Source organism: Lacerta agilis, chromosome 16 (assembly GCF_009819535.1).
Source record: "Lacerta agilis isolate rLacAgi1 chromosome 16, rLacAgi1.pri, whole genome shotgun sequence".
NCBI lineage: Eukaryota > Metazoa > Chordata > Lepidosauria > Squamata > Lacertidae > Lacerta > Lacerta agilis.
Genome location: NC_046327.1, coordinates 13806808 through 14055216, shown reverse-complemented (window position 1 = coordinate 14055216; position 248409 = coordinate 13806808). Strand labels below are relative to the sequence as shown.

General features: G+C 44.1%; 6 protein-coding genes across 9 annotated transcripts; 3 read left to right on the top strand and 3 right to left on the bottom strand.

Moving 5' to 3' along the window:
- Nucleotides 1-5586: 5586 nt before the first annotated feature.
- On the top strand, nt 5587-14856 carry SLC46A2 (solute carrier family 46 member 2). Its single transcript, XM_033173753.1, has 4 exons — nt 5587-7025; nt 10109-10192; nt 11703-11859; nt 14358-14856. The coding sequence occupies exons 1-4, from the start codon at nt 5981-5983 to the stop codon at nt 14413-14415; spliced, it is 1344 nt and encodes a 447-aa protein (XP_033029644.1). The 5' UTR covers nt 5587-5980; the 3' UTR covers nt 14416-14856.
- A 7807-nt stretch (nt 14857-22663) lies between these two features.
- On the bottom strand, nt 22664-62354 carry SNX30 (sorting nexin family member 30). Its single transcript, XM_033174028.1, has 9 exons — nt 62116-62354; nt 42170-42358; nt 39005-39115; nt 37561-37719; nt 35490-35685; nt 34495-34694; nt 27431-27517; nt 24549-24701; nt 22664-23102 (listed from the first exon to the last, which is right to left on the bottom strand). Exons 1-9 carry the CDS (start codon nt 62293-62295, stop codon nt 23043-23045), a joined length of 1335 nt encoding a protein of 444 aa, XP_033029919.1. The 5' UTR covers nt 62296-62354; the 3' UTR covers nt 22664-23042.
- Nucleotides 62294-101752, top strand: LOC117061104. Its single transcript, XM_033173791.1, has 13 exons — nt 62294-62451; nt 77327-77784; nt 80584-80711; nt 83625-83759; nt 84446-84525; nt 86366-86471; nt 87461-87556; nt 88032-88136; nt 88466-88601; nt 89707-89798; nt 97217-97369; nt 98476-98572; nt 101616-101752. The coding sequence occupies exons 1-13, from the start codon at nt 62294-62296 to the stop codon at nt 101750-101752; spliced, it is 1881 nt and encodes a 626-aa protein (XP_033029682.1).
- Nucleotides 101753-104554: 2802 nt separating this feature from the next.
- Nucleotides 104555-115682, top strand: INIP (INTS3 and NABP interacting protein). 2 transcript variants are annotated; one of them, XM_033174029.1, is made up of 6 exons: nt 104555-104730; nt 107447-107529; nt 112079-112181; nt 114124-114183; nt 114609-114699; nt 115465-115682. In XM_033174029.1, exons 2-6 carry the CDS (start codon nt 107505-107507, stop codon nt 115558-115560), a joined length of 375 nt encoding a protein of 124 aa, XP_033029920.1. In that variant the 5' UTR covers nt 104555-104730; nt 107447-107504; the 3' UTR covers nt 115561-115682. The 2 variants fall into 2 exon arrangements, with proteins under 2 accessions (XP_033029920.1, XP_033029921.1); XM_033174030.1 differs by lacking the exon at nt 114124-114183 and having other exon boundaries at nt 115465-115681.
- Nucleotides 115683-117292: 1610 nt separating this feature from the next.
- Nucleotides 117293-184153, bottom strand: KIAA1958 (KIAA1958 ortholog). Of its 3 annotated transcripts, XM_033174027.1 has the most exons (5): nt 184078-184153; nt 168298-169465; nt 151780-151899; nt 133204-133376; nt 128516-129383 (listed from the first exon to the last, which is right to left on the bottom strand). In XM_033174027.1, the coding sequence occupies exons 2-5, from the start codon at nt 169436-169438 to the stop codon at nt 128577-128579; spliced, it is 2241 nt and encodes a 746-aa protein (XP_033029918.1). In that variant the 5' UTR covers nt 169439-169465; nt 184078-184153; the 3' UTR covers nt 128516-128576. The 3 variants fall into 3 exon arrangements, with proteins under 3 accessions (XP_033029917.1, XP_033029918.1, XP_033029916.1); XM_033174026.1 differs by lacking the exons at nt 128516-129383; nt 151780-151899 and adding an exon at nt 117293-117337; XM_033174025.1 differs by lacking the exon at nt 151780-151899.
- A 17830-nt stretch (nt 184154-201983) lies between these two features.
- HSDL2 (hydroxysteroid dehydrogenase like 2) lies at nt 201984-230528 on the bottom strand. Its single transcript, XM_033173267.1, has 11 exons — nt 230299-230528; nt 223538-223701; nt 221485-221583; nt 220467-220581; nt 214481-214584; nt 211236-211334; nt 208091-208285; nt 207694-207765; nt 205029-205250; nt 203936-204064; nt 201984-202160 (listed from the first exon to the last, which is right to left on the bottom strand). Exons 1-11 carry the CDS (start codon nt 230313-230315, stop codon nt 202048-202050), a joined length of 1329 nt encoding a protein of 442 aa, XP_033029158.1. The 5' UTR covers nt 230316-230528; the 3' UTR covers nt 201984-202047.
- Nucleotides 230529-248409: the final 17881 nt, after the last annotated feature.

The window sequence follows — 248409 nt, the reverse complement described above, 5'->3', positions numbered from 1 at the left end:
GGGTGGGTGTGTTGTGTGACAAACACACGAGAGAGTGCAATGAGACTGAGTTTGTCAGGGGGGGAGACTCAGTTAATTTCATTGTACACAGGTTGTACATTGATGTAGTAGTAGTAGTATTACTGTCTTTTCTTACAAAGCCAAAAAAAAAACCATAAAATGAGGCCTAAAGCAGCCTCCAAGAATATAGACATTGGCTGCCCATGGGCTACTTGTGAATCAGCGTGAAAAGGCAGTACCATGAAATCTTTGAGAGCAAACTCTCTCCACCTAGCCCTTGAAATAACCTGGAATTCTGGCAAGCACAGCCAGTTTTGTAAGTGTCATTAAGCCTTCAAATAACCACACAGACATGGGCCTATTTTTCCCCATTGCAGAAGGTGGATGAAGAGATAAGACTTTCATTCCATACCTGAGGTAGGCTAGCGGCAGCTTCGTGTTACGGGAAAGCAACAAAACCAATGTGCTTCCTCTCTGCACATTGTCCTGTCCGTGTCTGAGCAGTGGAGAGCCATGCACCTCTCATGTAGGGAGGTGTGTGCTTCTTAATTTTTGTGCCCATGCATTCACCCACAGAAGGGACACGGGTGGCGCTGTGGTCTAAACCACAGAGCCTAGGGCTTGCCGATCAGAAGGTCGGCGGTTCGAATCCCCGCAACGGGGTGAGCTCCTGTTGCTCAGTCCCTGCTCCTGCCAACCTAGCAGTTCGAAAGCATGTCAAAGTGCAAGTAGATAAATAGGTACCCCTCCAGTGGGAAGGTAAACGGTGTTTCTGTGCGCTGCTCTGGTTCGCCAGAAGTGGCTTAGTCATGCTAGCCACATGACCCAGAAGCTTACTCCGGCTTCCTCGCGACTGGACTTAATGGTCAGGGGTACCTTTACCTTTATTTACCCAGAGAGGAAGGCCTCATGCCAGCGGGTGGTGCTGTGGTCTATACCACTGAGCCTTTTGGGCTTGCCCATGGGTACACAAACTAAGGCTCCAATCACCACCTAAATCTGGCCCGCAGACGGTCCAAGAATCAGCATGTTTTTACATGATTAGAATGTGTCCTTTTATTTAAAATGCATCTCTGGGTTATTTGTGGGGCATAGGAATTTGTTCATTATTTTTCCCCAAAAATATAGTCTGGGTCCCCACAAGGTCTGAGGGACAGTGGACCAGCCCCCTGCTGAACAAGTTTCCTGACCCCTGGATTTGCCGATCAGAAGGTCAGCAGTTCAAATATGTGTGACAGGGTGAACTCCCGTTGTCTGGCCCAACTTCTGCCAACCTAGCCTTTCGAAAGCACACTAGTGCAAGTAGATAAAAAGGTACCACTACAGTGGGATGGTAAATGGTGTTTCAGTGCGCTCTGGTTTCTGTCATGGTGTTCTATTGTGCCAGAAGCGGTTCAGTCATGCTGGCCACATGACCTGGAAAGCTGTCTGGACAAATGCCATCTCCCTCGGCCTGAAAAGTGAGATGAGCGCCGCAACCCCATTGTCTCCTTTGACTGGACATACCCATCCAGAGGTCCTTTACCTTTACCATGCCAGCAAAAGTAAATCATGCTGCTGTCCCATGAAAAGCTCTGGGATTTAAGTTAGTTGCAACTAACCTATTCCCTTGGAGTTAGGCTGCAGTTACCTTGGACTTCTTTGGTACGCAAGTGCCTGTTTTTCACTTAAGATTTGGGAGCATGGAAACAGAAGGCCTAACTTCCCCTTCCTCTCTCACTTACTGTGAGGCCAAGCCCAAAAGCTTTCATTTCTTGTTTCTTAAGTGTCCATAGCATCCCTGAGAGGGCAGCTTCTTTTGATGACCCATATACTGATGCAACAATAGGTCAACGAAAATACAGATTTCCAACTGGAACTTTTAAGAGGGGAACTGCTCTTGTAGGAGACAAGTTTCAATCGGGGATTTCTGATGGATCCATGTGCTGCAATGCCACCTAGGGCACAATTTAAGCAATTCCTCAATTGTACAATTGGTCTCATAGCATCAAGCCCTGACTGAAGCAGCAGCTCCCCTCCCAAATTGTGGTGGGTAAAACCGCTAATGTGCTAGGTGACAATTCGTTTTCTCTTCTATCACCAATTCTCCTTTTTCTTTTTTTGCGTTTCATAGGTGGTTAGCAGACAGTTTTTGAAAAACTAAAGCAATTAAGTGGTCAAAGTGTCTTGTGAGCCCAGTGTCCTCAACCCACAGAGGAGCTGCTGGGCATTAATAATGCTAACCTGTCTGCTTTGACTGAGGTTGGGGCAGTTATACAGGGACACACCCCCTGCACCCCTGCTTGTCTCTGCATGAGCACTGTTCTAGATTTGCCTCCTTCCAACTAGGAGTGACACACGGGGGAAATGGGAGACTCCTCTGACGTTAGGCCATTCTTCCGCCACACCCTCTGCAAGTCAACCTCTTTAAGCACAAAGCATACCTGCAGTTCAGAGTAACCCTATCAGAAGTTTGGGAAATGGCAACATCCTGGCGCCTGTCCAGTTTCCCTCTCAGCCAGTAAAGGTGCTTGTTCTGTGCATCAGTTTGACAGCTTCTGCTTGCAGAAAAGAGCCTTTTTGCTGGCTTGAGTGATTACAGCTAGGAGTGTGGTCATAGAATCATAGAGTTGGAGGAGACCACAAGGGCCATCCAGTCCAACCCCCTGCCAAGCAGGAAACACCATCAAAGCATTCCTGACAGATGGCTGTCAAGCCTCTGCTTAAAGACCTCCAAAGAAGGAGACTCCACCACACTCCTTGGCAGCAAATTCCACTGTCGAACAGCTCTTACTGTCAGGAAGTTCTTCCTAATGTTTAGGTGGAATCTTCTTTCTTGTAGTTTGAATCCATTGCCCCGTGTCCGCTTCTCTGGAGCAGCAGAAAACAACCTTTCACCCTCCTCTATATGACATCCTTATATGGTCATGGGCCTCGGCCTCAGCTTGGCTGAACAAACCCAGCCTAGTGCAAATGGGATGATGCCCTGCCGCCACTATGGAGAATCACGAGTGTAGGGGAAGCCCCACTAGCCAGGTAAAAAACAGGCCTGTGACCCAAATCTAGAGTGATAACCCGGGGGAGTGTGTCTATTGCTCCTTAATTTAGCATCACCGGTCCTATTTTTTTCTGCTGTATGTGGCTTTATTGTGTGATGGTTCCCAAATTGGAGTCCAACAATGGGGATACACAAGCTCCCTATCCCCGAAGAAGGTGAGGAACTCAAGCAGCAACCCTAAGTGTGAGAAGGGCTCAGCAGTAGAGTATATATCAGGCACAGGCAAACCCGGCCCTCCAGATGTTTTGAGACTACAATTCCCATCATCCCTGACCACTGGTCCTGTTAGCTAGGGGTGATGGGAGTTGTAGTCCCAAAACATCTGGAGGGCCGAGTTTGCCTATGCCTGGTATATATCTTGCAGGTAAAAGGTCCTCCCAGATTCCTGAAATCTCCCAAGTTGCCCTGAGGGAAATCCCTGCTTGAGACTTGGAAGTGCTTCTGCCAGTCAGAGCAGGCAGGCTTGGGCTCAGGTGTGCAATTAGTGTGACCTTTTGAAAGCCACTTTCCTAAGTCCCTAGCAGCGGTGTTTACAGCTGCACAAGGAACATTCCTTCTATTCGCCTGCAATACCTTGACCACAGACTGTTGCTTACCAGCCTCTCCTTGCTATTCTTGGAATCGCCCCTCCCGCATGATAAAGCACCAGTCATCTCTGTTTGCTTTTAATCATCCTTCAGGTATGTTACAGCTCATTGCGATCCTTATCTCTGGACACAGTTTGGGAACTGCTGATCTTCCAAGTATATATGCCAGGGCCTCTCTCTCTCTAGTCCCACGCCTTTGCCCTATTTGCAAAACCGAATGAGGTTGATTAGTAAAGGTTCCAAATTGGTTGTGCAATTTGCTCACCCCAGCATTACTCAAGAGGGTCTTTCCCGTGTTTATGGAGCCAGGTTGCAGGGGGTGTTTCTAGGACAGACAAGATAAATGGGCTGAGAGCAGCAATTGATCATCAGACAGTGCAACGAAGACAGCTATTGATCCAGAAAAGAAGAGAGTGAAAATAAGGGGCAGTGTTTCCTCCTTTTTAATGAGACAGTTGATGTGCATGGAGGATGTTTGAGGGCTATTTTGCTACAAAGTAGGTATGGAAACACTTTGCTATGGAAAGCCCAAGGGATTGGGCTGTTTGGTCCCTGCCAAGTAGTTATGTAAGGATCTTAGAGGAGAGATGCTATTTTGGAAGGTGCACCCCTGTGTTCTGTCTAAATATTATTTTCCACTGCACAAGACTGTAGCAGAAACCAGATGCCCTGTAAGGCTGATAGACAGGTGTCACCAAGAAAAGTCCCAAATACCTGGTGCCATTTGCACTTTTTAAAAATGTCGTTTTTATTATAAATAAGACAACAAGCAATTTATTTATTTTTTAATGACCAAAGAGGTTAAGAGTCAGTCTGGGAAGGCTGAGAGAACATTTGGTTGTTTTTTTTCTAGAATGCAAGCCTGTCACTTCTATCACAAAACCGAACTCTCTCTTTTTAATACAATTTTATTTATTTTGCTAAAGGAACACACACACACACAACATATCCAATCGGAAATTCTGATAAATCAATAGACGTCAATCAATCAAACTGCAGATACAATCATCATCATCATTTTATTTCTAGTTACAGGTAGGTAGCCGTGTTGGTCTGCCGTAGTCGAAACAATATAAAATAAAAAATTCCTTCCAGTAGCACCTTGGAGACCAACTAAGTTTGTTCTTGGTATGAGCTTACACCAAAGCTCATACCAATAACAAACTTGGTTGGTCTCTAAGGTGCTACTGGAAGGAATTTTTTTAAATCATTTGTTTGTATGCCGCCTTTCCATAGTTAAAACAATGCTCAAGGAGGATTACAACATGACAAGGTTTACATAATTACCAACATAACAAAAGTCAATAAATAAAACAATAAATAAAACACATCAAAATGTGTTTATGATTTATAAATCATAAAATCTAAAACTAAAAATACAACATTAATATCAATAACAATTAAAAATGGCATACCGGGTAGATAAAAATAAATACAATTTTTAAAAAATCATCCATTTGAAAAACAACAACACAAGTGAAATATACATTTGGGTAGGTTTGCCTAAGCAAAAAAAAAAACTTCAGGAGACGTTGAAAACAACACAACAAAGGCACCTGCCTAATATTAATGGGTGTCTTCGTGCTAAAGACTTGACAAATGACAATATTCGCTCCACCTGCTTCTCTCTCTGCCTCTCCCGCTGTCTAATTGTCCCTTTCACTTGCCTCTCAACTATGCTGGTGCAAGCCTGCTTGGGGAACTATTGGAAAAAGGGTATCTGCTGCTGTCATTATCTATTTTTCCATCCATGTGTGTTTGTGTGTTTCCAAAGAGCCTTGTAATCCTACCCTGTCACCCAGTGCTATCAAACATACACAGTCCAGGAGCTACATTCTAGGGGAAGTGCCATAGTTGTAGCCAGGATTTTTGTTGGGGGGAGCAGGACTTGGGGGGGGCAGAACCAATGTGGTTGGTCAGTTAAGTATTTCTATTGTTTTACTTCATCTAGGGAGGTGGAAGCTGGCCCCTGCCTGCCCCCCTCTTGGCTACACCCATGGGAAGTGCCCTGGTTTTTTGGCTGAAAACAAACTGACCAAACTGCTTTCACTTCCTAAAATGAGAATGAGAAATTCCCCAGGCAGGGCCATGTGACCTCTTGAAGCCACACCAGGAAGAGTAAGAGAGTGTAGGCGGACTCCAAACAAAGAGAGAGAGAGAGAGGTGAATGCTTGTCTGTGTGGACTGAGATATTGTAAAAGCCGTCTCTGCCCTGACTCCTGAACAGCCCTCTGCCTCTGAAGGGAATATAAGGAGTCTTGCTTTTATAACCAAAATCAGAAACCCTGAACTGGCTCCCAGCCTTCTTTTTTCTGCCCTAACCATAGGGAACAACAAGCAGAAGCTTCCCGTGACCATGCTTAGTGGGATGGAGATGAGGACCTGGATTGAGCCTGTTGTTGCCGGGGCTCAGCTTGCCAGCTCTTTCTACGACACCGGGCTGCTTCTAGTGGTGAAGAACTACTACAACCAGACCAACTCCTCGGCGCACGCCAACGAGAATTCTCAGCAGAAGGCCATCTCCAACTTCTTCATCATCTACAAGCTTCTCGACGGCTTGACGCCGCTGCTGTCGGCTTACGGCCTGGCTAAGCTGGGTGACCTGAAAAGCAGGAAGATCTCCATCTGCGTGCCTCTCCTGGGCTATTTGCTCTCCCGGATCCTGCTGCTGCTCCTCATCCTGCAGATGTGGCCCATCGAGGTGATGTACGGGGCTGCTGTGTTGCACGGGCTGTCTGGAGGCTTCACCACATACTGGGCCAGTGTCATGGCTCTGGTGTCTAAGGGCTCCTCCGAGAGCAGGCGATCGCTTCGCCTTATCATCGTCGAGCTCATCTACGGCATAGCCGGCTTCGTGGGGAGCATCGCTTCTGGGCACCTCTTTGTCAGCTTCCACCTCAGCTACCGCCACGGTGCAGTCCTGGTTTCTTGCAGCGTTGCCTTATATGCTTTCTGTCTCCTCTACAGCCTCTTTGTCCTCAGGGTCCCCAAGACTGCAAGGTCTTGTCCTCTTGCTTCTGCAGAGCCAAACCATCCTGACATCAAGCTGGCTGAGGATGATGATGGAGAGCCTCACTTCCACGAGAGTCGCTCCTCTATGGTACCTTCCAAGCTCATCATTGCCATGCTCTTTGTGGCTGCCATAATGTATGACTCAACTGTGGTGGGAGCCATGGATGTGCTGCCATTTTTTCTCCTGAAGGACCCCCTGAGCTGGGGGGCTGTATATATTGGCTATGCCAACGCCGCCGGCTTTCTGATCTTTATCACCAGCTTCCTGGGAGTTTTTATGTTCTCCAGGGTTTTCAGAGACACCACCATGATTATGATGGGGATTGTGTCTTTCTCAGCTGGCATCCTCATCATGGCCTTTGTGCGATGGACGTACCTGTTTTACATTGGTGAGTAGAGCCATCTTAAATCAGTGGGTTTTAAAGTACCCCTGACCATTAGGTCCAGCCGTGGACGACTCTGGGGTTGCGGTGCTCATCTCGCTCTATAGGCCGAGAGAGCCGGCATTTGTCCACAGACAGCTTCCGGGTCATGTGGCCAGCATGACTAAGCCGCTTCTGGCGAACCAGGGCAGTGCACGGAAACGCCATTCACTTTCCCGCCGGAGTGGTACCTAGTTATCTACTTGCACATTGACGTGCTTTCGAACTGCTAGGCTGGCAGGAGCTGGGACCGAGGAATGGGAGCTCACGCCGTCACAGGGATTCGAACCGCTGACCTTCTGATTGGCATACCCTAGGCTCAGTAGTTTAGACCACAGCGCCACCCGCGGCCCTAACTCAGTGGGTTTATTGTGCTTCTATTCTGATGTCCCTTGTGAATTCTTAATATGGCTTACATGAGGTACCCAATATCCTCTTTAGGCATTGACCAGGCAAGTCAAATTCTGCATCAATAAAACCTCGAGTTATGAGACTTATAAATTTTAGAGATTCACACAAGAGTATATTGCACACTTCTTCTAGGTTTGACGAAGGAGCTGTGCAGGCCCTCAGAGCATCACCAGCAGCTCATTGGCAGTCTTGCCCACCCATCCCTCTTGCTTTTGAGGTTCCACCAGGCATTAGCCATGCCTTTAGTAATCATGAGGGCTAGTAACTCTAAAGCTAAGGTTGCCGTGATGCCAGATTCTGCATCCAGTTCTGTCCTGCATTGTGGGGAAGTGCAGCATTAACTTCCGTATGCAGCAGAATAAGGCGATAAAATATATATTCATATTATTTATTAAATTTGTATACCGCCCTATACTTGTAGATTTCAGGACAGTTCACAACATGGAAGTGTTTTCCAGTTCAGATTGCAGGTTGGGGAGCAAACTCCGGCTTTTTGCCGACATTGAGCAAAAAGTAATAATAATCATAATAATCATAATAGAATATAATAATGGGAAAGTGAAAAGAGAAAGAGTACATGTTGCATTCATGAAGTTGTGATGTAATGCGGGTGACAGGCTGCACTGATAATGAACATCGTCAGCCTTGGTGGCAAAAAAAATATCCTTGCTTGTTATGTCTCTCTGAAGATCTCATAGCAAAACGTATTGGGTGTAGCTAAGCCAAACCTGTTTCCAAAGGGTATCACATAGCAACCACAAGCTATGCACTCATTCTGGTATTCTGAACTACAATGGCAGAAAGCTATTAATACCTTCCTCAGAAACGTTGCTCAATGCTAAAAGGTGCTTCCATGTCTTCCCGTTCCAGTTCAACCTGTATTGTTCCATTTTTGCACACCTGCTGGGACTGTGTGTAGCTGCTTTTCCTGACCTGGTGCTTTCCAGCTGTTTTGAACTACAACTCCCATTACCCCTGACTACTACCAGTCATGCTGGCTCAAGTTGGTGGGGGCATTAATCCAAAACATCTGGAGGGTGCCAGCTGTTTGCCGGGACGACAATCAATAATAGGCTATTGTTCTGAATGCGGGAAGCAGAACAGAGTTAGAAGGCATTTCCTGGTAGAAAGTCAATGTTTACAAGATTCCCAGAGCGCTTACCTGACGGAAGAGATCTTACAGCACAATCTTCTGCATGTTGACTCCGGTGTTAGTCCCGCTGAGTGGGGCTTACTCTCAGAAAAGTGTGTGCAGGATTGCAGCCACAATTAAATGAATGAGCTGGTGGCAGATGCATAAAAGTTCACACAATGTTTTCATAGAATCGTAGAGCTGGAAGGGACCACAAGGGTCATCTAATCCAACCCCCTACAATGCAGGAATCTTTTGCCCAACATGGGCCTCAAACCCACGTCCCTGAGATCATGAGTCTCATGCTCTTCCAACTGAGCTATCCAGTGAGGAAAACCAATGATACCTCCTTTTTAGATTGTGCACATGTTCAGGGATGATGGGAGGATAGTCCGGATTAAGATCTGTAGGGCCACAGGTTCCCCAACCCTGCCTTAAGATGAGGCAGTCCTTTGTATGAGAGACCCAAAAATAGTGACTTAAGGTGATGCTTGCCATTTTCAGCTTTTATTTCAGAGATTCCTTCCTGCTCCAGAATTCTATGATTCTACGGGGTGGGGGAAGGGGTTATTGTTTTGTTTTGGCTTTGTTCCTGTTTTTATTATGTCTTTTGTGTTTTCATCTTGTATTTTTATGTTGTGAAACCACCCTGAGATCTTCAGATGAAGGACATCTAATACTATTACTACTACTACTAATAATAATAATAATAATAATATACAAGGCAACTTTTTATTTTGGGTATGATGATGAAACATTGCAGGCCTTCTTAAAATAATTTAAAGAATGCCATCTGACTAGAGCTGCTCCTGCAAGAGCTTATTCACACAGGCATGCCCGTAATCTGATGACATTATCAGTTAAATGATAATAATTTGGATATATGGACCAACCCCTTCCCCACCGGTGAATCACACCTTAGAATCATGGGATGGTGCAGTTGGAAGGGACCCTCAGGATCATCTAGTCCAACCCCTTGTGATGCAGGAATATGCAGCTGTAAACAATCACACACACTTAACTCCCAAATGGGCCCACCAACTCCAAGTGGAGCTTGCCAGGAGCGTTTTTTTTCTGGCAGCGGTCATGTCGCTGAAATATCTGAGAAGCAAAAAAACGAATGTGCCTGAATCAAATCCAAGCCCCACGTTGGGCAAAAGATGCCTGCATTGCAGGGGGTTGGACTAGATGACCCTCGTGGTCCCTTCCAACTTTACAATTCCAAGTTTCTAAGTCCAGCTTCTTATGCATCAGATGAGGAGGAGTGGCTTTGCAGGATAAGCCAGTACAATTCTCCCAGCATTTCACATGGGCCTTGGGGTAGGCTTGGCATGTTCTGCCTGAAGATCCCTTTGTTCATGGACATGCTGGAATCTGAACCGGGGTTATTAAGCTCTTAGCTTGTGCTTTTTAAGATTTAACTAATGCACTACTTCAACTGCTAGGCACTGGAAGTTTTGTCTGATGATTACATGAACCCTCTCCGTTCCATTCTCTTCTGCTCCAGCCCGGGGTGTGATGTTGTTTGCCCTCATTCCCTTGCCGACCATCAGATCTTTGCTTTCAAAACACATAGAAGGAACTTCCTATGGTAAGTTGCTGCTTTGAGCATCTTGGCATTGTTCATTTACTTACTTCGTTCAGAATAAGGCTATGAAGACAGACACATTTCTATCATTTTGTGTAGTGCAGGCACGTCCAACAGGTAGATCGTTATCTACCGGTAGATCACTGGACGTCTGTGGTAGATCTCTGGCTCCCCTCAAAGAAGCTCAACAACTTTGACTCCCCTAAAAAAAGCTCAACAACCCGAACCCCCCAAAATGGGGTAGATCACTGCCTGTTTTTAACTCTGTGAGTAGATCGCAGTCTCTTGGGATTTGGCCACCCCTGGTGAAGTGGATCTAAGAAGGATAGATTCCCTCCCCTCCATCTTTCAAATATCATCATCACCCGTGACATCGGTGATCGACAGATTAACTTAATGGTGCAGGCATCTAACTTGGAGTGGACTGAATTAATGAAGGGTCTCTCAGCAAGCTGCCTGATGGTACTAGTTGCTACTATAATGCCAGGCTTGGTTCCTTTTTTAAAAAAATTGTTTTTTTATTAAAGATTTTCTTGGGTTACAAAATCCATTGCCTGCTGACCAACACAGAAACTCTCCCCTCCCCTGATAAGTAGCACTACATACTAGCAAATGTATTGTTACAAAAGTTGGGTGCCGTCCCCACTCTCTCCCAAACAATAGCAAGATCCCAGGGGGTTCCAGGCACTAACCCTGGGTCTGTGTTCCTTTGGAGAATTAAGACATGGTGGAGACTGTCATAGCTTTTTTTTTTTAATGGCTTATTCACCTATTTACACCTTCAGTCTGCATGGACGGGTTCCATGTCTTACAGCATGGTCATTTCAAGAGGGGCTTGTCTCACGCAGTAGTGCAGCCAGCCTTCAGCCGGCCTGCCCAAGATGGATCCCAGTCTTCTCTCTCTCTTCTTCCCAAAACACTTTGTTCGAAAACTCTCTTTTCCTGTCACCTCAAACACACAGCCTTGGCAACACCCGTCTCTCCAGGCCAAAGGATTCCTCTCAGATGGCCCCTTTTATCATGAGAAGAGATTTGTTGTTTGCTAGGTCAGCAAAGCTGGTTTGCATCATCAAGCCTAGGGATTCCTTGTCTGGCACAGTTCTGCAGCTTGTACTTTCACCCATAACCCAATTAATCAAAATCCTACCATTTATCCATTTCTAGGATTTAAGCCCCCTCCCTCCAATATCTATAAAAGTACTGTGCCCAGGATTCTTTTACAGCCACTTTTTGGGCTGCAATACATTCTGAACTCCCATCTGCGGCCAGGCAGCAGAAATAAGCTGCTATTTTTTAATAGGCACACTTTTCAGAAGCCAAAAGAGGTGTGATTTTTTTTTAAAGCCCTTAATTACTCAGGGGCTCTTTAGCTCACTTTCAGCAGGATATATCTCCACTTTGGCCATCTTTAAAAAAATTAGAAAGCTCGGAAAGTGATAAATAAAAAGCAAAGCTGTTTAAAGTAGTCGCTGAGTGTTATTTTATTGCGTTCCACTTCCACTCTTGTTTCTAGGAAAGGTGTTTGTCTTGCTGCAGCTTTCACTGGTGATCACAGGTGTTGTGACATCAGCTGTCTATAACAAGATCTACCAAAACACCTTGGAGTGGTTCAGCGGGTTCTGCTTCCTGTTGTCATGTGGCATAGGATGCCTGAGCCTCATCCCTATCAGGTAAGCAAGGCAAAAGGTAAATTGTTATTCTGACAGCCTGCCTTTTCAAGAGGATCATTTTTGTATCTGTGTGTGGCTCATAAAAAACTTTTATTTGATCAGAGGTTTTATTGAACATTAAAGGTAAAGGGACCCCTGACCGTTAGGTCCAGTCGCAGACGACTCTGGGGTTGTGGCACTCATATCGCTTTACTGGCCGAGGGAGCCAGCATAAAGCTTCCAGGTCATGTGGCCAGCATGACTAAGCCGCTTCTGGCGAACCAGAGCAGCACACGGAAACGCCGTTTAGCTTCCCGCCAGAGCGGTACCTATTTATCTACTTGCACTCTGACGTGCTTTCAAACTGCTAGGTTGGCAGGAGCTGGGACCAAGCAACAGGAGCTCACCCCGTCATGGGGATTCAAACCGCCAACCTTCTGATCAGCAAGCCCTAGGCTCTGTGGTTTAACCCACAGCGCCACCCGCGTCCCTCTTATTGAACATTAGCTCTTGTTTATTATTCTAGGTCTACCCTGTGTTTCTGTGTATTATTGGTATCTTTCAATTGGCTTGTTGATTTCAAAACAATTAGTTTTGCCTGATTTAGAAGTGATTAGATCTCTTTTATAATATGTTATTCTTTTTTTTTACATATAGACAGTTACATTTGTTACTCATCAATTATATTCCAATTCAACAAAACTAGTGACTCGCCGCTCACCCAATATCAATATTCATAACCCAAATTGCATACAATTGTGTTTTAAGGTTCTGTCTTATCAAATTTCATCCTCTCTAACATGTTTCTTAATACTTCCTGCTATTTTCTTACATTTCAAACTTCATGTATGGGAAATTCGTTCTACGAATTTTTTCGTATTGCGGTTTTTTCGTCTAGCGAAGCGGCAATGACAGCCGCGCTTTTGCTAAACGGAAAAAAGACGAAAATTTTTCATCTTGCGAGGCAGCCCCATAGACTTTTTTGTCTAGCGGGGCAGCCTTCCGCAAGACGAATGCCTTCGTCTAGCGAGTTTTTCGTCTAGCGAGGCATTCGTCTTGCGGGGCACCACTGTAACTTTTTATAAAGACTAGAAAAGGTTTCCAGTCTTCTTAGAAATACTCTTTTGTCAGAAGTGATGAGATATTGAGAAGGGCACGCACAGTATAAGACTGTTGTGATTGGCTCCCAGTATGTTTCTGAGCACAATTCAAAGTGTTGGTGCTGACCTTTAAAGCCCTAGCCTTGGCCCCTTATACCTGAAGGAGTGTCTCTACCCCAATCATTCAGCCGGACACTGAATGAGGAAGCTTTTAATATTTGATGTTTTATTTTGTAGTAGTATCTGCTTTCCCAAACACCTTTGTGAGTTCTAGAAGGTGGCAATGGCTGGGTAAATTGTGAGCATTTGCCCTGTATAGCAGACGACTCTTGAAATTTGGCAGAGGCTCCATCTGCCTGTGTCCCACACTAGCTCCCTAATACAGTGGTACCTTGGTTCTCGAACGTAATCCATTCCGGGAGTCCGTTCGACTCCCGAAACCGTTCGAAAACCAAGGCGCAGCTTCTAATTGGCTACAGGAGCTTCCTGCACTCAAGCGGAAGCCACATCGGATGTTCGGCTTCCAAAAAGCGTTCGCAAACCAGTTTGCGGTGTTCGGGAGCTGATTTGTCCAGCAACTAAGCCATTCGAGAACCAACTAAGCCATTCGAGAACAGTTTCACAAGGAAGTCCACAAAAGTGAAAAGCTCTTTTCAAAGCATGGGTTGCATGGCTAACCTAGAAGTCATGCTGTAGCAATGGAGTTCTTACACTGGCCAAGGGTTGCACTAGAGGATCTATGGATCCCACACACATTTATTTATTGCCAGCCGGCCTATGCGTGACCTTTTGGAGGCAATTCTTGCTCATCCATACAGCTTGGCAACCGGCTGCATGCAAGGTGTTACTTCTCAATCCGCCAGCAGATGGAGACACCTGCTACCCTTTTCTCAGCCACCTTTGCCATCGTTAAACTCATCCTCCGCATCAGATTCTTGTGAGCTGGAGAACATCACCCACACATAAGGTTTGCAGAAGTACCAAAAAAAAAAAAAATGCTGAGGGTTGTTAGGTGGTCCAGTTCCCTTCACAAAGCTACAATCCCTGGTGAGAGGGATTGATTGTTGAACCACTCTGGGAACTGTAGCTCTGTGAGAATCGAGGTTGCCTAACGACTCTCAGCCCCCTTAAAAAACTACAGCATGCCTGTTTAAAGTATCATCCTAGTGGTTTAAATATAAAATGTGCGTGTGAGCTCGTTGCGGGTCCCACTTCTCCCTAAGACTTTTTGTTTTATAAGCCATCTGGTCACTGATTATGCTACTTTAGTTTGGGGCAATAATTTTTTTTTAAAAAAGACAGAACAGAAAAACAGCACATTTCAATCCTGTTCTTCGGATTAAGAACAGGCACACTTATCCCTTTGATTTTACACATTAATTCCTCCCTGTGTTTTGCTTCTTTCTCTCTCCGCTGCAGTATTATAGCATGGAAGCAAAAGGCACCATCTGGTTCACTTGAGATTTTAACGGACTGAGAGCAGGAGGAAGCGGCTGTACCTATTTCAGAAGCGGACATACAGATCAGGAGCATGACTTGAGGGGCCCAGCAGTTGGGCTGCTTGAAAGATGGCCTGCGTCTTGCAATTACCTACACGGAGAGAGATGTTCGGAATCTACTGACTGGTCTCCGTAGCGTTTCAAGGGGGTGGTACTGCAGGTTAAAATCAAGATGCAACAAGCGAGACAATTGGCACCTACAGAGGAGGAGGTGGCATTGTCTCTGTAGCATGGTTCTCCTTCCACCCAAAAAGGTTGCCATTGCTAATGCCAATTCTGTCCAGCTCTGAAAGCAAATGTTCCCCCCTCCCTAAGCAACAAGGGTCTTGCTTCCCTCTTTACAGAGCAGAACATGCCACACTAGAGGCCTTCAAACAGAAGTGGGACAGAAGCTGCTCCAGCTCTCGATTGCCCACATTGAGCAATTGGGTAATAATAATAATAATAATAATAATAATAATAATAATAATAATAATAATAATAATAATAATAATAATTTTTATTTGCATACTGCCTTTCTATCTTACAATACTCAATGCGGTTTGCAAGCAGAAGAAACAAAAAATGTACATCTTATAACAATCTAATGCAATACAAAAATGTGATAATACAACAAAACGTTAAAATAAGCAACCTACATCAAAAAGTAACATTTAACAATTATTAGAGTAATATAAAATAATATCAACATATAAAAGTTAAACAGAAAAGCACTCAACATTTACAATAAACAATTTCTAAACTATAATCAATAAAACAACGGCAAGCCACAGTACATAAAATAATACATTACAAATTGAGAAGCAAAGACTAGATGGTGGAGCAAGGCAGGTGGAAGGAGGCCTTGCCTGATGGAGTCTCTCCCCTCACAGTTCTTCCTTCAGGAACAGCTCCCTTATGATGAGTCCCAGGGCCAGGGGGTGGGGCAAGGCAGGTTAGACTATATGGCTTCCGACGACCCCCTTCCAGCTCTCTTCATCTGTCTCGCTGAACTCACAGTAGCATTTGAGGTCCAACTCTGATGGCCTTCTGGCGGTTCCCTCATTGCCAGAAGTGAAGTTACCAGGCAGAGGGGTTTCTCAGCAGTGGCGCCCTCCCTGTGGAACACCCTCTTGTCAGATGTCAAGGAGATACAAGTACTACACAACTTTTAGAAGATTCTGAAGGCGGCCCTGTATAGGGAAGTTTTTTTTTAAATGTTTGATGTTTTATTATGTTTTTATATTTTGCTAGAAGATGCCCAGAGTGGCTGGGGCAACCCAGTCAGATGGGTGGGGTATAAATAATAAAACTGTTGTTGTTGTTGTTAGCTTTTATAGTATGAGTTGGAATGTTTATGGGACCACAGACTGCTGCTTCTTCATGAGCATGTCTTTGCTTCAATGTGCGGCTTCACATTCTTGTTGTTGTTATTCAGTCGTGTCCGACTCTTCGTGACCCCATGGACCAGAGCACGCCAGGCACCCCTATCCTCCACTGCCTCCCGCAGTTTGGCCAAACTCATGCCAGTCGCTTCGAGAACACTGTCCAACCATCTCATCCTCTGTCGTCCCCTTCTCCTTGTGCTCTCAATCTTTATCCAACATCAGGGTCTTTTCCAGGGAGTCTTCTCTTCCCATGAGGTGGTCAAAGTATTGGAGCCTCAACTTCAGGATCTGCCCTTCCACATTCTTACAGATGTCCTTACAACAGGCGCCGAGGAGGGAGGAGAGCAGTTGCTCACACTTCCTTGCTAGGGGAATAGAAGCAATGTTCTATAATCCTCTTAACAGTGACCAGACCAGCCAGTCAGCAATTCCACTCAGGAGTGAGTATAATACAATTTGGCAATATATATATATTGCCTCTTTTCCCCCAACAGACTATTTATCACATTGTGCTGCAACTCAGCAGGGCTTTGCCCCATTATACCCTTGTCTAAAGTCACCTGGGTACCGTGATTCTGCCTCCGTTACACTACAGCTTGGATTATTGCCATTTATCTATTTGGGGGGGGCAGGGGTTGTAAACATGGTGCTGGAACTCACAACATGAAACGAGGACAAAGTGGTGACATCTACACAGTGCATTTAAAGCAGAAAGCTTACCTACCCCCCCCCACTGAATCCTGGGAGCTGTAGTTTGTGAAGGGTGCTGGGAATTCTAGAGGTAAACTATAGTTCCCACAACTTCTCCTTTGGCCACCTAATCTATGTCGGTGCTGTAAGCAAGGTCCTAGGTGCAGGGTTCTTAGTTCACCTGTTCCATTCAGAAATCAGTAGGATGTAAAATCATTCCACTTTGGCTGCAATGATGCCTGGTGTTAGAAAGGCAAAAGGGTTGGGAGGGGCGTGTCATCACAAGTATTCAAGCCTTCAATTCTCAGGCATCTTATAAGCAAACACAACACACACCAAAAGCATCATATTTAAAGCAATTTAATCCGTTTATTGATCCAGTCCTTTTTTTTTTTGGTCAAAGAAACCATCCTTATACACACAAAGAGTTTATCAAGCATTATAAATTATTGGTTTGGGGAGGGGGAACACTACAGAGTCAACACAGCACAGTACTTATTATTTTGTACATAGGCATATAAAAAAGATAAAAGTGAGCAGACCGCATGCTAGCACCTGGACAGACCTGGGGAACCCAATTCACAGGGAAGCTCCCTCAGAAAGCCCCACCATGCACAAACTCAGCTGACTTTAGCCTTGGTAGGGCATACAGAGAAGAACTTCCTGCTGGAATTATCCTGCCTGTCTCCCAAAACAAGAAGGGAAATGGGTTCATTCGTGTGCTTAGTTGATATGTAAACTGGAAGTGCTGGGAGAGGAGAGGAATAGAACCAAGAAGTCAGAACCTGCATCTTCCATTTTGGCGGTCAAATTTAGCTCTCAATACATCCACATGTAGTCTATGTTTGGGGTGGCTGGTGTGCTTGTGTTTTGCTGACGACTCATCGAAAGCTGCCACTTTGTGTTTGCAATCCTTTCCTTGGTTTGGCCGTGAATATTTACTTTCTTCCTTTTTACTACTGCTTTCACTTTAGCTTTTAAAAAGCACAGATGGGGATTTAAAGACGGCGAGAACATATTCCCTGCTATTCATCATCAGCTTAACTTCTGCCAACAGTTACTAAAACACAGACGAAAACAGACTCCAGCAACACACTCCACATGGGTCTCTAGCAGATGAACTGCAGAAAATACTTGAAAGCAGAGACAGTCCAATCTCCCATCCTCCCTTCCGCACATCAAACCATTTCCATAAACAGCAATCTTTAGAAGGGGGTGGGGAAACTGTGGCCCTCCAGATGCTGTGGACTACAACGCCCATCAGCCTCAGCTAGCATGGCCAACCAGGGGCGTAGCAAGGTAAATTGGTACCCGGGGGCAAAAAAAAAAAAGTCACACCCCCCCCCCCGAGGCATGGGAAGGTCAGGTGGTACCCGGTGTGGAAAATTTCTTGTCAACCCCCCCATTGATTCCCCCCCCCCGCAAAAATGGTTTTATGTTATTTCCTATTTTTCTTACAGAGGAATAATAACGAGTAATAATAATAATAATAAAATTTATTTATATCCCACCCTCCCCGGCCAAAGTCGGGCTCAGGGTGGCTAACATCAGATACATAACATTGGTATAAAATCAAACAATAATTAAATTACCTCCTAAAGTCTAATTAGATGACTTTCCACAGGGTTAGGGTTGGGAACAGTAAGTGTTCTCTGAACTGAAATTTCAGCCTTCATGACATAGGAAAACAGCCAAGTGAACAGCTATTTTGGTGGAGGAGGGTCAAGATATTAACCGATATTCATGAAATTTCATATATAGCTGTATAATCCCTAGTATAGTAAGATAAGACCTTTGGAGCAGGCATTTTTTTTAAAAAAAGTTTTTTTTTATGAATTGCCCTAGTAGGGCAGTAATTGTTCCTTGATAATTTAAAAAAAAAATTCAAAAAAAATTTGTTCCTTGATAATTTGTCACCCCCTCCATTATGGAACCCGGGGCAACCCCCCCTTTCTACGCCCCTGTGGCCAACAGTCAGGGGGTTTGAGAGTCCAGCAACACCTGGAGAACCTCAAGGCTCACCGTTCCAGAGTTTTGCTCTTTCTCCTTGAACTTGCATCTCTTTTCAGACACTGGCATGGCTCGGAACCCATTCAGAGAGATGCTGCTGGGTGCCATGATTGTGTGTGTCGCTATAGCAGGGGTGGGGAACTCGTGCCTCTAAGAAGTTGCTGGACTCCAAGGAATTCAACATCACACTAGGTTGAACATTCCAGGATGCCAGCTCCTCTCCCTGTCCATCATTGGGGCAGGATTCTCCCAACCCCCTCAAGTGCAGGGAGGAGGAGGAGGAGAGGTAAGCCATATTGCGCAAGCGGAAGCCCCTACCTGTCTTGCCAGAGTGGTACATGCCCTGGTGATCTCCCACTTGGACTACTGCAACACGCTCTACGAGGGGCTACCTTTGAGGGCGACTCAGAAATGCTCAGCTGCACCTAGAGAGTGTCTTGGAGAAAAGCTTGGAGATACATGTTAAAACGGGAAGCCAGTGAACCCAACTTTTAAATTTTGGACATTAAATGCATGTTTAAATAAGCAACTTTTGAGTATACCTAAAAGTCTAGCTATGATAGGAAGATGGTCATCTAAAACACCTCTCTGTTTTGCTCCAAATTGCACTGTGTGTGTGCAAATTAGTGTTTGGAAAGGGAGAGGCCACTATGTTAAGAATGCAACTATTTTTAACGCTGATCATAAAGTGTCTGCAAAGTGTTTTGACATTTATATGTTTACTGATTCCATGAGGGTGGAGAATCACTCTGATTTCACATGTACAAAAATATTTGGGCAAGAGCAAGAGTTTGCCTTTAAAAAAAAAAAAAGGAAAGGCGGTTATCTTTGTGAAAAGACCTTTATTTGTTCAGAGTAAGAAAAAGTTTGTAAAAAAAAAAAAAGGGAACTAAAATGATTTATAATATGTGTGGGGCACTGAATATGTAAATCTAAAACTGACACCCCAGTATAGCTTTATAGGATCAGAAGTGCTTACTATAATTACAAGAAGCTAAGGCTTTTTACACTACCTGTCTCAGCTTTGAAATAATCTAAGTCAAGACACCCTTTCAGAATGCATTGGAATCATAAGTGTGTTTGGCTTCAGATACACACAGATGGATCCACTGTCCAGATCGTCACATGCAACAATGGGCTACACACGGGCTACTGTGCCCACTAAACATGACCACCTTCCTTTCTTCTCAGGGGAGGGAGACCTGGACTCAGCAACACAGATCACCGCTCCAGGTGGCAGTGGCGTAAGGACAGTTGCCCTGGGTGCAAAATCCTTAGGGGCGCAAAATTTCAAAAGAAGAAAGTAGTAATAATAAATAAAGAATAGTGTGCCCTTGCCCTCACAGAGAAAATCTCTCAGTGTCCACATGGGCAGACTGAGGAACAGATTTGGGTGGTGGCTGGTTGCTAGAACGTCTTCTGCATGGGTTTTAGAAAGATATCCGCTCCCGACCAATCCTGTCCCACACTCCACCATGCTCAACACTCACGGGGCGTCGCAACAGCCACTCGGGTAGGTCGCTGAGGTATTGCCCCTCTATTGCAGCCTATCGGGCAGTGCCAAGGATACTTGCCTTGCCCCGGGCACTAGCAACCCATGTTACACCACTGCTGGGTGATGAGAGTCGGAGGTATGTTCACTCTTCACACACACACACAACTCTCAAGCACAGATCAGTAGGCAGGCCTCCGTGCTACATGTACTTAAAAATAAATATGGCCATGACCCTTTTCTAAACATGAAACCCAATCCATATGGACTGTAGCAAGAGCACTTTTCAATATACAATGCAAACTGTACCTTGCCTCTGTTGAAAGCTTTGCCCCTTCAGCCTGATAAACAACAGCTTCCACCAACTGCAAAGAGAAGAGCTCCTAGCATCTTGCCAATTGTGCCCTGTTGCCTGCAACAGGTTTTTTTAAAAAAATAAAATAAAATCATACAGGAGGATATTGAAACCAAGAGAGCAAGCATTAAGAAGTTTGATTTCAGAAGTGAATACAGGCAACATTACAATCTAAGTTTCGCTTTCTCATCAACAATACAATCTACTGAAGTGCACGCATGTCCTCTTAACATCCAATTTCTGCGTGGAGATAATCTTAAGACATTCAATTTGTTATGTGAGCCTTTATGATAGAATGGGAACTCAAAGCAAAACACCTTATCCATTCAATAAAAATTAGACTTGTTACATCTGTATTTCAGAAAACATTTTTTCACTTTCACCCACAGATTCCAGTTACTTATAATCTTGGAAACAGACAATCCAGTGCACAATCTCTCATTTATTTTAGAGCTTGTGGATTCTCCATGGTGTCAAAATTGGAAGGCAATGTTCTGGGAGATTAAAAGAGATTGAGAGCTGGTAGACTGCCTTGGAAGGTGGCAGGTCACTGGAAGTGTCTAAGCAAAAGCTGGACAGCCATGTGTCAGGGATATTGTATTGCAGATCCTGGATTGAGTAAGTGGGGTTGGGATGGATGGCCTCTAGCATCCCTCCCAGTGATCATGTTTCTATCATAAACCCATGTTTCTATCATAAACCCACAGCCCATATTTCTTATTCCTTCCAAGGTATTAAGTTACATGCTGGCAGTTTCCGTATGTTTCTATATTTTCTTGATCCCACAAGTTGACACAAAATCAAAGTATTGCTTGATACTTTTGAACACCACCAGTTCTGGAACCTTTGCTAATCCAAATGCATATCTACATATCTGCATATCTGCATACTGTATCTACAGAGAGGTAGCAATTCCTTCCCCCAAACTAGCTGCTGCTAATAAAAAGACTGTTTCTAAGTATTAATTGCTAACATTTATTTTCAAAACAGAGTCTCGGTTGCATCCACTGAGTGTTTATTGGAACAGATGGCAAGTGCAGGGGATTTAAAAATATATACAGCACAAATTTAAAAAAAATGCACAAAATTACTCATTGTCACTCCCCAGCACAAACTTGTAAAGCTGAGTAAAATCCACTTAGTACTTAAAAAAAGGCAGTCTCCACTCTGTCAAATAATTAGCACTTATTTAGTGCCTTTTAGAGTCAACAGATTCATATGCAATCTCAATATCTCTTCTATTCCCTTTGCAAGGTAATTTAGTATTATCCACTTATTAAAAAATGAGGGATACAGTGGTACCTCGGGTTACAAACTCCGCTAACCCGGAAGTAGTACCTCAGGTTAAGAACTTTACCTCAGGATGAGAACAGAAATCGTGCGGCGGCAGTGGGAGGCCCCATTAGCTAAAGTGGTACCTCAGGTTAAGAACGGTTTCAGGTTAAGAACGGACCTCCGGGAACGAATTAAGTTTGTAACCAGAGGTACCACTGTACTGAGAGGTAGTGGGCTAGCAAGTTCACGGCAGACATGAAATTTGAACCAAAGGTTTGTCAGTTCATAGCTCAAACTCCCAGCTACAATACCAGGTCTCCGCACATAATGGTACATACACAGCCATCCTAATGAAAGCCAGGGGGAAGAAACCGGTTGCTTGTTGTGAGAGGTCTCTCTTCAGCTGCGCTACCCTCAGACATGTTTAAGAAAAGTTTCACTGGCTGTTTTTGTTTTTGTTTTAAATGAAAGCCCAAGGTGAGGAGGATAAATTTGGTGAGACTTGGGGGGTCACTATGAAACAACACCCATCACATGGCAAACACTAGCAATTCAAAAAAATGCAGAAAAGGTTCGGTTTTTGTTTTTGTTTTAAGAAAAGATGAATAGTCTCAGGTACAGACTTTGGGAGGCACACAACACCCCACACAACTTCCCCCCTCCCCAACAAACAGCTCAAAGGCTCTGGAACCTAACTGACTACATTGCCATAGCCACAAGACCACCTCTGAAATATTCTGCAGGTTTCCTGAGCATTGTACCAAGACAGTACCAACTTTTGCCCTGTAGACCTGACCTTCCCATCCACAAAGCCCAAGTTAATTCAAAGAGACCTTTGGGAATCCAGCAAGCGTCTTCTGTCAGCCAAATTCCCTTTCCACATACGGAGGAGGGGGGAGAAAACAGATTCTGAAGAGTGAACAGCTGCAGTTTCGTGGTTAGCCCCTCCTTACTGAACTAACAAGAAAAAGGAAGGACAATGACGATGTGTTGGCACCTTGCATTTTAAAGAGTCCTTTATTATTATCATCATCTTAATTATTATCATCACCATTCTTATCATTATTATTGTAGTGTTCCGTGTATCAACTTCATTCAATATAAAGCGGTCCAAAACGAGAAAAGTCCCTGTAGTTTCTTTGCCGTCAGCCAAGGATCATGAATAGGAGCATTCAAGGCCAACTCGGATGGTTTAATAAAAAGGTGGCACAAAAAATGTACAGTTTCAAACTTTTTTCAAGTTGGATCAGTCCCGAGGTTCAGCACAGGTAGTTCGTTCCTCCAGGGGGTGGGGTGGTGAAACCCAAATCTGACACCAAGTCGTGCATAGTGTATCTCCAGTATGTTTAGTGGTACCGTCACTTGGTCAGAAGTCCGTGGTGCAGGGAGGAAGAGGGAAGGGAAAGATGCGGTTTCTTATTTGGTCTCAGGCTTATCTTGCAAAAGTGGTATAATAGACTCCCACGCCGTAAGGCACTGTTTGAAACAAAGACACAGAACGGCAAACCCATCAGTGCTTCCATTTAAAATCAGCCACTTGCAGAAGGCCCTAAAGAAAGGACATTGTGGTTGAGAGAGGGGCTCTTTTAGGTACCCAGGGGCCTGCGGTGAAATGTTTCATAGGGGGCCAGAGGCACCACCTTGCGAGAGTGATGGAGAGGGGCGTCCCGACATCGCACTCAGGAGCATCACACTTCTCTTCCTAAGCTGGGCAGAAGCTTCCTGGGCTTTGGGAAGGTGGCCCCTGGGGAATAGCCTAGTCCCATTGGTCCAAGGACAGCACACTACTGCCTGGGCCTCAAACCACTGAGAGCTGTGTATGCCTCTGCACCTTGAACTGGGCCTAGTAGCTCACTGGCAGGGAATGCTGCTCTAAGAAGAAGAAGAAGAAGAAGAAGAAGAAGAAGAAGAAGAAGAGTTTGGATTTGATATCCCTCTTTATCACTACCCGAAGGAGTCTCAAAGCGGCTAACATTCTCCTTTCCCTTCCTCCCCCACAACAAACACTCTGTGAGGTGAGTGGGGCTGAGAGACTTCAAAGAAGTGTGACTAGCCCAAGGTCACCCAGCAGCTGCATGTGGAGGAGCGGGGACGCGAACCCGGTTCACCAGATTACGAGTCTACCGCTCTTAACCACTACACCCCACAGTGAAACATGCACCATTGCACAGCGCCGCTTACCAACCTAACAGCTGCAATTTTATTTTATTTTTCCCCAAAACTGTTTTCACTGACAGATTTTCCTGGGTAACGAAGGTACATATACCGTCTCTGTTTACATTTCATAGAGTCCTATCTACAGGTGAGTTGTATTCGGTGTGAGACGCTGCTATCGTGGGCATTTTGAGGTGGTGGGGAGAGACAGGTGGGAGAAAGAAGGGGGAGCAATGGTTTTTCTCCTTTTTTTGCACATTATGCATTATGGCTTTTGTGTCAGCGTCACGTGGATAGGTTATTCATCTACGCGTTTATTAGGTTTCCTTGGTGGTGAGAGGGATTGGGGAGCCCAAGGGCATAGTAGGTTGCATTCGGTTGTTGGCAGCTCCATTTTAGGCAACCTTTAGGAAGGTGGTACATGCTAATCAGAAAGCGTGATGAGAATTCAAAGACAGATTCCAGCCAGGCAAAAACACTCAAGGAGGATGTGGAGCAAGGCTGGCGAGGGATGTGGCCTGAGGAAAGAGGCAAGAGTGGCCTGGAGAGCTACATTTTGCCCTTCCATTTAGTCCCCCGTACCGGTACGAGAACATTCCGCATAAACAGTGACAGTGTGAAAAAGCTAAAACGAAACTCGACGGTGGTAAGCAAGAAGCGCACTCCTCTAAAGTATTCAGCCCTGCTAAATTCTCGTTATCAGGAAGTTCCACCAAACCACACCACAGTCGTTTCACTACATAACAGCGGCAACCTTGAGAGAATTACCTTCTCGTAATATTGGATGTTTTTGTCTGCCATTCCCATCAACAGCTGCCGAAAGTCTTGGCGCTTGTTGTTCTGCCACCGGTCCATATCTGCCTTCAGGTCTGCGTTGAAGCATTCCACGCGGTCCTGGCACTTTTCGACCTCAGTGGGCACCTGGGGAGAGCGCGAGAAAAAGGAATCCCCTAGTGCTGTTGCAGACACAAGTCAAGGGGTCTTCTTGGACCAGGAGTCTATTTATTATTTATTACTATTACTAATTTTCTCAATAAACAATCATTACATTGAAAAAGAAAGAGAAAAACACAAAATAAAACTATTAAAACATCTATATTCACCCTTAATATTAATCCATATTTTGGGATTCACCGAATCCCTTGACTTCCCTCCACTCCCTCCCCTTGTTCCTTTGTGCTATTTTCATTTGTGCATGTCAACATTATTGTTACTATTAATATTTTATTATTTATTTATCCTCCTATAGTTGTTTTCCTTTTTCCTTTTCTCCCGCTTTCTCTTTCATTTACGTTTCTCCTTTCCTTATCTTTTCTTCCTTCTGACTTTGTTCTCTTTTAGACCAAGTAGCTCTTTTATATCAGTATATTATTAAAAAGTTACTCTGTAATGGGTACGTATTTTTGTATATCTTTTGAAAAAGTATCCCAAAAAAAGTTTTGTGTTGTTGTTTTTTAAAGAAAAAGAAGGCACCACATTTGCTTTCCCTGACTTAAGCCCTCAGGTGTTCAGCTTCGGGAAACAATCATTTGAGACAGGAGCGGGGGGGGGGGGTCCTGACATGCACCCTTGCACCAGCCACTCCCCAATGCGATCTGTGCATTGGGGAAACACCTGTACCAGGGCAGCTGGGTGAAAATGAATAGGCTGTCCCTGTGAGCTGCAATGCAAAGGAGCCTTTAGGGTTGTGGCTCATAGGGAGTGCCAATGTTGCATCTGGGAGATTGTCATGCTGCAGACCCGTCTCCTGATGCAGGAGTAGCTTGGGGGGAGTTGGTACAGGGGTGTGCAGAGGGCAGATGTGCCTTGGTATCCTGCATCATGTGATTATAGTCATGTGATGCTTAACACCCAAATAGGGTTTTAATACTGGCAGTTATGGAGTAGCGAATTTGTACAGGTGGACCAGCATCTTAGACAAGTGTGAAAGGCTAAAGTTTTTATTCCCAAGAATCTACACAGGCTCCCAGTATGTTTCTGAGCACAATTCAAAGTGTCGGTGCTGAACTTTAAAGCCCTTGAACGGCCTCGGCCCTGTATACCTGAAGGAGCGTCTCCACCCCCATAGTTCAGCCCGGACACTGAGGTCCTCCTCCGAGGGTCTTCTGCTGGTTCCCTCACAGCGAGAAACGAAGTTACAGGGAACCAGGCAGAGGGCCTTCTCGATAGTGGCGCCCTCCCTGTGGAACACCCTTTATATCAAGGAAATAAAGAACTACACCACCTTTAGAAGACATATGAACACAGCCCTGTATCAGGAAGGGTTTGATTGTTGAGATTTTCTTATGTGTCTGTGTGTTGGAAACTGCCCAGAGTGGCTGGGGCAACCCAACCAGATGGGCTGGGTGTAAATAAATTAATAATAATAATAATAATAATAATAATAATAATCCAAGGCCATATTTCCTTTCAGCTTTCAGCTAGGGAGACAACAAGAGATCTTTGTATAGCTAGCATGATGTTGTGGCTACACAATGCGATGAATTTGGACCAGAGTCACCTGGCTTCAGATTTCCCCCAACGCAGCTACAGAATTCACTGGCTAGCCTTGGACCAGCCTTTCAGTCTACTCTAACTTACTTCACACTTCAGGACTGTTCCAAGGTTAAAACATAGTTCCTAATACAGAATGTCCTGAATACCTTTGAGGAGCAGTGGAGCACAGATATGAGATAAATCCAGAGCTTAAACTGTTAATTGTTCTATTAGCTTAAACAAAAGACGAAGTAGAGAGGCTCTAAGTGGCAAAGCAAACCTATTAGTTGTCACTGCTTTCAAATAAAATTGCATTAATTAAAGGAGGCTGTGCCTAAGATGAAAAGAAAAAGATTAACTTCAAAGTGAATCAGTATAATCACTAATTTTTAAAGCTTTTAAATATTGGTGGCATGGTGGATAAGGCCTCTGCTGCTTATTCATCAGTTAAGGAATCAATGTGCATTCAAGCACCAACACTAAAGTAACAGCTTTTATTCTCCAGAAATATGGTGACAAACGTAGTTACCCCACTAATGGATAGATCAATTCAATCTATGTGAAAAGAACCTTAACAAAGGTTCTTTTATAACACCATAAATTGAGACCAGGAATGGAAAACCCATGGTCCTCCAGATGTTATTGATCTCCAACACCTGTCTAGCCCAGCCAGCATGGCCAATGGTAAAGGGTGATGGGTGCCCCAGTCCAAAATTCAGAAGGGCAAAGGTTCTTCATACTTGCCCAAAATCCAGCCAACACATGCTGTGAGATAAACCAAAGCTGGTTGACAGGAGAGGGAAAGTATAATTGCCATCTCTTCTTACACAAGCAATGAATATCAATAAGTATTGATCAAATCTGCGTATATATTTTATTACCCCTTGTAACAATTAAAAGCATCAGACCACCGACTGGCCAACTTGGGATAGTCAATTGTTTGTGGTATTGAGCAGTTTTGCTTCCTTTTGTCCTGAGGACCTCTCCTACCCAAACAAATGATCTTTCCCTCACCAAAGATCAAGTCCAAGAATCCAGTTTGCAGTCCAATAAATTGCCTTTTAGTCACCACTATTTACTGCCATTTTCAACGTTCCACGAAAGCTTTTTAATCTTGCTGAAGACAATGCAGTGGGAGACTTAGCTGTCCAAGAGCGGTTCCCAAGAGGACTAACCTTGGGGCGGTCTTCTCTTTTTAAGACCACAGCTTCCAGTTTGGCTTCATATTCTGCTTGAACTTGATCTCTTTTCTTCAACACATTCTAAAGGGGAGGAGGAAAGAGAGACAGGATGCTATCAGAGGAGATGCAAGGGTTATGTCCACACACACTTCATATGAACTTCAGCTTGTCACACCAAGCCAGCTGTAATCCACTTGAAACCATCACCACTTAGGTGTCAGCAGTGGAAGTCTATTGGCTAGGAAGAGTGATGCAAGTTGCATTGTCTTCTTGCATTAGACCAGCTATGGGAAACCTATGGCCCTCCAGCTGTTGCTGAATCACGACTCCCATTGGCCAAGCTGGTCAGGAGCTGATGGGAGTTGTAGTTCTGCAACATCTGGGGTCCGCAGACCACCAGTTGGGAACCACTGTTCTAGAAGGTCAGAAATGAAGGTCCATGTTCATTTCCTGGCTACTGGGGTGCAAGTTCAGCAGCCACCAATGGGGAGAGCATTCTCCTAGTGTTTCGACACTACCTGCTTGTACAGTGTCTTCCCAGAGTGGACTCTGCAATGTGCTCTATGTGGAGCTACCTTTGAAGGTGACCTGGAAACTACAACTAATTCAGAATGTGACAGCTAGACTGGTGACTGGGAGTGGCCGCCAAGACCATGTAACACCGGTCCTGAAAGACCTACATTGGTTCCCAACACATTTCTGAGCACAATTCAAAGTGTGGGTGCTGACTTTTAAAGCCCTAAATGGCCTCAGCCCAGTACACCTGAAGGAGCGTCTCCACCCCCATCGTTCAGCCCGGAAACTGAGGTCCAGTGCTGAGGGCCTTCTGGCAGTTCCCTCACTGTGAGAAGCGAAGTTACAGGGAACCAGGCAGAGGACCTCTCAGCAGTGGCATCCACCCTGTGGAACGCCCTCCCATCGGATGTCAAGGAAATAAACAACTATCTGACTTTTAGAAGACATCTGAAGACAGCCCTGTTTACGCAAGTTTGTAATGTTTTGATGTTTCATTGTATTTTTAATATTTTGTTGGAAGCTGCCCAGAGTGGCTAGGGAAACCCAGGCAGATGGGCAGGGTATAAATAATAAGTTGTTGTTGTTGTTGTTGTTGTTGTTGTTGTTGTTGTTGTTGTTATTTGAGGTGTCCAGATTGCAGACGTATACCGGAAGGATCACTACTAATGTATTTTAGTCAGTGAAACAATCCTTATTTCAGTGCATGCTCATCATCACCCTTCAGAAGGGATAGGTAGCCTTGGATAGTGTATGCAATACAGTGGCTTCGTTGTGAAAAAGTTCAAAGTCATCACTCAGCTATGAAGCTCATGCATTTTAAGCTCCTTTCAAGAACAGCAGGACAGAGATCAGAAATCATTTCATCCCGGCAAAACAAATTTGGCAGGACTACAGAATGCAGCTCAAAAACTTAAAGCTACAATCATTTTCCGCCTCAAGCAAATCGTTGCCCTCGTAGCAGTGTAAATCTGTTGTAAAAATTAACTACTGGCCGTGTCCCGCCCCCCCCCCCCACTTCCAAGCACTACAAACTGTATTAGTACCTCCAAAACATTTGATTACAGCAAGGCACTCTATTTAAATCTGCCTATCCCCCAAACTAAAGGACGCGGGTGGCGCTGTGGTCTAAACCACAGAGCCTAGGGCTTGCCGATCAGAAGGTCGGCGGTTCGTATCCTTGCGACGGGGTGAGCTCCCGTTGCTCGGTCCCAGCTCCTGCCAACCTAGCAGTTCGAAAGCACATCAAAGTACAAGTAGATAAATAGGTACTGCTCCGGCGGGAAGGTAAACGGCGTTTCCGTGCGCTGCTCTGGTTTCACCAGAAGCAGCTTAGTCATGCTGACCACATGACCCGGAAAAACTGCGGACAAACATTGGCTCCCTTGGCCAGTAAAGCAAGATGAGCACTGCGACCCCAGAGTCGTTCAGGACTGGACTTAACTGTCAGGGGTCCTTTGCCTTTTTTTTTTAATTCCCCAAACTAAATACTTTGCTTTGAGATATCAAGCACATCCCCTGAAATGCTATTAAAGCAATTCTGAATGGCTGGTGCTCACTCTCAGGTTTGCTACCTACCTCAAAACTTTGAAGATCTAGCAAGCAACATATGAATCAGATCACATATACAGGCAGCCCTGTCTCGCAACTATCACTGAAACGGTTCCAAGAGGCTTTGTGGTTACAAGGTTTGGTTTTATTGTCTTGTGGGCAGGGCAGGCTTCAGCAAATGTGCAGAACAACTTGTTATTTGCCCATCAAAACCGATTTCGCCCTGTTATGCTTTTCAGCAATAAATTTCATTGGAAACCATTTATATAAAGGCAGCGGAAGGAAAGCGTTTTAAAGAAGCACCTTTTAATTCATGTGAGCCAGCAAATTGCAGTGCAACAAATAAAGGGCAGCTATTTCACGGCCCTTTTTTGACATCCTATCTGACAATCATCTGACAATGAGGGACGTGGGTGGTGCTGTGGGTTAAACCACAGAGGCTAGGGCTTGCCGATCAGAAGGTCAGTGGTTGGAATCCCCGTGACGGGGTGAGCTCCCATTGCTCGGTCCCAGCTCCTGCCCACCTAGCAGTTTGAAAGCACGTCAAAGTGCAAGTAGATAAATAGGTACCGCTCCGGCGGGAAGGCAAACGGCGTTTCCGTGCGCTGCTCTGGTTCGCCAGAAGCGGCTTAGTCATGCTGGCCACATAACCCGGAAAAACTCTCTGCAGGCAAACGCTGGCTCCCTCAGCTTATAGAGCGAGATGAGCGCTGCAACCCCAGAGTCGTTCGCAACTGGACCTAACAGTCAGGGGTAACTTTACCTTTACCTTTATCCGACAATGACATCCCTAACCCAAACGGAATTTTTCAGTACTCCAGTGATGCCAAAGTCTTTGTTCAAAACATGGGACCGTTCTGATCAGATACATTAACTGCAGGGGACATTTTTAGCTGCTGTGTGTGCAAATCTGACACTGAAAAGGAAGGCAGTTAGGTAAATCTAGTGCTGAGGTTTCTTTAAACCTGGCCATAATAGTACCTACCAATTTTGTGATCCATTCAATAGCTGAAAGATATGCACTTATCTGCTGATGTGTTCCAATAACTTAGGATGTGTGATATCTGCAGCATAAATGCTTTCTGCAGTTTAAAAGGCACAGCTTTATTTGCTCTGGGAGAATCACAGTGATGTGCAACTTTTTCCTATAGTTATTAGAGAGGCAGAGAAGCCCTTCCAATTGAACAGGTATTCCTGCTTTGGTGCTGGTATGTAAAAATGCTAATAAACTAGCTGCCTTCGGCTAAAAGAAATCTGCCTGCAGAATATGTGGAGATTCGAACTTAGCGGTTTAATCATTAATATATTGCATTCGAAAGGCACATGGCTAGCAAACAAACAGGTCTGGGACAATACACATTTGTTTGCCAACAGAAAGAAAAGGTGAAGAACTATTACATCAGTTTCTGGAGACATAGGATTGATGTTGCCTTCTCTAGAGTCCTATACAGGTGATGTGCTGCCCTCATGTAATTACCCATCGGGGAGATGTGGGTCTGTCTCAGTAGCCCTGCCCCCCATATTTTATGTCCTCAGCACCCAGTCCCACTGCCATCCACACTTGGATGTGAAAAGGGCTGAAGCAGGAATCCTGTTCTATGAATGGACATTCCTCAGATTAGAACTTTGACCACACAGGAAGTCTACACTTCGTGATTCTCCTCCAAGGAGGGAAGGCTGGCGAGGGCAGGTGCAAGCAAGCAAACGAGTCCCTGCACTTTCCCTCAGACTATGGTAACGGCATGAGGGCAGAATGCCTGTATAGGGCTTAATTTACCATATTTTTCGCTCCATAGGGTGCACCGGACCATAGGGCGCACCTCGTTTTTAGAAGAGGAAACCCAGAATTTTTTTTCTGGTTTTCCTCCTCTAAAAGCCCTGTTTTTTTGAGGATCAGCTAAAAGTTTAGCAACTTTTTTTGCAAAGGGAAAAACCCTGGTTTTCTGAGGATCAGCTAAAAGTTTTACAGCTTTTTTGCTAAGGGAAAAACCCTGGTTTTTTGAGGATCAGCTAAAAGTTTTGCAGCTTTTTTGCAAAGGGGGAAAAGCAAAGAGGAAAAGCCCCGTTTTTATGGGGTTCAACTCACATTTCTGCAGCTTCTAAAGGAAATGGAGCCTTTCTACAATTTCCAGACAGATAATCTAATAAGCCAGTGACATGTTGCTGGGGAAACAAACAACCTCCCTCTGCAGCACATTCAACAAAGGAGGGCGGGGCTGAAAGGGAGCTGGGGACTCTTATCTCTCTCCCGATCTCTTGCTGATCAGCTGCTGAGTGGGGACCTTTCAACACCCCCTTTACTCTTTGTAAAATAAAAAGCATGATCCTCTTTTGGCCCCTGGGCAATTCAGCTCCAGGGACCACCATTCGCTCCCTAAGACGCACAGATATTTTCCCTTTCTTTTTAGGAGGAAAAAAGTGCGTCTTACGGAGCAAAAAATACGGTATTGTCTCCCACCCCATCTCGTACCACTGAATGCTAGCTCAATATTCCACCCCATTAATGGAAAAGGAGCATGCTCAAGGACATCACAACTTATATGCAGACCTCTATTTATTTTTAATCACACACACACACACAAATTCACAGGTTCTCTTCAAAAGTTATCCTCCAAGATAAGATTAAAGGGGACTGGCTGGTATATGCTCAAATTTTCTGTCGATTAATATGCTGCATTTCCCAGAGTTCTTTGGGGGAAGCCACGACTGTTTAAAAGTGTTTTGATACTGCTTTAAATGCATAGTGCAGATGAGGCCTTCCCCTGGTTGTAACCTGCGCTTAAGCAAACCTTTCTTTTTATATTTTAAAAACACGTTCACAGTACTTCCTAGTTTCTTCTCTCTCTTTTTAAGTGGCATAAAATACCGGGGGGGGGGGGGCAAAAAGTTCTCCGTTTAAAAACGGAGTTTGGTTTTGACCTGGGCAAGGACTTTAGCCATTTCTCACCATAAAGAAAACAGGAAATTTAAAAGCTATGCAAAAAAAAAGCATTGTTACATATTATTCATTATATGTTGTTCTACAAGCAGAGTATTGAAGCCGATGCAATGGTAGAGGATTTTTTTAAAGCTGCACAAAGTTGAATTTCTCAAAGGACAGGAGACGGCAGGTGACTGCCCTGCACCCACATGAAAACATGAAAACTCCTCTCCATACTTTCAGTTGCTCAGGCATATATATATACACACACACACACACACACACACACACACCAAAAAAAAGCCCAACCGTTAACTCCATTTACCTAATATCCAAACATTCCATGGGGAACTGTTTGTACTAACTGTGCCCAGAATGCTTTATATCATTTCAACAGTTCCTACTCCTGCTTTTCTTTTCTTTTCTTCTCTTGTAATAGCAAGCCAGCATGAAAATGATACATAGCAGGCCCCGTGGTCCTTCCCACAGCTTATATATCATAATCGGTGCATCAGAGAGACACATTTGGGCAACCCCTTTCATACAGCGGCCACATGCGACTTCTCAAAGCAGTGAAGGCTGCATCATGATGGTAAGAAGAGAAGAATTATTTATCAATTACAAGGCAAGGGGATAAGCAGGCTTGCAGAAGAAGATAATGTCCCATCTTCATGGCTAATCAGTCCCCATAACACCTGGAAACAGCGTGTTACACCCAGTGTTCGAAACTCCCATTGTTCTAGGCATGTTTTGCAACAGGGAAATTCATTAGTGCAAACAGTTTCCGAGCTCTGGGCACAGAAATGCGCTTAAGATTTCAGATTAAAGCTGCAGAGTAGAAGGAAAGGAGGACCTTTTTCTGCCTCCCTACTTCCAGCTACTCTCTGAAGACTGGAGAAGAGACCCTCTTGAGAATATTAGGGAGGTGGGGGCAGGGGAAGGACTAGACCATGTGAAAAATGAACATCATATTTTAGCTGCAGTTCATTCGTTTTCAGCTTTGTATTCTTGTTAATAAAAAAAGCACGCCCGGACATTCCATTGTTGCGCCCATAACCTAAGTTTAAGGTGGCATTTAGCTCCTAGCTTTCCTATCTCAGTTTCTAAAGCTGGTTACACCTGTTTAAAATCCTGCAGGCAGCCCTTGTTACAAGCCAGCACCGCCATGGACACACACACACACACACACACACACACACACACACACAGGTATACTCTGGAGGTAAGGATTTTCAAGTATTTGGTATGCTAGTGAACTCACCTGTCATCTATGGGGGCTACACATTGCCCCCCTGCTAACCATGCATAGCCAGAACTGAGAAGCAGCATCTGCAACCTGCATTCCATCCCACACCTTGAAAAAAGATTATTTCATCTTCTACACTCAATCACAGCTAAGGGTTCACTGGCACCAACGTTACTACTATGTAATGTGGTCGCACCCAGATTCATCATGGTTGGGGCTAGCAAAATGTGGCAGTAAGTCAGGATCTGAAGAACTGCAGGATGAAGTCAATTTCAGAGGCTATGTTGCAATGAACCCTGGTTAATAACACTGGTGGAATCCAACATTACACTATGGCAATCCTGCCTCCCCTTCCGCAACATGCTGTTCTGGATGGAGTTTCTATAAGTTGTCAAGTATACCTTCAATTTAACCCCAGTGGCAAAGCGGCAACCAGAGGAGTTCCTTCAAGATCTGTGTTACATGGTCCTAACTGGCTGAACCATTCAATAGCCAGAAAGACGAAGTCAAATGTCTGCCATATTAAAAGAGGGACGGTGAAATTTGTTCCAGGGGAATAGTTCTGACTTTGCTAACCAAGGTTAGCAGGAAGCCTGTGTTACATCTGCCTGAGCTCCATGATTTTGAATGCTTGGGGCACTTAATCTGTATATAAAATTTCTGGAACCATTTTGTGTCAAAGTGACAGCAGCAGGTAGAAGAGGCCACGCAGAGATCTTCCGAAGGGGATGCAGTAGTTTTATGCCCATGAAATGTCCACATGCTGGCATTTCCGGGAAAGCTGTTTTCCTAGATACAAACATCTGCCTGCCACAAATCCCATTTTACCTTCATGGACTCCGAGTACAGCATATATTCTCTTAGGACAGGAAGAAAGTCTTCGGTCATGTCTTCGCTCAGTTCCTCGAGTGCCGTACAGCAATTCCCAATGCAGGCAGACACTCCTTCAAGAGGCTCCGACAGCTCTTTCTCTAACCCACTCCAGGTTGAGTAAACAGGACCATACTCTCGGAGCTCCACAAGGTATTCTGCAAGAGAACGATGCTATGAAAATAAAAGGCAGGAACGTTCTGGTTTCTGGGTTTCGAGAAGGCACCAGAGGGTTTGTGTGTTTGTTTTTTAAAGTCACCAAGATCAGAAACTTCTTGTGATAAGGAAAATACCAATACTAAAATTATCAGAACCTACAAAGTAAGGTCTAGGACCTTTGGGTAATTGCTGTAAGCATCTTGTTACAACTTAAGATGCAGGAAGACAAAGAACAACAAAGAGGAGTTTTGCCATTCTGAATGCACACTCAATACTTTTTTATTCCCTTTTTTCAATTATATTTTGTTAAGGTTCAACATTTTAAACATATACAACCCAAACACAATTTCATCTCTTCTCAAATTTATCAACTTCCCCGTTTTCCATGAAGTTGTTGTTTCTCACCTTCTGCTGCAGTATCTATTAAGTCATAACCACAATAGTGTTTGTGGAAGAATGGACACCTTTTTCGGACTACTGAAATAAATATTATAGCATGATGAACTTGTGAGCAGGATTTGAGCTATGAGCAACAGAAGTAATTATATTTTTGATTCCGTATGAAATACATATTCTGAAAACGTATATACTGGGGATGGGAACCTATGGCTTCCCAGACATAGCCAGACTATAATCCCCATTATGCTTGACCACCAGCCACTTTGGCTCGGCTGATGGGAATTGGGAGTCCAAGCATTTTCCAGGGGGGCCAGAGGTTCCCCCACCACTGGCATCCAGCCTTGCTAGCAGAGCAAGAATTAAAGTTATAAAGAAAAGCTGCACATACTACTCACCTACTTCCTCCTTGATAATTCGCTGTGCTATCCTGTCAATGGTTCCAAGCTTCAGAGAAAAAGTATCTAGGTAGTCACCAATGGCCGCAAACTCCACCGGTCGACTTCTGAGTTTATAGCTTCCTGTGACATATTTTACAGATTCTCCCATCTTAGAAAGCAAGGCCATTCCCTGCTTTTTATAAGCATGAAGATCCTATGGGTGGCAAGAGCAGCCAATTAGCTTTTAGATTATGTTTATGTTCCAAATACAGTCGTACCTTGGAAGCTGAACGCCTTGGGATCAAATGTTTTGGCTCCCGAACGCCGCAAACCCGGAAGTGAGTGTTCCAGTTTGAGAACGTTCTTTGTAACCCGAATATCTGACACGACTTGTGCAGTTTCCGATTGGCTGCAGGAGCTTCCTGCAGCCAATCGGAAGCCGCGCCTTGGTTTCTGGATGTTGTAGAACTCAAACGGACTTCCGGAATGGATTCTGTTCGACTTCCGAGGTACCACTCTATATTTGTCCAACAACGAACTTAGTTTGTTTCAGTCTATTCTATTCTGAGGACTGCACAGAGTTACAGGCCCTTACAACCTGTGTTAATGCTCTAAAACTCCCATTAAGAGGAGTTGTGTTTTTGTTTTTGTTTTGTTTATTCTGAAGGAAAAACATTTGCAGAAGTTACACTCTTAAGGCTGTGCCGAACTTAGGCCTCGTCTGCATTAGTGGTGATGTATAACAACAACCAGAATGCAAGCAGCAGAAGTCACACTACTGCAGTAACACTACGCAAAGTAGATATTCATAACAGGTGAGGGAAGGCGGAAGAGAAACTTTGTGACTACCAACCACAACATGTGGGGGCAGCTGCCATATTAGATGACTTTCTTGTGGGCTTCTCAAATAAATCAGTTTAATCATTGAGGGAAACTGAACTCTAGAGTAGACAAGCCTTTGGTCTGTTCACAGTAGGAAATCTTACTTCTGTTTGGTTCTCCCACCCAGTCTTCTCTCTTTCTTGAAAGCAAACCTCTCAGTTTCCCCTGCATCCAATCTCTGTCCCAGCTATTCGTTTGTTTGTTTGTTTGCATTTATATACCACCCTATACCCAGAGGTCTCGGGGCAGTTCACAGAATAAAAACAAAATGTAAAACCACAAAATATATAATCAAAATAAAAACAACCACCGAATAAACCTCCCCCCCCCCAAAAAAAACCACCCCACATTTTAAAAGGGCATAGGATGTCAATCAAATCAACCAAAGGCCTGGTTGAAAAGGAATGTTTTTGCCTGGTGCCTAAAGGTATATAATAGGAACGTAAAAGGTGTACAATAGGGACGCGGGTGGTGCTGTGGTGTAAACCACTAAGCCTTGGGCTTGCTGGTCAGAAGGTTGGCAGTTCGAATCCCCGTGACAGGGTGAGCTCCCGTTGCTCTGTCGCAGCTCCAGCCAACCTATCAGTTTTAAAGCACGTCAAAGTGCAAGTAGATAAAAAGGTACTGCTCCAGCGGGAAGGTAAACGGTGTTTCCATGTGCTGCTCTGGTTTCACCACAAGCAGCTTAGTCATGCTGGCCACATGACCCAGAAAAACTGTCTGCAGACAAAAGCTGGCTCCCTTGGCCAGTAAAGCGAGATGAGCGCCGCAACCCCAGAGTCGTTCGCGACTGGACTGAACTGTCAGGGGTCCTTTACCTTTAAAGGTGTGTAATGAAGGCACTAGATTCTATTGTGCTCTTTCAAATGCTAAGCTTAAGGCATACTGAAAAAGATATACCGTATTTTTCTGTCTATAAGATGCCCCCTATTTTGGGGGACTCAGATTTAAGAAAATGGGGGGGGGAGAGATGTATCCTTGTATTTTGGGGGGGGACCTAATTTTATACATGGAAAAATACAGTCACTGTCAAATACAGGCACCCAAAGTTGCTGTTTAACAAAAGTGGTTATTGAATGAATTTGACAGTACTATTTAAAAGCATGTTTAACATTGTTAAGCAATCTTTCATCGTTTTCTAAACAAAGGCTTCCACCTCTAAACACATCCATTTAAACACAGTTCTGCATGGGTTCGCTTTACTTACTTTGGCAGTAAGAAACACATGAAAGTGTTCGTTAAAAGAAAGCACAGGATGATCAGCAATCCTTTTCAGAAATTTATCCAAGGCCCTCCTCCTAGTCTCAACAAATTCTTCTGAAAAGCGATCAACAACCCCTTTGACCACAAATTTCTCTGGAAGAGGCTGGAAGGGAACAGGAAAAAAATCTTAGGAGCTTAGGGGGACAAGAAAATCTCTATCCTCAAGCTTCGATGTTTTAGAAAACATGCACATTCAAGTTTTTATCCACTACAATAGTAAACAGAAGTTTTTTTAAAAAAAAAAAAAACACCAAAGCAAATATTTTGTAACAGTATGTTCATAGTTCATCAGTGTACCGAGAGAGTTGGAGAGCACAGCACAGGTGCTACGAGACATCACTGGGCCAGAAGAAACTGCTGACTTGCACCTTTTCACCTAAAAATAAGTTTAAACAGTAATTGTTTCTGAAGGGAAGTCGAAGTACTGTTCACCCATTCAGAGGAAGCTTTTTTGAAATGGATTTTTGAAGCTTTGCTGACTCCAAATGCATTCTGAGTAGCATCATGCTAATATGCAGAATAAACCCACTTAAGTCAATGGGGTTAAGTATTTTAGGTCCATTGAATTTGATGGGTCTACTGTGAGTACAATGAATGTTTGATATCAACCAGTGAACCCAAATTAGGCAAACATGGAGCACAAACACACACAACCCGAAAGTGTTGGGGCCAGGTAGCTTCTAGTGGCTTGTTACCGGAGCAAGTCCCTCCCAGACGTATTTTTGGGAGCATCACACCAGTAGACAATTCAGGAAGAACTGAGAAACATTTTTTGTGGTGGGGGCAGGTCTTTGAATCTTAGCTCACAGGAAGTGAGTGAGGGTTCTACACCAGAAAAGATATTGTTCATCTAACATGCTGTTTCTGTAAATTATTATCTGATATTGTGTACTGTTTTCTGTTTTTATTAAATGCTACACACAATACTTCTGAAAAGCAAAGAGATATTTAAAAAATTAAAAGATACCACCACATAAATGCCATAATGGATGTATAACCTACACACATTATGATATTCGTAAAAAAGAAAGAAAAAAAGCATTAGCTATTAGTAATTTTTTAATATAAAAAATCATTTTTTGCTCTCATTGAAGAAGTCAAGTTTAGCCACAGAGTTTCTAAGGATCAGAAAACAGTGCAATTCAGCAGCTGTAATGCAGACCTATAACGTCAGAATATATGAAGTATAAATTAGTTCAGGCAGGAATGTTTTGGAGTGTTCTGTTTTGCATTTCCCCCACAGAATAATTGAGGCAAGCGTTTTCTTTATCTCTCTTTCATTTTAAACACACCTCGAATCCATTACTGCTGAAAAAGCAGAAATGTGCACTTCTTATAAGTGCATTGTTATTTATTCCAACAAATAGTGGCCCAGACTTACTACCTACGGGAATGAGATGAGTGGGTTGAGATTCCTCCAGTTTATTCCTGAGCCAGTCAAAATCCTGGTATCTTCGGCGCATGGAATACTCTGGCAAGTCAAACTCTGCACGTGTGGTCTAAGAATAAAAATGAAACAAAAGGGGAAAGCGAGCAAGAGAAATCAGACAGGGTAAGTAAAATATATATATCTGCTTAAGACACTAGTCTTTGCATTCTCTGTATTATTATTTTTTCCTTTTACCAAACGTTGACTTCTTTACTTGCTTGAAGCCAAATGTATCAGCCATACTTCAAGCCGAGCCGTTCAAGCATTAGCAAAGAAACAAACAAATTTTATTTTCATATGCCTCTGGCAACTTAAGATGCGCAACCTGGGATTCAACTCAATATTGAATTTGGACAAGTGCCCTTTTTTTTGAAAGCTCTTTTTATTAAAGCTTGGGGGGGAGCAATATACAAAAGTTAACATCAAATATCAATCTTTTTTTAAAAAAAAAACTAAGGGACAGAAAATAAAGGGGAGGGGAAGGGAAGGGAAGGGCTTATTGGACAAGTGTGTGATGGATATGTCAAATTTTGGTTATTTGAATGGAAAATTCCTTGAGGAGTGGAAAAGGTAAAAGATAACCTTAACATAGTAACTGAGCCTATGATATTTCTATATCTTTGATGGATGCATTCCTTTTCTTTCTTCTGGAAAATTACCGGTAAGACTTAGGGTTGTATCCCAACGAAGCTGTATTGTTTTAGCACAAGAAGTTTCCCTGCGAAATGAGAATTCCTCTCCTTGCATCCCCTCTTATCATCTCTATGTCCGACACTAAATTTGTGCTTTGCTGGGAAAAATGAGAGCCAGCACAATGGAAAAAAGGAACAAAAAAAAAAAAAACACCACCGTCTCTTCATGTTAATCTTGTTTCTCCAACATCAGTCACATTTGGACTTAACTCATTAAAATTAAAAGACATGACTAACTAAGGTCCATTAATTTCAGGGGGACTCTTCTGAGTAAAACTTAGTTGGATACAACTGAAATCGAAGTATTTCACCCATAGTGGAGATTGCAGTTCTTCAGGATAGATGGCAGCAAACCTGCTTCCCCCATTGTTCTACCATCAAACTGGGCAGAATTGTTCAAAATGAATGGGAGAATTTTATGGGAAGATTTCTGAGGTGAATGCCAAGATTCTCTACTGTCTCCTGCTTATGCACACAACACCATCAAAAAACAAAAAAACAAGCATAAATTGCTTGTGAGTTTAGAGGCATTATCCAGTACAAGGCACTTGTACTCATTTCAATCAGAAGTATACAAGCAATAGAAATATTCATGAAGAGGGAGAATCGCATTCCACAAACTACAAATGAATGCAAGACTGTCGAACACCAGCAATGGCAGCACGACCTGGAAAATTCTTACATTCCTGTGGCAAGTGGGGGGAAGAGTGAAATAAGTTGTGTGCTCTCAACCATGGATGCCCATAGCCCATGCCTACAAGAGAAAACTCTCTAAGCTAGTGAGTCAAGAAAACTGTGGAACTTAGAAGCTGAAGAACTATCTTAAGCAAAAAACACAGCTCTCCAAATGTTATTAACCACACAATACAAAGCAAGTTCTCAGCGCTGTCAGAAAGCCAAGTGGGTTTTACAAAGCAGATGACTAAAGCTCTCCCCAGGGATTCCTTGAAACTAGGAAGAAATCTGGAGATCTAACAGAATTTTTTAACACTTGTCACTTTAAACATTGGATTTTCCGGAGACGTCGTGACAGCTAAAGGCATACAATACAGATATTAAGCCATAAAGTGGGCATGACAGCTTCCTTTGATGCAATGTGCTAACCCATCCTAACTTGAATGGGTGAGAAGAGAGGCCTGTCACAAAGTATTTGGAAGTAAATGTGGACTACACACAATATCACTGCACACACACGCGCACACACACACACACAAATGGTCCCAGGCTCCAATAAGGCGTATGAACAAGAAAGGAGATTCCAATTAAACATCAGAAAGAACTTTCTGACAGTAAGAGCTGTTTAACAGTGGAACGGTCTCCCTCAGGAAGTGGTGGGCTCTCCTTCCTTGGAGGTTTTTAAGCAGAGGTCGGGTGGCTATCTGCCATGGATGCTTTAGCTGAGATTTCTGCATTGAAGGGGGTTGGCAAAATGACCCCCCAACCCCCCACCCAGGATCCCTTCCAACTCTACAATTCTGTGATTCTATGAACCACAAATAAAGTGTGTGCTTACTGTGTAAAGCCAGTTGTGCAAAATAACCTTGATTGGGGTGGGTTTCATAAGGCGATCAATACAGAGGGGAAAAGAGAAATATCCTGTAGAAAACACTTGATTTAGCAGTACATCTCAACCATGCTGCTTAGCGGTTCATGTCAGACAACCCATTTATCCTTGGTGATGCTACAGAACAGTACAATGCTGCCTATTTGCAGTTTGCATTCTATAAGATAGAAATTTGCTTCAGCAATAGCAAGGTTACAAGCAGAAAAGCTACTTAACTCATAATGCTTAACGGCACTTCAAACATTGAAGATGGGCCACTTCAAAAACCTTCTCTAGGACAATGCCTGTATTGAAGGCTCTTTACATCTGTTTGTCATATAAATATGTATTAGAGCTGGGCGATATCTGGTTTTCAACATTGTGATATATCACCAGCTAAACACTGTGATATACTGATATATCACGATGTCTGAAATAACGATTGAGTTACATGGCATTGGTTGATCTTCCCCACATTGTGATTTTTGCATAGCACACACACACACACATCAGGATTTGCAATATATTGCCACATCAAAAATTATGAAACCAATATCATGATATGGACTTCAAACTGGTTTTGGGTTATATATATCACCCAGCGCTAACACACATTGTGATTCACAATATATTGCCACATCAAAAATCATGAAACTGATATCATGATATGCAATCCAAACTGGTTTTGGACAATATATTGCTATACTGCCCAGCCCTACTAGTGCCTGAACACTCTGCTACAGCAGAAGAGCGTCTCTACTCAGTGAGGTGTCATCCACGCACAAAAGATTCCAGATACTAGTCTAGAAAACTAGTCTAGACATGAAACGAAACAGAGGGGAGATAACTGAAAGCCACAACGCACAGGGAGAAAGCTACATCGTATTACCTTGGTTGTGACCCTGTACGTGATATAAGTCTCCATCGTACAGACATGTTTCTTGGGATCATCAACAGTGACAAAGAGGTCTCTCATCTCCCCATCCAAGTCATCATCCAGCTGCAGTCTGTTCAGAAGTGAGGAAGAAGAGGCTGGGCTTGAAGTGTCTACAGGAGTACCATTGGGCAGACTGAGGTCCTGGAAAAAAAGCAAAATGGCAGGTATGAAGGAGGAGGAGGAGCAGCAGCAGCAGGATAACTAGCAGCAAAAAGAATCCATTTCTGATTTTTAAAAACATCACCCACACAGGCACACTGGGTAAGAGGTTCAAAAAAAACAATTCATTTTGCTGAACCCCCCTCCCCCATGCTTGACTAGCAATACTTAGCATGCATATGCTTCATTGTTCAGCCCTATAGAGCATGAGGCTCCTAATCCAAGGGTTGTGGGTTCGAGCCTCACATGGGGCAAATAATTCCTGCACTGCAGGGGGTTGGGCTAGATGACCCTTGGGAGTCCCTTTCAACTCCACAATTCTATGATTCTATGAAATACGACTCTGTGAAATGAGTACAGCAAACGCACCACAAACCAACTTCCTGCATGTGGATAAAAAGCCCAGGGAGAAGGTTCTGCATCGCATCTAGTAAGGCCAGCTTGCTACCCAAAAAGGATCATTATTTTTTGCACTGAGGAATGCTGTCATGTGGGCCCCCCATCACAGTTAAGAAACGGGCTTCCAATCTCCTTCCACACACCACTGGAGAAAACCAGACCTAAGGCTGCCAGGGCAGGCAGATTGGAGGCTGGTTGCATTGGGCTGCTACAATTCAGTAGCTCCTTTTCACAGTTTGCTTAAGGATTTCCAGTGGAGGAAGAGAAACAGGTGCTGCTGCAAATCACTGAGGTTATTTCCTTGTAAGCAGGGCGTGCAGCCGTCCAAGCTCCTAGATGCCAATGAACGAGACTTTACAACACGCATTGCCAGAAAAAAGCATGGACTCTTCACTCCACTGCCCCCCGCCCAACCTCCCCCCCGCAATTACATCCATCCTGAAATTCTGAACCTTTGTACCATGGGTAGTCAAACTAAGGCCCGGGGCCTGGATCCAGCCTAATCGCCTTCTAAATCCAGCCCGCGGACAGTCCGGGAATCAGTGTGTTTTTACATGAGTAGAATGTGTCCGTTTATTTACAATGCACCTCTGGGTTATTTGTGGGGCATAGGAATTCGTCCATTCCCCCCCCCACCAAAAAAAATATACCACAAGGTCTGAGGGACAGTGGACCGGCACCCTGCTGAAAAAGTCTGCTGACCCCTGCGAGTCTGTACGTTCTATGTGGAAGCCTCCATCTTCACCAAAAAAAAGTTACATTGGTAACTGAAGCAGTATGTTTACAGCCAAAAAACCAAGAAAGAGTCTGAAGCCAGTTGTTATTTAAATTAAGCTACACAAGGTTCAAATGAGGACGAGAGAAAAAGCCTCACCAAGTTATGTATTCTTGGAACACACACAAAAAGATGGTCTTTGCTAAACAATAAACCACAAGATAAACTCTGAGGACAGCAGATGGTTATCACTCGTGTATTTATAGGCTGTGTCCTTGTCTTCATGCTATCCCTATTAAGGAGTGTGCAGTTTTTCTCTGCCACAAACTACCCTCATGTTAGGTTTTCTAGAAATATAATGCCCTGAACTGCAGGAAACATTTGATCAGAGGCTGCCAGGTCTTTCCAACTTTTCCAGTTGTGAACTTAAAAAGTCCTGCAAATTTTGAATTCTACTTTTAAAACCTGCTGAATCAGAATGCACAACTGACATTTAAAATGGCTATATTTCATCAAGTGAAGGTTAGTCATTGAATCATGGCATCTTGCATTGAATTGGACTGTTAAGTTTATTTCAGTACCAGTAACTTGGGGGGCTGCACCTTCCCCCCCCCAAAAAAAGTATGAGAAAGTGTAGTTGCCACTTTCAATTTCAAAATGAACAGGGTCACTATACAGTGTTACCTCGGGTTAAGAACTTAATTCGTTCTGGAGGTCTGTTCTTAACCTGAAACCGTTCTTAACCTGAGGTACCACTTTAGCTAATGGGGCCTCCCACTGCCGCCACCGCACAATTTCTGTTCTCATCCTGAAGCAAAGTTCTTAACCCGAGGTACTATTTCTGGGTTAGCAGAGTCTGTAACCTGAAGCGTCTGTAACCTGAAGCGTCTGTAACCCGAGGTACCACTGTATTCGGACAGCCAAGGCTGGCCGAAAAGAGCCACAGATATACATATAGGAGTAGCAACTGTAAAAGGCACCTTCCTATGTGCCACACATCAGCAAATGTCGCAGGTGTCATGAAGGGGGAGATAGGAACTAGACACTTCCATTCATTGCTATGGCTGGAAATGGCGGCAAACATTAAATAAAATCTGGCTTTTGAGCCAGAAGAACTAAAGACTCTCACACTGCTTGGGAACTGCAAAAGTCCCCATGCTGTTACATCTGAAACTCAGTGAGATTAAAGTAATCCACCAATTTTACAGAACTCCTGAGTCCTAAAGCATGGGCATCGGTCTGCTATTGGAGTCACAGTGCTCCCTATATTAATTCAGCAAATTCTGTAAGAGTGAAGCATTATCACCCCATTTTGGACAAGCATGCGTGATTCAGATTTGACCCAACACTTCTTAGCAGTCAACTGAAGGTGGTGGGCTTATTTTTTTTAATATTAATGAATTCTTGGACCTGCTTGTACAATTTGGGTGTTTTCTAAGTAATAAATGGTATAACTACATAGAACTGCATGGGGAGTACAAAAGGATTGTTATTCATGTCTCAAAACACATACCTACAATTTTTGTCCTGGCTCTTGAAAAGATAGAATTATCTGAAAAAACACAAGTTGTTTATAGAAAACGAGACAAGATAGAGATGCATCAAAGTATTTGTTATCAGAACATGGAGTGTTGTGGCAACAGGAATTGGAAGGAGTTCAGCTGGTCTTTTCCGAAACAAAATAGAAAATTCTTTCCAGTAGCACCTTAGAGACCAACTGAGTTTGTTCTTGGTATGAGCTTTCGTGTGCATGCACACTTCTTCAGATACACTGAAACAGAAGTCACCAGATCCTTAAATATAGTGAGTGAGTGGGGAGGGGTATTGCTCAGAAGGGTGGTGGGAATGGGTGATCAGTTGATAGGTGTGGAAAACCTGTTGACGACTCTTAACGGCTGCAATTAGTCTTGCAGGGAAAGGCAAGGGGTGAGATGGCTAAAGATAGATTTGTTATGTATAATGAGATAAGAATCCAATGTCTTTGTTCAGACCAGGTTTCTCCATGGTTTTAAGTTTGGTGATTAGTTGCAATTCAGCCACTTCTCTTTCTGTTTCAGTGTATCTGAAGAAGTGTTCATGCTCATACCAAGAACAAATTCAGTTGGTCTGTAAGGTGCTACTGGAAAGAATTTTCTATTTTGTTTCGACTATGGCAGACCAACACGGCTACCCACCTGTAACTGGTCTTTTCCAACTTTTATTTCCCTGTATTTCTCTTCTATAAATGCCAGGTCATCTGAGAATTTGTGATTGATGCAGATGTGCTGTTGTGTTGTATGCATGTGCTATTAATTCTTAAGAGTAAACAAGCTTCATTTTTAGTGCAGCTAGCCAAATAATGCCAAAAGGGTTTCTAGCCCATAAGGTATTCATTGTTGGGTTGCTTAAAAAAACAAACACCAAACTATTCCACCTTCCCACACAATCAAATCATGTATGGCCTGCCAGCAGCCTGGAAAAAAAACCTGCAAGCACTCTTCATTTATAAAATTCAGATAGTACATGGGTAAAAAGGTAAAGGTAAAGGACCCCTGACAGTTAAGTCCAGTCACGAACGACTCTGGGGTTGCGGCACTCATCTCGCTTTACAGGCTGAGGGAGCCGCCGTTTGTCCGCAGACAGTTTTTCCGGGTCCTGTTGCCAGCATGTCTGAGCTGCTTCTGGCGAAACCAGAGCAGTGCACGGAAACGCTGCTTACCTTCCCGCCAGAGCAGTACCTATTTATCTACTTGCACTTTTTGGAGTACTTTCGAACTGCTGGGTTGGCAGGAACTGGGACCGAGCAACGGGAGCTCACCCCGTCGTGGGGATTCAAACCGCCAACATCCTAATCAGCAAGCCCGAGAGGCTCAGTGGTTTACACCACAGCGCCACCTGCGTCCCTTAGTACATGGGTAGACGAGTCTAAAAAGCCCAGGACACAAAGTATTTTTCACAGCCCTCTAGCAACCTCATTTATCAGAAGTAATGTATTTCACATTAACTTTGGAAGTGTATACAGTGGTACCTCGACTTACGAATTTAATCCGTTCCGAATGCACATTCGTAGGTCGAAAAATTCGTAAGTTGAAAAAAGCGATTTCCCCATAGGAATGCATTGGAAACGAAAAATTCGGAAAAAATCGTAAGTCGAGTAAACCGCATCTAAAATTCGTAAGTCGAGTAAACCCCATCTAAAACTGCCAACGGATGTCCTTCGGATGTCGAAAAATTCGTAGGCGTGCGGGCACTTTTTTCGTTCGTAAGTCGAAAAATTCATATGTCAAGTAATTCGTAAGTCGAGGTACCACTGTACTCGATTCTGACTAAACTAAGCTTTTGAAGAGATTTTTCCTCTAGGAGGCTTTTGCTCTAGATCAGGCATGGCCAAACTTGCCCCTCCAGCTGTTTTGGGACTACAATTCCCATCATCCCTGACCACTGGTCCTGTTAGCTAGGGATGATGGGAGTTGTAGTTCCAAAATATCTGGAGAGCCAAGTTTGGCCATGCCTGCTCTAGATCATTGTTTCCCAACCCTGGCTCTTCAGCTGTTTTCGGATTACAATTCCCAGTCTCCCTAGCTAGGGATGATGGGAGTTGTAGTGAAAAAAACAGCTGAAGATCCAAGGTTGGAAAACACTGCTCTAGATTACCCTTCTGGCCCCTTCCAACTCTATGACTCTAGGAACTCTCTGCACTGCAACATTTTGTGCCAGCTTCTCCTTGCATTTCAGAATCGTTATCTGGGCCTTTGGAATGTTGAGTGCCCCTGCTAATCTAGAAAATCCTCCCAACACCAGCCAACACTTTCTTTTGAGAAGTGCACATATAAAACTTTTTCTGAGTTGATTAGAATATCTCAACTTAGTTACACAATTGTCTTTTTTTTTATTTGGCAGATGAAAAAGCATACAAATCTCCCTATTCAAGACATTTGAAGAAGAAATGCCAGCCCCAATGTGCACTCTGTGTCTCTTAGCAGCTACCCGGTAATCTTCCCTCCTTCCTTGCAACCGTTAGAGAAGAGTAGCAGTGGGAGATAACCTGAAGGATGAGAAATCCTCTATTTCAAACTCTCTAGCTCCCTATAACTCCCAGAAGGCAACATTGCAAGTTCAGAAGAAGCAGAAAGGATATTTGTCATATGCCAAGTGCAATGTATTTAACACAACTCCAAGCACAGAAATAACTGTTTCATAAGAGAGCATCTTCTATTAAGTTTTAAACAACACCCCAATTTCTCACTGTGGTCATATTAACACCATACATTTAAACAGTGCTATTTTTCTAGAAAAAGAGGTGCAGAACTAACCATGAACAATTCCCTTGTTCTCTTATAATGGCAACCTGGGTTGTGCCGGAACTCAGTTCCGGCTGACAAAAAGCCCTGCATTTAAAGCACTCCTATACCACTTTAACAGTCATGACTTCCCTCTCAAAAACCTGGGAACTGTGGTTTGTTAAGGGTGCTGTTAATTATTAGGACACCAGGATTCTTTAAAAAGTAGAACTCTGGTAAAGTCCTCCTCTTGGGCACACGAAGCCCGGGAGCAGCATGCAAGCCCAATACTATGTTCAGGCTCACTGAGAATTTTGTCTATGTACTACTAAATCATGGTTTAGCATTGCACGCAAATGGCACCTTAGTTTGTACCTGGCCAATAGGAGACAGAGTCACTAGTTTTACATCTACTATAGGCACAAGGTTGCCCTATGTCCAAAATTTCCTGGACATATCTGGAATACTGCAGTGTCTGGAAAAATCCGGACACATGCCAACCCTTGTTAGCAGTGCTGACTTTCCTTAGAAATAGCTCAAAAACGTCCCTCTCTTCTTCTTCTTCTTCTTCTTTTATGTTGTTGCACAAGATCTTTGCTAAAATAAGCTCAACAACTTATCAATGTTTGAAATATAAAAACTCCTACACAAACATGTTGTTGTTGTTTAGTCATTTAGTTGTGTCCGACTCTTCGTGACCCCATGGACCAGAGCATGCCAGGCACTCCTGTTCCAATGCCTCCCGCAGTTTGGTCAGACTCATGTGGGTAGCTTCGAGAACACTGTCCAACCATCTCATCCTCTGTCGTCCCCTTCTCCTTGTGCCCTCCATCTTTCCCAACATCAGGGTCTTTTCCAGGGAGTTTTCTCTTCTCATGAGGTGGCCAAAGTATTGGAGCCTCAGCTTCAGGATCTCTCCTTCCAGTGAGCACTCAGGGCTGATTTCCTTAAGATCTGAAGAATCTTAAGGTATCTGAAGAAGTGTGCATGCACACAAAAGCTCATACCAAGAACAAATTTAGTTGGTCACTAATGTGCTACTGGAAGGAATTCCCCCCTCCCTTAAGAATGGATAGGTTTAATCTTCTTGCAGGCCACGGGACTCTCAAGAGTCTCCTCCAGCACCATAATTCAAAAGCATCAATTCTTCAGCGATCAGCCTTCTTTATGGTCCAGCTACACAAACAAACAGTTCCAAAAGATCACAAATTGTTGCCTTGCCTCAGTGCTGCATGCATCAAAAATAATTTGGTAACTACAGAACTGATGTTCAGCTTCTTCCCTCGGCTCCTATATTAATTGCAAGTTTGAATAACCCTTTTTACATCACATACAGCTCATATGCTCCCTTATTCGAGTACTACCACTCCTGCCTTTCCTGGCTCACGCGTAGGATTTGTCAGCCGTTGACTGGCCACATTATGTAAGTTACCCTAGAGGTTAGCAGATTTGCTGAGAAGAAGAAGAAGAAAAAGCCCTTTTCTCCAAAACAAGCACAGGGGGAGAGAGGGATTGCAGTGTTACCCTGAAATCTTTTTATTAATAGAAGGAGGATTCTGCCGCAGTGCTAAAACGTTTGCATCCATCACATACAATCCTTCAATGACACAGACAGACTTCACACTCATTAAATACCAGGCAGAGGCTGCCATCATGCCACCTGGCATATTGCTTTGGATTTAAGTGGCAAAGAAGAACCTCAGTCACAAATGTGTGAAATTCTCTTCAATGCACCCATTTCTATTCTACCACTTAAACCTTGTGTTGATAGCTGCTACTTTTAAAAATGATGGCCTGGGTGACAGATATTATTTTATCAGTTGGATTCATCCTCAGGCAGGACTGCCACCCATCCATCTGCCTGCTGCTCCCCAGCATTGAGGAACCATTCTGCATGTAATAATAATAATTTATTATTTATACCCTGCCCATCTGGCTGGGTTTCCCCAGCCACTCTAGGCGGTCCCAACACAATTAATGATGATGGTGATGATTATGATGATGATGATGATGATGATAATAATAATAATAATAATAATAATAATAATAATAATAATAATAATAAAGCAATAAAACATCAGACATGAAAAGCTTCCCTAAACAGGGACACGGGTGGTGCTATGGGTTAAACCACAGAGCCTAGGGCTTGCTGATCAGAAGGTCAGCGGTTTGAATCCCCGCAACAGGGTGAGCTCCCGTTGCTCGGTCCCAGCTACTGCCCACCTAGCAGTTCAAAAGCACATCAAAGTGCAAGTAGATAAATAGGTACCGCTCCGACGGGAAGGTAAACAGTGTTTCCCTGCGCTGCTCTGGTTCGCCAGAAGCGGCTTTCTCATGCTGGCCACATGGTCCGGAAGCTGTACGCCGGCTCCCTCGGCCAGTAACGCGAGATGAGCGCCGCAACCCCAGAGTCGGACACAACTGGACCTAATAGTCAGGCGTCCCTTTACCTTTTTAAACAGGGCTGCCTTCAGGTGTCTTCTAAAAGTCAGATAGTAGACTATTTCCTTGACATCTGATGGGAGGGCATTCCACAGGGCAGGCACCACTACTGAAAAGGCCCTCTACCTGGTTCCCTGTAACTTCATGTCTTGCAATGAGGGAGCCGCCAGAAGGCCCTCGGCACTGGACGTCAGTGTCTGGGCTGAACGATGGGAGTGGAGATGCTCCTTCGGGTATACTGGGCCGAGGCTGTTTAGGGCTTTTAAGGTAAGCACCAGCACTTTGATTTGTACTCGGAAACATACTGGGAGCCAATGTGGCAAGCAGCCCTGCCCTTCCAGCAAAAGAAGTCTTGCTCATGGGAAAGAAGACCTTGTTTCCTCCTGAGAACAGCAAAGCAGGGGGAGGGCTGCTTTTCTCCCTTTCCTGCAACCCCACCCCCCCAAAAAAACTACACTTGGGGAAGAGAACTGCCCCCACTGAAAGCAGGGGGTTGTGCATGAAACACTAGCAGTACCTCCCTGCCACCTTCTTAAAAAAAGTGCAATACTTTGACTCAGTCAATAGAGCATGAGACTCTTAATCTCAGGATTGTGGGATCGAGCCCCATGTTGGGTGAAAGATTCCTGCATTGCAGGGGGTTGGACTAGATGACCCTCAAGGTCCCTTCCAGCTCTATGATTCTACCATGGAGGGGGGGGGAGTCCCAATGGACTGTTTCACCCAATGGGTGACATCAGCAGTTAGCCTCTGGGAATCTGAATATGTGCACCATCTTGGGAAATCCCTTTCAAGCATGAGATATCTCTACTAAGTGTGTTAGTTTATTTTGCCCCCAAGAACAGTAAGACTGCAATAGGCTTTAGTAAAGTTATTCTTATTATGCAGATTTTTCCCAGAAAGCTCCCAAACAGATGATAAAAGCAGCAGCCTTCCCCGTTTGTCCACAGCATTTGAGCTTAAGATGTGAACTACCTCTGAACAAATAGGCTCCATGTCATAAATTAGACTGCTTTAAAAAATAAAAAAGCTGTCGAATTTCACAGCCAGTATCATTGTATCTTGGGACAGTGAATTTTGCAAGTTGATTTTGTGTCTGTGAAGACATTTCTGTCCTGGCTTCCCTTATCAGTCATTTCCACCAGGTGATTCTGAATTCCGTTGTTATGGGTGGAAAACTGTTAACTCTAATAACACAATTAGAAATCAAGCCCCGATGCAATCAATGAAATGTCTAAGCGAATTATTTGAGGAACAGGATGTAAAAACCAGCATGGCCTTATTGAAACATTATGAATGAAGTGAAGCAGAAGAATGCGTCAAGTGGTTCCACGGCATAATTTAAGCTCCGGCAAGATTTTCCTAAGCCTATTACACAACAATTTGCACTTTAAAATGTCCAGTGAAAGCACCTCACATCTTTCTCTCCCATGATGGACTAATGGTCTCCCAACTCCATCCCAAATACAGATAGTGGGAGGGGAAGCAAAGCTGTATTAGCCATTTGGTTAAAGTGAGACAAGCTGTGACAGGCAACGGTCATTAAAAAAAAATTGGATGGCAGCGAATGAATTGCTTCAGAGGAGCAGATTTCACTTGCCAATCATAATATCCCTAGAAGTTTAAGTTTAATGGTTCTTAATTTATTCCAACATATCCGCAAGATTAAAGGTAAAGGTAAAGGTACCCCTGACCATTAGGTCCAGTCATGGATGACTCTGGGGTTGCGGCACTCATCTCGCTCTATAGGCCGAGGGAGCCAGCGTTTGTCCGCAGACAGCTTCCAGGTCATGCGGCCAGCATGACTAAGCCACTTCTGGCGAACCAGAGCAATGCACGGAAACACCGTTTACCTTCCCACCGGAGTGGTACCTATTTATCTACTTGCACTTTGACGTGCTTTCGAACTGCTAGGTGGGCAGGAGCTAGGACCGAACAACAGGAACTCACCCCGTTGCGGGGATTCGAACCACTGACCTTCCGATCGGCAAGCCCTAGGCTCTGTGGTTTACACCACAGTGCCACCCATGTCCCTCATTGTCAGATGATTGTCAGATAGGATGTCAAAAAACGGCTGTGAAAGATTAGGTTAGGCTAAAATATCATCACTCGTTCATAAAGCTTCATGAGGTTCATGTTCAGGCCAGACTCATAAATCACCTCTGCAGCCTGGTGGCTTGTGCAGAATGATGCCTCTACAGCTGAATCTCATGAAGCAACAAGAGTTTACGGATCGCAACTAGTTCAGATGATGTGAGTACTCTCTATGCTTGTCTCTCCACCATCCAAGCAGGGCTCCTGATGCCAATATGGGGAACAATCCACCTAAATCTATTACCATATGGAATGGGAGAAGTTTTGCAGCCTGAAATCAGGTGACATACAAATATCATCCACTGCACTGCAATAAACTGGAGCCTCGTGGAGATTCAAGCTTACACCTATTTGGGAAGCCAAAAATCCTTCATAATTCTTTAACACCAGGACTGAAGTGGACAAGACCAGTTAGGGTTTTCATCTAAACCAGTGTAATGACTATGATGCACACAAGCACCATTCTGAAGCATCTCAGAAGACAATTCTTCAAAGGAAGCCACAAGTTCTTCAATATTTTTTTTTTAAATGAAATTATGTAGTGTCACTGCACTTACATAAAAAAGATCCATTTTCTTGTAACGGGCCCACTTCGATGCTTTTATATTCCACAGGTCAGGGGAAAACCCTTAAGATATCCCTACGGCTTTTAAAATTATAGATCTTCCACTGGACTGCATCCAAGAACAATCTGCACTTAATCAACTTTATCCCCTTTAGCCAATATCAATATGGAGGAAGCTACTGTAACGTATTAAAGGGAGAGGGAAGTAATTCAACCTGATAAAAGCTAAGCAGCCAACCTTGACAACGCATGAATTATCACTTTGCCTAACGCACAAGCCAGTCGCTGCTTTGTATCTGCTCCCGTTCTCACATCGCAGACAACCGCGTGGAGCCTTGGAAATTGATTCAATAGCTATTGGATCATCAATTGTCAAAATGCCCACTGCACAGAAGAAACCTGAAGCAGTAGGTAGTATTTTAATTCCAAATGTAAAATTCTAGCCTGCAAGAATGCAACAGCCCTGCTGAATCAGACCAAAGACCCATCTAGTCCACCACTCTGTTTTCATAGTGGTCAACCACATCCCCTTTGGGAAAGGCATAAGCAGGACTTGAGCACAGCAGTACTTGCCCTCTCATTGGCCAACTGGCATTACAAGGGAAACTGACTGCCAGGGGCGAAGGAAGGCGTCATGACACCCGGGATGGGCGTCGCTCCGTAGGGTGCATGTGCAGCGTCGCTACGCACGGCACATGTGCTGTACGTAGCGACGCCGCACATGCGCTGTATAGTGGTTTGCTGCCACCGGAGCTCCAGTGTTATACGGACGGTGCCGGGATCCTCTGCTTGTGGCTCCAGCCGCGAATGGAGGATCCTCCATTCGCGGCTGTAGCTGCGACGGAGGGATCCCGGCACCGTCAAACCGCTATACAGTGCATGTGCGGCACCGCTACATACAGCGCATGTGTGTGACGCCGCACATGTGCTGTACTTAGCGGTTTGCTGGTGGCACACGGGGCACACCGCCCCCCCCCCATTGCGACGCCACTGCTTACTGCTACTAGATTATATATTGTTATCATTAGTAACAACTGATAGCCTGTATAAAAGTGGGTGGGAGAATTAGCCAGAGTGCTTATTCATCTAAACCTGCAGCAATTTTGTGCATTTGATCAGAAATGCAACCATCACAAAATTTAAGTGGATGTCAAGTCTGCAGGCATCTTAATACGTGTGTAAAAGAAGAGCATTAATGTTATATATACGGTTTATGACAGAGTTGTAAATAAGCCAAAACTGTATTCAACTGCCCCAGTGTTGGAAATTAGCCAGGCACCAGGTGCATTTTGCGACTGGGGATTCCCAGAATGTGAACCTTTCAAGAAGCCTTGTCGTTGTGCATGGCGACTGAGACTCAAGAATAAAATTGCTGCCGCTGATGCTGAGGGTGCAGGAGGAGAAATGCCTCTCCCTCTACCTGACTCCCAAGTAGGGTTGCTGCACCGCTTCCCGCGCCGCAGCGTAAGTCACCTCTGTAATAATGCCAAAATAGCGACTCGACTTTCTGTGCCCATAACCAAGGTTGCGGGAGCCATGTGGCAAATAGCTTTTCTATCCTAGTTTCTAACACTAAACTTCCCCGCATCCCCCAAATCACTAGCCTGCTTCATGGAGGGATGAAACACTTCCTTTCTACACTGGATGTTCCGGGCTGGGCGTTCCTGCCTGTTATAGCCCAGTGTCTATGCTGGGTGCAGAAGAGGAAGAGAGACTGCTCCACTCCTCCTCCATCATCCCCTTCACCTATTCCTAGCAGCCTCTGACTACCAGGCCAGCACATAAATACAAGGCCTCATGACATTACAAAAGTAGATCTAAACTCTTCAATAAACAACATACTGCTAACACGCAAGTCCAGGGAGATTGAACTCCCACAAACACCTTCACCAGAAAGGTTACATGCCAGTGTGGTGTAGTGGTTAAGAGCGGTAGACTCGTAATCCGGGGAACCGGGTTCGCGTCTCCGCTCCTCCACATGCAGCTGCTGGGTGACCTTGGGCTAGTCACACTTCTCTGAAGTCTCCCAGCCCCACTCACCTCACAGAGTGTTTGTTTTGGGGGAGGAAGGGAAAGGAGAATGTTAGTCGCTTTGAGACTCCTTTGGGTAGTGATAAAGCGGGATAGCAAATCCAAACTCCTCCTCCTCTTCTTTTCTTTTTTGCCAGGGAATGTACACTTAGAAAGCAAAGGATGAAATTAAAACCCTGAAGATGTTGCCATTCACCATCATGCCTTGCAGTTGCTGCAACTTCTTATGGGTACGTGGTTAGCTACAGCAAGTCTCTTTGTAAGCCAGATACTAGGGCTGTGGGTGGCAGCTCTCCACAAGACACAAGCCCATTTCGCAAGTTGCCTTTATGCGTATACTAACTGTATGGAGAGGAAGTGGGTGCTGTGGGTCCTGGCCGTGCCCAGACATTCTGCACTCTGCAAACCTCACTGCTGCATGTTTAGCACGATAGTGCAATCTTGCTTCCCTTTTGCATGATTAGGAGTAGACAAGCAAGAAGGGCCAGTACAACTCAGCATTTGCAGACTGCATTCGATCAAAGGTTTCAAACAGTGCATCATGGAATGGAGTTCCCATGCAGGTGGTCTATAAAAAAAAGCTGCAGATCAGTTAAAAAATAATTTATTTCAGTATTTTGCCCTGCACTTAATATTTTTTGGCAATGGAGATCAAGGCTATTTTGACAAGGTTCAATTTTATCCAACAGAGTGGGCTAGCAAAGGGCCGAGGGCCTGTGAGTTTTCACATTACGCTGGTGCTATCAACAATTTTTTCTCTACTATACACCAGTTCAAAGAGCCCTTCTCAGCACTCTTTCCTAGGGGGTCCAAGACTTTCCTAATGCCGTGCTGGTTTTGATGATGATGCCGCCACTGGAGAAAGCAGCTAATTAAGAGATGCGCCAAGGCTCCCAGCAAAATTCAAGTGGTGCACACATATAGACACTGAAGTCTGGAAACTGCTGCCTTAGATACTTCAGTGCATTTCACCGACATGGTCTCATGGCTCCTTGGAAGAATTCAGTAAGGTGCACCAGTATTTTTGCCCTTATTACAGGTGGAGGCCAACAGAACAGCTTGCAAGTTTTATGGAAATGCATTTGAACTGGGGACCTCCCAGTTCACGCATGAGTTGCTAAATGCCACTGTGCTACACCGACTGAAACAGAAACTACTTGTTTCAAATTCAGCCAGTGAAAGGATGGGAACATATGTGCACACACTGTACACTTGGCATGTGCAAGAGATGGCAGGTATCGCAGTGCTGTTGTGTATGTATACCCTGTACATGTCAAGTTGCTCCAGAACAAATTGCTCCTCCCTACCAGTTTCCACAGAAGTCAGGACAGAGACTTTTCCAGAAGTTAGCAAATGGTTGGCTGAGGATTCCTTCAAGCCAGGTATCTTTGTTTTGTACGTCATCATGACTATTAGGAGGTCTCTTTGGGGGAAAACTACACTTTTAACACACTTAAGAGATAACCCTAGCCTAATAATAGCCACTTCATTGTCCCATGAATATTATATGCAGTTTCCAAGACAGAAACAACAGGGGTGAAGGGTTGCTTAATCCTAACCGTCAGGACTCCCACCAGCCACTTCATGTCATGTGCCGTTTTACAACATTCTATGCAGCCTCATAACATAAAATTCCCAGGGTGGATTATAATAAATAAGTAAAAGACACAAAAACGTCAAACAGTTGATGAAAATGCATGTATGCAAACACCTTCACAGCAGAACTTGCTGCTCCTCAAAAGTTACAAGCAGATTTTAAAAAAGAAAAACAGGGTCAGAATACACACCTTATTTAAAATGGCTAGGTGAACAAAACAAACAAACAAACAAACCCTGACACCACCCGGGCAAAGCTTTCTGAAAAGCCTGTTGCATAACTGAGGTGCCACTACCCAAAAGGCCCTGTCCTTGGTGGTTACCCACCTCGCTTCATTAACTCGGAAGACTCCGAGTAGGGCCACTAAGGGGGATCTTAAGGTTCAGATAGGTACATAGGGAAGGCAGCAGACTTTCCGGTAACCTAGCCTCAAACATTTGGGGCTTTGACAGGTTAAAACCAGCCCTTTAAATGGGGCCTTGAAGACAGAACAGCTGATAAGGTGCAGATGTAATAAGGTCAATGCGCACAATTCCCAGTGGCTGGATTGTAGCCTGCTGTAGAAAAATAAGAGTTGTGTCCATTGCTCCACCCACTTCTTGCCTCTTGGGCATGAAAGAATTCATCTCCCTGGCTGGAAGAGGTTCCCCCATCCCTTCTGTACATGAAACGCTCTTCAGACTGAAGCATATTTATGGTAACAGATCCGAAACAAGGTCAACATCAAGCCTCCATCACCCGGATTCCCAGCAGTACGAAGCTGGTGCTTATTATCTAGGACCGATGCCTTCAAGGAACACTTACAGTCACATACCAACCAAGTGTAGAGAGACTGGATGGCAGCACACGAATGTTGCTTGGCTGCTACACAAGGATTCTCCTAATGCCAACCTCTAAACAATGAAGGTACCACGTTCCAAAATGCATTGCGAAGACAAAACAAAAAAAACCCTACCCAGCTCTGCTTCTCAGCAGGTACGGGCTATAACAACAGGTCTCAATGAAGCTTCCGCAGTCCACACATTTCAAGAAAGAGAGGCACAGCATTCAGGTCCAAATCCCAGGAAGAGGAAGAGGGCTTGAACAGACCTTTTTACATGTAGGCCTAACTGGATAGCTGCTGTCTCTCTATATTAAGCATGCTTGCAAAAACTGCTAAATTGTTGTCAAACACAGTCAAGGTGTCGGTGTCTCCTCAAGATAGGGGGAGAACAGGGTTTACTTCAAGTCACTGTTGGAGCCTTTATAAAGATCTATTTTGATATCAAGGTTCAGCTCTGGAATGAGTTAGTGGTTCAAATGATAACAAATGTTTAATCTACCAGTACACGTTGACTCTAAGACTATCTCTGCTGAAGAATTTTCGAAACATGGCCCTGTCCTGGTGTATATACTTCATCTGACGTATAAACTTTCTATAAATAAATCTATCTACAGAAGAGACTATTTGAAACATTTGTATCATTAGAACCACTATCCATTATTATTTTACTTCTGTGGCTTGAGTTCTTCCCCTTCTACCGGTACTATTTTCGTGTGAGCTTCAATCAAGAACTCCAACTTCTTTAGTTAACTGGAATGAGTAAGTGGCTTCTAAGGACATGCAAAGTATGTTTTCCTACACAACCTCTGCATGGGGGGGGGGCACGGAGCTTCTGGGCAGGTTTGACCCCAAACCCCTCGCTCAGTTCAATTGCCTGAAACTACACTCCTGTTGCCCCTTGTTTCAGCACAAGGTACAGCACCGGTGACCCAATACGTCTGGGGCTGGTGAAGTGTTAAAAACCTCAGATATATAATCTAGGCACCAAATGGCTCCATCAACCAAGGCTGCAGTCACCAAAACGGAATGTATTGTTGCCATTTTGGGGCAAGACAGCTCTAAAGTATTGTTTTTTAAAATGATCGACTGACCGTGATTGATTCTCAGTTAAACATCTGGCTAGTTCAGATGACAACCTTGAGCTAGGCTGAGAACTTTGAGAACTTAAAAGAAGAAAAGTCACTTGATCCAGGGACAGTCCACATAATATTGTGGCCTATTCCAACCTCTTTTTCTTGATCTTGACTGCTCCTGCTCAGGCTGCACAGAAATAGCATTTTGGTTCCAGAAATTCATTCTGAATTGTGCAGATAAAATATAACTGATAGAATTCTACAGGACGGAGTATTAATGTGTGTGAAAACTACCCAGATCCGATGACCCCAAGAATGCACCTCCAATGTGCCTGGCATCTGGCAAATTTTGAACACTGCTGGTGCAACCTTCCTGTGCCGGTGAAAACTGAAAACTCCAGATCAAAAAAAAAAGCCAATACCAGGGGTCAGCAACCTTTTTCAGCCGTGGGCTGGTTCACCGTCCGCCAGACCATGTGGTGGGCCAGACTATATTTTGAAAAAAAAAAATCAACAAATTCCTTTGCCCCACAAATAACCCAGAGATGCATTTTAAATGAAAGCACACATTCCACTCATGTAAAAACACCAGGCAGGCCCCAAAAATAACCCAGAGATGCATTTTAAATAAAAGGGCATATTCTACTCATGTAAAAACACGCTGATTCCTGGACCGTCTGCGGGCCGGATTGAGAAGGCGATTGGGCCGGATCCGGCCCCTGGGCCTTAGTTTGCCCACCCATGGCCAAATCTCTCCTTGCACATCAGCAATTTATCTGATGTAGTGCTTCCAAAGTTATCCGAGTGGCACAGATGGGACAATTCATGCAGCAGCAGCAGCTCCCACACCGCTAAGAAAAAGCAGGCTGTGGAACTTAAATCGACTCTTCATGACCAAAAAGGAACAAGCAGGGATCCTGCCCGGAGCTGTCACACAAGAGTCCTTTGGAAGGCGAGGGTAATCCACTGGCTTGCTGTCAACAAAGCAATGCAGCCCAGGGTAACTCAATCCTTCCATCATCATGCAGCCCAGGTATAAGGAATGGAGGCCTATTGTTTGTTCACACACCTGGTACAAGATTGACACCTCATGGGAAGCCAATTACATGATGTTGTACCATGCGGAACTGCTGCTTGTGTAAAACTCTCAAGGTGGTTAATTACTACACTGCCCCCGTGTGCAGCAGTTAAAACCACAACAGATCTGCAGGGTTTTGAGTTGGTGCGTGGAACACACACAAGTTAAGGTGGCTCTCCTCCAGCGTATTTTGCAGAGCCCCTTCCGACGCGTCCTGAGAAAGGACTCAAAACCAATACTGTACGTTTGTTGCAAGGTTTCTCAAGGCAAGCCACAGGCTTTCCCCTGCAGCCTGCAAACGCATGATCTCTCTTGACAGCAACACTTGGGGGGCGGGAAGCTATGAAGCTGGGCTGCTTCCACTTATCCCTTCTCGGGTCACAACGCAGCAACCAGCTGTGGTACTCAGGAAGCACTCAACCACAGGAGCACACTGTAGGCTGGTGCACAGGGGCAAATGAAGAACCTGCATGCCTTCTTTCTTGCAACTTGTCCGGTGGTGGCTCTGCATGTCACCAGCTCCAGCTTCATATACAGTCCCTCTTCCCCTGCCTCCTGCCCTACGAATCTGAGGAGCAGCATAGGAAGCCCCAGCTGAAGTGAGGTAACTCATAACAGGGAGGAAAAGTGCAGTGGCTTTTGGAAAGGGAGCAAGGCCAATTCTCTCGACTTACTTCCAGGAATTTGTAAGCTGCTCTGCGGAGGATGTTGCTCAAAAAGCTTGTAAATAAACTTGTAAGTAAATGAATAAATTCAGACTACAGTACTGCTATGCCTCTGGTTGCTTAAGGCACCAATATTTTGCAGCTCAAGTTATACGGTTATTACACAGCTCAATCTATGCTTAACTGGGGGAGAATCTTCTCTCTTGCCAGATATAAGATGTTGTCAGAGCCTCAGACTATAGTGTCTTGAACAGGGATCAGCAAACTTTTTCAGCAGGGGGGCGGTCCACTGTCCCTCAGACCTTGGGGGGGCGGACTATATTTTTTTGGCAGGATGAACAAATTCCTATGCCCCACAAATAACCCAGACCCAGAGATGCATTTTAAATAAAAGGATACATTCTACTCATGTAAAAACACGCTGATTCCCGGACCATCCGCAGGCCAGATTTAGACGGCAATTGGGCCGGATCAGGCCCTCAGGCCTTAGTTTGCCTACCCATGGTCTTGAGTATTCAGTATACATCCAAGAAGACACCGATGTCTAAAATGAGGACAGGAACTTGCTTGATGCCTGGGCATCTGTACCAAGCTCTTTAGTCAATCTACCATTTGGGTCTCCGAAAACCAACTTCCAAGACGTCCACATGCCATTTACAGTCAGCTAAGGATATCCCAAAATGCCAGCAAACACAGGCCTTGATCATCTCTGCACTTCTTCCATCGTCCTAAGTTGGGAATTGAAGAGGTAAGCGATGCAGTTTCTGAGAACCTTTCCCAACAGGTAATCACTTATGGTGGACACACCTAACTGGCAGTAGTGTTGGATTGTTCTTAAAGATACAGTCAAACCTTGGGTTACGAACACTGCAGGTTGCGCGTTTTCGGGTTGCGAACTGTGCAGAACCCGAAAGTACCGGAACAGGTTACTTTCGGGTTTTGGAGCTCACACACGCGCAGAAGCACAAAATGATGTCACGCACATGCGCAGAATCACCAAATCGCGGCAGACGCAGCGCTGCAGGTTGCGAATGCTGCAGGTTGCGAACGTGCCTCCCGCACAGATCACGTTCGCAGCCCAAGGTATGACTATACTGTTGACTCCCCCAGGGAGGACTTGTCTGGAGGCAACTCAAGAAAAGGAAGCCAACCCATTTGGGTCATCAAGGTTGGGTGCACAAACCACTACACACCAAACTAGCAGATAGGAAAAGAGCCTGGCACCGAGCCAGGGATTGCTTCACTGCGCACCATGCTTGCAACACAACCTGCATTTGTGACAGCACTGCAAACCCAACCTCCGCACAAGTGTCCTCCACGCACTTTCAACACGGATGAGTCAACACACCATCACAAATTACTGTGCCCTTATTACCAGCCCAAAACAGAAGTTGCTTTGGTTTTTTCCCCATTCTTGCCTTTGCTGTGTCGGAGCCCAAATATACTCAGATGGGTTGCTTACCCACTACATACAAACACAAAAGGAGAGCAAACAAGCGAAAAAGACTGGAAGAGGACTTTTTAAAAAGAAGATTCTCACCATTTCACCAACTTAGCAAAAGGGGCAAGATGTTGGTGGAAGGCTGAAGTCCAGGGGTGCCAACTTGAATAGGGGGGGTGGGAGAGAGACTCAGGTAAGCCCCGCCTTACACAATTGATCACATGACGTGGTGGGTGCACATCATTTGAATGGCAATGTCCATCAACGTGCGGGGGGGGGGGGGGGGGCTCAAATGTTTTTTTGAGGGACGAAGGGTCCTCAGCCCCAAGGAGTTGGCTCCCACGCTCAAGTCCCTCTTGCACATACGCCCCCTTGCTTTTTGCACGTTTCCTACACTGGAGCTTACTCTCTTGCAGCCCCGAGCGACCCAGCTGTCCAGGCACGGCAAAGAAACGCATTCACACGACCCAGAACGACCACGCACGCCCGGAAGCCAGGAGAAGAACCGAGCCCAGCCCTCGCCCTCGCCCCGCGCAGGCCCCACCGGCGGCCGCTACCTTGTCGGCGATGCTGCGCGGCAGCTGCAAGTCCGGGCTGGGCGTCAGCTCGGCGCCCGCCTCCTCGCTGCTGGAGGCGGCCAGCGGGTGCGGCATCTCCCGCAGAGACTTGGGTCCCGACGAAGGCAGCGCCTTGGGAGTGCCCGCCCCGCCGCCGCCGCCGCCCGCGGCTGCGGACATGGCGGAGGCGGAGCAGCGAGGGCCACGGAGCCCGGCCCGAGAGGAGAAGGAGGGGGAGAAGCCTCGCCGAGCGAGCGAGCGGCCGTCCGGAGGCCGCGCGGACGCTCCGCTCCTGGGCTGGCCGGGAAAAGGGGCGGAGGGAAGTGGCCGTGACGGGCAGAGCCCCGCGCGCCTTCTCCGCCCCGCGCCTTTTCCGCGCCCGGAGCCGCCCCCGGCCCGCCCCACGCAGGAAACTCCCCCCCGCGCGCGCGCGCGCGCGTCTCGAAAAGACTCGACGTTGCAGCGGCGGCCGCGGCTCCTCGGAGCAATTTCCCCCGGAGAGACTAAGCGCCGAAGCTCCGCCCTCCCCGCGCCGAGAGAAGGAGAGCAGCCATAGGCGGAGGAGGGACCTGCGGCAGCCGCGGCGACTGCTTCACCTCCTCGCCCGCTGCTGCTCGGCGGGGCGGCCGCCCCTCTTCTCTCTCTCTCTTTCCCGGATGATCCCTGGGAAATGGATTTCTCTCGCGCCCGCCAGCGCGCATCCCTGTTTGACGGAAGAACCGGCTGCCTTGTTGTGCTGCTTGGTCAATTCTAACACCGCTTACTCCAGGACACTCAACAGGTCTTACTTCCGAGTAGACTGGGGTTAAGGTTGCGCTGTTCCCGTCCCTTGTTTTGAGAATCGTAGAATGGTTTGAAGGGACCCCAAGGGTCTTCTAGACTGCCCCCCTGCAACTAGGGTTGCCACCTTTGTTCTGGCAAAGTACAGGGCGGGGGGCGATTCCCACCCAGAAAAATCCGGTGCTGAAGTGACTTCAAAGCAATCCATTACAATCAACTTCAGCCTAACAAGATGGTGTGGGAATGTTGAGGGATGTGGGAGAGGATATATTGTTTTAGATATCCTATCCCAACTTGCGTTTACAAGCTTGATAATATCAGCAGAGCTAACATTCCCTTTTTACTTCATATGCGCAGCAGAAAGTTTGCATAGACTCGCTAGAGTCTTAAAAATATTGTCCTGGTGTCTTCCCCTTTTTATCCCTCTTTCAATAAGACACTTCACAGTCTTTGGTAAAGTGTAAAACGTTTACTTACAAGTAATCATCTAGTCACACAAGGATCCTAGAGGCAGGCTTAAAAGTTACTAAATAACATACATATGGTGACTTTCTCCTTTTGAGAGAAAGTCCCTCTTTTTACTTTTGGCCTAGTGCCAACGGTGCATTTTAATAATGCTACTTTTAAACTGTCTTAGAGATTAACACAACTGACCAGCGACATAGAGACTCGGCATACACACTACAGTTGGAAGCTCCCAACTGTAGAGTTCACCCCCAACTGTAGAGTTCCATATAAGGAAGTTGGGTTTGACTGCCCCTGTCCTTTTACATCCCACATACCCCTTCTCAGGCAAATTCAACTTTATTCAACCACCCAGAGTCCCAGCTTGACTCGTAGATTCTGGAAACTCTCTCTAGGCAAGGGTTTTGTCAGGATGTCCGCAGCCATCTCATTGGTGCAGCAGTACGACAGTTCCACAAGTCCATCCTGAACTGCCTGACGTATAAAATGGTATCTCACACCTATATGTTTTGTCCTGGCAAGAAACTTTTCACTCTGTGTCAGTTTTATGCAACTCTGATTGTCCTCCAGCAAACTGACAGCTTGCTTTCTCACCAAACCAAAGTCCTTGATGAGTTCATCGAGCCAGGCAATCTCTCGGCACGCTTCCGATGCAGAAATATATTCAGCTTCTGTGGAAGATAATGCTACACAGTTCTGTTTATAACTGCCCCATACAACAGGTCCATCCCCAAACATAAAAACATAACCACTTGTTGACTTATAGTCTGCATTATCCCCAGCCCAATCTGCATCAGTGTAGCCCACCAACTTAGGGTCACTGACAGCTGGCAACCTTAATTTACAGTTCACTGTACCCTTCAGATAACGCACCACCCTCTTCACACCAGCCCAATCATGCTCAGTGGGAGAACTCACTTTCCTGCTAAGAATCCCCACTGCATTGGCTATGTCAGGTCTACATGTGGTAACTAAATACAAAAGTTTACCAATTACCGACCTATATTCACTGTTATCTGGCAACAGCTTCGAATCCTGCTGATTCTTCAGAAAGTCTGTGGCCATGGGCGTTGCAACTGGGTTTGCGTCTTGCATCTGCATGCATTCAATCAGTTCATTTATTTTCTGTCGCTGGCTGAGAAGGAACGATCCGTCTTCCTCTCTTTCCACCTGGATTCCTAGGTAGTACTTGACATCTCCTAGTTCTTTGACTCCCACCTCTTTGCTGAGATGTTTCACAATCTGCACATATTCTCTGTTATTTGATGTCGCGATAATCAAGTCATCAACAAAAGCCAAAATATATGAGAATTGTCCATTACCTGACTTACTGTACAAGCATTTGTCAGCGTTTCCTTGCTTGTAGCCAAGTTGCGTTAACATTTTGTGCAATTTCAGGTTCCAGGCTCTAGCAGCCTGTCTCAAACCATACAGTCCCTTCTGCAACTTGCACACTAAATGTTCCTCATGTGGTTTCACAAAACCTTTGGGTTGTCTCATATAAATTTCCTCGGAAATCTGTCCATGCAAAAACGCAGTGGCAATATCGATGTGCTTTACATTCAGCTGCTTGGATGCTGCAATGCTTAAAAGCATTCTCACACTACTGTATCTTACAGTTGGTGCAAACGTTTCATCATAATCTTCACCATATTTCTGTGAAAATCCTTGTGCCACAAGTCTAGCTTTGTAGCGTTGAACTTCCCCTTCTGACCCCTTCTTAATCTTGAAAACCCATTTACAGCCAATGGCTTTCTTACCCAGAGGTAGTTCCGTGAGGGTCCAAGTCTTGTTTTGATGCAATGCATCCATTTCGTCCTGCGTGGCTTTCCTCCAGAGATTAGCTTCCTTAGGTGGCATTTTCTGTATCTCTTCCCATGTGGAAGGTTCCTGTGGAGATGCCGACCCTGCAAAATAGGACAGCCGTGGTGCTGGAACACCCCTGTTGGTTCTGGATGAGCGTCTGATCTCTGGTTCTGGAACCGCATCAACATCCTCATCCTCCTCCAATGGTGGCATGTCTAAGTCGTCCTCTTCATCTCTGAAGCCAGTAGGAATTTGATCCTCTACGTGTTCTGGTGCATTCCCTGTAGGGGGTGCTATGACATTAGAACGCAGATTAGCACTTCTTGGGGTTTCAGAAGGAAAATCAATAAGTTCTTGAGTCCATTCTGACTCCTTGGAATAGTCAATAACTGTATTCTTTGTGTTAACCATCGCATGCTCATCAAAATAAATTGCATGATGCGCACTGGTTTTACCACTTTGTAAGTCCATTACTCTGTAGCCTTTCCCTCCAGATGCATATCCAACAAAGACACCTGCTTGTGCTCTGGAGTCTAGCTTCTGTCTGTGTTCTTTGGGCACGTGATAGTAGCACAGACTTCCAAACACACGAATGTGTGACAAATTAGGCACTTTGCCATGCCAAAGTTCAAATGGTGTGCGCTCTGCTCCTTTTGTTGGCAATCTATTTTGCAAATAAACTGCTGTGTCAGCTGCATTTCCCCACAGCTTCTGTGGCAAGGATGCTTCCTTTAGCATGCACCTTGTCATTTCCATAATGGATCTAAATTTTCTCTCTGCAATGGAGTTCTGCTGTGGCGTGAAAGCGATTGTAGTTACGTGTACAATTCCTTCCTTGGCCATGAGAGTCTGCATTTCACGTGAGCAGTACTCACCTCCATTGTCAGTCATCAACACAGCTGGAGCACGTTGGAACTTGTTTCTGACCATGGCAATGTATTCTTTGAACATTTCCACTGTTTCACTTTTCTCTCTGATGAAATATGCAACACAATATCTTGAAAAATCATCAATAAAAATTAGAATATACTTGTTGTTGCCAAGTGATGGAACATTAATTGGACCACATAGATCCGAATATATGATATCAAGCACTTTAGTGCTTCTTTGTTCTGCACAACGTGGAAAAGAAGGTTTCACAGCCTTCTCAGTAATGCAGCTTATGCATTTTGTCAGAGCCTCTTTGCTTTCTTTTACCTGTAAACCTCTTACAAGATCACCTTTTTGTAGGTTCATAATGGTGGTGGTGTCTCTGTGTCCTAGTCTCCTATGCCATAGTTGCATATCAGCTTCATCTTTCTGGCTGGGATGCGCGACGTTTGCAGACTGGGTCTCTGAAATATCAATCTCATAAACACCATTAATTAATTTTGCTTGAATATACAGTTCACCATCTTTAGTCACGTTACACTCTCCATTTCCAAATGTGATTTGGAAACCTTTCTTGTCCAAACTGGACACACTGAGTAAATTGCAACTTAGTTCTGGAACGTACAAAACTTTAAGCACTTTGGTCTTAACAGGTTCATTGTTTATATTGAATTTCAAGTCCATGGAACCTGCACCTTTTGCTTTAATAACTCTGCCATCTGCTATCTCTATTTCAGATTCTTCATCTTCATTTATCTCATTAAAATTTTCTCTTTTAAATGAATAATGTGAACTGGCTCCTGAATCTAAAATCCACATATTACGTTTATTTTCACGGTTATGAACAGCTAAATTCCTTTCTTGAAGTAGCATGGTGCGTTCAAATTTCCCCTTCTTTTGCCATTTTGGCTGAGAGGTTTGGGAATTCTTTGCTTTAGGAGGAGCTTTACAGTTCCTAGAAATATGGCCTTCCTTGTTGCAATTGTAGCAAATTATTTTCTTGGGCATTTCTCTGGACTTTGTAAATTGCCTGGACGCATAATTACTGTCCTTGCTTGTGGCATTTCTTACTGGAGACTCTGCTCTCTCTCTACACTCTTCTCTTAAATGACTGGTCAGGTCTTTGAAAGTTAGACCTTCTCTATGGTCCATTAGACTGACAAATGGATCAAAACACGGTCCTAGGGATGCTAGCAAAAATGATACCTTTGTTTCTTCATCAAAAGGCTTAGGAGTGAGGTCAATCTTTTGAATAATCTCAGTAAATTTGCTGATGTGCGCTGTGAATTCTCCTTTATAATTCATTCTCAATCTGGTTAATTTATACATCAAGCTTCTGTAGGAGTTCCTGGAAGATTCTCCATACATGCGTTCAATGTCTTTTAGGATCTGAGATGCATCATCTTTACTATTTATTAATGATAGATGCTCATTGCGAAGTGCACATAGAATTATATGCCTAGCTTCACTGTTCTTGCGCTTCCAAGCTGCTATCTTGGCTAAATCCTCCCTACTTGTGCCAGTAGGCATGGGATCTTCAACAGCCTCCAAAACATGCTTTGCATCTAGATATGCTATTAAGCGCTGCTTCCAGTGCATAAAATTATTCTCACTCAGCACAATCATCCCTAGTTTTGTATCACTATCAAAATTTGCACTAGCCATCTTAAAATCCAAATTTTTTTTGAAAAATGTTCAAAAATCTCAAAATGCAAAAATCTCTAAACAAATCTTCACTGCCTTGGATTACTGTGAACACTGAGGGAGGGGAGGGGTAGTTAATTCCCCTTTTCAGCACAATGGATGCTTTAGGCCTTGTGCTCACCAGGAAAATCCACTCAACTCAAAATTGCAATCCGATGCAATCCTTTAAAAATACACAAAAATATGCAATACTGGGCCCATAACCCTTTGTGGGAATGTTGAGGGATGTGGGAGAGGATATATTGTTTTAGATATCCTATCCCAACTTGCGTTTACAAGCTTGATAATATCAGCAGAGCTAACATTCCCTTTTTACTTCATATGCGCAGCAGAAAGTTTGCATAGACTCGCTAGAGTCTTAAAAATATTGTCCTGGTGTCTTCCCCTTTTTATCCCTCTTTCAATAAGACACTTCACAGTCTTTGGTAAAGTGTAAAACGTTTACTTACAAGTAATCATCTAGTCACACAAGGATCCTAGAGGCAGGCTTAAAAGTTACTAAATAACATACATATGGTGACTTTCTCCTTTTGAGAGAAAGTCCCTCTTTTTACTTTTGGCCTAGTGCCAACGGTGCATTTTAATAATGCTACTTTTAAACTGTCTTAGAGATTAACACAACTGACCAGCGACATAGAGACTCGGCATACACACTACAGTTGGAAGCTCCCAACTGTAGAGTTCACCCCCAACTGTAGAGTTCCATATAAGGAAGTTGGGTTTGACTGCCCCTGTCCTTTTACATCCCACAGATGGGCCATCTGGCATTTGTCACCCATGCACACACATAGACATGAATTTGTAAATCTGTATGTGTTGGCTACCCAGAGATAATATACATGACCTTTCGCACACATGTATTTGGAGAGGATCCCTAACTTGGCGGGGTGGGGAGAGAGAAGACCTGAAGTGCAGGGCAAAACTGTATCAATACAGAATGTAGCATTTTATATTGAAATACAGGACAATTGGGCATTATACAGGACAATTATCTGAGTAATACAGGGCAGGTGGCAACCCTACCTGCAACGCAGGAATGTTTTGCCCAATGTGGGGCTCAACCCCACCCAACTCCTGCTCTGCTGACTGAGCTGTTCCCTGAGATGTTCTTAAATGTGTTGTGTGCATTCAATTTCCTGGTATGGGAGGGCGTGTACGGTAGTTATCTTCCGTTGGTGCTGGTTCTGACATGCAGAGCATCCAGGCAGCGATGGTGGGTGGGTGTACATGCGAATATAGACTATCACAGGTATCCATCACACCATCCCTGGAGTGCCTACATTTTGGACCACTTCCACTTTTCCAGTGAAGTCGCTTTGAGTGTGCAGCTGCAACCCACTAAAGTTCTTTGGGGTGGGTCTAAGGGTTTGTCCTTGGGGGTGGGAGGACATGGGGATTTGGGTATGATGACCTCTTCAGCGGGCTTCCCATCTCTGAGCAGGTTTGCATCCCTCCTCGCCATTGCTACCACTGTCCATTTGTTTGCCCCCTGCCCCACCACCAGCAACAAAAGCTTCAGCCATCTCCCCTGCATCACAGTAGCTACTTTAATATCATTTGACATATACATGCTTACCCGTTTTCACTGGTTTCAATAGATATATTGGTATTACACAAACACACATTTAATCAATCAAAACGAGGAATAGCTCGTGTTATAAACAGCTCAGGAGGAATGATAGTTTCTTACAAACAGCACATCGCAAAATCTCCAAGATCCATTAACTCTGATTTATTCTTCCTTTGAATAAAGCATATCTGACATCGTGCTCTCACTCTCTGTTTTTCTGCTTGCTAATCTTCTCTGGCTTTCGTTTGATTCAAATTGTCCTCTCTGGGCCTTGTCTCTGATAAACATCAGCTTTATCTTTACATTTGACACTAACTGCATCAGAAAAAGACATTCCTTGATTCCAAATGCCAAGTGACAATAAGCTATGTATTCTGCGATGTGCAGACGGGAAAGATAACAACATCTTGCTAAAGTGACTGAGATGACTTTAAAACAGGAGACTTTTCCTTACGGGTCATCATAGGGATGCCAATCAGCCAGTATTTTAATGGTATTACCCATTAAACTGTATTTCCAGGCTGGAGAACTTTTGGGCCTCAGATATTGGACTCCAGCGCCCACCACCCCTCAACATGGCCTGTGCTGCCTGGGGCTGGTGTGAGTTAGAGTCTGTAAACATTGGGTGGGTTATAGATTCCTCACTCCTTCTGTATTTGATCAGATAAGTAGTAGGATGTCTGAAAAGCAAGTGAATTTGAGATTCTGCCTTGGCTCTTCACCTGTAACCAAACAGGTTTCTACTTCGCCTTAACCAGGACTATCAGGTTCCATCATGACTTCACTCTTGACCCACCGAGTTCTGTCCTGGTTTTAAAACTCACCCATGCCCACCAGATGGTGTCAAGGTTCTCCCCACCCTGACTTTCCTCTTGGTCCCACACAAGAGCCCAGTGCTATAAAAGAACAAAGCTGATAAGCAGCATGGCCACAGAAGCAGACTCATCTTAACTGCATCAAGAATGCTATGCTTTTCTATATTTGCATTGGGAAAGCACAATTTGGCTTGGCCCAGAAAGAGCTACATTATATGGGGCTCCTGCACCTTTAATAGCTGTGTAGAAGTGGGAATTTTAGCAGGTGTAGCTTGCATGACAAAATTCCTGGCTAAAATCGCTACACCACACTTAAAGGTGCGGGAACTCTGTCCTTTCCCTCTACGACTCAATGGCATAGCATGGGTTGCCAGCGCCCAGGGCCACATGGAAGGAGGGGAATGGGTGGAGAACAATTCAGGTGGAATGCTCATTGTCATTATAACCTCCCTGTAAATAAATCAAAATGAATGCTCAATAAAAACCAGACATAGCCTAGCATCCACAAAAGCTTTGAGCAAGCAAACCAGAATGACTGTTCAATAAACAGGTTAGCTAGAAAAGTCCTCTTTGTCTTTCTATTATTGCTCCACACCTGCAGATCCCTTTACCAGCTGATATTTATTTAACTGCTTCTTACACAAAATGCCTTAAGATTAATTTTTACAAGCACTAGGCTGTATCATTGCCAGCTGGTCTGCTCCCATCCCCTTCATGGGGTTGGAAAGGCAGAAATCAGCAAGTGAAGCTTTTAATGGCATGGACCTAAGCATTATTACTTGCTAATCATTGTAATTTAGTACTGCTATTCAAGGGAGCTGGGTGGAGGGTTCGAAAGCTAGCAACTCCATCTGGTGAAACAATTTAAATGCAAAAACTATTTGTGAAATCATGTGTTATCACAGATTAAATGAGGACTAACAAAACTACTGACACCAGCGGTGAGAGAGAACATTAAAATATTCCTGAACACTTCCTTAGCAGTTAATTCTGTTGAAATTAGGGTGACCAGGGAGAAAAAAGAGGCTGCTGCACCTTTAATATTGCAGAAGAGGCAATCCCATGCCACAGACGCTTGCTGAAATCCCCTCTCCTGCTGCACAGCTATTAAAGGTGCAGAAACGCTGCCGTCTTCCACATCTGATCGCCCTCATTTAAATTAATGAAAGCATTTATTCCAGCAAGTTATTGGGGTTTGTGCCTTCACTCTATGAATAATCCGTATAACTACTAATACTTGTCAAACTATTGTCTATCAAACAGCATTTCCAAAACACTAGGTGGGGGGAGGATAACACAGCAGGTGGCGCTGTGGGTTAAACCACAGAGCCTAGGGCTTGCTGATCAGAAGGTTGGTGGTTCGAATCCCCGCGATGGGGTGAGTTCCTGTTGCTCGGTCCCAGCTCCTGCCAACCTATCAGTTTGAAAGCACGTCAAAGTGCAAGTAAATAGGTACCGCTCCGGCGGGAAGGTAAACGGCGGTTTCTGTGCGCTGTTCCAGAAGTGGCTTAGTCATGCTGGCCACATGACCCAGAAGCTGTACATCGGCTCCCTCGGACAGTAAAGCGAGATAAGCGCTGCAACCCCAGAGTCATCTGCGACTGGACCTAATAGTCAGAGGTCCCTTTACCTTTTAAATATTTTTCTCCAGGCCCAGAAAGCTTAACCTGCTACTAATTGCTGCCACTCGTGGTTCTTTAAAAGGCACGGGATTAAGTATTTGGGAGCAGCTGGCAAACCTGCTTTCAGTTATTGTGAAACATCTCTATCCTGGGATTTTCATATTGCTTGGTTTGTACAGCTACGTTTCGAAATGTGTTTAGCTTTAAGGATTGCAGAATTTTATGGCAGACATCACTTTGGGGCCTTTTGGGCACAAAGCAGACTGCACTTTTTATAAACCAATAACAATAATAATTTTGATACATTTTCTTTAAATCCTTTATTAACATAACCCTATTTTTACAGTCCTCCACACAAAACCTAGGATATATGTTTTAGAAGAAATGGTTGTCATTTTCCCCTCTATTTGTCTTGGAGGACTGGCACTACCATTAGGCAGAGTGAGGCATCTTGCTCAGACAGCAGACACTCGGGGCAGAACATCCAGTAGCCCTCCATTTCCCTTGTGCCACCCAACCTAGTCTACTGCCCCCAGGGCAGGACAGCATCTCATCCCAGTGCTGAAGCAAGATTCTGCTGCCAGTTGGATTCTAGAAGTGGAAGGGGAGGGTGCCATTTTGTTCTTTGGCTCGGACGGCAAAATGTATTGCGATTGCCCTGCCAGCCAGAAGCTGAGGCCCAATAGTTGATGCTAGTCAGTGTATGTTCGTTTGTGATTGTAGTGTTGAAATGTCATTGTTGCTTGCTTGATACCCAGACGTCGCCAAGTGACTTACAACACAAAAGCAGAACTACATTAAAGCATTAAAAACATAAAAACACCATTCATATATACCATACCCTCCAACATTTCTCCGATGAAAATAGGGACGTCCTGTTCTATCATCTTCATTTTATTATTTATACCCTGTCCATCTGACTGGGTTGCTCCAGCCATTCTGGGCAGCTTCCAACATAGTAACATTAAACATTTATTTTTATTTATTTTTTAAACTTCCCTATACAGGGCTGCCTTCAGATGTCTTCCAAAGGTTGTATAGTTATTTATCTCCTTGGGTCAGGGGTCGCATAACTCCATACCCTCCAACATTTCTCCGATGAAAATGGGGACTTCCTAAGGAAAAGCGGGACATTCCAGGGTCAAATCAGAAACTGGGATGGCTTATGTAAATCCGGGACTGTATCTGGAAAATAAGGGTCTGATATATGAATGTTCACATTTGAATATTCAAATCCCATTTTCTTTCTGGTGGGAACAGGAGGTGAACCTCTGAGTCTCAGCTTCCTTGCACAAGCATTGGAGGTTTCTGGAGAAATGATGTTTTTTGCATGCCTGTGCTCTTTATTCTGCTTCCCCTCTGCCAAACAGAAAAGTTTAAAGCAAGCAGACACAACGTTTGATCATGAAACACATACATAGCAGTTGAGTAGAAGCTTCACAAACATCCTGCTTTGCTGATTTCCTTGACCTTTGAAAAGAGAAGGGTTCTCAAACAGCTTGCACAAGGATGGGGAACCTGATGTTGTTGGACTCCCTGTCTTCACTCTCAATCAGCAAAGCCAATGGGGCAGGAATTATGGGAGTTGTAGTCCAACAACATCTGGAGACCCATAAATTCCCCATCCCTAACCTAGCAGGACACAATATTTGTGTGGTCTATAGTCAGCCCTTTGGCCAGTCCAGTCACAAATGGTGCAGGCATGAAATGAAGCACATATGATGTAGGAAGCAAGCAAGCAAAATGAGTTGTTAAGAAGTGCAGAACAAGCCCCCAAAGTGCTTTTATCATAGAAAAGCTGCTTCAAGAAAGGGGAAATTGGAACAGAGAACTGATGGCAGAGGAGGCTTAACCCTTTGAAAGAGAAATCTCAGGGGAAATCACTGAGGAATTCACATGGTGGAAAACACAATTTCTTTACACACAAACACCTCAAATGTATCTGCTGAAAAATCAGAAACCCACCGCCCAAAAAAGCATTTTTGTTGACACAGAAGTGGACACCCGGGATTTTTGTTACAATACGTGTCTGCTTGCACTGACGCCTTTCCTTAGCCATCAGAAAATTTTTAAAAAGCGTTAAATATGTTCATAATACAATATTTCCTTTGCTAAGGAGGCCAGGATTGAAAGCACAAACAGCAACGGCAATTGCATTAATTGATACGTGCATCCACGACACACAGATCTGTTTGCTTTTCCTACAGCTCCCCGTGCCCAAAGGCACATTCCCCATCTACTCCAGTAACACACATAATGAAACCGTAGCATGGATGAGCAGCGTAGCAGCTGCCTTTGAGCTGGTTTAAATCCTTTATGCACATTGCCAGAAGGAGCACGTAATGGGACCCCAGGTATGAATGGGGGGAAAGAATCACAAATGCAGGAGGCATAGCAAGGGGGGCTTGGTTGGCGGTCTGCCCCAGGTTCCATAATGGAGGGGGTGACTAATTATCAAGGAACAATTACTGCCCTACTAGGGCAATTCCTGCCCACCTAGAGGTTCGAAAGCACGTCAAAGCGCAAATAGATAAATAGGGACCGCTCCAGCGGGAAGGTAAACAGCATTTCCGTGCGCTGCTCTTGTTCGCCAGAAGCGGCTTTGTCATGCAGGCCACATGACCCAGAAGCTGTCTGCGGACAAATGCCGGCTCCCTTGGCCTATAAAGCGAGATGAGCGCCGCAACCCCAGAGTCGGACACGACTGGACCTGATGGTCAGGGGTCCCTTTACCTGTACCTTTAGGGCAATTCATAAAAAAAACTTGTTTTTAAAAGCCTGCTCCAAAGGTCTTATCTTACTATACTAGGGATTATATAGCTATATATGAAATTTCATGCATATCGGTTAATATCTTGACCCTCCTCCACCAAAATAGCTGCTTACCTGGCTGTTTTCCTATGTCATGAAGGCTGAAATTTCAGTTCAGTGGAACACTTACTGTCCCCAACCCTAACCCTGTGGAAAGCCATCTAATTAGACTTTAATTTGATTTTGAGATGTTTTTAGGAGGCAATTTAATTATTGTTTGATTTTATACCAACGTTATGTATCTGATGTTAGCCACCCTGAGCCTGACTTCGGCTGGGGAGGGCGGGATATAAATAAAAGTATTATTATTATTATTATTATTATTATTATTATTATTATTATTACTTGTTATTATTCCTTTGTAAGAAAATATGAAATAACGTAAAACCATTTTTGCAGGGGGGGAGGGGATCAGTGGGGGGGGGGGTGACAAGAAATTTTCCGCACCGGGTACCACCTGACCTTCCTACACCTCTGCCCAGGTGCCTAGGCATAGCAGGTGCAGGTGCAAATCATCAAGGCCAAACGGAAAGAAAACACAAATGCAATACATAGCAGGCTTAATGAATAAAAAGAAGGCCAGGGTAATACTAAGAAAAACAATGCCCAGGTTGCTAAGGTAACTGTCACATGTCCTCCATTGTGACATTTCCCCCTGCTGGCTCACCTGTCAGATAACCAGAGGTCTTTTATGAGAGTAAGTGCTTGATGCCTTTTCCTCCCATTTTGTTGGTTCCCCCTCCCCATAACTGCTATATTTTGAGTCTCGCACTATGGTGTACTAATAGAACAGGAGACTGAGGAGGTGCATATCTAGAAAACTCCGTAAACTGTAAAGAAGGTCTTATCACCAGCTGATACTGAACTCTCCCCAAAGCTGAGCTCCTACTGAGGAGCCCCTAGAGCAGGCATGGCCAAACTGTAGTCCTGGTGTTTTGGGACTACAATTCCCATCATCCCTGACCACACTGGTCCTGTTAGCTAGGGATGGTGGGAGTTGTAGTCCCCAGTTTGGTCATGCCTGTGGCCTAGAGGAACAGTTTGGAGTGAAGAGCAAAGGGGATAACTGAGACAGCACCCAATGATCCTAACGCACAGAACATGTGTGTGCTTTGGACTGACTTGTCACACCAGTAAAGGTAAAGGTAAAGGGACCCTTGAACATTAGGTCCAGTCGTGTCCGACTCTGGGGTTGCGGCACTCATCCCGCGTTACTGGCCAAGGGAGCCGGCGTACAGCTTCCGAGTCTTGTGGCCAGCATGACTAAGCCGCTTCTGGCGAACCAGAGCAGCGCACAGAAACGACGTTTACCTTCCCGCTGGAGTGGTACCTATTTATCTACTTGCACTTTGACGTGCTTTCGAACTGCTAGGTGGGCAGGAGCTGGGACCGAGCAACGGGAGCTCATGCCATTGCAGGGATTAGAACCGCCGACCTAGGCTCAGTGATTTAACCCACAGTGCCACCCATGTCTTGCCACATCAGTAGGAAATTATTTGCGGGGGGGGGGATTACATACACCTTGATCGTAATAAAACCTCAAAGCAGTTTACGGAAAAGTAAATTTGTCGATTAAATGCGGCTAAAAATAGCCTTCTAAGAAAAAAACATTCAACAACTAATTAAAATCAACAATGAGCTAAAAACAAATTAAAACACATGAAACTACTAAATGTCTGGATAGGTTTGCCTAAATAAAAATATGTTAAGTAAGCACCGGAAAGGGTATAGTGAAGATACATGCCAGGTATCTTTTAAATAAATAAATAAATTTTTTTTTTTACCGTTTATAGAGAAAAATACAAATATCTTTTCCCTTTTTTAACCAAACCAAGACTTCTTTCTAGATTATAATAAAAACACAAAAAGGGGGGGGGGAGGTAAAGAAAATAATAATAATAGAAAAGAATAGAAAACAGGTTAAAAGAGAGAGAAAGAGGAATAAGAGATATCTGCCAGGTATCAATAGGCAGAGAGTTATAAAGTGTAGTTGCTGCCACACTGAAAAATCAGTTCGAAGTACATGGGGATTGTGTGTTCATGTCCGATCACATATAGGGGGAACACGGGGGTTCCATTTCCCCCCGATTTGGCTGGTGGCAGAGATTTGTTTGAGTCTGAAAATACTTTTGTTTTCTATACCTTGTCCAGGTGATTAAGAAGCCTCCGGACAACACTTCGTGAAGAGAGTGAATGTGACAGGGGGGAATTCGGTATTCAGAGATGTAAGTAGGGTCTCTTAGCAGCTCTGTACTCTGATTCTAACCCTATCCATTTGGAACGGTCCTACCCTTGGGCAGAATGCGGCAATTGCCTTAGGCGGCAGGTGCTGGTGGAGCAGCCACGGCAGCCTCCCTGCCATTCCCCAGTTGCTGCATGAGAGCCGTACATATTATGCACCCCCTGCACTACTCTGCTGCCCTCAGATTCAGCTGCTGATCCAACTGGCTTCTGCCAAACTGCTTCAGACAACCAAATACCGTGAGCCATGATAGTTCAGAGCAGTTCTAGGGAGTTCCTTCCTACCCGGCCATGGCAGGGTTTATTTTCAAAAGATAGACCCACCTTCAACGGTTCAAGTAAATAAGGGAAGAGGCCATTCTTGTGATGTTCTGGCCAGTGGTTAGGGATGATGAGAGATGTGGTCCAACAACTAACTTATGGAGGGACACCGGTTCCCCGTCCTGGAGGGTTGAGGTAGTCCAAGCTCGGTAAAATAAGGAGGCACCACAAACCCCGTTCCTCAGCTTTCCCCCACTCTGTTCTAGGTTGGGAAGACTGCGGGCCCTCCTTTCAAGCAAGAACGCCAATGCTGCTCCAGTGGAAGAGGAAAGCGTAAGTGCCCCCGAGAGAGATCCTGAGGTTTCCTTGGAGACCTGTCCCAAGGGCAGGCAACGCACGGCCTACCACAGGACGCAAGCTATGGGCCCTGAATCCAAGGATCAGAAGAGAGGACCTTCCAAATGCTGGAGGTTTCGCCTTTGCAGAGCAGACAGGGGTGTTTCAGTAGGGGATGGGGGGAATATAAGACCACCCTGGGACTGCTGTGGGAACTGCAAGACCAACCCCCAAAGCTTTAAACCGCTACAGGAGAAGCAGGACCCAGAAACGGAGAGGAAGCAACACAATGTCGATAGGCTCGATGTCCGTGTCGGGACAACCCACAACTCGCTGGTACTTGTGAGCACCACCCCAGAGACCACAAGTACAATTGAGGATACTGTAGGTAAGGAGGTGCCGGGGGGGCTTTAAAGGGGATTGTTCAGGCAAAGCCAAGAATCTGGTGAATTGGGTCAGTCACAAAGGCTGCGGCAGAGGGGGTGGGGCCTGGTTGCAAGGGCTGTTTCCATTGCGATGATGGCACCAAATGGGTTTAGTCAAGGAAGGGCTGTTTTCCCAATGGGCAGAGAGCAATTAAGTATCTATTATTTTTGTAGTATTCGAGCACCCACTTGCCTCTCAGCGTTTCCCGCTGCCGGCGTCCTGGGCACCCGAATTACTCTCTTTTGTCTTGGCCCAGCTCTCCAGCTGAGTCAAGACAGATCTTTTCTGCTGCCACCACCCTCTGGAAGTTTGGAAACCCAGCTGTAGCCACAGAGTAGAACGCGAGGGCCGTTCCACCTGTGCACCGGCTCACAGCCTTCCCAAGCTCAAACAGAGCCACAAATGATTAACCCTTTACAGTAACGCACCAAGCGGCAGACCTGGATTTAGCCAAGCAAACATAGGAATGAACAGAAAACCAGAACAGAAGTTCCTTTAAACATTTTATTCAAAAGTTACTAAAAGTACATAAGGTATAATTCCCAATACAAGATACATGCAAGAAAACAAGAAAACATTCTTACTAGGCTAGCCTAAAGATTTTCTTTAATCCCTCTCCATTCTGGCAAGGATGAATACTTAGCTGCATCTGCATGTGAAAGAAAGGCAGTTCTCCTGGCAGGCCAAAGATGATCACAGCCGCCAGGCCTCTAAGCTTCCTAGGTGCCCATGTCCCCAGACACCTCAGCAGTCCCAGGTCAGGTGTAGATGAGCCTTTTGCATTTCAAAAGACAGGGGCAGATAAAGGATTTCCCCCCACGTGGGATCCCGATCAACATCCTATAGAAAACCAGGTTCTTAATCCAATTAGCCAATCAGCGCTTCTTGGTCATCACTTTCACCTGCCAAGGATGAAAGGCAGCTGCAACCTTTTTGATGTGTTCCTCCCTAGTTTTCCCACCAGTTTGACAATCCCCAGCTGGCCCTCTCTAAGTTCTTATCAGGAGTCAGAGTGTCTCCTTGTAGCTGAGACCTTCACACCCCCAGCGGATCTCCCGGTCATAAAACTCTTCAAAGATAACCCTTTGCATTCCCAAGCGGGGCAACCTTTGGTCAGTCTCCCACAGCATACACAGTACCCATGATTCTATTTTCCCCAAAAAACCCTGCTCCAGAACCAAGGATTTTTTGGTCTTACACTACAATTTTATTAGAAGAATTTCATTTATTAAAAATGTGGTAAAAAGAAAAAAAGAAGAACCTGAATGAAAATAATAAGAGAAATACGTGTCCATACATTAATACACAAATATGTATCTTATTATTATCCTAATATAAATTTCTTTATCAATAACCTCATATATTCTGTAAAAAGTCATTCCAAGTATCATTATATTTACCCAAAGAGAGTCTGTGTCTACAAGCAGTCCATTCGCATGCTGCTAATAATTTTCTGCCTATTATTTTTTTACTGATTTTCCATAATTTTAAACAAATTGTTACCAAATTAACACAAATTCAATACAAAATTACAATCTGACTTCCCACCCATGCAGATATTCCTTCTTTTTTTCCTCCCTCTATTGCTGCTCCAAAAACATTAAGCTTTTCCAACTTTCATTTCATTGTGTAGGCTCCTATGATGTAAATAATGGGGCCCGCCTGCTCCCTAAAATATCACTGGTTGACTCATTTGTATATATAGGGTGCCTACATTCTGCTATTTATAATTATTAGTAGTTTGTATCCTATATTTACACCTTTTATTATTTCATATTCTAGTAAGTTTCTAAGACTAGAATAGATTATGAGTCTTTGTAAATTGTGTTTCCAAATGAACTTTTGTTATTGCCAAATGCCAATGTGTTTGCATTATTCAGTTTGTTATGAATAAAAAAATCATTTTAAGTTAGAGCTTAATAATTATTTCACTATTAATATACTTCTTATTAATTGTATTTCACTACTAATATACCGGGTGTTGTCGTTCAGTCGTTCAGTCGTGTCCGACTCTTCATGACCCCATGGACCAGAGCACGCCAGGCACCCCTATCCTTCACTGCCTCTTGCAGTTTGGCCAAACTCATGCTAGTCGCTTCGAGAACACTGTCCAACCATCTCATCCTCTGTCGTCCCCTTCTCCTTGTGCCCTCCATCTTTCCCAACATCAGGGTCTTTTCTAGGGAGTCTTTTCTTCTCATGATGTGGCCAAAGTACTGGAGCCTCAACTTCAGGATCTGTCCTTCCAGTGAGCACTCAGGGCTGATTTTTTAAAGGATGGATAAGTTTGATCTTTTTGCAGTCCATGGGACTCTCAAGAGTCTCCTCCAGCACCATAATTCAAAACCGGGTACTTCTTCTTAATTGTATTTCAGTTTAACAATTACTTTGATAAAATACATATTTTGTTATGTGCAAGTGGCTTTAGATACATATTAGGTCCATAAATTAACGTATAGCATATATTCAACACAAAAACAGCGACAATTTGTTGTTGACAAAGGACAGCTGGACATATAAAGGTCCCCGTTACCTTCAGTAGCTTAGGGCCTCATCAAATGTACCGGTAAATCCGGCCCTGGTTGCACCCCTTTTTGGAAATACTGGTTTTCCAGTGCTGTTTTGACATGAGTGCTGTGGGTGCCAGCTTAAAATGTCTGCCCTGGGCAGCAAAAGAAGAAGAAGAGAGGTTCTGGTACTCAAGGAGTACCCACGAAAAAGGCCCACTAATTTCTCTCGGCTTCTGCCACATCTTTTGCAGTACTTTCATCATTCAGTACCTTGGACACTACAATCCAGTCGATGCCCTCATTCTACTCAGAGCAGAGGAACTTATCAGATCTTGACATCATCGTTAATATGATGGAAGCAACTAATTGTGAAGAACAGGTACAAACTTCCCCTTCCTTCCTTCCTTCCTTTCTGTTTTTGAAGTGAAACTTGTGTTTGTAGGACCCTTAGCACATGGTCATTCCTACACCATGCACTGAATGATGATGATGGTGATGATGATTTTATTATTTAAAGCCCGCCCACCTGGCTGGGTTTCCCCAGCCACTCTAGGTGGAGCAAGCACAAGTCCTGGCAGTTTCTGCTTGACCCATGGGTCCCTTGTTCTGCTCCTTTCCAAGGGAAAACCTGCTCTTCAGGTGATATATCAGAAAAAATAGCAATCTGAAGAAAACACAAATTCCTGTTAGCTCCGATTGAGCACTAAAGAGCAGTACCCTTACACCACTTTAACAGTCATGGCTTTCCCCCAAAGAATCCTGTGAGTTTCTTAAGGATGTTGACCTCACAAAGCTAATAAAAACTTACCAGCAAGAAAGACCACCAGGATAAAATACTGTTTTCATTTCCCATCAACCCATCCCTTGCATCAGAAATATCCCAGGACCCTTAAGAAACTGTGAAAGTGGTGGGGCATAAAACCGAAGACAGATATTGGGAAGCTTTGGTCCCCCAAATGTTGCTGAACTACATTTCCTGGCCATTGACTCTGCTTGCTGGGACTGGGGGAAGTTAAAGTTGGGTCTTGAGGGCTGTCTTGAGGGCTATAGCTTCCCCACACCTGACCTTAGATGAAATCCATCACTGTTGTTTGCCTCCAGAGAAGCCCCACTGTTTGTTTGAAATATTTTTTTAGGCTGTAAAACCATCAGGGTGACAAAGAAGCAATAACAGCCAAATGTCAGCATACAATTGCCATGTAAAACAAGCAGAGGACAGGACAGCAGTATAAGACTCAGTATGAAAATTAAGGAGGACAGAATCAAGCCATCATTCAGCCAGTTTGTGGGCAAATAAAAATGTCTGCCTAGTGCCAGAACAGCATCACAGTTGGTGCCAGATGTTCCTCCCCGGGGAGGGCATTTCAGAGATGTCAGAAAAGGTTCCTCTCACCAGACACCGCCCAACTAACTTTAGATATGGAGGACTGGAAGATGCCTCTCTCTGAAGGGTGCAGGTTTCTGAGTCAGTTTAGGGGTTGCCACCTCTTCTAGAGAATAAAACTGCCACGCTTCCATTCCCATAAAATGGCACGCACTGATTTCATGCATGTGTGTGCAAATCTCTTTCAAAATGGTTATTTTGTTTTAAACATGATACAGTCATACCTCAGGTTACAGCCGCTTCAGATTGTGCATTTTTGGGTTGCGCATTGCGCCGAACCTGGAAGTACCGGAACTGGTTACTTCCGGGTTTTGGCGCATGCGCAGAAGCGCCGAATCGCAACCCGCATATGCACAGATGTGGCACTGTGGGTTATGGATGCTGCGGGTTGTGAACATGCCTCCTGCATGGATTGCGTTCGCAACCCAAATGTCCACTGTACAGCGATACCTCGGGTTACAAACAGTCCTGCTTACGAATGCTTTAGGTTACGAACGCCACAAACCTGGAAGTAGGTGTCCCAGGTTGCAAACTTTGCCCCGGGATATGAACAAAATCCGCTTCCAGGGCCGTGGGAGGCCTATGTAGGGCTTGCTGGAGAAGGCATGGCTAGCTCCATTAGGAAGAGTACTCCCATTAGGAGGTGAGAGTACAGTGCAATATTTTATTGCAGGCTCTGCTTCTCATTATATATTGTGGAAATGCAATGTATCAAAGGACAGGGTTTATAGTGAGGGTAGGAAACCTGGGGAGGGGGGGAATCTCATCTGGCAACCAAAGCAGCCCTTTGGTTTCAGATAGTACATAGGTAGAGAAGTCTAAAAAGCCCATGGCACACATTTGTGCCAGTGTGGTGTAGTGGTTAAGAGCGGTAGACTCGTAATCTGGGGAACCGGGTTCGCGTCTCCGCTCCTCCACATGCAGCTGCTGGGTGACCTTGGGCTAGTCACACTTTTCTGAAGTCTCTCAGCCCCACTCACCTCACAGAGTGTTTGTTGTGGGGGAGGAAGGGAAAGGAGAATGTTAGCCGCTTTGAGACTCCTTTGGGTAGTGAAAAGCGGGATATCAAATCCAAACTCTTCTTCTTCATTTTCACGGCCCTGTGTGTCGCAGCACATTGGTTTGTCGGCTGCAGTGGGCAGGTGTGTCGTGCAAACGCTCCCCACACTCCTCCCGGGGCTGGAAAGGGGTTAGTTTAAACTCCGGTTTGCTAGTGAAACTGAATTACTGTGTCATAAAATGATGCATGTCTAAAAGGTGTGTTGCCAACATGAAAAGTTTGGAAAGCTCTGCTCTAGCGGCTACGGTGGCTCACATACCAGAACGCTCATTTAGCGTTAACCCTGGAAGTGTATACTCGATTCTGACCAAACTAAGCCTCCTGGTGTAAATTTTGCTCTAGGAAGCTTAGTTTGGTCAGAATTGAGTATACACTTCCAGAGTTAAAACTCACCAACCTCCCCTGCTCCTCTCTGTAAGCAACAGCAGGTGGGTGGTCAGGTGGCAGCTGCTGCTTACCATGCCAGCGGCTCCTGGTTCAGGCTGTGATTGCCATAGTTTACAGTACATAGCCAAAACAGCAGCATCCACACAGAAGTTAGCCCCAACATTTACCAAAGTACAAAAAAAGTTCCCCCCCCAAAACACACACACACACACACACACACACACACACACACACAAAGGGGTCACCCCCCTCACTCAAAAAAAAAAAACCAAACCACAGCCCAATAAGGATACAGCACACTCAGCGGCCTTGGAATGATGACTGCAATTTGTGGGTGGAGGAAATGGAAAATGGGTGAAGGGGAATGGTGGGAATGCTGGGCGGTGTCACTCTGTGCTGCAAGATTTTGTTGCCATTCCCACATAGGAGTAGGGGCAGCTTGAATGAATAATATTTTCCAGAGTTCCACGGACAACAATGAGGAGAACATTACCTTCCTCCGTGCCGTCTCTTCTAGCTGCATGGCTGCACAGAAAAGTGGCAAGGACACCTTGGATCTCCCATACACGAAGAATGAGTTGGTGGAAGCTCTTCTGGTGAGTGAAATATCTGGCACCAGGAATCCTGTGGGGCAGATGGGTAGCTACAGCATGGTGGGGGGGGATGTGGACTTTCCTTGCATGTTCATTGTTGAGGAGTACAGAAGAACCCAGGGGAAGGGAGGAGATGTGGCTGTGGCAGAAAAGAGAGAATTGTGCAGTCATATTAGAACAGGGTGGCCAAAATCTATTGTAAAAATAACAATAACAATGATTTCATGAAGGTGTAATGTCGGCTTGGAGGTTTGGGGAAGACGACTAGATGGGGGGAAGTGACAAATGCAGCTGAGCAGTGGTGTAGCATGAGGGGACCACAGGGGCGGTTGCCCCGGGTGCAAGATTGTTAGGGGGTGCAAAATTTCAATACCCGGTGATGCTTTGATGCAGCTGTGCACTTCCATCACTGGGCTCCATTGAAAACGGTTTCTCCGTGCAAACCAGGAAGTGACCTCTCCAGACAATGGAACAACTCTTGTTTTCTTATCTCTGTGGCTGCGATCTCCTGGGTGACGGCAGGTGCCTTTAGGCAGTTGAATGCGCATGCATATTCCATCCTACTCCACATGACCCTGGGCACTGGCAACCCCTGCTACACCACTGCAGCTGAGTAATAGAACCCGGGAGGAAAGTGTTACACAGCAGTGACTCTCCCCTTTCATCCTACATGTACCGCTCACTCCCAGGTGGTGATGGAGACGCTGCCTGTTCACTCTGTGCCATCGTTCCTCCTGTCCTGCTCAATGCTCACGGTCTACAACCTCAGGTACCAAGCACTGGTATTTCTCAGCTACATCATTGGGTAGGGGAGGGATTTCTTTTCAGTTGCATTTCTCACCTCCCGCACCATTGCTGAAATCCTCGGCTCCCCCTCAGACTCAAACTACATTTCACACAAAGTTCTATGATTCCCTCCTGTTTATTTTAAAAAAGCAAATGGGTTTCTGGTTCTTAAGGGTGCTGGGAATTGCAGCTCTGTGAGGGGTAAACTACAGTTTGGGGAAACCCATGTGTTTTAAATGTGCATTACATATATGGTACAGATGTGGCTCTGTGCTGCTCTTCATTGCTTCCTCTTTCAGTCAATATCCCTTGTGACTTCTTTTGGTTTGTACCATCACTGTTATACTGATGATATTCGGTTCAGATTTTCCCATGCCTTTTCTTGCTATTTTTTTTTAATGGTCATGCTGCATTCTCCTCTTGGATGTTAATCATTAAACTATAAATATGCACTAGAATAAATTATTTTTTTTTCTTACACCCAAGCCCTTTGCTTTTGTCTAATCCACCTCTTTCTTTCGAGGGCGCTACTCTAAATTCTTCTTTGCAACTCCAAAGTTTTCTCTTATAGCTCACATTCCCAATCTAGACAAATCCTGTTGATTTAGAATGCTGCTTAGGGACGTCCTGAACATTCAGTTTTTGGCTCCTGCAACATGGGTGCCTCATTTAAAATGCTTGAAAGCAGGACTGTCCTTATCCTGGTTCTGCAAACCTCCTCCTTCCCCAGCCCATGACACCACAGGAGACAGGCAGAGAAAACCTCAGGCACTTCCAATCCATAGGATCCTCAGCCAGGAAAATGATGCTCAGCATATAGCTCTCATTAAGGAGAAAACCCCACGTACCTTTTTCTTGGATGTAGCTCAGTTGGTTAGAGCGCTGTGCTGATAATGCCAAGGTTGCAGGTTCAATCCCTGTATGGGATAGCTGCATATCCCTGCATTGCAAGGGGTTGTAAACCTGGTCCCTACCACCCACTAGTGGGCGTTTCAGGATTCTAGGTGGGCGGTAGGAGGTTCTATGGCACAAGCTGAATCCTCCTTCCATCGAGCACTGGTGGGCAGTAAGGAACAAGAAGAGTTTGGATTTGATATCCCGCTTTTCACTACCCAAAGGAGTCTCAAAGCAGCTAACATTCTCCTTTCCCTTCCTTCCCCACAACAAACACTCTGTGAGGTGAGTGGGGCTGAGAGACTTCAGAGAAGTGTGATTAGCCCAATGTCACCCAGCAGCTGCATGTGGAGGAGCGGAGACGTGAACCTGGTTCCCCAGATTAAGAGTCTACTGCTCTTAACCACTACACCACACTGGCTCTTTTTTTACCATCAAGAAAGATGCATTAGTGGGCAGTAGGTATAAAAAGGTTGACTACCCCTGGACTAGATCAGTGTTCCTCAACCTTGGGTCCCCAGATGTTTTTGGCCTACAACTCCCATCATCCATAGCTAGCAGGACCAGTGGTCATGGATGATGGGAGTTGTAGGCCAAAAACATCTGGGGGCCCAAGGTTGAGGAACACTGGACTAGATGGTCTTCAGGGTCCCTTCCAACTCTACAGTTCTCTGATTCTCTGTGGGATTTGCACACAGAGCATCATGATCTTGGTGAGAATGTTGAAACTTGCCATTCCCGGGGATGTGCAGCATTTACATGACATTGTTGGCTCACTTAGGAGAACATGGAGGAAAAGACTCCATGTAGGAAAGAGGTGGGGGCCCCCACTTTTAAAGGGAGAACAGAATTTGCATTTTTCTCTATTTCACAGCCCCTCCTCTCAACCAGCATAAAATAACCAGTTGCTTTTCCTTTGGTCCTGCCAGCAAAATGAAGCCCCCATTTGATCCTGAGCAATTGTCTGGTATCTTGCGGCTGGCTCTCCATGGCATTTTTAACATGGAAACAGATTTGGAAAATCCTCACAGCCAGGTAAATTCTGATCAGGGAAAGGGAATATCCTTTTTTTCTGGCTCTGTGGTGCATCGTCCCTTTAGTTTTGCTCATATTGCTGAGAGACAATCCATCCTCAGGGCTACAGCAGGCAGATGCAAGTATCAGAAAAACAAGGATGGAGAGTTGTTTGGTTGGCTACATCACACATTCCATCTTGTTATCCTGAATCTGCTTCCCAAAGAAGGGTCTTTCTTGGACAGGCTGAGTTAAACGGTTTTATGTACCGAATCTGCATATATTTTTCAACTTGAACTGCTGCAGATTTCTCTCTTTTTTTGGCATCTCATGACATTTGAGCCCACTGCATCTAGGTTATACCTCTACTGCTGAAGGCAGTGTCCCTCTGAGTACCAGTTTATGGGAGGAACAATGGTACACTCAGGTCCTGCTTGCAGGCTTCCTATAGGAATCTGGTTGGGAAGAGGATGCCAGGCTAGGTGGGCCTTTGGTCTGCTCCATCAGAACGCATCCTATGTTCTTACCTGCCAACTGAGGACAACCTTTCAAGCATCTGATGCAGTGGAACTCTGGTGCACAAAAAGCTACAGGACTCTTGTTGTTTCCCCCGCAACAGACTTAACATGGGTACTCCTCAGGAAGTGTCATCTTATTTGTTAGTGGGCAAAGGAATTCAGCCTCTACACCAGGAGTGGCTAACCTATGGTCCTCCAGATCATCTTGTTGGACTACAACTCCCATCATTCCTCGCCATTGTTCATGCAGACTGGGAATGATGGGAGTTGAAGTTCAGCAACATCTGGAGGGTCACAGGTTCCCCACTCCTGCTCTACACTTGAGTCCGGAGTTTCCCAAACTCAGGTCTCCAGCTGTTTTTGGACTACAGTTTCCACCATCCCTGACAACTGGTCCTGCTAGCTAGGGATGATGGGGCTGGCAGTCCAAAAACAGCTGAAAACCCAAGTTTTCAAAACCCTGCACTAGCCTTCGGCTCTCTTTCCCTTCAGGCTCTCTACCAATCATCTGCAGACACAATGGAGATCATGCTGAAGGGTTTGCTGTCTGAGGTTCCAACTACAAGCCACCTGCTGTTTATGCTGGAGGTGAGTGGGTTTAAAGGGAAGAGAGTGTCACTTTATCTTGCCATTTATGCGATGGAGAGTCTGGCAGGGAAAGCATTTATGAACATTTGCTTAATGTATTTATAGCCAGCTCTTCATTGTTCACATAAATCCCAGAGAGAGGAGAGGAGAGGAGAGGAGAGGAGAGGAGAGGAGAGGAGAGAGAGAGAACAATAAATAATGTTTAATGTAAATACATCTCATGGGAATATAGTTTTCATCATTGAGGGCATTCTTTGAGCATCACCAGCCAGGTAACAGTATAGAAACATGGCTTAAGGGATGCAACAGACCAGCATCAGCTTGACAAATGCAGAGTCCATTTAGAATTTTTCAGGATCAAATAATGGGGCAGAGAGGAAGAAGAGACGCTTGTGGGGCCACAGTTGTCAATGTGTGGTGTGTAAGTCTCAGGCCAGATGCTGCAGTCATTCTGAGCTGCTGCTTCCTTCCTCAGCACATCAACTTCTGGATTCATTCCAACGATCCCCAAGAGAGGTCCAGGTCTGTCCTCTGCAGCACCACTGTGTTGCAATATGCTCTTCTGCTACCAGATTTCGACGTGAGTACCCCCAGAACCTGGCTCAATATGGCAGCCCCGATTAGGAGATACGAGTTTGATGCTTTATTATGCTTTTATATTTGTTGGAAGCCATTCAGAGTGGCTGGGGCACAAATAATGAAATGATTATTATAAGTACTAGGCGAAGCAGGTCCAACCTGTCACTTCCCCTTCTCCATGTTCATGGGAACGTGTCCACAGCAAGGGTTCCTGCTAAGGACCTGTCTTCCTCACAGGCTATGATGTGAAGAGTAGAGATCAGTTGAAACAAGGGGAGAAGCAGACCACAAAATATGGGTGGAGATCTCTGTTGTCTTCTGTCCCTGCAGGCGTCCAGTGAGCTTCCTGCCTTGGGACACCACGTGGCACAGTTTGGAATCTGTATCACAGATACGTTGGAAGAGGTGAGCAACCAGGCCAGGTTGACCATCAGCTGCCTTTATGAGCTGCTGCTCCATCAGATGGGTAAGTTGGTTTGAAAACATGAGATCAGCAGCCCCTTGTTGGGAGGCCACATATTGCTTCCAACAGCTGATAACACAGTGTCACGAAAATCCATATACAGTATCTCATCCCTTTAGAATATTTTCCATTAAGGATGTATCTCCTCAAGATGTTTAAAAGCGGTTGGAGATGCATCTGAACCATGCCTGGCCCAACACATTTTTATATCATGATTTTGTTATAAATCGTAAGTGTTGTGTGTATTGCAATTTTATGTTGTGAACTGCCCTGAGATCTACCACACTGACCTAGTCAAGGCTACTCAAGTTATTTTGACACTAGAGGTTGAAAATCCCGCAGCTCCGTCTTCCTAGGAGTAAAAGCACAAGTTGTGGTAAATTAAATAACTAGCAGTTTCATGACACCCACTACCAGTTGCCTTGGCAACCCCCTCACTCTTGTTAATGGTAGGACCTGTTTCTGACCCTAAACCCTCCCCTTTCACCTATCCACCTGTGCTTAAGGTAGGACAATTCATGCTTATCACATCTTATAAACTCTTTCCAGGCTTATTTTTTCAGCACTGTAGCATTGAGCTAATCTCCTCACCCATGCTGAAAGGTGTCATTGTTCTAGTTTCTCTTAACTTGTATAGATCCCAGAGGGCAAAGTATCCCACAGGGATTAGGACTTAACTGAGACATGACCTCCCTTCTTTTCATATTTTAATTCTTCCGCAAGAAAGCTGATACCTGCAAAAACCAAAACCAAAACCCAACAACCCTGGCAGCCTGCTCACTGTTGCGTTTCATGCTGTCCTCATCTTCTCCCATAGGTCACACTCCATATATAAACATAAGCATAGCAATTAAGGCTACAAAGTATTTGACATAGCTTCTCCTAACCCAGATGCAAATCTTTATTTCTCAAGTCTTGCTTCAGACCACTGCAGGAACAAGTGAGATTGGACAAATCCCCTTGGGGGGGGGGAAATCTTAGGGTACCTCACAGATCCTTGCATAGATAGCAGTTGTCTTCCGAAGGGGACAGAAGATCCCAGGTCCTAATGTCAAAGAGACCCATTACATAGACAGAAACAGAGGTACTTCTGCTGTCTCCCTGTCAGGGCTGAGTGTGAGTGAGGCTGAAGAACTGTGGTGCCACAGTTACGAAGACCAGAAAATGCTGGCTTACATGGATTCCTGCAGGGTGGGTGAGGTAAGAATATACCTCTGAGGCAGCATTAAATATGGACAAGTTCACACCCAATGGAAATGCCTCATGATTTCCCAGAATTAGGCTGGTGTAGAAGAGGCTCATCCATACTTCCACTTTCCCCTGGGGAAAACCCACTCTTTGGAGCTGAATCGGAACAAACGTCAATTGGGTTTTCGGTGATTGATATTTGCCCTGATTCATCGCTAAAGAGTGGGTTTTCTCTGAGTAAGCCGCAGGCCAATGGGAAACCACTTGGACCCATGCTAAGAAAGCATAGGACAAGCTGAAAACCACTCAGACCCATGCTTTCTAGGCTCAGGACAAACCCAAGTGTGGACAAGCCCTCAGTATTGGTGGTGCTGATAACAGAGCCCTCTGACCACAGCACCGTTCCTTTCAAGAACGATCATGGTGGCCCTATGCCAGAGTTTCCCAAACTGTTTTTGGACTACAACTCTCATCACCCCTCATTAGCAGAACCGTTGGTCAGGAATGATGGGAACTGTAGTCTAAAAACAGCTGGAGATCCAAGTTTGGGAAACCCTGATCCCTATCTACCACTTTGGCAGCAAAATGGGGCCACCATGGACAAGACTATGGTTTACGCACACTTGAGGGACTCTCTAGATACGTAGAAATGTATCTGTTTACAACCTGAGAGGGAGGGGGGAGACTTAATTTTAACTGGGCATGCTTAGTAGCACCCAGAACCCACCAGGTTTTGTGGGTTCTGGTTGCGGGGAGGGGAGAAAGGGAAAGGGAGTTAGCCTACTTGAAATAGAAACGTGGCACCTAATCCCTTCCCCACACTTTAGAAACCTACCCCACTCTTACAAGCTTGAGCAATAATATACTCAGATTTGAAATTAGCAAAAACAAAATCAAAAGTTCTTTCTAGTAGCACCTTAGAGACCAACTGAGTTTGTTCCTGGTATGAGCTTTCGTGTGCATGCACACTTCTTCAGATACACTGAAACAGAAGTCACCAGATCCTTAAATATAGTGGGGGAGTGGGGAGGGGTATTACTCAGAAGGGTGGTGGGAATGGGTGATAGGCTGATAAGTGTGGAAAACCTGTTGACGACTCTAAACGGCTGCAATTAGTCTTGCAGGGAAAGGCAAGGGGTGAGATGGCTAAAGATGGCTTTGTTATGTATAATGAGATAAGAATCCAATGTCTTTGTTCAAACCAGGTTTCTCCATGGTTTTAAGTTTGGTGATTAGTTGCAATTCAGCCACTTCTCTTTCCAGTCTATTTCTGAAATTTCTTTGTATTAAGACAGCTACTTTGAGATCTTTTATAGAATGTCCTGGGAGATTGAAGTGTTCTCCTACTGGTTTCTCTGTCTTGTGATTCCTGATATCAGATTTATGTCCATTTATCCTTTGGCGTAGGGTTTGTCCTGTTTGTCCAATATAGAGAGCTGAAGGGCACTGTTGGCATTTGATTGCATACACAATGTTGGAAGATGAGCAATTAAATAGTCCTGAGATGGTGTGTTTGATGTTGTTGGGACCAGTAATGGTGTTATCCGGGTTTATGTGGCAGCAAAGTTGGCATCTGGGTTTATTGCAGGCTCTGGTACCAGTGTCCATGTTGAGTCCTGTTTTTGTATTATTGTGGGTGAGGAGCTGTTTGAGATTGGGTGGCTGTTTGTGGGCGATGAAGGGTCTTCCTCCCAGAGCTTGAGAAAGAGAACTGTCATTGTCTAGGAGAGGTTGTAGATCTCTGATGATGCGTTGTACTGTTTTAATTTGGGAGCTGTATGTGATGACTAGTGGTGTTCTGTTATTTTCTTTTTTGGGTCTGTCTTGCAGCAAGTTCTCTCTGGGTATCAGTCTGGCTCTGTCGATCTGTTGTTTAACTTCATCAGGTGGATATTTTAGTTCTAAAAAGGTTTGCTGTAGATCTCTTAGGTGAGAGTCTCTGTCTGTAGAGTTGGAACAGATGCGGCTGTAACGTAGGGCCTGGCTATATACAATGGATTGTTTGGTATGTTTGGGGTGGTAGCTAGAAGCATGTAGATATGTTTGTCGGTCAGTTGGTTTACGGTATAAGGTGGTGTCTATGTGTCCATCCTGTATTTTTATAGTAGTGTCCAAAAAGTGTATTTCTTGCATAGATTGGTTCATAGTTAGGTTGATGGTGGGGTGAAAGTCATTGAATGTCTTGTGGAAGGTGTCCAGGGTCTGTTGACCATGTGTCCAGATAATAAAAATATCATCAATGTAACGCAGGTACAAGAGAGGTTTGAGTGGGTAGGAATTTAGGAAACGTTGTTCTAAATCTGCCATGAAGATGTTGGCATACTGTGGGGCCATGCGGGTGCCCATTGCTGTGCCGTTGATCTGAAGGAACAGGTCCTCACCAAATTTGAAGTTGTTGTGGGTAAGGACAAAATGACAGAGTTTCGTAGCAAAGTCTGCTGTGGTTTTATCTGAAATGGTGTTCCTTATAGCTTGTAAACCATCGTTGTGTGGGATGTTGGTATACAGAGATTCCACATCCATAGTGACTAGAATAGTATTGTTAGGAAGGTTATTCAAAGATTGTATTTTTCTCAGAAAATCTGTGGTGTCACGTACGTAGCTGGGAGCACTGATGGCATATGGTTTCAGAACAGAGTCCATATAACCGGAAACCCCCACTGTAATGGTGCCAATACCTGAGATGATGGGGCGTCCTGGATTTCCTGGTTTGTGTATTTTGGGTAGAAGATAGAAAGTTCCTGGTCGAGGTTCTGCTGGTGTGTTCATGAGGATCTGTTCTTGGATGTGTGGGGGTAGCTCCTTAGCAATCTTGTTCAGTTCTTTTTTGTATTCTTCCGTGGGGTCTGAGTCCAATTTTATGTAAAAGGTGGTATTGGAAAGTTGTCTGTGAGCCTCCTGGATGTAATCAGTTTTGTTCATGATGACAACAGCTCCACCCTTGTCCGCCTCTTTAATTATAATGTCTGGGTTGGTCCTGAGATTATCTATGGCTCTCCTTTCAGCATGGTTTAGATTTTGTTGTAAGTGATGGTGTTTTCTGGTCACATCTGTTTGGATTCTGCGGCGGAAGCAATCGATGTACAGATCTAGTGTGGTATTGCGTCCATCAGGAGGGGTCCATGTGGAGTCCCTTTTAGTGTAACATTTTTTCGGTGGTGGTTGGTGGTCAATGTTCTGTTCATTAATGTGTTTGGAGGGTGGTGGATGTTCCCCAGTAGGTTGAGAGATGTTGTGTTGTGAAGATGTTGTTTGTTCTTTGTCTTGTTCTTGTGTGTGTTGGAAGTACTCCTTCAGGCGTAAACGGCGGAAAAATGCTTCCAAGTCCCCATAGAACTGAATCATCTGTGGGGATTTGGCAGGGCAGAATGATAGTCCACGTGAAAGGATAGATTCCTCAGCTGGGCTGAGAGTTTGCTGTGAGAGATTGACGATATTGTTGATCTTCTTGTTTTGATTGGTAGCCTGTAGGTTGGAAAGGTTAGAAAGTTTTTTGTTTTTCTGTTTTTTCAGTAACTCCAGTTGAGAGTGATAAATGGTTTGCTTTTCCTTGTGGAACTCCTGCCAAGCTGGGTGGATCCTAATAGAGTTGTCCAGTACAGAGAGTTCCTCCTTTATTTTCTTCTGTTTGGAGTACAGAACGCTGATCAGATGTTTGAGCAGCTTCTTGGAGAGAGTGTGGCACAGTTTCTTGGAATGTTCAGTGGGATAAGTTGATTGCAGGGGGTTCTTAATTCTAAGACCCTTCGGTATGATGTCCAGGTTTTTGCATTTGGTTAGAAAGGAGATGTCTGTCTGTATCTGTGCCAGTTTCTTTGTGAGATTTATGGACTTCCATTTCATGCGGCTCAATGTGGTGCCTTCCATAGTTCCAGTTACAGGTGGGTAGCCGTGTTGGTCTGCCATAGTCAAAACAAAATCGAAAGTTCTTTCTAGTAGCACCTTAGAGACCAACTGAGTTTGTTCCTGGTATGAGCTTTCGTGTGCATGCACACTTCTTCAGATACACTGAAACAGAAGTCACCAGATCCTTAAATATAGTGGGGGAGTGGGGAGGGGTATTACTCAGAAGGGTGGTGGGAATGGGTGATAGGCTGATAAGTGTGGAAAACCTGTTGACGACTCTAAACGGCTGCAATTAGTCTTGCAGGGAAAGGCAAGGGGTGAGATGGCTAAAGATGGCTTTGTTATGTATAATGAGATAAGAATCCAATGTCTTTGTTCAAACCAGGTTTCTCCATGGTTTTAAGTTTGGTGATTAGTTGCAATTCAGCCACTTCTCTTTCCAGTCTATTTCTGAAATTTCTTTGTATTAAGACAGCTACTTTGAGATCTTTTATAGAATGTCCTGGGAGATTGAAGTGTTCTCCTACTGGTTTCTCTGTCTTGTGATTCCTGATATCAGATTTATGTCCATTTATCCTTTGGCGTAGGGTTTGTCCTGTTTGTCCAATATAGAGAGCTGAACAACCCAGACATTATAATTAAAGAGGCGGACAAGGGTGGAGCTGTTGTCATCATGAACAAAACTGATTACATCCAGGAGGCTCACAGACAACTTTCCAATACCACCTTTTACATAAAATTGGACTCAGACCCCACGGAAGAATACAAAAAAGAACTGAACAAGATTGCTAAGGAGCTACCCCCACACATCCAAGAACAGATCCTCATGAACACACCAGCAGAACCTCGACCAGGAACTTTCTATCTTCTACCCAAAATACACAAACCAGGAAATCCAGGACGCCCCATCATCTCAGGTATTGGCACCATTACAGTGGGGGTTTCCGGTTATATGGACTCTGTTCTGAAACCATATGCCATCAGTGCTCCCAGCTACGTACGTGACACCACAGATTTTCTGAGAAAAATACAATCTTTGAATAACCTTCCTAACAATACTATTCTAGTCACTATGGATGTGGAATCTCTGTATACCAACATCCCACACAACGATGGTTTACAAGCTATAAGGAACACCATTTCAGATAAAACCACAGCAGACTTTGCTACGAAACTCTGTCATTTTGTCCTTACCCACAACAACTTCAAATTTGGTGAGGACCTGTTCCTTCAGATCAACGGCACAGCAATGGGCACCCGCATGGCCCCACAGTATGCCAACATCTTCATGGCAGATTTAGAACAACGTTTCCTAAATTCCTACCCACTCAAACCTCTCTTGTACCTGCGTTACATTGATGATATTTTTATTATCTGGACACATGGTCAACAGACCCTGGACACCTTCCACAAGACATTCAATGACTTTCACCCCACCATCAACCTAACTATGAACCAATCTATGCAAGAAATACACTTTTTGGACACTACTATAAAAATACAGGATGGACACATAGACACCACCTTATACCGTAAACCAACTGACCGACAAACATATCTACATGCTTCTAGCTACCACCCCAAACATACCAAACAATCCATTGTATATAGCCAGGCCCTACGTTACAGCCGCATCTGTTCCAACTCTACAGACAGAGACTCTCACCTAAGAGATCTACAGCAAACCTTTTTAGAACTAAAATATCCACCTGATGAAGTTAAACAACAGATCGACAGAGCCAGACTGATACCCAGAGAGAACTTGCTGCAAGACAGACCCAAAAAAGAAAATAACAGAACACCACTAGTCATCACATACAGCTCCCAAATTAAAACAGTACAACGCATCATCAGAGATCTACAACCTCTCCTAGACAATGACAGTTCTCTTTCTCAAGCTCTGGGAGGAAGACCCTTCATCGCCCACAAACAGCCACCCAATCTCAAACAGCTCCTCACCCACAATAATACAAAAACAGGACTCAACATGGACACTGGTACCAGAGCCTGCAATAAACCCAGATGCCAACTTTGCTGCCACATAAACCCGGATAACACCATTACTGGTCCCAACAACATCAAACACACCATCTCAGGACTATTTAATTGCTCATCTTCCAACATTGTGTATGCAATCAAATGCCAACAGTGCCCTTCAGCTCTCTATATTGGACAAACAGGACAAACCCTACGCCAAAGGATAAATGGACATAAATCTGATATCAGGAATCACAAGACAGAGAAACCAGTAGGAGAACACTTCAATCTCCCAGGACATTCTATAAAAGATCTCAAAGTAGCTGTCTTAATACAAAGAAATTTCAGAAATAGACTGGAAAGAGAAGTGGCTGAATTGCAACTAATCACCAAACTTAAAACCATGGAGAAACCTGGTTTGAACAAAGACATTGGATTCTTATCTCATTATACATAACAAAGCCATCTTTAGCCATCTCACCCCTTGCCTTTCCCTGCAAGACTAATTGCAGCCGTTTAGAGTCGTCAACAGGTTTTCCACACTTATCAGCCTATCACCCATTCCCACCACCCTTCTGAGTAATACCCCTCCCCACTCCCCCACTATATTTAAGGATCTGGTGACTTCTGTTTCAGTGTATCTGAAGAAGTGTGCATGCACACGAAAGCTCATACCAGGAACAAACTCAGTTGGTCTCTAAGGTGCTACTAGAAAGAACTTTCGATTTTGTTTTGACTATGGCAGACCAACACGGCTACCCACCTGTAATTGAAATTAGCAGTCATTCCTAAACCAAAGTTCTTCAGACTTATTTGGAAGAATGGGGTGAGTTCTCCCGAGGATGGGGGTTAGGAAAGAAAGAAATGTCTTTTTCTTCCTTTCTTCTCCTGATACTTTCCCCCTGCTTAAGCCCAACCAGTGCTACACAGCTCCTAATTCCAGGTTGGATGGAGCCCTTCTCAGGAGGACTCCTACGAGGGACACCAGATCCCTCCAGAGATCCTTTCCATTCATGATTATTTGTGCTCATGAAGCTATTGGGGTGGTCACACACAATCCTGCTTAGAATCATAGAATCATAGAGTTGGAAGAGACCACAAGGGCCATCCAGTCCAACCCCCTGCCAAGCAGGAAACACCATCAAAGCATTCCTGACAGATGGCTGTCAAGCCTCTGCTTAAAGACCTCCAAAGTGCTTGAAGGACTGTTTGCAACTGCAAAAGTTTTGGGGTAGTCACACTGCTCATTTCCAGTCAGTGCACACCCCACAATGTCTTGCTGAAATTCCGTAGCTTTCTGTACCACAAATGTCCTGGTTTATTGTTGTCCCGCTTTTGTTGCTCGACAGCAGTCATGTGGTGGCACTGAGGAAGCATTGCAGAGCAAACTAAAGCAGAATAAATCCACCTCCCATGTCAAGAATAATATGTCACAGAATACAACCACAATGACACCCATTTGGAGGGGCCTTGGGAAAAGAAGACCACTGTAACTTTTGTTATAGATCTCCACTTGTTCCATTCAAATGTACACACACACACACACACACACACACACACACACTTTGGCCATGCTATCTTTAAAATGTGGACACTTTTGATTTTAGCTGTTCAGAGACATCTTCACAGAAGATCAGAAGAGAACCTTTCTGGAGACATCTTTGCGGGCCATTTATAATCCTGAGCTAAGGATACAAGAGGCTGGGATCCTCCTAGTGTTTTCCCACCTGGGGAAGGCCAATGAGATAATGGGGGATAAGGTGAGCTACCAAAATAGGCTTCCAAACATCAGAAACTGCTTTACCACCAAGACATCAGTTGGGCCCTGGGTATCCACAGTTGGGGGGGGGGGCAAGATGGTGCCACTGGTGGCTGGACTGTCACCTACTAGGGCGTATGAGGTGTTGGGGAGGGGCAGTGCCTCTGGTGGGTGACATCCCTTCTTATGGGTTACAATGTCCACTTTTGGTCCCCACCCTGCACTCAGCTCTTACCTGTGGCTCCTAGAAGCTGTCAGCATGTGACAGTGGCCACATCCCAGGAAACAGATTTGGCTGGCTAAACTGGGTGAGGATAGCCAATGGGTCTCAAATCATCAGTTAGTTAGGGACTTACCCTGCATGTGACCACATTCTCTGGCAGCTTGAGTGGATGAGACCAATAGTTGGTCCAGCAGTCAATAAGGTGGTTTCTGCATGTGCTGTACAGGGAAGTGAGGAACAGATGAGACTTGTCCACCTGGGGAGGGGGGCCATCTAGGACAGGCTTCCTCAATCTCACCCTCCAGATGTTTTGAGACTACAATTCCCAGCATCCCTGACCACTGGTCCTGCTAGCTAGGGATCATGGGAGTTGTAGGCCAAAAACATCTGGAGGGCCGAGGTTGAGGAAGCCTGATCTAGGAGAAGGAAAACTCTGATCTTCTGCTGCCTTGCAGGATATCTTTGAGAGAATAAAATGTTAAGGAGTAAACCCTACACAAATCCAGAGTGGAGTCCCTAAGATGGTTAGATGGCGCCTTGTACGTCTCTCTCCTGCAACTCCTACAGCCTAGCTAGCGCCAAACGTTTTGCTCTGCTTTCCTTTGGACCACATCAGCAAGCGTGAGGTCTTATCATCTGGCCCAGGCTTGCACCCTGAGGAGGTCATTTCAGTGCTGCTAGCTCAACTGTTTGACTTCACCTTCAAAGACGCATTCCTGCAGACCCATCTGTTGCCCCACCCACTATTGGCCCCTGGAAGGTTGTCTCTGAGGCAATGTGGCCCTCAGGCTGAAAAAGATTCCCCGCTCACCTCAGAGCAGAGAAACCTGCACCCTTTTCAGCCCAAAGGTAGCCTGATGCTCACTGTTGTTTCATCTTTACAGGCAGAAGACATAGCAGAGAAGATCTACCAGCAGATCCACAAGCTTCAGATACTCAGAGAGGTGCCAGAAGCATTGCAAGGCTTCCTTCCAAGTAGAGGTAATGCTGCAAGAGCATATGCTTAGCATGGAAGGTTCCAGGTTCAGCACTGCAACCCCCAATATTTCCAGTTAGAACAGAGTTTGATAGTAGATAATGGGAATGGCCTCTCTCTGCACAAGAGCTTGGAGGCCTGGTGCCCTTCAAAGTAGATTACACTGTGCTACCTAAGCAAATATTATTGTCTGGTAAACAGCAGTTTCCAGTCCATAATTGGGAAATTGCAAAGCACAATGTGAACCTAAGAGAATAACATGATAGTTTACTCATGCGGTTGGGCTTTAAGGTCTGTGCTTATGCAGCAAGGATTCAACAGACACCCAGAATGAAACAGGGGCTGCAAAAGGTTGACATTTGCACGTAGGGATATTTTTAAAATGACGCTTCATTGTGTTTGAGAGCCTAACTACATGTGAAGCTGAATGAGCTGCTAGCAGTCACATCAGCAGTGCTGTTTTCTGTTTATCAACCAGGGTGGACGGCTTACTGCAAATTTATTATGCTGTTTTTGCAATATAGAAATGACACGAGAAAACTTGGTCTGCTTATTTGTATCATTTATTTTTCCCCATGATCCTTGTTTTTGGCTGGGGAAACCCTGCCAGATGGGGGGATATTATTATTATTATTATTATTAATAATAATAATAATAATAATAATAATAATAATAATTCCCAATAAAATTTATTCCCTGCCAAAAGCAAGTGTGGGGGCAATTTTCATCAGGACTGAAGTGTTTAGGGGAGGAGATGTTTAACCCTTCCCCCACAGCTGCAAAACCTACACATATATACAGACTGGGGGGCCCCCAACATGTGTGTAAACACACACACACACACACTGCAATAGGAATAGAGTTTCCACTGATCCCAGTGTTACAAACTGCACCTTTTAATGTACTGTAATTGCCCCTAGAGAGAACTACATCAAAATTTCAGTATAATGGGGTGGGGTGGGGAATCTTCTTTCTAATAAAAGACTTGCATCAGCAAGGAGGAAGATGTCACCCTCCCAATGTTATCTGACTACAATTCCCATCATCCATGATGCCTGGGTTTGATGGGAGTTGTGGTCAAACAAGAGCTGGTGAGCTGCAGGTCCCTCTGAGCCTAAACTTGCAGCCTCCCCTAAACAATGCATTCACGCTTATTATGCTCGTTAGCTAAATCCTAGCTTGAATAATTAGGTCTCCCTGTTCTACTTGTTTTTTTTCTATCCAGGTGAAATGATGTCTGAGAGTGAAAAGGGTGCACCATAATATTCCTTCAGGCGGGAAGTAGAGGACAGCAGGAGACCAGACTTCTCCTCTGATGTGCTTCCGTTTGGCCTCTTCCGCAGAGCTTGTCTCTTCAACCCCCCAACCACTGCAGCAGAAAGGCAAACACAGCTGCCTAGGAACCGAGAGGGACTCCAGGGATGGCTTCTTCCCAGAACCAGTGTCTCAGAGCAACACTGGCTATAAAATACACTTGGGAGTTTTTTTGGGGGGGGGGCAGCATATCGCCGGGCGCAATGCCAACAGACAGAGGGCAGACAGAGCGATGCACATGCTGGGCACACACCCATAAGTGATCCCCAAAGCACGACACAAACTACTTTTACTTCTTCTTCTCACCCCCCCCCTTTGTAATTTTTTACAATTAACTGAGCATTGTGATTCCTTTCTCTTGCTGTGTATTTCACTGTGAATTGTTGTTGCTTAGGCTGGAATTTATCTTGTGTTGCAATGAATTGTTTTTGTGTGTGTAAGCCAGTTTGTGTTACTTTGCAGAACAGACATGATTTAAATCAAAAGTTGATTAGCAATAACAATAACAATAACCATGTGGTTGTACTCAAAAAAGAAAAACACATGTAAAAACGGCCCACTGGAGGGCAGGCAGGGGAATAAGAAAACAGGTGTGAGTATATGATATATTTATTTTATTTTATTAATATTTACCCTATGTTTGTCCTCGGTGGCCCTTCTCAGTGTGCCCCCTCCCACGGAAGGGGTGTTGACTGGCAGCATGAAACATAGGCTGCTTGCAGAATCCTCTCCCTTCGGAGGCATGCCTGGTGCCATCATTATCCATTTTCAGGAGGCAGGCATGAAATATGTTTGAATTCAATGGTGAGTGTAAGAACAATAAAGCTGACAGTTCAGTTGAACCACAATGCAGAGAGACACAGGCTTGATTTGCTTTCTGTGCTGGACCCAAATCTATGGCTTTGGGTGTTGCCGTACCCACCCCCCACACTCACCCCAAAAAATCCAGTGGAGGAGCAAGCCCTGTTGGGAGTGTTAATGCCTGAAACGTCATCTTTTGCTCAGCCTGTATATCAGACCCTCCCAAGGACTCAGCTATACAGCTGCAAATATAACGCTTTAAGTGTGTTTTAAGTGCATTGTACAAATGTGACACTAGATGTCGATGGTGAGCTCATGGCAAATTCAATATATATTTTTAAAACTTTTTTTTAAAACGCAATTTCACAGCATTTTTTATATGTGTCTAGATTTCACCCAAGTGTCCCTATTTTCCAGGGACAGTCCCAGATTTACAGAAGCCATCCCGGTTTCTGATTAGATCCTGGAATGTCCCACTTTTCCTTAGGATGCCCCTATTTTCATCAAAAGTGTGTTGGAGGGTAAGGATTTATGTGACCCCCCTGAACCAAGGAAATAAGTAACTACACAACTTTTTGAATACATTTGAAGGCAGCCCTGTATAGGAAAGTTATTTCATGCTTTATTATGTTTTAATATATGCTGGAAGCTGCCCAGAGTGGCTGGGGCAATCCCGTCAGATAAAACTATTATTAATAATATTATGGAATAGGACGTCCCTATTTTCATCGGAGGAATGTTGGAGAGTATGGTATGTACGTGTAAATAAATGATATATCACAAAGACACCACTGTTTCCAGTGTCCTTCATTTGAAGGAAGCCAAACCCAAGGTGTGCAGAGAACCTTTGGGATCTTTTAGTGCTCAGAGACTGGGTTGCTTGTAACACTCATGTTCCTTTGTATCCATTGCCATTTCCTGTGCCACTCTCAGAATGCTACATTAACACCTCAAAATGCAACACTGAAGCAAGTGGGGGCTATTCTGGCAACAGAGTGACATTGGAACACTGGTACACTCTTCGCTCATTGATCCACCACGATCGGTCAAATCCTGCGAAATCACCATAAGGAATCCTACAGGTGTGCCTAAAACACATTCGAGACAGACAAGAGAGAGTACCTTTTCACACAATGCTATGATGTTTGCTGCTATTAAATCATAGCGGTATTGTAAACAGCCGCATATAACTTTGTCCCAATTTTATTTTTTAAAGCAGCTTTGAGAAGAGGAGAGTTCAACGCCACAGTCTTATGTATGGCTACTCAGAAGTAACTACGTAACAGATGACCCCCATAATGAGAAATTGGGCCAGCGGCAACTAACTCCAGGCTGTTCGTAATTTCATGGGTTTCTTTGACATTATTTGAAACCACAGCAATCGAATAGGCTGTCAACGAGCTTGCTCTCAGCGAAATGGGTATAGGATTGCAGCCTATGCAGAGGAGCAGCTGGAGGTGAGGGGAAAGGCAAAGGGATTGCAGCCTCAAACCTTTTTAGTGGAGTTTTCCCTTCTCAGAATCCCTCCAGCTTGATGCTTCTAATCTAGGCCATTTTGAACAGGGGGAAAAAATACCTTGAGGGAAGGAGTCAAGCAAGCCATAGCACAAAGAGTAGTGGTAAGGCAAGTTTGCTTAAAAAATAATAATCACACAGTAAGGCATTCATTTAAAAGGCATGATTTTTGCCCTTGCTTCTACTTTTGGGGGTGACAGGGTAGTGGAATGGAATAATAATAATAATAATAATAATAATAATAATAATAATAATAATAATAATTTTTAATTTATATCCCACCCACCTGGCTGGGTTTCCCCAGCCACCCCTGGGCGGATTACAACATATAAAGCACAACAAAGCATCAAACATTTAAAAAAAAACAAGATATCCTATACAAACAACATATAAACCAATAAAACAGTAAAAACCAACAACCACAACAACAAACAGTTTACTGTTATACCTAAATTAAAGTAGCCGCCAACCCCAACTAAACATTTAACCAACACCAACCCGACAAAAATTAATCAGAGGAACCAAAATGATGATGAGGGGGGGATACTGCTATACTGTACTTCTAGGAAACACAAGGGGGAAATTCTGCTAGAGAACTCTGAAAGTATAAAAGAAAGAAAGAAAGAAGGGAAGTAGGTGACATTTCTATGTTCCCGTTACTAATTTAGGCAGCCACCAAAAGCCATTTATAACAAAGCCACAGGGACACGTGAGGAGTGAGCGAAGCGAGGAGTGGTATTGCCACAAGGCTGCAATGATAAACTCCAGGTCTTCTTCTGCATTGTCTCTTATGAGCACCTGTTACTTTTACCCTTCAGATATGCAAAGTACATGCATAGGAAGCTGGCCTTCCCTGAGTCCACAGAGCCTAGTGTTGTCTGTACTGACTAGCAGCGGCTCTCCGGGGTTTCAGACCGAACATTCCCAGCCACATCGACTGAACCTGGGACCTTCTGAGTACAAAGAGATGCTCCGGCCAGCAGACACCTGGCATCAAAAGCAGCCACAGAATTCTGCCCATGAGTGAAGGATGTATCAGTCTCTACCTTTCTTGCATCTATGTTACCAATAGCCACTTTGGTCCCTTGAGATTTTTCTTTTTCATTTTTTGCACTCGCTTCCTGTTTCATTGCCCTGCAGTGTCCGTCAGGGTTATTTCCCACAGACTTACAAAAGTTAAAGACGCGACTTCCATTGCTTGGAGTAGAGACGTGCAAGCTTCTTCCGATTCCATTTCTTTTGAAAACCATCCACAAGCATGGAGGGACAGCACAACAGTGGACCATGGAAGACACATGGGCGTAGCCAGGAGGGGCAGGGTGGGCAGCTGCACCCCCCTCAATTCAAGTAAATAAATAAAAATACTTAACTAAAAGTAGAAATTGTAGGAAATTTTGACATATCTTTTTCTGGGCACTTGGGGTCAAAAGAAAGTAATTAAAAACATTTCATTCCGAATTTGTTACCAAACTTTGGGGTCTCCAGATGTTTGGGGGGGTCTACATCTTCCACCATCCCTGACCACTGGTTCTGCTAGCTAGGAATGATGGGAGTTGTAGTCCAATAACAGCTGGAAACCCAAGTTTGCGAAACCCTGTGCTAGACAGAGCCAGATGGAGGATAATGACAGGTGGGTGTGTCCTGCCCCTCCTAACATAAACCCTGACTACGCCTATGAGAATAAGCAGAGAAATTCAGAAATTTAAAGTGCCTTTGAGTATACAGCAATGTAACATCCCCACACCTTATCAAAAGGTAGAAGCAGATCTTATTTTCATGTCAAAATGTGATTTTAAATTTTAGTTCAATCTACCTACCTACCTACCTACCTACCTACAGGTACCTATCATTTCCTGCAAAATGCAAACCGATCGCTATTACTTCCGTTTTACAAGTTGCGGTTGTGTATGCGTGTGTTGTAAACGTCGTGCCTAAGAGAGAGTGGTTTACAACAGCCCCGCAGTGTAGTCCGGTGCAACTATGCAGTTAGAGACCTCCAATAAAAAACAACACAAAACGTAGCTAGTCCTTAATAATAATAATAATAATAATAATAATAATTGAACAACAGTTGGGATTCTTCAACAGAGCCGATTTGGATTTCCAGCCAGAAATCCCACTCACGAAAACACAGCAGCAAAAGTGGCTCGTTTGTCCTCATCAAAGCATCACGTGAAAATCCCAACTAAGCTCGGAAGCTGGCAAACGTGCGGCACCCCTACCCTTTTATATGTCTGTAGAGGCGCTAGAGCGTTGATTCTAACCTTTTCGGATGCCGCTAGAGATCGAGCCGTGGGAAGGAAAGGGAGGCGAGTTTCCTCTCGCCGCGCGCACGCGCAGACGCGGCAAAGCGAGTTCTTCACTCCTTCATCGACGGGAACGTCAAGTTCGGAGGGAGCATCCCAACCGAGGAAAAGGGGGAGCCGCGGGAGAGCTCATCTGTGCAAACGGGGTGGGGAGAGCAAAGAAGAGAAAAGGGAGAGCAAATAACCCACGTGAAGGACAGGAATGAATTGGGATTCCCACCTGCCAGGTATTTTGAACTGGGGCGGGGCTTGTTGTTTCTTTTCTTCATTTATTGACTGAACATCTCAATCCGCTAGTCTCTGTCCCCTAGCTAGCCTACCCACTATGCAGATTTTTATTTTTATTTTTAAAATAAAGATTAGGAATTGGTAACCCTCCTTGTTCCTGCTTCAATGCAAAGGAGGGTAAGGGGGGGAGGGAGGAGGAGGAGGAGTCAGGGCTACCAAATAAGAGAAGAGAGGAGCAACAGCTTTCTGCGTAGTTTAGTAGAAAGTCTAATGAATCATTGTTAAATTAGTGCAGATTTCTGCTGGCCTGCTCAAATAAGGCATCAACTAGCTTTGTAAGTCTGGTGGGATTTAGTGTCAGGTAGGTGGGTATAGAATCGCAGCCTTTTTGTGGGATTTATTCATCCATTTATTTATTTATAAAAGGTTGTGCATATGTATTTAGCAAAATAGAAAATTCTTTCCAGTAGCACCTTAGAGACCAACTGAGTTTTGTTCTTGGTATGAGCTTTCATGTGCATGCACACTTCTTCAGATACACTGAAACAGATACAGAAGTGTGCATGCACACGAAAGCTCATACCAAGAACAAACTCAGTTGGTCTCTAAGGTGCTACTGGAAAGTATTTTCTATTTTGTTTCGACTATGGCAGACCAACACGGCTACCCACCTGTAAATGTATTTAGCAAGCTTTTGTTTTACACAGGGTTGTTTGTAAGGTGCTATTCCCACCAGGTTCTCTGTTACACTCTCTTCTCAACTTTGACTGGTTGAGAACAGTAAGGTTGCCTGTTCTCTTCCTGGGCAGGACAGCTTGGTCAGTATTGCCTGCGTAATAAACTAAGGAAGAGGGGGGCCTTCTCGGTGGTGGCAACCCACCCTGTGGAATGCCTTCCCATCAGGCGTCAAGATAAGTAACTATATAACCTTTAGGAGACACCTGAAAGCAGCCCTGTATAGTATATAGTGTTTCATTATGTTTTTATATGTGTTGGAAGCTGCCTGGAGTTGCTATAGCAATCCAGTCAGATAGGTGGGGTACAAATAATGAAATTATTTTTATTAGAGTCTTACTGCCCTGTCTCATTCTAGGAAGAGCTTAATCTACTGCCATTTGGCCCATAGGCGTGTGTAGGATGTTTCATTTGGGTGTGCTCTCCCACAGACCACCCTGGGTATCAAAATTTGGGATTATCTGAGAGGAAGAGATTGGAAACATTTTTTTGTTTAACTGCACGTTATTGTGTTATCTAAACCTTAAACTGATGTTAACCTGAACTGTGTTTCTTTTCTTTTTTTAAACCAAACTAGCTTCTGAGCGTTTCTAGTGGGATGTTCAAAATGAGCCAGTATTTTTTTCCCAGCTTAACTCTCCTCTTCTGAGCAAATGGTTGACCAGCTGCCACTGAGCCTTGGATATCTGGAACTCCAGATTCCCATTGGTCCATTTTATTTAATTTAAAGCATTTTTATCCCATCTTTCATGGAAAAACAAACAAACCAAGGTGGCTTGCAATGAGTAAAAAACAAAAGCCGCAATACCATACACATTTAAAAACGAGCTACTAAATAGGAACAGTAGTGGGGGGAAATAATAGTAGGAAGTGCCACGTTAAATTAATTTTACAGCACAGTTAAAAGCAAAATCCTTTCTGGAAAAGGAAGTCTTCCCTCGGGTGAGAGTTTCAAAGTCTGGGCACAGCTGCTGAGGAGCCATTTCCCCTGGTACCAATGAAATGTATTTCAAGGGTTGTTGGCATACACAGGGTAGGAGACCTCCAGTGATGAGATCAGAAAACAGGCAGGTTCATACCTGTGAGCCTTCAGGTATCCTCCTCATTAGCTGTAAAAGGTAAAAGGTAAAGGACCCCTGGACGGTTAAGTCCCGTCAAAGGCGACTATGGGGTTGCAGCGCTCATCTCGCTTTCAGGCCAACGGAGCTGGCGTTTGTCCACAGACAGCTTTCCGGCTCATGTGGCCAGCAGGACTAAACCGCTTCTGGTGCTATGGGACCCCATGACAGGTGCCAGAGCGTACAGAAACACTGTTTACCTTCTTTTGGACTTTTAAGACCATTGCTAACAAATCAGTGCAGCTGTTTCAAAGAGGGGGCTGATTGCTTGCAGGTAGCATCTCCAGTAACAGGCCACTGGCGGAGGAAGAGGAGTGTGGGGGGAACTGTACTGCCCCCCGGCAGCGCGATCCCGGTGGGGTGCCATCGTGGCTGCCCCGCCCCATCTGCACTGGGCGCCACGCCCCCACAGACGGCGTGCCACACCCCCAGGACACATGCCAGCCCCACCCCTGCCTGCTTTCTGCCCCCCCCCCGGTGCTGGAGCATGAAGCTCCACCACTGCTGCCGGCTGCATTTTTGTGCATGGTTTCAATGCAATGACCTTTTAAAATAAAAAAACTGGTCTTTATACTGTGAAAGCTTATGCTGCAATAAATCTGTTAATTTTTGTGTTTGCTATAATTTACTGTTTTAATGTTATTTTATATTTTATTGTCTATATTGTTGCAGCCTGCCGTCTTATATTGTACAAATTGGCAGCGTTGAAAATACTGCTAGAAACAAATAAAACCAACCTAGCTTCTACTTTGTATTGCTTGCAACCATTCCCAAGCGTTGGTGGTTGTTGAAAGAAGCTATTGCTGAGCTTTGGAGTTGTATACCTTTATGTTCACACATTAATTTCTGTTCATTTTGATAGGTTTTCACATAACAGGTTATAGCTGCTTCTTGTTAAACTAAGGGGGAACCCTGGCAAGATGGCTTCCAATCCTCCTGGACAAGGTAAATGTTGCATTTCCATATAACTAGGACCACAGATTCTCTTTTATGTGGAAAAACATGGCATATCCCTGCTAGCTTAGAAATCAGCATTAGAAATAATTAGAAATCAATGTTAGAAATGTCCTGAGACAGTAAATCACCCTGGGTGAATTGGCTGAAAAAATAGGGAAATTGATAGGCGAATAAGGAAAATCCTACTGTCATTGAAGATTGTATTAGATGAAGCTGCCGAATGTGTAACTTGACTGTTATGGGGAAAGGTTGTTGTGGAGCCTATGCCCAGTGATCAGTTTTGTAAAATGAACTTTTCTCTCATCATCAGGGCTTAGAATAATAATAATAATAAAGCATTGATCTGTTGGTTGTTTTTGCCTTGTGAGAGTATATAGAAAGAGAAGCATTCATGGAACATTTCCTGTTTCTGTAATATGTGTTAATATAGAGTTGACTCTTTTCCTCATTAAACTATCTTAATTGTGGTTGCTAGACGTCCAGGTCTGACCTGGAGTCTCGAAGCTTGCCTGGCCTCCTCCTGGTGGCTGGTGAAGGGCTTGAGTCTCCAGGTGGCTAAGAATGCCTTAAATACAGGTGAAACTCGAAAAATTAGAATATCGTGGGAAAGTCCATTTATGTAAGCAATTGTTTTCATTAGCTACTGGAGTTTGATATATGAGAGAGACTCATGACATGCAAAGCGAGATATGTCAAGCCTTTGTTTGTTATAATTGTGATGATTGTGGCGTACAGGTGATGAAAACCCCAAAGTTGAAATTGTTAATTTGGGGTTCTCATCAGCTGTACGCCATAGCCATCACAATGATAACAAATAAAGGCTTGACATATCTCGCTTTGCATGTCTTGAGTCTATCTCATATATTAGTTTCACCTTTTAAGTTGAATTACTGAAAGAAATGAACCTTTCCACCATATTCTAATTTTTTGAGTTTCACCTGTATATATATATATATAGAGAGAGAGAGAGAGAGAGAGAGAGAGAGAGAGATTAATATTAATATTAATATTAATATTAATATTAAGAAGACTGTACATGTTACTCACAAACTCCAGCAAACTGACAGGAGCTGGCTGCAGATTATTGCATTGGGGGGTGTCTCCCCTCTCCTTTCCCCTCCACTCTCCCAATTAACCTCCATCACCAAAGCCATCAGCAGGGTTGCCTCCAGTCTCAAGATTGGGCCCTGAAATCTCAGGGTCTGGGATGCTCTAGACCTAGCAACCCTAATCTAATTTAAAGTCACAGTACGTTTCAGGATTGTGTTATTCTTTGTGAAGGGTAAGGACCGGGACCTTTTTATTTAGCATTTAAATCACTAGTCCCAATACATAGCCTCCAACTTCAGGGAATTAATTAGTCTTTATGTGCAGATTTCCCCAAGGACACCACTTCCATAGTGCCTTGCATTATTCTGTCTATGTGGTCACAGTTATCGGAGGCAAGTAAAATATTCATGCTTTAATAATTCAAAGGAAATCTAATAAGCGACATGAATTTTCCTTAATTGTTACTGAACATGTGGGAGAATACATCAGAATGTAGTTTGTTGTAAGAAAGAAAGGGGTTGAGAGACTTGGCTTGTAGATGGTAATTGTGCGAGACGCAATTAGGTTATTGTAAGTGGTGCAGTAATCGCTTACGCCAGCCTTCCCCAACCTGGGGCCCTCTCGATGTTGCTGGACTCTAGTTCCCATCAGCCCTAGCCAACATGCCCAATAGCCAAGGATGGTGGGAACTGCAGTCCACCAACAGGTGACAGGCACCAGGTTGGGGGAAGCCGGGTTACTGTATTCTGTTTCTAAGCTTTGCTAGTTTGTGTGTGGGCGATTATTGAGGTCCAGAATTTGGTGCTCCGGCTCAGGAGGGCAGGGTCTCTACCGCCAGGAGCGACCCCTAGGCTCCCTTTCTGAAAAATAGCACGAGGGGGCAGAACATCCTCCATAAAAATTCTGCAGCACCCTGGAAAGTACATGCATTATTCCTGTCAGCCTAAAGCCCAAGTCAAGTCCATTTCTTGTGTTTTTTTATAGTGTGATTTTATGTTGTGAATTGCCTTGAGATCTATGGATGAAGGGCGGTATGTTGTTGTTGTTATTATTATTATTATTATTAATTTACCAATGTGTTTTTTTCTTGGGGGACGCAGGGGTATGCATACCCCTAAACATTTTGTGAATCTAACAAGAAACTAAAAAATTTTTAAGTTTCTTCTCTAGCACGGTGTATCATCAGTTCTGTTGCTACCCCCAATGGTGGCCTCATTTCCTGTTACGGTGTTTCCTGAGTCTCAGATGGAAGCATTTAATGAGAGTACCCCTAAACGTTTTTTTAGGGGGGAAGCACTGGTTCTGATTGTGATTATGATTGTGATTATTTTGTAAATTGTGCATAGTTGAGTGTGCCAATCCCTGACTCGGAGGTGATCATTGGAGGCTTGGACTGAGGAGGAAAACATCACCTCCTGTGCTTTCTCCTTGGTCCAAGGCAAGCTTCCAGAGCAACAGGGAGGCCAGGATCTGAAATCTTGGGGACCTGTGGCCAGTCATTGCCCATTCTTGACTTAGTGGACCATTGGTCTGATTTGGAATAAAGCCGCTTCCAGTAGGCGTTACGTGTGGATATTTCTCAGCTAGAGTACTAACTTGGCATTCAAAAATAAAACAACCTCTATTTGTCCTGCAAGATTCCTGCATTGCACGGGGTTGGACTAGATGACCGCTGTGGTCCCTTCCAGCTCTACAATTCTACAACTCTGCTTATTTGCCATGTCTGTGTGCTCGGCTCCTTAAATAGGCATTCCTGGGAGAACTGTGTTCTCATGTATTTGTACATTGGCTTAATGCAGGGTTTCCCAACCTTGGGTCTCTAGCTGTTTTTGGACTACAACTCCCATCATCCCTAGCTAGCAGGACCAGCCATCAGGGATGATGGGTACTGTAGTCCCAAAACAGCTGGAGACCCAAGGTTGGGAATCACTGGTTTAATGGAATACTGGACTGTCTCTTGAGCCAGTAAGTGTTTGGTGTAATGTCTCTAACAGCAATTGACTTGTAGAGGATGGAGTGTTCTGAACAGGCCCAAAGGAGGGCTTGTGGGAGCAGCTGGGTGCAGGGATTACAAAGGAGGGTGTCAAAAAAAAACCCAGCACGATCAGTTCTAGTGCTTTAATAAAAGGAAGTTGTAGACTGAAAGCAAATCAGCTTGCCAGGTCTCTCAGCCTTTACAGATGCAGCAAAGAGATGGCTTGCTTGCACCCAAGCAAACATCTGAAGGCAGCCCTGTTTAGGGAAATTTTTAATGTTTGATGTTTTGTCGCTTTATTATTATTATTATTATTATTATTATTATTATTATTATTATTCTGTTGGGAGCCGCCAAGAGTGGCTGGGAAAACCCAGCCAGATGGATGGGGTATAAATAATCAATTATTATTATATAATATTCTTGTTATTATTCCTACATTCTTTATACACAAAGCAGCGCGTACGTCACTCTGGCCCAGGACTCCCCATCACTTCACCTCCCCAGATGAGGGCATAGGTGGCAATACCCAAATCTTACAGATAGTTCCTCTTTCTGGGCTTAGAGCCCAGCACCCCAAGCCTACAGATAAGGAAAACATCAAAGCAAGGTCATTAGCTTATATCAAAGCAAGTGAATATAAGCATAAATGAGATCATGGTGACATCCACCACCACCAATTAATTGTGGGGTTATATTGAGTACCAAGATGGCATTTGCAGAGTTTCCAGAACAATTCACCTTTGGTTTAGTGCCCTGAGCAATGGGTGTTCACTTTAAAAGTAAGATATGTACGTCTCATCCAACATTCCCTCCAAGGAGCTCAAGGCAATGCATGTAAGCTGCCTCCCTCTTCCCATTTTATCTTCACAACAACTTTGGGAAGGATGTCCGGCCGAGCAGCAGTGACTGGCCCAAGGTCACCCAGTGAGTGGACATTTGAACCCTGGTGTCCTGGGTCCTAGCCCAACACCCTAGCTACTACACTACACCATGACTGGCTCCCAAGCATATACCTCCAGAAACCAAAACTCTGAACCTTAAGATGTTATCATGTAACTTTCTGCAATCAGCCGTGGCACGAGAGTTTCAAACATTGTATAAATTATTCCGGTCACAAATGTTTGCCATTTATAGACTAAGATGGTTGGACTGCAGGAATCTGTGCCTAGGTATTTCTAATGGAGGAAGCGGTGTTTTTAATACCAGAAACCTCCTTGCAGGGTAAAACAGACAGCTCTTGAATGCCAGGTTTGGGATTAAAGACTTATTTAAATGGTTAGTATGGATGATATTGTTAGGAAGGTATTTCACGTTGTTAATGAGGAGAGGAGAAAGGAAAGTTATAAATAGACTTCAAGGATTGTGCTCGTTGGCTCTGAAGATTAATATATTCATCATTGATATTCATCATCATTCGCTTGGGAGAGGCTTTAAGCCAGTAGGGTTACAAGGTGGCTCAGGGAAATAGGATGCATCAGTAAAATTTTACATTCCTCTCACTCTTCCCAGGCTTTCAGAATAAGAACAGGGTTGCGATCTTGGCTGAGCTTGACAAAGAGAAGAGGAAGCTACTGATGCAAAACCAGTCTTCCACGAATCACCCCGGAGCCAGGTACAGTATGTTTAGAGACCTGTCTCTTTGTTTCAGTCATGCTCTCGGATCAAAGAGGGAAGCCACGTGCAGCTTTCTCATGTCAGCTGCATGTTCATCCAACGGGCCCCTTTCACAACAGTCAGAGTTGTGCACTAGTTGTACCCCCAAAAAAGCAGCTTTGAGGACGGCAGCCAGCATGTGCCTTGGATTTCTGTCCTCTGATCCTCTCCCATTGCTCTTTCCCTCTGGAAGAGGAGAAGTTAAATACAGTTGGGGTTGCCAAAACTTATTGGGCTTGTGAATGCATTTGCAAACCAGACGAACTGTTGTGAGCACAATATGCAGACAATAGAATGCCTCTTTCAAGCCTAATTTCAGCATGGGGAGGGGACCCTGTAGGCACCTGGGAATGTATTTTTGGTTGCATGTGTGCCCCACACTAGCAACCCCTGTTTTTTTAAAAAAATTTATTTTCATCCACTCCTCAGAAAAAGGTGGCTCTCAAAGGTAGCTAATACACCAAAACACATTTATCTTAATAACCACAATACCATATAGCTTTTGTTTATTGTTTGTTTGTTTGTTGGTTTGATTGTTTGATTGATTGATTGATTGATTGATTGATTGATTGATGGCTGGTTATTACACCCAACCTTTTGCTGGCACCCAGGGTGGCTAACGGCAATCTCAAAATAGAACATGAATAGGATAAAATGGTAATTGAAATTATCAACAGATCAGTAGCAACCTTTAAAATGCAATGCTGCAGATTAGAAGTACAGAACACTGTGAGTACATCTTGGTGTAGAAAATTGGGATAGAAGTTATTTACCGGTAGATAAATTAACAAATGATGAAAATGCAAACACCGAAGGCTGCCAGCAGTAGAAGATGAGAATGTTAGAGCACATATCAAAGAACCTCAGTAGGTTCCTGGAACCCATAAAAGCCATACATTTCCCCTCTGTGTTACTAAATCTGGGTCCATCTTGTCTCTACCCGACTGGCAGCAGCTCTCCAGGGTTTCAAGAAGGACACATTCCAATCCCTACCTGGAGATGCTAGACATTGAACCAAGATGTTCAAGCAAGGGAGTTGCTCTACCACTGAGCTACTACCCTTTACCAGTTTTTAAAAAAACTTTCAGAATATTTTTTTTAAGGAAAGCAGAAGTTGTTCATTTGCAAACTTAAAAAAACAGTGTTCTTTACAGTTTTATTCCTTCTTAGGTCTATATGTACGCAAACTCAACTTAGAGAAGTGCATGTGGTTATTTGATTTCTTAAGTGCTCTATTTCAGCACCAAAATAATTTAATTTATCAGAGAACTAGGTGCAGAAAGCTCCTTCCATCCCTCTGTCTCTCTCTGTCTTTCAAATATTTGATATAAAATGACATAGAATAGCTTACAGGAGCATTTGTGTGTCTGGACACTTTTATTGCATATGTAGACATCCAGTTTTTCAGAGCAGTTGGGAAAGCCTCGCAAGGGGAACGAAGAGGGGAAGATTCCATCTCTTTATTAGGAGTGCCAAGTTACTACTACATTGTTGGAGATGCATTTGTATTTTGCCCAGAGAGTACACAAAACCTGCTATTTCAGGGCACTTCCCTCAAGAATGTAGCAGAACCTCACAGTGGCCAGTCCAAACCTTTCCACCATCACCTCCAAACCTCCCCTTCTAGACGTTGAACCTTATCATAGTTTTTCTAGACCTGAGATTTACAGTAAGCCACTGAGATGTTTAAGTGGAACCTGAACGGAACAATGGATAAGTGTGACTCTCTCTTATATCAGTTCTTCCTCTTTCCCATCCCCCAAGAGTTTAGCCTAGAACTTGATTTATTGCTCATGGTGTAGTAGTAGTGTTTTTGTGCACTGTTAACTTGTCAACATGTTGACTACGGAGAGACCTTGTCTGGGCTCGATCTCAATGGGAAACTCTTTTCCTGCATACAGAGTTCTGCAGCCACTCTTCCAAACATATGAACTCCCCATCCTGAAGACTATGGACCCCTGGTTAGTAGTGCTGTTTTATTCAGGTATCACTTAGGCAAGTCATTGGGTGGCGCTGGTGAATGAGCAAAAAAAAACAACAACCCAAAAATGTGCCGGGGGTTCCCCTAGCATCATTCTGCTGCATGACTTCCAGCTGACTTCCTTTTGGCTTACTCTGGGGGCAGGGCTTTCCTTTCCATTTGACTTGACCTGCCTCCGCTGGGGTGAGTGTTCCAGAACAGAACGGTCCGCCTGGTGTGTGTTCACGCACACCGTCTTGCATGTTCGAATCCCCCCCAAAATTTCAAGCCTCGTATTTCCAAGTAGGAGATCATGGAACTTTCTTGACTCTGAAATGCCCACCCCACCCATGATCTCGTGGTGGCTGTTTCCTTTGATGCAATTGTGTGATGCCTCTCTTTTCCCTTCCTTCCTGTTGCTTGTAGCATCTCTCTAGCTAGATCCTCCCTTAACAAGGATTTCCGCGATCACGCTGAGCAGCAGCACATAGCGGCACAGCAAAAGGCCGCTCTGCAGGTGAGTTGCCCCAGTCACATAAGACTCAGGTTGGCAGGTTCCGTATTTTGTTGGGGGGGGGGGTGCTGGTCTTGGTGTGTTGGAAGCTGTTGCTCCTAAGGACCTTTTTGCATGTGGTAGGGACCAAAACTAACCTGCCTCTTGCAGCATTAGGACTTCCACAGTGATAACATAGTTTTATATCTGGGAATTCTTTGTGATGCGGTAATAATAGCATTGGTACAGGCAAACTTGGCCCTCCAGATGTTTTGGGACTACAACTCCCATCATCCCTAGCTAGCAGGACCGGTGGTCAGGGATGATGGGAACTGTAGTCCTAAAACACCTGGGGAGCCGAGTTTGCCTATGCCTGCTGTACTACATCGTTTTTTTTCATTTAAGATTCGGGCTCATTTCTCCCCTGCATCCTGTCAGGGGCTGGAATTCAAGAAGCAGAGGATGCAGAGGCAGCCTAAAGAAATTATAGACAACCCCATCAGGATTAGCGCCTGTCTTTTACATTGAACTCCAGATCCTGACTCTTAACAAGATTTCAGCTGTAATGCCACACAGAATTAAATCCCATAGATGTCGAAAGGATTAAATAAATCAGGATTGAAACACAGATAGATTTTAAAAACAACAACAACAACAACACCAAAACCACCTCTGAATCTGATTTGTTTTTTTATGCCCTCCTGTTGCTTGGATGGCGCCGTGGGGAGGCTACTCTTGCGTGGGTTATTACAGGTGCCATTTCCCAGATGTTTTCTCTTCCTCTTCCAGCATGCTCATGCACATTCTTCAGGATACTTTATAACCCAAGACTCTGCCTTTGGAAACCTTATTCTCCCTGTGTTGCCACGACTTGAGTCAGAGTGAGACAGAGAGTCCGTAGAATGAAGATCATCCACTGCCGCAGGTGTTGTTTCTCCAAACTTTCAGTCGATGGTTTGTGAAAATAAGAGAGGACTCAAAACTGATTTCTTTTTTTAATTCATTATAATGGCTTTCATTTTTTAAATTTATTTTTTTTGGTGGTGGCATTAAACTACTTAAGATGAATTCTCAGGCACCCTGTTTTTCTTTCCTTCGGTTTTCAAAGTTGGATATCACTATTATGTACTTAAGTTGTGGTTTTCAATCTTTCCTTGTTCTTTTAGTTCAGTTTACCACATGCCCATCAATCTTATTAAGTAACACACCCAGTGTAGTAGTAGTAATAATAATAATAATAATAATAATAATAATAATAATAATAATAATAATTAATAATAATTTATTATTTATACCCCGCCCATCTGGCTGGGCCTCCCCAGCCACTCTGGGCGGCTTCCAACACAATATTAAAATACAATAATTCATCAGATATTAAAAGCTTCCCTAAACAATAGTATAGCCTATTAAATAATTCAATAGGGCACACTGAAGCATCTCAGTGCTCTAGATGCATTATTTCCATAGTTGCTTCAAAAACCTTGTAAAGTAGGTCAGTATTGTTATACCGATGTTCCAGATGAGTGTGTGTGAGAGAGAGAGAGAGGGGTGTGTGTGTGTGATTTCCTTTCAGCCACCTAGGAAATAGATATTTGTGGTGAGCTTTGAACATTGGGCTTCCAGGGCCACAGATCACACACTTACCCAACATTAAAGTGACTATTACGTCACCAGCCTGCCCTTGGTTTGAATATTTTCTAATGTTAGTATTTGAGTGGTGTGTGTGTGTGTGTTTCAGTATCAGTATCTGAAGACTGGGGTAAAAGACAACATTTGACTCAGGTTATTGCAGAAGCAGCAGCAGCAGCAGCAGCAACAACAACAACAACAACAACAACAACAACAACAACAACAATTTATTGATATGCCACCCATCTGACTGGGTTGACTTAGCCTCTCTGGGCGGCTTCCAACAAAACAAAACATCAAACACAGTAAAACAGCAAACATTAAAAACTTGCCTATATGGGGCTGCCTTCAGATGTCTTCTAAAAGTCAGATAGGTGTTTATTTCCTTGACATCTGACAGAAGGGCGTTCCAGTATAAACTGCACTGGACTGTATGACTTGCTCCCCTACCTGACTCTACTTATTAAACTGTTGTCAGGTCTTTGACCGCAATAAAGATTGATTGATTGATGATTATTCAGTACAGCACGATGTGTTATCTCATGGTGGAGTCCAACATCATCGGAAGGACCACTGATTCTCCATCTCTGACGTAGCCCATGAGAAACAATTTGTCTGCTACCCTCTCATATTCTTCAGTGATTCCCGCCACCACCACCCCGAAAGAAAGGCACATGTGTATATCATCATCACATAGAAGACTTAAGCAGCACACTTGCTTAGTTGTGTAAAAAACAACAACTTTAAAGGAACAAGGTAACAAATGCTGACAATTTCATGACCATGACGAGATGCGAGAATGGAAGGTTGTGTGGTTAGTGACAACCGTACAATTTCCAGTTGGGTCCTATTACTTGCACCCTATTCATGATAACTGCCTGGGGTGTGGGAGATTGCTGCATTTTCTTGAGTACAAAACAACAGGCTTCAATTTAGGCCCATGTTGCAGATTTTTAAAAATGAGCCATGTTTCAAATTTTGACGCGACTGGTTATAACTGGGTTCTTAATCATGTTCTGCCACAAGAGGGAGTCTGAATAAAAAGAAAAAGAAATACAGCCATATAATCTTCAACGCTGGCAGGACCATAGCTGTGGACAAAAGATCACCAATATGTCTTGGCAAATGAGCTATTTTCATGTCTTCTGTCCACAGAAGATTGTGCTGAAAATATACATGACCACACAACCCAGACCGGTCCAGTTTGGCCCCGATCCAACACTTCTTGTTACATCAGTTCGCAGCTGTGCATTCATAAACCACCGTTCCTGTGCATGTCCCCCCCACCCCTTTGCTGGATTGCAATATTTGGATAAGCTTCCATTCACTTCTTCATTTTTTTCATTGCTCATCTCAAAATTGCTCATCCAAATGTAGTTGGCTTCCTACTTCAATTAGCCCACCCTTAGCCGGTAAGGCTGAGGACGCGGGTGGCGCTGTGGTCTAAACCACAGAGCCTAGGGCTTGCTGGTTAGAAGGTTGGCGGTTCAAATCCCTGCGACGGGGTGAGCTCCCATTGCTCGGTCCCAACTCCTGCCAACCTAGTGCAAGTAGATAAGTAGATACTGCTGCAGCGGGAAGGTAAGCGGCATTTCCGTGTGTGCGCTGCTCTGCTTCGCCGGAAGTGGCTTAGTTATGCTGGCCACATGACCCAGAAGCTGTCTGTGGACAAACGACTCCCTCGGCCTATAGAGCGAGATGAGTGCCGCAAGCCCAGAGTCGTCCGCAGACTGGACCTAATGGTTTACCTTTACCTTTGGCTGGTATGGCTACTGGTGAAATATAACAGGAGTTTTCATTCAAAACAACTGGTGGGCACCAGGGTGGGGAAGACCATTCTAAGCCATGGGTCCACAAGACTGGAGCCAGCCATGCTCAAAGGGCAGTTATGTTCAGTATGAGTCTTATCTTTTGATAATTTGAACCACTTACATTTCATAGAACTGTAGAACTGGAAGGGGCCATGAGAACAAATCAAGATTTAGAAAGGCTGCATGACTTTTATCGCACAGAATCATCACAGGCTTCTTTGGGCCTGTTCAGAACACTCCATCCTCTACAAGTCAATTGCTGTTAGAGACATTACACCAAACACTTACTGGCTCAAGAGACAGTCCAGTATTCCATTAAACCAGTGATTCCCAACCTTGGGTCTCCAGCTGTTTTTGAACTATAGCACCCATCATCCCTGATGGCTGGTCCTGCTAGCTAGGGATGATGGGAGTTGTAGTCCAAAAACAGCTAGAGACCCAAGTTTGGGAAACCCTGCATTAAGCCAATGTACAAATACATGAGAAAACAGTTCTCCCAGGAATGCCTATTTAAGGAGCCGAGCACACAGACATGGCAAATAAGCAGAGTTGTAGAATTGTAGAGCTGGAAGGGAGACAAGTGTCATCTAGTCCAACCCCGTGCAATGCAAGAATCTCAGCTAAAGCACACATGACAGATAGTCATCCAACCTCTATTTAAAAACCTCCAAGGAAGAAGAGCCCACAACCTCCCAACGAAGACAGTTCCACTGTCAAACAGCTCTTAATAGCAGAAAGTATTTTCCTGATGTTTAGTCAGAATTTCATTTCTTGTAACTTGAAGCTATCAGTTCAAGTCCTATCCTCCAGAGCAAGAGAAAACAAGCTTGTTCCATGTCCCATGCAACAGCCCTTGAGATACTTGAAGGTGGCTGTTGTATTTCTCAGAGAGCCAGTGTGCTGTAGTGGTTAAGAGTGGTAGACTCGTAATTTGGTGAATTGGGTTCGCGTCTCCTCTCCTCCACATGCAGCTGCTGGGTGACCTTGGGCTAGTCACACTTCTCTGAAGTCTCTCACCCCCCACTCACTTCACAGAGTGTTTGTTGTGGGGGAGGAAGGGAAAGGAGAATGTTAGCCGCTTTGAGACTCCTTCGGGTAGTGATAAAGCGGGGTATCAAATCCAAACTCCTCCTCTTCTTCTTCTTCTTCTTCTTCTTCTTCTTCTTCTTCTTCTTCTTCTTCTTCTTCTTCTTTTTCATCATCATCATCATCTTTCCCAGGCTAAACATACCCTGCTCCTTCAACCGCTCCTCATAAGGCTTTGTTTCCAGATCCTTGACCATCTTGGTTGCCCTCTTCTGCACGTTTCAGCTTGTCAACATCCTTAAATTGTGCTGCCCAAATTTGGACACAGTATTCCAGGTGTGGTTTGATGAAGACAGAATGGAGTGGTATTATTACTTCCCTTGACCTGGACAGTATACTTCTGTTGATGCAGCCTAGAATAGCATTAGGTTTTTGTTTTGTTTTGTTTTTTTGTTTTTTTGCTGCTGCATCACACATATAGCAGCTCAGGTGCTCTTTGTCATTCACCTTTCCTACTCTACATATAGCTCCATGTGATTCTGCAATGGTTTGGAGTACAGCATATTTCACTTATAAAATGTAGAAATGTTTCAAAATTCACACTCTAGAACTGAACTATTTAGGTACAAAATTCACTGGGGTTTTCTTCAAAACTAAGGGAAATCTAATGCTCCGGTGAATGACATGCTTTTTTTCTTTGTCTGATGTTTAAAATTGTTTCTAAAATGGAAACCTTTTCTTCCCCCTCTTGTTTCTGACACTGTTTTGCTTCTCATGATCTATTTGCTGTCAAATGGATTCCAGGCAGCCATAAGTTAATATACTCCTGGGCTTGCCTAATGCACACAGCCCCATATAAATTGTGAAATCTTCCCATTTGACAGCTCTCTGCCGACTTCAGAAGGGGGGGGAATTTGCTGTAAATAATTATTAACAGTGAATTACAAACTGTATCCTACAGTGCCACCATAAATATGTCAGCTTTCTGAAAACAGGGAAAGAGGTTTTTATGAGGAATGAAGCCAGCATCCTGTGAATCACTGTCAGATCTTTCCTAGGTGGGGTGCAATTTATTATTTACCAGCTAACAGAAGTGTTTTTGAACTATGCAATATTTGTTGTTTACATTCAGGGATGTAATTGTGTCTCTAATCCCTTTGTAGTCTGGCCTAGGTAAAAGAACTGGGGGGGGGGGAACAGCTGGTAGCAGGAAGAAGTGGGAGAAATACCCTCAGGAAATCAAAGCTAGGTAGGAACTCCTATGCATGTAAATCAGCTGCAATATTTTGCCATCATTAACTGTCAGAGAAAGGCAAGCCTTGCATAACACGAGGCTGCATACCCAGCATACAATGAATGCACAATTCCCCCCTGAAGAATGCTGGGAACTGCTGTTGGTTATTGGTGCTGGAAATCGTAGCTCTGTGAGGGGACACCTGTGACCCTTCAAATGTGACTGACTCCAACTCTCATCAGTCCCAACCCAAAATGGTCAATGGTCAGGGGTGAAAGAGAAGGTGGCATTCACAAACATCTGGAGGGCAAAAGGTTAGGCACCCCCTGGTGTACATGATTGTGCTGCAAAACATACTGTACTATGCGATCCTGGGCTTTCAAACACTAAATAGTGGGGTAGGAGAGCTGAAAATTATGCCAATACATCTCACATCTGACAACTAATGTGCCACTTTGCTTTCAAGTAGTACATGAGTAGAAGAATCTAAAAAGCCTACGAAACACATTTTCAGAGTGCTCTAGCAGCTATGGCGGCTCATTTAGCAGAAGTCATGTATTTAGCATGAACTCTGAAAGGGTATACAGTCGTACCTTGGTTTAAGAACAGCTCAGTTTATGAACAACTTGCATTCAGAACGCTGCAAACCCAGAAGTAGGTGTTTCGGTTTGTGAACTTTGCCTTGGAATAAGAGCATGTTTCGCTTCATGTTGAGTGTGTTCCATTTGTAAACTGAGTCCCCTGCTGCTATGGGAAAGCACGCCTTGGTTTAAGAACGCTTTAGTTTAAGAATGGATTTCTGAAACAGATTAAGTTTGTAAACCAAGGCACCACTGTACAGCCGTACCTTGGATCTTGAACGGCTTGGCTCTTGAACATATCGGCTCCCGAATGATCGAAACCCGATGCACAAGCTGCAGGAGCTTTCTGCAGCCAGTGGAGGAAGAAGCCACTTGGGCGCCTGGGGCAGCACACCCAGGGGTGGGGTGAGCTGCCCATAGGGGAGGGGCGAGGGCAGGGCAAGCCGTCCAAAGGGGCAGGCAAGGGCAAGGCGAGCCACCCATAGGGGCAGGGCATATTGCGGGACCTTCAGAATATGCCTGCCTCCTTCCACTCAGCTGCCCTACAGCTAGGACTGAGGTGGCGGGTGGACCATTTGGGCAGCGCGGAACCTGTGCGTTCCCAAGCCACTGCATATCTCCCAGGAGGGACGCATGGCTCGGGCGCACTGCAGGCCCCGCGGTGAGTGCCGCCCGGCATTTTGTCACCCCTCTCAGTGGTGACACCCAGGGTGGACCACAGCACACCACACCCAGGGTGGACCGCACCCACCACACACCCCTTCCTCCAACCCTGTTGCTGTATGTAGGTTTTATTTCATTTGTTTTTTATCTTATATTTTGGAAATGTGCATCCAGTTTTCTTTTTCCTTCGATTTTTTGGGGCCCCCCCAAGAGAGTGGGACCCTAAGCTATAGCTTGTTTAGTTTATACGTAAACCTGGCACTGCACCTAACCTTCCCTCTGGGTGACTAAATTCAATTCTTCCAGCCGCCCCACCCAAAGAGGAAAGTTTCCTTTGTGGCACACTTACCATCAGATTAATTTAGCAGATTCCTAGGAAACAAAGACAGATTCTTGACCTTGGTGTGTCCCTGCAATGTTACATTTATCAGTTGTTGACAGCTAAAGCCTCGGAATTTTGGAATTGGCTATTTTTGCCCCCATCCCTTAATCATCTAAAGAATTTGTTGCATAACTGACGGTCCTGGTGTTTCGTTATCAGACACATCCTAGGATGTTTCACATCTGATTGTAGCTCTTGTAAGCATATAACCATGAAGCGGTTTCCCCCCCCCCAAAGAAAATGGCACCAGCTGCCTAAACTTCAAAGGGTAAGAGGGGAGACAGGGCTGTGACTGAAACTGTGCCAGTATTGTACTGAAATCAACACACCGTATATCTCAAATTAAATTAGCTTCTGTCTCTCGTCGCAAATCTGAACATCTCAGGAGGGTAGCCACAAAGACTGTGTGAAAATAGCAATTCCTTTTCCAAGTAATTGGCTCCCAGCTTCTTTCTCTGTAAAAGGTCAGGTTTTACAAGGGATGCTTTCAAAAACAAAGTCTCGGGAGTCCAATAATGGCCACTTAATATATAGTAGAGCTTACTTTTGCTGCTGATAGCTTTCAAGAGAGAAAACAACTAAATAATATATCTCTGGGAATGCAGATAATAAAGGGTCTAGAGGAAACCAGAAACTTTTGATGAACTTCATTGTATTTACAATATTGTTCTGGACAATATTGTTTGCTGGTTTCCCCTCAGTTTTGGACATTACGGTGTATTTCCATTGCTGGACTGTTGTCATTCTTTTACAGAAAGGATACGTCTCCTCCACAAATATGCCTGCAGAGTTCCCACAACAAGCTAGATGGCATACATAGGAGACAGCTTATGATTTGTGTTTGTGTAAATATTATGACAAGGGATGCGGGTGGCACTGTGGGTTAAACCACAGAGCCTAGGGCTTGCTGATCAGAAGGCTGGTGGTTCGAATCCCCGCGACGGGGTGAGCTCCCGTTGCTCGGTCCCTGCTCCTGCCAACCTAGCAGTTTGAAAGTACGTCAAAGTGCAAGTAGATAAATAGGAACCGCTCCGGCGGGAAGGTAAACGGCGTTTCCGTGCGCTGCTCTGGTTCGCCAGAAGCGGCTTAGTCATGCTGGCCACATGTCCCGGAAGCTGCTGTACGCCAGCTCCCTCGGCCAGTAAAGCAAGATGAGCGCCGCAACCCCAGAGTTGTCCGTGACTGGACCTAATGGTCAGGGGTCCCTTTACCTTTACCTTTAAATATTATGACATATATTTTGTTTTAATTGGTGTTTATATCCCCCAAAACATTTGTGACTCCTCGCCCTAAGAACAGATGCAAACATGCTGAAACAAATGTGGTACAGTCCTCTTATGAGATTGTACAACTTCAGAATAAACTGGAGAGACATTCCTCCCCACCCCCCTTCATTCTATTAGAACTCAGGGTCACCAAGCAAAACTGAGTGATAGGGAAATCAAGAAAGACAAAAGGAAATTAGGCCCGATGCATAATTGACTAAATGAATTCACTGGCAAAAGAAGCAACAGAAGGTGCAGTTGAATCTGCACATCCAGAGGCGGTATAATCCTGATGATCAGATGCTGGTGGTAAACAAGAGGCAATGGTTTTTTTCTGGTGGAATGTGCTGAAACACAGTTCCAGGACCCCCTTTTTTTGGTCACATCTGCTCACCTTCCATTTTTTATTTTTTACGGGCAGTCTTAGGCCTGGCGTTGCTTGGGAATTCTAAGGAAACCCCACCATCAGTACAGTTTTGAAAGATTCGGTCTGCCGCCTTGATTCAAAATGGCCTCCAGTTGAATCCAAACACAGGCAGGACCCTTTCTTTCCCTTAGGAACCGGTATGCAAAATTTGGTTGTGATATCTCTGGAACATGGGTAGGCAAACTAAGGCCCGGGGGCCGATCCAGCCCAATCGCCTTCTAAATCCAGCCCATGGACAGTCCAGGAATCAGCGTGTTTTTACATGAGTAGAATGTGTCCTTTTATTTAAAATGCATCTGTGGGTTATTTGTAGGGCCTGCCTGGTATTTTTTACAGTACATGAGTAGAATGTATGCTTTTGTTTAAAATGTATCTCTGGGTTATTTGTGGGGCATAGGAATTCGTTCATTCCCCCCCCCCAAAAATATAGTCTGGCCCCCCACAAGGTCTGAGGGACAGTGGACCGGCCCCCTGCTGAAAAGTTTGCTGACCCCTGCTTTAGAAGTATCCAAATGCATAGTGAACGAACAACATTCCCCATATATATATATATATATATATATATATGTGTGTGTGTGTGTGTGTGTGTGTGTGTGTATTTCTTAGAAGCACACCTATTCCACTTTTTCAGCAGAGTCCTCGGTGCTCCTCGCCAACAACTCTTAGTAATGCAATGGGGGCATTGAAAACCTTTAACTTTTAAAACCAAATGAAAACCTGTCCAGATGGCCTGATCTAGTGAAGCCCAGAATGGAGAGTTGAGGTAATCGGGAGAGAATCAAAAGTGAATTCTATGGGGCAAAGATAAAAAAAGAGGAAAGGGTAACAGAAAGGCAGGGGAGATATTTGCTAAGAATACGTGAAAAAGGAAACACTGTACTGACAGTGTGACTACCAAAAAAATATTCCATTCCCCCCCAGCTAATGTAGCCATGCAGCCCATTTGAATTAATTCTAATGTAAAAGTAGACATCGGAGAGATTTGAGCTGCATATCCTTGGAACAGAGAACATAACAATACTCGAAAACCCAATCTTGCATAGCCATTCATTCCAAGAAATGAGGATTCTTTTACCAGATAGCTCATGAATATCCCTTTGTCCTTTTAAATGCTACTGAAATGCTACACCAGAATAATGTCCTACTTGGTCCTTGTTGGGAAGCGACAAAACTGAGCCTGTCTGTTTTACAAGTTGTGCAATACTGGATCCCCATGCAGCAATGAAGTTCACTGAATTGCCTCGGGCAGATCTCTGTCAGCCATGCCTACCTGACCGGGTTGTTCGGAGGATAATATGAGGGAAAACTACATTTCTTTAGCTGAATGTGTGCTCATTCTGTTGGCCCGTTTAGGAAGCAATCCTATATACACATTGAACATAGAACTTAATGGGACTTCTTGAATAGGCATGTACAGATTGCATTGTTACTAACTTTCATTAAAGAGCTAGCACATGGAATTTATTTTGTATTCATGAATCCAGAATGAGAGAGAGAGAGAAAGTCATATTAAGAATGCTTTTTCACATCCTACCTAAGAGCCTTATGGGAGAGGACTTTATTCATTCCAAGTTACTCTGGTCTTCAACTTAATGTCTTTAGGCCAATTAATTGGTTGATGATCAATTTTAAAGGTGAGGGAATTGCCTTGCGGGGCAGAATTTGGTATATATTTAAATCTTACATTAATATCGTGGTTTTCATACTGTATGTTCAAATGCTGCATTAGATTAATTCAATGGCGTACTTTAGAGCCAGAGTATTTTGACATGCCTTGAAATGTATGTTACAGTTTAGAAGAAGGAAAAATCACAAAAACTTGGAAAACAAGGATATTGAATTCCATTTGAAGAATATGGGATACATTTGAAGGGGAAACTGAATCCATATGTTTTACCATAAGTCTCAGTAATTACACACGCAAACACACACAATTTTAATTCCAAATCTGTTCACTCCCAGTCTCTCAAATTATTGTGCTCTGATATGTCTGCCTGTCTTCCTATCCATCTATTGATTCATCTATCCATCCACCCACCTATCCATCTATTGCAGATAGGACACAATCAAACTCTGCAGGATGGACACAATCAAACTCTGATTTTCATTGGTAAAATATTAGACTTACTTCCCCCGAATGCCAAATACAAGCAGATGTGTGAAAGGTGGACAGAGAAGGCAAGGGGAGCGGGAGGATGATCCAAGGGAAGGGGGCAGTGATTTGTGGGGTTCTGTGCCACCCATGAGGCAGCGGAAGAGGAATAGGTCAAGCCATCAGAGACAGGAGAAGAGGAGGCAGAGGAAGAGTTTCAGGGAGGCTCAGAGAGGGAAGACACAGTCCCAGAGAAAGTTGGGCCTTTAGAATCTCCTGCATCGCCTTCCCCACTATCTCCACGGATGAATGAAAAATGGGTAGCCAACTTTCCTTTATTTGTGATTGTTCAAATCATTATCTCTACTTGTATCTATTAACTTCAAGGTCCATTGGGGGGAGGAGCCTGTGTTTTGTGATGTAATGAACAGGTAGGTGGATATACCTGCGATTCAGAGGAACATAACCTTCTTAATGCCAACCACAAGTGGAAACAAAACGACTTCTGCTTCAAGAGATATTAGCCTTTAATTGTTTAAAGTCTCTCATTCCAAAGACGTATCTCTAGGGTTACAAAATCTAAAACGGCATAGTAGAAAATATAATTCGTAGGTCAGGACTCCCATCGATCTACCACACTATTCCAGCCTCCTGGAATTGCCTCAGATGGAAAGGCAATAGAGAAAGGATAGAAAATCTGTGTCCACTTCTCCCTGAACTCCGACTACCATCAGTTCCAGTCAGCATGGCTATTGGTTAGTCAGGGACGATGGAAGTTGTAACACAATGACACTTGTTAGGCTACAGATCCCCTCATCCCTGCAAGAGAGGAATGTTTTAACCAGAACTAATTAATGCCAAAGTAATTCCCCCCCCCACAAAATACTTACAAGTGAATAAACCTATAAATGGATGTTCTGTAGAACCAAAGGGTGGAATTCGGTGTAGCCCTAAGTGGGGTATATGTGTGGAAATCGAGGTCTGCTTGAGCAATATTATTAATATTTATTTTCATTATTTACTAAATTTGTATATCGACCTGTACTTGCAGTCTCGGGGCAGTTACAACATAAAATCACAAAATAAAAACATAAAATACATAATGAAAACAAAAACAACCCAATAATCTCTTTCTCCATAGGGCTTTCCCTCCCTCTCTTCTCACTGTGTACCCCATCAACCTGCGCTGGAAATTCTCCCAATGCTCCAGAGCAGATTTAGGGGTTGTGGCAGCACATAAAGTGGGGGGGGGGGGGGAGAGAATCTTGTTCCATGAATACAAAAACTCATTTGAACCCCGCTCAGAGCCAACCTAAGTTAACCCCCTGGATAGAAAATATCAAACTTCTCCAAAACATTTAATCTATGGAAAACACTCTGGCCTGATTCAGACACAACACTTCCCTCCCTCTCTCTGCCTAGGTTTTAAGTTGCAAGCACCTGCTGTTAACCCTGGATAAAATTAACCTGGGTAATTCTGAATGTGGTAATTACGGTAAATTACAATATCAAACTGAAGAGGGTGTTGTCATGAATGCACCAGGCTCAGTACATTAGCTGCTGTTGCACATGCCATCAAAACCTGATTAAAATGTTTTGCAACAGTCATATGTAATGCTGAATGAGGATAAAGGAGAAGATGCAAGAATTAGCACACAAGAGGGCAGAGGCAGAGGCAGTCCATGCAGAATCCTGCAATACACTGCTTATCGTTGTACATCCAAACTCTGGAAGAAATTCAGTGCTGCTGTTTAAAAGTCACAAAATGGCTTTTGATCCAGTAGAGGGGTATGCTAATGGAAGAGGAGGGGAGGCAATCAATATCCTTTCCCCCTCTTCCCCCTGCAGCCTCCCTGCACCACTTTTCATGCTGTACTGGAGGATCTCCCAAACCTCTAGAACAGATTTTCAGAGGACTGCAACAGCCAAAGGGAAATGCTTCTCCTCCTCTTACATCAGCAGATGCCTCCAATGGATCAAAAGTTCATCAGGACAGGCAGTGTGTGGGGAAGCAATATCAGATTTCATGCAGTATATCTCCGTATATGTATATATACTGTATATTCTTGACATTTACAACCAACCTACATTGTTGGTGATATAATAAAGCTACTGGGCTACTGAGCCTCTTTCTCTTGATCAGTTGGCTTACAAAGCCTGTCCTAAAAGGCACTGATAATCAGACTCCCAAAGCAATTTTACCGCACGTAGAAGTACAATGTCCTAATAATATATCAACATAGTTTAGGGGTAGATCTCGGTTTATATGAAGGTGCACCCACTTCATTAATGAAACATCAGCAGGTCATACAATACACAACTGCTTGTTAAAACTCATACAACAGCCAGCCTGCAAGTGTGCAGACTGAAAGAGGCTCTTGTTGCTGTCCAGTTGACTTGGAAGTGATAGAAGGCTGGCATGACGTTAATTGGGTGGATGTAAGTAGCAGCAGTGGCTGGAGAGGCTGAGCAGCATGGGTGGGTAAGTTTAACCCTTTCCTCCCTTTTGTGAAGTTGATGAAAATAACTCTCTCCGCCCCCGCCCCCCCCAAAAAGCTGCTATTTGCACATGGAGAGAAGTTTCCCTTACAATGCAAAAGGAAGCATCAGGGATTAGGGCAATTATCACTGGGATCATAGCAGGGGAGAAAAGACTACAATACCCATCACCTGCAACATCAATGCTGTTCAGCGTGTTCTCACCCAACCTCTTCACAGGTTTTTATAAAAATAAAAATAAAAATGCAGAGCAATTGCATTCACGCAATTAACTTCACACCTAGTTTGGCCCTTACTGATAGGAGTTCAGAGAGCCAAACTTCCGGGAGGCCTGGGTGAAGGAGATGAAAGTGAAGTTCTCGCAGTGGTCAAGCTTGACCTTTTTGGCCAGCTTTGGGACGACCCCCCTCAGCGACCGCAAGCCCATCCTCTGCTCCTCATACCAGACGCTGCCCATGCCAATAGTCTCCTTCCGAGCAGTCAAGTAGAAAGGGGACTTGCCTTCCATTTGCGAAGGAGGCCGGTGGATGTACATGTACTTGTAAAGGAGGCAGTAAGGACAAACCTTGTGCCCTTTGGAGTGGTCATGGTATATCTGGCCGTAGCACACTCCGTTTGAGCCCAGCCTTTTCTCCCGTTTCACATTGTCTGTTCTGGCAAAAAAGGGCCGGTTCTGTGAATCTTTCAGCAGCTCAATGTCACCGTACATTAAATCAGCATGTTCCTGAAGTGTCCTCATGTTGAGGTACTGGCTGTTGTATTTTACCACGGTGGACAGCAATGCTACTGGGCTTCCGTCACCCAAGCACCCAATCCTCCACATCTCTTCTTCGTCGGAAAGTGAAAAATAGATGATGTTGCGAGAGCGGGCACCGGACATGCCAGCCTTGCTGAGCACCCTCAGCTTCTCCTTGAGCTTCTTGGTGGAAGAACCAAAGCTTCCGCTTGTGATGGAGAAACCAATCCCAGCATTCTTCAGGATCCGGTCTAACCCTCGGCGGATAGCGTGAAGAGAGGTGGCCAGGAAATCAGAGCCGTCGGTTTTCTTCACGGTGACATAGAAATCTTCAAGGAGCTCATTCAGCTTCACTGCTGGGATCTGGCTTGCAAGGAATGGGAGCGTTTGCATTAACTCTCACAGAACGATTTCCCCTGCCCACCCTGACCACTTCTTTTTTTTTGGGGGGGGGGGATTTAACAAGAGCTGGGTCTGAAATTTGAACTGAGCTAATGTATTAGCAGTCAGACAGTGGTGTAGCATGGGTTGGCAGTGCCCGGGGCAAAGCAAGTATCCTTGGCACCGCTCACCGATAGGCTGGAATGAAGGGGCAATAGTTCAGTGACCTATCCAAGTGGCAGCCGCAGAGCTCTGCGAGTGTCAAGCACAGCAGAAAGCGGGACGGGGGATTAGTTGGGAGCAGTATCTTTCTGAAGCTTTTGTAGAGGACATGCTAGCAACCGACTGCTTCTCAGTCTACCCATGTGGACATTGGGAGATTTTCTGTGTGAGGGGGAGGGTGCACAACTATTATTGTTATTATTACCACTACATTCTTCCTTTTTCTTTTGAAATTTTGCACCCCAAAGAATTTTGCACCCAGGGCAACTGCCCCTGTGGCTCCACTCATGCTACACTACTGCACTCAGAGCCAAACCAATCTTTTGCAGAGAATGGACCTTATCAGATCCAAGGACTACTTGTGGTGGCAGCGGTCTGGATCTGCTGCCCAAGGCAATGGCTTCATCCTGCCTTATGGGTGGGCCTGCCATGCTACACTGGCAGAGGCTCTCCATGAGTCTTTCCCCCCAGCCTTGCCAGGAGATGCTGGGGATTGAACTTGGACCCTTCTATCACTTACTTATTTCATGGTTCCAAAGACCATGGCAAATTCCTTATTCACAGAGCTGGCCCAAGACATTTTGCTGCTGAAGGAGAGCAGAAATGGCACTCCCCACATCTCAAGTCAAGGTGCATAGTACCCAAGGCCAGCCAAGTTATTTTGCAAGGCAGGGAATTCCAGAATTTCCTCTCCCACTTCCCCAGCAGTAAAAATATAATAATGCTAAGTATCAGTTACAGGTAGGTAGCCATGTTGTTCTGCCATAGTCAAAAAAATAAAAAAAATAAAAAAAAATCCTTCCAGTAGCACCTTAGAGACCAACTAAGTTTGTTCTTGGTATGAACTTTCGTGGTATCTGAAGAAGTGTGCATGCACACGAAAGCTCATACCAAGAACAAACTTAGTTGGTCTCTAAGGTGCTACTAGAAGGAATTTTTTTTTTTGACAATGATTTGTTAGATAACTATCTGCTTGCTGTCTTTTTGTGGCACCCCAAATTGATAGCTGGAGGTGGCTCCATCTAATGGAGAGGATACCTAAAGATAGCTTCTTTGTGCAGGAGGGACTTTGTTCCAGATTTTATCTTGCGAACTGCCCTGAGATATTTTGATGAAGGGCAATATATAAATGATCATCATCACCACCACCACCACCATAGGGCTGGTCCTGCTTATTCCCTAACTCATGTCTAAAAATCATCAAATTAACACGCTGTAGCAGAATACAACACTACCTGAACCAAGAAAAGGAAGTTGGGTGGAACTGAAATGCCCCAGTCAGAATTGCCTTAGGGTGACTCATTCCCAGTCTCTGACCAGTCACCAAATCTGGGGGCAGGAAGGAATTTTTGCCCAGATCAGACACTACTGCTGACCTTCCATATAGCCCCTTCCCTGCGCTACCTGTGGCACATGGCTTCCAGATATGTATCATCTTCAACTGTTTGTTCTGCAAATGCCTTTCTGCAGCAGCAGCAGCAGCAGCAGCAGCAGCAGCTCAGCTTGTGGCGCACTGAGGGCCAAACTTGCCCCAAGGTTCAATGCACCTATGCATTTAACATGCTTGTTTGTAAAGGGCAAAGGGGTGGTGACTGTCCAGAATAGGAAATTTAACCCCCTCCCCTTCCCCCAACCCCTGGGGTAACTATCTCTTCTAAAGCTAGAATTTGCTTTGAGGGAAATTATCTATTGATATCTACAGTGCAAATCCTAGCTTCTGTGAGGGACTGTCCTCAGTGGCTCAGCAGGGGAAGAAAGGGTTAAACTCTCCCTCCATGCCTGCTATGATATTACCAACCTCTCCCCAGCTGATGCTATTGGCATTTCTGTTTTTTTAAAGAAGCTCTGCACATTGACAGGAAAAAACATATATCGAACAATTGTCTAATTTGGCTGTGAGATCTATAGACTGGATTTTTCCAGCTATTAAATAAACAGCTGTCCAGCTCTTCCATTTTCCCTGTTGCACCTGATTGGCAGAAACTTCCCATCCTGCCTTGCCACTCAGATCTACTTACAGCCTCTATAAAGCTCATAATTAAAAGGAAAGCTTTAAGCTGGTTATAATGAGATGCTGGCATAAACAGGAGGAAGGCATGAATAACATTGCCTTTGATGCTGAGAGCCATGAAAGTTGCAAGGAGCCTTTTCCTTTGTGTTCTCTCATCACAAGATTAATTTCGGCTATCTTATTTCACATCTGTACCTCAGGCTTTTATTAAGCTACACGGAGACTTCTCGGGCCTGTAGCCAGAAATTTTGCGAAAAACGTGGGGCGGTGGCTAATGATAGATCAGGAGCGAGGAGAATCAATGCAGAGCAGCAAGACCCTGAACACACGTAGCCTAATATAATATCAAAGTGTTTTACTATCAATAGAATAAGCCATACATTTATCAGCAGGAACAGAATGACTTATTACTTAGTAATTGGGTAGAAATGGGACTTCCACATTTCCTCTCAAATCTCTATCAGTAAAAGTGGTAGAGACTTCATGGTGTTGGCCCCACACACTGAACATTCTGTGAATACTAGCAGAACGGTGTTTTCTCAAACAGTGGGTCTTGGGCCTACTTTCACCCAGGCCTTGGTGCCACAGCCTGCCCTCTGCCTCCTCACTAGCCTGCCATCCCCCCCCCCCCAGCTAAGCCATCGCCAGGGGTGCCAAGTCCTGGGGGCCAAGTCCATTTTGGGCGTTTGTTCCGCCCCACAATGTCCCAAAAGCGTGGAGGTGAAGCACAGAGCAAAGCATGGCACAGCTCCAGTTTCCAGCTCCTTCTCCTTCTGCTGCTGCTGCTACGGACAGGGCGGTGGGTTGAAGCAGCTTCCTGCCAGTGAAGCTGCATAGCCACTGCATTCAGCTCATCCACTGGCTCCTCCTGACATTACGTGTGCATCATGTCGGGTCGCTGCACATATGTGACGTCACACGTGCAATGTTGGCCCCTCCAATCGCCCTCACAAGCTGGCACCTCTGGCCATCGCCTATTGGTTAGACAGCTGCCAGCACCGCCAAGTCATTGCATGCTGAGTAAAGGTTCCTGGGAGATTCTTGCTCAGTTCAGAAACTACCTGTGTCAGATAGGAGGATATTCCACAGCTTAAGCACCACTGCTGAGATAGGAAGGGCTGCCATATTTCAAGAAGTGAAAATCCAAGAAATTCTGGGTGTATGGCAATCCTAGCAGCCTCACTTTCCCACTGCTGTACTCCAGATGCCAGAACAACAATCAGCTGGGCTTCAAATGCCAAAAACAAACAAACATACAGAAGGAGGTCGTCCTTGAGATATCCTGGTCTCAGGCCGTCTGGGCAGTAAACATTGAGACCAGGACTTTGAATTGGGCCTGGGAACAAAGTGGAAGCCTACAGATCGCTTCCTCAGCTTGTGCTCTCCAGCTGTTTTGGACTACAACTCCCATAAGGCCTTAGCATTGGTCACGCTGGCTGAGGCTGATGGGAGTTGTAGTCCAAAATACCTGAAGGGCACAAGATGGGGTAGGTATCAACAGATAAATAAGGCTTCTGCCTTGCAGATTTAATCTAATTACAGTACACCATCAGAACCAAGGCCACTCACCTTTGTAATGTCCATGTAATCTTTCAGGCCTTTCGTCATACACCAGTATCGCCACACATTCAGAGCATACAGAGTTGCTTTTGTTGTATTTGGGCTCACCGCACTGATGCAGAAGTACTTCAAGTCATCATCAAAATTGAAGATGGGGAATTTATTGAGCTTTGTTGAATAGGCTGAAAAACAAAGAGGAAGGGAAATGCAAAGTAAATTTGTCTTGCTTGTATAATATGTCTGCTGAGAGCTGTTGTGCCAAGAATGTAAGGCATATTAAGAAAATGAAGATGCAATCCAGCTCCTACTGAAGTCTTTAAAATAAAATAAAAACAACTCCTATTGCTTTTAAAGGGGCAGGATTGGAGCCCCCATGAGCCAACACAGGGAAATCTCACTTCACCCATTAAACACACATTTATTATTGAAGCTTTAGGCTCAGGGAAGTATTTTCAGCACAGCTCATATTGAGATTGTCTCAGTGGTTTCAGCGATGAAAAATATTAAGCACTATAAATTTTGTAGGTGAAAAAATACGCATGACCTTTTTGCATTGAGAAAAGATCTAAGGAGACCCTTATTTACTGCTGCCAGGAGGGGGAGAACTCTATTAAGATAAGGAATGTGAAGGCTATTTATGCTCAGTATTATAACCGATTTTGTTTCTGCATCCCTATATATAGTTTTTTAACATTCCGCTAGAAAATCTATAAGGTAATGCACTCAGAGATCATGCACTCCAAATGCTCTGGCACGGGAAGTGACTGGCCAAGCTGCCCTGATATCACAGAGAAGAACCATGGGCTTCTTGCTCTCCTTGGCAGAGCTGCTCAGATCTGGAAAAAGAAAACTTGAGTTGGGGTGTGTGTGTGTGCCTGTGTGTACACTCCAGATGACCTGTTTATTGAGCATTCATCTTGATTTGCTTCCACAAAACACATGCAGAGCTTAGACTATGTCCAGTGATATTTGTGTTGCAGTTATTAAACGATGAGCATTCCTCCTAATTTGTTTGCAAGGCATTTATTTGTCTTCTTGTTAATCATTTGCCTGCCCCATCGCTTTCCAAATTGAAAAAAAAGTCTGGCGCATTTTGTTGTTGCTTGCTTGCTTCTTAAGTGGATTTGCTGCATTTGAGCAACAGAGCACTTCAATTCACTTAAAGTGCACAAACCTAAATTTCAGACCCTTCGAGTGTCTCTATTTTCCAGGGATAGTCCCGGATTTACAGAAGCCATCCTGATTTCTTATTTGATCCTGGAATGTCATGCTTTTCCTTAAAGGTAAAGGGACCCCTGACCATTAGGTCCAGTCGTGTCCGACTCTGGGGTTGCGGCGCTCATCTCGCTTTACTGGCCGAGGGAGCCGGCGTACAGCTTCCGGGTCATGTGGCCAGCATGACAAAGCCGCTTCTGGCGAACCACAGCAGCGCACGGAAATGCTGTTTACCTTCCCGCTGGAGCAGTACCTATTTATTTACTTGCACTTTTGACGTGCTTTCAAACTGCTAGGTGGGCAGGAGCAGGGACTGAGCAACAGGAGCTCACCCCATTGCGGGGATTTGAACCGCCGACCTTCAGCACCACCCGCATCCCTTTTCCTTAGGATGTCCCTATTTTCATTGGATGAATGTTGGAGTAACTATATAACCTTTAGAAGACATCTGAAGTTTTTTTTAAAAAAAATGTTTCATGATTTATTATGTTTTTATATGTGTTGGAAGCCACCCAGAGTGGCTGGGGCAACCAATATTGGGGGAGATGCCCCCCCCCCAATTCAAAATGTGGCACCGGTGCTTCAGCTCTAACTTGTGGTAAGTTAGACAGTGTTGCAGATACAGTGGTACCCTGGGTTATGTACTTAATCCGTTCCGGGTTACAGTACGTAACCCGAAAAGGAAGTAACCTAAACAATTTGTTCTGAAAAAAACAAAAAAAAATACTCTGCGCATGCGCAAATCATGCGAACGTCGGGTTGTGCTTCCAGGTTAGCAGAGTTCGCAACCCGAAGCATACGTAACCCGAGGTATGACTGAAACAAAATAGGAAATTCTTTCCAGTAGCACCTTAGAGACCAACTGAGTTTGTTCTTGGTATGAGCTTTCGTGTGCATGCACACTTCTTCAGATACCGAGGTATGATTGTAATCTGTTGTTTTCACATTCAGCTGCGTGAACAATTAAGCATACTTAAGACCAGTGCTTTTTTTCTTAAAAAAAATGTTTAGGGGTACTCTCATTTTCCTACTCATATTGAAATACTGCCTCTCAATGAGGCCAAAATTAAGATTCACAAAAAGTTTAGGGATATGCATACCCCTGTGTCCCCGCCCCCCCCCCCAGAAAAAAGCACTGCTTAAGACTCACTACCACAGATCCTTGGACACTGGGCTGCAGCTGCTATGAGAAAGCCAGAATAGCAAATGTGCAGTGATGTTGCAATGTGTATATATGCTGAAAGGTAACTCACAAATTGGGAAGGGCCCTTAATAACTCTTATGAAAGAGCAGTATCTTTTTATCGCTGCACTGTAATTTTATTGCATACGCTATACTTTCAAATATGCTTTATACTGTTGTGAGTTAGGGGGCTGCCCAGGCCACCATAATCTCCAGACCCAACAAGTGTCAGAATTCAATTAAGGCTTGGGGTGCTAAATTGTGTGCGGCACTTCTAACCCCTGGGTCTACAAGTGTCACAAGCTAAATAAACCAGGCTAGTCTCCTGTGTTGTGGCGATTGCCTTCGTTACATAGATCCAGAGCATTTTTGCAAAATGTTTGATCCTTTGGGGGAAGCAGATTCATTCCACAAGCGCTCCCAAATCGATTGTAAACACACAAACTTAGAATTATAGAGGTGGAAGGGGCCGCAAGAGTCATCTAGTCCAACCCCCTGCAACAAAAGCATCTCAACACACGGGGGGCCCCCATCCAATTTGAAACCATATCAAACCCTGCTTTGTTTTGCGTAAGCGCTAGCAGTTTTATTCCTGGTGTGTGATCGAATCCCACCCAAAAATAGCTACAGTTTGGGGGTGCCCTTAAAGTCTTCCTCTGTTTACCAGTCCCAGTAATCAATCAATCAATCAATCAATTAATCTGCATAACAACAAGCATAAGAATTTATCACAGATTAAAATGCTTCCCCCCACGAATAGCTGAAGCACTGGCAGTGATTTGCATTGGGTCCAGATCTACACTGGTTCATGGTACATGAAAAAGAGAAAGAGCACTGTAGTCAACAACAGGAACGTAACTCAATTAAGAGCATAATAGAATTAGTGGTTGTTCATAAGGTTATATCAGGCCAAATACAGAAACTGACTTAATTAAAAAATGACATTCTGATCCGACTTCATATGAAAATGCTGTAGAAACTTGCTTTTGTTTTCTGTTTTCAAAGTATTCCTCCCAGTGTGCTACAAAGATGCTCCTATTAATGTTACTATCTGTAATTATAATATTAATATGCACAATAATAATACAAACAGGGGAGAAAGAGACGGGGTGAGAAAACCATTAGTTCTTTATTAAAACCTCACACGCCTTTCCAGGGAAAGCAGCCAAGTTTCATTTGTTCTTGGCAAGAATTATAAAGCAAAACAAGGGTTCATTTCCAAATGCAGTGAGAATTTTGCTCTGGTCTGCATCGCGAGAGTCACTCCCTTGATCATATCTGAAGAGGCAGCGTGCCAGAAGAACCTTGAGCTACTTTGAGGTGAATTACAATGAAGTCATTTGAAGACAGGGAGGCTCTGAAACTTCCATAGCAGCAGGAGAGGAAGTGGATTAGTTTTAAAGACTGGAGTGTCGTCATAGTTTGTGGCTGATGAGTGTACCGTACCATCTCTATACCACTTAAGAACACTGAGTACACTTTCAGTGGCTGCTCTGTACTCAGATTATCAGATTTTTATTCCACCATTCCCATAAGGAGCTTAAAGGTAAAGGTAAAGGTAAAGGGACTCCTGACCATTAGGTCCAGTCGCGGATGACTCTAGGGTTGCGGCGCTCATCTTGCTTTACTGGCCGAGGGAGCTGGCGTAAAGCTTCTGGGTCATGTGGTCAGCATGACTAAGCTGCTTCTGGCGAACCAGAGCAGTGCACGGAAACGCTGTTTTCCTTCCCGCTGGAGCGGTACCTATTTATCTACTTGCCCTTTGACGTGCTTTCGAACTGCTAGGTGGGCAGGAGCAGGGACCGAGCAACGGGAGCTCACCCTGTCATGGGGATTCAAACCGCCAACCTTCTGATCAGCAAGCCCTAGGCTCTGTGGTTTAGACCACAGCGCCACAGCTTAGAGTAGCATATAAGGCCTCTCGGTCTTTTACCTTCAGAAAAAAACAGTCCCTGTGAGCCTGAGAGATAATCATGGGGTGGCTATTACCCAATAGGTTTTGCAGATGATGTGGGACTTGAACTTAGTTCTCCCTGGGGTCAGTCTAACACTAACCACACCACACTGGTTTTCACGTGGTGGCATTTCATGCTCTTATAGCAAGGATGAAGAATCCGTGGCTCTCCAGATGTTGTTGGACTCCAATTCCTATCAGTCCAATCCAAAGGTCAGGAGTGATGGGAGTTGTGGTCCAGCAATATCTGGAGCTTGCATTTCTTAGTTCAGAAAGTACTGATCTGATGTGTAGAGATCTTTCCTATTCTGATTAAAACAGGAGGATTCAGGAAGCTAAAGTTTTTCTTCTCTGTGTGAAAGAAGGTTCTTGTTTTGGTTATTCCTTCTGAGAAGCTGAGTACAGCTGCTTTAAACTGGTTCTGTTATCTCTTCTGCAAGGTCATGCTGACTATAACAGGAGGCCAGAAGGAGCCTGGGTTTCACTCACTTTCCCTTTCTGTCTCTCTTTTGTTCTGGTCTGGTATTCTGTACACAGTATGCTTAAAGAAATGGGTGTGCCTGATCACCTCATCCATCTCCTGAGAAATCTCTATGTGGGACAAGAAGCTACAGTTAGAACTGGATATGGAATAACTGATTGGTTCAAAATTGGGAAAGGAGTACGACAAGGCTGTATATTGTCTCCCTGCTTATTTAACTTATATGCAGAATTCATCATGCGAAAGGCTGGGCTGGATGAATCCCAAACCGGAATTAAGATTGCCGGGGGAAATATCAACAACCTCAGATATGCTGATGACACAACCTTGATGGCAGAAAGTGAGGAGGAATTGAAGAACCTTTTAATGAGGGTGAAAGAGGAGAGCACAAAATATGGTCTGAAGCTCAACATAAAAAAAAACTAAGATCATGGCCACTGGTCCCATCACCTCCTGGCAAATAGAAGGGGAAGAAATGGAGGCAGTGAGAGATTTCACTTTCTTGGGTTCCACGATCACTGCAGATGGTGACATCAGTCACGAAATTAGAAGACGCCTGCTTCTTGGGAGAAAAGCAATGACAAACCTAGACAGCATCTTAAAAAGCAAAGACATCACCTTGCCGACAAAGGTCCATATAGTTAAAGCTATGGTTTTCCCAGTAGTAATGTACGGAAGTGAGAGCTGGACCATCAAGAAGGCTGATTGCCGAAGAATTGATGCTTTTGAATTATGGTGCTGGAGGAGACTCTTGAGAGTCCCATGGACTGCAAGAAGATCAAACCTATCCATTCTCAAGGAAATCGGCCCTGAGTGCTCACTAGAAGGACAGATCCTGAAGTTGAGGCTCCAGTACTTTGGCCACCTCATGAGAAGAGAAGACTCTCTGGAAAAGACCCTGATGTTGGGAAAGATGGAGGGCACAAGGAGAAGGGGACGACAGAGGATGAGATGGTTGGACAGTGTTCTCGAAGCTGCTAACATGAGTTTGACCAAACTGCAGGAGGCAGTGAAGGATAGGCGTGCCTGGCGTGCTCTGGTCCATGGGGTCACGAAGAGTCGGACACGACTGAACGACTGAACAACAACAACAAGTTTGTTAAGTCTGCTGCAACTGGATTTCTATGGACTGTGCCAATCCTGAATGTATTGGATTTGTGACCATTATGCTTATTTGCCTTCAGCACCAGTAAAAGCTCTGCTGGATGAAATTGCCTCTGGTCTGTTTTTTGGAAACTATGCAACGTGTTTAAGTTCTTCCTCTACACGTATGACAAGGGTCCCCATCCCTGACACAAAAGCTCAAGCTATTTGAAAGGTGGGAATAAGAGTAGGGTGGATAGAGAGTTGGAGAACCAAGCCTAATACTCAAACCATGATGCTGCCCTGAGAAACTGGGAAACCATGAAGAAAGGAACCCAATGGCTAAGTCCCTGATGGGTGCAGTTTCTTGGTGACTAGAACATAGCCAACTTGGCAATAAGACCTGGATGTCACCGATGCTGGAGGAAGTGGCTAGAAGCAACAACGTGTGATTGCAGTCTCCCCACTTGTGAATCCCTGCAACTGGTATTTAGAGACACATAGCCTCAGATACTGGGCTTTGCAACTAGTAGCTGCAAGGACCCCATTCCTGGGTTGGAGAATGAACACTTCCAGGGGTAGTTCCAGGTGTGGCAGCCTTGGCTTAGCCCTGCACGCAGCCCATATTTACTGGTCCATGTCATATGGAAGGCCACATGGCAGTGTTTTCATCACACGCTAATGAACTTTGCACAAATCCCACCCTGCCCATATCACCAACATGCTAATCTGGTTGTGTGAGTGGCTTTTCTTTTTTTAAAAAAACAAAACATTCGTTTTGATGTGTTTAGGTTCAGGATCACGGTGCTGAGAGCTTCTTTCCGAAAGCAATCCACTGAGATGGCCAATTAATTCTGTGTTAGCTAGACATGCCATTAACCGCAGTATTCTATCTGTGCCTAGGTAGGGTGGCATGCTAACTTAATGAACTGCTCTCTGCAAAGCCAGCTGCTTTCTTTAATCACAAGGAAAGAATTTGCCCGTGGTTTTGAAGCACACTGTAGACACAACACAGGCAAAGGGAAACACTCCTGTTGGAACCTCCAGATGATTTGTCTTTTGCCTGCCTGCCTGCCTTGCCTTAGGCCTGCAGACTTGGATCTGCGATGTTATTGCATTTGCAGCCCTTCTTTCTTCCGGAGAACCCAAGAGTGTTGTTTTATCCTCCCAGCCCAAAACATAGTCTGAGAGAGATGGACTACCCCTGGTTATCCAGTAAGGGTCATAGATGACCAGGGATTTGAACCTGGGTTTTCCACATGCAAAACTAGGCCTGTACAACCTGTAAACCTATTGTCACGATGGCCTGGGAGTCTGAGTAGCCAAAGGTCCTTAGCAGCTTTCTATTGTGCTTCTGCTGCGCTGAGAGGGGAGTTGTTGCTGTTATTGATTTGATGGCATCCTTGTCCCTGCGCTGTTCAGCCTCAGGACTAGGGAAGGAAGTCCTAAATAGCTAGTGTTAGCTGGCCTTTATCTCCAGTGGGACACTTAGCAGACTTATGCGGGCAACATGACAGAGGCGTATGCTGTTATACACTGTGTGGAGAAAGTGGATTGGGTGTCCCCCCCTCTCAGGGCACCCCAGCACTGAATTCTAGGGGGCACCAGATGGCTGGCAGCCATGCATCTTTCCTCCCAAGCCTCTGCGGTGATTGCTTTCCTCCTGCAGTGGTATGGGGGAGAGTTGTGCGCCAGCCAACCAGATGGCTGGCGGGTGTTTAGCTCCCCCACCCCACCCCCAGCACCATCCATGTATAGGACAACCTCGTCTAATACACGGGAAAATATGGTAATTTGGGGGTGCTGGGCTGATCTTTGCACCCTGGTGCCGCATCTGCTAAAGACGGCCCTACCCTCTCTCATAATACTAGAACTCGAGGACCATCTGAGGGGTGAGAGAATTTCTGCTGATCATCAGGCAATAGCTTGTCCACCTGCCTTTCGCCACCCTCAAGCCTTGGGAGTCTTTCCCGGACCATGACTTGGAGAACAGCAGAAGCAGCTGGGAAGAGAGGAGTTCAGAGATATATATTTTTAAAGAAAAAATTATAAGTTGTGTGCCCTTGCTTTTCAATTTCAATCTTTAACATGGTTTCGTACGCTTTGTGGTTTATGCATTGTGATTTGCTGTTATTATTTATTGATTATAGATTAGTAATTCTTTATTGTAACTGATAAGTGTAAACTGTTTAATGATTATTTGCTGGTTTTTAATGTTACTGTTTACTATTGGATTCTAATGGATTTATTGAATATTGCCTTATTATCTGCTATAAATTGTTTATTTTAAAGTTTACTGTGGCTTTTTATATTGGATCAGATTGTATTAATGTTTGGTGTTTTATTATTTTTATGTGTGTTGGAAGCCGCCCAGAGTGGCTGGGACAACCCAGCCAGATGGGAGGGGTATAAATAATAAATTATTGTTACTAAGTTATTGTTATCTGACGAAGCTGAAAGTGGCAAAATTCAGGAAAGGCGGAAGGAAGTACTTCTTTGCACGGTGCATAAACTATGGAATAAAATGTGGTCTTCCGCATCTATGCTAGCCCAAATTATAGGGAAGAAGGTAAAGGTAAAGGGACCCCTGACCATCAGGTCCAGTCGTGTCCGACTCTGGGGTTGCGGCGCTCATCTCACTTTACTGGCCGAGGGAGCCAGCACTTGTCTGCAGACAGCTTCCGGGTCATGTGGCCGGCATTACAAAGCCACTTCTGGCGAACCAGAGCAGCACAGGAAACGCCGTTTACCTTCCCGCTGGAGCGGTCCCTATTTATCTACTTGCACTTTGACATGCTTTCGAATTGCTAGGTGGGCAGGAGCTGGGGCTGAACAACGGGAACTCATCCCGTGGCAGGGATTCGAACCGCCGACCTTCTGATCAGCAAGCCCTAGACTCTGTGGTTTAACCCATAGCGCCACCTGGGTCCCTTATAGGGAAGAAGAGTGAGATACAAATTAGATAAAGAGCAGAACCTTCTGAGCATTACTGGCACACCAGAGCGTCACTCTACTCACACGTATTTTAAAATGATAAAATGCCACACAATTGTTGTCAACACTGTACATCCAATGAAATTAACCTATCAAAAAGTCATTTATGAAACTTTTTAATACAATCATGGGCAGTAAACAATGACATTAAATGTTTCCCCCCACTAAAACATCAGAATTGGCCATTGTAAAATACAAGCTCTCAATTAAAAAAAAAATCAAATTAAAACACAACTACATTTTTCTTTTGAGAATCATATAATTGCCTGCATAAATGAGTAATCTACTTTTTTTAAAAAAAAAAATCTTTCACTTTTTCTATGTATATAGCTCTTCCCTGTATTCCTATTAAATTGCACACAATTTGTATCAGGATTTTAAGGGGTTACGGATATTTCTCCACCAATACAAGTTGAGGGAAGGGAGCTCATTTGAATCCCCAGAGTGCCCCAAATTTCCTTTACCATGCAGATGTCCCTGTTTGCTATCAGATTTCACAGCAGGTGCCTTTTCTTTTGTAACAAATTTAGCATTTAGAGAGCTGAGCCGTCACATGGAACACTGTGGACTGGGAGCACATAACATCACATTTGAAGTGGCTATACGTGTCTTTTTTCACCGTACGCATTGCATGCACACTAGAGCGCCATAGCTGAATTGCAACTTCCTACCTTCAACGTGCCACGGTGAATCTCCAAAATGTGGCGAACGATAGCATTCCCATATGATATTTGAGAGCCCCAGGTAAATGTTGGCATCGTTCCAAACCAGCTGTTCCCTAGCAGCAACACACAGAACTAACCACAACACTGGTCAGAGTTGAGTCTCCATACCACATCCAACTCTGCTCTGTTTCCTAGGTGGCCACTGAGAATCAGGGGCGGAGCAAGGGGGCGGGGGCGGCCCACCCCAGGTTCCAGGGGAGGGGGGTGACACTTTGGCCACCTCCTTACCTCGCCCCGCCGGGCGGGCCCCAAATGGGGGCATTCCGCCTTTTCCCCCTTTTGGCGTGAGGGGCGGGACAACAAGGAGGGGGCATCACGCTTGTTGCTGGCATGACACCCCCTCCTCGCTGGCTCACCCCTCTCGCAGAAAAAAGCCGCTTGAATGCGCCTGCTCTGTTTCCCTTTCCCCCCCTCCCAGCGGCTTTTTTCGGTGCGAGGGGCGGGCCAGTGAGGAGGGGGCGTCATGCCAGCGACAAGTGTGACGCCCCCTCCTCGCTGGCCCACCCCTCGCGCCGAAAGAAGTGGCAGAAAGGGGAAAGGGGGGAAAGCAAAGCGGGCGTGTTCAAGCGCCCGCTATGCTCCCCCTTTTTCCCTTGCATCCCCAGGGCGGGGTGTCGTGTTTGCACGTGCGTCATGACATCATGACGCATGCACGTGCCGCGATGCCCCGCCCCCAGGGGTGTCTCTTGGCTTCCTGCCCCGGGCAGCCAAGGGGCTAGAAACACCCCTGCTGAGAGTCACGTGGAATCTCACAAGTTGCTTTGTGGCTGGGGTTGAATAGTTCGTTGTAGCTGTCTGATTTCAGTAGCATCCCTGTGGTAAGCTGTAACATGTCTCAGGGCATACATATGCCCGGCAAGAGGGCTCCAGAATCCTCTCAGAGCCTTGGCACCTCTTCCCAAAGCCTGGAAAGTTGCTGCCTGGCTTAGGGAGGAAGGCCTGATGCCCGTGCTCATGGCATCAAGATGTTGGAATGTTTCTCCTCCCCACCCTGCAATCTGGTGTCTCTTGTCCCAACTGTTCTCCTGTGAAAAAATTCACTGCAGACCACTGATGTTTTAAGTTTTATCTTAGGCTCTTTCCACCTTCCAGATTGCAAAAGGAGCTGAAAATAAACCCAGGTCAACTGGAAGCAAATACAGTTTTGCGGATTTGCTAAACTGAATGCCACTCAGCGTCAGAATTTCCCTAGTACATGGGAAGCTACCTTAGACAAAATCAAACTGTCTGGCCACCCGGCCCATTGTTATATAAAGGAAAGGCCATAGCCCAGAGGCAGAGCATCTGCTTTGCATTCAGAAAGTCCCAGGTTCAATCCTTGGCAACTGCAGGCAGGGATAGGAGACACCCTGGCCTGAAACCCTGGCAAGCTGCTGCCAGTCAGTGTAGATAGTACTGAGCTAGATGAACCACTGGTCTGACTCCATACTGGGCTGACTGCCTTGCTGTGTGGGCTCCCCTGCAGAACCAGAAGTTGTGCAGCTCCCTGCCTAAAGCAATCATCAGATAAGACAGACTGAATTCATACTTCCCTTCTTCTCAAGCTTCAAGTCCTCACCCCTTTTATTTTATTTGAAGGGATAGACCAGTGGGCTTACACCACCAAGTCACCATGCAAGTATGCAGGTCTTCAGAACAGGGTACAACAATTGCTGTTTCTGCATCTCACAGAAGGTGCTGTTGTGTTACTTTTGCAAGGTTTTTTTTGCACCACAATTTTTGTGCTGGTGCAGCAATGTGCATTGCGGTCTCTGCTGCACCATAGTTCAGTTTGCACTGTAGTGTTGCGCAAAACAGTTGAGCAGTACAGAACTGGCTAGGAATGGGACATTTCAGGGACCTCCCCTGAATCTATCCTAAAGCCGTTCTGACAATCAGTCAACCACCTAGCCTCTTATAATCAGATTGCAATTGGCATGGACCACGGTGAGACAAAGTGGACCTTCTGTGCTTTGTAATCATTGCGTTGTCACAGCTACATGTTTCCATATACGCCCTTTAAAAAGGGGGGGGGGATTATTGGATTAAAATAGGCTTGTGCAATTTATCATATACTGGGTTGAATGCATCCCATCAGTCATATATTGTGAGTTGCCACTTGTGCCTGATGGTAACTCCTCTACCAGCATGCAAAAGAAGTTGGAAGGGATAATGCTCACAGCCAAACATGCAGAGGATCTGATTGCCAGTTTACTTTTAATCTCTTTCCTTGGCAGCCGCTTTCCCCTAAGTTAGCCTCAAGAGAGAGAAGCAAATATGCAATGAAGGACTAGCAGTGGCTCCTTACATTCTGCATATTTGACTGTCATTTGACAGCAGAGAAGGAGCTTTTGCACTTCATAAAACTCCAGTTTTGGCAAGTAACTCCTAGTGATTCCTGCATGAGCTAGATCAGCTTTTGGATGGAACAAAATAAATCAATAAATAAAATTCAAAAAAACAGAGTCCTGCATAGTGTAAAGGCGGTGTTTGGCACGACCAACTCCCTGCCTTATGTGTGTGCTTAATGGCAAGCAGCATGCCATGTCCATCTTGCCAGCACTATCTTTGTGGCTACACTTGGGCAGGAAATCCTGTTGTTCGTTCTGGGGCTGCCACACTGATGCATTTCCAGTTTGTGCATGTCCCTAACTTCCTGCTGAAATCCCATAACATTTTATCCAACAAACGTTCTACTTTGGTTTTGTTCTGCTTTTGTTGTGCTATAGCCGCTTTAGACAGCAATAACGTGATAGCATTCAGGAACTAACTAAAGTAGAACAAATCCATCACTAGTGTGCTTTTGTTGTGTCAAGAACATGTTGCAGCAGACAACTGCAACAAGACACTGGTCTGGAGGGTCCTTTGCAAGTCTTTTGTGTGAAGGCATTGCTCTCCAAATTACAGCTTCACTACTAATTTAAGATGTTATACAAATGATCTTTCTATTCCGGGAATAAAAGGTAAAGGTAAAGGGACACCTGGACGGTTACGTCCAGTCAAAGGCAACTATGGGATTGTGGTGCTCATCTTGCTTTCAGGCTGAGGGAGCTGGTGTTTGTCCACAGACAGCTTTTTGGGTCATGTGGCCAGCATGATTAAACCACTTCTGGGGCAATGGGACACCGTGATGGAAACCAGAGTGCACGGAAACGCTGTTTACCTTCCCGCCGCAGTGGTACCCATTTATCTACTTGTACTAGCATGCTTTCGAACTGCTAGGTTGGCAGGAGCCGGGACAGAGCAATGGGAGCTCACTCCGTCACGGGGATTCGAACTGCTGACCTTCTGACCGGCAAGCCCAAGAAGCTCAGTGTTTTAGACCACAGCGCCACCCACATCCTTTACCTTACCTATTCCAGGAATACAGGAAATGGCCTTATACCAAAACAGACAATTAGCCCATCTAGGTTGGTAGTGTCTACACCAGGCATCCCCAAACTCAGCCCTCCAGCTATTTTGGGACTACAACTCCCATCATCCCTAGCTAACAGGACCAGTGGTCAGGGATGATGGGAATTGTAGTCCCAAAACAGCTGGAGAGCCAAGTTTGGGGATGCCTGGTCTACACCAAGGATGAGAAACCTATGTTCCTATGGACAACTCCCATAATCCCTGACCACTGGACGTGCTGCCTGGGGCTGATGGGAACTGGAATCCAACATCTGGATGGCCACATGTTCCCCATCTCTGGTCCACACTAACTGGCAATGGCCCTGCAGCATCTCAGACAAAGAGACTCTCTGGAGCTGCCAGGGATTGAACTTGGAGCCTTCTGAATGCAAAGCAGGTGCTCTACTGTGGAGATGTGGCTCTCTGTGAAGCTTAATAAATAATCAGATAAGGTAAAGGGACCCCTGACCATCAGGTCCAGTCGTGTCCGATTCTGGGGTTGCGGCGCTCATCTCGCTCTATAGGCCAAGGGAGCCGGCGTTTGTCCGCAGACAGCTTCCGGGTCATGTGGCCAGCATGACAAAGCCGCTTCTGGCGAACCAGAGCAGCGCACGGAAACGCCGTTTACCTTCCCGCTGGAGCGGTCCCTATTTATCTACTTGCACTTTGATGTGCTTTCGAACTGCTAGGTGGGCAGGAGCTGGGACCGAGCAACGGGAGCTCACCCCGTGGCAGGGATTCGAACCGCCGACCTTCTGATCAGCAAGCCCTAGACTCTGTGGTTTAACCCACAGTGCCACCTGGGATAAAGAATTCCATAAAATCATATAACTAACGGGGATCCAGAGTTCCTCAGTTAGCAACTTCCTGTTTCACCAACAAAGAATCCTTTGCCATCAAGTACCTAAACGTTTTTTTTCACTTTTATGTTTAATTTAGGGGAAAGACCTCAACTGCTTATCTGGTTTCCATTTGCAAAACTGAGAGCTAGTTAGTGGCCAACTCACTTGGTGACGTGACATTCTTTAAATGATGTTGTAGACACTGTGAAGGTTACAGCACCTCCCATAAAATACACTGCAACACTGTGGGGGAAGGGTTTACGAAAATTTGTTAGGAACTATCTTGGTAAAGATAAAAGGTAGTCTTTCCCAGGGCCAAAGTTTCACTAAAATCTTAAGACTGCAAATAGCAGAGAATTCTGTTATATCCTTAGCATCCCCCCTCACAGTTACAATATATTTTTTGGGTTCCATGAGAAGAAGAAATGACTACTAAGCCAGTTAAAATCTGTCATCTACATGCACCCTGGGAAGAAACCGTTTCCCCAACTGTATAATGAGAATCATAGTGACCCACCTAGGACATTTTAAAAGTGCTATTTAAATGATTTATAATAACAATAGAAAGTTGGGCCCAAAACAACACATTAACCATTTGTTTGCCCTGGTCACAGACTGGATGTCTTAAAACAGCATGACTTGAAAATTTGGCACGATTTATCAACCACAACATGGTATTAAATTTTCCTTCTACAGAAGGCACTAGTATGAGCTCCAGATTTAAAAAATATATATAAATAAAAAATAAAAAAGATACAAGTTGTAATGTCACACATAAAACTGTTAACTTGCACAGCCCTCACAGTAAACTGTACCATTTCCCCCCATTTAACTACAATAAATGGTTATAGCAGCAATGGTTAACAACCCTACAAAGATCACAAATGCATCGATAAAACATGCATATTTAACAGGAACATCACTGAATTACACAATGCATAGAATTTTTTTTATTTTTTGGCAAGACAGAGATTTCTTTTTTAGAAGCAAATTACTCCTCCCCTCCCTGCCCCCCCCCCAAACAGCCTTGCTGTTAAAAAAGTTGAGTTCAGTTGGAACAGGGAATTGGTTAGAAGAAAACAGGGACAACCAACTTCCATATTCTCAGCAGTCGAGGGAGGAGGGGGAAGTATATTTTGCTGCACAAACTGATCCCTTCACAAATGGGCAGGTTCTGTACTAAAGTTGATGACATCTACCAATAAGAGTGTGCTACAAGTTAAGGAGCAATGTGCTCAAGCATAGCTGGAGCATTATAAACCCCCAAAGAGAGATGCAACAATGTATGGAATGGCTCCTGCAACATGAAAACATTTTTTTTTAATCCTTATGAGTAGAAATATGAGCATAGACTATATAATAGCCTTGGTTAAAATCTGGTGGCCAAATGAAAATGTAGACAGGGCTACTGCACCTTAAGTAGATTGTGGTGCTGAAATCCCATACATCAGGCACAGACAAAGGGCTTTCAGATCTGCTTTTAGGCCCCAGATGAATGGTTGGTTATTCTTGAGTTAGAAAACATCAGATGCATAGGGGCCAACTGCTAGGGGCTGAGGTCCCTCCCTCCCATAAAATATTTGAGAGGCCTGCCCCCCCCTCAAAGTTGATGATCATTGCCATTCAAATGGTGTGCATGTGCCACATCTTATGATCAATTATACATACCTGCCCCCCCCAATATTTTATTCAAGTTGGCCACCCCAATCAGATGTTACTGCATGAGATTTAATATACTATTAAAAATTCGCTCAATAGAAAATTGTTCTGTAACGAAACAATGCAAATTTCCTAAAATATGTGACGGGAGAATCAAATCACCAGGAGGATTAAATGTGGCATACAGATCAAAAGCCCCACCCCCTACAGATTTCCTAGTGCTGAGTTGTATATGGTGGAATACGGGGCCAGTTCACACACATGCCGTTTCACTATTTGCCTCGCAGAGTCTATTCCGTTTTCAATTTTTAGATCAGCTTTCCTCAATCTGGTGCCCTCTGTACACACTGGTAGCGTGACAATCCGTAAGAACCACATACAGCCGTACCTCAGAAGTCGGAAGGAATCCGTTCAAACTTCCAAAACGTTTGGAAACCAAGGCGCGGCTTCTGATTGGCTGCAGGAAGCTCCTGCAGCCAATCGGAACCCACGTTGGACGTTCAGGTTCCAAAGAAAATTCGCAAACCGGAACACTCGCTTCCGGGTTTGCGGCGTTCGGAAGCCAAAGCGTTCTGAGTGGCAAGGCGTTCGACTTCCGAGGTACGACTGTATTGCAGAGGTAGCCAGTGTAATGGGCAGGTGCTGCCAGGCTACAACTCTGATCATCCTTAGTCATTGGCCATGCTGGCTGGCAATGATGCAGTCTGGGAGTCCCAACACCATATGGAAGGTAACACATTGGCTACCCTTGATATACTGTATGGCAAGGAAACCTTGCTGCAGGGGAACAACTGTGTTTGCTCCCAGTTCTCTCCAGATCTAGCTTAGGGCAAAGACTCCAAAGAGCATGTGTGCATAGAACTTAGAGGGGCAGGGAGGTCTCTCTGTTTTCATGTTGATTCCCTAGAAAAGCAGCCCCCGCCCCCATTAAAACAACAACAAAATGAGGTTTGCGACTGTACTCTCAGCTTTTCATGCTTCCTGGAAGATTGGGGGGGCATTGTTTTTGTTGTTATTGCTGTTTTATCAAGGAAATACAAATGCTGGCCACAATATAAGCAACCTTATAGTTCTGTTTTGCATTGTGGCTGCTTGGTGTAACAGCTACAGCTGACTCCTTGACAGTATATATATATATATATATATATATATATATATATATATATATATATATATATATATATATATATAAACGACTAGTCACAAAAGTGCTAAAACACTGGTTCTCAGCTGGGGAAAGTTAAGATTGTTTGTGTAACAGTCTGGTTTTTTGCAATGACACTTGTTTTTGCATATGGATAAATATTATACCTTTTTTTTAAAAGACCATTGTTATTTTTCACTTTGTTGATCGTTATCAAGTGTTCCCCACCCCCCAAGCTGGCATGATTGAAAAATAGAGGAAAATGCTCCAGTAAGCTACATCCCATTTTCTTTGTTCCTTCTCTCCCCCTTAAATCAGGCTGGAAAAGAACCATATTTGTCGGCAAGAAAGAAAATAGAAAATTATCCCTCTTCCCTCCCCACACACAATACTGAATTCATGTCATATTAACAGCAAACTTAACAGCAAACTTTCAAAAGACATGAAGCATCATGGGGAATATACGCTCACACACACACCAAATATGTTTAGGTGCAAGTGATGCATTTTGGACACCATTTAATGCCAACATCTTCTGCACAAGCTCAAAGGCAATGAACAGGAGGTGCACAAAAGCACTCTGGGGCACCACTATTGGGCCCGGTGTCCCCAGTGCTCAGTTCCCCCTCAAGATATGTCTGTGTTACAACTGACTTAAGTGCGTAGTGTTGCTTGCTTCTGCCTAAAGACTATGGCCTGCCTTGTATATGCCTGAAAACTATTTCCCCTTTTGAAAATCTACCATTATATTAGCACCCTATAAGTAGGTTTCATTCCCCGCCCCCATATCAGCACTATAAATACTATATAAGTTATACTAAACTATTTCTATTCACATCTTTGTAAAAAGAATATATTTATATATATATATATTATTTGTTTTAATAAAGTGAATTAACACTGGGGAAAGGTGAGTCAGGATGGTAGCAGTATAGAATCACAACTGATGTGTGTCCCTGGGCACAGGCCCACAGCTTCAAACACAACATGTTCCCATCTCGAGTCCTTTCAAGCCGTGTCTGAAGAAGAGTCATAAGATGCAGACACGATGAAGTTGCCAGGGCCGGAGTGGCTTGCCATGGACTGAGCAGCCTGCTGGCTTAAGTTATTGCAAATCAGAACCAGCTGGTTGCTTTGAGCTTCGGAGAGTGTGCTGCAGCTCTGGTACACGCTGAAGTTGGTCTTCCTACCGGGGATGTTCCCCTTCTCGCACATCGTCTTGACCATCTTGGCCAGCTTGTTTTTACCTAGGGCTTGGCAATTGTACCAATGAAGTGCAGCTAGGTTAACAACCGGCTTGATGGACAAGTAGAAAGGAGCATCCTCGTATCGCATTGCAGGGGGGCGCCTTTGTGCGTACTCCTTGTAGTCTTGCACGGGGCAGGTCTGCGGAGCGTGTTGCGTTGCGTACACTCTGGAGTCCGTGCCCGTCCTCTTGGTTTTGGTGCTCCCATCGCCGCTGTCTTGACCCATCCATTCCAAATATTCCAGCCCTGTCTCTGTCACCCGAAGTCTAATGTCCCCCCATTTGAGGGTGGAGCCGTGGAAGCCGGTACAATGGCCAAACGCCTTGGTGTTGTTAAGCCAGACGAGGTTCAGCAGTCCCTCGGGGTTGTATCGGCTCAGTAGGCCTCTCTTGCGTAAGATAAGCTCATCTGCAAAGGTAAGCTTCATGGACTTGTGTGGCTTGTTGCCTTTCCCTTTGCACCTCAGCTCTATCTGCTTCTGCTTCAGGGCTTCTTGAGACCTCTTGAATTCCTTGTCCCTGGTAATGCTGTATCCATATCGATGCTCCTTGAGATACCTCTCCAGCCCACATTGGTAATTGGCCAAACTATTTGGCTCATATTCCGAACCATCCTTCTGTCGGGCATCGACAAAGAACGACGCTAAGTAAGCATCCAGCTCTTTGCAAGGAATGATGTAGATCTCACGGGTTTCCGAGGGATACTTAGAGATGAGAAACTCCCTGAAGTTTCGAAGAGCTGTCTGGGTACTGCGTATGGTTTTCTCATTTTGCTCTCTGCTCAGTTCTGCAGCTCTCTCATCTTGGTCTGGGAGAGGCAAAAGAAGAGATGGGAACGGAATGAGTTTAGGAGATAACGATTTTTTTCTCAAATTTAAATTTTCCTTTAAAACAAAAGAGGGGATATTAATGTTCACAAAGATTGCAAGTTTATTACGTATTACATACCTGCCATGTTTGGAAAGCCAACTTCAGTTTCACAAATGATGTCTTTAAGGATATGAAAAACTAACTAGTCACTGGCTCACATTTTTTTGTGCCAGGAGATTTTGTAATGGGTGCAGGGTGGTATCTGAGATTTGAGTTGTTCTGCATTTTGGAAGAAGCTAGAAAATACAAAAACTCTCCACTGTTCTGTGCAGAGGCCCAATTAAGAAAGGTAATCCCCATTCTCAAACCATTTCATTTGTGAAACCAGAGGTTGTGCTGGTTCCAACAACAACACAAAACTAAAGCCACATTTAATACATCGAAAATACTTTTAATGAAATGCGTTTTTCAGCATGGTAAATCAGCTGTCTGTTTCAGCATAATACATATTTGTGCAATATGTCGACGTACACAAAGCAAAATGTTTTAACTGCAGCACAGTTTGCTACAAGTGGCAAAAGTATAGCGATACATCTACAGCAGGAGTGGAAAATCTGAAGCTCTCCAGATGCTACAGGGATCCAAATCCCAACATCCCTGACATTGACCATGCTGGTTGGAGCTGATGGGAGTCCAAGGACACCTGAAAGGCCACAGGTAGAGATGAGGGAGAAATCCAACTGAATTTGCATTTAAAGGCAAACCTACCTAATTCACACTTCCTCCCCAAAAATGGACAAACTAAAACACAGCCACCCTTCATAATTCACAATTTTCCAAATTTTGCAATGCAGTTCTCTAGGCAAATAATGTGTACAAAAATGTAGAAGTGTGTACAGAAATGCATATATTACTGAAAATAACTTATAAAATGCATCATATCAGGCAAAAGGGCATTGCAAAAATATGAATCTGAAGCAAAATTGCATACAAAAAGATGTCTATTAGGAGAATGCACTAAAATGCTGGTGAATTTTTAATGAGGACTATCTATCTATCTATGTCAAACTGAAGTGGAAATGTGGATAACTGGATTTAAGTGAGAATCTGAAAATTGACTAGAATGGGAGAAGACCCAATTTGAGACAGTCTGATGTCATATGACTTCAACATCATCACCTCTCCATACCTTTAGAAAGGAATAGTTTTGTTTTGATTGATTTCAGCCTCTTAAAATGCGACCTGGGTCACCAAATAATAAAGAAGTTCCATGTCAGGCTCTTCCGGTTTTGGTCTGAACCGTGGCGGAGGTTCGGGTTTAAGCCATGGCTAAGTCCAAGAACCACACCACACTCAATCAGTCTCACAAGTGGCACAGAAATGGGCAGTAAGAAACCCAGATCAAATAGATATGAATCTCTGAAGGGGGTTGATCCCAAGTTCCTGCAGAACATGTGTTTTGAAAAGAAAAACAACAAGAAAGGGCTAAAGAAAATGCAGGCCAACAGGGCTAAGAATGCCAAGTGACCACATTGCCTGCAGACGGCAAGAGGGACTGACTTGCTTGGCAACTGACTAGCAATTGTTTTCTTCTTTTCACTCAAGGCATTTTGTATAAATAAAATTGAGTGTAACATGGGGGGGGGGGAGAGAAGTTCCATGTCATATACCTCCCGGAAAATCAGCTTCAGTGAAGCCAGGGAGTTGAAAAGTTTGGGTCTTTCTGATAAGATTTCTAGCACTTCCCTCAATCATGGTTCCTAGCCAAGTTACAACCAGCAATAAGTAAAAACCATTAAAAACCAAAAGCAGTGGATAAATGAGTATAGCTATTACTTCCAGCTTTTTCAAGAACATGTATCCCCTTCGTGCTTCATATTCGCTTAAACATACATTCACCTGTCAGCAACCTTGGCACCAGATTAGGATCATAATTGGGATTTATAGAAGTAAATAATCCACGCCAGCTCATATGTTTAATTCTCCTTTCATATAAATTGTTAACAGACTCCATTTCCTTTGATCATGATCTCTGTTCTTTAACATGCAAACGATTGAGAGAATATGAGTTTTGGTGTGTGTTTGTTACTGTATTATAACTGTGTGATAATCGCATTGTGAAAGGGGTTTCCATTGATTTTTTAACTACTATTACTACTACTAAGACTGGGAATGCAGCACACAGGGAGGGGTGTTTAACCTTATTAGCATTCCACTGTCGTCGCCCCCCCTCGCAAAAAAAAGAAGTTACCAAGGGTGCCAACTTGAATTTTAAAAAATGGGGGAGGGTAGATAAGCCCCACCCCACATAACTGATCACAAGAGGCGATGCACACACACCATTTAAGCAGCAATGCACATCAACTTGGGGAGGGGCGCTCAAATATTTTATGGGGGAGGAGAAGGAACCTCGGCAGCCCCTAGGAGCTGGCTTCCATGGAAGCTGCTGTTAGCCCTTCGATGAAGATTCCATAATAAGGAGACAATTTTGATTAGGACTGCATCATGGGGAAAAGGTTAAAAACCCCTCCCCTGAAACAACGGTGCATTGTCAAAAGGAAAGAATGCAGGCTATGTGCACTAAATGTGCACCTGTCACATCAAAAGTGATGGTCCATTAGCTATTTCTCTGCTCCATTTGATAAAGTCTCCAGTATGCTGGTCTAATCCCACACCAAAAGAACTTGGCCCAATAGAGGCTGCAAGAGAAGAAGGAGGTGGTGGTGGAGGAGGAAGCAGCAGTGCTTTGGGGTCTCCAGTCGTATGAGATGCAGGAGATGAAGTGCATCCTCTCCCCACCCCCCATACAACTAAGAGATCAAGGAAGACCTACCGGTATTTTGGCAATAACAAGGATCAAGAAACACCGCTGGATAGTGACTATGTGGCAATCATACACCTTCCTCCACCTCGCTCTGAGGTATTCTTCATGTGCCAGTGAAGTGTTTGTACTGCTGATCAACTCCCACAAAAGTGATGTTATAAAAGAAGAAAGACCATTCTGACTTGCTCTTCAAGTACCCTGGTTTCCCCAGCAAGAAAGAGGTGTGTGTGTGTGCAGCTGACTTCATGCTCATTGTGAAATGCTGACAGGCATACAATTTGCATGTCAGCTGTTTTGACACGACATCATATTTAATGTTGATCACTGTGACAAGGACTAAATGTTTTCTAAAATGAAATTAGCCCATGCAAATGAATTATGATCAAGGGCTGTGACTAAATGGCTTGAGGAGTTTTATTGTCCTATTTTCAATGCAAAAGAGGCTCTCTGTATTATTATGTATCCATGTCCTCCCTCATTCTGCTGTATGATTCCGTATCTGTTTGAAATATATATAACATCATGTTTTCCAGGAATGAATTCCTTCCGGGTTTTGGTTTGGTTTTAGATGTGGTAGAGGAAACCAGTATTTTCTCCAGTGCTCGGCAAAGGCACTGATTTGAATAAAATATTGGGTGGTGCCCAGGTAAGCCCCACTCCACATATTTAATCATATGGTGTGGTGCTTGTGGCGGAATAATGCCTGGTTCATCATGGGTTAACCTATCACTCCCATGTTAGGTAGGTGTTCCCTGGGAGGCGGAGCTAGTTGGCATTCTAAAAGGAGGGGGAACAACCTTGAAAGGCAGTTGGGTGTGGAGGTTTAGAAAGAGAAACTGCGAGGTTAGGCTTTGGGGAATGGGAGAAAAGGCCATTACCATTGCTAAAGCGAAGCAGGAAATATTATAACTGAGCTGAATTATATAAGAAGATTTGTACCAGTAATAACCCAAGACATCCATGTTTTCAAGTTACCTAATAAAGTTAAATGTGCTTAAACGTTCGCTGACTGTGGCAGTGTATCAGTACCTTAAGAGGTGTGACTAAGAGGAGAGAACAAAGCTTTCCTGTGGAAGAGGAAACTGTTTGCTTATTCTCCTGTCATACAGAGAGGGCTGGACAGTGAAGCCAAGTGTGCCACTTATTTGCCTAAAGGGAAGGCAAACTGCAGTAGTTGGGAACCCTGGTAGGGAGATCCCATAGGTGGCAAGAGGTTTTCAAACGTAAAGCACTGAGGTACCCCAGAGACAACTCCCGTATGAACACTGAAGGATTCATCCTAGTTGTCAGTGAAACTTAGGGAGAGTCACGGTTGGGGAAGTATCTACAGGGGAGGGAATAGGATCCCTCAAAGTGCTCTCCACCCCTTCACCTGCAGCTGACTGCCTTGTCCCAAATCACTTGGGAAGACAGGTGAACAAATGCCAGTGTACTGGAAGCAGCAGAGATCACCAGTGTTGAAGCAATGATTCTTCAACATCAACTTCATTAGACTGGTCATGTTGTTCGGATGCCTGATTAACTGTCTTCCAAAGCAATACTCTGTTCCCAACATAAGAATGGTAAGCGTTATGCTGGTGGACAACAAAAGAAGAAGAAGAAGAAGAAGAGTTTGGATTTGATATCCCGCTTTTCACTACCCGAAGGAGTCTCAAAGCGGCTAACATTCTCCTTTCCCTTCCTCCCCCACAACAAACACTCTGTGAGGTGAGCGGGGCTGAGAGACTTCAGAGAAGTGTGACTAGCCCAAGGTCACCTAGCAGCTGCATGTGGATGAGCGTAGACACGAGCCCGGTTTAAAGAGGTTTAAAGATGCTCTCAAGGCAAATTTAAAGGAAAAAGGTTTAAACACTGACAACTGGGAATCACTAGTCTGTGAGTGCTCCAAAAGGCATTGTGAACTTTGAAGAAGCACAAACTCAGGACAAAAGGGAGAAACAAGCTAACAGTAAGGCACATTTGGCAAACCCTCACTGTGATCAATTCCTGCCCAGAAACCTATGTCCCCACTGTGGAAGGACGTGTGGATACAGAACTGGCCTCCACAGTAGTCACCTACGGGCACACTGTTAAGACCATATTCATTGAAGGCCATCTTACTCAGCTACAAGTGGTCACCAAAGAAGAAGAAAACACCATGGTGAAGAAGACACTTCCCCATTTCACCTGGGTAGCCTGAAAGACCTGCCTCCATCCCAGTTTAGGAAACCTGAGTAAACAGAGCGGAGGAGGTGGAGGAGGTGGAGGAGCCATGGAGCCCATCAAAAGCCCCAGAGTCTAGCTGGAACTAGGTCACACAAGGAGGGGTTGGGAGATAGTGATCTGTCAAAGAAACAACGAAGGTGACATTGCCATTGCCTTTATTGAACAGTATCCAGGTTGGAGAAGATTGTGAACCAGAGGGAACACAGGGAGAGTTGCCAACCAGTTGCCCCAGCAGGATTTCCGTGCTCAGCAAACAGCAGCTCTGTTTTTAGCACAAGCTCCATGCTAGGAACACCTTCACCGGTTGCATAACTGCCTGTCATAAAGAGATTTTCAAGGGTGCAGGAGCCTACCAGGAGCAGGTAGGTCACAACCCCCCTACAGAGGTCACGGCTACTGGTCATGGGGTGGGTCTCCTCATGTTCAGCACAGAATGGGGGTGTAGGGCAGATCCTGCCCCTGTGGGAGAGTAGCCTGTAAAATGCAAAGGGAGACACAGAGAGAATAATGAACAACAGCAAACAGCTGAAAAACACGGTCCCTGGACTTGGATGCTCAGTTGTTTCGTGAGAAGGACGGAGAGCATGTTACACCTGACCAGGCTAGATTTGGAATCACAGGACTATTGAAGTGGTAGGTGAGTGCTTTCAATGTATGGTGTGGATGTGGCCATGGTCTCCTAATGACAGGTTTATATTCTGGTGGTAGCGTGCTGTGGTTATGAGTGGAGCTACCTCCTGATGTTCTCCTGATGTTGCTGGACTGCAGCTTCCATCACCCCCAATCATTGGTCATGTTGGCTGAGGTTAATGGGGACTGAAGTCCAATGATATGGAGGGTACCATGTTGTTGAAGGCTGAGTTACACTATATCCTATGCTCTGTCATGGTGATGTGGCAGGGCTATCATGGATACTATCCCCCCTCCCACAACCAAAGTCAATAGGAGGGATTTCTTTTTACACCAGGCCTAGGGCTGGTACAAAGTTAAGACATCAACTGGGACATTTCTGTGGATTAAAGGGGTGAGATGTGGTGGCAGTTATGCTCCTTCTTTGTGCTGTCTCCATCCTGCCCATGACTTTGCCCTGTTTCATTTATTCTAAATGGCTCAGTACTGCAATACCTCAAGGACCGCCTCTTTCCATATGAGCCAATCTGGACCCTGAGATCATCCTCTGAGGCCCTTCTTTGTGTGCCTCCTCCTTGAGAGATCCAGACGGCGGCAACCCAAGAACGGGCCCATTTGTGGAGGCCCAGGGATGTTTGGCTGGTGCCTTCATTATACACCTTTAGGCGCCTGGCAAAAACATTCCTCTTTAACCAGGCCTTTAGCTGATTGGCATCTAATGCCCTTTTAAAATGTGTTAGAGAGGGGGGATTATTGGGTTGTTTTTGTTTTTATTATGTATTTTGTGTTTTATATTGTGATTTTATGTTGTGAACCGCCCTGAGACATGAGGGTATAGGGCAGTAAACTACTACTACTACTACTACTACTACTACTACTACTAATAATAATAATAATAATAATTCTACCAGTGTACATTTGACAATGGAATGTTCCAATGGCATAGCAAAGTTTCTGTACTGTAAGATTCTGATACTATGCACTCTCACCTAGGGGTTAACCCCAATGAACACATTGTGACACACTTCAAAGTAAACATGCATAAGAAGGTGCTGAACCCCTGCAATCCTATACACTTGAATTCAGTGGTAAACTCATAATCTGGGGAACCGGGTTCGTGTCTCCACTCCTCCACATGCAGCTGCTGGGTGACCTTGGGCTAGTCACACTTCTCTGAAGTCTCTCAGCCTCACTCACCTCACAGAGTGTTTGTTGTGGGGGAGGAAGGGAAAGGAGAATGTTAGCCACTTTGAGACTCCTTCGGGTAGTGAAAAGCCGGATATCAAATCCAAACTCTTCTTCTTCATGTCCATGTAAACATACATAGGACATTGAGCTCAATGGGGTTAACATCTGAGTAAACATGTGCAGGATTGTTCTGTTAATGTCTCTTCCATCGCTGGTGTCACCGTCTCTATATAAGACATTGATCCTGAAGCTTCAAAAACATTAGTTCTAGAAGAAACCTGTACAATTTCCCACATCACTGACAAATGCCACCTAGTTACATTGCGGGGGGGAGCGTAATCTGCTATACCAACATGAAATTGATCGGCCCCAATGTGATTATTACAATCACAGATTTTCAGACGCTATATTGTGCCAGTCTTCAGAAAATAACTTCTACAAAAATAAGTAAAATTAATGCAAATACTAAATGAATGAATGAATGAATGAATGAGTTCAGTATAGGATGAAGGAACTCCAGTATAGGATGAAGGAGCTCAGAGTGACCATTCTTCAGGGTATTTAACACACACACACTCAACAATTATTTTAGAACTTTCCATGTTGGCAGAATTTTGACTGCCAACGTACCATACCAAAACAGGTTCCTGTCTATGTCTAGACAGTCATCACATTATTATAGCAGCGCTTGTCACAACATAAGTCGCACGGGTTGTGGGTTTCTTAATTCTTGCATGAGGAAAGTGAATGGCAGCCTGCAATGAGGCTATTATGCTATTATGAACTAAGAGTCTCATCAACTCTTCCGACATTAGGAAATATAATATATGCTCTTGGAGCTATATAGCCGCTAGACATGGTTTAGGGATCTGGAGTTTGTTGAGTGGCAGGTTCTGAGTTTAGAAATAATCTTCACCAGAATTAACTGGCTCTTAACCAAGTATGGTTACAATCAGCAGCTGAAGCTGTGGGAAAGGGAAATCCATCTTTAAGAGCGGAAGAGAGATGTCGGGGTTGGTTTTACCAGTAGGCAGTGTGAGCAGCATTCTTCAGGTGGGAGATTTTGCATGCCTTTACAGGGCAAGCAAGCCATCAAATCACTTCGCTTATTTTGCTGGGTTTTGTTTTTTTTACCAACCTTGGGCTGTGTGAAGAGCATCATCTGCAGCTCTAAGCACTAAAAAGTCACCAGTCATTTCTGGGAAGGGCAGGAAGAGGAAGCTAGTTATCCTGTGTTGCAATTCCAGTCTCTGACCCCTGATTGGCCATGACATCCAAGTTACAGCCTTTACATTTACATAAGGAATAGCTATTATTCTGTTGTGTCATTTTATTTTGGAGAAGAGAAAGTCTGAAGGTGACAGACCAGATTTCAAATGGCCTTAACTTCTCTCTTAGATTCACTGACTCTGGTTTACTTACATCCACCAAGAATTTGGCTGGATTCCCAGATGCCAAGTTTCAATAATTGTTTCTATTCTTGCTTGACCTACTTCAATTAATAAATCAGAGCAGAGGCTCATGCTATAAAAAGTTCATTTCCTGGTCTAGCGCACATGACTTGGCTTTTGAGAGACAATGGGCTATTCCGGAGTGTTGCTATTCTGAGGTGTGATACAATCACATATTGAAAAGTTCAGGCTCTGCAATTCAAGTTGATTTGGTGCTCTTGCACAACAAGCCCACACCCCACCCACCCCTTCAAAAAAGTAAAGTTTTTTGTGATAAGCAAAGTAACAGGAAAATGCAATGGAAAGTGTGGGATGAAAATTGCCTGATGTAATGCCTTATAACCTTCTCACAAACCAATCAGAATGAATGCTCAATACACTGGTCAGCATTGAAGAGCCTTAATGCAATGACAGACGGAGCCTGGTCCACTGTCACCCAGTGAGCTTCATGGATGAGCAGGGATTTGAAACCTGGTCTCCCAAATCATAGTCTAACACTCTAACCAATACACCACACTGACTCTCCGTATATTCCAGCACTTATATAGGCAGGATGTCGGTGGCATATTTACGACTTATTATACATTCCTACAGACCATCAATAGTGCAACTTCACAGCAACATGAGACCTGATGCAAGAAATTTTCCTCCCTTTGACTCTGCAGCTTGGAAACAGACTTCTAAGTGATGACATTTACCTGCCTCACCCATGATGTGACATATGACATTGGGGTGGGGCTGGTGGGTGTAATTTTGGGGGAAAGGGCATTGGGAGACAAATTAGGACCCCTAGCAGCAGTGGCCAGGATGCTCCCAGATAGTCCTCTGTAGGGTTGTTAACCTACTTGCTCCAGACAGGATTCTGAGTCCTTGGAATCTCCATGGCAAATAGTTATGCAAGGAGTGAATGCATTCCTAGCATGAAGCTAGTGACATTTAGGGACACTTGTACCTGCTACCCTACTATATATCAATCCACTGCGCAACACAGATGCTTATCTATAAATGTGTTTTCGTATTATCATGATCAGCTGGATAGCTCAATTGACTAGAGCATGGTGCTGATAACGCCAAGGTTGCAGGTTCAATCCTTCTATGGGACAGCTGCATATTCCTATATTGCAGGGGGTTGGACTAGATGATGCTCAGGGTCCCCTCCACAATTCTCCACAATTTTATTATTCTATGTGTTTATCAGTAAAGGGTCTTCCCTATCATCATGCGTTTTAATGATTGCTTCCGTGTTTGGGGGTCGTGCGGACAGCGTCACCAGCGCAATTCCTGATTGGAAGGCTATGGCAGCATTTCCAGGGATGCAGAGGGTGCTGTTTTCCTGTTTTCCTTTATTACACACCACCCTTCATCCAAAAATCAAAGGGTCATTCACAGCATAAAAACACAAAACATTCCAGTTGGGTGCTTTCCCCCTTGCATGTCTTGGATATGGTGGTCATTCTGTCAGTGTATCTCTTGGTCCTGGCATAATACGTATATAGAATTGTTCTGTTAGTGAATTGTCTTGTACCCTTCGTTATTTTACATTTCTCAGTTGTCATGTTATTCACAATCAGCATGGCCTGTTGGTCTGAATAAACTGCGTCAATTCCACTACAGAATGATTCTCCAAAATTCATCATTTCCATCGGGTTTCCCCCCCAATAAATAACCATGAAACATTGTCAAAGGCCTTCTCTGCATCTATACACACCAGTGCCGCTTGTTTTTCATTCCTGACCTCCATATATTCTATAATGTCAATTATATTTCTTATATTGTCTTTCATCTGACAGCCTGGTAAAGTGAATTAATATGGTGTGTCAGCATTGCATAACATGTGGGGAGAAGGATAAGAGGAAGTGGTACTGATTTCAACCTTGTTATAGAGTATATAGCAGGCCTTTTCAGGGGTGTTTCAAATATAAGCAATTTCACTTAAATGCACATTGCCTTGGAACATAACCCCTGCATAAATTGGGAGTTGCCGCTACACTACATGCTTTATCCCTGAATAGGGTAGACACATATTGTTGCCATCGCATCCAGTCTGGCCTTGGTAATGTGATGCTACAACTTTTGTACAGGCCTCCTAAGTAGGGCACTAAACAGAGGAACAAAGAAAAAACAGAATATGCAATAAATATTTTATTACATTAATCATAATAAGCTGTGCTGTATTCCTAACCAAAGAATATTCTTAAATCAACTTTGGAATGTGGTTGTAATTTCAGGTTTAGCGGCACGAAGCCACAAGACTGTAATTAATATAGTAAATCACACTCTGGAGTTTTCTGTAGAACCTGACAGTACTCAGCTGATATATTGCTTATAAGAGGGTCCACATTTCTTATATTATTTTATTGCCAGAGGTAGTGAATCACAGATGCTCTGTTCTGATTTATGTGTTATATCCACTGGAGATGTAAAGATATAACATGTGAGCTATTGCTGTCAGCTTCTAATAGTGCAGAAAGAACCCATGCAAACTGCCAAGGGAATCTCATTTTCATGGTGTTCTCACCTTGGAATGAGCATAGCTACAAAAAGACTACTTTTACATGAATGTTCCTGTTTTCTTTTCAAATTTTGCATCATATCAAGTTTATGACTTTAAAAAAATAATGTGTCTCCCATTCCCCCAACTTGCATTCTTTCTGATTAGGCACAATATGAAAACTTAAAAGCCTCTCCAGTGAATGCTGTTGGCAATTTGGGGTGGGGGAACGGAGTAAAGCCTTGCCAGGAATAAAGGATATCCAAAATCAGGAGCCATTGCTATCAAGATCAGGCAGAGATACTTGTTTGTATCAGCAATTTCTGAATTTCCAGGGGACCTATTATTTATTTTATTTAAAATATTTATAGCATGTCTCTCCCTGTAACAGCTCTAGGCAGTTCACAACAAAAACACAACAACAACAAATCTGGAAGCAGAGCAGTGGGCTACTTTTTCATTAGTCAGCTGAATACCAAAGCTGCACTTTTTCTGGAGTAGATTCTAATCTTTAGTAGGTTTATAAGCCAAGGTTCATAGCTTAGTGGTAGATCATATGGTTTGTATGCAGAAGGTCTGAGGCAAACTGAAGCACACCCAAGTATGGCTTCAAAGGACTCCTGCCTGAAAGTTGAGAAAGCTGCTGTCCATCATTGTTGACAATGTTGAGCTAGCTCAGGGTTTCCCAAACTTGGGTCTCCAGCTGTTTTCTTACTACAATTCCCATCATCCCTGACCACTGGTCCTGCTAACTAGGGGTGGTGGGAGTTGTAGTCCAAAAACAGCTGAAGACCCAAGTTTGGAAAACCCTGAGCTAGATGGAAAAATGGTCTGATGCAGCATAATGCAGCTTCCTACTTTTATATATTTCTTAATTATCTATGCAACCAGCGATGATATATTTATTAACAAAGTTTGCCCTCACTTTGGGGGCTTGTTCGCATTTGAGCTGGATCTCACTTGGAATCCATGTTTTCTCCATTCAAATTTGACTTCATCAGTCCACACACATGTCGATTATGGAAATATATGTCTGTGAATATCCAAAACATGTAAATTGAGAAGCGATGGTATTTGTCTGGTGGTAGTCTGAGTTTCAGAAATTGTGCTAGTGAACATTGGCAATAACCATTACCCTCCTTATCTAATTAACTCTGTACTTGGCTCAGCTTTTCTTCTTCATACATACATGCTACTTGTTGTTAAAGGGCAGTGTTTGTGCATATCCCCAACATAATTGTGTAATGGATATTTTTCAGCTCGTTTCCCCGTTCCCTTCCTCCCAGAATTGTTTCTGGGCCGTTAACAGCACAAACTGAATAATTAAATTCTGGATAGGAGGGGGGAATCACTTCAGATGTTTTTAATTCATCATTTTGAAAGGGAGACATTTACGATAGCCTTACTTTATACTTAATCTGTTTTGCCGTGTGATTTTCAGATGCCTCCTTACTTTCCTGTAATAAATATTCACACTTTTGTTTAAGCCCAAAACTGGCTGTGGGCTTGTTGCGTGATTTAGTTGGGGCTTCATTGTTTGACAGCTATCATAAGCCAGAAGACAAAATGCAGCTGAGTGTGTGTGTGTGTGTGTGTGTGTGTGTGTGTGTGTTTATGTATATCTGTGAATGGAAACCAAAACAAACAGCATATTCATTCACAGCTTAAGTGAGAATGCAAAGACCAACCTTTCTGATTTGTTTTCCCAGAGTTTCAATTAAATCAAGTGAGCTTCACAGGACAGGACAAACCCCAAACAATACAGGAGGCTGGGGAGCAGTGTGTCTGTTTGAATTTCTATGGAGCCAGACTACAGAGCAAGAGGAAAGAAAACAGAAACTTGGCACATAAACATATCTGCTCTAGCAACACCACGCTGTATTGGGTGAGGAAGACAAATACTCTTGATTGTTGGGTATGGGAACAAACAGTTGCGAGGGTGCCATAAGGAAATCCCAGCACACAGAGCTATACATTTTTCTGTCAGTACTTACCGGTACTGGCAGTAATATAAATAGATGGACAGCACGATAGGGGAGGGCAGGAGGAGGGATAAAGCAAAGATCACTAGTGCAAGGAAAGGGCGTGAAGCATACGATTTATAATTCCTTTTCAGCAAATGAATCTGCCAGCAATATCAGCTTTGCAAAAACAAAAACAAAAACCTGAAAGTTAATTGCAGAGGAAACGGTATGCAACAAATGAAATCTGAATTCTTCCCATCTGCCCTGTGAAAGGGATGTCACATATTTTAAATTTTAAGCATTGCCTATTTTAAGCATTCTGACTTATCACAAATCCACAGAATACAATCAGCACTCTCCCAGCTAGTTTTCCTGCCTTCACCCTGCCCAATGAACAAGTACTGTAAGTACTTCAGGGTTTGCAAATGTCCTTTGATTTTGATTTTTTTAAAGGTGTAGAACTAAGGCAGAAAGGTAGCCAGCTGTCCTACTTGACAGAGGAGAGCCTTCCATTGAAAGGTCACCAGAATACAGTCCTGTACAGGGAGTCCTGTATTTGAAGGTCCAGGTTCAGTTTAATAACAAAGAACCATAGGAAGGATGACAAACAGGCCTGGGAGTTGCCCACTAACAGATAGCACAGAAGGCTGAGAGGCACACAAGTATTCCGCAGAAGAGAGAGGAATTTTACTGTGGTTTCTCTTTAAATTGTAGTAATTACTTCTAAATATGCACTTGTGCTTATAAATTAGCACATGCAAATTGGTGTTCCCTTTTGTCTTTTTTTTTTTTTTAGTGTTGCATTTCCTCTTTTTGGGCAGTGTGGAGGTATGCCAACTGACTTGATCTGGTTTTGTAGCTAACTCTGTCCCAATTAGTGGTTAAGAGCGGTAGACTCATAATCTGGGGAACCGGGTTCGCATCTCCGCTCCTCCACATGCAGCTGCTGGGTGACCTTGGGCTAGTCACACTTCTTTGAAGTCTCTCAGCCCCGCTCACCTCACAGAGTGGTTTGTTGTGGGGGAGGAAGGGAAAGGAGAACGTTAGCCGCTTTGAGACTCCTTTGGGTAGTGATAAAGCGGGATATCAAATCCAAACTCTTCTTCTACATTAAAGCCACAAGAGTTTGGACATTTCTCCAACTCATAATGGTGTGCCAGGAGATCATGTTATATTTAGCTCAGCAGCAGAGCTAGGCTCCATTTTTTATGCTGAATGCCCAGTGACCTCTGAACTCCTTTTTTATTTCAAGCAGGGAAAAAGAGAGAGCATCTGATTAATCCACAACAGTGGTTTAATTGTTCATTTGACCACTTCCGTCTGGATGTGACCCTAGCGGCTATCTGCAGAAATTGACTTAGCCAAGAGCTATAAATTCTGTCATGTAAAATCAGAGCCCAATTTGCTGTGGTGGTTGAGAGCTCTGAATCTTAAGTTAAGGTTCTGTAACTTTCTCTGCAACGCATGTATGTTTTGATAATTTGTTTGTTAAGATTTATGCTATAAAAAGCCTAGCCCAGTCCTAGTTCTATCAATCATGCAAGCAAGCAAGCACATTTTCACATCACTTGTGATCAGCAACTGGAATCAAAGACGCAGCTGGCTCTCATGCAATGGAAGACAAAACTTGCGCACCTTTAGTAGTTATTCAGAAGAGGAAATTTCAACAGATGCAGCCTCTGTCGCCCCAGCATGTTCCAAATCACTATCTAGTGGTGCACTCAGAGCAGGACAGGGCTTGCTCTGTACCTGAGGAATGAATAGCAGGAGGGCTGGCTCACAGGGGTCCTCATAAGACCATTCGGTCCGGTTGGGACAGGGCTACAAGATCATTCTGCCCAGAATAAAAAAACTACCCTAACTGTACCACTGATCACATATGTTTGAACATCTTTAAGTATTTCTCCAGCCAACTTGCTAGTTCTGTACACTGCATGCATATTATCATGAAATATTAACTGGGCCCATGTACAAGGCAGAAACCACTTTCCTTTTTAGAAAGAAAGAAAGAAAGAAAGAAAGAAAGAAAGAAAGAAAGAAAGAAAGAAAGAAAGATGTCACTGTTAAGTAGCGCTATGTTGTAAGAACAGCCCTGAAAAGTCCGCAACTAGAGCACCACGATGCGGCACGATAGAGCGATTTTGCGTGTGTGCGAAGGCTGAAACACTTCCGGGTTTGCCGAGTTCGTAACCCGAAAAGACACAACATGAAGCGAATGCAACATGAGGTATACAGAGTCTGGATAGCTCACTAGGCTAGACCCCAAGCTTAAGCCATTGGAGTCCTACATCTACTAATAGACAAAACCGACAAAATTTTGGATTAACATTCAAATTCCAACTTCATTAGTTTTAACATGACAGGGGTTGGTTTTGTTTAATGCATTAATAGTAGCCTTTTGGGAGGGAGTGGGGGACAATGCCAATTGATGTCAGTTACAGCAACCCTTAAGTGCTGCTAGGTTGCACTTACGTTTATACATTGGTATCGCTCAACCCACAGCTTTTGATCTTCAAAAGTCAAAGTATGAGAATGGGAACCTCTTCCTGTATGGTCTCCTCGTTCCTTAAATGAGCTTGGCTGGGATCCTGCTTGGGTTATTATGCCTGAAGTCTGACAAGAGGCTATCACTAGCCTTCTCTGTACGAGCTGTAGAACCCTTTCATTGTGGAGTTTCCTACCAAGTCAGGTTGACTCCCATTTGGCCTTCATGAAATGCAAGGTTAGTCTTTTCTGTTCGGGAACAGAACATCATCATGTTGCAATTTCTGCCCATCACTGCCAGAGGTTGCCCAGGAACTGGCCCTGATAAAAATCCCTCCCTCTCAGAAGGCTCACCTTCTAAAAAACCAGGCATGTGTTCCCCTCAACATAAGAGACAATGTATGATGCTGCAGTGCAGGGGCTTGGCCCAGCCATTCTGCAGAAACAAGCCCCACTGAAACACTGGGACTTACTTCCATTTAGCTGTATTTGACTGTCATGACGCATTGAAGTCTGCACCATGGCATGGTAAACAAACCCCTTTGGCGATCTCTTTGTGAACTACCTTGGCAGGAACCATCATACTGATTCTTTACCGATATGTTAACACATTTTCTTATTTTTTTGATGTGACCTATAATCAGTGCTTTTTTCGGGGGGGGGGGAGGAAGTGCTAGCGCTCACCAACAAGCAGGGGGAGGAACCAGCAAATGGGGGGATGAGGTGTGGCCTCACACCAAGGCTGGGCACTAAGGGCGGGTTAGCTGATTGATGCTCCCTCGCCCATCCACGCACCTACTGGGGCGCTGTCGCTCAGGTGAAGAGGCGCCTGGCTTTGCGAAGGAGGCGGCAGGGCTCTGGGATCCTGTCAGAGCATAGCACCTTCTTCCTTAAGCTGGGCAAATGCCTCCCAGGCTTGGGGAAGGAGGCGCAATGCTCTGGCAGGGTCTGAGAGCCCTCCCGCCTCCTTCCCTCCCCAAAGGTGGCGGCACTGCATATTGTTGCGTACCCCCAGAGAAAAAGCACTGCCTATAATATGATCCATACTTGCACGCGTGAAGCTAGAACTTTTACCTTCAAATAGAATGTTCTCAAATACCTCGCCCCTCAAAACAACAACAACCCAATACATCATGAGAAGCATTCAAAGTACTGATACCTGGTATTGTCTGTGCCATTGGCTCTGTGGTGATGGCGGAAGCTGTGCTTGAGTGCTGCTGACTGGAGCTGACTTCTGGCTCTGTGCTAGCAGAAGGAGACATTGCTACATCGCTGGGAACCTGATTTGGCACAGGCTGGAGGGCATCTTCTGAGGCTGCTTGCTCCTCTTGCCCAGGGAGTTGCAAGGCTGATAAAGGAATGCTTAATGGCTTGCCAGGATTGGAAGTGCTGGCAGGCATCTGCAGGGCTGCCTGAGGGTTGGCGGCCAGGCTGCTACCAGGCCCTTTACTTGGAGTAGCCAGAGTTACTTTGGGAAGCTTCTGGGAGGAGGCAGAGATGTTCTGCAAATCATATTCAGCAATGAGTGAAGGTGGCGAATGAGGGGCAGATTTAGACGGCACAGGGTAGGAGGCTGCAGGGTGAGTTTTGGGTTTCGACATCTGTGTCAAGGACAACGCGGGGCCGTCGATGCCGCCGGTGATCTCTGCGTTCGCCACAATGTAATAATCCTCGGGGAGTTCTTGCTTGATTTTTTTGACGGGCACATTGCTGCTGTTCTCGTCAATGACCTGAGAATGGGAGGCTGGATGGAACGAGGAGGTGGCGACCGGGGCTGGCCTTTTGCGGGAATTGGTCTGAGATCTTTGAGGGCGAGGTTCAAAGTCGCTATCTTCATCTGTCACTGAGGACTCACAGACCATGTCAAAAAGAGTAGCTTCATCTTCATATTCCTCCACGGTTTCATCTATCTCTGAGGGCTCGCTGCAGTAAGAGAAATCACAGGAGTCTCTGGTTCTGTTGTAGTCCAACTTTGCTTTCCCTGGCCTCCCAGAGTAGCGTTCCACTGGGCTGGCTTGTGTGTCCGAGGGCATTCCCATGAGGCTGGGGCTGTCCGAGTTGAAGCTCCTGTTATCCTGGAAACATACTCTTTCCTGAGAGCCAGCTCTACAGGTTGCTGTCAGAGGCCAGTGATAGGCATGGCCTGCGCTGCAGCCCCACATAGCTGTCAGGTTGCCATGTGAGCCCTCTGAAAGAAGGTGCTTCAGATTTGGAATGAGGGTGCATATGGTCCCGTGGCTGTGGGCCCAGCTGACCAGCTTGGAAAGGTTTTCGGAAGAAGTGTGAAGGCAGTCCTCCATGTTGCAGCAGGCTCAACAGCTCTGTTCCTAGAGGAGACACAAGAAAGCTTTACACAAGAAAGGAACCAAAGTTTGCAGTTGAATTTGACTTCACATTTTACGTGTGTGTGTGTGTGTGTGTGTGTGTGTGTGTGATTTATGTTTTCCTTGCACAAAGAACCATGTAAAATAGTAAATGCAGTTATCAACAAGTTTTAAAAGGTATTTCTCAGCATAGCCATTTACTTCTGCAGAGGTTGTTTTAGTTGGTTAAGCATTTGGATGTAGCAAAGATATTAAGGATCCAATCCATATGTTGTTGTCTCTCTCTCTCTCTCTCTCTCTCTCTCTCTCTATATATATATATATATATGTATGTATATAATGCCCAAGGCTGCAGTCCTATGCAAATTCACTTGAAATCATTGTAGCTTGCTTCTGAGTAAGCATGTTTGGACTCAGGCTGCAATTCATGCTGTAATCAAATGGGCTTAACATGCATCTAACTATGGGCATGACCTAGCTAAGTGAAACAATTTTAGATCACAAATTAGGCAATATATTAGCTCCATATTTGCTCCCTTAAGTGCAGAAACTGATAGGGATCAGGCAGTGGCGGAGCTTCATTCTCCGGCACTGGGGGCGGGGAGAAGGCGGGGGCGGGGCTGGCACACATCCTGGGGGCGTGGTGCACCGCCCAAAGGGGCAGGGGCACGTATACTGGGGGTGCGGCACATGTTCTGGGGGCAGGGTGCCCAGCGCGGGCAGGGGGCAGCCACGATGGAACCCCCCCCCGGATTGCACGAATGGGGGCGGTGCGCTCCTATCGCCCCCACCTTCCTCCGACCCTGGGATCAAGACTCTAGTATGAGGGGTAGGGACTTGAAACCTCTGTCACCCCCTATAGCAGGGCTGCCATATGTCTGGGTTTCCCCCGACATATCCAGGATAGCGTCCAGGTGGAATTTCCAAAAATCACACACGTGTTTGGGGAAACCCGGACACATGGCAACCCACGTTCCTTTAAAATAGCTCAAAAACTTCAAATTTCTTTTGAAGTTCAACAACTTTTGTGTCCGGATTTTCACTTTTTGAAATTTGGCAAAATTTTCAATTCAGATTGAAATGCTTGCAGTTTGCATGTTGGGTGGCAGGCAGAATCCCAATTTGCTATAAGGATTAACCCCCTCTCATGCTACGCTCCATGTGGAATAAGGCAATCCCACAAGTAAAACTTTGGACAGTGTTCTCGAAGCGACTGGCATGAGTTTGGCCAAACTGCGAGAGGCAGTGGAGGATAGGGGTGCCTGGCATGCTCTGGACCATGGGGTCACGAAGAGTCGGACACGACTGAACAACAACAACACAAGTAAAACTGGATACTGGTTATGGCAATGCATTCTAGGGGGGGGGGGGCTTCCCTTGCACAGTTTCCTAGATGGGTGTAAGTAGGTTGCAGTATGGGACATAGCTGACAGAGACCAATAACCCAGGGCCCTAACACTGAGGTCATCAAAGGGGCCAGTTTAGTGCCCGACACAGTGCTGTCCTCAAGTAGCACTCCAGCCATGGTAGTCACCATGAAGGCTTAAATGCTGCCCTCTCCTTTGGCCCTCCTGGATTCTCTTTCTGTTCTCAGAAATGGTGGGCAGGAGCATCTGGTTGCTCCCCCTCCTGTTCGACTTTGCCACCTAGCCATGGAGCAAAGAAAGCCTTGAGCTGTCTTCACCCTTGGCCTCCTGCTTGCATCTGCCATAGGCACACATCGCAATCTCATGAGAGTTCCCTGGCTCCTCAAGAGGCTTGCTGGACTTCTTTAAGAAGAGTTGCATTTCTGCCACCATGGAAATGGGGGCTCCCTGTCCCTCACTTGTGACCTTGAAGGATTCCACAGCTCCTTCAAGGGGCTATGCATGCATTCCTGCCCTGCCATTTCTCCTGATGCATGAGAAGGTGGGACGATGAGATGATCAGGAAAGTGGAGTCAGCATTGGCTCCACAGAGGATGTATAGGCACAGTCCTGGAACAACATTCCTAGATCTCTGCCACTTAAAGTGAATTGCTGCTTTTCACTCCTATTGGGATAAGTGTTGCACCTGGGGATAATGTTGCAGTAGAAGCTGCAGGTGACCATTGAAGGACTGAAGGCAACAGAAGAGTCAAAATGACAACCTCTTATATGGAGAGTGACTTGTAGAAGGACTACCCAATGAAGATCTCACTTTCACTGTTGGGGACACCATGGACAGATGCAATACACAGACACACACACAGACACACACACAGACACACACACACCTCTGCACACCTTATCTATCATAATGAGAACACACTTTGAGAGAACATCATTTTGGGGCCAACTCACATTTTGCTTAGTTCGTTGTACAAATAAAATAACATTGCAGTCCCAAAATATTTTCCTTTGAAGCTTCTCGGCTGCATTTTATATAGAGTTGTTTGCTCTTGTGAGAATTAATTACTGTTCCGTTTCAGTTTTATTGCCTCACACAGCGCAGCAACTGTTTGAAAATTCATGCTGTCTCTATTTATATACAACACAACCATAACTGCAGGTTAATTTTTTTTGGGGGGGGGGAAATAAGTTGCTTCGACGGTGTAATGGTATTAACAGAAGAGGACATTAATACTGGTGTTTTGCTTGTTTTTGTTTTTAAATCAGGAGACTGCTGTAGCAATACAGTATCACCAGCAGGTGATCTAATAAACAGTGAACCATTTTTATTATATATTTTTTTTCTTTCCAGTTTACAGCGTTTTAATGAAGGATTTCATTTTCCATTTGCTTAAGCCATAGCACAGCACCACATTCCTTCTAGTCATCTACCACCATTCTGCTACCGTTGGCAAGTCTTCTGGGGGAAAAGGTTGCTTTGCCAAGTATAGCATGGCAAGACTTCAGCTACAACTGCCTGCTCAACAGGTGCTGAACAGCCTGCAAACAGATTGACTGGTAAAGTGCATTCTGCCATCTGAAGAACACTGAAAAAGGCCCTGAGGATACACACAGTGAGCAATCACCTTTTTCAAACTGTTTTGGGGTGGTGTGTGGGGTGCAGATGAAGGCTGAAAGCCTGTGCACATTTCCAAGGGAGTCAGAACCATTGAATCCAGTAGGACTTTGCATCTGAATATACCAGTTTAAGGTAGCACTGCACATGTATCACCAAACACTACTACTCTTTCAATCCCTAGCAGAAAGGTTGGTTTTAATTTTTTTTTTTAAATAAACGGATCAAAGTTACATTGAACCTCAAAGAACCAATTTAGGGTTCATAATTGCACTAAAACAACAGGAAAAGTTTTGAGCCTGCCTTTGTGCAGAAAGGTAAAATAACACCTGTCCTGCTTCCGCTACCAAAATACACAGTATTCAGTTGATAGTGGCATCAGATGTCTGCTGAACATTTACATCAGATACAATAAATAATACACACCTAATGAAAAATAAAATCCATTTTATTCTGTGACTCATTTCTTGAGACTGCACAACACTCATTACTGTGTTACAAACTGAATGCAACTCATCTGACCAAACTCATAACTGGAGAGTGAATTAAACCAGTAATGCTATTATATGTGATGCATGTTTACCAGGTGCTGCCTCTTCAGTTTCCTCTCCTAAATGTCTGGAAGATGTAAAAGCAACAGAGTATACTATACCGCCTACCCTCAAATACTTTCCAGTAAATAATTGTAATGACGTGGAAACGATACGGTTGTTTTTCCTTTGCCAACCTCCTGGAAATCCTGTCCGAAGACAAAAAGAAACTGTTTCTTTACTAAATATATATTATAACTTGATTTCTGCTGCTCTGATGCTGTATGAAACGCTGTACATTACAATTATGTATGTGGAGAAAATGATATTGGTGAATTAGCTTTCAGAATTTACTATGCACTTTCACAGCTTGAGCGGGCAATTAAGGGCGAAGCAGAACAACATTTGAATAAAGTCACATGCTACAGCAATGCCAAACCCAGCACCTGTAACTGAAACTTGAGTGTTGTGTTGAGTTAATTCAGTATGAAAGTGTAACTTAACCTGATAATACAATGACTTATATACATTATAGCAGACACAGTCGTACCTTGGAAGTTGAACGGAATCCGTTCCGGAAGACCGTTAGACTTCCAAAACGTTTAGAAACCAAGGCTTGGCTTCCGATGGGCTGCAGGAAGCTCCTGCAGCCTATCGGAAGCTGCGTCGGATGTTCGAGTTCCAAAGAACATTTGCAAACCGGAACACTCACTTCTGGGTTTGTGGTGTTCGGGAGCCAAAACGTTCAACTCGCAAGGTGTTCGACTTCCAAGGTACAACTGTATACTATGAGAAAATCCCTTCTGGATCAGACCAAATAATGATCTAGTCTCAATATCCTATGTACCAAAGGGAAGAAAGAACCACGTCTTACAGCATACTTTGCTACTCTTCCTTACAACTTGCCAGCATACTGCTGTCATACTGCCCAGGTTAGTGTTACACCACATAAGCTTGAACTTCCACTAAGAGCAAATTCAGCTGGTGAGCGCCAGTAGTATTGTAGTCAAAAAGGGGCCACTGAGAAACAAGAAGATACCAACATGCTTGAATTAACCCTATGGTTTGTAAAAGTTCAAAAAAAAATGGTAGTTTGTTTCACTCAAAACAAACCACAAAGTGAAGCCAAAGATTGTTCTTGGGTTTCCAAGCATGCTATGGTTCACTTAAATGTGCAATGATGCCTGGTTCGGATCCAAACCCAGGGACCACAGTTTGTCACTCCTGTTCACAATATGTGAAGGGATAAAGTGGGAGCAATCTTCACATTCACAGTAAAGCATTGACTATGGTTTAAAACGATGTGCAAACTGGGTCACAAATTTAGTTCGCTTTCATCTCTTGCGACATTTCTGTTTTGCAGCATGGCAATATCACTGATTAAAAAAAAAAATACTTTCTGTCTGTCCAAAAGCTACATTCAGCCGAAACAACATAAATGGAATGATTCTGTTAGTAGCTGAGAGAACAGGTGGCAACAGAATTTGATATCTGTGCTTTTAAAAAACCCAATAGTTTACCTTTTTGGGGTCAACTAGCCAGTACAATCCTGGTTACTTGTCTAAGCAGGCTTTCTGGTCCTTGACCGTAATAAAGATTTTACTTACTTACTTACTTGTCTAAGCAGTGAAGTCCAAAAGGGTTTAGTTCCTTTTGAATTGCAAAGGATAACCTTATTTTGATTCATGTATTGCTTCAAGTAGGTGGCTTCTCGTTAAAATGCAGACAAAATTGAATTTCTCCCCACTCCCTAATTGCACTTATGCATTTTCCCACTCGTAGTTTTTAGGGGAAGACCTACACTGAGCAATTGGTATAGAAACAAAATACTGACTTGCCTCTGCACCTGCAGAGTATTACATGGGTAGGCAAACTAAGGCCTGCGGACGGTCCGGGAATCAGCGTGTTTTTACATGAGTAGAATGTGTCCTTTTATTTAAAATGCATCTCTGGGTTATCTGTGGGGCATAGGAATTTGTTCATTATTATTTTTTCAAAATATAGTCCGGCCCCCCACAAGGTCTGAGGGACAGTGGACCGGCCCCCTGCTGAAAAGGTTTGCTGACCCCTGTTCTATGATGTGCACACTGGCCAGACCCCTCCACTGCTGGCCATAGGTTTGCCAAGCATGAGAAGGAGCCCTCTGCACATTCTGATGTACACACCTAGAGCATTTCCACCAAGGGGAAGGGTTCCTGTTTGGCCCCAAATATGCCACATGGAGAATCTAGCAGTCACAAGTCACACAGCTGGTAGATACAAGTCCACTGCCCGCCTCAACATAAACAGAGGTGTTTATTTTAGTTTGCCTGTTGAAGAGGCAATGTTGTCATTTGTCTGCACCTCGTATTAGCTGAAAGGTATCACTTTTCAGAGACAGGGAAAGTACCTTCCTGCCATTAGATCCCTTTTGGGGAACAACCAATCACCCCTGGCATATTGAGCAAACAATCTACTTAATAAAGTATGCTCACCCAGCAGATATAATAATACCATCTTTATAATACTAGCATTTCTGTTTGGCCTTGGCTTCTGATTAAATCGAACAGATTTTAACCGTCCTTCAGAAATTGTACATATGCACACAAGATGTGTCTGTAGAAGCAGGTGCAGCTTGCTGAAAAGGGCTCAATTAAAGTGTAACATGTTTCTTGTAAATTAAGACCCTGTTGAATAACAACCTCCCATACAAATGTTTCTGTTTCTGTATTAGAGCAAAGCTCTACTGCTGTCATGCGTAGCTGGTTCAGAAAACACAAGCTTGGCATAATGGAGTATTTGTCATGCCAAAGGGAAATATAAAAATAAAATTCCACTTTGTACATTATCCTGTGCCAGAGAGTTCTCTTTGATTGCACCCAGAAGGTGGCCAACCTTAATTTTCTGCAGATTGGTGTATTAGAATGCAATGCAATGCTTCGGAATAGTTTATTTAGCAAGATGCTAGCTGGAATGGAGGCATGGTGGGAAATGCAAACAAATTTGCAGCAGGGAGGAAACATGACATAACTACATATATTTTGTTGGAACTGCGTGGATTCCAAATGCTATGTCAGAGTGAAAAAGGTACTAAACCTATGGCAGTTCTGAACCCATACTAGGGCATTCCAACTCAATATAATTGCTTGCAAGCATATGAGCAAATATTCTTTCACCTTCGCTTTACAGAGGCAGTATAATTAGCTCCTGCCAAACAAGACATCTGTTATCCAATTTCATTCAGGATAAAGCTACTGATTTGGCATGCATTACTGAAACTTGGCTGGATGATAAGGAAGACCACATTTGGCCAACACAGTTCCAGTCAATATCCAACCCAGAACCATCACAGAGAAGGACGAGCAGGATATACCGTCATATCACCCTACAAAGATACTACCACTTTGCCAAGTTTCCAGTGCAAAAATGCAGCCAGTTCATCTGTGACTGTATGTGTGTCATTGTAAATCAGGGACAAGTTAGGAATTCTGACACAGATTGCTGATGAACTGATTATTGCCTAGTAAAGGCTCCCAAATCTTTGTAAGGATGGATGACTAATTTGGATGAACTCTGTCTCCTGAGACATAAAGATTCAATTGGTTGCCAGAACATTATGTGAAAGCAGCTTCCTGGTTATGTCAACAGCTGCTCTTTCAATAGCCTGGCTGACCTGCGGAATGAAAAACTCTCTTACCTAGGCACTTCTCTTGCATTCCTCTGCTTCTGGGTAAGTCCTTGGTCTACTAAGATGCTCAAGTAGATGGTAGAAAACTCTAACCTATACCAGGAGGAGGCAACATGATGCACGACTGCTTCACCATACCATGGCAATGGTGGTGGTAGGATCATTTCCCCCCCACACACACACTAATCACACACTCAGGGGGGGAAATGGATCTCAACTTGTGAGATATTGGCCTCTTTAGATGCACTTTTAAAAGCAGTACCAGTTGGCTTGCTCAGGCAGAGGTCACCCAAAGAGAGCAGACGAGATCACTCACTAGGAGAGTCCGAGGTCAGCTTTTCTGGGAAGCCGGGCGACCAGCATTGGCTTCTTCGGGCAGCTAGGCCCTGGTAGCCTCCCTGAGCAATCAAACTCCTCCCTTGGCCTCATCCCTCCTCTTCCTTTCATATTATGATTTCCAACCACACCTGCCTAGGACATGAGTACCAGTAGGTCTTTGCTTCTGAGAAGACTATTGCTCATGGAGCTATTCTCCCATGGCTCCAGGAATATGGTCAACTGTGCAAGCTAACAGCTCGCTGCCACTGCAACAGGTTAGCTGCTTCCTATGTCTTTCAGCCATCCATCTTATTTTGCTGCCCCCACCATGCGTCTTGGGCTATGTCAGGGAAGGGCTGGATAGCTTCTCTCTATGTACTTTCTCCACACTGTGTATCATTTTATTATCTCCTCTCTCTCTCTCTCTCTCACACACACACACAGTCCAACCATAAAGCCAAAAAAGCATAAACATTTCCCTGTATGCAAGGGGGTTAAAGCCTTGTATCATTTCAATTCACCTTTTCAAGCTGTACAATTTAATAACTTTTTTTGAGATGAAGCAATAGGAACTGTACACAATATTCCAAATGTTGTTGCACCATAGATTTATGTAAAGGCATTAAGGCAGCAACAGTTTTATTTGCAATCCCTTTCCTAATAATCCCTCGCATGGAATTTGCTTCTTCACCCACCCACTGCCACACAATGAGTTGACATTTTCATTCAGTTATCCACCACTGAACTCACTGGGGTTAACTTCTCAGTAAAAGCACATAGGATCAAATTGCACATAGAAACTGAATCCAATGAATTATGAGCTTATTGTACTGCAGGCTTAGGGCGCATGAGCAGTACATATTATGTATGAGCTTATACCTTTAGATGCAAGATCTCTCAAGCGGAATAAATATTTTGCATTATTTACGCAGGAACTTTTATACAATACATCACTCTGTATATACCAGAAATATAGTCCCGTAGGTGGAAGATTTCCATTTTTTCAGTATAATTTATCTTTGATAGCATGTGTTTGAATAGTCATATATAAACAAGACCTCGTACTCACTTCAAGACACAATTACTGAGCAAGGCAATATACACAGTTGCTAGCAGACTGAGCAACTCATTATGGAATCTGTGTAGTATATTAGTTACCAAGGAAACATACTTGAGCACAGATACATGATAATTTCTGCCTTACAGAATAATTCATTCAATATGGCTGGTTTCCTTTTTCCTTTTACCCACAAAAGAAAAAATCAACATTTTGGAACAAAGGTCAATGGAATTATGATTAAATAGCTGTGCCTCCAAGGTCATTTTATGAAAAGTTTGTCGGTTAACTTTGGGCCACTATTACATAGGTATTCTAAGATAGAGTGCAGAGTACAGTGTATTGTGCCAAGGATGCATGAAAAAAAAAGTTTTTTGTTTTTAATGTCTTATCTTTATGTTTTATTATGTTTCTGTATATACTGGAAGCCGCCTGGAGTGGCGGGGGAAACCCAGTCAAATGGGGAGGGTACAAATAATAAAATTATTATGGTTATATTGCTAATTTTTCTTATACTATTGGCACATGTCTCTAGAAAGGCTAACACTGCACGATGACTGTGTAGGGAAGGAGCTGATTTTGCCCTTTTCGCATTCATAGGAGACAGAAGGGTGCTGCAAGTTCATGCATCTTCTCCCATCTCAGGTCATTTTAGGATGATCTTTAAACAAAAGCAATGGAACCACTGCAGTCAAGAGGTGTCTCCTCCTTTGCATCTCTTTAGTCTTTCTCTTTAGCCAAATGCACATTGCTTTAGGGCAGAGAACTTTATTCAGGTTGTACAGGCATCCTTGTACAACATCACTGCAGACCTGATAGAGGGGTAAAGGTAAAGGGTCCCCTGACAATTAAGTCCAGTCGCAAACGACTCTGGGGTTGTGGAACTCATCTCGCTTTAAAGGCCGAGGGAGCCAGCGTTTGTCCGCTTCCGCAGACAGTTTTTCCGGGTCATGTGGCGAGCATGACTAAGCTGCTTCTGGCGAAACCAGAGAAGTGCACGGAAACACCGGTTACCTTCCCGCCGGAGCGGTACTTTATTTATCTATTGCACTTCGATGAGCTTTCAAACTGCTAAGTTGGCAGGAGCAGGGACCGAACAACGGGAGCTCACCCCGTTGTGGGGATTCGAACTGCCGACCTCCTGATCGGCAAGCCTGAGAGGCTCAGTGGTTTAACTTTATGTTTAAATAAAGATAACCCACAACGCCACCCGCGTCCCAACAGAGGGGTAGAAGAGCTATAAATAATGCCAATATATTTTGCATCGGGCAAACCAATGTGCCCCTTTGGTGTCAAATAGCACATGGATAGACAAGTCTAAAAAGCCCGGGACACAATTTTTTACAGCCCTCTGGCAGCTATGGTGGCTCATATACCAGAAGTAAGGCATTTAGCATTAACTATGGAAGTGTATACTTGATTCTCACCAAACTACACCGCCTAGAGCAAAAGACTCCTAGGAGTCTTAGCTTGGTCAGAATTGAGTACAAAATTCCAGAGTTACTGGTAATGCTAAATACATTGATTCTTCTTCTTTTAAATAGTATTTTTCCCCACATAGAAATTTACATTTACTCAACAATCATACTCCAATTCAACAAAACTAATCACATCCCACTCATCTGGCATCAATGATTATAACCCAAATTACATACAATTGTGTTTTAAGGGTCTGTCTTATCTAATTGCATCCTCTCTGACATGTTTCTTAATATATCCTGCTACATTCTTATGACAAATCCAAGTTTGCTTTTGCATAAAGCAGGAAACTACTCTCAAAGACTGGATCCTGTCTTAGGCTCATTATGACTAGCATGTAATTAAATAGTGGGGGAAGCTATGGCAAGGCATCACATTACTATAACTTGTCAGCTTTCTGCTCAATTAAAATTTGCTCCATTACTCCTTTGAAGAAACTAATTAAAGTAACATCAAGAGGAATTTTTAAAGCAAACCATAATAAAATACATTTGATCACAACAACTTATGAAATGGTGGCAAAGTCAAGTGATTCTTCCAATCAAATCTGATACTATATTTAAAGACAGTGTCATTATATATTGTTTCATTTGTAACTATGTTGTGTATTTTGTGTTTTTTTTTAATATTATAAACCATCCTGTGATCCTTGGATGGAAGGTGGAATATAAATGTAATAAATAAAGAGATAACTAAAAATAACATATAATGTTGGAAGAGTTACACAAAGAGTTTTTGGTAGCCAAGATGGACATTTGGCAAATGGCTAGGCAATTATTTAAAGAATGTGTGTTCCATCACAAATACTTTGATAACTTTAGGTGAGCATTATTTCATATTGTGCTGTTTTACTTGGACTTTCCATGAACCTTACATGTTTGTAATTTGAGAACTCATAAAAGGTCCCATCACTAGCCAAAAAGTAATCTAATTTCTAGCCATGCTAAACTTTAGTCTTCAGAAACAGAAGTCTAAACCAAAAACTGACATATAAGAGCTAAGCCAAACTTTTACGCTCCGAATGCCCTTTTCTGCCTGATGAAGAATTCAGTGAAACTCAAAATTCTAATATGTCTTTGGACAGGTTGGTTAATCTAATCAAAGACAGTATCTCACATGTTCTACAGCTATCTGTTCTTGGAAATAAGTATTGTGAGATATAGACGTAGTTACCAGAGTTTCAAATCAGTGATGCTGGAAGTTGGCTTGAAGAGCTGCTCAAAGCTTGGAGGAGCCAAGATGAGTTCAAATAAAAGAAACAACTGAATGTATACCCCTAGGTGTATGCCAAATGAAGAAAGTGTTCTACTTATCATGGAAGAATCTACTCAATGAGTTTGTCATATTCTTTTCCTGCCCTTCCTCCAAGGAAAACAGAGCAGCATGCATAATGTCCCCTTACATTATACTTGCAACAACCCTATTAGGGTGAGATGTAAGTCTTTTTCAGGCATTAATGTTTCCGTATTCAGTTAACATGTGAAGAGGGTTGTGAGAATGAATGCACTAGCTCTGTTGCCCTCCACAAGTTGGAGGAGGGTGAAGATCTGACATAAGGAGCCTCCTTGAGTACAACTGTCACCTGCTTCGGATCTTCACCAAGAGAGACAGTGATGCGGATTAGAGCAAGAGCATTCATCCCTGCCTTACTTACATGGAAACAAAATACCTGGAGAAGGTTATAGTGAATGGCCCAAGGTCATGCAGTGAACTTGATGGGGGCAGAGGGGTTGAATATGGGTCTCCTTGATGCTGGAATGTAACATTCTAGTGCAGTCGTACCTTGGATCTTGAACGCCTTGGCTCCCAAACAAATCAGCTCCCGAACGATTGAAACCCAGAAGTGAGTGTTCCGGTTTCCCAACGTTCTTTTGAAACTTGAATGTCCAACGGGGCTTCTGTGGCTTCTGATTGGCTGCAGGAGCTTCCTGCAGCCAATCAGAAGCTGCGCTTTGGCTTCCGAACATTTTGGAAGTCGAACGGACTTCCGGAACGGATTCCGTTCGACTTCTAAGGTACGACTAGTGACTCCATTTCTCGGTATAACATTTTGCCACACATTTCTTTCAGCTACTGTGCTTTAAGCAGAAAACAAAATCTCTTACATACCTGTTTGGTTAAGTTCCAGAAAGTGTCCCAAATAACAAGTCCATGGCTCATAAGATATTAAACAGCAACCAAAACAACGTAACTGTGACTTGCATACTTTTTTCTATTACTTATATTGTATATCTAGTTTTTAAAGTCTTGTCTCTTTGCAATTAGGGTGTAAGTATGACTTAACCATCAGTTCAGTAAGCAGCTTTACTTTTTATACTACACTTCAGAGCCTTATAATTTAAAGCAATACAGTTCTGTGAAATGCTGTACGCTTAAAGCCAATAAACAAACACATTAAACAGGATCCTGAATTTTAATCCAAAAGGATATACAGAACCAGTGCCAAAATGTAAATAAGACTCATACTTTTTTCCTTCAAAAACATACAAATATTTGTAGCCATGTAGAGCCCACAAGAATGAGAGCCAAAAAGTAGATGAAAATACATTTTTTTTAATCTACTCTTTTTCTTTCCTTACTAATGCAACCTTATTGTTAAGAGTCAATAGCAAGAGCTGATATAAAAACAACAAAGCTTACTGTGGAAACTTAAAGACAGATTTATTGTGCCATAAACTTTGTGGACAAGAGCCCATTTCACCAGAAACTCTGGGCAAAAGAGATGACTTCAGAGTTAGCAAAGGTGACTAAAATATGTGGATCTTGGGGGAAGGTGAAATTCTGCTAATCGGCTTTCATAGAAAGATATGAGAATATACTACAATACATGTTTACCAAGCTATCACTTTTCAGACTGAGGGCACTTCCTGACCGTTGCAATTCTCAGGTGGGATTCAATAATTTATCAGAAAACATATATCAGGCTATGTAGCTAAAGTTGATTTGGAGGTCTTGTACAACAAATCACTTCCCCAAATGGTCCAACTTCTTGCAACAAGGGAAGTGACAGGGAAATGCATTGGGAAGTGTAGTATAACACTTAATTGAGGCAACATCCTCTAACCTCCCCGCAAAACAAAGCAGAATGAATGCTCAATTAACAGCCACTTTTGCCCTAGTCCACCTGCAAACACTAACGCTCAGTTAATGCTTTGGATGCAACATATATTGTTCTGCAAGTGTTGATAACAAGCCATGGGGGTTGCCAGGATTTGGGGGGGGGGCAGAACCTCAGTTAGCTATGTATTTTTATTGATGGGGGGGGAAGCTGCCCCTGCCCCCCCTGCTATGCCCTCTTATAAGGAGAGTGGAAAAACATCCTAGGAGAAAACACCAGGGCCTCTGTTAACAGGGGTTTTGGTATTTGTCACTTGAATCTCACCTTAATTTGGGATGAAAAACTAACTGGAATTTAGAATTACTGAGAGAAGGGTGCTAATACTTTCCCATGCTCCCCTTCTATTGCAGGGAAAGTAAATGTGAAGCAGAGAGAGAGAGAGAGAGAGAGAGAGAGAGAGAGAGAGAGAAGGAAGGAAGGAAGGAAGGAAGGAAGGAAGGAAAGCATTTTCTCCCTTCAACTTCTTGCTGAGACTCCTAGCCTTTAGTTCTGCTAGCAGTGCCTGGCTTTGACTTCTGCCATGAACGCTGTAATTCTGCACATGCCTACTCAGATGTAAGCTTCAGGGAGTTCAATGTGTTTACAGAATTGTGCTTTAGAGGACTGTAATGGATGCATTTGCTACCAAAATCAACGAGGGACACCTTTCTACAGCCTTCCTACTGTTAGTGAACAAGCCGCAAGCAAACGTGCGACAACCGGCAAGAGGAACGCGCGCGAGAGAAAACTTCCAACCAACTATAGACTCTATAGAGGAATGTTGTAAATCACCCCCCCCCCCACACACACACACTTAACAAAGCAAAAAGCTTTTCCTTGTAACTCTTCTTGCCCCCCCCTCCCCTCCTTTCTGCTTCTCCTCCTTTTCGTCTTTTTAGGTCAAAGTAAAGAAAGGCTGGTTTCTGCACGACGAAATTCCAGGAACAGGGCATAACTATTCTCGCGTGCCAGTGCGGATCCGTATTAAACAGGTGAAGGGGATGAGCTCTTTCCGAGTGGGAAGAATCCTTCACCCACCTACCTGGGTGCAAGAGACGTTGAGTTCGTTAGCTCTTACTTCTGAGTAGGCATGTAAAGCAGGGCGCCGCTTGCCTCAAAGAGAGACATTTCATCCTCCTGCCCCTCCACACCTTGCCCCAGCTTTCTTACTAAATACTATATATAACATAGGATTGTTATATGAACCTGAAGATCATCTAGTCCAACCCGCTGCAACGAAGGAATACGCAGTTGTCCCATACGGGGATCGAACCTGCGACCTGGGCGTTATCAGCACCTTGCTCCAGCCAACTGCGCTACCCAGGCTGATAACGCGCACGCTAATAACTGGAGACCACCCCACGTTAGAAGCGCACCTGACCCTCCACTCCTCCGGCCACGTACAGCGACGCTTCCTCCCCGAACGCGCGCGGCCCCCGATCCACCCAACCCCGCAGAAAACGCGCTTTCCCCACGACACACCTGCCGGTCCTGCCTCGCGCGCTCCGTGCCCACTTCTGAATTCAGCCATCTCTCGACTCGCGTCTTCAAAACCTCTGCTTCCCCCCCCCCGCCCCTTCGCTAGAGGAGGAGGAGGAGGAAAGAGAGCCAAACGCTTCGTCCCTTTCATGCTCTAATAAACTTGCTCGCGCAATAAATGCCGTTCAATACAAGCCCCCTCGTTAAGTGCGGGGTCGAGGGCTAAAGCTTTCTAAAGAGGCCAACGCAGACACAGTGTCTGTCTGTCAGTCTGTCTGTTTATTTGGATTTTTTTTGGGGGGGGGGAGACGCTCCTCACACATATCGCCTTCTTCCTCCATTCAATAACTGCCCTATCTCTCGCACACACCCCTCACTCTCTCTCTCTCGTCTTAATGCCAGCCGTCTTCCCGCCCCCTCCCGCCAAAACGGCAGAACGAGAAGAAGACTTTCCCCCCTCTCAGGTCCCCTCAGTTGTCAAAAGTACTCCGGAGCGGCCAGCCCCCTTTCGCAATGTGCGCGCGCGAGAGAGAGAATAGAGCATATACGCGCCCCTTCCACTGACTCGCGCCATTTCGCTTCTGTTCAACCCCCCCCCCCAAGTCCCCAACTCCAACAATCCCCCCCGCCGCCGCCACGGCTCTGCTATCCACCTACCTGCACGTGCCTGTCCATAGGAATGCGGGGCGCGCGTGTCGCGAGGGGCGGGGGGGAGCTGGTGCTCTAATCGTGATATTGAATGGCGCGGTTACGCTCCTCACCGTCATATATTGTTCGGACTAGGAAGGGGAGTGTGTTGTGTGTGTGTGTGTGCCTGAGGTGTCTTTCATCCCAGCGCTCGTTCTTCCTCCACCTCCTCCTCCTCACCTCAACACTGTGTGTGTGTGTGCGCGCGCGCGCGCGTGTGTATGTGCAGAAAGCTTTTCCTCCTCCTTCCCCCTCCCTCAGCGATATTATTAAACGCTCCGTGCGAGGAGAGAGTGCTCGTATCAGCTACCGGAAATCGAAGCCCTGGCCATAAATATACCACAGGAAGTCACACACACCCAGCCCGGTTACACACGCGTCGCCAGCCCCTGCCGCCGCCGCCTCCCGCTGCCCCAACACGCAGAAACACAGGCAGAGACCTCCATGCTATATCCCTGCCTCAAGCCCTCAGCTACAAAGAGGTGATGATGATGGATATCTAGGAACGGCGGAGAAGGCATCGCCGCCACCGTACTATATTGGGGCGTTTGTGTACCAAACCCCTGTTGTTGTTGTTGTTGTTGTTGTTGTTGTTGTTGTTACCCCGCCCATCTGGCTGGGTTTCTCCATCCTCTCTAGTATACAGCCATCTATAGGAGTACAGTCAGTCGATACACTTGGCGTCTCCACACAGCGTTAGTGCATACGGTGTAATATGCAACATCTGTCGGATCATTACATAGACGCCGAGCATGTAATATGTAATATATATATAAAGAGATACGCAAGCGAAAGCCAGTGCACGCATTTTCAAAGCCTTTTTATGAATGTGTAGCCGTGCCCCCCACCCGCCACATTTTTTTCCACACCCTGCTGAGAGGGAAGAGGGGAGAAGATGAAATAACATCGTTGCCATAACTAGTTCTGCCATAACTGTAAAATACACCCCTGTCACCGGTCTCGACAAATTTTCGCATCCTGTTAAAAACGGCAGAAACCCTGCAAGCGATTCTTTTTTTAAGGCGCTGATTTGCGCAGAGATGCGTAGCTAAATAAAGGCAGGCTGGACGTGTCGCGAATCCCAAAGCCCTGCTTTGAGAACGTGACCATTGCAAAATAATACGTGTCAGCACCGAGAGAGGGTGTCCTCCGCTTTCCAGGCACATATAACACGGCATATATGTGTGTTAAAATGCATGAATCATTCAGAGAGAGAGTCCAGAACGGGCGCTCTCCTCACCCTTTCCTCGTTTCCTTCATTTTGGATTCTTCTTCGGCGTTTATTCCATAGGATATCCTGGTCACAAACATTGCCATAATAAGTGTTCGCAGTTTCAAGGGACCGACTGTGAAGATTTGTAATATAGCACAAGAACATTACGCCTTTATTATCGTTGCTTTCCTGGGAGCGCCATCTCCCGCCTTCTCCCCCCTTCTCATAGCGCAGAGGGGCGCCTAATCTCCCTGAAGGGGGAGAGGGAGGAAGATGGAGGAGCGGGAGGGAGGGAGCGTTTTATTCAATGGCGAGGCAATAAGCAGCACGTTCAATACACAGTACTGTACAATGTCGAAGCAAATGTCCGCCTTCGGGGAAGGAGCCGGGGAAGAGCTCTCTGTGTGCACAAGTAGCACAGAAAGCAGCAGCAGGGGGGGGGGATATTTTCAATCACTAAAACGACAGATCTCTCGTTTGTCTCGTTGGTGGGAGGTTTGTATTGTTGTTGTTTGGGAACTAGGAAAAGTGTGGCGGGGGAGAGAGGGAGAGAGAGAGAGCGCCGAAGTGACGCGCTGGGCCCATGTCCTCCTCCGCCCCCAACCCAGTTGTTTCTAGATCAGGGGAGAGTATTTTCTGAGGCACGGCTGCAGCTTGCTGGAGCCCGTGGAAATTGCAGGAGATTTCTATAGCGTCAGACTCTCTCCACGCTTCGCAGCACGCATCTAAGGGCCAAACTGCACATTGTTGTGGGGGAAATTGGGGTTTGCTTTTGCAGCCCAACTCCCCACCAAAGGACTCAGTGTCGTCGTCGTCTTCCCCCCCCCCCCACGCCCCAGCCAGTTATCGGTCAGAGAGGAATGGGTGGCGGCAGGATCCAGGGAAAGCAAGGCAATCTTTACTGTTGCAACAGAGCTCCCCTCCTCGCCCCTTGCAAGGAGGCGAGGACCCAGAACAAAGGTGTGCAAGAACTTTTTAAGACTTTAGAAATTGCCTGGCCCCTTAGGCAAAGACTACCCAAAAAGCATCCTCCATACATCACAGAAAGAGGCAGTCTACAACAGAAATTTTGAGACAAAATAAAAAATAAAAAAATTCCTTCCAGTAGCACCTTAGAGACCAACTAAGTTTGTTCTTGGTATGAGCTTTCGTGTGCATGCACACTTCTTCAGATACCAAATTTGAGAGTGCTGCTTTTCTTCTATCTCCCAAGATCCCTGATAATGTTTTACTGGCTGCATTGCCTGGGCAGTCTAGCCGTTCTTTTGAGATGGTAAATACTTCAGTTCTTGAATCGAGGTCACAGGAATTGAAGGATTTGTAAGTGAAAGAACTATGGAGGGGGAAGGTTTCTCCAATATATTTCCTTCTGCAGGAGAAATATTTAGAGACATTACCGGTAATTAGGAGAGCCAGGTTGGCTCTTGGGACTGTTCTGTATGCTAAAATAAAGTGCAGTTTTTCTCGGGGGATATTTGCTGAATTTTGAAGGGTGAAGAATTGGTTTTCTGTGGAGTGTGTGTCTGCTATGTGTGTGCATGCTACAATTTTATAACAATGCGGTATTAAGTGCAACTTCCGGGTCATGTGGCCAGCATGACTAAGCCACTTCTGGTGAAACAGAGCAGCGTACGGAAACGCTGTTTATCTTCCCGCTGAAGCGGTACCTGTTTATCTACTTGCAATTTGACATGTTTTCGAACTGCTAGGGCAGGAGCAGGGACCAAGCAACGGGAGCTCACCCCGTCGTGGGGTTTCGAACTGCCGACCTTCTGATCGGCAAGCCCTAGGCTCTGTGGTTTAACCCACAGCACCACCCACGTCCCTAAAATTATCATAGATGAAAGCAAAATTATAATAGGTTCCTTTCAGTGCCAAGACAAGGCATATACCGGTATGTCTTGCATAAGACATTCAGGAGCTACATGCTTGTAAAATGATTCTAGTTGGAAGAAGAAATTATGTTATGGTTGCCTAATGCTGTGTAACACCTGGGAATAAGCCCCACTGAACACCATGAGAGTTATTTCCAACTAATTATGCAGAGGATTGTGCAACAGAGAAACTGGCCCTGTGTGAAGTGGCAGCAGACGCGTTTTGTGGAAATGGCTCTTCTCTGTAGAAAGCAGAACACGATAGAGACTTTGCTTTCTCGACCTGCAGATTTCTTAAGCCCATATGGCAGCTCATATGATAAGGCCATAAATAGATTGTGCAACTAACTAATTTTAGCCACAATAGCAGATAAGAATTTCTTCTCATAATTATAAAAGATGAATAAACCCAGTAAGCAGGTGACCTAATTAGAGAGTAGGTGGTTGAATGGAATTATTAACAATATATGGAAAGGCATTTTTAATTACCCGAGGATAACGCAGTATACCTTCTGGATACATTGCAAAATCAAAGGACACATTTAGTGGTGATTATAAATTTAATCTTCACTTTTCAGTATACAGTACAGTATTATTTGAACTATGCAATGTCTTAGATTTTTACATCTTTAACTACTTTTGAAGCAATATGCTTCTGTATGTATTAGGACAAAGATAGTCCTGTTCACGAACCTTTTATTATTCACTTGGACGAAATCCATTTTCTGTCCAATTCCTCAGGATTGCTCTTGTGCTGTTGTGCCAGGTTCACTAAACCTGAATAGACTAGCATCTTCCAGAGATCTGTAACTGTGACACTAAAAATGATACCATACTTTAGGGTCCAGCTTTGTTGTTGTTGTTCAGTCGTTCAGTCGTGTCCGACTCTTCGTGACCCCATGGACCAGAGCACGCCAGGCACGCCTATCCTTCACTGCCTCCCGCAGTTTGGCCAAACTCATGTTAGTAGCTTCGAGAATACTGTCCAACCATAGGGTCCAGCAGCTTCCAACAAAGATTAAAAATACATTAAAACATCAGTCATTAAAAACTTCCCTAAAGAGGGCTGCCTTCAGATGTCTTCTAACTGTCAGATAGTTGTTTATCTCTTTGACATCTGATGGGAGGGCGTTCCACAGGGCAGTACCTTCCAGCAAGAACATGTGAAGATTTAAAAGTACAATGGTAATCAGTATGAGATTAACTGTACAGGGAAAACCCTAGGCAATCTGTGGCTCTTGTAACATAGTTATACAACAGTGTTTTTTCGTAGAGACCTTATTCTCCGGGGCATCATTTCATACTCTTTGTTAGGTGAGGCCAAAGAAAACAGATGTCCCTTGTCTCTTGTGCATATGCATTAATTGTGCAATCCTAAGCCTTTCTACTTTATAAGAAGTAAGTCCTATTGAATTCAATGAGGCTTAATTCCAGGTCATTGAGGTCAGGATTGCAGCCTAGGGACTATGAAGTGACTGTCCCTTCATAAGCAGTAACTAATGATGGTGTCGCGGGCCCTTCGCCCTGTACAGCCCACCCCCGGACGTTTTACGGTCTATGAGTGCTGCACCAACGACAAACAGTCCCCAGCTGCAGCCCTTCAGACTACTAGCTGGATCCTGCTTACTTCATTCACCACAGACGAGGATATTGTGAACTAAAAAGATGTTTATTGCGTACAAAGCTTGTGGTTGCTGATAAATAAAAGGTTGTTCAATAAGCTTATAACAGTTGTCCTATACCGGCCTAATACCTCTAAATGTTACCGGCCTAATACCTCTAATAGTTAACTAAATATCAATAACAACGCGTTTCACAATCTCTTTATCCTCTCTGCTAACATCCACCTAAGACTCTAAACTCCCAGCTCTATCTCTTGACTCACACTTCAACTCCAACTCTAACTCCCCGCACTTAACTCCTCCTGCCCATACTTCAATTCCAAATCTAACTCTAACTCTGACTCTAACTAACTCACTGCCCACTGGGAGGGGTGTTTTATACCCAGGCTAAGCCCGCCCCTGAGGGTTCTAACTGTCAGAACACTTAACCCCTACCTGGCATGAGGCTAGTCCTCCACATACCTCCCTCCTTTTTAGGTTTGTATCAGAGGAGTTACTAGCCAAAGTATCCCTCTGATACAAACAACATTTTTAAACATTAACATAAACAATACATTTTTATAACTCTTACCTATATTACCTAACTATAGCATAATATTACATCTTCAGTAAAAGTACATATAGTTGTGAACATTATATACAATAGTTCATGCAGCATTAGGTCTTTATTGCAAGAAAAACCGCAACTGTCCATTAACCTTTGTCTTTGGGTCTTCATTATAAGGCGTCTGCGATGATGTTTAGGATCCTTTCACGCTCCTTATCGTCCTTAACCGTCGCAAGAAGTATCTTTCTCGGGGCACCAGTCTTTTCTCTGCCAAACGTGATGGGATGTAAGCTGTCTTCCCCGGCCAGATGACACAGTCCCATTCCGATCCCTGCACTCGAGGCGTCTGTAACGATTGTGGATCCCAAGCTGGGTAGAGTCCTTGTTTCTCAGGGTCAAAAGCTCTCTTAGTTCAACCTCTCCCTCCCTCAGGATCTCTGTTAAATGTTTAAGCTCGCAGACTTGTACACACATCTCCAGATCATCATAAGCTGCATAAACACTGGTTGTCTGGCTTTTAAATGCACTGGGAACTATTTGCAGAAGTTTGTGGATATCTTCTGTTTTAGTCAGCTTGCTGAAGCTTTCTAGGCAAGTGTGATCTCTTAATGAAAGTAGGCTAACAAGCTCTGATTGCTTATTGCTCATAGCAATCTCCCTTGTTGTCAGTTCATCTTTGGTCTGTAGTGATTTATTAGTTCCCACTTCGAGCAATTTTAAGATTACTTTTGTATGCCTTTGACGTGGTAGCCCTGTTAATGCTGTGTAACTACATTCATTTTGGACATTTATTTGTGTTGCATGAGCAGCAGGGTACCCATCCTCCCACCACACAATCTCTAGTGTAGGAAACACTTTCACTTTCATAGAAAGTCGATAGGCCCCCATGCCAGCTATAACTTCCAGTACGTCTTTCTTTCTATCTTTCCAACTGATGAATGGTTTATCGTAACTATGACTAGTTGTTTTAACTGATCTCACAGATAGGTCACTGGTCATATTGCAGGTAGACACTCCTTTACCAATATCACAGGCTTTTTCAACAACGTGACTACTGTAGTCTAGATTGGGTTCATGGTTTAGTGACTGGGTTGGGTTTATCATATTCTTATGCATGACCCGCCTCCCTTCACCATGCTGAATTATATTGTTTATATTATTCATTTTTGAAATGATCTTACAAGGACCTTCCCGTGTCAGTTGTAACTTGTCACTGTTTACTGGTCTGATTAATAAAATATCTTGTCCTGGCTCAAAAGATCTCTCATGTGCTTTTTTGTCATACCAAACTTTCTGTTGGTGTTGAGCAACCTTGCAATGTTCTCCTGCCAGTTCTAGTGATCGTTTGAGAGTGTTCTGCATTTTAAATAGGTAGTCAACTACATTAAATCGCGCTACAAGGCCATTGGTCTGTGGGTGGTCAAGGGTACTGGTGATTCCCAAGTGACCTCCAAAGATACTGCCATGTGCATGTTGTATTATCTTGGTTCTAAATTCAGTAGGTACTATCAGTTGCCTGTGGATTTCATTACCCCCTCTATTAGGCTTTAAAAGAATCTCTCTGTATAGCAACCCATTGTTGACTATAAACCGCTCCGGGCTTTCCGGGGTTAATACTGTATTCAAGGCTGTGGCTTGAAAATATTTCTGTAAATCTGTATCTAGTTTCTGCTTGGCTGCAAAACTAGCTGCTTGACTATTTGTAACTGGCATTATACTTGTATCTTGTGTCAGTTCAACAATTGTATCAGGCCTTTCCTCCTGAGGTAACTGTCGCAGTTTTTGTGCCCTAGTAATCACAAATGCACTCTGTACATGGTCAAGTAGATCCCACCCAATTAACATTGGAGCTGGGATTTCTGGTGAAACTGCTACTTGCCATTTTCCAGACCATTGTTTATATGTCAGATTAACTAATGCGACTGGCAAGATTTCTGGCTGTTTTGATATTCCTTTTAAACTGATTGTTTTGCCTTTAATAAAGTCTTCTGGCTTTAATAAATCAGGATGTACAATACTAATCTGAGACCCTGTGTCTTTTAAGCCTTTATATTGTTTACCATTCACCCAAATTTCTTCTCCTGTTTTGTGTAATAGCATGTCATCTTGTTGAATTATATAGCACCTCACAACTTGGGCCTCTGGTATCTCCTGAGCCTCTGACTGGGCCTCGGTTGTCGTGGCAACCATGTTGGCAGTTGGCTCTGTCTCCACAGTTTGGACACAATATGTCTGCTTCTGAGGGATATTATTTGCACTCTTATTTCTGAGTTCAGTTCTACAGTCCAATTGTCTATGGCCTTTTCTCCCACATTGCCAACAGGTTAATTCAGGCCTTTTACCCTCACTATATTTATTTACTTTTCCCTCAGTCTCCCCCGTTGTCATAGTCGTGTTATGGGGAACATTTGCATTGGCGGGAAAAATTTTCTTGGCAGTTTCTGTGGTAAACTTTGTGGGCGGTTGCATTCTCTTAAACTTATTTGTTTCCCACTGTTTGTCCTTATATTTTGGGGCATCATAAGCGTGTTCTCGGATCTCATTTATTTCATCTGCCAGATTAGCAGCTTCCAGGATGGTTTTAGGTCGTCTTTCTTTAATTAAATACTTCAGATGACTATTAATCGTGTCATAAAATTGTTCCAATGCGATCACCTCTTTTATTTTTGCCACAGAATCAGCACCCTCCTGTTCTAGCCACTTGTTTAAATAATTTGTAGTTTTAGCTCCTAATTGAGCGAATGTTTCCTCACGCACTTTTTTTATTGTTCTAAACTTTTGTCTCAGTTGCTCTGCAGTAATTCCGAATCTAACATAAACCAACTGTTTAAATGCTTCAAAATCTTTGGATTGATCAGACGGCATTTGAGAATAAATCTCTGTTAATGTTCCACTAATACGCGCTCTCAGTATTTGCATTTTCTCCTCATCTTTTACTTCAAAATCTTCGCAAGCCCTCTCAAAAGAAATGATAAACGCTTCAGGATCGTCTTTATCTCTGAAGTCAGGGAATCTTTTTAAATCCACCCTGCTAGGATTTTGTGTGGAACTATTGTTGTTGTTTCTATTATCTACAGCTGCTAATTCAAGTCTTTTCATTTCTAATAAATATTCTCTTTCCTCCCGTTCTCTTTCTCTCTCAATAGCTAAGGTCATTTCTTTCTCTTTCAGTTCTCTCTCTTTTGCCTCAGCTTGGAACTTTAATTCTCTCTCTTTCAGTGCCATTGCCTCTCTTTCTCTCTCTCTCTCAATATTTAATTCTCTCTCTTTTGCCTCAGCTTGTAATTTTTTCTCTCTTTCCTCAGCTTGCAATCTCATTTCTAATTCCTTCAGTTTATATTCTTGTTCTAGTTTCCATTTCTCAAATTCCTCTGAGGCTTTAAAACTAGTCCCCTCAGCAGGATTTTTGTTAACTGTTTCAGTACTGGTTTCCTCAATCTGGGAAACCCCATTTTCTTCTTCAGAGCTTTCTACTTGTGAGTCCCTAAGAGCTGTTTTAGTCTTTCTAGGTGGCATTTTCTATTTATTTGGTGGTATTATTTCTGTACTTAAATCAAGGATGTTTCAGTTAAACTATTTCTTCAGGCTCAGTTTCCACAGTTTAGGTCCAAAGTCACGCCTAAAGTTACCTCAGTGCACTTTGTCCAGCGTACTTTTCCGACCTCTCACTATAAACCTTTCTGCCTGAAATAGTTTCAAACGCAAAGTATCTTTGTAACTCTCTCACAATCTCACAGTCTTAGGCGCAATCACACCACACCCTAGGGCCAGGTAATTCCTCTCTGAATTCCCCTTCTCCCTTTCCAGGTGTATGCGATCCCCCTTCCTGACTAGATTGTAGAGTCTCACAGAAGTTTGCTTAAATCCTCTTTAAGCCTCACACTTCACACAATGCGTCACCCTTAAATCCTTCTTGTACCTTGGCACTTCTTGCCAACACTTTAGATCTTTGATCTCAATGTGACCACCACTTTATGACAATCTTTCGTCCCGACGCTGCCACCACTTTAATGTCGCGGGCCCTTCGCCCTGTACAGCCCACCCCCGGACGTTTTACGGTCTATGAGTGCTGCACCAACGACAAACAGTCCCCAGCTGCAGCCCTTCAGACTACTAGCTGGATCCTGCTTACTTCATTCACCACAGACGAGGATATTGTGAACTAAAAAGATGTTTATTGCGTACAAAGCTTGTGGTTGCTGATAAATAAAAGGTTGTTCAATAAGCTTATAACAGTTGTCCTATACCGGCCTAATACCTCTAAATGTTACCGGCCTAATACCTCTAATAGTTAACTAAATATCAATAACAACGCGTTTCACAATCTCTTTATCCTCTCTGCTAACATCCACCTAAGACTCTAAACTCCCAGCTCTATCTCTTGACTCACACTTCAACTCCAACTCTAACTCCCCGCACTTAACTCCTCCTGCCCATACTTCAATTCCAAATCTAACTCTAACTCTGACTCTAACTAACTCACTGCCCACTGGGAGGGGTGTTTTATACCCAGGCTAAGCCCGCCCCTGAGGGTTCTAACTGTCAGAACACTTAACCCCTACCTGGCATGAGGCTAGTCCTCCACAGATGGTTCTGAACAAATCCTAAATTTATCACCAGATCTATATCTGTTTTGCTTTCATAAACAGAACTAGTGCAATACAAATTCCCTAGGTGCTATTCAAATGAAGTTTTCCGAAGCTCTCACCACTTCAATTCAGTGCTTTTTTCTTCCTTTAAATTACCAATATGCTTGTGAATATATATATATATATATATATATATATAATCACATGGAAATAACAATTCTATCAAGATTCTTTTGCATAGGGTGTTCCTGCAATTCTGAATTTAATTCTGGAATTCAAGCACACACAGTTGCCCACAGCTTTTGGTTTCTTCAGTTATTTTGTATATATATATTTCTCTTCTATGGTAACCGTGCTACCATATTGTGAAGATCAATAATGTATTATGCAAAAAGAATCTTGATTCAAGCATCTCGATTCCCCCCCCCCATCTCTCCACTGACCTCCATCTAAATTCACATTGGTATGTGCCATCTTCTTTTATAATCAGGTTTAATATTGAAGAGGGAGACGGGGGTGGGGGCAGATAAATTCAGCAGAGGACAAAACACAGAGGCAAAACCAGACTGCACTTTTGTCTTGCAGTAAACGTGGAAGTTGCTAGGCTGTGTGAAATACACAAAATCACAGTGGGAGTCTGAGCATACATAGCTGTGTTTGTCACTTTGAAAAAGGTCACTGCTATTCTTCTGGCAAACATGAAACGTTCAGAGTACATAAACATCACATGCGTAAGTTACAAAAGGCTTATTCACTGGGAAAACTGCTACTCTTTAGAGCTCGGAGATAATCCCTCTGAACGAGATCTGCTTCACAACTTTATTTGAAAATATATTGCCACAGGCTTTTACGGGCCTATATGGGACCGTGGCAGTAACATGAAAAAATAAAAAACCAGGAGAAGAAATAAAAATCTGGTGCTCTTCATGTTATTGTTATTATTATTATTATTATTATTATTATTATTATTATTATTTGCAAACTAATAAACTAATAAACAGTAAAGGTACCCTTGACTGTTAGGTCCAGTCGGGGACGACTCTGGGGTTGCACGCTCAACTCGCTCTATAGGCCGAGAGAGCCGGCGTTGGTCCGCAGACGGCTTCCACGTCATGTGGCCAGCATGACTAAGCCGCTTCTGGCGAACCAGGGCAGCGCACAGAAACATCCTTTACCTTCCTGCCTATTTATCTACCTGCACTACGTGCTTTCGAACTGCTAGGTTGGCAGGAGCAGGGACCAAACAATGGGGATTCGAACCACTGAACTTCCAATCGGCAAGCCATAGGCTCTGTGGTTTAGACCACAGCGCCACCCATGTCCCTAAACAGGTCATAGGTAAAGGTAAAGGGACCCCTGACCATTAGGTCCAGTCATGTCCGACTCAGGGGTTGTGGCATTCATCTCGTGTTACTGGCCAAGGGAGCCGGCGTACAGCTTCCGGGTCACGTGGCCAGCATGACTAAGCCGCTTCTGGCGAACCAGAGCCATGCACGGAAACGCCGTTTACCTTCCTGCCGGAGCAGTACCTATTTATCTACTTGCACTTTTGACATGCTTTCGAGCTGCTAGGTGGGCAGGAGCAGGGACCGAGCAACGGGAGTTCACTCCATCATGGGGATTTGAACCGCCGACCTTCTGATCAGCAAGCCCTAGGCTCTGTGGTTTGACCCACAATGCCACCCGTGTGGGTTATAGATCATAACAGTACTCAAATAGTAAGGTGTCTCTATGCACAAGGCCCATTCCTCTGACTCACCCCCCCATGTTCAATTAAATCATGCCCTCCAAGAATGACAGCTAGTTGAGGGGGGCCATGCCTTTTGTATCTTTTCTGCAATTTGAACACTGGACAGCATTATGGGAGGATTTTAAAAAAAATGCTTTGGGGTGGGTGGTGAGAATTTCCATGCAAACACCCTGTAGAGAGCGGGCTAAGTTTACACTTAATCTCCCCCATCTCCCCAAATTGGCATGCTCTGCTTTACTTGCAGAGTGGGTGATCAATAAAAATTGCTTCCCTCTCAAATTAAATTTTCTGCAGATTAATCTTGTCTTCTACGTGCAGCAGGCTTTGCTTTTGTTTTCGGGATGGAGAACCACTCATGCAAAACCACACCTGCACTCTGAAGTACTGAAGCTTCAACAGAGATACAGTGCCTCAGTGGATTTATGGCTCAAACGATAGGTGATGTTAATCATGTGCACACACCCACCCATTATTTTCCTTTTTTAGCTAATGCAGCTGTCTGGGCTGCAATCTTGAAAAGACGACCAGCAATTCTGGGGGGTTGGGGGAGAAACACAGAAAGAAAGAGAGTGCGAGAGCATGCAACAGGCACTTTAACCAGGGGCGTCCTGCCCATAGAAGCAAGTGGCGCAGGGCACCAGGGCGCCAAGTTCTGGAGGGCGCCAGGGAAGAGGCGGAGGCTGGACGTGGCACCTCCTGGCATCGGCTCGCTGTCCTCGCCCACCTCCGCCATGCCATGCCGAAGCAGCGCTGCGTCCGGAGCCTCTGCCTCTTCCCCGCTGGAGGAGCCACCCTCCAGCTGCTGCCCAGCTCCTCCAGCCCCGCAAAGCTGCCGGCAGTGCTGTAAAAAGGTCAGCAACTCTGGGAAATGGGGGCGCTGGCGCTGGAGGGATCTCTGCACCACGGCGCCGGATATGCTTAAGATGGCCCTGACTTTAACCACTTCATTTGGTGCTTTTCTTTCTCCAAAATTACCCCTTCATGCATAACCTTTTCTCTTTTCCTCCCACTATCATCCGGCCTAAGAACAGCTCTACAGTGATCTGGAAGCTGAAAACCAGAATAAAAGATTAAGATGACCATCTCAGCTCCCCTGATGTGGTCTCCCACTAGAGGTTGCACCTGGTTACAGGGGGAAAAAAACAAAGAAAATGAGGGCAAGGAGGAAAGTGGACAGCACACATGCAGACTTTGAGCTCAGTATCACAACCCTATTCATGTTTACTCAGTAGTCTGTATCCCAGGGGGAATATTCCTTAGTAACTGATTTTAGAAGTGCAACCTTAATCTCCATTTCCAGAACTATTTTCTACCCTTGCTTTCAGCCATTCGGTTTTCAGGGGAATCTTAAGAAAGAAAAAAACACTTCTGAAATAGTTCCGCCCAACTACACCGTTTATTACACCGTTTCAACTGAGTAGCATCTCAAAGACTATCTACAGATTTGTTTGTTTGTTTGGCTATAAAACAATGGAGAGCTTCGGGCCTGCAGTTATTTGCAGATAGGTTTCTTTAAATTGTGGCGGAACAGTTTTCTGCAACTGTGAAATCCCACTTGCATTTCTGATTTGAATCGAAAGCTTACCCAATCAAATCACAATTGCTTGGAATGTCTGTGCAAATGATCCATCTATATTACCAGTCGGGACTCTCTTTGCATCAAAGATATTACAGTGGTACCTCGGGTTACATACACTTCAGGTTACAGACTCCGCTAATCCAGAAATAACACTTCAGGTTAAGAACTTTGCTTCAGGATAAGAACAGAAATCGTGCTCTGGCGGTGCAGCGGGAGGTCCCATTAGCTAAAGTGGTGCTTCAGGTTAAGAACAGTTTCAGGTTAAGAACTGACCTCCGGAAGGAATTAAGTACGTAACCAGAGGTACCACTGTACCTTGAAGAAGATCTGTGTAGTAAACCTGGAGACATGTGGACTTTTTATCTTCCCTTAACGTAGGGGTGGGAAACTTGCACCCCCGATTAAGAGTCATTTAGTTAATCAGGAACTGCAGCTAACAGTGGGTGGAGTCAATGCCCCAAATGGGAAGTTTGCAACATTGTGCAGCTCTCCCTCTCTATCTCTCAAGCGGTGTCCTTCAACCTTTTAAAACCCATGTCCAAATTAAACTATCATAAAAATTCCATGCTCCCCCTCAAATACGGCTCCCTCAATTATTTTACTTGAATTTTCAAAATGATTTAAATATTGTGACTTTAGTTTTGACTTATATTGTACATATTTAGGGGGAAACACTCAGGCCCTTGCCGAAATCTTCATACAGGTATACACACCTCGTTGGGTGGGTAGGTGGGCCTCATTGGATGAGAAACACAGCTACGGAGTCTAAATCATAGTAACTTTTTTAAAAAAGCACACCACCTGCAGTCTGAAGTAGTCCAGTTCATGCTACCACTTCATTCTGCCAAATGCATAGGCGTATGGATGAACCCTTTTTTTAGATGAGACTGTAGTAAGGTATACATTCTTTGTCACAAAACACAAGCACATTCCCAAGGATAGTAAATATGATTGATGAGTAGAGGAAGAGAGAGAAAGCCGGGCTGTAAAGAATCCCATTAGCTATCAGCAGTGTTCAAGGTTTCGTTATTGACATGTAAACCCCTAAACAACGTGGGACCAGAATACAGTGGTACCTCGGAAGTTGAACGGAATCCGTTCCGGAACTCCATTCAACTCCCAAAACGTTTGGAAGAATAAGAAGAGTTTGGATTTGATATCCCGCTTTATCACTACCTGAAGGAGTCTCAAAGCGGCTAACATTCTCCTTTCCCTTCCTCCCCCACAACAAACACTCTGTGAGGTGAATGGGGCTGAGAGACTTCAGAGAAGTGTGACTAGCCCAAGGTCACCCAGCAGCTGCATGTGGAGGAGCGGAGACGCGAACCCGGTTCACCAGATTACGAGACTACCGCTCTTAACCACTACACCACACTGGCTCTCTTCTCACTGGGAGGAGACAATGGGCAAGATGCCTACATTGTGCGGGGGCTGGACTACTCTGGATCCCTTCCAACTCTGCAATCCTATACAAAATCACAAGAAATCAGAAAGAGGTTTTCCCAGCAGTGTGGCCTCTACTCTTGTGTGGACAGGGTTCTAGAGTAAGGTTCCATGTGATTAGGAAGTATCTTGGCAATGCTATGTATTACTATGACTTTATTGAATTGTCTTGATGAACCCGGTTCACCAGATTATGAGTCTACCACTCTTAACCACTACACCACACTGGCTGGAAACCAAGGCGCGGCTTCTGGTTGGCTGCGGAAAGCTCCTACAGCCAATTGGAAGCCAAATTGGACGTTCAGGTTCCAAATAATGTTCGCAAACTGGTTTGCGGAGTTTGGGAGCCAAAATGTTCGACTTGCAAAGTGTTTGGGATCCAAGGTATGACTGTACCTAGCAGACTGCCTCTCCAGGTACCTGAGGCCAAGGGGACAGTGACCAGCAGGTTGTCACTTGGCTACAATGCAGACGCAAGTCTTCTTGGAGATAGCAACCCACGCTATGGAATATTTTCCCTCAGGTAATTTGTGAGGCAGAGACAAAGATTGTCTTTGCCCAAGCTTTCCCGGTGGCATTTTAATTTTTTTGTTTCTAGACTGCTCATTTTTGCTTATTATTTTGCTTTGATATTATATTTAGGAAACTTTATTTAATGCTGTGGTTTCACTGGCTTTTTGTAAACTGCTTAGAGGTTGTTGTTTTTTTAAATTCTATTATGTGCTGGGATTGTTTTATAAATAAAATGGGGGAGAAAAACCTGACAAGGATTATGCAAGAAGAAAACACCCACCTGTTTATACTTTGCACGGACTGCATACAGTACCTGCATTCCCCTTCTACCGAAAACAGCCTACCCACCTGTCCATTATGTCAAGAAGAAGAAAAAACAACCAGGAGCCTTCAGTACAGTGGAACCTTGGTTCTCAAATGCCTTGGTACTCAAACAACTTGGAACCCAAACACTGCAAACCCGGAAGTGTGTGTTCCGGTTTGTGAACTTTTTTCAGAAGCTGAACGTGCTCCATTTTGAGTGTTACGCTTCCAATTTGAGTACTACGCTTCCAATTTGAGTACCACACTTCCGTTTTGAATGCTATGCTGAGGTCTGTTTCTTTTTGCTATTTCTTTTGCATTTTTGTTTTTGCGGGGTTTTTTTGTTTTCTTTTTCTGACTGTGTGGAACCCAGTTCAGCTACTGGTTGATTGTGTGACTGCAGTACACTGGTTATTGCTTTCATTTTATGGATCAAGGGTCTCGTTAGATAGTAAAACTCATGTTAAATTGCTGTTTTAGGGGTTGTTTTTACAAGTCTGGAACGAATTAATCCATTTCGCATTACTTTCTATGGGAAAGCGCGCCTTGGTTTTGGAACGCTTTGGTTTTGGAACAGACTTCCGGAACGGATTAAGTTTGAGAACCAAGTTACCACTGTACTTTTCCACACAAACGCCCCCCACCCACCCAATGCTGCAGCCCCAAGTGTCAGGAACTATTTTTGTTTTGTTTTTGCACTACACATAGTATGAGAACTTGTAAGCAAAACAGACTTGTCACACAAAAAGATACAATTTATTTCAACTATCTCTCTAAATACAGTTTGGCAGGATCAGTTTTTCACAGGAGCAAATGTATTAAAAATATTTCATTCCAAAATACTACTCTCTGAGGTAATATTATAGGCACTTTTGAGTAGACATAGTTAGGATTCTGTTGCAAGGCACATATATCCGCCCCTTTTTTAAAAATAAAAATATTTGATTACTGACCTCGGTCTAAAAATTCTAAGGAAAAAGTAAATTACGTAACTGAAGCCCAAATCCCTTTTTTTAAATAACATTAAAAATAAACCATATAAATCAAAACTTCAGTACTGACAAAGAAAAAGACAGACGTGTATTTGAGTTACTGTATTTTTCTGTGTATAAGACTAGGTTTTCTTCCTAAAAAATAATGTCAAGAATTAGGGGGCGTCTTATACACGGGGCCATCTCCCCCCAATTTTCTTAAATCTGAGTCCCCCCAAATAGGGGGCATCTTATACATGAGTGCGTCTTATAGATAGAAAAATACGGTAATTTATTGGGAAATTCTAGCCTGGTGTCCTCTGCTGAAGTCAATGAGCTTTCATACCAAATGATTCTATGGGGTATTCTTTGGGTTTCGAAAAGTAACAGGACATAGGATCAAGTTTTCCTTTTGGGGAATGAAGGTCTAACTCATAGCCACCCCCAATCAGTGCAATTTACTTGTTGTATTCACTGGTGCATGGGTTTTAAGAGAACCCAACCCTTGGAAAGTTTGAAACATGGATACCTCAGAAAAGGAAAATGCCAACATGATCTAAGCCAATATGGGGGTTCACAGTGTCACCAAAAGGAATAAATGTCCTTCTGCAAATTTATGGTGAATTGATTCTTGGGGGGGGGGGGGAATGTGTTCCAAGCTAATCTAGATGCACTTCCTATGAAATACATCCCACTTTAATCACTAGGATTTTCATTCCAAGTAAACAAAGTTAAAAATTGGTGCAGTTTTTCCCTACAAAACGTCATATATTCAGGAAGTTATAGATTAAGAGTATTTTAAACAAGAGCAAGGATTAAGTTATCTTGAAACAGCAAGGTAACTGCATATTTATTGAAAGTTCAACGTGACACCATAAACCGTCACAGTTTGGCATTAAACTGACCCATCAGTCTTTCCAACTTGATTGCTAAGGTCATGTCACCCTTAATTGCCAGCTTTCCAGACATGAAAGCCAGGGTTGGCTTTAGTTTGCCTGAAAAGAGAGAGAAAAAATGGTTTAAGGCACCACAAAAAGTTGCAAACTGCAGCGCTTCTGCCATGTTTTTCAGTTAAGCAACCTCTCTACTATTAAGACCAACAATGACATGGATAGCTTTAAATGTGATGTTGCCACCTCCTGTTTTCATAAAAAACGCACAGCATCACAGGTAACTCTTGTTTTAGGCGTGACTGTTATGTTTCCAATTGCACACAGCGCTGAACCTGGAAGTGAACCAGAAACGTCATAAAGACGTCACCGAAACGTTTTAATAAAGTTTTGTTTTTTAAAAAAGGACTATGCTGAAATGGCAAAGTTAACAGCTAAAACAAGAGAACCTAACGATGACTGGTTTGTGGAGGAATGGAAGCCTTTTCCCGACTATTTAAGGAAATCATACTGTACGATGAACTCACGAGCAGGATTTGAATTATGAGCAACAGAAAAAAATGAGAGAATATAGTATTGTTGTTATGGTATAAGAGATAGAATGTAGGGTGCAGCAGAAGGAGAGAAATAAAACCATCATGGAAAATGAAGTGGGGAGTAAAACAGAGAGAGAGAGAGATAAATTTATTATATATGTTAAACAGCAGAAAAGTTAATAAAAACAATTATTTTTTAAAAAAATGTCACTGAAATGTCACAAAAAGGATGGAATGGGGGCGGGGTGGAACAGAGCTTTTTCAATGGGTTTCCGATTTCACGCAAGTACACAATGACCTGGAACGCAACCCCTGTGCAAATAAGAAGTTGCCTGTATTCTTGTTCCAGGTGAGTAACTATAGGGTCACATGCGTGGTGAGGAAGCAAGATCATGTCTGTACGACAGTCACACATTGTATGCAATGCACATGTGCCATGGCCCTTCTCCCGAGTCTATTTCAAACCTCCTGCTACACAATGCCTGCCCATCCAACAGGTAGACTGTGATCTACTGGTAGATCGTCTGTGGTAGATCACTGGTAGATCACAGCGCCCCCCACCCCACCCAAATCGGGGCTTTCCTGCTCCCTATAAGAAGCTCAACAACTTTAACCTGAACCCCCCAAAGGGGGGTAGATCACTGCCAGTTTTTAACTCTGTGAATAGATCGTAGTCTCTTGGGAGTTGGCCACCCCTGGTGTAGGATATACACCAGAGAAGAAAGTGCTCGCCTTTAGGCTGGGGGGTTGTCTCAGGAGCTGTAAGCTCGAAGGAAGGGCTTCAGTCCAGTTCCAACTTTGGTTGGAGTAAAATGCTCACCTGCTGCTTTCCGTGCTGCATAGACCTCCCCACACCTCATGGATTCTTGTGTACTTTTACATGAGAGGAAGCTCCTGTGAGCTCAGTGAAACTTAGTAAACATGCATTTGATTAAATTGCACCAGCCCTGATTATCTGCATCATCCTACCACTTGCTACTAACTTTACGTGGGGGGACGGGGACGGGACAGGTTTGTTGTAAAATGGTGGTGGTGAAATGGTGAAGAACTTGTTGGCGTCCCAGATGTGGAATATTTCCACCAACACTCTTCTCTGCTCACTTCTAACGCTTCCCTTAAATGGCACCCTTTCTACAAAAAGAAAAGAAGTTCCTGGGCATATAGGAGACTTTGCTAGCGGTTTCTTCTCAAAGGGTAGAATAAAGAAACTGGAATGAAATACATAATTTATCAAATGCAAGCAGCTCTACGAGCAGACACATTTAAGATTAGCAAAAGTCCAACGGAATAGCTGAACACGAATACATTTGGCTAAATGAAAGGACAGCTGTTCCCAATACCTACCTGAAAACATTTTTACAAAGTCAGTGCTGGACATGCTCATAACCACATCAACTTTTCCTGGTGGTTCTCCACTTCCTACACTGCCACCTTTGTTCTTAAGATCAATATACCATGTTCCTCCTCCTTCACCTAACAAAAGAGTAATGCCAAAATTATGCCACATAAAATTAGACACATTCGCTTCTAAGCTGAACCAATGTCCGATAAGGAGCAAGAGCCAATTAAGTCTTTTCAAGAGTTAATGATCCACTGAAATCAGTAACTGGTTCCAGTTACTGATTTAAGGGTCTATCCAGAGTATGACTAATGTTGGATATCATCCTTTGAAATTTAAAATCAGTTTCATTATAACCTTTTACAGTGGTACCTCTGGTTACGAACTTAATTTGTTCTGGAGGTCCTTGCTTAACCTGAGGTGTGTTTTCGGTAATGGGACCTCCCGTTACCGCTGCGCCGCCAATGCACGACTTCCACTTGCATCCCAGGGCAAAGTTCGCTACCAGGAGAATCTACTTCCGGGTTAGCGGAGCTCATTACCTGAAGCGTTCGTAAGGAGGATGGTACGTAACCCGAGGTTCCACTGTAATGACATTTCTTTCCCTTAACAACAGCACTATGCTGCCCCTGTAACTTCCACTGCCAACCCAGCTTATGCTAACCACTAGAGAATGATATTGTCTGGTACCTTCAAGAACAGTAGCACACCTGGTAGTAAACAAAACTTTCCCCCCATTCATCACAAATGACTTTTGCTCAATTTTGGTGTGATCGCTGTTTTGTTGTAACAACCCCATGCCTACTTTTAATGTAGATGCCCAATCTCTTCTCCGTGTGTCCATGTGAACATTCATGAATAAAACATATCCGTGTGTGTGTGTGTTAAGTAGATTGCCGTATTTGTTTTTTCAAAATATTTCAGACAGCACCGAGTGTGAATTATTTGAAAATTGCCACCACTATAAAGGTGTTTTGGCATATTTTCTGCAAAGTACACATGCTGGTACTTTTGAATGCAGGCCTCTTGCCTAAGCAGTGATCCTAGGTCCGCCCAACATAACTTCAGTAACTCTTAAATAGGTAGAAAGATTCTTACCAGATAATTCAAACCGGTAAATTCCTTGGGTTGCCTTTACAACTTCATCACTGATCGCACCTTTTATAATTTTAAAGGTTTCTGCTACAGGCCCCCCTGATTTCTCTGCAGCAAAATGCACATGGAGCTTCCCTCTGTCAGGGCCTTCAGATTTAGTTTTGTCAGGACCTTCATGCTTGGGAAAGTCTTGTTTTTTTCCTTCTCTGAAGGACGGATTAGCTCCTGTAGGACCAACATTGACCAAGGGAGTCAACAGTTACAATAGTGTGCACTCAGTAACTCGTATCAAACAAGGAGAAAAAGGTCGGCGGTCATGAGCACTAAAGCAGGGGAAATACTGGAGCAAGGTGTCATATCTCAGGGGTAGGGGGCACGTTTTATATGCAGGTCTCAAGTTCAATCCACAGCAAAAAAATGACCAATCAGTGGAGCTTTCCCCTTGATGTTTGAATGTGATGGAATTCAAGAGAAGAGACATTTAACTGCATATTTCCATAATCGCAGGGAATGCTAGATAAGAAAGTTTGGAAAAAAATTGTCTAGTTAAATAAGACCTCCCAGCCTCTTTGTAGGGTTGTAATGTGCCTTAGAATTAAAACAAACAAACAAACAAACAAACAGAAAAGTGTACTGGGGAAGGGGAACATTTGCAAACTTGAAATGAAAGAAAATTGTTATAAAAGTGTGTATTTTAAAAAATTGGCATCTATGTATTTTTTATGTAGAGCTGTTGCTGCAATTTTCATGTTACACAATATGAGTGAAATATACAACATCTGTGATTCGTGAAGCCCTGTCAAAGCTGAAATTAACAAAGGGCGACTTCCGGCGAGGCCGCCATCGCGGGCGGTCGCTGGGTTGCCTCGGCTGCGAGGCCACCCAGTCCAGCCCGGGGGTTGGAGCCCCGCCACCGCTACGCGGGGCTCCGGTGAGGCCGGGAAGAGTGTCCCGTGCCTCGGGCTCCCCGGCGGGCCCGCTAGGCTACGCGCCCTTCCCTCGCTCCCCCTGTAAAGGGGGAGTGGGGGTGAAGGGAATGCGGAGCCGGGCCATTAGGGGAAATGCCCCAACCGGGCGGAAAAGCGGCGAGAACTGGCCGTGGTGAGCGACGACGTTCTCCCTGAGAGATGAAAGGAAAAGAAGCTGGAGGTCGTAAGTACTTAATTGGATTAACTGCTGAGCTTAAAGACTTAACGACTTAACGACCCTGGAGGCTTTAGATAAAGGAAGTCTGCCTGTCTCCCTTCGGAGGCGAGAAGAATAACAGATTGTGATACTGTTGCTATTGGATGGATATATTGTTAAGACTTTTTGAGGAGTGAGACTTTATAGATCTCCCTTGGGGGAGGAAGAGGATGGAAAATATTCCATTTGAAAGTTTTAGTCTTTGCGCCCCGGTTTCAGAGAAAATGGCTGCGAAGACTCTGAACCGAAGTGGAAAATTACTGCTATATGATGAACAACACTGAAATAGAAACTGAAATTTGATACCTATGCCCGTCCTCACCATGTTGGGCTTTGTTTTTGAAACTGTTTTGGACTCTGAACTAACTGATGAAGAAAGGATTATTATACTGAAACTGGAACTGATTAATCGGAAATTGAAGGTTTTGAGTGGGGATTTGAAGAAAAATCTATTTCCCACAGAGGAGACCTTCCAGATACTCGATACTATGGAAGAAAGTCTGGGCAAAGAGCTGAGGGAGTTAATTGAAAAATTCAGCGAGTTGGCATGGCGATCCCCGGAAAAAGAAGCGTTTCTCGGTGGTGGCAGCCCGAGAACGGCTAGGAATGTGATATCCAGCCCCCGAGGTGTGAGCTCGGGAGCGATGGTCAAGAAATTAAGATATTTACAAATAGAAGAATGCAGCATTGAATGGGAGAAGCCGAGAGATGAACAGTGTATCCTGATGCTCGATGCAAGGATGGTTGGGGACGGTGTCTGGTTTGTCTGGTTCTGTGGACGTATAAGAAAAGAGGACAATCTGAGGAGCGGTTCCGGTGAAAGATGGAGAAGGACATTGGACAGAGGGGGGATAGGGTGAACTATATTAAGTATAAAATATAAATGCTTTGTTATGGTAATCTGAAATCGGAGGGTTAAGACAGTAAGCTTTATTTTAATTTTTAATAAGAAAAGGGATATTTTGAAATTTTTTGATATTAGCAGCAGTTTAAGGGAAGAAGAATAGTTTAGATTTAATATAAGAGTAATTTGTTAAGATCCAAAGAATTGTTATTAAGATTGTGGTTTAAGGTTTGAATTTTATTAAGTGAATAAAAATTTTAGAGAAAGGATGTTATTAAAGTAGAATATGGATATAAAACCGAAGGAGAGAGGGTGGGGGAAGTCAACTGTCAAGATTTGGAACTAGAATATTTTCTTAAGTGTGTAAACAAGAAGAATTGTATTTGTGTTTCTATTTGATTTATATATGTAGGTGTGGGTGAGGGTTTATGTTTTGTTATGAAAATGCCAATAAATTCTTATTAAAAAAAAATAAAAAATAAAAAAGAAATTAACAAAGGGCACTTCTGTTCTGTTTGCTTGGCACAGAAAGGTCTGCAGCCAGGAAAACTGTTCAGGTGGAGTGTAAGAGGCTTAGTTCTGACCTCCGGTTTTAGGCCCAGCAACATCTGGGTCGGGTGCAGGCAATTATGTGCTCACCTTGTGCTTCCATTTTCATTGCTAGTGTTTCGGGATCCACATCTAAAAAGAAGTCCGGTAGCAAAGGGTGACCTAAAAACACGAGTGAAACAATAAATGAAAAAGTCCGTATTTTGTATGGCAGCATAACGCTATGCAGTTAAATAGATGTAAATGAAAGACTGAGGGCATCTCCAAACCTTAGCTATTGGGTGTTTCCTAGCACAACCATGAAGACAGACTTATGACTTTACACTATACATAAGATACCAGGGTACACTTATTGTGTCATAAATGGGACATCTGGAAACACTTAATACACTCATGGTATTGCAAGCACAAAATACATGGTTTACGGCTATATATTTGTAGACCGGCAAATACGAATGCAATATGCAAGAAAATAAATCTAGATTACCTGGGGCAACCGCATATACATCAAAATTCTGAACTCCTTCTTCTCTCAATAAAGTTTCATCAATGACGAAGTTTCCAGTGAAAGTTTTGGGCTTTGTTAAAATGCAGTACGCGGCATCTGCTAGTATATCTGTTTTCCTGCACTGTTTCTCTACGCCAGCTCCTCCCAGCATATCCATTGCAGAGGTATATATAGCTAAAGGCACACACAAAGGAGAGAGGGGATAAGTTAGCAATTATTCTACTGTGTCATGCAAGGGGTGAACTAGATGGCCTATACGGACCCTTCCAAGTCTATGGTTCTAGACTTTGATACCACCACATCCTTGGCTGTATCACTACAAATGGCCTTGTAAGAATTGTCATTCCCTCTTCACATCTTACATTTTTAGGTATACACCTAATATGTCAAGTGCGGGCGCAAGAAACTCATTTGCATGCTCAGGTTATCGTGGAGGTACATAGATCGGATGGCACCAACCTCAAACATGGGTACTATTAAAAAGGCTTTGCTATTATACAGGATTTGAAGCCATGGTTAAACCTTGTTTTCAAAACCCTGATTAACAGATAACTTCTGCTTTGTGTTTCATTAAAATTTGGCAGTTAAAAACAGTCAGGCTACCAGCCTTTATCCCATGAATAAAGGATCTATAGTAGTGTTTCCCAAACTTGGGTCTCCAGCTGGTTTTGGACTACAACTCCCATCATCCCTAGCTACCAAGACCAATGGTCAGGGATGATGGTAACAGTAGTCCAAAAACAGCTGGAGGACCAAGTTTAGGATACACTGATCTATAGCACTGTCTACCAACAGCCTTTAGATCAGGGGTCACCAAAATTTTTCAGCAGGGTGGCCGATCCACTGTCCCACAGACTTTGTAGGGGGCCGGACTATATTTTGAAGAAAAAATATATGAATGAATTCCTATGCCCCACAAATAACCCAGAGATGCATTTTAAATAAAAGCACACATTCTACTCATGTAAAAACACGCTGATTCCAGGACCGTCCACGGACTGGATTTAGAAGGCAACTGGGCCAGATCCAGCCCCCGGGCCTTAGTTTGCCTACCCATGCTTTAGATATCTAAGGTGGTGGAAGGATCAGTAAAGATTTAAAGTTTATAAAATCTTGAAGTCTAGCCATTGCCGATAATGGGCCAGACATGTTTAATATTCCATGGAACTGTCACATTCTCTCTCTCTCTGACCTTGTTCACACATAACGCTAAGCCAAACAACTACTTAACAAGAACCAGCAAGTGTTCAGGTACAGAGAGCCAATACTGCGGTTGCTTCACTCCTCCTCTGAAACGGCTGCTAGTGGCAATACCTGGAGCCAAGCCATGTGCAAACACATGGCAGCCACTATTTTCACTCTGGGTACTCAAAAGCTTACAGTACTTGTTCTCACGGCATTAGGTGTGAACCAGCACACACACACCCCTTCTCTTTACATATGTATTAACTGAGCTGCAGATTAGGTTTTTGTGGTATGAGCAAACATATTATGCAGCAAAATATGAATTTCTGAGAATACCAAGCATAAAAATTATCCCCTCAACACCCATAGCAGACTTCTGTCTGAATTTGCATAAGAATTATGAGAGCGATCTCTGCTGAACATAGGGACATTATATTCACAAAATAAAATGTCGCCCCAGGGAAATTATAAGGAAAGGTAATCTTCCCGTAACTGCTTTGGTCCCTCTCCACCTCATCCTGATGGCAGATGTGTGAATTTCCCCAGTTAAGTGTTAAAATAAGGGGCTAGTTAAGAGAAGAGTAGTAACACAAACTCAGATCTGCTCTTCTGGTTCTGTAATAATACAACTTCTTAGGTTTTTCACAATATAGTTAACAAAATTAGATTTAGATATGATGCAGTGGTAAAGTACATCTGTTAAGCAAAAACAGTATGATGAACTCCTTGCCAAATGGGTATACTGTGCATATAGGGTAGGGGACGTGGGTGGTGCTGTGGTCTAAACCACTGAGCCCTTTGGGCTTGCCGATCAGAAGGTCAGCGGTTCGAATCCCCGCAACGGAGTGAACTCCTGCTGTTCTGGCCTAACTTCTGCCAACCTAGCAGTTTGAAAGCATGCCAGTGCAAGTAGATAAATAGGTACCGCTGTGGCGGGAAGGTAAATGGCATTTCTGGGCACTCTGGCTTCCATCACCGTGTTCTGTTGCACCAGAAGCGGTTTAGTCATGCTGGCCATATGACCCAGAAAGCTGTCTGTGGACAAACACCAGCTCCCTTGGCCTGAAGCGAGATGAGCGCCGCAACCCCATAGTCAACTTTGACTGGACTTAACCGTCCAGGGGTCCTTTACCTTTTTAGCTTTTTCTGTGCATATACTGTTAACCTAAGGCTTTGATCAAATATGCACTTAGTTGAGAGTAGTGTTAGTTAGAATTGTAATGTCTCATTCTCATATTGCATAATGTTGCGTGTTGCCTTTAATTACTTAATTGATGTATGAGTATGGGAACTATTTAAATGTCTCCTCCCTCTCTCTGCTCTCTCTCTGCTCCTCTGCTAAAGAAGATGGAAGTGAGAGTCGTCTTGTTTAGTTATGTGCTTTATAAATAAAACCTTTGGTGTTACTATTCCAACCACAGTTGCTTCTGCTGCATTCTGCTGTAAAGGACTGAGTTTACTATCTGCAAACTGGCATTTAATGCTCACAAGTAGGTTCCACTGGAATCGATGGACTACGTTCCCAAGTAAACATGCACAGAATTGGGTTGCATCTCAAACAAATAACTATTTTGAAAAATGGTTCATTTCAGTGTGTCAGCTTTGCAGTGTCAGGTGGGAGCACATCAAGCCAGAGCAGTGGTTCTCAAACTTTCTAACCCCAGAACCCAGCTGGGAGGGTTGAAACTTACTAAGTCCCACCAGTCACAAAATGGCGGTGCAGGGGCAGACTCACTGTTTGAGAAACACTGTCAAAAACAATGTAAGTAGTAGTAATAATAATAATAATACATATGCTTCAGAAGTCTTGAATATTGAAGGGAAACTGTGTATACAGTTTAAACAAATGCAAGACATCATATTCTCTGAACACATTGAAACAAGAATTAAGCTCAGCCAACCCACCAAAAACATTATATATTTTAAAAGATATATAAACCTGTTTGAGGCCATAATGCATTGACTGCAACTTCTCCTCTAAATTCTTCTGCCATTCCCAGCACGCACATGGACATTCCATATTTAGAAATTGTATAAGCTAGAATAAGATGGAAAACTAGATTTAGACATCGAAAATGTTTCCTCCTATATGCAGTACGTACTGTTCGTATTTCAGAGGAAAACTCTTGTAGTTGGATAGGGGATTGCCAGGAAAGAAAATCTGAAGAAGTGTGCATGCACACGAAAGCTCATACCAAGAAAAAACTTAGTTGGTCTCTAAGGTGCTACTGGAAGGATTTTTTTTATTTTGTTTCGACTATGGCAGACCAACACGGCTACCTACCTGGGCCAAGAAAGAGACAGGCATTTGGTTGGAAATTAGGGGAAACAGACTGCTGATGTAGAGCAAGGTTTCCATTATGTTCTTATCTAAATTACAGTTGTTTTTTTAAAAAGTTTCACAATCTGAATGTTGTAAACAGGCAATTATCTCATTGTCCGACATTGCATTGTGTGAAAGGGACAATGGGACATCCTGCGTCGAAGAGCATCACGGAAACCCTGGTTTTGTAAGTGGTGTTAGAAGGTTGTCGCTAATATCTGGGCTTGATGTACAACGAGGGAGAAGGGGCTGTAGTTTAGCAGAATAGCACATTTTTCGCATGCGGAAGGCTCTTATTTAAAAGGATCAGGCAGCAGGTCGTTCTAAGAATTTTAAGGTCTCAGATATAGAATAAACATTCATAAATGCACACATATCTAAATATATGAACCATGTGTCTGAAATAGTATGGGAGAGCAATCCTGGAGCCATTCTGACTCTCCCAATGACCTCAAATATTCCTCTGCAGTAAGGGAGGCAAATGGGGAAAGCCTTCCCATTGACTTTTTGCTTGCAAATCCCGTCTTAAGGGCGTTTTTGTGTATGAATAGGGTGAGCCTGTGACCTGGAATCAGGAACTAAAGTGTTAAAAATCACAAAAGAATGGCCAGACTGCCCAGGTAATGCAATCAGTGACAATTATCCTGGCAGACAGGATTTCTGCTGTAGGCCGCCTCCTTCTGTGATGCATGTATGATGTTTTAGGGGTGGTGGTCTTGGGCTACAAGGGTGGGCAATTTCAAAAGTCTGTATAAGGGTTTGCACACCATTGTTCAGAGTACTCCTCCTTCCTGCATGTGGTGAGTGGAGACCCTGTTGCAACAGTTAATTTCCTTTAATAAAGATCATGCTTACTAGCCGAGCCACTTTGCTTCTCAATATACTTTGGTTGGCCTCTGTTTTCTTCTACCGTTAGGGAACCCATTTAAGGAAGAAGAAGAAGAAGAAGAAGAAGAAGAAGAAGAGTTTGGATTTGATATCCCACTTTTCACTACCTGAAGGAGTCTCAAAGCGGCTAACATTCTCCTTTCCCTTCCTCCCCCACAACAAACACTCTGTGAGGTGAGTGGGGCTGAGAGACTTCAGAGAAGTGTGACTATCCCAAGGTCACCCAGCAGCTGCACGTGGAGGAGTGGAGACGCGAACCCGGTTCCCCAGATTACGAGTCTACCACTCTTAACCACTACACCACACTGGCTCTCCAGTGGACTCTATACAAACTCCGGAATACCCCATAAGGGAAAGGGAGCAGTTTTTTTCTTAGAACGGTTGAAGGGAAAGATTATCTGCCCAAGACCTAGGGAAGTTAGAACTGACATTACTAGGTGAAATGGACAAATAAGTCAGATATCTTCCTTTGTCTCCCTCACCCCAATGAGAATCTCTTTCCTATCTTTGTAACTAATGCATGATCTCTCCTCCCCCCCCCCTTTATCTCACATTTCTGCCTCTTTTCATGTATTGATAGCAACAGCGGTCCTATAGTGAAGGAGCTGAGAAATTGCTTTCTGAAGTGGCTTAAATCAGATTAAAATTTAAAAATAAACACAGGAACCACTTGAGTGCCAAGGGCCACAAGTTGGCCATTTCTGTTGCGCATGAGCACCTGACTGAGAAATAAAGCTTGCCCTTGACATACAGCCATAACCTAGGAATTATTTCTGGGGAACGGCATGCAGTTAATGAGACACACTTTCTGTGGCACTGCATACCTCGTGTTTCCCCCTAAATTAGGCTGGTGGGGGCATGTTTCTCCAGTGACATAAATACCAGCTCAGTCCGAAAAAGGAATTAAGGTGTGACTATATTAGAACTCTCTAAGGGCTATTTGAGGACGTGGGTGGCGCTGTGGTCTAAACCACAGAGCCTAGGGCTTGCCGATCAGAAGGTCGGCGGTTCGAATCCTCATGATGGGGTGAGCTCCCATTGCTCAGTCCTTGTTCCTGCCAACCTATCAGTTGGAAAGCACATCAAAGTGCAAGTAGATAATAGGTACCGCTCCGGTGGGAAGGTAAACGGCGTTTCCGTGCACTGCTCTGGTTCGCCAGAAGTGGCTTAGTCATGCTGGCCACATGACCTGGAAGCTGTCTGCAGACAAACGCCAGCTCCCTCAGCCAATAAAGCGAGATGAGCACCGCAACCCCAGAGTCGTCCGCGACTGGACCTAATGGTCAGGGGGCCCTTTACCTTTTAAGGGCTATTTGGGAATTAAGTAGGGGAGCTGCTGATGTGAACACAAGGTGCAGCGATTTAAAGAATATTTCCGCACAAATTTTCAGGATCCAAGTACAGTGGTACCTTGGTTCTCAAACACCTTGGTACTCAAACAACTTGGAACCCAAACACAGCAAACCTGGAAGTAAGCGTTCTGCTTTGCGAACCTTTTGCGGAAGCTGAACACGCTCCATTTTGAGTGCCACAGTTCCATTTTGAGTGTTGCACTGAGGCCTGTCTGTTTTTGCTATTTATTTTGCGTTTTTGAGGCTTTTTGTTTTTGTTTTTGTGACTGTGTAGAACCCCGTTCAGCTACTGATTGATTGTGTGACTGCAGTACATTGTTTATTTCTTTCATTTTATGGATCAATGGTCTCATTGGATAGTAAAACTCATGTTAAATTGCTGTTTTAGGGGTTGTTTTTAAAAGTCTGGAGCAGATTAATCCGTTTTGCATTACTTTCTATGGGAAAGCGCGCCTTGGTTTTGGAACGCTTTGGTTTTGGAACGGACTTCCGGAACGGATTGAGTTTAAGAACTAAGGTACCATTGCAGAGGAAAAGAAGAGGTAGAAGAGAGGCAGCTTTTAACACTTCCTTGAGTTTGGGAGAATTTCAACATAAATGAGCATTTAAAACTATACTTACCACAGTGATTTTTGAACCAGATAGGGTTTAGGTTAATCGGTGGGCTGATATTGAGGATATGGCCAATCTTACTCTTTTTCAAATAAGGGAGGCATATTTTAGATCTGGAGAGGCAAATAAACACAAGGGGATAGAGTCAGATTTGCTTGTACTTATATCATGAGCTCTGGTCAGATTTTGGTTTTTCTGTGTTACACACACACACACACACACACACACACAACTGGCCCTTGCATATACAGCCTGGGACTTACAGAAGGCATACTTTTTATTACATTTCCATCCCACTTATGAATAAAATAAAATAAATAAATAATAGATAAAACACCCAGAAGTCCATCACTATGAAGGTTATTAATAAGAGAGGTGGGTGTGTTTAAACTCTCTGCTATTAAACCCAATGAGATTTCAAAAGGGCATAACTTTGGGCTCAATAATTCTCTTTAGAAATAAGTGTTGTTTTTTTAAAGTAATTTTTTTAAAAGGGGGGAAGCTATTTTCCTCATTTAACGTATTGCAGAATTAAGAGAATCCCCCCCCCCAAGATATTCCCATAAATCCATAAATGAGAATTGGAACTATCAAAACTGCCTGCAGATATTGGTCAGAGATAATGCTACCAAGCAAATAATATACTGAGAAAAATATCTCTCCCACCAAAAAACCAGTGGACCCAATGCAGCTTTAAGCATACAGTACAGTCATATATCTAGATACGCTCACTGCGGGTTGCAAATGGCGCAGGTTACGAACACGCCAAACCTGGAAGTACCAGAACGGGTTACTTCCAGGTTCGGCAGTTCGTGCATGCGCAGACGTGTCAAATGATGTCACACACATGCACATAAGTGCCAAATCGCAACCCGTGTGTGCACAGAAGCGGCGCTGCGGGTTGCATTCTGCTCAGGATGCGAACAGGGCTCCGGAACGGATCCCATTCGCATCCAGAGGTACCCCTGTATCATCAAAACATTCCTCCACATGTTATACTGTCAAAGGTATTTGCTTTCCTGGGGAATTTTGCATGAAGTTCTCTTTTAAAGAAATACACGTTTACAGTTATAAAGGCACATTTTAATGCAACGTAATTAAAAAGCTGAGCAGGGTTAGTAAAAGATATGCCCTGAGCTTCTAGGCTTTCTAGTCAACCAATGAATTTAAGCCATGAGTGATCTTAATAATTGAAGGTGTCAAGACACAGCTCTAGGGCAAGAGTAATAAGACACAAGAGTTTGCTGATGACTGCTTCAATGGAATGTTTCAAGATTGAGAAGGCTCTGTTTTCGGAGCAAATTCTCACAAAAGGAATACTGAAATTCATGGAGCAAGTTCTCCATTTAGCATGTCAGTTTTGGATGCCAGTTAAAACTGCCAGATGTAGCCTCATGAAACAAACAGTGTCGACATGGCTGCATTTCTCCACAACCAGCTACCTACTTCTCAGTAATTTCAATTTCATTAGGGTGGAAATGCTTTTTATCTCTGCAGATGCAGAACAAACAAATAGTAGTTCTATAGGAGCTACAGGAATGCCTTTACAGACAACCCTTAGGCAAGTATTTTCAAGTTCATAAATGCTGTTAAGCCAGCAGCACACTGCAGAAGCAGTTTACAATGCAGTGATAATGATGAAATGTAGTCAGAAACTGATATAAAATTAAGAACATAAAACAGTGTCGAAAATGTCAGAGATCAGAAATGAACAGGAGGCACCGAACACTCGACCGAACAATATGGCTGTTGTGTGCTGAGCTTCTCTGTGCAAGGGATTCAGACAAGTGGGTGGCCACACCCATCTTTCAATCATGTGACACCATAATTGCGTCATGTGACTGCCAAGTGGGTGCCCCACTAACCTGCCAAATTGGGCTCGCAATGTCAATCCTGATAAGGATCTAGCCTAGGAAGCCAAAAGGAGTTCTCTATCCCTGGTTCCGTAAGAATAACCTGGAAGTAGACCAAGCACCACAACAGAGGCCTTGGGACAAGAAGGCTGTTCCCTCAAAAAAGTCCTGGTTGGAGGGCTTACCTGTTGTTCCCTCTCACTGTCAATAATGCCAGGCAGTAGCAGTATAATCTCCATTAACGCCCGAGGGCTAAAAAGAATAGACACAGCTTCCTAACCCCTTTACCCAGGGACAGTCAATGTGGTGGCCTCCAGATGTTCCCCAACCATGCGCCATGCTGGCTGAAGCTAATGGGATTTGTATTAAGAGTACAGCACCTGGAGAGCAATACGTTGGCTACCTGTGCCTTTCCTCTTCTGCAATAACAAAACTTGTAGCCCAACCTGATGCTCCAGAAAAGAGCAATTTTTTTTTCAGGAGCAGCATCCCAGCGCTTGTGCAAGGAGGAGGGGGAACCTTGCAGCTTGCCCCAGTTCAGCTGGACTTGGTCACAGTGATAAGACAACTACGATCAGGAGCAAAGGAGGCAGAGAGAGAGACTCAAGAGAAGCAAGGACACTGGGAGGGTAAATAAGTGTAAGGTGGGGCTCACTAGAACAGTATTAAATTTGATCTGAACCAGCCTAGTGAGGTGGGGCTCACTAGAACAGTATTAAACTTGATCTGAACCAGCCGCTAATTACACAACTAGCAAAACTGTCATCATCGTGGCAGATGGGTGTATGTGGAAGAAGGTCTTGCAATGGTGCGAAATTAATAATAATAATAATAATAATGTACAAATGTACACACTGTTCCCTTCTGTTAGGGCCTTCTCATTGCGTAGGGCTTTGCAGTTATGTCTCCAACTGAGCATTTTTGTCATTTCCCCCTGGGAAGAAATGTAACCATCCATGTTGTTGTTTTTTAAACGCATGACAGTATACAAGAGGGTAGGGACGCGGGTGGCGCTGTGGTCTAAACCACAGAGCCTAGGGCTTGCCGAATGGAAGGTCGGCGGTTCGAATCCGCGCGACGGGGTGAGCTCCTGTTGCTCGGTCCCAGCTCCTGCCAACCTAGCAGTTCGAAAGCACGTCAAAGTGCAAGTAGATAAATAGGTACTGCTCTGGCGGGAAGGTAAACGGCATTTCCATGCACTGCTCTGGTTCACCAGAAGCGGCTTAGTCATGCTGGCCACATGACCTGAGGAAAAACGCTGGCTCCCTTGGCCTATAGAGTGAGATGAGCACGCAACCCCAGAGTCATCCGCGACTGGACCTAACGGTCAGGGGTACCTTTACCTTTACCTTTATACAAGAGTGTACTTGGGGACACTGTATGGTAGTGACTAGTAGTCATTGGCCCTGGCGACCCCAGCTATTGAGAATCCAGTCTGATCCTATCTGCACAGCTGCCACCAGGGTTCTGCTTCTTGGCCACTGTGGAGTGTGCCAAGATTGTTGAGAACTTGCAAATGAAAGAGCATTTAAATTAGGGGGGGGGGGAGAGAGAGAGGCCAAAGACACTAACTGCTCTTATATCCACTATGGTAGCACTCTTTGAATACCCTTTCCCTCCTCTCTTACCTGCTAACACGCAAACATTCTGAGCTGGGCAAAGCGGAGGGAAAAAGAGGGACATTTTACGTTGCCAAATGGTGCCTGTCAGCTGAGCATCGCCTCTAAGAGTCCAGAAAGGCCTGTGTTACTGGATATACGGCAGTTATCAAAAGAAAGCGGGTGGGGCTGCTGAAAGGCTTGGCTTGCGCAAGGTCCCCTCGTACTGCACAAGCCTCTGTGCTGTTCCTGCTGAGCCAAGGGAACAGCAGCAGGCCTGGGAATGCGTTTTCTGCACAAGCCCAAGGAAAAGAGCAAGCCAGAAGGAAGATCAACAAATGAAGCAAGAGAAAAGAAGATAAGAAAAATATCCTTGGTACAAGTTAAGTTCCTAAAGCCAAGGATTTAAGACTCTCTAGGGCTGCGATTACCCAATCATGGAGTATGACCTCTGCCCTGGAAACTGATAACTTCCACAGTATATCTTTGAAAGCAATCACTGCCTTTTATTTTATTTTTAAAAATCGAGCACATTTCTACACTTCATGGCGGATACGGAAGAGAAATGAGAGGAGTTTCATCAAATGGCCAAGAAACTAGACCAATTTGTATAGGTAAGGCCTTTTACTTCTAATGTATGCAAGACCACCAGATACAGCCGTATCTTGGAAGTCGAACGAACGCCTTGCCAGTCAAACGTTTTGGCTCCCAAACGTCGCAAACCTGGAAGTGAGTGTTCTGGTTTGCGAACGTTCTTTGGAACCCGAACGTCCCTCAAGTCTTCTGTGGCTTCTGACTGGCTGCAGGAGCTTCCTGCAGCCAATCGGAAGCCGCGCTTTGGTTCCTAAACGTTTTGGAAGTTGAACGGGCTTCTGGAACGGATTCTGTTTGACTTCCGAGGTAGCACTGTACTGTTGTTCCCAGTCGCCACATTCCGACTTCTAATTACCCATGCAGAATTTAGCTGGATTCGTTATAAGAATTTAAGGTCTCAAATATATAAAATAAATGTTCATAAATGTACCAGGCAAACATATACATAAATATATAAACGACATGTCTGAAAACAGTACAGGAAATCAGTCCTGAAACCATTTTGATTCTCCCAAATTGACTTCAAATGTTTCGAAATGGGGGAAATCTCCCCCTTGTCTCTTTGCTCACAAATCCTGTCTTAAGGGCGTATCTGTGTATGAATAGGGTGAACCTGTGACCTGGATTCAGGAACTGAGTATTTACCATCACAAAAGAGTAGCCAGACTGCCCAGGTAAAAGCAATCAGTGACCATTATAAGGTACCCTGGCAAACAGGATTTCTGCTGTAGACGGCCTCCTTATGTGATGTATGTATTATGTTTCAGGGGGGTGGTCTTGGGCTACAGGGTGGGTGTAATGAATCAGATCTAAGTTAAGGGATGTTTTAGGAGTTAATGGGCACCCCAGTTTGAGTGGCAGATACCCCTTGGGAGGCGGGACATTCCGCTCTTTAAAAGGAGGGAGCAGCCGTTAGTGTGAGGAGAGTGGTGACTGGAAGAAGGAGGGTGTGGGGCCAGGTTAGGTTTAGGTTAGGTTAGGTTAGGATCGTTGAAGATGTGTATATGTTGCTGAAGGAAAGAGTTTACACTGTTATGAAACTAAGCTTATGAACCATCACTGAAACCGTTATGTTCTGTAAGAAATGAAGACCTCTTATTGTTGAGCTAAGAAAATATCACCGTTCATTTGGTCCAGCGAGTTATATAGGCTCTTGAGGAGGTGAACTCAGGGAAAGGACAAAACTAACCTGAAGGGCGATAGTTTGTGTCTTGGAGTTCCCTCAGGAGGGGCTAGTGGGCGGAAACCCTGGTATTGCCACAGAGTTGCTAAGAGGGCTTAGCGAGGGGATCTAATAAAGAGAGACTGTAGGCAAAGGATAGGTTAACCCCTGAAGCCCAGAGCAGAGGATATAACCGTCCACGGCCACTGGACAGGAAAACTCCCGTTACTAAGGGATCCCCAGATTATAGATAAAAGGGGATTGAAATAACAGACGGACCTCAGAGGAAGAAGGTGGGGCGCACTGTAATTTGACCCAGAACACCTGATTTAAAAATTCACTTAGTAACGAGGGGAGAGTCTGAAGTGGAGGTTCATCGCAGTGGGCAATTTCAAAAGTCTATATAAGATCTTGCACACCCAATGTTCTGGGTCCCTCCTCCCTCCAGCGTGTGGTTGTGAGCATGCTGTTGCAACAGTTAATAAAGATCAGGCTTACTAGCTGCTTTGCTTCTCAATATTCTCTGGTTGGCCTCTGTAACTTTCTCCTACCGATAGGGAACCTACATAAGGACTCTATACGGACTCTTGGGTACCCCGTAAGGGCAAAGGAGCAGTTTTTTCTTACAACAATTATCAAATTCAGAACCTTTCTCTCTAAAAGGTCAACAGACTCTAAAGCTTCCAGGATCGTGTTTTGCCCATAATGTTTCCAATTTGATCTAGTGAACAAAGAATTACTGAGTTTGCAGAGCTATTTTTAAAGATTTGTTATCCACAAACACTTACGTGAGGTAAGTTCCTCTTGTGTTGGCACTCATCATTAGGTCCACTTTTTTTGTAGGCGTTTCCAGTGTGCCAGTTAAAGAGATAGCACTTGCGTTGTTCACAAGAACATCTATCCCTGATTTTTAAAAATAAGCCATTTACGCGTCATAAAAGTCAACCATTTAAAACAACATGCTAATTATTACACCATGATTAGCCACTTTGAAGGTTGGGGTTTTTTAAAATATATTCAAGCAAGTATATAAATTTTTACAAAATAAATAATTATTTAACACAATTGTTTTGTTATTGAATTAAAAAAAGCTTTTAAACTGTGTAATCAGTGATTACTACACTCAACATGGGGCGTGGGTGGCGCTGTGGTCTAAACCACAGAGCCTAGGGCTTGCCGATCAGAAGGTCGGCGGTTCAAATCCCTGCGACGGGGTGAGCTCCCGTTGCTCAGTCCCAGCTCCTGCCCACCTAGCAGTTCGAAAGCACGTCAAAGTGCAAGTAGATAAATAGGTACCGCTCTGGTGGGAAGGTAAACGGCGTTTCTGTGCGCTGTTTTGTTATTGAATTTAGAAAAGCTTTTAAACTGTGTAATCAGTGATTACTACACTCAACATGGGACCCAGGTGGCGCTGTGGGTTAAACCACCGAGTCTAGGGCTTGCTGATCAGAAGGTCGGCAGTTCGAATCCCCATGACGGGGTGAGCTCCCATTGCTCGGTCCCAGCTCCTGCCCACCTAGAAGTTCGAAAGCGCGTCAAAGTGCAAGTAGATAAATAGGGACCGCTCCAGCGGGAAGGTAAACGGCGTTTCCGTGCACTGCTCTGGTTCACCAGAAGCGGCTTTGTCATGCTGGCCACATGACCCGGAAGCTGTCTGCGGACAAACGCCGGCTCCCTAGGCCTATAGAGCGAGATGAGCGCCGCAACCCCAGAGTCGGACACGACTGGACCTGATGGTCAGGGGTCCCTTTACCTTTACCTTACTTTTACCTTTACCCTCAACATAAGCTTCAGAATTTAATTTACCTCCAAATTTCTGGACAGCCTGATCCACTGCATCGACAATTTGCTCTTCTTCTCTGACATTGACAATGCATGCTAAAGCCTTTCCTCCAGCTGCTTCAACTGCAAAAGAAGGGCATCACTTAGGTCAAAGAATAGCATACACGAACTAATGGTGAATCAATTACAAGATTATTATACGAAACAATCATGAATTCTCTAAAATTTGAAGGCCACATCTGGGACTGCTTTTAGATTGTAGACTGCAGAGACAAGACTTGGGCTGTACAGTGGTACCTCAGAAGTCAAATGGAATCCGTTCCGGAAATCCGTTTGACTTCGAAAACGTTCAGAAACCAAGGCGCGGCTTCTGATTGGCTGCAGGAAGGCTCCTGCAGCCAATCAGAAGCTGCGGAAGCTGCGTCGGACATTCGGGTTCCAAAGAACATTCGCAAACCAGAACACTCACTCTGGGTTTGCGGCGTTCGGGAGCCAAAACATTCGACTCACAAGGCGTTTGGGATCTGAAGCACAACTGTATATGGACAAAATGCTCAACTATGGTTTAGGTGTTTCAAGAAGGGGCTGTCACTCCTGCCTCCTTCGGCAGCACAACTATGAGTTCAGAAGCATCCACTGCTCTTTTAACATAACCACAGCTGAGTGTTACACCTGAACCCAGAGCTGAGTTTAAATTGAACTATGGTTAGCCGAAACAAGCCAGCTTCATAAACTATTGTTTCGACAACCCACAGGTAGAAGTACCAGTAATTTCCGCCCTCCCTTCCACAGGTGGGAGGGGTTTGCAGCACTGAGCGGGGGTTACCTGGGCGGGTGCTACCCACCTGCACAGGTTGGCCTTTGACCCGCCCTCGGCCAGGTAGGACAATGGACAGTCAGCCAGGGGGTGGGGTCAAGGGCCAAATAAAGGAGGCTGACCCTTTCAGCCAGGCCTCTTTTGGTCTTTCTTCCTTCCAGGATCACCCTCCCTCAATTTAATAATTTCTTCCCTCCGTATAATTTCAACTTAGCTCAGCGGTCATCAAGTTAACGATACTTTCCTTACAGGCTAACGTTTTGCGTTCCAGGTCAGCGGGCGCTGCTGTGGTCTTAAGATGGTTGCTGTACTCGGAACCACCGGGAAGAAATTTTCCCTGCATTGGCAGGTTTCGCGTTCCCTGCAGCATTTCGTCACAACATTGCCAGTTTTAGGCTTGGCAAGGTAACCTTTAGTCTATCATCAGGTTGGGGGGGGGTGTGCTTTCATGCTCCCTTCCCATGCGGCGGCGCTTGCGGGGCCCATTAAAGGGCAAACTGGGGGTCCCTGGCCTCCCACCACAATTTGGGTTCGGGTGGCATGGCAAGCTGGAATTCTAAAATGGAAGCGGAAGCTTCTGAGCTGTTCCTCATGGCTGTGCCAGAGAAGGGAAGAGTAAGCAAACCCAAGCCTCACCCCAGCTTATTTTTGTAATGTCAGCTTATTCACACACTCCTGACTGCGCTACAATCTCAGTTGGTGGAATGCTGGAGGAAGGTCTTATTTTGAGTGGCTCTCTTCATATCACCTCCCTTCTGCAGCACATCATGGTATCACCTCCCTTCTGAAGCATCAATGCTTAAAAACGTATCCATGCATGCAAGCTCTCTCTGATGCTTACAGCCAGCGAACTTAATTTATGGTGCCCCTTGGGTCATCACATACATTTTATGCATTCTATTCTGGTACTATCATTTTATTGTTTTAATATGTACACCACCTTGCGATGGATTGTAACAGTCAACAGAAAATAAAGAGTTCTAAAAGCACTATTCTAGCCCAGGGAAAATAAAATGGCCTTCCTCCCCATTTCAACAATATACCAGAGCATACAGAGAAACCTCGCTGCCTCCTCATACTCTGTGTAAATGTAAGCAGAAGAGTGGAAAAGAGTACTCTCTGCATGTGAATAGGACCATGGGTGGGAACTGGCACCGGAAATATCCATGGCAAGGTTAGCTACTGGATGCAGCTCTCAAAGGTTGCAGCAGATGGTGGCGCTCAGATCATAATCTATGCACCTCTCTCTTTCAAGCTTACTTTCTTCTGCAGCAGTGTAGATAGTTCCTGGAAGTGTGCGATGCGGCACTCCAGTCTTGGCAGCTATCACAATATTTGCCCCATCCTTGGCTGCCTTCAAGGCTATCGCTTTTCCAATCCCACGGCTTGCACCCGTGATAAAGAGAGTGCATCCTGCCAACCTCCTAAAAATAAGTGATAAGACAAACAGTTATCTTTTAACTACTGGGGGGTAAATAGAAGAAAATGCAGGATTAGAATCACCTGAAATTGGCAAAGACTTGAAATTCATTGGAAAACATGCTCTTAAATTCTATTAACTAGAAACCACAAATAACATGTCTATAGCTTTATAATTTACTCAGGCTGGATCTACACAGCTATAAAAAAACACTATGGGGGGGACATTCTAAAAGCTCACAATGGAAATTATCAGCTCTACAGAGCCATCTGGTGACACATTGTTATAACCTTATAAATCGACTGGTGTAGCTGAGTCCCTATTGCATTCTATTTTGCATACACTTACTCAACTTGCATAACTGAGTTGATACAATTTGCTTTAACTGCTACATGGTAAGAAAATGATGACATTGTAGCCCACAAGTCACTTCCAATTTCCAATACTATTCCAATAATAATAATAATAATAATAATATTTATTATTTGTACCCCGCCCATCTGGCTGGATTTCCCCAGCCACTCTGGGCGGCTTCCAACAGAAATCAAATACAAAAATATCACACATTAAAAACTTCCCTAAAAAGGGCTGCCTTCAGGTTTTTTCTGAATGTCAGGTAGTTGTTTATTTCCCTGACCTGTGATGGGAGGGCGTTCCACAGGGCGGGCGCCACTACCGAGAAGGCCCTCTGCCTGGTTCCCTGTAGTTTTGCTTCTCGCAGTGAGGGAACCGACAGAAGGCCCTCGGCGCTGGATCTCAGTGTCCGGGCTGAATGATGGGGGTGGAGACGCTCCTTCAGGTATACAGGACCGAGGCCGTTTAGGGCTTTAAAGGTCAGCACCAACACTTTGAATTGTGCTCGGAAACGTACTGGGAGCCAATGCAGATCTCTCAGGGCCGGTGTTATGTGGTCCCGGCGGCCACTCCCAGTCACCAGTCTAGCTGCCGCATTTTGGATTAATTGCAGTTTCCGGGTCACTTTCAAAGGTAGCCCCACATAGAGCGCATTGCAGTAGTCCAAGCGGGAGATAACCAGAGCATGCACCACCTTGGTGAGACAGTCCGCGGGCAGGTAGGGTCTCAGCCTGCGTACCAGGTGGAGCTGGTAGACAGCTGCCCTGGATACAGAATTAACCTGCGCTTCCATGGACAGCTGTGAGTCCAAAATGACTCCCAGGCTGCGCACCTGGTCCTTCAGGGCACAGTTACCCCATTCAGGACCAGGGAATCCTCCACACCTGCCCTCCTCCTGTCCCCCAAAAACAGTACTTCTGTCTTGTCAGGATTCAACCTCAATCTGTTAGCCGCCATCCATCCTCCAACCGCCTCCAGGCACTCACACAGGACCTTCACGGCCTTCACTGGTTCTGATTTGAAAGAGAGGTAGAGCTGGGTATCATCTGCATACTGATGAACACCCAGCCCAAACCCCCTGATGATCTCTCCCAGCGGCTTCATATAGATATTAAAAAGCATGGGGGAGAGGACAGAACCCTGAGGCACCCCACAAGTGAGAGCCCAGGGGTCTGAACACTCATCCCCCACCACCACTTTCTGAACACGGCCCAGGAGGAAGGAGCGGAACCACTGTATAACAGTGCCTCCAGCTCCCAACCCCTCTAGCCGGTCCAGAAGGATGTTATGGTCGATGGTGTCAAAGGCCGCTGAGAGATCCAGCAGAACTAGGAAACAGCTCTCACCTTTGTCCCTAGCCCGCCGGAGATCATCGACCAGCGCGACCAAGGCGGTTTCAGTCCCATGGTGAGGCCTGAATCCCGATTGGAAGGGATCCAAATCTTGCCCCCACTCTGTACTTTTCTCAATGTCACCAAGTGCAGGTATGCCACCAGGTACCTCCTCTTCTGGCAACTGAACTTCATCCCAGCTGTGGCATCTAAGGCTCACAAACAAAGTGATGAAGCTGCCTTAAACCAAGTTAGACCACTGGCCCATCAAGGTCAGTCATGTCCCTTGATGAAGATGCCAGGGATTGAAACTTGGATCTTCTGCATGCAAAGCATGAGCTCTACCCAGTGGTGGAGGAAAGGGGGGTGCAGTTCATCTTGGGTGTCATCACTGGGGGGGGGCGACAAAATGAATTTTTGTTAAAGTGGGTTCGCGGAACTTTTTAGGAGTGACCGCCAAAAAGGTTCTGCGCTGCCTGAAATGGCAGCATGGGACTTGTGTCTGCCTACTGCCTCTCACAGGTAACTAATCACCAAACTTAAAACCATGGAGAAACCTGGTCTGAACAAAGACATTGGATTCTTATCTCATTATACATGACAAAGCTATCTTTAGCCATCTCACCCCTTGACTTTCCCTGCAAGACTAATTGCAGCCCTTAAGAGTCCCCAACAGGTTTTCCACACCTATCAGCAGATCACCCATTCCCACCACCCTTCTGAGTAATAGCCCTCCCCACTCCCTCACTATATTTAAGGGTCTGGTGACTTCCGTTTCAGTGTATCTGAAGAAGTGTGCATGCACACGGAAGCTCATACCAAGAACAAACTTATTTGGTCTCTAAGGTGCTACTGGAAAGAATTTTTTATTTTATTTTGTACTGCCTCTCAGCCGCCCTACAGCTGAGGGAGAGGTGGTGGAGAGGCTCCAAGCATTGGAGAGGCTTGCCCTACCCCCATGAGCAGATTGCCCCGCCCCCATGGGAGCAGATCACCCCACCTCCGGCTGCAGGACACGTCCCAACACCAGGCACCTGAGCAGCTAGCTACGCCGCTGGCTCCAACACTTTGCCATTGTCACTTTCAGACAAGTAGATTGCCTATGGTTGCCTGACCCACATGTGAAATGAAGCAAACTTTCTATTATTATTATTATTCACAAATCAGAAAACACATACTTCTTTCAGCTCCTGGAAATAACAACCAAATCATGAATGAAAGATTAAAAGAAAGCTGCAACCCGAAGCATGCTCACTTGAAAGTGAACTCCATCAAAATCAGCTGGAATTATTTAAGAGAACATATACAGTGGTGCCCCGCTAGATGAAAATAATTCGTTCTGCGAAAATTTTCGTCTAGCGGGTTTTTCGTCTTGCGGAGCGGCAATGACAGCCGCGCTCCGCAAAATGAAAAAAAAAAAGACGAACATTTTTTGATTTGCGAGGCAGCCCCATAGACTTTTTCGTCTAGCAGGGCAGCCTTCTGCTAGACGAATGCCTTCGTCTAGCGAGTTTTTCGTCTAGCGAGGCATTCGTCTAGCAGGGCACCACTGTACTGTACTTGGGATGAGAGCATTAACATGAAATATAGCATTATTGCTCTCTCAGAAATCCAACATGTGTGGCAAAGCTCACACTGCAAAAGTGTACTTTGTCCCTTTTGCACAATCTCAATATTTTTTTCTCGTGCCTCCACTTTGATTCATAGTGTGACGGCATTTGTTCATTCAATCCAATGCCTCCCAGACACAATACTAACTGTTTAACACCTCTTTACAGCAGCAGCTTTGCCAATATATAGAGGCAATGGGGTTATTCAATTGGAGTTATTACCATGTTGGAGTTATTTAATTTCCATTACCTTGGATGCACAGCAATTCATTTCCCCATTTGTCTGAACTGGGTTCTAATTGATTCCAGTGCCCTTTTAGTGAAACCCTCCCATTAACACACACACATACACACACACACACACATACACACACAAAATGGGGTGGGGAGTTAAAACATCACAGGACATCCCACCCTTTTATTACAGGAGAATAAATGTAACACGACATGAGAGAGGGAGGCAATTGACCTTCCAAGTACGTAATTTTAGTTCTTATGTATTCACTTGACAGAGCAGAACCACACTTCCATTTTTAAAAATTGGCAAATGGTCTGAGAAAATTAGTCTCATCCTTACTGCATGTCTCCAAAATGAAGTAATTTTTTTATCTCTGTTATCGTTATGTAGCAATCCAGAAGTCCAGCAATGGGAGCAGGCAATAAACAGATTTAATTTGCCCTGTTGAAATTCTACTGGCAGCTCAGTCTGGATTCTGCAACCATATAGATGACTTACAAGCTGCAACAGCAGGGCTACTTGTAACAATCTGCAACGTGGACAAAGCAAGCCACAACAGGATTCAACCTGTGTTCCGCACTAAACTCATAATCTTCATGAATGCAGATCACTTGAACTGATAGCTGCCGCTCTTCTTTGAAAAATAAATCCTACGCAGTGAGCTCTTTCGGTCAATAAGGCCACATACTTCCCAAGTGCTCCATCTTCTCACAATTTTTGCAAGCTGCAATCTTTATAGTCCAAGTGAGGGCAAGACTCCGTATGGCAGGGGTAGCCAAGATGGTGCCCTCCAGATATTGTTGGACTACAAGACGCATCATCCCTGGCCATTGGGCCACGCTGAGCAGAGCAGATGGGATTTGAAGCCCGTCATAATGGGGGGAGGGACTAGAATGGGGAATGCTACCACTGCATTGTTGAATTTTTTTACTTGTACCACACACATTTACATACAGCAGTGGGCAAACAGACTGCAAAGATTAAATTCCGCAAATCTTTTTCTTACGCACTGCATAACACATCTGTAGGATAACTACTGCGAGATCTGAAATAGCTATGTGTCGTGTTCTTAGAGCTATTAAGTAAAATGAGTGCTACACTGGACTTGTTATACTTCATAAGGAAGCTCACATAGATAAGAGAGAAAAATCAATTCCTTAATCATAGAAGAAGAAGAAGAAGAAGAAGAAGAAGAAGAAGAAGAAGAGGAGGAGGAAGAAGTGGTGCATGGTTCTCAATGAGTTTCAAATAAGCTCTTCAAGAAGGGGAAATCAAGTACAGTGGTACCTCTACTTACGAACGCGATCCGTTTCGGGGTGCCATTTGCACCCCGAAAAGTCTGTAAGTAGAGCGCCACTACTGCATGAAGCACACAGATCGCTTCTGCGCGTGCGGCGAACCCGGAAGTAAACACATTCACTGAGTTCGTAACCTGAAAAGCCGCAACGTGAAGCAAACATAACACGAGGTATAACTAGTTTCTCATAAAAATTGCTTGGGGCAATTTTTCCGCAACAATACACCTAAACAGTGACACTTTACATTGTTGCATGTTACTTAAATGAGATGGTGCAACAGAAACTATGCACAATGTTCTAAATACAATTACTGTATACCATAGATTATATAAATGCATGACAACACTTGCTGTTTTAGCAACAGCCTCTTTCTTAATCACCCCAGTACAAGAACACACCTTTCCACCTGCTGTGACACACAGTGGTGTTGACTGTTTGGTGATGCTGCCCACCAAAACCTCAAAATCTCTTTTCCGATTCATGTTCTGACTGCATCAGTATACAGTGGTACCTCTACTTACGGACGTGATCCATTCCGGGGTACCGTTCGCACCCTGAAAAGTCTGTAAGTAGAGCGCCGCTTCTGCGCGTGTGCATGACGCAATAGAGCGCTCCTGCACATGCATGAAGCACACAGAATGCTTCTGTGCATGCGGCAAAATCCAGGACGCGTTCACAACCCAAAAATCCGCAACCTGAACCTAACGCAACTAGAGGTATGACTGTATATGTGAACAAGTGATGTGTTTATTTATTGCCCCATGCACTCCTTTAGATTTAACCAAACCTCATTGGCTGACTTGCTATCCAGTTTGGAGAAACCACTTCAAACCTCTCCACACTTCTGGAAAATCCACCACTGCGAATAGCACTATGTCATCTTACTAACATTTGGCTACCTGCGCAACTATTAAAGGTTTGCATTGCTGTTTGCGGTATGAAAGCAAGGAGGCTGGCATGCTGCTGACAAAAGTCAGGCACACGTTACAGACAGAGGCCATCTACTTGGCTCTGCGTCCTCTCTCTTTCCTCCACAAGAGGAGCCAGGGTAAACAGCCGCTGGTTTGGAAGTTGTCAAGTTTCAAGCCTCTGCCCCCCTCAACCATGTCTTTCAACAACCGCTTGACCTTCAGGTCCAGGAGCACCTGTTTTGCCCCGTCTCTGACCTGACCAGCCCAGCTGTGGAAATGCCGATTTGGGGTTGCCACCTTTGATCTGGTAAAATACTGGGCAGGGCAGGTACAAGTTGGTGGACGGTATTATTATTATTTTTCCCATTTCTGGGAAAGCTCAACCAGTACAGCACTAGACTCTTAATCTCAGGGTTTGAGCTCCACATTGGGCAAAAGTTTCCTGCATTGCTAAATGACCCTTGGGCTAAATGACCTTTGCGCTCCCTTTCCAAACTCTACAGTTATATGATTCATGACAATCCATTGCAGCCTAACAGGATGGGCCCCCTGTGAAATTTGTCGCGCGCACACATATGAATTTGTACACCTGTTAAACGCATGACCTTTCACACAAACCTTTTAAAACACATGCATTTGGAGAAGATCCCTAACTTTGCAGAGAGAGAGAGAGAGAAGACCTGCAATACAGGACAAAACTGCTATCAATACAGGACGCAGCATTTTGCATTGAAATACGGGGCAGATCCTGCATTATACAGGACAGGCTGGGGGGGGGGGGGGACGACGACCCTAACTGGGGGCGACCTACTCGGGACAGCCCGCGGCGCGACGAGAGCGAGAGCCCCTCGCAGCTTACCCTGTGTTGGGCAGCATGGCCGGGTCCGGAGGAGGACCGGGGGGGGGGTCCTCTGGGCAGGTGGCAAGTAGCAGAGCCCAGGCCCGGTCGGGACGGCGCCTTGGTGCCTCGCACGGCCGCTCAGGGGGCGCAGCTCCTCGCTCGGAACGCTCAGCGGCGGAGCAAAAGGCGCAACAATCAATCGCGCCAGCTCACTCCGCCCCGCCCTTGTTCCTCGCCCGTTCTAGGACGCCTCGAACCCGCTCTCTATGGTCCTCTCTCTTTCTCGCTCTCCTCCCAGCTCCCTTCCGCGAGACGGCGCGCCCGACCGGAAGCCCAACCCTTCGCAGCTTCCGGCTCTTGTCAGCGCTGCCATAGCAACCACGCAACGCTCTTGTTTGTGGCCTGAAGGCTCTGTGTGAGTGAGGGAAAGAGAGAGAGAGAAATGAATTTCACTTCTCCTGACCTAGTGACCCGTTAGAGTCGGCGCTCGTTGCCCCTCCGGCTCTTGCGCCCTCCTACCCTACCCCACACCCCTCAACCGCCATGGACGGACTCTCCGCGCCCCCCTCCCGCTTCCCTTTCCCCCCCTGAGCGAGATGCTGAAGGTTAGTGTCAGGCGGGGGGGGGGGGTCAGGCAGGTGGGCCTCGGGGCACCGGTTGGCGCCGTGTCTGTGGATATTTCAGTGCCGGATTTACGTATAAGCTAAACAAGCTCTACCTTAGGGCCCCACTCTCTTGGCCCCCCCCAAAAAAAATTTAAAGGAAAAAAACACCTGGATGTACATTTCCAAAATATAAGATTAAAAAAACCAAATAAAATAAAACCTACATACAGCAACGGTGTTTTGTGTTGTGGGCCCCGCCTGCTAGCCTGCTCCCTAAAATATCGCTGGTTTCTTCATTTCTATATATATATATATATATATATATATATATATATATATATATATATGGTGCCTACATTCTGCTATTTATAGTTATTAGTAGTTTGCATCATATAATTTCACCTATTATTATTTCATGTTGTAGCAAGTTTCTAGAGACTAGATTATGAGTCTTTGTAAATTGTGTTTCTAAATGAACTTTTGTTATTGCCAAATGCCAATGTGTTTGCATTATGAAGTTTGTTATGAGTAAAAAAATCATTTTAAGTTAGAGCTTAATAATTATTTCACTATTAATATACTTAATTGTATTTCAGTTCAACAATTACTTTGATAAAATAAATATTTTGTTATGTGCAAATACAGTGTAGCTTTAGATACCTATTTGGTCCATAGATTACCATATAGCATATATTCAACACAAAAAACAGCAACAATTTGTTGTTGACAAAGGACAGCTGGACATATAAAGGGCCCCATTGCCTTCAGTATCTTAGGGCCTCATCAAACCTAAATCCAGCCCTGATTACCGGTATTATTATTATTTGTTGAGTTTATGTACTGCCCTATACCTGGAGGTCTTGGAACAAAATCAAAATATAAAATCACAAAATATATAAGCGAAATAAAAACAACAATCCAATAACAACCCCCCCCAAATTATCTATTTGGATTTTCTTTTCCCCCACCACCACACCACTTTTTAAAAATCATCACAGGGTCCTGCCATTTGGAGCCCCTCCGCATCCTCAATATCACGGCATGTAAATTGAATGCTTCTAGCAAACTTCTAGGAATGACTTCTCCCCCCCCCCCAAGTTTTGGAAGTTGCTTGGAACTATTGTAGAAGGGTAGAGCTGGAAGGGGGTCTGAGGGTCATCTAGTCCACCCCCCCCCGCGGAGTACAGGAGATGTGTTTGCCTGACTAGGGCTCGAACTCACCACCCTGAGATTTAAGAGTCTCATGCTCTACTGACTTAGCTACCCCTGCCAATAAAGGACGCTTGGCCAAGAATATAAGCTGCAAAGTGCTGTGCACACTTGCTTTGGGGCAGGGGCATAGCTGGGATTTATGCTGGGGTAGGGGGCAGGATGCCCACCTGTCATCATTCTCTGTCTGGCTATATTTTAAAAAAATGGTTGCCATCCATCTGTCTCAGGAGACAGTAGAGGAGTGCGCCTTGGGAGGTGAAATCTAACTTTTGGGTGGCTACAGCGCCTGCTGTGACTGTAGAGACCAAGACAGCAGAGACAATAGCTACAAACGTAACAAAAGTAGTCATAACCAATAAATGAAAATGAAAAAGTACACAATTTCCACTTGTTTCATAAGATCCAAAATAAAATACCATAACAACAACAACATTAGCATCAACAGCAGCAATACTCTGACCCCAGCCCAAGATTCTGTTCAGCAGCCTCAGCTTTTGTAGCTGGAGTTAGTGAGGGCTCTGCTCTCCCAGGCCAGGTGGGGAAAGGCCTGCAAGACACGGTGCAGGTCTTCCAGGACTCAGCCAAGATGACACCTTAAATGAAAAACAAGTTACAACATCAGAAAGGGACTTTTTTTTCAAATCATAGAATTCTACAGTTGGGTGTGACCCCAGGGGTCATCTAGTCAAACCCACTGTGGCAACTTCTCAGTCTCCCACATGAGAGCTATTTGATACAGTTTGATGTCCTGGGGAACATGATATGGGTGGGAGGGATTTTCCATTTCAACAATGAATTGCCCCTCAGATGCTTTCCTTGTGTGCTTGGAACCATACAGATACAGATAAAGATTTGGATATATAGATATTTAAATAGACATTAAATATAAGACAGCATGAAGTTGCAAGAAGATTGTGTGTGTGTGTGTGTGTGTGTGTGTGTGTGTTTGTAAGGACACTGCTACAGAATCACTGGAAATCTTAGTTTCATCTGGTGGCCTGGGTAGAATCAGCCTTTGCAAAAGAAGCTGACAAGACCTGAAAATTGTCTACTATCTTCACCCTTTAGTCAGTGGATTGCAGGACTCTCAAATGCATCCATCTGTATTCTTAGAAGGAATGGATGTGTTCTTTTTTCAGTGGAGTGCCACGTGAGGTTTTGTTACCATTATATTGTTGATATTTTATTTTTGATCTGGCTGTTTTCTTTCACTAAATTAAGAGGCATTAACAGAATCTCTCAATTACTTCTCCAAATAATGGTTTTCAGGCTGAGCAGTGTGCAATTCAGCAATACATTAGTAAAGAAAGGGTGAGGTTATAAGGTTGAAAAGATATATCACATTAATATTACTCCCACAGACTTTTGGGAAAGCTGCAAATATTCAAAGTGTAAGAAACACATGATGAACAATTAGCTGCCACACATCACATCAGTGAGTCAGTCTCTGAGCTGGGCTTAGAACGCTTGGCATCAAGTTTTCTTCTCATGCCACTAATCTGCCAGTCTCAAGGGAACAAAGACTAGAGCAAAGTACAGCAAAAATCTAGATTTGTACCCACCATCAATTATTGTTTTAGCAATATCTGTTACAGCTAGCATAATGTACAAAAACACACTGCAAGAGACAGCTTGAAAGTCTGTCAAGGCTCTTTCAAATTGTTGAGACTGATACAAGGAAAATATTGCAGCAGAGCCCATTGTTAAAATTACAAGAAAGAAATATTTTTTTATTGGTGAGAGTGATACAGTATCCTCCCAGTGAAATCTAGGAGAGAAAACATCATTCTGGGGCACAAGCAGTGTTTCAGCTGAAATGAATAGCCAAAAAAGATATATGTGTTGGGGAATCTTACAGTCTTGTCCCCTGACCTATTTTATGTGTTCAAAGAAAATAGCTCAATACCATTAAAAGGAATCCCACAAATAAGTGTATTTGAAGCTACCACCTTCTGTATGTATAAAACTTTTAATTAATAAAACCAATAAGAGCCTGTGTGGTCCAGTAGATAATTGTATTGAACAAGGTCTAGGCACACTGGATGATCTTATAGAATCATAGAGTTGGAAGGGACCCTGCAATGCAGGAATATGCAAGTGTGTCCCATACAGGGATTTAACCTGCAACCTTGGTGTTATTGGCACCACACTATAATCAATTGTGCCAATTGATAGCGTTCAGTCTGCCCTACCTCAGATTGCTGTGAAGACAATGGATAATATGCAGTTATGTCATTGTAGACTCCTTGCAAGAAGGGTGGGATAGAAACGTAACAAATGTTTCAGGATGTACCGGTAAAACTCAGTTCTTGTCCAGATGAGTGAATGTGTTTTCCAACCATGTACTCTTCTTGTGTGCAAATCTTGCAGGTCCCCAACAAGCTACCTTTGTACTTGGGTAATATCTTGACTTCAAAAAGAAGTAAATATATGTGTTCAGACCTGCCAAATATCCCCATTTTCCAGGGACCTCCCTGATTTAGAGAAGCCATCCCAGTTTGTGATTTGATCCCAGAATGTCCCACTTTTCCTTAGGGTGTCCCTAGTTCCACTGGAGAAATGTTGGAGGGTATGGAGTTATGTGACCCATGAGCCATCTGAAGGCACTCCTGTAGAGGGAAGGTTTTTTATGTTTAATGTTTTATTATGTGTTATATATGTTGGAAGCTGCCCAGAGTGGCTGGGGCAACCCAGCAAGATGTGTGGGGTATAAATAGCAAAATTATCATTATGGAATGGGACGTCCCTATTTTCTTCAGAGAAATGTTGGAGGGTATGTGTGTTCCATTGGGGGAGAAGGGATTCAAAATATAAATAGCATAGCGTTCTACTAAGACATGCAGTGGGGCCCTTAATGAGAATAGGGCATTCAAATCTATCTCTTGCAGTTATTGGACTTCAACAGGTCCATCAAAACTAGACAGAAAGCAGAAGTAAAAAGGACACCTGGTATTTATATTCTCAGACTCCTATTACTTCTCCCCAGTATAGTGGGATGCAGTTTGTGATCTTTTTCATAGGGTACAAACTAAACTAATCTGAAAAGAGCGGCCTGAATCACCATCATTTCTAAATAAAAAATAATAAAAAATCCTTCCAGTAGCACCTTAGAGACCAACTAAGTTTGTTCTTGGTATGAGCTTTCGTGTGTATGCACTCTTCTTCAGATACGTTGAAATAGAAGTCACCAGACCCTTATATATAGTGAGAGTGAGGAGGGGTATTACTCAGAAGGGTGGTGGGAATGGGTGATTGGCTAATGTGTGTGGAAAACCCGTTGATGACTGTTAACGACTGCAATTAGTCCTATTAAAGGAAAAAGCAAGGGGCGAGATGGCTAAAGATAGCTTTGTCATGTATAATGAGATTTCTGTAACAGATTCCATAACCTCTAACAGCACTATATTTTTCTCCACCACCACCATTTCTTTCTGAGGAAGAGTTCTGTGAAATTTGAAAAGCAGTGCACTTTTACTTTTCTTCTTCTTTTTTTTATATAAAAAAAACCTGCTTATTGTTCCTATTTGGATTCCTCACCCCCATAATGAACCCAAACAGCTGCTTGCATTTTAGTGTCTATTAATATTTGCTTCGCTCTGCGTGGCTTAGAAGCAGTGGCAAGACCAATCAGATACTATTCCAGAATAACAGAAAGATGCCATCCAGTTTACACAGGCTAATCCTTAATCTCTATTATTTTTATTTTAAAACACTTATTATTTCTCTGATTTTCCCATTTTTGAGTGGATGCTGCTCACCTGTGTGTGAGAGAAACTGGGCTTAGCTTAGATTTGCAAGAGACATACCATCTGTGTTTCCACAGGCAGAGACAAGCCTTCTTTCACACTAGAGCGCTCCTCTCCTTTGCTTGACCCCCTAAGGGCTCTGATGGATTGACATCAAGTTTTTGAAAGGCTAGTGCATGTTGGAGTACAAAGTAGACTTCAGAAGTCTACAGTGATCTAGGTATCCCCTTTTTCTAATGAAAATCGGGTCCATTATAAACACGATGCATTCCTGCAGCACTGATGGGGGCAGGGAGATTAGAGTATGTGCACAGAAGATAAAATGTGCTGATTAACAAGTTTCTGTTGTAAATCAAAGTAGGCCTAAGCAAATAAATGTCAAGCATGCAACCTTCACAGCAATAAATTCTAGATAAGGGTAGCTGGGTAAGGAAAAGTATCGTCTCCACAGATAATTTAAACATCATTCTGAACCAGAAAAGACTCAGACTTTTAAGCAAATTGCATACATGTCCTTTTGCTTCTGTTTGGAACACTCCAATAATGTATCACTAGAACCCTTTAAAAAGAATGCTTGGCAGCCATTCTTTTAGATATCAGATTTCCTAAGAGAACAATAAATATGCAAATATAGGCAACAAACAAGAGAAGCCACTGACGTGGCAAAAACCCTGAGAGCAAATGGAAATGTATTCAGATTACATAAACGTGCAGCTATAATGTATCTCTAACTCTCTTTTTTCCTAAGTGAAGCAGGTTGCCCCAAAAGCATACAGGCAATAAATGTCTCATTGGGCAAAAAAATAAACATGCCCTTTCTTGTGTTTTGGAATGTGAAATCATACGACTACAAGTTTTTTAGCTAGGGATGGCCGCAGCCTTTTAGCTACATCACGTGGAACAAGCAAAGAACGCAACAGAAGGAATCTTACCGCCCCAAGCAATCGCTTGGGTGGCTAGGTGGTTGAGCCTGCTCTGGTGGAAACAGAGCTGTCCTATCTGTGTACAGTGTTAAGCGTTCTGCAGGCATTTTGATGAAAGAATAATTAAGCACATACTTAGGGTTTGTGTATTAAAGATGTGCAATGGTTACAGAGAACATTTAATTTGGGCTGAGTAAAAAAGCAGAGGGAAATGAACGATCAGTTAATGAATATTTTTTTTGGGGGGGTGGGGAAATCTAATGCAAATTTGAGTGATGTTCAGTTTGAAGCTGAAATGAATCAACCAGAGAAAAGAGATGTTCTAGTAATTAATAAATGCCAGCGGGAAAGCTATTATTCTTTCCAGCTTGCTGCTATATACAATTGATTTCATCAATAGGCCTCAGCAGGATATGCATTAGAAAGCTGTTGGTGCACACTTTGAGGGTGCTATTGAGAAACATCCTGAAGATTGTACCTTCTACCTGACAAATGCTCCAAGCTAACATTGTAATTCTATGCTTATCTACTCAGTGGGACTTATTTCCAGGTACATAAGTGGGTATAGGATTGCAGCTTAGTTCTCTATAATATTTTAGGGAAACAAAGGGAATTGTTCATCATGAAGTGAATTGCGCACATGGAGCAAGGAGGAAATTTGAAGCGCACCTATTTAACCAATAGGACTGGTTAAATTTAGCAAGATTTCTTCTTTTCTGTGATGGGTACAGTTCTCAGCAATGGATAAAAGAAAACAAAATAAAAAATTCTTTCCAGTAGCACCTTAGAGACCAACTAAGTTTGTTCTTGGTATGAGCTTTCATGCACACGAAAGCTCATACCAAGAACAAACTTAGTTGGTCTTTAAGGTGCTACTGGAAAGAATTTTTTATTTTGTTTTGACTATGGCAGACCAACACGGCTACCCACCTGTAAATGGATAAAATAGTAATTAATTGGGAAAAAGTATTGTTGAAGTGTCTAAAATATTCAGGCTCTTCTTTCTGTCCATAAACACAGGAGTTGGTGGCTTGATGAGGAACGTCTACCTTCAGTCAGTACTCAGTAAATCTAAAAAATGAATTGTTGTCCATATATGGTTCCTCGTTATGTCTTTTTTGTATCTTCTAGCTTGATTTTGCAGGTGGAATATGTGTGGTTCCTGGTTGTTTCCATTAGTTCTATGGAGCAGAGGTTGCAGACTGCAAAATTATTGTAAAAGAGCATAATCCCCCAAACAATTAACTAGATGGTCCTGAATGCCCTTTTGCTTTATTCAATGCAAGTGGGTGTTTACGTTTTAGCACTGTGGGAAATGAAGTGTGCTGTATGGAGGTACTTTCAGAGAAAATCTCTCTCCTTGCTACCCATCAGTTTCACTGTGTGACATCTAACAGAAACATTTTCAGCAGTATTTGGAACATGATGTTTAGAGAATGACACAAATAGGCATAGTTTGAACCCACTCTCTTGCCTGTAAATAGTTTTAAAGATAGAATGTTGCACTGTGCTATGAAATACTGCCTTGGTTTTATAGCTTTTTGGGTGTTGATAGTTGTTAGTTTGATAGTTGTTAGTTAGTTTGCCGACAAAGGTCCGTATAGTTAAAGCTATGGTTTTCCCAGTAGTAATGTACGGAAGTGAGAGCTGGACCATCAAGAAGGCTGATCGCCGTAGAATTGATGCTTTTGAATTATGGTGCTGGAGGAGACTCTTGAGAGTCCCATGGACTGCAAGAAGATCAAACCTATCCATTCTAAAAGAAATCAGCCCTGAGTACTCACTAGAAGGACAGATCCTGAAGTTGAGGCTCCAGTACTTTGGCCACCTCATGAGAAGAGAAGACTCCCTAGAAAAGACCCTGATGTTGGGAAAGATGGAGGGCACAAGGAGAAGGGGACGACAGAGGATGAGATGGTTGGACAGTGTTCTCGAAGCTACTAACATGAGTTTGGCCAAACTGCGAGAGGCAGTGAAGGATAGGCGTGCCTGGCGTGCTCTGGTCCATGGGGTCACGAAGAGTCGGACACGACTGAACGACTGAACAACAACAACAACAACAAGTTGTTAGTTTCACGCTTTTGAATTTACATAAGGGGTAGGGAACCTCAAGCCTGGGGCTGAATGTGTCCATTCAGCCACCCATCTTTGTCTCTTAAGACTCCTCTTCCCTTACCATGCCTCCTTCTGATGCCACATACCCCTCACCTGCTCTGCTCCACACCCTCCTCAAGTGCTTTGTCAGACTGGATTGCGTCCCTGAAATGTGATAGTGCTTCTTTGACTTTGGCACAGCTGAAATGTGGGCAACTGTACAAAGGCAAGAGGCGTATTTCGTGCTCCCTCCCCCTTTTTTATACTCTGGCTCCACACACTACTGGCATGCAGTCCCTGGAAGATTTTCTATGATGAAGTGTAGTCCTCTGGCTGGGATTTATTTGCATTGCACCTATCATTTTCACTTAGCTGCCCTTTGTGAAAATAGGTTATTGATTTCTTGCATTCTTTTGTCTTTGAATTAAGGAGACTACACTACACAGTACAACATCAGCACAGGCTTTCAGATGCTAAGCTGTGGAAGTTGGCAGGCACGTGCAGGGTTAAACACTCCCTCCTAAGGCTAGTACTGCCTGCTGCTATTTCCTTACACACCTTATCCTTGCATTTGTGCTATTTCAGCCAACACAAGTTTGGGAACATGTATTTGCCATGATACCATGTAGTTCTGAGTTGTTAACACATTACATAAAATACTCATTTAAACAAGCTCTAAAAGATAACTCCTCATATTAGTCTAGCATTTGATGGTCGATTTCAAATGACTAAAACAGCTGCAAATTAGCCATTACCAGCAGATGGTTTTAGATGTTAGTTAAATAGTATAATCCTGTGCAGCAGGAACTCGAGCCAGGATTTACTTTCCATGCTGCCTGCCTTATTTGAATACCATGGGCCAACCCTTCTCTGTCAACGTAATGAAGATAACTCTTAATTTAGTATCAAGATATAAAGCGTTGATTCTTCCCACATCATTTTAAGCACACACACCATTCATATGTTAGCATATTAACATATGCCAGGGAGATCAGAAGCGTTGTTCACAATGACAGCTAAAGGATCACATATACATGACTGAGGAGCTGAAATAATATTAAGTGTCTGCCATATGGTCTTTCTCCTGAACTGTAGAAAATAAGGTAACCCATCTGCTAAACTGTTTTGCTGCCATCGGAGGGGGGGGGGACACGTAATGCTGCGTTTTGCTCACAGATATTATGTTAAATGTTAGTGTGTCCTGGAAGCATTTCTACAATCCCAAGCAATAGTAGTGGCACCCACAAACTGAACTTGGACATAACAAAATGCATCTCAGGTTATGTCCAGAGCAAAAAAAAATCTATAAAAAATAAATGTCGAATGTTTCTATGTTGGGAATTGTAATGTACGGTGTTTCTGTCACTGACAATAAACAAATTATTTTCAAACTGTGTTTTTTTTTAAAAAAAAAAACCAACAACAATAACTCGGGGTTTCTTGAAATCTCATCAGGCATTCTTCATTGAGAAGATCAGCAATGGCAGACAAACTTTCCATAAGAAATATTGGCTTGTATCCAAAGTGGCACTATGTCATACCATCAGTGCAATAATTTCTGCTTGTGCAACAGAACTTTCCTCCCTTCTCCCCCTGCACACACCTAGGATCTGAGGTTTTCCCTAACCCTCTGGAGCAAATTTGGGAAAGGCACACATGGAGGGAGGAAAGAGGGGAATTTTCCAATGCACAAGTGTAGTTCCTTGCACTAATAGAATGACAGAATTGGATACTTCCTGTGCTCACTGCTCCACTTTTCCTCTGTTCACCGTGTGCATTCACATGCATTTCATATGATGATAGAGTCCAGCAGGCCTGGGAGATATTCAGCATGAACTGACTGTGTGCTTAACATATGTCAGAATCTTATATGACAAACAAGGTTCTGAAGAAGACATGCAGGGCTTCCCAGACAAGAAGTCAATGTGAAAGTGTCCCCTGAAGGTAGAAAGTTCAATAACCGTTACATTAAACAAAATGCAATTAGTTCTACATATCTAAAACATTTTAAGATGCTGTCTAGGTTTGTCATTGCTTTCCTCCCAAGCAGCAGGCGTCTTTTAATTTCGTGACTGCTGTCACCATCTGCAGTGATCATGGAGCCCAAGAAAGTAAAATCTCTCACTGCCTCCATTTCTTCCCCTTCTATTTGCCAGGAGGTGATGGGACCAGTGGCCATGATCTTAGTTTTTTTGACGTTGAGCTTCAGACCATATTTTGCGCTCTCCTCTTTCACCCTCATTAAAAGGTTCTTTAATTTCTCCTCACTTTCTGCCATCAAGGTTGTGTCATCAGCATATCTGAGGTTGTTGATATTTCTTCCGGCAATCTTAATTCCGGTTTGGGATTCATCCAGCCCAGCCTTTCACATGATGAATTCTGCATATAAGTTAAATAAGCAGGGAGACAATATACAGCCTTGTTGTACCCCTTTCCCAATTTTGAACCAATCAGTTGTTCCATATCCAGTTCTAACTGCAGCTTCTTGTCCCACATAGAGATTTCTCAGGAGACAAATGAGGTGATCCGGCACTCCCATTTCTTTAAGAACTTGCCATAGTTTGATGTGGTTGACACAGTCAAATGCTTTTGCGTAGTCAATGAAGCAGAAGTAGATGTTTTTCTGGAACTCTCTAGCTTTCTCCATAATCCAGTGCATGTTCGCAATTTGGTCTCTGGTTCCTCTGCCCCTTCGAAATCCAGCAAGTGGTCTGGAGTATAATTAAATTAAGAAAAAGACACAAAGCAGTTCAAATAGGGAGAAACCGCCAAACGTTAAGCGGGGGCTCTGAGCCAGGCAGTAGAAGCACAGGGAAGGTGTAGAAAGAATCAGGTTAAAACAGTAGTACATGTTCAGCACAACCGTGGCATAGGCAGAGGTTTGTTGCCTACAGCAGCCAGCACAGGGGAAGGAAGTGTTAATTCTTTCTACTGCATGCCCCACATTCCTATGGGGCTACTAATAAGAATTTGTTGTTGATGCAGGATAGCAAATGTAGGCAAGAGTTTAACAGGAAATGTTCATTTTTATTTTTATTTTTGGCCAGTTGCCTCAACTTCATCTTTGATTTGTTCTCAAACTGCTTGCATCTATATTGCCAGGAAGAAATTTGTAGAAATAAGGGGCGCCTGGTCATTATATATCTTCACCCTTTTGCACCCAAATGACAGCAACCATTTTTTGTGCCTCAGAATCTATCAGTTTCCAGAACTATGTTAGTATGTTACAGCAAAACAACAGAATCTTGTGGCACCGGAAAACACTATTCTAAGGCCTAATAACATCAGCCACAACATTCAGGGTTCATTCACTAGCTCAGCTTCCAATGTGTTTACCGGTATATATCTGTGCTTTTTTAATTTTCTGCCACCCGCAATGCACGCCAAGTGGTTTCAAAACCTCCTGCTAGCTGGTATAGTAGGCTTACGCATGAGATGGCAACCAAAGCTCAAGACAGGATGAACTTTTATTGATTTGTTAAAGGGATGCTACATACATAAATGTCCATTGAGTTTTCTGCCAACACTTACAATTCTTTAGGTTGCCAAACAAAAATGTCCAATTTATTAAACACGTTAGTATCTTTTTTGAGGTGTCTGATAGCACTTTAGTGTTTTGAAACTGTGTGTGTTCATGCAGATAAAGGATTTCTGCCAATCTTTTATTGCCAAGTGATTTTTCTCTAGCCTTTCTTTCCTTTGACTATTTCCTGCCCATGTCAGCATACAACAGGCTCTTTAGCCCTAGTATGCCAAATCTCCAAAGTGTCTTCTTGTATTTTATTGTAGCCATTAACCAAAAGTCAATCTGATTTTCTAGCAAGACAGCATGGACTACAAGACCACTGGCCTACTTTATATATACCAAATATAGAAATATCCTGTAAGTCAGACTTTAAATTTAGCTTGTAATAAGAAACATCTGTGCCCATCCATAAAAATGTGGGGTCTTTGCAAAACCTCTCAGGGAGATATTTTTAAGGACACAAAAGGAAATCACTTTTCTTTCTCTCTTTTGCTGATATCAAAAGCCCAGTTTTTGAGAGAAGGGGCCCTCTTGAGGGGCAGAAACAAAATGAAACCCCTGAAACGAAATTGATACCTCTTCAAAAAGTGGTATTTAATGGTGTTTTCATCAGTAACTGCAAGGCTTTTAGGTTAATAGATACAAATGCAGTTCCACACATTATTGTGGAAATCCTACCTCTTTGCCTTCTATACTTGGCGCGAGGAACCTTGTGGACTGATGATGCTGGATGAAGGTAGTCAACCAAGCAGAACTCAACCAGCGTAGTCAGTTTCCTCCCTACCTGTTGTCATTGAAGGGAAATGGAAGCTTTCCTGCCTTTGGCTCATTTTCCAGCACTCTTAAATATATATATATATATATGTATGATTGCAACTTGCATATGCAGAATGGGATGGTGCATGTTGTAGCTGAAGAGATAAATGACAGTGACATATCTTGTGTGCAAACAGCTGGTGCCACCAGTGAAAGAAGTTATATTGGTCCACTACAGTGCCAGTAGTGTAGGAAAGCGGGGGGGGGGGGGGTAGGCTGGATGTACCAGGTGCTGGAGCCACTGTCTCTCCCCGATGCCTGGGCTTGGCAGAGCTATTCCCCCCCCCAAAAAAAAGCTTAATAACTTTGGGCAATCTTGCAAAAAAGCTCAACAACAGTGCCCGTTGGGCTGCGGCTCCTAAGTCCCGTTTCCCTCCCAATTCCTTCCTATGGCCTAGGGTCCTCAGCCTTTGTTGTTCCCTATATGCTTTGGGTGAAGATGAGGCTAAGAACTAGCAGTAAATGAAGATGGTTTGGAGAAGCTCTGGCTGCTTTGTTCCAGTCCTGGCTTTCCTGAGCCAGTCACTGCCAGCACTCCTGCTACCCACGCTGAGCAACCTGGCCCCAGCATCAGGTTTTCCAGCCCCAAACAGAAGGTGAGATGGGGCAGAAGTGGAATACAGGATGGCAGAAGGGTCTGTGTATGAATGCAGGAGATATTCTTGTTGGTAATGGAAGGGGAGTTGTGAATGTCTTTGCTTCTCCGTGCGTTATGAAAGGCAAAACAAGGTATGCATGCAAACAAGGGGTAAATGTTTTCAACAAGCTTAATTCTTTGACATGATTCCTGTTGTGACAACTTGTACCATCATTAGGTTGACTCACTTTCTTGGTTGATCTGCTTAATATTCTCCACCATGTTTTCATTGCTTGTCATTTGGGCTGTCACTTAGCACCAGTGTTTTCCATATGCAAAGTGGGTAAATTGTTTGGGGGTGTTTTTTTTATAGAACATCTTCTAATTCCTTAATAATATACTGCATATACAGTATGTCTTAATAATCTATGACTATGGCTGTGATCTTTTTGGTCTTGCTTTGTGCTTGTGACACATTTAAGAATTTAGTCTTATATCATGTTTAGATGTATTGCTTGGAGGCAGGGGACTTGTAAACAAATCCTTGGTGTAGCAGTATACCTTAGATGAGAAGCTGAACACTAATCTAGGCAAAGGGCTCCACCCTAGGATACAAGGCCTTGCCCTTTAACTCCTGTTTTTGTGATTACAAATTATCACCTGCCCTTCACCCCTAAGGTCCCGTCCTTCACCCTATTGAGTCCTGACTCTCTGGGGTCCTACCTCCAGGGCCACACTCAGGTTTCAGAGTTGTCTTTCAGGTGTTGGCAACCCTGGGGACTGTGTGTACTCATATCTCATGGCCTTATTTAGGCACAAAATAGAAGCATGCAATATAGGTAGGTAGCATTTTATTTCATTTATACATTTAAAAGATTTTTATACCACTTTTCATCTCGGTAGGGAGAGCATTCCAGATGGTGGGCACCACAATGTATAAAGGAAAAGTATAAAGCAGGGTTTGCCAACCTTTTGGGGCCCGTGAGCACATCTGCACACCAGAGAAACTGTTGTGGACATGACACACACACTTTAGCCAAGCACACACCACAACCTAATCTGCTGGCTTTGATAGAATGCTTCTTTCAAGCCCTATTTCAACAGAGGAAGGGGGTCCTGTGGTTGCCAGGAAGGTATCTGAGGGTCCATGTGTGCTCATAGGCAGGGGTGTAGCATGGGAGTGCCTGCAGGACCATGGACCCGTGCGCGCTATTTTGAGGTGGCGTGAACCAGGTGCCCCCATGTAGGCTATTCCAGCATGGTCTAGCTTGGTGCTCCTCTCCACAGGTGTTTGGGGGGGGATTCACCCAAGGGCCACCTTTGCTGGCTGGGCTCCCCCCCCCTGCATGAGTGGGTGGATGGCGCAGTGTGGCCCCACTTGGCTCCAGTGCGGGTGGTCACTCCAGCGGCATCAGCAGTGAGGGCTGGGCTGGCGTGGTGGGCTCCGTTCACCCTCCATGCCTCGCCACCTGGCATGCCTGTGCCTGCCCCCAGGCTTCAGCAACCCACACTATGCCGCTGCTCATAGGCACCATGTTAGCAACTCATGGAACAAAGCTTCTGAAATTTGGATTGTCCAGGCATGAAATAAATGCTAGGAGCCTGTTCCATGGCTCCCTAATAAAGCCGTGCTTCATATTACAGTCTGGCACTTTGTGCTCCAGCTTTTTGCGTGACAGCAACTGATCTCAGGCTGTAGCGCTTACATCCAATCTTAGATTCAAGTATGGTCTCCTACACTTCCAGTCTGACTCTGGCACTGCCATTCAGATGGTACCACTTTAGTAAAAGTAGTTATGGGCTTTGTGTGCCCCAAATATATGGCTCTCTTGTTTGAAAAGATGTAGAATGTGGCCTGTGTAAAGAATCTGAAACAGAAATCTGATTAAAGATTCAAAAATAATAACATGTGGTGGTATCCAACTAAGTGTTACTCAGAGTAGACCCACTGAAATTAATACACATGACTAAGTTAATTTTGATGGGTCTAAACTGAGTAAAACTAAGTTACATACCACCCTTAATCCGCAGAGTGATTCACTGGCATAAACCCAGTGGAGTGAATAAGACTTTATGCTAGCATGGTGCTTTTGAGTATGAGAGCCTGATAGGATGTAAAAAAAGAAAGGCTTGACTCACATTTTTATAATGCTTGTGGCTGGGCATTACTGAGCTCTAAACATCCTGGTGGGAAAATACTTTATACTAAAATGCACAGTGTGGGGAAAATTCAAGGCCCAATTCTTCCAGCCCTTACATAAAAGCTTAGGCATCTGTTATCAAAACAAACAAAACTGGCAGCTTTGACAACTGACACTGTAAAACGGGGTTTGAGTTTCAAAGACTTGAACAACTCCCTTAGATTTCTTCATTGGCGCAAGGCAATCTATCTGGGTTCTGCAGTCTACGGGATTCTCCTGTGCATGTGGAACTCTTCACTTGCTTCTGATTACCATTTCCTGGGTTCAAACAACAGGGGGTGCCATCATGCTGCATTTGTGAGCCTTCCAGAGACATCTAGCTGGGTGCAGGTGATAGAATTTTGGACTAAATGGGACCTTCAGTCTCATTTCCCAAGGACGTACTTAAGTTCTAAGCAGAGTTTATCCAAAATTAATTTCAATATGGATCAGCTCTCTCCACTAAAATCAATAGGTTAGTCTGTTTTGGATTGCATGGCCAATGACAACACCCAGCAGCAACTGTTGGGTGTACAGAATCCATCCAGGGTCAAGAATTGTTTAAGTAACCCCAGATTGAGCTGTGGATACAGTGTGATCCCTAAGCCACTATTCCTGTTGCTCTTCAAAGCTGCAATCACTTATTTGGGGAGTAAGTCAGTTTTATTTGAGTGGAGCTTAATTTTGAGTAAATGTGTATAAGATTGCACTGCATGCGTTTAGAAGGCCACTAAGTAGGGTGAGTCAAGGACAATGAAAATTATACAAACTGTGCTCTTTCTGGTGGAGGAGGGTTAAAGGTTGTTGGGTTGTTGTTTTTTTGCATTTTACTCCTTTTAGTCTCGATCTTGGTCTTGGACAAATGAAAGCCTGGTATGGCTGTTAATTAGATTCCCTCTTAGTCATCTGTAGAGTGGATTACCTTGGTTCTCAGGTTACAGAATGGAAAGGCAACTGAAAGTCCAAGGTAAAATAATGGAAGATGAACTTTCAGTTTCCTTCCACGTCAGTAACTTGAGGACTAGCAACAACTGCCTCACTTCCAACCAAGTAAAAATCTAAATAGAAGCCACACCCAAATATGGTTTGCTGAAACTGAAATATAAAATGGACATACAGTGTGCAATATTTTAATGCAATCTGTTCTCATTTAGCCTGGCAAAGACTAGGAGTTTACCTGCTATGTCTTTTTATGAATGACTGTGCTGGGCATAGTCCATGACCTGCACGCTGGCTCAGAATAGAGATTCACATGGCACGCCAGGTAATTCGGACACATCTTTGAATTGGGTGTGAATGGATAATTCAGTCTTTCTCCCAGATGCACAGACAACTGCAGAATTACCTGTCCTTAGAAGAGGCAGATACTCCCAAGAGACTTTAATTATGTTTATTTCTAGCAGTACAGCATTTATTTCTTCAGACTGGTATGGCCCTGCCCACAGATGGTTGTTCCCTAATACCTCTCATTGCATGCAAGAAGAGCTTTCCCATGGATTTAGGAGAGTTAATATTTTAAATATATACCTGTAGCAATTTGGGGAACCTCAAGTTATCAGTGTGTCCAGTCCTGGGGTGTGAAAGCCATTACGCAGAAGGTCACCCTGCCCCTATAAAATGGGTCCAGTTACAGGTAGGTAGCCGTGTTGGTCTGCCATAGTCAAAACAAAATAAAATAATTGGTATCTGAAGAAGTGTGCATGCACATGAAAGCTCATACCAAGAACAAACTTAGTTGGTCTCTAAGGTGCTACTGGAAAGAATTTTTTATTTTATTTTGTTTTGCCTATAAAATGGGTTTTGGAAAGCTTTCTGGCCACTGTCCAATGCAGAGTTAGGAACATTTTACAATGCGATCCTATACATACCCAGAAGTTTCACTGCTTCCAGTGGGGCTTTCTTCCAAGTCATAGGAGTGTAGCCTATTGAATTCAACATGGAATTTACTTCAGAGCCTACAAGTTTAGGATAGCGTTGTTAAACACACTGCCTAACTTTGCTGGTTTGTAGGCCACACATAGGTATTCCTAATGCTACATGCTCAATGGAAAAATAACCCTTGCACTCCAGTAGCTGCTGAACGTTCACAAAATGGCTTTGGTAGCAAACAGTCCACCAACTACAACCCGCCCTGCCATTAGGAGGGCAGAAAGGCGTTTCTCACAGTGTTCACTCGGAGAAAGCTTTTTCTTCCTTCCTTCCTTCCTTCTTTTTTTTTGCATTATTATATGCGTCCATTTTAAGTCTGGCTAAACGAGGCAAGAAGACCCGGAAAACTTTGAGAACAATTGAAAGACAGGTCCGGAACCGTTGCGAATGCAGCAGATTATATATTCTCTGGTATTATTGTGTTATCCCGCGTGCCGGCGCTTTCCCACGTCTCTCCCCCACCTCCCGCCCGCTCTCTTCACTCGAAAAACATTCCTAGAGAAATGGACTTGGCGAGTCGG

What these genes read in the sequence shown, in the direction of transcription:
- SLC46A2 (XM_033173753.1), top strand. Translation starts at nt 5,981, where the DNA reads ATGCTTAGTGGGATGGAGATGAGGACCTGGATTGAGCCTGTTGTTGCC. An exon ending in GACGTACCTGTTTTACATTG is followed by an intron (nt 7,026 to 10,108) that starts GTGAGTAGAGCC and finishes CTTCTGCTCCAG; the next exon opens with CCCGGGGTGTGATGTTGTTT. An exon ending in CTGAGCCTCATCCCTATCAG is followed by an intron (nt 11,860 to 14,357) that starts GTAAGCAAGGCA and finishes TCTCCGCTGCAG; the next exon opens with TATTATAGCATGGAAGCAAA.
- LOC117061104 (XM_033173791.1), top strand. Translation starts at nt 62,294, where the DNA reads ATGGCGGAGGCGGAGCAGCGAGGGCCACGGAGCCCGGCCCGAGAGGAG. An exon ending in TGGAAAATCCTCACAGCCAG is followed by an intron (nt 86,472 to 87,460) that starts GTAAATTCTGAT and finishes CTTTCCCTTCAG; the next exon opens with GCTCTCTACCAATCATCTGC. An exon ending in AGGCTTCCTTCCAAGTAGAG is followed by an intron (nt 98,573 to 101,615) that starts GTAATGCTGCAA and finishes TGCCACTCTCAG; the next exon opens with AATGCTACATTAACACCTCA.
- SNX30 (XM_033174028.1), bottom strand. Translation starts at nt 62,295, where the DNA reads ATGTCCGCAGCCGCGGGCGGCGGCGGCGGCGGGGCGGGCACTCCCAAG. An exon ending in AACCCACTCATCTCATTCCC is followed by an intron (nt 37,720 to 39,004) that starts GTAGGTAGTAAG and finishes GTTCCCTTCCAG; the next exon opens with CCTCTTCCAGAGAAATTTGT. An exon ending in TGTACTCGGAGTCCATGAAG is followed by an intron (nt 27,518 to 34,494) that starts GTAAAATGGGAT and finishes CCTCCCCTTTAG; the next exon opens with AATGTGTTGAAGAAAAGAGA.
- INIP (XM_033174029.1), top strand. Translation starts at nt 107,505, where the DNA reads ATGGCTTCCAATCCTCCTGGACAAG. An exon ending in ACGAATCACCCCGGAGCCAG is followed by an intron (nt 112,182 to 114,123) that starts GTACAGTATGTT and finishes TCCTGCATACAG; the next exon opens with AGTTCTGCAGCCACTCTTCC. An exon ending in CTGAAGACTATGGACCCCTG is followed by an intron (nt 114,184 to 114,608) that starts GTTAGTAGTGCT and finishes TGTTGCTTGTAG; the next exon opens with CATCTCTCTAGCTAGATCCT.
- KIAA1958 (XM_033174027.1), bottom strand. Translation starts at nt 169,438, where the DNA reads ATGGAGGACTGCCTTCACACTTCTTCCGAAAACCTTTCCAAGCTGGTC. An exon ending in AATGGCACAGACAATACCAG is followed by an intron (nt 151,900 to 168,297) that starts GTATCAGTACTT and finishes TGCCTCTCCCAG; the next exon opens with ACCAAGATGAGAGAGCTGCA. An exon ending in ATTACATGGACATTACAAAG is followed by an intron (nt 129,384 to 133,203) that starts GTGAGTGGCCTT and finishes CTTGCAAGCCAG; the next exon opens with ATCCCAGCAGTGAAGCTGAA.
- HSDL2 (XM_033173267.1), bottom strand. An exon ending in ACAAGAGGAACTTACCTCAC is followed by an intron (nt 214,585 to 220,466) that starts GTAAGTGTTTGT and finishes TTGCCTCTCCAG; the next exon opens with ATCTAAAATATGCCTCCCTT. An exon ending in TGCATTATGGCCTCAAACAG is followed by an intron (nt 208,286 to 211,235) that starts GTTTATATATCT and finishes GTGTGCCTTTAG; the next exon opens with CTATATATACCTCTGCAATG.